We start from the raw sequence: 288,358 nt of genomic DNA on the forward strand, positions 1-288,358 counted from the left end.
GAAGTACACATCGTTTCCACTTCTGCTGAAGCAGATAGTGACCTCTAGTGGAAATTAAAACAAAAATACCCTCCTTGCTAGTGTCAACTGCATTCTTAACTAGCCATTTGGGATTATTTAATTTTAATTTCTTATAGATTAAAATTAAATTTTAAAAATTTACCTTTTTTAAAACGAGGAAATATGTGTTCGAGAGATACATTACGGCTGGGGTGGGAAAAGCTAGCGAAGATACATAAAGACAAGCAAGCAAGATACATGTTCAAGGGAAAACACAGATTTGAAGAGTAAGTCCCAAGAGCTTTTGGGAACAGCTTCTATACAATTCTTCCAATATTTTTTTCTGGAATTTTGTATACATAGAAGTTAATCTGGCCATAGTCACAGTAAAGTATCGCATTGTTGATGGTCTTCTCATACTCTCATTCCTTGCACTATTGATAGTCTTTTCATAATTTCATAGATACTTTTGTAGCTTCTACTTTTCTAAGGAATCCATCCTTCTCTGGGTGAGGTCTGGGATTTCTGAGTATGAGTGGTACTCAGTTTCTTCTTTTCAAAGAGCTCGGGATTTGTATTTTAAAGGGATATGGTCTTCCATGCCCTTGGGTTACTCCAGGGGTTGGGAACCTTTATTAAGCTCTGTTATTTCCCAAAAGTAGGCCTCCCTCCCTACCTGCCTAAAAGCCTAATTTCTTTTGTGAAATAGTAAAATAAAGTCTGAAAATTTCTCCAACTTGACAAGGCAAGTACGTGGAGGAACATTCCATGTACTCACAGCCCTCTCTCCAACACTTTTTTTTTTTTTTTGGTCTTCATCTTTTGTTTACTTGTCTATTTGTCTATTACCGCCCCCCATCCCCGCCCCTGCAAGAGGTGAGGGTTTTTCTGAGACTGCCCCTGCCCCAGGGAACTCCCTTACAGGGAGGAGCTAGTATAGAATTCAGTCTCCACCCAGTAGGAGACATGACCTTCCCTGAGGCAGGGTGGGTCCATTTTCCTCTCATTCCTAATCTCTTTTTTGAAAATACAGATCTTTGTAAAGAGGTTACTGGCATAATATGGCAGTGTCCTTTTCATAAAATAATCAGCAATACTGAAAAAGGGCTAAATAGCCAGTAAGCAGATATGGACTGCCACTTTGACCTCAACTCAAGCCTTTTTAGATCCTCACAGCCAAGAGTGGAATTTATAATTTATTTAGGGTTTAAAGACTGGGCCATACCATAAGGTGCTTTATATCAAATCTTTATCAAAGTATTTAAATCTCAATTCCCTCAGCTAAATTTGAATCATGGAATAGCCAACATATGTGACTGGATGGCATCAATATATGGCATTTTCATTCTCAGTCATTTATATTTTAGTTTATATCAAGTAATCTTTAACTTTTCCACTTGTTACCCTTTTTAGCCCAAGAATTTTTTTTGTGACCATGGATATAAAATAGGTATATAAATGAAACATTTACTGGTAATCATAAATTTATTTTAAAATAAGTTGTGAAGATTTTTATTGACCCCCACATTCAATCACACAATAACAAAGTATCCCAACATAAAGTTTAAGAAGACAGAGTCACTAACTCTGAGTCAACAAGTCAACCAGATGACATGCCTTAAGTCTGATGTTAGCTAAAATTTCCAAATCACTAAAACACATGGCATTATGCTTTATTTAAATTTAACAAATTGTACCTCAACAGAATCAGAAAGATAGACATTGTATCAGCTATCTTTTCAGACTATGATGCACTGAAGATAGAAGTTAACCACACACAGATGCAGAAAACCAAATCAAACACCTGGAAATTAAACAACTCGATGTTGAACAATGAGTGGGTCAGGAAAGAAATCAAGGAAGAAATCAAAAGGTACCTGGAAACAAATTAGAATGAAGACACAAACTACCAGAACCTGTGGGACGCAACTAAAGCTGTGTTAAGGGGAAAATTTATAGCTCTGCAAGCATTCCTCAGGAAGGAAGAACGGGCCTACATAAATAATTTGACTTCACAGCTTAAGATCTTAGAAAAGGACCAACAAAAGGAGCCCAAACTAGGCAGAAGAAAAGAGATAATAAAACTTAGGGCAGAAATCAACGACATGGAAAACCAAAAGACAATCCAAAAGATCAATGAAACCAAGAGCTGGTTCTTCGAGAAACTAAACAAGATTGATAAACCATTAGCAAGACTCACAAAGAAAGAGAGAGAGAGAGAACCCTTATAAACAGAATCAGAAATGAAAAGGGGGACATCACAACAGAAACCAAAGAAATTCAAAAGATTATCAGAGACTACTTTGAAAAGCTGTATGCCACGAAACAAGAACCTAGAAGAAATGGATAAATTCCTGGATTCCTACAATCTCCCAAGACTGAACCAAGAAGACCAGGAATACTTGAACAGTCCTATTAATATCAAGGAAATTGAAACTGTAATCAAAAGTCTCCCCAAAAACAAAAGCCCAGGTCCAGATGGATTCACTAGCGAATTCTTCCAAACATTTAAGGAGGAACTGTTGCCAGTTCTTCTCAAGCTTTTCCAGGTAATTGAAAAAACAGAAACCCCTCCCAAACAGTTTCTACGAGGCTCATATTTCCCTAATACCAAAAGCAAACAAAGACACCACAGAAAAAAGAAAACTACAGGTCGATATCTCTGATGAACACTGATGCAAAGATGCTCAACAAATATTAGCAAACAGAATTCAACAACTCATCAAAAAGATCATACACCACGACCAAGTGGGATGCAAGGATGGTTTAACATTCGGAAATCAATCAGCATAATCCATCATATCAACAAAAGAAAAGATAAGAACCATATGATCATATCAATAGATGCAGAGAAAGCATCTGACAAGATCCAGCACCCATTTGTGACGAAAACTCTTGTCAAAATGGGTATAGAAGGGCCTTTCCTCAATATAGTTAAAACCATCTACCACAAGCCTATGGCAAGCATCATCTTCACTGGGGAAAAACTAAGAGCCTTCCCTCTGAGATCAGGGAAGAGACAAGCTGCCCACTCTCTTCACTCCTGTTCAATATAGTACTGGAAGTACTTGCAATAGTGCTTAGGCAAGAAAAAGGTATTAAGAGCATTCGGGTAGGAAAGGAAGAAATCAAACTCTCACTATTTGCAGATGATATGATACTATACTTAGAGAACCCTAAAACCTCTACCAAGAAACTCTTAGAAACAATAGACTTGTATAGTAAAGTTGCAGGCTATAAAATCAACACCCCAAAGTCCATGGCTTTCCTATATGCAAATAATGAGAGAGAAGAAAGAGACATGATAAAAGCAACCCCGTTCACAATTGTACCTCAAACGATCAAATACCTCGGAATCAACTTAACTAAAGAGGTAAAGGACTTGTATAATGGAAACTACAAAACGCTACTTCAGGAAATAAAAGAGGACACGAGGAAATGGAAAGATATCCCCTGCTCATGGATTGGAAGAATTAATATTATCAAAAGGGCAATACTCCCCAAAGCATTGTACAAATTCAATGCGATCCCTATAAAGATATCTTTGACATTCTTCAAAGAAATGAAGCAAGCACTCCTGAAATTCATATGGTACAATAAACCCCCACGAATAGCTAAATCAATTCTTGGGAAAAAGAAAATGGGAGGAATCAACCTCCCTAACTTCAAACTCTACTACAAAGCGGTAGTAATTAAAACAGCATGATACTGGAACAAAGGCAGAGCTGCAGACCAATGAAACAGGGTTGAATATTCTGACACACCACCCCAAATACATTATCATGTAATCTTTTATAAGGGAGCAAGAAATGTAAAGTGGAGCAAGGAAAGCATGTTTAACAAATTGTGCTGGCAAAACTGGACAGCTATATGCAAAAAAAATGGACTCAGATCTCCACCTATCACCATGTACAAAAGTCAGATCAAAATGGATTAAAGACCTCAACATCAGACCAGAATCCCTAAGGTACATTGAAGACAAGGTCGAGAAAACCCTCCACAACATTGTAGTCAACAGTATCTTCAAAGCTGACATGCCACTGTCCAAGCAAGTGAAAACAGAGATAAATAAACGGGACTACCTTAAACTGAGAAGCTTCTGCACCTCAAAAGATACAGTGACCAAAGTACAACAACAGCCTACAGAATGGGAAAGGATATTTACCCAATACCCATCTGATAAGGGGTTGATATCAAGGATATACAAGGCACTGGTTGAACTCCACAAGAAAAAAACTGCCGACCCAATCAAAAAATGGGGTGAGGAAATTAACAGAAACTTCCCCAAAGAAATCTGAATGGCTGAGAGGCACATGAGAAAATGCTCGACATCACTAATCATCAGGGAGATGCAGATCAAAACAATGAGATACCATCTCACACCACAGAGACTGGCCCACATCCAAAAGAACAAAAGCAACCGGTGTTGGCGCTGATGTGGGGAGAAAGGGACTCTTCTTCACTGCTGGTGGGAATGCTGACTTGTTCAGCCCTTTTGGAAAACAATATGGACGATTCTCAAAAAATTAGAAATTGAGCTCCCATCTGACCCAGCAATACCACTCCTGGGAATATATCCTGGGGAGGCAAAAAGGTATAGTAGAAATTTGCATTTCTATGTTCATTGCAGCACTATTCACAATAGCCACAATATGGGAAAAACCAGAGTGCCCAAAAACAGATGACTGGTTAGATCAACACAATGGAATACTATGCAGCTGTTAGAAAACATGAAATCATGAAATTTGCATATAAGTGGATCAACATGGAAAGTATCATGTTGAGTGAAATGAGTCAGAATTCATAGAAAGATTGCACTCATATTTGAAATATAATGTAGCAGAGAGGTACGATCTAGCAATGATGCAACTTCTGGCAGAAATTTCTCTGGACTTAGTTACTAAAATACTAAAATACAGCAATCCAAAATCTCGTGGCCACTATTGTAGCCACACGACCTCATATCTTTTCATTCTCAGCAATGGAAAACAAATTATCAAATTTTTCCTCTCCAGCAGGTCTGACTTTGGCGGGGGTGGGGGGGAGAAACTCCAAACAATAATAGTGAGTTTTTTGTTGAAATATTGAATGTAATCAAAGTAAAGAGAAAGTAAAGTGAAATTAATCAGCTACACAGGTGGGGTGGGGTGGCTGGGGAGGTGGGGGGGGTGGGAGGTTTACTGTGGTTCTTGGTGGTGGAATATGTGCACTGGTGAAGGGATGGGTGTTTGAGCATTGTGTAACTGAGACTTAAGCCTGAAAGCTTTGTAACTTTCCACATGGTGATTCAATAAAAAGTAAAAATTAAAAAAAAATAGAAAAAAAAGAAAAGTTAAAAAAAATAAATTTAACAAATTGTTTTTGAATTTTCAGGTATTTTCTTTTTTTTTTTTTTCTGGTGGTACTGGGTACAGAACCCAGGTCTTCTGCATACAGGACATGAACCAGACTTACCACTGAACCAGAGTTTTTGGCCCTCCATTTAAAAACATTTTTGTTGTAGTAACAAGATTACTATTGTGTTGATGTTTATGGTTTTTTATGTCCAAAGTCACTGGACCTTCATCTCCACCAACGTGGCTACAGCCCTCCACTACTGTCATGTGTCACTTCTAATTCACTTCTTCCTCCCTGCCCTTCTCCCCACCGGATAATTCCAATTTTTAAAATCAAATTAGCATTGTGTGTTTTAACAAGAATAAGTGATTTGCTTTGTCTAATTTTTGATCCCTTAAAAATGCCTCTACTGTTTCAGAAAATCATAATTTCAATGCTTTAACTTTAAATAAACAAAATAATACAAATACAGTTTTAACATAGAAATAGTATTTTAATTATTAGAATAATAATCCTAATCCCACTAAATAATATTGAACAATTTTAATTGAATTTTGGCTAAAGACAGCTATGAAAGCAAATCAGATGTCTAAAATTAGGTAAATGGATGAGGAACTTGTGATATTCATGCACAATGTATTTATGCAATTATGCACTCTGTAGCCACAAGAAAAAATAAAATCATATAGTTCACCACATCTTGAATTGAATTGAAAGGTATCAGGTTCAGTGGACTAAGTCAAAGGCAGGATAAGTACAGAACGATCTCATTCATTTATGATATAGAGAGAAACAAACCAAAGGTATGGACAACATCAATCAATAATAAACCTTGTACACTGAATTATAGATTTAAGAGTACTAGGTTGGAGATGGGGGATGATAAAGTTGACTAGAAGTAACCCAGAAGCATAGGTGGAAGATCTGGAGCTTGTGGGTGGTTGTTTAGGGAAATACAAGTATGACCCAAAATCATAACTGTCAATCAACAATATTAATGTGAAGAAGGTTGGAGGCAAATATAGTCAAACCAAAGGTGACATTGCACAGAGATAGAGGGTATGGGCACTTTGGTCATGGTGGTATATAGCAACTTTGTACATAGATACCATACAATTAAGTCTTATTGTAATCCTATCACCTAAACTATAATAAAACTAATAAAAAATTTTTATTGTTGAGCAGTAGTGTATTTTTAGTTTCCATTATTTTTCATCCTACCATTTCTGGGTGGGCTCCATCTTATTCAGTGACAGCAAGGAATAGGACAAATTACTAAGGTTCCAGACTTATATTATTTCTGGGAATTCAAGTGATGCATTGAAGCCACTTGGAAAGTATGTTCTGTCATATTCAATCTATGACATTTCCCCTGTGAAACCCTGAGTAATAATGTAAGAAAACCAATATGTATCCACAAATATTTTATTTAATTTCTGCTGGTTAAGACCATGCCAGAAGAATAAACAACAGATATACATCATACCTCAGAAATTATTATCAGTTTTAAACCTATGTTTTAATGTTTCTGTGTTTTAATCCCAGTCACCATTCTCCTCAGTTTCATCAATATCCTCCTCAAATACGCCCTTGCTACTAACAGAAAAATATTAAAAGTGAAGACTCTTTTTTTTCCCCCACATTTTTAACTTTATAGGTCTTACTGACGAAAACATAGTTTTCATGATTAAGTAGAATTGCTGCTCTTCATTTAATTCATTGAATTTTGCAACTAAAAACAAGATGCAAATTATTTCAGTGTTTGAGCATAATTATTATTTTACTATTTTATGAAATAAATTTGTATATGCTTATTAGCCTAACAATTCTCACATTTTATTTATTTGATTACTGTTTTAATTTGTATGGTACACACCTAGATGTGATGAACAATGGGGAAAGGGTGGCCTGGGGCCATTCCTGGTGATATTGGGTCTGATGAGACTAATGATTTAGTGCTTGAATCAGGTTGTGTTGTGCTTTGGGCTCTCAGGGATATACCTAGCATGCTCTGGGGGTGGGGCTAGAAGGTGGGGAAGGGTCATGCAGTACTGAGAATTGGATTCTAGGTTTCTTACCTGCCAGGTATGGACCACTGCCACTGTCCCTTTTCTCCTATTTTAATTTAAATTGCTGTCTTTTGAGTAGCACTTGGAGAACTGGTATTTCTTTATCAGGCCTTAAGAAAAATGACCAGATAGGTAAATCATCTTTAATAAGTCAAATATAAGAGAAATAAATATAATAATTTGCAGATTAGTCTCAAAATTCTACCTGTACTGGGGCTGGAGTGATAGCACGGTGGGTGAGGTGTTTGCCTTGCACACGGCCGACCCGGGTTCAATTCCCAGCATCCCATATGGTCCCCTGAGCACTGCCGGGGTAATTCCTGAGTGCAGAACCAGGAGTAACCCCTGAGCATTGCCGGGTATGACCCAAAATAACAAAAAAGAAAAATCTACCTCTACAGATATACAGAATGAGTAGGAGTGACATCGTTCTGTAAATGCATTTGCAAAAAAATATTTGGTGATTTTAATTATCCTTGGTATTAAGATATATTGGCAATGTGACTGTGTAGTAGGCTTCACTAGGGTAAATATCTACCTCCTTGTTTCTGAGAATAATAAGAGTACACAGGATTTACATTGGTTAGATCTGAAATAACTTACCCACAGCCAACTGATCCTAGCTTCACCTGACTGATGAAGACTGGTCAGTCAAAATCTGTTTCTGGGGTTTGATACCTGGAGCTATGAACAACTTAAAAGATACTTAGTTTCTGTTATTGAAGTGTAAGATATATTTCTACATTTCTGGGCACAAGACTTCTTGAAATCTTGAAAGTAACTAGCCTTGTTACATTTATTTCCTAGACACACCAAATTATGCTAATTGCACTTAAGCATTACTCCTGGCATTGCTTGGGAGAACATATGGCATGCTGGGCATCAAACTGGGTATCAACTGTGTGCAAGGTAAATGCCCCACCAGCTCCAGATTAAAATATTTTTAATTCCTATTATTGTCCTTTATAAAACCTTTTTCAAAATTCCCTATTTTAAATCCCCCAAATCCTTATAGATTTAATACATTTTTTTTTCAGCTTAAACTCACTTCAGTGGCTTTTTATCACAACCAAAGTTGAAACTAAATTTTGCCAGAGCAGTTTCTCAGTCTGTCATATTCAAGCAACTGCGTCAGGGGACTCAGAAATCCTTATGTGCTTTAAACAATTCTTTTCCTTCTCTTTTCTCTTTTTTTTTTTGGGTTTTATGGGCCACACCAGGTTGAGACCTCCAAGCCTGCTTGGATCAGGACTGGGTCTCTTTCGCCCAGATTTCCCATTTTCTAGTAGCTAGGCGGTCACACTCAGGGACTGCCTTGATGCTGTGTAATCCCACCAATGGCCAACGTCCAGAGACTTAAAACCAAGCTCCCGGAAATGCGACATCTTATAGCCTACTTCTCCCTCTGGAAGAACCTGGCAAGCTACGGAGAGTTTCCTGCCCACATGGGAGAGCCTCGCAAACTCCCCATGGTGTATTAATATGCCAAAACCAGTAACAATGCTGGGTCTCATTCCCCTGACCCTAAAAGAGCCTCCAATGCGGCATCGTTGGGAAGAACGAGTAAAGAGAGTCTTCTAAAATCTCAGGGCTAGGATGAATGGAGACATTACTGAGAACGCTCGAGAAATTCGACGATCAACGGGATGATGATGATGATGATGATGATGATGATGATGATGATGATGATGATGATGACGACGACCAGGCAATATGTGGGGGCAACTTCTATCTCTGCACCTAGTTCCCAGCAGTACTAAAGGACCCTGTGGTGGCAGAAATCAAAATCAGTACTCTTGTGAAAAGTTCAGCCCTTTGAGCTATTTCTCTGGACCCTCAACAATTATTTCAAAATGAGTCAGAAAATGTCACTACTCTCCTATAAGAAGCAACTGAAATTTTTATTCATTAATGTGTTCATCTGTTTAATATCTAGATTTTAGAGATAACACACTAGATTTTAGGGATCATTCATTTTAAGAGTTGATAGGAAAAAAGATTAAGCAATATTTAGAAAGGATTGGGAATAACTGCTTTTTCTACTTGCAGTACTAAGCTTTCTTGTGTATTTTTGGCAGAAGAGCAGACAGCAAATCAACTATTCAGTTAGCTTTTTATATTTTGTGGGGGTGGGAAAATATGGGATTTTATCTGCAAATATGATGTACAAGTTTTGCTATAAACAATACTCTAGATGCAAAGTGGTTCAGAAACGTAAACATTTTTTTTGAAACATGTAAACTTTTAAAGAAATTTATTCTCACTTGTAGTTGTGAGTGAAATCTAGTTTGGCAGAAAGCCATGATATTTTGCTCTGTCACTCAGAAAAGAACTTTTAAAAAAATAGCAATTAATTTAAAGTGAACAGACTTGTGGGCCAGAGGGTAGGGCACTTGTCTTGCATGTGACTGGCCTGGGTTCAATTCCTGTCACCCCGTATGGTTCCCAAACCCACCAGGAGTGATCCCTGAGTGGCCATCCAGGAGCTGTCCTGAGATGTGGTCCAAAACACCAAATAAATAAATAAAGTGAACAGACTCACTAAAATGTAATGGCATGCCTGTTTTCATCGTAGTAACACAAAGTAGTTCTTGAAGAGGAAGATTTTAATATCCTCAAAAATGTGTGTCCTAATAATTTCAGAAGACCCTAGAATTCTAGCACATCCAGAATTAGTGATTAGAAAAGAAAAGATCAAACCTCATTATTTGCTTACACACTGCTAATATGTGAGGACAAGACTACTGATCCCTTAACCAAATTTTATCTTTTAAAAAAAAAAAAAGAAAGAAAAGGTAATAAATGTAGCCAGTGGTGCTATGATATGGGTAAATAGTGCACACAATACAATACCAATGGCTTTTCCAGATATTTCTAGTCATTGTAAACCATGTATTTTCATGGTGTTAAAAGTTCTGATCAGGGCCCAGGACACAGCTTTATATCTCCCAGACCCCTGGTAAGTAGGGTAGAACACATGCCTGGCGCGCACTTAGCCCTCAGATTGATCCCCTGCACTGCATGGCATCTTGAGCACTGCTGGTAGCTCCCACTACCAATGGAACAAAAGCAAAACAAAACAATAAAAGATTCTGATTCATTTGATAACCATAGCTTCTATACTAAATAAGTGAATGTGATAGTCTGGTGTATGATTTATTGACAATGTGATTTACACAAACTCAGATTCTTGGAGAAAATGAGAACCAGGAAAGGATACCAAAACCTTGGACAAGGATGCCGTATCATGACACCCTGTCTAAGCAACTGGATCTTAACCCCAGTTGAGTTTTTATAGCAGTTTTTATAGCATTCCTTTGACCTAGAGATGAATCATATTATTAGAAAAGTTGGAGAGTAGTCTCTAGGTAGCTGTTTTCCAAAGACAGCTAAAACAAACTAAAGTAAAACTAAAACTAAAAACTGAAACTAAAAAAAAAAATCTGTTCAGATAATTTCTTCCCCATTTATGACAATCCAGTTATCAAACTTATCTCTATACAGACTCATAGGTGTTCATATAATACAGTTGCATTTCTTCCTTCCATATGTCAAATACCTATTCATATCTTTCACACCTTTATCTTCCATGACATTTTTCCCTTGGTATCCCTAAGTGTTTCCTTGTTCATTCAAAGGATTTTTATGTGGAGAATTAGGAATAAGGAGTTGAAATATTTTGAAGCTCTTTTTCAGGTATTAACTTAGTTGCAAATATGGATTAAGCTGTAAAGGTCGTAACAGGGTCACTATAAACTAACTTGTAGCTGTGACAAAATATGTTGGCTCTAATGATACATATAATTACATTTTAATTTAAAATAGTTCATAAAGAGGATGAAGGATCCTACATAAAGTGGTTGCCTGTGTCAGAAATTTTAGGGTGTTTTTTAATTAAATATTTGGCATATGGCATGATAAAGTTAAAAGTTGAAAATATTTATGCCAGTAAAATAGTTTCATGTATTTTGTTAGCTCTAGATTTAAAAATCATTATTAAAAGTTATAATTGCCCACTGATTATACATTCACAAGAAAAACATCAGTAAGAAAACCCATTTCTTGGAAGTGCTATCAAATATCTTTTTTAATGGATTTTATTTTCAAAAATAAAAGAGGCTTTTTGTTTGTGATCATCAAAGTAGTGGGATTAATGGGAACAATGGTGGTATAAGTGCACATTTATCCATGACTAATATTTAATGAAAGGAAGCAAAAGAATCAACTAAGAAAAAGAAAACTTCATTAATGCTGAAACTAGAGCCATTTTTAAATCTTAATTTTATAATATCTGAATAAAGAACCCCAAGGTCTGATATCGATTCTTCTACTTACACATGGGAAGTGGGCAGCTGTTTGTACAGAAGGTGTCCAGTATTTCCTCTAGTTGTTTCTAGTTGAGAAACAACTAGAAGAACAGATCTTAGTGGTATGAGTAGACAAATGAGTGTGGAAAAGAATTCAAATGGGGTTAAGATCTAGTTGTCCAAGGATGCAAAACATCTTTCTTGTTGCGGAAAAGATGCAGGGAGAGACTTTCTAAACAGTAGACAAAAGCTCACAAGAGAACTCTTTAGATTTTTATTTTTGAAATACCTTTTATCTTTCTATTGTGGGAATAATAATATTAACTTATAAAATTAAATGTAGTAACCTATAATGAGGAGTCTCAATATTGGAAATAGATTTTTATATTAAAAGTATAAAAAGTGGGGGCCGGAGCGATAGCACAGCGGGTAGGGCGTTTGCCTTGCACGTGGCCGACCCGGGTTTGATCCCTGGCATCCCATATGGTCCCCCAAGCACCACCAGGAGTAATTCCTGAGTGCAAAGCCAGGAGTAACCCCTGGGCATCACTGGGTGTGACCCAAAAAGAAAAAAAAAAAGTGAAAGTAGTAAATAAGTGCAGATTTAAGGGGTCATCCCATGGAGTAGATAATAGAACTAAATGAATGATTATAAAAGATTTTTAATAAATGCAAAAACAAAATGTAAATTCAAAAAAAATTTTTTTTGGACACTGAGTTGTGCTACGAGCTTACTCCTGGCTCTGTACTCAGGGATCATTCCTGGTAGTGTTTGGGGAACCACATGGAGTGCCTGGGATTGATCTCAGCTCAGCTGCATGGAAGACCAGCACCCTATGTACTATCTCTCCAGTCTAGAGTCAAATTTCTAGACAATGGATAGTCTTTATGTAGACATAACATTCTACTCCATTCACTCACCCATTCAACACAGGGAGCCAAAATGTAGAAGGAAAAATACTTACTGTAAAAGTTTATCTCTTTTGGTCTGGTCCTAATAAAAGAAAGGAATAATGATCAAGTAAATAGAAATGAGAGATAAGGAGATTACATCCATAGTAGTCTGTAAGAACTATTAGACCAACAAGATAAATGTGAAGGAAAATGTCAGTATGCATATAAAATATTATAGCAAAAGGATTAAAAGACATTTTATGCAAAAGATTGATGAAAGTAACATTTCTGAACATTTACTCTTGGACACAATAAATTTCAACATTTTGTGCTTTCAAGGAAATTAAGGAAAATGATTCAAGCAGGAGATTTTACAATAGAGTGAAATGAAAAAGATACTAGAAAACTAAGATAAGAAGGAAAAAATTACCCTTCTAGACAAAAGTAATATTGTTCCATTGTTAATTTCCTATTTCTGAAAGTTATACGGTATCTGTGTAAGTTGTTAATAGATGTCACCGATAATATGTCTAGAACACTGGAAGATAGTGAATTTCCAATAAATATTTATTGAATGATGGAATCAATTTCACTCATGCTGTGTCATAAAGTGATCATTAGAATTATTCAGAGAACTATTTAAAAATTCATAAATGTAGGTTCCATCTCATCTCTCTTCTATTATAATCTCTGAGAAAATGATAGAAGTTGATAACCACACAATAGTTGTAAGATACTTACATATATCTTAGCTCATGAGAGAATATGTAAACAAGAAAAACACATGAGAGCTCTTTTTTTTTAGTTTTGAAAGGGGGATTTGATCTATTTTACTGTCTTGAAAATTGAAGTAACATTGCATTATATTATTATGTTTTAGTTATGTACCATTGAAAAACCAACATGCATTATATACTGCATTAAATTCGTCACTTAACACCCAATCCTTCACCAATCATTTGTCCTCTTAGTACGAGTTTTTCCACTACTCTTCAGGTGGTTTTATAGTTCACAATTTTATGTCTTTTAATCTCTTTTAGCTCATTCTTCTTTACCCCCACCCCCTGCATCCTCTATGCCATATCTGAGTGAAATTTTATGGTGTTTGTCTTTCTGTTCAGCTATTTCACTAAGAATGGTACCCTTGGTCCATCTATGTTGCTATTAGTGATAGAGTTTAATATTTTAAAAGTATACAATCAGGTGGCATTCCATTTGTATATGTTGCATATATGTATACACATCTTCATCTGTTTGTCGCCTGATGGGTACTTAGGTTGTTTTCAATTCTTGGCTAACATGTTCAATCATAGTCATTTGTAGAACATTTTCAAAGATGTGCATTTTCTGCTTTAAGATAAATATTACATAGATTCTCAAGTACTAAAGAGATGTAACTCTGACACTTGTTATGTGACTATTGATATTCTTTTCAATATTCATAAGTAAAGAACAGCAAAAGTAATTTTTAATTTTTAGGAATGAGCAACAGTTCACATTTATAAACTTGCTCTGTGGTCTGTGTCTGTTCTCTGATGGTGCGTTGATCATCTAGATATTATGCAGAATATTTTATTGGTTTGATATATTGATTGCATCAAGTTATTTAGTCTTGATGAGCAGGAAAAAATGAATGCCCACATGCCATTTGTAGGACATATGTGCTTCCAAGATAGGAGATAAAACTATAAACATTGAAGAGCCTACCACCATTGCTGCAGGTTTTAAGTTCTAATTATTTGATATAGACTGGCATCAGACAACACTGGCTGAAGTTCACATTCCATTATTTACTAACTCATCTTTGAATAAATTCCTTAGCTTTCTAAGTCCAAATAATGTTTAAATGATTCCATTTATGAAGTTCTTACAATGGTGCCTAGCATAAAATAACTTTAATTAAAGTGCACAATTTTCTTACTCTTATTATTATTATTACTCATTTTAGGAACTAAAGTCTCGGTTGCAATTATTATTTGGGTTCAGCTGGTCTAGAAATCTATGTATATATTTTTTTAAAAAACAAAAACAGAAATCTATAATAATGTCTCAGAGCATTTTTTTAACTCAGGATTATAGGGTAATGAGGAAAAAAGGATATCTGAGAACAACTGAACCTGTATTATGGAAACGGAATTCAGAATAAGTTCAATTACATGGATATTATTTATCCAGCAACTCAAAGTTACTTAGTTATATGTTATTATTATTTTTTAAATTTTATTTTAATTTAATAATACCTATGCATATTTTCAGATAGGTGGGGTCTTGATCTCTCTTCTCCTTTATACCTATTTCTCCCTTCAGTAGCACTGCACTATAGCACTGTCATCCCGTTTTTCATCGATTTGTTCGAGCGGGCACCAGTAATGTCTCCATTGTGAGACTTGTTACTGTTTTTGGCATATCAAATATGCCATGGATAGCTTGCCAGGCTCTAGCATGTGGGCTGGATACTCTCAGTAGCTTGCTGGGATCTCTGAGAGGGGCGAAGGAATTGAACCCGGGTCGGCTGCATGCAAGACAAGCGCCCTGCCAGCTGTGTTATCACTCCAGTCCCTCTTCCCACAGTAAGAATGATATATATCATGAATGTGACTCAGGAGGATGCAACAGCAGTAGACTATGTTATTAGGAACAGAATTACTTTAAAAGGTTTACCTGGGGCAGAGAGATAGAACAGAGAGGTTAAGGTAAATCAACTGCAGTTTCATCATCAGCACCACTCTAAACCCTGCCTGGTGTGTCCTGAGCACAGAGCCAGAAACAGGCTCTGAGCACTTTCAGGGATGACCCAAACTATCTTTGTCCCCTTCTCTACCCAACAAAAAAAGTAAAAATAAACATAAAACCAAGGAGATTTGTCTTTCTTTCTCTCTAAGAATGCTTTTAATGAATTCACATGTGGAACTGAGCTCTGTCTGAAGAAGGTAGACCAGGTTTCTGCTTTCTGGGTTTTATCTTCTTCCTCTGTACCTGGGCAGCTGAGGCAGGTTGGTCCATTTGTAATGGAAAAGAATGGCCATGTTGGTCTCTGGTTAACTTTAAAAAACTGAAGCTTGCCGAGGGGCATGTGCACTCACTGGCTCTCCGGGTGGCTCTGTCTCACCGCCCGCATTCAGTGCTCTGGAACCGCCGTGTGTGGCTGTTGGTCAAAAGCAGGCGACGGAAGGAAGAAGGCCAAACTGGTTGCTCGATCAGTTTATTTTGTTCTCTCTCTCTGCTTCTCTCCCAGTTCTGGATCTCTCTCTGGATCTTCCTCTATCCCCTCTGTCTTCTTCCTCTGTCTCCTCTTCTGTTTCACGGTCTAGTTTATATAGCAAATTACATAGGGCAGTAGCACAAAGGGGGTTTAACATTAACAAATCAACAAAGAAGGGTAAAACCATTTCTCGAGAAGATTAACAAAATCTCATCTAAGGAAATCTCATCTAAGGAGATCCACTCAAGGGTAGGGGTCCAAACAAGGGTGTGTCAGGGTGTGAGCTAGTAATCTACTTAAATAGTTATAGTAAATCTACTTCTAATATTTCTAGCAATGTCATTCTGTATGAACACAGTAAGAGATATAAAGTTTGGTTCTTCCTGAGGACATATCACTATACATTCCAGACCACAGTCCTCAGGCCAGATTAGTCTTCCTAACCCCAGCAGGGTCCTAGTCTTGTCGTTACCTTTGGATCATGACAGCATTTGTCCATGACCATGCTCTCAACTTATAGTTGAGTATTGTGGCACTTTGACCTGGCCCATTTCAATGCCAGGGTAGCTCACAGCTTGCCCTGGGTCTATTCTGTCCCCTCGTTGGGACCCTGCTTTTGGGGTGCTGGGACTAAGGGCAACTGAGTCAAGAAAGCAGATGCCCAGGAGTAAATATTATTGGAGTCAATCAACTCCCAAGTTACAAGCATAACATTAACGGTCTTCCTGTCTCCATACAGAAAGGACATTGCTTTCAGGTAAACTATGCAAAAGACACTAACTTATAATACAAGTTCAGAGTCCTTAGAAGGATCTAATCTTACAAGATAACAGAATCTGATCAGAGAAAAGGTGATTAACTGGTTGGGAAGGAGGGTGCAGAGAAGAGTTTACAGATAAACAAAGGAGTGGGAGTGTCTCCAGAGCACTTAAACCTAAACTCCTTGTGGGGAGGGAGGAAGGACAAACCAATGTTATCCTACAGTTAACAAACTTCATCAATCTTCTTTTTAAAAAGCAAAGGTACTTTGATTCATCTATAGCATTTTTCTGTAACAATGACTACTACAAAATAAAGTTCAGATATTAATTTCTTTATCCATTGATTCAACACTAAGTTATTCACCCATTTATTCATTTGTGTATCTGTGTAGTCTTGTATTAGTCAATATTTTCTAGAGTGTCTATTTTGTACTAGGTACTCTCTTTAAATTGTTACTATAGAGCGCATGCAGTAGATTGAAATCCATACCTTCCTTAGACTTATAATCTAATAGGGAGTGGGACCATTAACAATTTAAATACACAAAACATAGAAGAAAAAGAAATTAAAATATAAACAACAAGTGGTGATAAATAATATTGAGAGTCATTTCTTTGTTTCTGAGAGAGTAGATAGAAAGTTTAAGAAATCTTATGCATGGGTGGGGTTTGGATTTTGAATTGGAAAGGCATTGCTGAAATGGTAAAATCCTGAAGAAAAGGAAGGTAGGAGTACTGAGACTCACCATGGGAAGAGTCCTGGGTGAAATGATCATAATGTGCAGAGGTCAGGTGGGAATGTGTGGAGATGGCATGTGTGACCGCAAAGAAATGACATTTAAAAAATTTTTATTTTAATTTTTAAACTTTTTTTTTTTTTTGCTTGTGGTGGTGGTAATGTTTTGGGCCACACCTGGTGGTACTCAGAGCTCACTTCTGACTGGGCTCGGGGACCATATGGGAAGTCAGAGATTGAATGCAGATCAGTCTTGTACAAGGCAAGTGCTCTACCTGCTGTTTTATTGCTATGCCCAGGATTGACATTTTGAGTGACAGGGATCTTTGGAAGGTTTTGAGTAGATAATTACTTTGATATTCTTACATTTTCACAGTGAACAAAAAAGAAAAATATCTTGGTGAAGGAAAGAGTATATTTTAGTGTTGTACTGAGAAAAATTATTAGAAGGTCCTTGGGTGAGTATGACAGTCAATACAGGGAGACAAATTAGAGCTTATTGCTCTCTCAAGTGATCAAAGGAGGAGGTGATGAGAGTATAGAGGTAGCAGTCAAGAGGTGTAACATGGTAGACGTGGTATATATTTAAAGCAGAATCAATTGATAGCTTGCATTTAGAGTATGAAAGAAAGAGGATTCAAGAGTGACTTTGAGGATTTTAAGTTGAGCAACTGTAGTCCTCATGAACTACCCATAATCTTATGAGAGGTAAAGGTTTGGGGGAGCCTTTGGAAGCTTACTTTGCACTTGCAGTTTCTCTTAGATATCTATCCAGATGTTAAGAGCAACAGTTTAAAGTTAATACAGAAAAGATGGGAATCAGAAAGAGAGAGAGAGAGAGAAAGAGAGAGAGAGAGAGAGAGAGAGAGAGAGAGAGAGAGAGAGAGAGACCAGGGTTTAGGCACTTATTCACTTATTCACTCTGACCACCCAGATTAGATTCTGGGGATGGCATATGATTCTCCAACACTCTGACCTCTGACACTTAGTAAGAAGAGACCCCCGCGTGCACCAGGAAGAACTAGTGGTCTCAATACTCCTGGCTATTCAAAAAGGAAGAATATAGTTGGGTTTTTATTTTCAGGTCATGATTGTCTTCTCTGAAACCTTAGATTTTATTTTAATATAGAAAAAATTCATAACTGTTGATACAATTCTAGAATTAAAACTGATTAGATAACAAAGCTATAATCTTAAAATCAATACGTGCAAAAATATCAATTTATGTGAAAATTGCTATATCTGATCTCAGACTGTTAAGTCCTTGTCTAAGAATTTATTAAGCTGTTTGTTGCTAGTTGAGCCATCAGTGTTGTTTTTGATTGTTGAATTTAGTCTGCTTCTATGTTATTTTCCCATCTAATTTGCAGTATTCCTATTGGAATTTCAGTATTGAGGAATTAGGAGATCTCACAGCCTCTCTGTCCAGAGACTTCAGAGCCTTCATATCTATGGTATGGGCCGATGAGTTGATAGGGTAGTGGCTGTGGGAGGTGGGCATGGCTGCCAAGGCTTCCAGAAGTACAGAAGTTGGGGGATGTTATTCATCCCAATTCCGAAAAACACCAGAGCACTCACCCTGGGCACTGGGTACTTAAAATTATTTGCAGTTTGGTGTTTCTGTAGAGAATATTTATAAAGTGCTGGAGTTGAGTCCTTGGTGTGTGGCTGCAGTAGTGGGTTGTGGGTGCAGCTTCTGGGGCTTGGCTGATTGGGTATCCACCTGCCTACCTCCCCAGGGCACCCTGGAGTTTTCAGCTTTGGGGAATGTTGTTACCATGACTTTTAATTGCTTGATGCATCTCCTGGGAGATTTAGTTAGGGGTCAGTAGAGCAGGGCTGGTGGGTGGGTCAACATGATGGTGGGCTGGCTCCGATCATAATGATCTTAAACTATACTTTCTCACTGGGCAGCAGCAAAAGAGCCTCGTATCTATAATTTGATTATCTGGATTCAAATCCAACTCTAAGACTCACGAGTGCTGTGCTGCTGGTCACTTATTAAATCTCTCTATGGATCAGTTTTATCATAAGTGAAATAGGACATAGTTTCATAATTCATTGGATTGCTGAGATAATGAAATTAGTTTAGCCCTCTCACATTCTTAACCGGGTCTATTATGTAATTTGTACTCTAAGTAAAACTTTAAAAAGGTATAAATACTGGTAGCTAGTACTTACATGGTCTTTGTTTCATACCACGAACTATGCTAAGACTTTTAGATAGCAATGTCTTTCCCCCTCTGGCCTCTTAGTAGTCAGATACTATTACTTCAAAGGGTGATACTATTACTTCCATAAGGATGGAAGGCTAAGTTACACAGGTGTCAAGTGGTGGAATTAAGCTCAGCATTGCAGTTTAGCTGCAAAATCCAAACATTCTAAACTTGAAATGCATTGAATTTCATTTAAACTTAAAATGCATCTCAGAATGCATTGGTTACAGACATTATGGCCCTGAGTTCTTCTTTGTATTAGCTAACTATTCTAGGTTTGCTTATGACCTGCTCAAGGTTCACTTGGAATCTGGTATTTGCCAATTTTACTACTAAGAAGTATGGTTACTCCAATGTATTTTATGAAATATAATTTCTAATTGCCCTGGGAGTGACCTATCTTTCCACTTGCCAGAGATTGTTGTTTCCTGTCTTCTCTAATTTGAGCACTCTGTCTTCTGCATCTTGGTGATCAGCATTTTGCCCTTAAAAGGCAGTTCAGGAATCCAGTTCTGCCTATTATCAATGGAAGAGTACAGATCTGGTTGGGTTTCTTTATCCCATGGTTGCTGCCACCTGGGGGCATTCTTGTCTTACCATCACCTTATCACTGTACCACTGTCATCCCATTGTTCATCAATTTGCTCAAGCGGGCACCAGTAATGTCTCCATGTCTTACCGTATCATTTCCATTATGCATAAATAGTAGTTGCTTCTTTAAACGGGATCTCAAACATTTGGGTTTACTTTGGCCACATCACACACATCCTCCATCTTACGTAGTATACATTATTTCTAACATATTTATAACATCTGTACTGGGAACCTTATTAGATAAACTATTCTAAGAATTAAGAGAATGTTTATTGGAATTGCTAACTTTTATTTTTGCTTATTTATTATTGATGTCCTTTTTTTGTCTTTACTTATGCTGATCTATGTGCATTTTCCGACTTTCTAAAGAACATCTGAAATTTCTTGTAAGTGTGTGTACTGGTAACAAATTCCTAAATTTTGTTTGTCTAAAAATTCTTTGTCTCACTTTTGCTTTGGGGAGGTAATTTCACTAGATACAGAATTTTATTTTGCTGGCTGTCTTTTCCTCAACTCTTTAAATATTTCATTCCATTCTCTTCTTGCTTGAACTGTTTCTGAGGGGAAGTCAGATACAACTCTTTATTCCTCCTGAGATAAGTTGTCTTTTTCCCTCTGGTTTATTTCAGAGTTTTCCCATTAGCTTAAGTTTCCTGTAGCTTGAAAAATAATATATCTGTTAGCATACGTTTTATTTTGTTTTGTTTATGACATTTTTCCTGATTGGGGTTCTCCAAGCTCTTGGAATCTGTCATTTGGTCTCTGACAGTTTGGAGGAAAATTCTTGATCATTATTGTCTCAAATATTTCTTTTTGCATTTTCAATACGCAGATGTTATATGTACTGTAGCTGTAGCTAGTCCTTGAATATTATATTTTTATATTTATTCTCTTTGTTTTGTAGTTTTAGATTATTCTATTGACATGTCTTCAAGCTTCTAGATTCCTCCTTCATGTCCAGTCTACTAAGAATGCCATAAAAGACATTCTTCATCTATTGACAGTGTTTTTGATCTTGAATATTTTTAAAAGATTTTTATCTGTCTGCTTGCATTGCTCATCTATTTTTGCATGCTCTCTATTTTATTGATTAGAATCCTTTATCTATATCAATCATACTTGTCTTAAATTACTTATGGAGTAATTTAAATATCCTGGCCCTGTGAGATCTTGTTGCTTGCTTTGTCTCTTCATATAATTTAAAAAATATATACCTTGCAATTTTTCTTATACTGGGAAAGTTGTACTTGGTAAAAGAAAGGCAAAGGACAGAACTTTAGTAATGTGGGGTGTGGGGTGTGGGAGGATAGACAACTTTTGTAATCTACAATTAGGTCTCAGTCTTTTAGACTACCCCTCTGTATGTGAACTTCGCAAGTGTTTCTCAGTATACTTCCTAGACCCCTCTTAAATAGGAGGCCATGATTAGAAACGGAAATATAGAACTATTTGGGGTTTTGTGTTTCTCTTCCCCAACATCAGGTAACCCACAATTAAACTTCTGAGGATTAGACTCTGCTTAACTAGCTGTTCCTGAGGGCAAGCCTGGTTAAACACTAAATTTTCTGGTGTACTTCATAAGTTCATAGTTTCCCTTACTTTCCTATAGTCATGAATGGATTTTTTTCTCCCATGTTTCCTTTGAGAATCCAATCAAACTACTGGAGATGAATCACACAAAATTATGCCCCACTCCCCCATTATAACTGAGTACTCCTGTGTTTTTAATTCTGAGTTGCCTAAATGGAGCTTTTGGCAACTCATCCATTACACTTATGCTTTTCTTATCCAACACTGGATCCCAAGGACACTTTCCTTTCTGAAATTCTGTTCTGGTAAGCTCTGACTTCATGTATTTGCCAGTTTCTCTCTTTAATTTGGTACAACAGCCATTTGGCCTGTGTCCTTTCTTGCCTTATGGAACATAGAAAAGATGCTTTGTAAAGTCTTTTCAGAGTTTTTCTTTTTTTTAGCTTTTTGGGTCACACCTGGCAATGCTCAGGGGTTACTCCTGGCTCTGCACTCAGAAGTTCCTCCTGGTGGTGCTCCAGGGACCATATGGGATGCTGGGAATCAAACCTGGATGGGCCATGTGCAAGGCAAATGCCCTACCCACCGGACTATCGCTCTAGCCCCTCTCTTCAGATTCTTGCTTATCAGGATGGACTAGTAACTTATGAACTCTTTATATAATATATCAGAACCAGAAGTGGCAAGTGGTAACTCAGGGAAAGATTCTAAATATTTAGGTGTAGTTATAGTATATATGCAAATTTAAAGCAATAACTCCAATGTATTTTTCTAAAACATATAGATATATTTTATAAGAAAAACTCACTACATAGTCAATTAAGAGTGAAAACAACTTTTTGATCTCTTTGTAAAATGGTATAAAATAGAGATTGTTTGGGGCCGAAGAGAAAATATAGTGGAATGGGTGTTTACCTTGCATGTGGCCGACTCAGGTTCTGTTCACAGCACTCCACATGGTCCCCTGAGCCCACCTGGAGTGAACCCTGAGCTCAGAGCAAGGAGTCCTGAGCACCACCAAGTGTGGCCCCAAGCAAACAGGAGATTGTTAAGCTACAGTCTCTAGTACAAATAAACCTGCCACCTGTTTCCCTAAGGTCTGTGAGGTAAAAATTCTTTTTTTTTACATGACATTTTTTTAATGATTGGAAATTCTTTTTTTTTACATGACATTTTTTTAATGATTGGAAAAAAATCAATAGGTAAATCCTATTATGTGGCACATGGAAATAAGCATAATGCTAATTATAGTATCTGTAAAAAAGTTTTATTATAATAAAATTATAATAATGTCATTATAAAAATCAGACTTTTTTCTCTGCATATTTCAGATGGGATGGCAGTCTTTATAAAAAAAGACAGAGTTAGGTTGAGTTGTCACTCATTATTGGGGTACTGATTCCAGAACCCTGACAGTGCCCTAAATCTGGGCTCTTGATGTTCAAGTTTTCTTCTATAAAATGCTGCAAGAATTTGAATATAATGTTTATTTGTGCTCCAATATTGTTTGAATCATCTAGTGGTTACTTGTTATACCTGATACAATATAGTTATTATACTGGGGTTGGAGCCATAGCACAGTGGGGAGGGCATTTGCCTTGCACTCAGCTGACCAGAGGTTCAATAGCTGGCATTCCGTATGGTTCCCCGAGCACTGCCAGGATTGATTCCTGAATGCAGAGCCAGGAGTAACCTATGAGCATCACTGGATGTGACCCAAAAAGAGGGGGAAAAAATGAACAACATAGTTATTATACTATATATTTTTATAAAATAATGATGAGAGAGTAGGTCTATGTTTTTGTACAGATACAGCTGTGTTAGGCCTAACTACACAGTAGGTACTTTCAATCTATGGTTGGATAAATCCATGGATGTAGAATTTGGACACTAAGGGAATACTGTGTTGCAACAGAAATTATAGAGCCTGCAAAGCCTAAAATATTTTTTGCCTTGGCATTCACAGAAAACAATTCTGTCAACCCCTGAAATAAACTAAAAAGCAAATAATTTCACAAGTGCCTTTGGTAAAGCCAGAAACCGACATTACCCGGTGGCTCTTCACTCTTCTACTCACAATGTGAAAAGCCAACATTGTCACTATGGACACTAACTACGAGCGGAAGAGACAGAGGAAAATATTTACTTAAATCTTACATGACACTTTTTTTTTTTTCAGTTACTGGCTATGCTTAGGGGCTTGCTCCTGGCCCTGTGCTTAAGGATCATGTCTGACATGCTTAGGGACTGTTTGCAATGCTTGGCATCAAATCCAGTTCAGCCACCGGTAAGGCAAATACCTTACACACTCTGCTCCCTTACACTTTCCTTGAAGATAAGATGGTTCTTACAAATTGTTTTACCAGAAGCAAAACAATCATTGAGTGTGGATCTGTGTTTTGAAAATCTAGATAAGGGAGATTGTCTCTTTCAGAATAAAAATTAAAAATACCAAGTGTAAAGTGCTATAACAAGAGAGAAGCATATATATGAAAGTGAAAAATAATACATTATCTTACTGAGGAGAAAGAGACAAAACTGGACCTCAGTTTGTTCTCTGATATTCTATTAGAAAAAATTGATATTTACTTAATTTTCAACCTCACACAGGCCACCTGACGCTGGTTTGGATACAAATGAGGAGCCCCTTCTTAGTTATAGGTATGAACAGTGCGCTTTCTAACCCCAAAGAGGGGTCCACTGACTTTTAGTAGTTAAGGTGGTTGAATTTTCAGAGATTCCAGCCAGAGACTCAGGACTGGCAGCTCTCTAGACCTCTGTTTAGAAAGCTCAGTTAATTTCAGAGTTAAAAGCAGAACATTCTCTACAGAAAGCATTGTGTATGTATTTATTCATCCAAACATTCAATCAGTCAGTGGATAATAAGCACATTAGTTGCCTATTGGTACTGTAAGAAATGATCACAAACTTAATAACTTAAAACAACATAAATTTATTCTGTTACAGTTCTTATGATTAGAAGTTTAACATCAGTGTATTGAAAAGGCTACATTTATTCTAGAGGCTTTGGGGGAAGAAATCTGTTTCTTTGTTTTTCCTAACTAAAGGCCAACTATGTTCTTTGACTTATGACCTCTTTCTCTGTTCTCAAAACACATTTCTCCAGCACCTGGTTCTGTGGTCACATCTCTATTTTTCGAACTCTTTATCAACATGTTGCCCTACTCGTTATGAAGACCATGGTGATTACCTTAAATTCACTCAGGAAAATGCAGGTTAGTCATTCCATTCAAAGATGAGGGCTTGCTTTCTTTCTAACATTAACCTGGGCTCTAGGAATTCAGAGGTGAATGAATATGGTCTTTTCTCTTTGAACAGTGAAATTCCAAATTAGAGAAAAGAGCTCGAACAAAGAGGCAGAAAAAACCAGGTGAATAGTGTGTTTGAGACATGATCAACTCAGCAGTTGTCTGTTAGTGCTGTTTGAAATACTAGGTACACTTTTGATCTTATAGAATGATTTTCTTAAAGGAATGAAAGGTGGCATATGGAACCTAGTGCAAGAGTGTAGCTAGGTCCCAGGAAAGCCTGAATCCAGAGGTAGCAAGTAAACAAAAAAACCATGTGATTTCTCTCCCTGAGCCTGTTCAGGTGGCTGAGGCTAATGGCTACAATGACTGCACCATACTGCACTTTGCTTATTATTATTTTTTAAATCTAGTCCATTTTTCCACCATCTTAGATTCTCAGGAGAGAATCTAGTTTACTTGTCAGCTCCTGGTTCAGTCAGCCTTGACACTGGTGGTATCAGAGAATCTTTAAGAATGTCTTCTTTACTTTGGGAATTTGAATATATTACGTTGCCACATTGTGTTGCATTTTCCATCTCATAGGGAAGTAGATTGTTAATTAACTTGTTGTCATTACTCATAGATTATTGAGGGCCTAAAGTCACGGGCATGAAAACACACTTTGCAAAATATCTTTTTGATCCCTTGAAGAAAATAAATTACATTTCTTAATTCCCTCTTTAAGAATTTTTACAAAGTCAGCTTACAAAATGTATGTTTGTCTAGTGTCTCCAAAAGTCGACTTCAGAAAGACCTGGGGAAATTTTTTATAAAATATTTATATTTAGGCCCCAGCCCAGAAAAAATAATAAAAAGTTTTCAGGAGTGGGCAGGAGTGATGCGCAGCATTTTTACTTTTGGAAAGTGTTGTGGGTCAAATAAGTACAATTTTATTTTGATAAATTTAAATTAAATATGGTCTGTAGTTTATAGCTTTGTATTGAGTTTTTAATTAGGTAAAGTATATAGGGGAGCTCTGCTGTTTTTATGTCTTAGAAGTGCAAAATATTTGAAAATAAGAAGCAAATATACAGAAAACTCTTTTCCCCAAATAATTATAAATTGAAAAACTTTGTTTTAGAAAGTATTAAAAACAATAATAACATGCCCTAGGTGGTTCTGAGAAAGATTGGAAATGGTTGCCTTAATATATTTAGAAGTGAGTCCCTTTGTGTAAGATCAAATTGAATTCCCCTAATGAGGACTTCAACCAAACAAGGTTTCAATGGGATTGAATTTAGGGAGTTTATGGCTAGAATTTATCTTCTGTTTTCAGTCTCAGAGAATGTAATAAAAGGTCAGCACACTTCTTTCACTGAGCTGAAGAAATGACTCAGAAATTTCCTACAGAAGCTTAGCTGTGGGGTTCAGAGACACCATCCAACAATAAATTCGGCTTGGGGTTCAGACTGCAATAATTGACATTTGTTTTCTCCAGGCAGTGAGTACCAAGAAAGTGATACAAAGGATTACTGGATATATTTTAAATGTAGAATAAATGGGCAGGTGAAATCTTCTACCCTGTTAGGTTTGGAAATGAAGAGTCATTCTCAGAGGGAAACTTTTGGATGAAAGAGACCTATTAAAAATTGTTTTGAACTTAAAAAATAATAAATTTTATTTATAATAAAACTACCAGTAACAAAAATATTTCCGTTTTATACTATAATTTAGGTTTTATAAGCCAGGCATGGGTACAACTATTCAAATGTATTGGTCAGGAATATTTTTGTTGTAAGTGACAAGAGTTGTTTAAGGAAGAAAAAAATACTGACTTACAGGATGTTGAAGGCTTCCAGACTTCTCATACGGCTAGATCTGGGGTGGAAACACTGCCTTTAGCTTGATTAATTGATCTCTTTGACTCTACTTTCCTCTTTAACTTCTTTCTCAGCAGATTTTTTCCTAGAGTAGTAACAGAAATGCATGCCAATAGTCTTTGGCATACATTTCTCTTTAAGCTAATGTTCCCCAAAGGAAAAAGACTTTCCCAGTGGGTTCCAAGCAGACTCCCAGATGTATCTTTTATTATACTGGCTTAATTCTCATGCCTATCTCTGAAGCAATCACGGTTTTAGAATGCTATACTAAAAAATGTGTTATAATACCTCCTCTATAACAGAGATGCGAGGTCAGTTCTCTAAAATACATGTGGATTAAAAATGGAGCAGTGATAGATCTCCAAAGAGTTGCAAGTCAGATAGCAGTTGGGGATTTATATAGGAGTCTCATCTGTAGCGACTGGCTGCAACAGCAGACTTTGTCAGGTAGGCACACTTAGAAAAGTGGTGGTGGATGTCCTGTAGTGATTAGTAGGTTTTATTCATGAACATTCATGAAAATTCCCACCTCAGATTTTTTTTTAAAAGATGGGATGGGGCTGGGGTGGACCACACTCAATGATGTTCAGGGGTTACTCCTAACTCTGTGCTCAGAGATCACTCTTCGAAGTAGTTGGAAACCATATGGGGTGCCAGAGATGAAAACATGATCAGACATATGAAAGGAAAGAAGCACCTCACCTGCTGTACGATCGCTCTGTCCCCACCCCAGAATTTTAATAATGCTAATATTAGGGTAGACACTAGTAGAGGCAAGAAAGGTTGTTCATTATCAGATAAATACTCTATAAAGCGTTAGTTATATGGCTAAAATACATGTAAAGCAATGCAAAGTGGAGCTTCAGAACCAGAAATCATATAATAGAACTTACAAGGGAATTGATTGGTGTTGAACAGTAAACTTGAGATATTAGAATACAGATCTGTGAATAATCCCTGGTTTGAGGTGACAGGAACTAATAGATTGAAAGTTACAAAAGAACATAAGTGGGGGGTCTCAAACACAAGGGTGGTGACAAGAGCATGCAGTAAATCCATTACTGTCAATTAGCAAACAATAAGGAGAGTAGCAGGAGGTAAAGAACCTTGTACTAAAGGTTCTTTAGAGATGGGGGGGCATGGCTGCAATAATGTGGGGGTGTACAGAAACTTGCACATCAATACTAGAAACTTGAGCAATATTGTAATCCTATTATCTAAACTACAATAAAAAATTTAAATGCTGCTTTTATTATTGCTTTTGTTTTTATTAATTATTATTATTAGGCCACACCCAGTGGTATTTGGTGCTTACTCCTGGCTTTACATTCCGTGATTGCTCTAGGTGGTTTTGGGAGGATCATATGGAATGTCAGAGATCAAACCCTTGTCTGCTACATGCAAGGCAAGTGCCCTACCCACGGTACTATCACTCCGGTCTATAAATACTGTGCTTTTAATGTTTACCTTTAAAAGAAAATAAGTTGCAGAGAAGCTATATTTTATAAATTAGAGTTTGGAAAGCTGGAAACTTATTTCTTATGGCAGAGAGAAGAGATTGTAAATGGCAGGGAAAGAACAGAAAGAATTGCAAGGAGAACTAGAGTAAAAGGGAAAAGAGATGCTATGTGAGATCTAATTTTTATGTCCGATTTGTAAATTTTTGTGAATGAATGCTACACAACAATATCAAGTTTAATATTAAAGTGCTGGGGAGATACAGCAGACAGAGCATTTGCCTTGCATGTAGCTGATCTGGGTTCAATCCAGGACATCTCGTATCATTCCCTGAACTTCACCAGGCTGATCCTTGGCACAGAGCCAAGAGTAAGCCCTGAGCATCACCAGGTGTGACCCCAAAACAAAACAAATCAAAAGTTTAATATAAGAGTAGTGTTGGTTTTACTAGATCATTCTTACTAGTTTCACCAATGAATTATACCTAGGTCAAGATATTTAAACACATTTGAAAAAGAGCATGTAATGAATGAGCCTCATGCATAACTACTACTGACCAAAAAATAAATTAAAGGGATTTTTTTTTTTGGAAACTGAATAATTGAAAATCTTTATCAAAGCCAGCAACCCAATTTGGTCTTCAAGGGGAAGTCAGCAGCATACTTTAAGTTAAGCCATGTTGACAGCCGAAATTTGAGGAATTCTTTTAAAAAAAGAATTAAAGCAGTGGGGTCTTTTAAGAAAAATGTATAAACCTACTGAAGTTTATATAATTAATTACAGATTGAGGTTTTGAAGAAGGAACAAACCATTCTTTCTAATGCTCCCTGCTGGGTTTTCTTGAGTTGCAAAGTTGACATAATATGTACTACAGCGGTTTGCTTTGAACACTAAAATAGGTTAAGAATACTACAAGTGTCTTATTTCAGGGGAAAAATCACGGAAAACAATTATGTCAGAGGATCATAGAAACAATAATCTCACCTTTCAGTTATAGCTCAGGTTCCTATGTATCTCTCTATAACCTGGCAATTTTGATGAATTCCCATGGGACCAGTGATTTACTATGTGAGCACCTTGAGAGTGCTGATGTCAAAGAGGCTCTCAGGAAATATACCCAGCGCAAGAGTTTTAACAGCCTGTATGTTGTCCTAAACCTATTTAGTCAGGGTTAAAGATGTTGGGCCATCAATCTGAATATAAATACATACTTCTTTTTAAAAACCCTGGAGACAAATTACAAAGTATGACCTATAAATGAACTTAGGGCATTTATGCTTCTTGGAAGATTTCCAAGATGCCATTAAAAAGACTTACAGTTACTTATTGGTAAATTTAAGCATTTCCATCCTCCATCTTACCAAGCTAAGGAATAGTGGCTAAGAATTGATCTCTTGTTCCCGATGAGCCAGCCAAAAAAAAAAAAAAACTGCAAAAACCACTCTGGGAAGGTGGAAATAATCATGTGCATGATCTTATTGCAGATGACATTTGTCTTATTCATTTTGAGTTGTTATAACAAAGTGCCATAGACTGGGTGGCTTAAAGAGCAAAAATTTATTTCTAACAGCTCTAGAGACTGAGAAATCCAAGGTCAGGATACTGGCAATGTAGGTTTTATTCTGACACCTCTTTTCTTGGCTTGCTGTCAGGTGCCATCTCGCTTTGCGCTCACAGGACCTCTTCTTAGCATTTAGAGAAAATGAATCAGTACTCATTGCTCTTCTTTTTATTTTAATTTATATATGTGTATTTTAATATATATGTATATATACATATATATATATATATATATATATATAGTGGTACTGGGATCACAGACAGTAGGGCTACCAAGATCCTGCTTGGCACCTGTGGGACACCAGGGATTTGATCACATGACAATATATACTTCAAAGGTTGGAAGACAGGTACTCTTAGAAACTATGCTATTCCTCTAGACCACATCTTTATTATTAAAATGACTTTAATCCAATGTAGGGGCCCACCTTCATGAACTTATCTCAATCTAACTATCTCTGAATGCCTCTCCACTGAAGGTGCCTCTTGTAAGAGCAGAGTTAAGTCGTCAAGTATATGGACTTGAGGGAGACACAAACATTCAGTCTCAACAGCATTTATGAGAGTCAAAGTTGTAGGAAACAAAGGTCATAAACTCAAAAGACATATAACCTCTAACATCTGACTTCATGCCTCACTGAAATACACAGACTGTTTCTTAAATATTTCTCCTTTCCCAGACTCCATAAATAATTTTAAATTATATGAATTCAGATAATTATATTTTTAATTTAAAATTTTTGCTTTTGGGGTCACACCTGGCATTGCACAGAGGTTACTTTTGGTTCATGCACTCAAGAATTACTCTTGGCGGTGCTTGGGGGACCATATGGGATGCTGGGAATTGAACCCGGGTTAGCTGCAAGTAAGGCAAACGCCCTACCCACTGTGCTATCGGGGCAGCCCTCAGATAATTATTTTACAATTTAATCTACCACTCAACTACTAACTCCACCAAACACTGTGATTTTGACTGACAATATCACTAGGTTTGGGCAATGGAATGCAATTTTTCAATAAGTGTTTGAAATGAATACTTGTATATATACAAATTTTGCAATTTGTGTGAATTTCTGTTTTGCAGGATTATCACACACAAAATCTTAAAAAAAGGTAAAGGTGAAAGATAAGACTGTCTTCATGGGTTTAGTATTATCTGAAGGTACAAGGGGAAGGTTCTGGTTTAAAAAAGGTCATTTTCATTGTGGAACAGAATCTTACCAGGCTTTGCTAGTGATGAGATATTTCTGTTGTAGATCAAACTTTTTGCATTTCAATTTTTTCTTTTTGCCAAAAAAATCCTTGGAACTAACTAAGTTCCTAATAAATATTATTAACAAAAGTGATCTCTAGAAAATGACATAAATTTCTAGTCCTTGGAAAGTTGGAAAGAATGGTTTTCACTGTCATTTACATGTTGTTGAGTTTAATCTCTGGTAGGACAGTTCCCCAAACTTTGTCAACTCTGGGGCCTGAGAAGGAAAATTGAGTTTAAAAATTAAATTTTACTGTTAGGGCCTGAATGCAGAAACTTCACAACACACTTGCTTGAATTTCCTGTCAATAAATATAAATATAAATATATCCATGTCTCTTACATCATATCACTTGTCAAGTCTGGTGATAGACACCTATTTCTTTGGGAACCAGAGAGTCCTCTGAATGAATAAAGTTGCCACCTGCCAGCCATTGTATCATCTCCCTGCCAAGCCCACAGAACAGCTCTGTTCCATGAATAGAATATTTGGCAGCACAGAGCAACTATGCCAGAGGGCTGCAGGATATAAAGTAAAGTTGTGTTTTCTGCATCTCTTTAATTCTTCATATATAACTCCCAACTTCTATAAGAGTTACATGACAGCAGCATTTCACTCAATCCCATGAATCAGCAGAGGCTTTTAGAAGCCTTAAGAAAGTTTGAAATAGTCATTTATTTCTTCTTTTTATTAAAATGTTATATACAGTCAATTATAATACCAAACTTCTCAAGGCTTGTCTCTCTGACCACAGTTAGTATCTAAAGTTAGGAATTAATTTCTGAGAGAAGTTTTTAGCTCAGAATATTGAAATGAGTTTAATAGAACATATTTCTATTCATTAAAATTGAATATTAGATATACTTAGTAGCTTTCTGACCACTAATAATTTAATGTAGGCATTTTTAATTCATTCAAAAAATAATTTTGCTACATCTTTTTCATATTCTGTTAGCAGAATCCTCTTGGAGGTATAGTTTCTATAATTCAGAGTATAAGTTCCATTGAACTGCATGCATCAGTATAATTCTTTAAACAGACCTTTGTCCTTTGAACAGATGTCCTTATGAATATTTCAAAAGTGAATGTTTACTAGTAACACTTTTCAAACTCTCCTTTTATTTTAACCAACTTCATTGCTTCTCCCTTGTTACTAGATTTATGATTTTTTCCCCCTTAATACTCTTGCCTGAAAAAAATCTTCCAAATATCCTCGGAACTTATAGGTGAAACATCCTTAAATATTCCCTAAGTAGAGATGTGAATAATGTTCTTCCTGTGTGTTTCTGACATAAAATAACTCTACCAAAACTTTTTTGTCTAATTGGATGGTGAACTTTTAAAAGTACACACATAGCACCTGCGCCTGGAGCAATTGTACACCTGGTAGGACATTTGCCTTGCATGTGACTGACCCGGCTTCAATCTCCAGCATTCCACATGCCCCCATGAGCACTTCCAGGAGTGATCCCTGAATGTAGAGCCAAGAGTAAGCCTTGAGCATTGCTAGGTATGGCCAAAATCCAAATAAATAAATAAATAAAAATTTGAAAAAAGCACAACTCCCTCAAAGAAAAGAAAAGAGAGAGAGAAAAAAAAGACTAAAAAGATAGACAAAAATTGGAGTGCCAAAAGTATCTTCATAATGATTACTTAAGTCCCAGATCTTAGGCTATTACTAGACTCTCCCCTACACACCAAATATAAGTTCATGCTGGTATTAAGGCCAACTGTTATCTAAGTGATAGAGCATACCTTTAAGAACTGGAGGGCTTCTGAATACACATATTTCATTGATTAATAATTATATTTAAATCATATAGCCTTATAACATGTTACTACAAATTTGTCTCTAGCTTACTATCAATCAGTACCACACACATATATAAAATATATATACTATATATATATATTTTGCTTTTTGGGTCACACCCAGCGATGCACAGGGTTGCTCCTGGCTCTGTGCTCAGGGGACCATATGGGATGCTGGGAATCAAACCTGGGTTGGCTGCGTGCAAGGCAAATGCCCTACCCGCTGTGCTATTGCTCCAGCCCCAGTACCACATATATCTTTTAAAAATTAACCATCTGTCTTTCTGATGATTAAAACACATACTTCTTTTTATCTGTTAGAATATCATGATATCCACTGGAGAGTCTTAAGATTATAGAGACAGGAAGCACAAATTGTATAAGTGGATATCTTTGTCTCCAGCAACATTGTGTGGGAAACAGTAAATAAAAGAGACTTTATTGGACTTTCTTAAATACATAAGAAGTGGTGCTGAGTGGAGAACCCAAACTCATATCTTACTTTGTATTGGTTTAGTAAGGAAAAATACTGGTCCCCTCCCCAGGATATCTAAGAAGTCTCTGGATACTGAAACAGATTGACCAGATAAGATTATATCAATCAAATAAAACAATCACACAAAAATTTGATTTCCTTTGTTGTACATTCCAGTGAAAGAAATTCTTGTTAATTATGATGGCCAGCATGCAGGGTCATTGCCACTCTGCTTACCCACTCTATGAGATCACTATTCTCAGATTAGTGAATAATCCAACTCCAAAATCTATTGAGATGTCTGCTTTTTCAGGGCCAGGCACTGATAGTTACAGACCTAGCACCAGTTTCCTTGAAAAAAGCAGGCGAAAATTCACATCTTATCATTTTAGAGGAGAGTTTAATCCAGGAATTTAGAAATGATGGGAACTAGAAATTGAGACAGGAGAGGGAGGGCAAATACCCAGGACCACATGACTGAACTGTTGCCAGAGTGGATAGTAAATTCAGTAGATTGCTGGGAGAGGTAAAAAATGCCCTTATTGTACCAATGAAACAGTCCAGGGTTCGGGTCCTGGCAGGAGAGTGGGGAGGAAGGAGGAAGAGTTGATCCCTCCTGTCTCTTCCCACTAGTTAAACCCATCCCAGGAGTCAGTATTCCCCTCTTTGGGGAGGCAGATTTTTTTGTTGGTCTTTCCTTCTTAATCTCCCTTATATATGGGACCTCTTGATCTGTGTGTGGTAGGAGAGGGTCAACCTCGGTGACCACTTTGTGGCCATAGAAACTATGCTAAGGTGACTTGGTCTGGAAAGGGGTGGGTGCAACAGTGTGAATAGGCAGGGCCATAAGAATGAGAGGGTCACTCAGTAGTGAAAAAACTGAATCTAGTATGGGTGTGTTAAAGAACTTATTTGCCCCAGAATTATTTACCCCACTTTTCTCTGTGTAAAAATTCTGCAGAAAAAAATCTAGATTACAATTCCAGCACAAAGTCTGGTTAAAAAAATTATAATTCTTGCTTTCCCCTAAGTACCAAGTAAACTGCTGCTACATAAAAAGCTATTAGTAAATTGGTTTTAGATATCTCAAAGTTCTTGCAAAGCTATCATTGGGATCTTATAGACCCATTGTAAAAATAACCAGACCAATCTATAGAATTAGCTTCTTATAAAGTGCACATATTAGGAAAGATAATGAAAGGATAAAATCTTACTATTTCTATCATTTAAGTAATTTCCTAGTTCATTTCTCTAACATAAATCTTAACCTACTGTAAATGACTTTTATTCTTCCTTGAACAACTTTGCTATTATTTTCTTTAAACATATAGAAATTTAAACCACTTTTTTCTAGTTAGGACAGAACATTTGAATTCTTGTTTATTATTTTTTTTTATAAAAAGGAAGCTTTATTCTGGACTGAAAACAAATAAGAATATCCACTAGTTCAAGTTATGTTTAGGAAGTACATTTTCAGTTTAGGGGTGAACAAAGTTTGTGAAGTTATAAGAGATAAGAAGAAACTTAAGTGGGACTAGAAAGAAATGGATTGGTGCATTGCTGTGGGAGAAGGTTATCTATTTTTAAGACATTTTTAAAGCAAGGAATCTTATTACAAATTAAGATACTAAGCCTACATGAACATTGATAAATTTTCTCACCAAAATTTCAGGTATTTGGACTATTATATTATGAAATTCACTATTCACAATTTTGTGAAATTCCTTATTTCATGAAATTTCATGCCTGTGAGTTATAGACACTAAGAATTTGCTTAACAACAAAACAAAGTTAATTGTCTCTTAGATAATTTAATGTGCCAATAATCTCCAATAATTCACACTTATTTATTTTTGCTAAAAGTAATATACACATTGAGTGCAATGTTATTTTTAAGAAAATAGAACAAAAATACTAAGGTTTATATGGAATCATAAAATATTTTAAGTAATTTTGGCAATCCTTATCAAGAAAAATTAAAATGAAGGTATGTTTTTGTCTGATTTCAACATATGCTACAAAGTGATAGTAATTAAAACTGTATGGTAGTGGAATAAAAATAGATAAAAGGATCGATGGAATAGGGTTGAAAAACATAAATAGTTGCACATATTAATTAATATTTAACTTATGACAGAATATATACTACTATGCAAGGGAGGAAGGAGAGTAAAACTAAAACAGTAGTTTTAGGAAAACTGAATAATCACATGCAAAAGAATAAAACTCTAACAACAAATATCAAAATGTATTCAAAATGTACTAAAAACATGGATGTATAATCTCAAACCATAAAGTACATAGAAGATAACTGCTGAAATATTTCATGACACTAGCAGTAGAGGCGTCTTTGGAGACATGACAAGGAAATTTTCAAACAGGAAGCGAAATGACAATAAATAATGTGGGTTACATTATGCTTAAAGGCACTTATAAGCAAAAGAAAATATAAAGAAAATTAAAAAATAGTCTTTAGGATGAACAAAAATATTTGCTCATCATATATTTAGTGTAAGTGATACATATACATGGCATATTAAGAACAGAAATTATAACACTTAAGAACAACAAAAATGATGGAAGATTTTTTAAAAATTATTTAATAAAGACCAAACATCTCTAGATGGCATAGAGATACCCAGTAAACTTGAAAAAAAAACTGGTTATCACTGATTATCAGGAAAATGCAAAAACAGACCCTCATGCACTGCCACTTAACACCTGTGAGAATAGATGACATTACAAGCAACAAGTCCAAGAGAGGGAGTAGAGAAATGGCACAGTAGGTGGAATGTATTCTGAAGCAAACATTTTTGAAAAATGCTGTGGATATTTCACAAAAAGTTAAAATTATAGCTACCATATGATACAGCAATTCTGCTTCAAATATCTATAAAAAAGAATATTAAAATAACCCAGAAAACTTATATTTGCCCAATGTTCACTGGAGCATTATTTATAATTGCTGAGGTAGAAAGCAACCGAGTACCCAATCATCAATGACAGGATATAGAAAATATGATATATTTGTATAATGGAATGCAATTCTATAACAAAAAGGTAAAATTTGCCCTTTGCAACAAAATAAGACAGAAGAAAAAGACAGTATTGGATGATTTCATTCATGCACACAGTAGAAAGATATAAAACTGATGCATAGACAAAATAAAATAAGATAAACCAATGAACATTGCCAACAAAAATAAGGTTACCTGGGGAACAAGAGGGTGGAGAAGGAAACAATAGGGAGGGTGTATTAATAGAATACTTGTCTTTGTGGAGATTAAGCTTAATGGGGGAAACAGACATAAAACATAAAAACAATTTCTTAAAATTACAGCAAATATAAATTATGATTGATAATAGTTTCTCTTCCCTGTTCTCTGGGGAGAGAATAATTGCCTGTCTGGCCTTTAGACCCTCCTTCTCAAGATATTCCAGAACATATGAAGTTGTATTTTTAAAGTCATATGCTATATTTCTAAATTCTGTTCTGAGATAATACCTGATTTTCAAGTTTTGAACCATGATATTGATTTGTGTCCATAGACCCACCCCAATCTACTTGAGTAACACAAAAGATCTTGAAATTACTCTGAACCTTAGTTTGCCATTGGTGATACCGGCTGCCTTTCACCACCTAAACCTCATGTTTTTTTCCTAATGAATTGTACCTGTCAGGATCCATTCAGAATTGAGAATGGACCAGCTAGGTCACAGGGGGTAGTGAATTGGGAGGATAGAGGTGTCCAAGCTGAAGTACTTAGATCTAATGAATGACTTCATCACTTTTTCCTGATGAAGCTAGGGCAGAGTGCTGGTCTTCTACTGGTGCACTGAAGCAAGAAAGGAAATCAAGGCCTCTAGACTGGAAAGAACAAATGAGTTTTCACAAAATATAACGTAGAGCCAGGCTAATAGCAGAGGAGTACTTAGCAGGTAGAATACCAAATCAATATATATATATATATACACACACATATATATACATATATATATATAGAAATCAGCTGCTTTTTTACATATAAGAGATAGTAATGGAATTTGAAATGTGAAAGAAAAAAAATAGTTCCACTAAAAGTGGTGTTTTATGGCTTGTACTTTTGGTACATATTATATAAAGATCTTCACTATTCTTTCCGAGGTAAGGATATGTATGGAAATTAGGGGAATGCTTGCCTCACCTACTTAATTAGATGATTAAACATACTCCTGATAGAGCAGGAAGTATCACTCCAAATAGTTCTACCTCATTCAGTTACTATTCTTTAACAACACTTGAATGATTTGAAGTTTGAATAGTGGTTGGGTTTTTTGTTGTTGTTGTTTGATTTTTTTTTTTTTTTTGCTTTTTGGGTTACACCGGACAATGCATAGGGGTTGCTCCTGGATCATGCACTCAGGAATTACTCCTGGCAGTGCTCGGGGGACCATATGGGATGCTGGGAATCAAACCCGGGTCAGCTGTGTGCAAGGCAAACGCTCTACCTCCTGTGCTATCGCTCCAGCCCTGAACATGTTTTATTTTTTTAATATAGTGTTTTATTTGGCAAGGATTAAGATGAAAATGAAAGCCATTTTATTTTCCTGTGTATTTATTACTTACACATGCTTTATAATACATACTACATGCATCTTATATTATAAATAATGATATCATATACATTTACAGTATTAGTTTATGTTGCAAATACCATTTAAGTATTGAGTTATATACCATATTTTGTCATTAGGAAACTATGAAAACTTTGAGTAGAAGTTTTTCAACTTCAGATCCCTTATAATCCTTGTCTGGGTCGTCTTCCTTTACTAATCAGGCAAAAAAATTCCATTCCTCGTTAGATGCCTTAGACTGACCCCCCTCAATGGCATATTTTCTAGTACTGACATCACTCTCATTGCTGAATACTCTCAGCCTGTCTCTGCTACAACCAATCATCCCAAATATGGAGCTTATCAGCAACAAATTTGTGCAGTACAAGAGCAGGAGCTTCGGCTATACCTCTTTGAAATGATTGACATGTACCCTTTGCATATGCCACCACTCTCAGTGTGTCTGTTGAACACATGGAGTGCCCACTCTGTGCTAGGGAGTATAAATTCTGGGAATACAGGTAGCAGTGCCTGAGGCTTGCCCTTGCAGTCCTTACAGTTTAGCATATGTGACAGACAAATAAAGTAGTGAATCTAGAACAAGGAAACAATACCGGTGCCTTGGGGTTAACTAGCAGGAAGGGGGTGGGGATCATGGTTCGTTTCCTTGGACCAAAAAATGCACTATATTACAGAAGAATGTTTATGTGTTTAGCAAGATGTTAGAGTATTTTACAAATATCTTGTCAATCTTAATCACTTAGTGATTAAATGAAGTTGAGATATTGTCTGGAAGAATCCTCTTAAGTTTGCCTCTCTATCAAGAAAAGCTTGTTTAAGTGCACTAAGTGCATCAGATGAACCTGGATTTGAATTCTAGCTCTGCAGTGATAATAGAGTTTTTATTTGTAGACAATAAAATCACTCTAATTAGCTTAGGCAGAAGAGCTTGTTACCAAAGTTGTAGCTTGAATAAATGTTCTAAAGGACAAGAAACTGCATTAAGAACATCTTAGCTTGAAGAAACACTCAAGAGCACATAGAACTATGCCAAGGAAACCAGATGCTGTACCTGTAATACTCGGTGTCAGTAACTGAACTTACCCCACAACTGCTCCAGAAGAAACAAAGTCTTCTACATGTATAGTCTCTAGACAGTGAGATTTCTCTTGTCACCTCTGCCTCTAGGTGTTGGTTTAAGAATTGAGGCTGCATGTGGCATCTAGTTTCAGAACAGTCTGGATAATGTATTTCTAATTTTCTAGAATCTATTGTACTGGGTGTTCTACCAGAGTTTCACATGGAAGAACTCAGAAAGTGTGTTAAATGAGCCAGTCTTCGCTGTATGCCAGATCCAGATAATTAGTCATGTGACCTTAGAAAAAAATTGTTTAATCATTCTTAACCTTGTTTGTTTTATTTAATAGCAAAATGAAGCGGGTTATGGGACATATCATAAGGTATCAGTGAAGTTTAATAAAATAAATAACAATGCTGTGGAGGTCAATAGGATAACAGATGATATCATCTAACTTAGGTGAATTACATTATAAAATAAATATTTTCAAAGCTATTATTTTAAGAAATATGTTATAAGAGATCAACCCAAAGAAATTGTATATCCTAATAGCCTAAGGAAAAAGAACTAGTCAGATGAGAGTTTTCCTCCTTCTCCTCCTCCTCTTCCTCTTTCTCCTCTTTTTCTTCTATCCTACTCCTCCTCTTATCCTGCCCCCATCCCCCTCCCTCATCCTTTTTTATCTTTTTATTCTCCTTTTCATCTTCTTCTTGTTTTTATTTATATCACAAGTTTACAATACTATTAATTTTCATGGTCTTGATGTAGTTACTGCACCTCACAGTCACCAAAATGTCCAAGATCCCCCACCCCCAGGGTGATCATATTATTTCTACTTCATCTCTTCACTCTGCATGACCCCCTTTACTCCTGTTTGGTAATCTCAGTTGTAAAATCCATGGATGATAATTTGTCACAATTAAATATTCATACCTCCTTGTTTGTTTTTCTGTAGACTACAGATGAGTGAAATCATCCTGCAGTTGTTCTTTTCCTGCTGATTTATTTATTTATTTTTGCTTTTTGAGTCACACCTAGCGATGCTCAGGGGTTATTCTTGGCTTTGCACTCAGGAATTACTGTTGGAGGTGCTGGGGGACCATATGGGATGCTAGGGATTGAAACTTGGGTCGGTCACATGCAAGGCAAACACCCTACCTGCTGTACTGTCACTCTGGCCCCAACTTATTTTTTTTTTTTTTTGGTTTTTGGGTCACACCCGGCGATGCACAGGGGTTACTCCTGGCTCTTCACTCAGGAATTACCCCTGGCGGTGCTCAGGGGACCATATGGGACGCTGGGATTAGAACCCGGGTCAGCCGCGTGCAAGGCAAACGCCCTACCCGCTGTGCTATCGCTCCAGCCCCCCAACTTATTTTCTTAACATGATATACTCCAGTTCCATTCAAGTTGCAACAAATGGGAAGATTTAATTCCTTCTTATAGTTTCACATATTTAGAATGTGAATATGCCATAGGTTCTTTGACCCATTTATTTGTGGTTGAGAATGTAGGTTGTGTCCACATATTGATTATTTTAATAAATTCTGCAGTGAACTGGACATGCACATATATTTTTGAATTAATGTTTTTGTGTTTTGTCCTGATTTTTAAACTGCTTGCTAGCAGCATAATTTTCAATAAGCTCATTTAGATATTCTCCTTTTAGACAATTAATATTTTTGCTAATAGTTGTAACTAGGAACCAGTGATTTGGGATCCACATTTAGTACCCAAACGGTCCTTTCCCAACTTCTTTGAAAATCCAACCGTTACTGCCAACCCTCTCTAATTTTGAACATCTTCACGGTAAAGAGGGATTGTGGATTCTAGTTACCCCTATTTTCTAGATGGGTGTTACAGAGATACATTAACATCCATACTATGGACCTGGAATATTTCAGGATCTGAGTAGCACCTCCTTTTATAGATTCCCTATCACTGTGTCTTACCAGTGAGATCTGACATTCAGTGTGAATTGGTTTTGGGGAATTAAAAATTTGGGAGAGTGTCTTCTCATTCACTTCTACTCTGGACAAACTTGTTCTTCTCTAGCTCTTATGTATTTAAGTTGTACTCAAGAGAAGTCCTTTACCTCATAGAGAAGGTCCCAGCCTAAGCACTCCAAGATTATGACCAAAGTTTAAGTTTTATGAACACATGATGGCAAAGTTTTTGAGAATGAGAGGGAAACAGGACAAATGATTTTGGAGCAAGCATGTCTGAGATCTTTGTTTGCGTCATTGATCTGCAGGGCCAGCCTGACAACATCACTATTCAGAATTTGATGTCCAGGGCAATTTGTATATTGTATCTACAACATCCCCCATCTTTCATTTTCAAAAAGGATTTATTTTTATCCACCAAGTATCCTTCAATTTACTTATCCTAAGGAACTTTGCTTCCTTGGCAACTTTCCTCTGGCTGCATTAGTTGGAAATCTCTCTGAGCACCTCTCTTTGGCTGCTGATTCTTTTCTGACTGACAGCATCTAAGAGATGACCTCTCTCCGGGAATAAGCAGAGGGATTTCTCAGGAATAACTGAAAGTCTTTTGGAAAACAAAGCCTTCCAACCACTTATAATTTCCCTCTGAGTGCCCAGCAAAGAGTAATAGCTCATGGAAATCACCTTCTCTGCATTTACGCTTTGAGGTCCAGCAACCCATTTTCTGTCTATTTTACAGATCTGTGTGGATGCAACAGTAACTTAGAGACATCACCTCTCATGGAAGGTGACACATTTCATATATTTAATATTTAGAGTAGATAGAAGCCTAAAATGTGAGCACAGTATAAAAGGATTTTATATTGCAGAGTTTAATGATGACAACACTTTTAATTGAGAAGAGCATTTCTGTACATGAGCCAAAATTCCTTCTCTGGCCACTGGAAACTATTTTTTTTAAGACTCATCCTACTAGTCTGTCATCAGGTGAAGTGATTCTTAGGCTGTATGCCAGTTCTTGGAGGGCTAAGGCACTTGCCTGGACTCTTGCTGTTGACCTCCAGTGCTCTCTGAACACAGAGCCACCAAGAGTGACTCACATAGAAAACTGTTACTTCATTGTGAGGGCTGAAGATTGAGTTTACCTGAAAAATTAGGACAAGAAATTAAGTGACTAATTGACAATATCAATTACCAAATGACACACAAGATCATTGAAATCTTTAAGAGGAAAGTTAAGATGAGGACTTTGCCTCCACTGGATTTTTTTGATAGGAGGTTGACTCATGCATCACAGATAATCTGAGTGTAGGCATGATTAGTTCAAGGGGGCTGATACAATGGTAAGAAGATTTTTTAGTGAATAACTCCCAATTGGTTCTTAAATGGAAGAAAGGCAGAAGATTCTGCTATTTGAAAAAATTGTATTTTAGGTGCCATAATTACAATAGTAATATTTTTATGGTTTTATTGTACAAAATTACTGCACCTTCACCACCACTGAAGTGCCTAAGACCCTCCGCCTGTAAGGACTGTACTTATGTCCTTTCTTGTCTACTTTTCTCCTATTTCTTCTGAATGGAAGGCAATTACTTTAAGAATTTTCTTCATTGGCTCTCTTAATGTTGATATTATCTTATGTGGATCTCAAAATTAAATTTAACTCCATTTTTGTTAGAATAGCTATTTTTTAGAAAATCAAAAATAGCTATTCTAACAAAAACAAAAACAAAAGTCAACTTTATTCAAGATATAAGGCATAAAAAAGAACTCATCTCATAGCTCTCCAGTAAATTCAGTAAATGAGCTAAAATTTTATATTAGGATTTCTGTTCTTTCTCCATTTTTGATACCTAACCTTATCTCCTACCTACCAAGGTAAGTGTCTCTTGCTCACTGCCAAGATGAGTAAAGTTTCTTGCTTTCACTTCATTTCTGTGCGTTCTATGGCTCTAGACTTCAGTTATTACCTCTCTCTTTTTCACCTATTCTTTCCTTCTGCCCTAAGGAAATGTGAAACTTTTATTCCTCTATTCTTCAGGATAATAACACTTTTTCTATCTCCAGAATGCAAGCTTAGCTCTCCAAACCCATAAAAGATCCAATAAAGCTGTAATGATGATAAATAAATAAAACTGTCACTGTATCACTGTCATCCCGTTGTTCATCGATTTACTCGAGCGGATACCAGTAACGTCTCTATTTCTCCCAGCCCTGAGATTGTAGCAGCCTCTCCTTACTCATCTTTCCCAATGATTGGAGGCTCTTTCATGGTCAGGGAAATGAGACCTATTGTTACTGTTTTTGGCATATCACAATCGCTACAGGTAGCTTGCCAGGCTCTGCCCATGTGGGCAGGATACTGTAGGTAGCTTGCCGGGCTCTCCGAGAGGTATGTATATATGTGTGTGTGTGTATAATGATACATATATGTGTATATATATGTATTATTCTCTATGATTTGTTGCCTACTGTCTGAACTCCATCAAATATGGTGTGGTAATTATGGAAAATGGGTAGGAAGTGTCTTATTATGTGTCACAGAAGCGGCCGTGTGGTCCAGAAAGCAGCTGGAGTGTGGCAGCGGTTGGATAGTGGAGGTCAGCTGCTGGGGCTGGTTCCCTTGAGGTGAGAAGGGTTCTCACCCTAGCCCCTCTGGGGTGCCCTGAGTGAAAACAGCCTGGCACGGAATTCCATGTCCACCCATGTATAAACAAATTTCATGATTTCATTCTTTCTGGTGGTTGTGTAGTATTCCAGTGTGTAGATGTACCATAATTTCTTTATGCAATAGTCTGTTTTTGGGCACTTGGGTTGTTTCCAGATTCTAGCTATTGTGAATAGTGCTGCAATAAACATAGAAGTGCAGATGGTACTTCTGCTGTGTGTTTTGGGCCTCCAGGATATATTCCCAAAAGTGGTACTGCTGGGTCATATGGAAAGTTCAATTTCTAGTTTCTTAAGGAATGCCTGTATTGTTTGTCAAAAAGCCTGGACCACTTGTTCTTGTTGTTTTTGACATGTACCTGTCTCTGTGGTGTGAGATAAATAAATAAAACATATTTTTTTAAAAAGCAACTCCTCCAAACCTATTAGGAAGCCTAAGAAATAACTCAGTAGGTTGGAGCACATACTTCAAATGCATGCAGTCTAACTTTGATCCCCAGAATTGCATAGTTCATTGAGCACAGCAAGGAGCAACTCCCAAGCAGTGTACTGGGAGTAGCCTTGGATCACTTCTGATGTGGCCCCAAAACAAGTAAAAAAATAAGCAAAAGTTACTAAGTCACTATTTTATTTTTAACAAACATATTCTGAGAGGCTATTATGTAGCAGGCATGGCTCTAAGTATTATTAGTTTGGATACAAATGTTCTCATAAAATCTTTACTTTCTCAGAATATACCTGATTCCCATGGAAAAATCATATTTATTGCTTTTGGATCAAGACTTTGGTCAATTCTGATGCTTGCATCTGAGAGTTTATCAATTTATTCAGTTCTGAAAGAAATATATCATCACTGGCCCACTGTGAAGAGAAATATCTGTCTGGGGAGAGAGTAAGCTAGGGTTTGGTGACTAGGAGATTTTTCTCTCTGAACACTTCTGAAGGGCTACTGTGAATTTACTTTATGTACATTGAAGCCATTAATAGAGAATAATGAAAGAAATCTAAAGATACATAAAGTAGCTGTACACCAACTATTGACTACAACTGCATATCCCCTGGAGTTTGCACTACTCTGTGTGCTTTACTTCACATGATGAACTCAGATGATATTTTATCAAGAACTTCCTGCTTCTTACATATCTGAAATTACTATGAGGGGCAAATGAACATTTTTTTTTCTTTTTTTGGAGGGGTCACACCTGGCTATGCACAGGAGTTACTCCTGGATCACACACACAGCAATTACTCCTGGCGGTGCTCGGGGACCATATGGGATGCTGGGAATCGAACCTGGCTTGGTCACGTGCAAGGCAAACATCCTACCTGCTGTGCTATCGCTCCAGCCCTGAACATAAATTTTTAAGGTAAGGATTATAAAGTCAGACGGTTGTGCTTAATGTTCTTAAACTCACTATATGTGCCATTGGACTAGTATTTAACTTCTTTGTCTTCAGTTTTCTCAATTAGAAAGCAAGAATAACAGTATCTTCTTCATTTGGTTTCTGTAAGCAGTAGCTTCTTAACTGGGAAGCATATGGCCTTCTGCAGACCCCCAGAATATTTCAGGGAGGTTAAAGGAAAACAATCACATAAAAGGGCAAATGCAGCACAAGACTAAGGATCAAAAGGTAGGACAAGAGAAGCTACAAAAAGGAAAAAGGGTAGAATGAGGTCATAGTCTGGTAAAGGTTGAAAAACACTATAGTATGTTCTGATGGCAAATATTACATGGCAACTTAAAAATCAGTTGGTATGTAATACTAAAGTATAATGGACATGTCCATATATTATTTATGAGTGTGTGATTATTTCTAAGGATGTTTCCAGTTGAGATTAACATTTGAGTCAGTAGACAGAGTAATGTAGATTGCCCTGACAAATCTTCCCAATCTGTGGATAGATATCATCCAAACTATTGAAACCTAAATACAGAAAAAACACTGTATTTAGTAAGAGATAATTATTTGTCTATACCTGACTATCTTTGACTTAGAATATTATTTTTCTTTTTTAGACCTATATTTTTACTATATTTAGGCCTATATTTGAAACTAAATCATTTGATCCTCTGGCTCTTACTTTGCTCGGTATAGATCTTAAACTTCTCATAATCCATACTCATGTGAATAATTACTTAAAATCTACTTCTCCCTCCATATATATTTATACATACATACATTTAATAGGTAGATAGCCTATGTTTAGTTATCATATTGATTGTTTATCTGGATAATCTAGACTAATATGTAAGAATTATGCAAAGTGATCTAAATAAGATTCAGGTAAGTATTCAGGTAAGTATTTGGAGTAAGTATTCATATGTGCCCATGAATCTTCAAATGCTTAAGTCCAATCTTTGTGCTGAGCACTTTTCCAGGTACTGGACATAAAATTGTAAAAAAGTATTAATGAAAGTATTTACATTTTAGCAAAAGACTGCGAGAAGACAAAGTAGACTTTAGAGATAATTTCAGAGATAGGCAAGTTCTATAAAGAAAGTAGTAATAACAATTATTATAATAAAAATATTAAAGAGACTTTAGATCAAGTGGTCTGGAAAGATTTCCAAAGGTTGATAACATTTGATTTTTTAAAAATCTGGGCTTCCTGCATGTAAAGCATTCCCTTCAGCTCATTGAACTCTCTCTTTCTTGTCTGTCTCTCTCTGGCTCAATGTTTGACTTAAGTTGAAAACTGAAGGCAATATGGAACAGCCATCAAAAGAGGGTGATGGTGTGTGTATTAGATGGGTTTGGTCACAGAGGAGAGGATCGACAGGTTAGAAAAACCCCTCTAGACAGAAAAACCTGTTAATAAGTTCTGGGTCTGGAAACGTATGGTTAGTGCTAGAACTTTTCAAAGGCATGGATGAGGACACCAGCATTAGAGGACAATAGAGTGATAATAATTATAGAGACAAATGTATAGATATGTCATGTAGAAGGCCATGCAGGAGAATGTCTGTTTGAAAAACTATGGATAAATATTTTCAGGGGGCAGGATTTAGGCCATACCTGGTGGGTTCAGAACTTACTCTTGACTCTGCACTGAGAGATCATTCCTGGCAGGGCCAGAGGGATCATATAGTGTCAGAGATGGAACCCAGGTTGACTGCATGCAAGGAAATATCCCTACACTATCTCGAATTCCAAATATTTAAATCCCTATTCTCACTATGCTATAGAGTTGTGAAAAGAGAAGTGACAAATAATATATTATGCTAGCCGGTAGGGTGCTTGCCTTGCACGCAGTTGACCCTGGTTTGATTCCTCCGCCCCTCTCGGAGATCCCGGCAAGCTATCCGTGGAGTATCTAGTCCGAACACCAGAGCCTGGCAAGCTGCCCATGGCGTATTCGATATGCCAAAAACAGTAAAATCAAGTCTCACAGTGGAGACGTTACTGGTGCCTGCTTGAGCAAATTGATGAGCAACGGGGTGACAGTGACAGTGACAGATACTTATATATAGAATGGCAACCTTCAAACCCAAGGGACTAGTTGGAAAACTACTGTAATTGTACATGTGAGAGACAACAATGGCCAGAACTGGGGGTCCTAGTTGCTGTGATTTAAATGTTTATGGTTCCTTCCCCCACCTCTGACCAAATTCATATATTGAAAATCTAGTGACACATGATATTAGGAGATTGGGGCCTTTGGGAGGTGATTAGTTACAAGGAAAGTGCCTTCAAGAATGAGATTAATGCCCTTATGAAAGAGATTCCAGAGATTTGCCCTCTGCTGTGTGAGGATGCAGAGAAGTGTTTGACTTGGAGGACTCATCCATCACGCTGGCACTCTGATCTTAGTCTTGCAGTCTCCAGAAATCAAAATAAATTTCTGTTGCTTATAAGGTAACTAGTCTGCTTTGTTTTGTGATAACAGACTGAAGAGACTAAAACAATAAATGAATGAATAAGAAGGGTGCTTGAGGTGGGAGACCAATAATAGCAGTTATTAATGGTTTTAATATAGAAGAAGGAAAAAGAGGAATTCAGAATTATAGCCAAAGTTTGAACTGAATCCACTGGTTTGTGGTGATGGTATTTTCTGTGATGGCCAAAGTCAGGGAATAACAAATTTGGAAAGAAAATAATCCCAAAATTCCTTCTCGGGTAGGAGTAGTTAAAAGGAGTGAAGATGTGCTGTGAATAAAGTTAAAAAAAATGTGAAACTGTATGTGACATGTCCAATAGCTACTTTTCCAAACTCATTCCTGCATCTTCTTAAAGGAAATTACAAATTAAAAAGCATTATTCTCTTATCCTCTGGGAGATAGATTTCCTCACCCAATTTAGGTTCTGGCAGCCAGAGGCATTCATTAGCATTTGGAAGGTAAAAGAAAGCACTTAAAAAGGTTGGCTCAGTAAGAGGAGACTGGGTATTCTGGGGCAGACTTGGAGACCTTTGGACTGAGAACTTCTATAAGTAAGCTATGAAGGACTTCCTTTTAAATGTAGTAACGTTAGGAAACTTACTTTTACTTCCAGTCTCTGGCTGTGGCTGGTTTCTCTTGAGAATATTACTTCTAGATGTCTGATTCCCTGACTTAAAAATATTGATAGAGTACTCACTGCCTTGTAACAAATACTGTCCTGCATAAATTACGGTTGAGGATTCTATTCTGTTCAATTTAGTGCCTTAATAAAAGGTTAAATATTAACAATCAGGATTATTGACAAAAGTTGTTATACCATCTTCCATAGTACTCAATCCTTTCAGGTACTTTTGCTGGCATAAATTTTTAATTTTAACCTCTCTTGGTAGGCTTATGAAAAGACCTATGGACAAAAATAAGCCAGGTTTAATTACTTTCAACAAGAAACAAAAGAAATTCACTAGAAATTATCGGACCAAGGGAGCTTCTAAGATGCTAGGTTTGAGAAAATAAGGTCTGCTCAATAAGAAATAACAGTTGACTCATAAAAACTAATAAATTGGGCTTGAGAAACTCTTCTTTGATTTCTTTCCAGAGTTAATGAGTTTTTGACAACACTTACTTTATATTTTCCTTGGAAGTGAAAGTTTTGATTTGGGTTTAATTTAGTGCTGTAAGTAGAATAGAGGACCCTAATATTTATTTATTTATTTATTTTTGGTGTTTTCCAACTGATGAAAAGGGCATTAAATCTAACCGACTCTAAGACTCAGGGGTTACCAAAGGGCTTTGTGGATACTCTGAGAAAAGACCATAGAAATCGCATGGATGAGAATAACATGAGGTAATGAGATGAGGGCAGCCTTTCTTGCCTATTTGCAACACTCTTTGAAATGTAGTAAAGTTAGGAAACTTATCTTTTGTCTTTTTCTAGGGAGGATCATTAAGTAATGACAGACAGTAATAACTATCAGGGCTAGAGCCACCTGACTTAATGCCCCGCAGTAGTTAATTAACTTATCATATTACCCATTTACTTTTAAGATACTCTACCTGACAATTTTCTCTGGCCATAGAAATTTGTCCATGTAGGAGTAGCTAGATGTACTGGGAAGTTAGTATTCCTGAGAGCATGTCTCAATTGGTCATGGGCTGAAGTTGGTAGATAAATAACTTATGTCCTGGATGGCATAATGCCAAGACTTTTCCTCTGGTGTCCCAGAGTGCTGCATTCTGTATCTCAGTTGTCTGTTTAGTATTGCATGGTAATGGGTTTCTTTCCTTCACTGTTCACTTCTCTGCTTCTTTACTATTGCAAATCCCAAATAAATAATCTATACCCATATTCTATCTTAGGATCTGCTTCTAAAGAGCCCCATATAAGAAAGTTATCATTTATACTGTTGTAAGCACTTTGTTACATATTTAGTCTTTACAACAGCCTCATGAGCATCATTAATTCTCCCTATCTTACAAAAAAAGATTCAGAAGCATAGAAAATTAAAGTTCAAGTGATTTGTCTATTGTAATACTATTTGTATATTGTTATATTTGTCTCTTGCCCACACGCCTGGCTGTCTTCCCCGGGGCCTCTTGGAGGGGATGGGCTCCAGCTTCCCTCCCCACCCCGAGCAGAGCTCCTGGCGGCCGAAGAACACAGGAACCTAGCTACAGTCATGCTTGAGGCCCCTCTCCACACGTTTGGACAGGCCTCACGCATGAAGGTACCGGCAAGCTTCTGAGAGTTTCCTGCCCACATGGAAGAGCCTTGCAAGCTTCCCATGGTGTATTCATATGCTAAATCCAGTAACAAGCTGGATCTCATTCCCCTGACCCTGAAAGAGCCTCCAGTGCGACATCATTGGGAGTTGAAAGAGACTTCTAACACCTCAGAAAAAGGATGAATGGAAAGGTTACTGAGCCTGCTTGAGAAATCGAGAAGTCGATTATTAACGGGATTTCATGATCGTGATCGTGATACAACTAATAGGTGTGAGAGCCAGAATTTGAATAACATTGTTCCCGAGTCATTCTACTATCTTTCCTAACCTTATAGAAAGTGTAATTAAGACACATCTAGGTGGTGAGCTGAAAAATACCCCCCCACCCCAAATAATAATCTCTAACAGAAAAATAGAAGAAAATCTTTAGTAACTTCCTGACTAAAGAAGCTGGTCAAGAAAAGATCTAGGAGACTAGTTTTGAGAAATAGAGTCTGTTCAGTAAGAAATAAGAACTTGTGGTTGTAAAGCTAGCTCAATCAGTATAACACATGCCAAGGATGTGTGGCACCCTAAGTTTGTCTTTTAGCACTCCCTGGTTGCTTGAATGTAGCCCAATCATTCTTAAGGGTAGCCCTGGGAACTTCAAGAACTGCTAAGTGTGGCCCCTACAAAAAAGAAATTGATTCACAAAAATAATAAATAGAAATTTGGAATTCCCTTTACCATTCACTCCAGTTTTAATCCAGCACTAATGAGTTTTTGGCAACATATTATTTATATGCTCTTGAACCTATGTATTTAACCACTACTTTAAAACTAGTTTATGTTTTTTACCAATAGTCTGTAATGTTCAATATAGTAGTCACTAGTTACATACAACAATTTACTTTTAAGTTGGTTAAAATTAAATAAAAACTTCAGCTCTTCAGTTGTACATCTGTATTTCAAGTGCTTAAGAGCCACATGTGGCTGGTAGCTATTGTGTTGAACCACATAGACATAGACTATTTCTACAATTGCAGAAATATTCTATATTGATACAAGTTCTAATATATTATGCCATTACAAATAGACTTCGCTTTTAAACTCATGGCCTTCTTAAACATCCTTAACACCATATGAACACTGAAAGAAACCACAGAAACTTATTTATCCTGAAGTGTCCTCTCTAGAGGACTTAGTAAATAGAAGTCTAGAAAAAATAGAAATAACCTCTGAGAGGCTTAAATAAAAGTCCCAAGCCTATCCATTAGAACTCTCTATACCACATGTAAGAGATGCCCAGATCTTTTCTTGATATTTTTTATTTTTGGTTTAGTCCAGACAATTCAACTAAGAATGCTCCTATTATTTTATTGATGACATTGTGTTAGAAGATGAAAATTCTAGTAGACTATATCTGGAATTAGAGATTCTTATTAATAGGAACTAGAAGAAACTATCAAAATCTGAAAATGTGATCATAAGATCCTCACGGTGAAGGTTTCAAAATCTGTAAAATATTATTAATAATTTAATCTGAATATAGAATAAGTGAAAATGATGCACCAAGAGCTCAGAAGTATAGCAGCTGGGGTCAGCTGGTGTGGAGGTCAATGCCTTGCTAACTTAACCCTAACTCAGGAAGCAGACTCTGCCTGGTGTACGCTGATGATGGCTGTGAGTCATCAAGAGAAGGTTAAGAGGCGAATATAATGCTTTTTTCAAAAAAGGTTTGTATCAAAAATGATGCTTTAGCAGGTGTCTTTTTCCTTTAAAGTGTGCTCTAGTTACCTGGGTAAAAACTTTCATTTCTCTGAGAACATTAAATGCAGACATTTATTCTAATTAGCTTTACAAGAAAGTTTTAAGTACCTGCATTCCTAATATTTTCAGTGTGGAACAATGCTCTCAGACAGGGAGGAGAGAGCCAATTTGGGTCCTGTGGATCTGAGCCAAGAGAGAATTTTAATCATTTCAGAGGAACCCAACCTGAGTAATTCCTTGACGTCATTCACTAAGTCTATCCACCTCTCAGAGTGACCAGCTTGGGTGTAGGCCATCAGGCTGTGCTCATTTGCTGGCAGGCACAGACAACTCTAAAAATATTCTCTAGAAGGGACTTCTGCAGATTAGATGTTGGCATGTTTATTACTCTTGGATTTGAAGAGAGAATCTTCCAGGCAGGTGACCTTTGATGGGGAGTGGGAATAGGTTTAGGTCAAATACCCAGTGGATTGAATATGACTTAAGTGCTCTGCCAAGCCATTATGCATCTCCTATTCTTGTGCCAATCTCTTTGACTAGTTAAGCAGAAAGTAAAGCAATGCAAAGACAGATACAAAGATAGTTGAGGTGGGTTGTGAGCAGTTTGATGTTGGTGGGCTGCAGAAATTTGAATACTAACCAATGTCACATACCTTAACATTACTGGAACCGTTAGGTGAAATAGTGTTTATGAAACCATAATAAAAATAAAATTTAAAAAAACCTCAGATATTTCTAGTATTGTCTCTAGGGCAGGAAAAAGCATCAAGAATATAGGACCCTAGATAGGCTTTGAGTAATTAGCTATCTCTCTCTCTCTTTTTTTCTTTTTTTTTTTTTTGCTTTTTGGGTCACACCCAGCGATGCTCAGGGGTTAGTCCTGGCTTTGCACTCAGGAATTACTCCTGGCAGTGCTTTGGGGGACCATATGGGATGCCGGGGATCGAACCTGGGTCGGCAGCGTGCAAGGCAAACGCCCTACCTGCTGTGCTATTGCTCCGGCCCCCTCTCTCTTTTGTTTCTTTTTGGGTCACACCCGGCAATGCTCAGGGGTTACTCCTGGCTCTTCACTCAGGAATTACTCCTGGCGATGCTCAGGGGACCATTTGGGATGCTGGGACTTGAACCCGGGTTGGCCGAGTGCAAGGCAAACGCCCTACCTGGTGTGCTATCGCTCCAGCCCCAAGCCATCTCTTCTGATGAAACTATAGGAGGAATTGGAAATTGACATGATAACAAGCATTGGAAAAGGAGAGTTAGACCCAAGATTTTCTTTAAAATCCTATACATTCCCAGCATCCCATATGGTCCCCTGAGCACTGCCAGGAATAATTCCTGAGCACAGAGCCAAGAGCAACCCCTGTGCACCACCGGGTGTGACCCCAAAAGTAAAAAATAAAATAAAATAAAATAAAATCCTATATAGTTAGAAGACCCTTCCAGGTTCCTGTGGGGGTTGGAGAATTACCACGATAGATGGTAAAACTCTCAGACTTCTTCCTCACTTATCAGCATATACTTTAGCCCAGCCCTCACGAGAACTAATTTTAAGGCAATTGAAAAGATCTGCCCATTGAAGATGGAGGGTTCCAGCAATAAAACTGTGAGGTTGTTTCTCAGAACATTGTTCTATAATTAGCCTCATCAAGAGACAATGCAGCAACCCCATATTATCATTAGGACTTGTTTACTCCCTCTTAAATATAAACCAGCAGTCATGGTGAACATCATGTAAGGAATGCACTGCACGTAAGGATGCACGTAAGGATGTATGTAAGGAGTGCACGTAAGGATTCAGTAATGTAAGGATGGCCTCAAATATGAAGAGCAAAAAAGCAAATCGCCTATATTTAATAGCAGAAGCAAGCCAGAAGATGCTGCAATCAATAAAAAGAAAAAAAGCCGTAAACAGTAAGGCAGTTTTAAAAAGAGCTCTAAGAAATTAAAGATGTGATATACAGAATTAAAATCCAAAAAGTTCAACTGAAAAAATGAGAGAAGAAAATTATTAAGAAATAAAGCAAGAAAACTTCCTAAAGTGAAAGACATGGAAATGTTATTATTCCCACAATACTTATAAAATAAATAAAAAATAATCCACAATAAGGCACAGAGGCATATATTCTTTCAACTTTATTTATTTATTTCTTTTTAGTAAAGCTAGGTAGTTCTTTTTTTTTTAAAAAAAAAAGCACAACACTTACTTAGAAAGATTTGTGGAGGAGAGAAGGAAAGGAACATGGAACATGTGTTCAAATAAAACACTGAGTTTGAAAGATCAAGTAAGCAAGCAAGCAAAGAGATATAGAGACAAGTGAGATATGTGTTCAAGAAAACATAGGCTTGAAGAGCAAGCAAAACTTAAACAATTATGGGGAGAGAGAGAGGCAGAGAAAGACAGAAGGAGGTAGAGAAAAAGAGAGAGGGAAAGAGAGGACAGGAGAAAGCATAAAGAGAGGGAGTGAGGGAGGGAGAGAGAGGGAGGGAGTGAAGGAGGGAGGGAGGGAGAGAGGGAAGAAGGGAGAGAAAGAGAGAGAGGTGGGGTAATCTTATATTCTCCCCTGCCAAGGAGAGAAAAATGAAAAGAGAAAAATGAAATATTCTAAATCACGCTGGAAATATCATTGAACACTACTTTCAAAAATCTAAGTGAAAATAATCTGTAACTTGAGAGTTCCGTTTCAAGAATACCTACCATATAATGATAGCTTAGAACAAGTAAATAAAAGTACATTTTAAAGCTTTTGTACATGAAATCTGTTTCTCTAAGTATCATTTAAAAATATTAACGTAATTACATAAGATATAGTATGAAAAAGCTATTTTTGAGCTGAGTTAACAGTGAAGATATTTCTGGGAAACTATTCACTGTGAATTCTCATGCTACTCAATTTGATTGGGAATGCCTTGAAGCCCAGAACAGTTCCAGGGAAATAAAAATGTAATTTTGTCAGGCTAGAAAACAGATTATTTTATTGACTTTTTCTTGCATTCATTCACTAATATGGTATAAGAATGGTATAAGAACGGCCTTGTTTTATTTTTCAACCAATGAACTTTTAGAGAGATGCTCTCAGTACTTCCTCTTACATAGACTTCAGAAAATTATCTCCAGAATTCCGGTTCCTTTTATTAAATAAAAAGACTTGTGTTTTTGGATCAAAAGTCTGCTTTCCCAACTAATGGATCTAAATTGTGTCTATGGCTCAGTTTAACTTGGCGTGAATTCACTGCTGACTCTCACGGAAGCCTTGCAATCTCCATCCATTCATCCCTTACGTGGAACATTTGCAGGCACCTACTATGCCCCAGACCCTAGGCAAAGACTTGCAGAAGGTAATTGTTAAAGAATTTGGAGTGCCCAGAGCTAAAAGTCCTGGCAGGAGCACCGGTACTCCTCCTGGAACCCGATATAATACATTGTTAAAATCCATCCCTAGGTGCTGTCTTTCTTCTTAAAAGTTCAAGGGGTCCTCCAACTCCCAGGACCCAGAAAAGCCTTCTTCTACCTTGCTGCCCGCAGCCTCCCCTGTAATCTGACCCTCCTCCCCTAACCCTTGCCACCATAGGAGCTGTAAGCGACCCTAGTAGTGCTTGTTCCTTGTCAGTCCCAACATAATGTAAAAGCCCTAGTGACCCAACGGGGTCTCTGCACCGGCACCAGCCTTCTAAGCCTTCAGCCCAAAGAATTCAACCCCTCCTCCGCCCCAACAGCACCACTTAGGAAAGCAGAATCTCAGTCCCACCACTCTTGCACTCCTTCAGGGGGCCCTGGCACAAAGGAGCTACTGCTGATAATCTCCAAAGAAGGAGCCTGGGGCGCGGGGAGGGGGAGTGAAGTTCCCTTCTCTCGGTTTGGTCCTGTGTGCACCAGACACACATACTGAACCTTTTCTCTATGTCCCCAGAGCTCAGAGGAGAGTGTGGGGACCGCAGCTGCTCTGCCCGCACTCAGTTACAGAGGCAGTACTCCGGAAAGAGGTTGTGCAAAAGACAGAGGCATTGGGTATAGAACCTCCTGCCACACCTTTCCACTGGCTGCCCCTTGGCCTGGCCGGGAATCTCTCCTGGGCTTCTCGGGGGCTTTGGGAGGAAGGGCTCGCTGGCAAAGGCCTTCTCAGTTGCACCCAAACACCAGCACGTTTGTTCGAATGCAGAGATACTTTCTCTTTGGAGAGCAGAGCTTTCTGGTATAGGCTTCCGATCCTACTCTCTGCTTTCAGTCTACACACAGGCTGGAGCTTTCTTTTTTTTTTTTTTTTTAGGTGCTTGAGAGCATCCCCAGGGGTTATGGGGGCCGAGGGGGACACTTGCAGCCTCTGTGCAAGTTTCTTACCAGAGCAGCTGAACCTCAAGGGTCGCCCCAGGTCCTTGTCAGGGTTTGGGGAGGGTGTTACATGAAGTTTCTGCTGTCCAGGTGCTGGGCCTCCAAGTGAGTTCTTGCAGCAGAAATGCAGTCCTGAAGGGTTTAGACAGACAGAGCGTCTATCTAACCCATAGAAGCAATAAGTACTGGTCACCAGGATCCCCCGAGTTTCTTGGTTCTGTTTACCTGGTACCCCAGGGAGTGCCTTCCTGAAGTTAGGAAGGAATAGAGGGCAGAAGTCTGGGTGGAGGGGGTAACCAACTGGGAAGGGGGTGTGAGAAGGGGAGGCAAAGAGAGTCAGTAGTTGAGAGAAAGCTTGTTAGGGGCCTAGACAGCAAGTGATTCCCCCCATTTCTATCCTACTACTCCCAATCCCAACCCAAAACCACTGCACTCACTTCTTCAGGCAGCGCAAACACCCCCACCCCAAGTCGCCTTTCTTTGGGGTGAAAGCAGAGGGCGAGTCCCTAGGTATAGCGTGTGGTGTGCGTGTTGGAGGCCAGTGTGCACTCCTATGCACTCAAAACGTGCCTGCTGGAAGAAGCAGAGTGAGGGGAGTTGCGTTCACAGCTGGCAAGGAGGGCTGGAGGGCTGGGGTGGGGGCGCAGCGGACAGGCTTTCAGACCCGGCTAGGGCGTGTCTGGTGCGGGGGAGCTGTTTGCGGGAGTGTCGGGCGAGTGGAGGCGCAAGCCCAGTGTATGGCGCGCGTCCAGGTCGTGGGTGCTGGACGCTCTCCCAGAGGAAAGCGTGAGTGCTCACCCCACCCGTCTGTCAGGTGCGAGGGGCTCCTGCGAAAGTTCCAGAGCTGTCATTTGGGCTTGTGGTGCTTTTTTTCTGAGAATCTGTGCCGCCTCCTCCCTCGCCCCCACTGGGTGGGTTAGCAGTCAAGTGCTTCAGCGAAGTAGGGCGGGGGGTGTGGGGCCACATGGGTAGCGCCGGGGCACACACCGGCCGCTTCCATGGTTTGGCAAACAGAAAACGGGCAGCTGTGTCAACCAAGCCCAGTGCGGTCGAGTGGGGTCCCGCGGGAAGGGGAGGGGTGCTGAACCCGTAGCCGAGGGTTCGAGGATAGAAGGGGGGTCCTCTCGCCCTCGGTGCAGGCAGGATCACCTGAGCTCCCTCCCGGGGCTGGCGAGGCTTTGCTGCCAGACTGGGCAAAAGAACTTTTCTGGGCCCAGGAAGCAGGTGCGGGGTGGAAGGAAACTGGAGGGAGTTGAGTGTCCACAGGGATCGGTCGGTCTTTCCAGACCCTTTGCACCCACCCTCGCCGTCCCCTGCCCGTGCGCTATTCCGCTTTGGACATCCCTGTAGGAGCCAGGGTTGCAGCTCAGCTACTCGGAGGGGGGTGTCCAGGCGTGGCAGCAAAGGGATGCGAGGCCGGAGTTCAGCTTCAGGAAAAGTATGAGAAGAGGCTCTAGTCCCTTGGCATGGCTGGCGCCCAACTCTCCCGCCTTTGCCCCCACTTTCCGGAGTCCGACGCTCTCCACCCTCCCCGCAGCCCTCCCGCTCCCCAAAGCAATGACCTCATTGCCAGTGACAGGCGGGGAGGGTGGTTCCGCTCCCTGGAAGCGGTGCAGAAGCAAGAACAATGACGCAGTCGGAGGTGGGTCGGTCCTGGCCACTTCGGATTGGCCGCGCGGGCCCGTGGCGACCCCCCTCCCGCTCTCCCAGGGATAAGAGGCGAGAGGCAGGCGGGGAAGACGCCCACAGCAGGCGTTGTGTCCAGCCGGTGGCCGCTCCTCGCGCTCTCCTGGAACTCGGACTCGCAGGTGAGAAACTTTTCACTGCTTTGGATTAGTTTGCTAATTTGCTTCAATTTGCCTGCCTCTTTCTTGCCTCTCCAGGTCCCTCTCAGCCCACCCACTGCTAGGGGCTCATAGCTCTAGGCGGCTGGGACCCCTCAGCGCTTCTTCTGACCAGCGCCTTGAAACCCACGCACTCCGGAGCTTCTCCTGCGCTCAGGATGCTCCCCCAATCCCACGCCAGCCCGCGGTGGGCGCTGCAAGGCGCCTGAGTTGGGGCCCTGTGGGCGTGCCTCAATTCCAGATCCTGCCCTTCTTCAGCATCTGGGTGTTCTGAGCTGTTAGTGTCCTCAGGGATCACGTGTGTTACTTTGAACTTTCCTCCTGGACATTTCTAGTCCACCAGGGCGGTGTCCCTGGGACGTAGTTAAGAACCTTGTTGGTGGAGATAGACAAGCAGAAAAGTGGGCTCACCTGGGGCACCAGCACCCAGTAGCTGCTGCTGCACCATGTTGCAGCCCAGGTGGGCCAGTTTCAGGCAAGAGACACAAATAAGTGGCACATTATTACTTTCCCTAACTCCATCCCTATCATGAGTTTTTCTTTCCAGTTTTCCACACCTACCTTTCTATCCCCATGATTGTGAGAGGTAGCACACAGGAGAGGGTGGTCCTAGGTTTCTTGGACCCCCTAGAAGACTGGCGTAGTGGGGGGTGCAAGTTTACCGAAGGGTGGCTTTCCACATGGGTCCCTTGGCATTAGCACCCTGGCATGTGTGTTCCTTGATTTCCTCAGAGAAAAACTGGAATTTCCCACCTACACCCCTTGACACCTGATTCTGTCCTACCAAGCTATTCTCTGCAGTGGGTCTTTTGAGATTCACAGCAGGTTGCTGGCAAATGAGCAGAACCCAGGTTTGAAAAGTTGGAGGGGGGGGGATGTCACCTGCGTGAGGTCACCAGGTCCCAACTCTTCCTGGACAAGACTGAGACCTTGGTCTTTGAGCTCCAGGTCCTGCTTAACTGGGTGGAACAGTGACATCCTTTTTCTTTTCATTTGCAGCGAGGAGTCATGGGCTTCGGGAAGTCCTCGCCACTCCTGGCTTTCAGCATCTTGGTCCTGTTCCAGGCAGGCAGCCTCCAGGCAGCACCATTCAGGTGAGACAGCATGAAGTCAGGGCATTTCCCTTCCACCACTTCTGGGGTCAGGCAATTCTGTGCCTTTGAAGTCTATAGGCTGGGAGTGGAGGGTATAGAGGGACATCCTTAGGGGAGGTGACAGGGACCAAGAAGCTTGGTTTCTTATCCTGGGATAAGAGAGGCAAGGACTTAGAGCCTGTGTTGGGTTTGCTTCCCTTCCCCAGGTCCTCCCTGGAGAACCTTTCAGACCCTGTTACCCTTAGCGAGAAGGAAGGGCGCCTCCTGCTTGCTGCACTGCTGAAGGCTTATGTGCAAGGGAAAACCAATGAACTGGAGGAGGAGCAGGACACCGAGGGCTCCAGGTAAAGCTTCCCAACTTGCCCTAGTATACCCAGGAGCACGAGTCCCAGAAAAAACTACATCTGGCCAGGATGTTCAGCAGGATCCTTTACCAGGAGTTGGTGCTCTAGCCCTCCTGCTCACTGGAAGTCCAGGAGCAGCTAGAGGGGCAATGGTTAGACACATTATACAAAAAATCCATTCCTGAGAGATGTTAGGAAATGAAATATGGTGGTATCACTTACCCCGAGTAGTCTTGCCCATCCAGGATTGGTTCAGTTAGGATTGGAGAGTGTGAGCTCAGGGAATCAATCTAGTTGGTATACCTCAGAATGTTCTAGAAATTTAACCTGTGCATGTATTTATTATTCTTTTGCATCTGCGAGGAGCCTTTATCTCACATTTGAAAGTTTAAACCAAAGGGTTTACAGAGGGTGAGATCAGCTAGAGCAATCAATATTTGAGGTGGGTCTGGGGTCTTTAGATGTAGGATCTGTAGATGTGCATGTAGTCCCAGGACCACATCCCTGTGCATCCTGAGCTTGAAATACATACCGACCCCTGGGCTGACCCCAGCACTGCCCAGTCAGAGGTGCCACTTGCATCTTGACATTGTTTCTGAGAACCTCTTTTGCAGAGTGCAGACTGAGCAGCATGAGAAATGGCAGCGGAACCCTCCTACTCTACCACACCCTTCCCCGTGTCTGTCCCAACTCAGCCTGCCTCTCCATTTCCTAATGGAAGCTGTGGGAGCAGCCCACTTTCCTGCCTGCCCCTGCTGTTCCTTGGCACCATGTGTCCCCTTCCCAATCTAACCATCTGCATGACATTCCATAGGTGCAGACCTGCTGCATGGTATTGTTTGGCATGTTTTTTTCCCTGCAGTCTTGATGTCTCCAGAGCTAAGCGGTGCAGTAATCTGAGTACCTGTGTGCTGGGCACATACTCGAAGGACCTGAGCAACTTTCATACCTTCTCTGGCATTGGCTTCGGGGCTGAAACACCGGGCAAGAAAAGGGACTTAGCCAGCAACTTGGAGAGGGTCCATCACCCTCCCTTCGGGGTACCCCAAGATGTGAACTGAACACTTTCCACTCCATCCTGAGTTTTCCTGCTCCCATTCATGAATGTCATGCATGTAGCTTTCCCTCAGATTGCTCCTTAAGTTGGTATTGGTAGCTTTGTCTATGACAGAGAATGTTGGGGATTTCAGAATGAAAGGAAAGAGAGCAGAATTCATAGATGAGCAGAATTCATAGGTTCCAGAGGAGAGTGAAGGAAACATTTTGAGACACCTGAGGATTTCATGGCAGAGTTTACCAATTCCTGCTTCATCCCTCATGCCTCACCATTGATGAATAAATCTATTTTCTAAAAGAACCTGCACATGGTAGTCATTACTCTGGTCTGTCTAAGATGAGAGTGCATGAGATGAGAGAGTATAGGATCTACCTTAAGGTAACTAGAGACAGGGTTTGTGAGAGGCACCTGGAGCCACTTTCAGCGGCAAAAAACAGAAGTGCCAAGAGGAACAGGTAAGCCCTTCTGGGGTGCGGGAAGAAGCTGCAAACACTATGCTCTGAGCCTCTTCCAGGTAAGACTTCAGAAAATTTTCTTCTCCCAGAGAAAGTGATCTTGTCAGTGCCTGTAGTTGCAGTATGGCCTTGGTCTGCTCCTTGTATGCTTCTGGGTTGGGTGGGCCTTTGTTGGCCACTAATTCCTGGTCCCACAGGAAACACGCGTAAGGAATGATAAATGTAGGTTTCAGCCATTAACTGGGTTCTCTCCCCAACCCAACCCCCCACCCCCCACCTCAAACCCTCCTCCCCAAGTTATTTGGGCAGGGATCCTAGTAAAGGCTGCCAGGCCATTTCCTCTAACAGCTTTGATAATTGCATTTAGAAGAAACACTTATTTTAATGGTGTGTGGAAGGGTTGCTATCTTCCCATGATAGTCCCTTGGGGTAGGCTGCTCCCCCAGTCTCTCTCTGACAGCCCTTCTCTTTCTCTCCATCCTGCAATCAGCATCACTACCCAGAAGAGATCCTGCAACACTGCCACATGTGTGACCCATCGGCTGGCAGGCTTGCTGAGCAGATCTGGGGGTGTGGTGAAGAGCAACTTTGTACCCACTGATGTGGGCTCCGAAGCCTTTGGCCGTCGCCGCAGGGACCTTCAGGCCTTAGCTGCTTAATGACTCCAGGAAGAAGGTGACTGACTGACAGGTTGAAGGGATTCAGTGGCATGGTTTGTAGAAGAGAAAAGAAAAAACAGTAAAACAAAGCTTGTACCCTTCGTGAAAGGAGCGGGGAATTGCAAACCTTCACCATTGGTCTTATCAAGATTCAAAAAACCTTCTGTCCAGGACCAGTTTTCACAGATTTAGACTACACAACTGTAATCAGAGTATTATAATAAACTCTAATGGTGATAGTTAAAAAAATTATATATATGTACATATTTGCCTTGAAAGTCTTCATGCATCTCATATACATAGGCAGTTTAATGCTAGGCCCTAAGAGACAGTGTTACATGGGCCCTGGGGATCAAACTAGGGTCTATCACTTGGCAAAAATGCACTTTTATCCTAGCATTATCTTTCTGGCCTATTATATTCATAATTTTAAATACTAGTAGTTAGAGAAGCACCCAATATTGTCTTCTGTAATAACCATGATTATTCCCTTCTCATCCTTTTTTACTGTTTCACTTTCTTTTTTTTATTCTCCTTTTTCTTCATTAATTTTTTTTCTTTTTTGCAGGTTACCATGAAGCTGAACTCACCACTTCCTTTAATTTCTGTTGAAAACAACTTGGTGAGAAGGCCCCATGGAAGATGTACATGTTTGCATCCTAATAGATATTGAACCAAGATACCTTTGTCACTTGAAAGGAATGAAACGGAATGCAAAATAAGTTAACTCCATACTTGTGTGCATCCTTTTTATATTTGATTCTATGTGCAGTAAAAGTGATGGCATCTCTCATAGGCTTTTCTGGTAGTAAATTGGTTTTTTTTTTTTGAGAGCTTAATGTTGTTTGTGACCACTCGGCCATACCTTGAAGGTACATGAAGTCACTGCCTCTTATGGGTCTGGGGACACATGGTATTGATGATGCTATGTCTTGTTAACTAAAAATAAATGATGTATTATTTGTTTAAGGCAATGTCAAAATATTGTGCATTTGTGAACTTCATCAAGATTAAAAACATATTTTGAATACACTTATTTTCAAAATCCTGATTGTTCATTTCAACTTGCTTTCCTATACAATAATGGTAATTATTAAGTATCACACATGTGTTATGTATGTAAGATATATAATATATATAACTTAATTATTATATTATTAGTGATAAAATCATTAAATTATAAACTAATAAAATTTTATGACAAATTACTCATACTACAAGTTAAAGTATATATTGTTGGTATATTAAATTTATAGTTTATATCATGTATAATCTTTATATGATGATAATGATAATCAGTATTACTACAGACATTTTTTGAGTACTTACTATGGGCCCATTCATATTAGGTGCTAATAACTTTATTTTTGTGGACCAGCAAGAACATTTCTGCAGACTAGTACTACTGGTTCAACAGACCAATGGTTGAAAGCCATTATATCTAAGACAGTGCTGCTTTCTTTTTTTTTAATTTTAATTTTTAAAAAAAATTATTGAATAAGACAGTGCTTTCTATCTATTAATTTTTTTAATCTTCACAACAACTTCATGGGGGGAAATACTTCTACTTCATCTCTGAGGAGGAGAGATACAGAGAAGTGAAGCTCAAATTCACACAAATGGAAAGTGACACCCTCAGGTTTTGATTTCCTGAGTTTATAGATAAAATCACATTGATAAACACATCTCAACAATGACTTCTGATGTTCTCTGGAGACCTGTGAGCTATTTCTTGATTTAACTTCCTCCCTGGGCAGATCCTCAAAATTTGAAAGCAAGTGAAAAATGTTAAGCGCCCAAACAACTTAGACTTATATGAATATCAGCCATTTATTATTTGATCCCATAGGCAAAATATTTGTGTCTCACCAAAATTTATGTGTGTACATTGAAACCTAATCTTCAAGGTGATGGCAGCAAGCAATGGGGCTTTGGGATGGTGTTTAGGTCAGGAGGAAGGGTCCCATCATGAACAGGATCAGAGTCCTTATAAATGAGGTCCGACGAAACTCTCAGTGCTACCAGTGTTTGAGAGGGTACAGGGACTGCTGTCAGTGAGGCAGTGGGCCACACTAGAGACAAATCTGCTAATGCCAGGGTCTTAGACTTTTTAGTCCCAAAACTGAAAGAAGTATTTGTGGTTTAGAAGCCTCTTGGTATGTGGTATTTCACTGTAGTAACCTGGATAAATTAAGTCATTTGCTTCACAAGTGATGAATATGGTCAATAATGTTAAATTCATGTTATTTACTTCCCTCTCCCCATACTTTTATACACCAAAAATATTTCTCCATATGTTAATGGAAAGAACTCTTTAAATATAATTAAAATGTCAGTTCATAACTAGAACCAATTAGCCATAATTTCTTAGTTTTTTAAACTATCTCATGTCCAATCATGGTTTAATTCCTCAATTATACATACATGTACATGTGCACACATACATGCATGTGAATATATATACACATACTTAGTTAAATACATATGTATATATGGTGCATATACATATTAAATATAATTATATAATGAAAATACAATTTTTCTATAAATTTATCATACTATAAATTTGTATAACAAATACTTCTGTATATATATTCTTCATAAATATATATGTTACAAATATTCTCTTATGTGTATATAAAAATATTTGTTACATATATAAGATATACACGAATATTGCATATGTATATATACACACATATATACATATGTACACATATATGTATATAAAACCAATATATATGTGTGTTGGTTTGGGGGCCACACACCTATGTTCAGGGGTTACTTCTTACTCTGCACTCAGAATCACTCCAGGAGAGCTCAGGGGGCAATGTGGCATGCCTTACCCCTGTACTATCTCTCTGGCCCCCTTTGTACATATTCTTTGCAATATATCATGAATAATCTTTATGTTATGATCATGGTAATTATTGCTACTGTTTATTTTTTTGTCCATAGTGTTTATTATAGGCCAGGTGATATTATTTAGTAATAACTTTTTTGTGGAGCAGTGGGATCCAGGGTCCTGGGGATAAAACTGGGCCAGGCATGTGTAAGGCAAGTGCTTTAATCCCTGTATTACCTCTCCTGCATATTAAAAGAAGGCCCTCAAAACAAATCATCATGGTAGAATTAGACTTAATGACATTTTTCTTTTAGAGCTTTTGTCTTTAAAGCTTCTGTGAATAGATTTTATTATCAACACAATTATATTATATTATATTATATTATATGCAATATGAAGCAGATATATAACACTAGATTTACATTATTTGGTAATAATTATCAGGAATGTAAGGGTATAAGGGCATATTGGGGCTGGAGTGACAGCATAGCCAGTAGGGCGTTTGCCTTGCACGCGGCCGACCCGGGTTTGATTCCCAGCATCCCATATGGTCCCCAAGCACCACCAGGAGTAATCCCTGAATGCAGAGCTAGGAGTGACCCCTGAGCATAGCTGGGTGTGACCCAAAGAGGAAAAAAAAAAGAGTATATGGTCATATCTTGGGAAGTAATGATAAAGGACTACTTTAAGAAAAAGCATATACATATACTTGCCAAGAAGCTCAGCAATCTTACTCTCAGTTATTTATTTACCCAATAGATGAAAATTTATTGTTATTTGTTTCTTAAGAATGCCATGACAAATTAACACTGACTCAGCTTCTAAAAACAACAATCTTTTTCTCTCATTCTTCTGGAGGCTAGATGTCAAAAATGTAAAGGTCATGAGGTTGTCTTCTTTCCAGAAACCCTAGAAGAGAATCCAGTTTTTGCCTCTTCTAATTTCTAATAGTAGCTAGCTGACTTCGATTATCTGACTTGTACATTATACCTCTGTTCTCAAGTTACTTTCTCCTGTATTTTCTCTTTTTTTCCTGTGTGTCTCTTATTGGAACACATCTTCGAATTTAAGACCCAGTTACAAATTACATTGGTAAAGAACTTCTTTCCAAATAAAAATAACTTTCACGGTTTTCAGGGACCTTCAGGAGGTGGACATATCTTTTGAAGAGGTCCATTCATCCTAGTCCACTTATCTTCACACATAAATCTGTGCACTGAAGTTTATATGGGCTCTAATCATAAATATCCAAATCTGGAAGAAACCCAAGAGTCCTTCACTGGGTAAATGGATTTGTAACCATCATATATCCTTACAATGTAATAGAGTCCAGCAATAAAAAAGGAACTATTCACCCAAGCAACACAATGGATAAATCTCAGCTGTATTGTGTTAAAAGAATTTAGACTTACAGCTATATACTGATTCCATTTAGATGATATTCGGGGAGAAACTATAGAAAAGAAACATAACAGTTGTTAGCAGAAGTTGAAGAGCCATAGAGGAATTTTAGAGAATGATGGACTGTGTCATACCTTTATTGTGCTAGTACTTACTTAGCTCAACATATTTATCAAACTTATTGGGGTTGGGAATTTGCAAGCCCCATTTTCCTGTGTCAGATGGATCTCCGCTAGACTCTGACATTTAAGAGTCTTTAAGGAAACACGAAGTCATAAAGAAGAAACTTGTAGGAATCGGGAGCTAGCTCAAAGGCCTGCAGTGCACGTCTTGCAAGCAGAAGTCTCTGATTTCTGATTTTGATCCTGTACACTGACAGCCTGTGGAAAGGTCCGGGTTGCTCCCAAGCTTTCTGAGTAACATTTGAGATGTACCGCACTTTCCCCTCCTCCCCCCAAAGGAGGGGAATAAATCTTCTCCTTTCTATTTTGATTTGTGTCTGTCAGCAGAGAAAGTTTGTTGCAGTTTGCAATTTTGATTTTGATTTTCCATGTATCTTGCCCGCTCGGCAGAGCCTGGCAAGCTACCCGTGGCGTATTCGATATGCCAAAAACAGTAATAACAAGTCTCACAGTGGAGATGTTACTACTGGTGCCCACTCGAGCAAATCAATGAGCAATGGGATGTATCTTGCCCGCACAGCAGAGCCTGGCAAGCTACCTGTGGCATAGCATATTCGATATGCCAAAAACAGTAACAAGAAGTCTCACAATGGAGACGTTACTGGTGACCGCTCGAGCAAATCGATGAGCAACAGGATGACAGTGATACAGCGATTTTCCATGTTAATAGAACCCCCTCGAAATTCCAAAATCTGCTGACCTCACTTCTCAGGGGCTTTTTTTCTCCAAGTTTCTAAGCCTAATCATCTCATCTCTTTTGTAGCAATAGCACAGTGGGTAGGGTGCTTGTCTTGCACACGGCCGACCCGGGCTTGGTTCCTCTGTCCCTTGGAGAGCACGGCAAGCTACCGAGAACATCTAGCCCACATGGCAAAGCCTGACAAGCTACCCATGGCATATTCGATATGCCAAAAACAGTAACAACAAGTCTCATGATGGAGACGTTACTGGTGTCCCCTCAAGCAAATGGATGAACAAAGGGATGACAGTGCTGCAGTGCTACATTGCTTTCCTTTACCCACCTGGCCTTTTTATTTATAAACCATCTACTCCGTTGATGGTAACTCCTCTCTGCTTCTGTCTCTGAACACCACTATAACCTTTCTTATGATGCTTAGCCTTAGTTCAATTCCTGGCATCACATGTGGTCTCCCACTCCAGGAGTCATGGGATTGGGAATACCCACCTCTGACTCCCACTCCCCAGTAACTCAAGAGTGCTAAAATACTTTGTCAACTTCTTGTATTTTCTATTAAAATTACTCTTGTGATTTTTGTTTTACTGATTGGAATTTGGCAGATGAGAACCAAAGTTTTATTTTCATCCTTTAAGTCTTATATGATCTGTTATTCCCCTCTCCTACTGCAGATTCGATCCACAAAACATACAGAAGATAAAGAATAGAGGCTGGAGCAATAGCACAGCAGGTAGGGCATTTGCCTTGCATGCAGCCAATCTCGGTTCAATTCCCAGCATCCCATATGGTCCCCCGAGCACCACCAGGAGTAATTCCTGAGTGCAGCCAGGAGTAACCCCTGAGCACTACCAGATGTGACCCAAAAAGCAAAAAAAAAAAAAAAAAAGAAAGAGAAGAAGATAAAGAATATGTAAAGCTATATCCCTAAAATGCAGGCATCAAAATTCATGAACACTATTGAACAAATAACCTAATACCCCAAACAAATAAATTGCAAGAGGAAGAAAAACAATAAGAAGAAACTCTTGCTTTAGAAGAGCCGTATATCAACCAGCAGCAAAAATCTGAACCCTATCTATACACATTATAATCTGAACCCTATCTAAATACATTATAAAAATACATATAAAATTATATATACAACATAGTTATACTATTTATTGTATTGTATTTCTGCAAACTGGCACATGTGTAGAATGTACCACCCTGATTTAAAACAGGAGTGATCCTTGAGTGATTCCAGAGAACCAATAAGTGTGGCACCAAACAAACAAAAAAGCATATCTTACATAGTTTTGTACTATTTATGTCATGCTGTTTTTTTATAAAGACTTTTGAGAGCAGTTTTAAGTTCATGACAAATTAATAGGGACAGAAATTTTTCATACAACCTCTGTCTCCATCCATGCATAGCTATACATTAACATAATTTATCAAAACATAGATATATGTAGACATATACTAAGGATGAACCTATATTGACACATTATAGTCATCTTAAGTCCATGAATTACCTTAGAGTTTACTGTTGGTATTGTGAACTCTATGGTTTTGACAAAAGTATAACATATCCATTATTATAATTTGTAGAATATTTAATTGACCTAAACACTTCAGTGTTCTACTTGTTCTACTCATCCCAATATTTTTTTTTTGCTTTTTGGGTCACACCCGGCGATGCACAGGGTTTACTCCTGATTCTACACTCAGGAATTACTCCTGGTGGTGCTCAGGGGACCATATGGGATGCTGGGATTCGAACCCGGGTCGGCCGCGTGCAAGGCAAATGCCCTACCCACTGTGCTATTGCTCCAGCCCCCTCATCTCAATATTTTTTGAAAACATTGATATTTCATTCTTCCCATGGATTGATAACTCATATTCACTTACTGTCAAGCTATATTTCATTGTCTAATAACTCACTTGTTAATTTACTTACTAAGGGCATCTAGCTTGCTTCGAACATTTGGCAATTATGCAAAAAGTTGTTATAAACATCTGAGTTCATGTTTTTGTGTGGACATATATATACAGTGTGTTTGAGTAAATTCTCAGTATGATTGCTTAATGGTATTTTAAGGGTATGTTCGGTTTTGTAAGAATCCACTAGTCTTCCAATGTGGCATGTCATTTTGCATTCCTATGAGCAATGAACAACTATTCTGCTTGCTTCAAATTTTTGCTAGCATTTGGTATTCTCAAATTATCAGATTTTGATATTTTGGAAAGGTGTATAGTAAGTATGCATGGTTATCTTATTTTGCATTTTTCTGATGACGTGCCATTTTAAATAACTTTAAAAGTTGTACATATCATTTTGGAGTTTTTTGTTAAAGTCTTTGACCCTCAATTTCTAGTTTTTGAAGGACTTCCCATATTGTTTTCCAGAAAGGTTGGACCAGTTGGCATTCCCACCAACAGTGAAAGAGCTTCCCTTTCTCCTACATCCATGCCAGCACTGGTTGCTATTGTTCTTTTGAATGTGTGCCAGTCTCTGTGGTGTGAGATGATATTTCATTGCTATTTTGATTTGCATCTCCCTGATGACTAGCGATGTGGAACATTTTTCATGTGCCTTTTGGCCATTTTTATTTCTTTTTTGAGGAATAAAACTTCTGTTCCTTTCTTCTCTCCATTTTTTGATGGGGTTGGAAGTTTTTTTTTCTTGTACAATTCTACTAGTGTCTTGTATATCCTAGACATTAATCCCTTATCAGATGGGTATTGGGTAAATATTCTTTCCCATTCTGTGAGCTTTCTGTATTTTGGTCACTCTTTCTTTTGAAGTGCAGAAGCTTCTTAGTTTGATGTAGTCCCATTTGTTTATGTTTGTACTCGCCGAAATAGCTCAGTTGGGAGAGCATTAGACTGAAGATCCATTTGTTTATGTTTGCTTCCACTTGCATGGTCAGTGCTGTTTCATCCTTAAAGAGGCTTTTAACTTCAATGTCATGGAGAGTTCTACCTACATTTTCTTCTATGTACCTTATAGATTCATGTCTGATATCGAGGTCTTTAATCCACTTTGATATGACTTTTGTGCATGGCATTAGACAGAGGTTAGAGTTCATTTTTGCAGGTAGCTATCCACTTTTCCCAGCACCATTTGTTAAAGAGGCTTTTCTTGTTCCACTTCACATTTCTTGCTGCTCCTTTGTCAAAGATTAAGTGGTTGTATATTTGGGGATCTGTGACAGGATATTCAACTCTGTTCTGTTGGTCTGCAGGTCTCTTTCTAGCCCCAAATCATGCTGTTTTAACTATTACTGCTTTGTAGTAGAGTTTGAAGTTGGGGAAGGCGATGCCACCCATCTTCTTTTTCCCAAGGATTGCTTTAACTATTCGTGGGGGTTTATTCTTCCATATGAATTTCAGGAGTGTTTTGTCTATTTGTTTGAAAAATGTCATGGGTATCCTGATAGGGACTGCATAAATTTGTATAGTGCTTTGGGCAGTATTACCATTTTGGTCATGTTAATTTTCCCTATCCATGAGCAGGGGATGTGTCTCCATTTTCTAGTGTCCTCTTTTATTTCTTGAAGTAGTGTTTTGTAATTTTCCTTGTATAGGTCCTTCACCTCTTTGGGTAAGCTGATTCCAACGTACCTGGTTTTCTCGAGTATTATTGTGAACAGGATTGTTTTTTTAATGTCTCTTTCTTCTCTTTCATTATTTGTATATAAAAAAAAGCCATGGACTTTTGGGTGTTGATTTTGTAGTCTGCCACTTTACTATATCAACCTATTGTTTCTAAGAGCTTTTTTGTAGAGTCTTTAGGATTTTATGTGTATAGTATCATATCATCTGCAAATAGTGACCCTGCAGTACCACTTCTGGGAATATATCCCGAGGATGCAAAAAAAGCACAGTAGAAATGACATCTGTACCTATATGTTCATTGCAGCACTGTTCACAATAGCCAAAATCTGGAAACAACCCAAGTACCCTAGAACAGATGACTGGTTAAAGAAACTTTGGTACATCTACACAACAGAATACTATGCAGCTATTAGGAAAGATGTAGTCATGAAATTTGCTTATAAATGGATAGACATGGAGAATATCATGTTATATCATGCTAAATGAAATGAGTCAGAAAGAGAGGGGCAGACATAGGACTGCACTCATTTGTGGAGTATAGAATAACATCACATGAGGCTGACACCCAAGAATAGTAGATAGAAAGGTCAGTAGGATTGCTCCATAGCTGGAAGCCTGCTTCATGAGCTGAGGGGAGAAGGCAGATGGAATAGAGAAAAGATCCTTAAGAAAATGATGGCTGAGGGAATAAGTTGGGCTGGGAGATGTGTGCCGAAAGTAAATAATGGACCAACCATGATGACCTCTCAGTGTCTGTGTTGCAAGCCATAATGCCCAAAAGTAGAGAGAGAGAGTATGGGGAATGTTGTCTGCCATGGAGGCAGGGGGAGGATGGGAAAGGGGAGGTATACCGGGGATATTGGTGGTGGGGAATGTGCACTGGTGGAAGGATGGGTGTTTGATCATTGTGTGATTATAAACCAAACATGAACTCTTGTAAATATCTCATGGTGAATCAATAAAGTTAAATAATTAAGTAAATAAGTAAATAAATAAATAAAGTCTTTGACCCCATTGAAAAACATTTTAAAGTTCTTTGCATGTTTGATAGGAAAAAAATTATCATAGAGGTCTTTTGCGAATATCACTGTATCACTGCCATCCCATTGCTCATCCATTTGCTTGAGTGGGCACCAGTAATGAGACTTGTTATTACTGTTTTTGGCATATCAAATATGCCACTGGTAGCTTGTCAGGCTCTGCCAAACGGGTGAGATACTCTCGGTAGCTTGTCGGGCTCTCAGAGATGGGCGGAGGAATCGAACCCAGGTTGGCTGTATGCAAGGTAAATGCCCTACCTGCTGCACTATTGCTCAAGCCCTTTGCAAATATATTATTGTCATGTGCCTTGACTTCTTTATTGTTGTGGTTGTTCTTAAATGGGCTCATTACACAATGGGCTCAATGTATAATGTATTAATTGTCATTGGTGCAGAAATGTGAAGGAATTAACTATACTTTTAAGTATTTAGCGTGACAACATCCAACCCTCTTTACAGAAATATTTATGAATTGATTTACTGTAAAATTATCTTTATTGTAATTGGATAATCACTTAAAGCTATCTTTCTTTTAAAATGTCATATATTTTTAAATATTATTGCTCTCTGGAAGAAAACTGCTTGCTATATTTACACATTCTCTCACAGAAAATCTTTCACCTTTAAATTGTTGTATTCCTACATACTGAAAACATTAAAATAAGTTCTGTACCTGCAGTAAAGCTCGCAGAAACTAATACAAAAATACTGGTCTTTTGACAAAATACCTGTGTAAATTTTGATACTGTATTAAAATGATTTTTAAAAGTTCTGCATAAATTGAGTATTAAGTATTAAGTATGTGTTCATCTTAGCAATAGTAATAAATTATTCAATCTCTCAGTGTCGTTTTTCTTCAAAATGTTTTCCTAGTCACTGAATATCACAGTGTTCCTATAGGATGCTCATGCTAATAGTAATAGATGTTTCATTATCTTAAGCATATAACAAACACATGCTGTAAAATATGTTAATACTGTGGTATTTAATATTGAAAGTTTTCTATGATAACATAAAAATTTAGAATGATATTTAAGAATATGAGTGAGTTGTATTATAAAATATTCATTTCATAGACTTATATTAAATCTGATTATAATTGTTCTTTTAAAATGTTGATCACCAGAGGAAATATAATAGAGAAAAATACTAAATTGACATTTTTGGTCTCTATATTTAAGATATTTATACATTAATGGGATAAGATAAATGTACATGACCAAGAAAAAAGGTGGAAAGCTTACACCCTTATTGAAGATCACTAATAACATTGTGGAATAAGTATTCTACACTAGACATTAACTTCAACTATAAATGAGTAGAAGCACGACCTTTAAAAAGGGTGTAAATTTTAGTATTGTCCATATATTGATCATAAAAATGAGTGACATCATTATTTTATGTAACTAGTTTATAGTTCTGACCTCAAGTCAGACGTGCTGACTCCAGGTCAGACTATGGTGCAGAGGGTAGGGCGTTTGCCTTGCATGCGGCTGACCCAGGTTTGATTCCTCTGCCCTTCTCAGAGAGTCCAGCAAGCTAATGAGAGTATCTCGCCTGCACGGCAGAGCCTAGCAAGCTACCTGTGGTGTATTCGATATGCCAAAAACAACAACTCTCACAATGGAGATGTTACTGGTGCCCGCTCAAGCAAATGGATGAGCAACGGGATGACAGTAACAGTGACCTTGACTTCTAATTCTCACAATATTTTTGCGGAGAAAGGTTAAATTTGAATCAATGTTATACTAAGGATAATTTATTTTATGGATCATGTCTTTGATGTTGGGGCTGGAGTAATAGCACAGCGGTAGGGTCTTCACCTTTCATGGGGCCGACCCAGGTTCAATTCCTCATCCCTCTCGGAGAGCCCGGCAAGCTACCAAGAGTATCTCACCCGCACGGCAGAGCCTGGCAAGCTACCCGTGGCATATTTGATATGCCAAAAACAGTAACAATAAGTCTCACAATGGAGACATTACTGGTGCCCACTCAAGCAAATCGATGAGCAACAGGATGACAGTGACATTGACAGTGACCTTTAATGTTATATATAAAAAATTACTATCATACTACATGGCCCATCCTGGTTCAATCTCCAGCACCTCATATGGTCCCCCAAATCATTGCCCAAAGTAGTCTCTGAGCACAGAGCCAAGACTAAAGCTTGAGCACGCCTGGGTTTGTCCCCAATGCCCCCCCCCCTCACACACACAGTTATCACCATACCCATATGTAAGGATCATCTATCTAGATTTTCTTGTATGTTAATTTATAGGAGTTTAATAAGTTTTTTCTTTTATTTTTTTGGCTTTTTGGGTCACACCCAGCAATGCTCAGGGGTTACTCCTGGCTCTGCACTCAGGAATCACTCCTGGTGGGGCTTGGGGGACCATGTGGGATCCCGGGATCGAACCCGGGTCGGCTGTGTGCAGGGAAAACACCCTACCCACGTACTATTGCTCCAGCCCAGGAGTTTAATAAGTTTTAATTATGCATTTTTGTCTATGGTCCATTTTGAGTCTTTACAAAATATAAGTGCCTATTTTTTTTGCACATTAAAGTTCAATGTTTAGCACAAAAAATTTGAGATAATTTTTGCTCTATTTTAGTAACTTTGCTTCTTCTTTTTGGGGGTGTCACACCAGACATGGCTCAGGGATTACTCCTGGCTATCTTGGGGAACATATAGAATGCCAGAGATTGAACCCAGAGAAGCTGTGTGCAAGGCAAACACCCTACCCACTATACTTTGACTCAGGCCCCCAATAACTTTGCTTCTTTATCAAAGATCTGTTCACTATATCTAGGAGATATTTTTCTTCAGGGGATATTTTTCTTCATTTCTGCAATACCACACTATCTTGATTGTTGTAATTTTATACTAATTTTATACTGTCCATCCTACAGCTTCTATCTTTTCTTTTAAGATTGTGTTGACTGATCTGGGTCTTTAGACTCATATAAACTCTAAAGTTTTTTCATTTGTTGGTATCCATAAAATAACTTGTTAGGATTTTCATTGAAATAGCACTGAATGTATAGATAAAGTTAATGAGCCAACATATTAACATTATTAAATCTTCTTATCCTCTGCCTCTCTCGGAGAGCCCAGCAAGTTACCGAGAGAATCTCACTTGCACGGCAGAGCCTGGCAAGCCACCCGTGGCATATGTATTCGATATGCCAAAAACAGTAACAAGTCTCACAATGGAGACTTTACTGGTGCCCGCTCGAGCAAATCGATGAGTGATGGGATGACAGTGACAGTGACCTATAAACATGAAGTATATTTCTATTTAGCTTTTGATTTCATTTTTCAAAATTATATTCTCTTCATATATATCTTATATGCCTTCTATTATATTTAATAGCTAAGTATTTAATTTTGGGGGAAGTTAATCTAAACAATATTGTTTTTTTTGTTTTGAACGTTTATTTAGACTAAATTCAAACATTTTGATATGACAGCCCTCAATATAACTACATTTCTTTTTTTTAAATTTTATTATATTGAATCACCGTGAGAAAAAGAAAAAAAATACAAAGCTTTAAGTTTTAAGTCTCAGTCATACAATGATTGAACCCTCATCCCTTCACCAGTGTACATGTTCTACCACCAAGAACCCCAATATACCCCCCTCCCACCCAGCCCCCACCTAAGTAGCTAATGATCTTCATTTTATTCTCTATACTTTGAATACATTCAATATTTCAATTAAAAAACTCACTATTATTGTTTGGAATTTTCCCCCAACAATCAGGCATGCTGAAAAGGCATCATTTAATAATTTCCTTTCATTGCTGAAAATGAAGATTCTATGAGCTCGGTTTTTGATTTCTGATATTTTAGTTCAGTTCACAGTCTAGATGCATGTCTGTAAGAAGCTGCTCTGGGTGCCAAAATGGGTTAGAAGACCTCTTGGATCATAGTCTTTACGAGCAGAGGGTCTGTTTCGTGAGCAGCAGCTCCGGATCTTTAAACAATATTGTTTTTAATTTCCCTTGCTTATTGTTTGTATATAGGAAAATAGCTGACATTTGTATACTAACCTATATCCTGCAACTTAATATAATGACTTACTAGTTTAATTGAAGTAATTTGTTCAGATTTTCTATATAAACAATAGTGTTTTATGTACAAATAATATTTATAACTTCCTTTTCATTATGCATAACTTTTCCTTATCCTAATTTATTATGCTAACAAGTATTTCAGCATGATATTGAAAATGGATGGTAAGTGGTGTCCTTATCTTGTACTTGGTCTTATTTAAACTCTATATTGAGTTTCTTTGTGAGAAAATTCCAAGTAAGATGTTATTTATATGGGGGCCAGAGAACCCCCCCTTCCTCCCTTATAGTACAGCGAGTAAAGCATTTGCCTTGCACATGGCCAATCCGAGTTAAAAAACAAATGTTTTTTTAGGAATTTTGCAGATATTTTTATTCAAGTTGAGAAATTTACCTCCTAGTCTTCATTTAAGTGTTTTTTTTTAAATGAATGGGTGTTGGCTTTTGTCAAATACAATTTATGCACTTGCTGAAGTGATAATATCTTTTTTTTACTCTCTTGATATGATAGATTTTATTAATTGATTTTCAGATATTGAACCAATGTTACATACACTTTGCTTGGTCAAGGTATATGAATCTTTAAAAGAAAAGTGTGGGTTTTTGCTAGTATTTAGTTGACTTTTTTGTTTCTAAATCTTTAAAGTTAAGATAACATTGGTTTATAAGACTATGCTTTTGGCATACAATTTCATGCCTTTCAAAATTTGTTACCACCCACACCAACCACCAAAGTACCAGTATCTCTCCACATAAATCCACTAGAATATTCCCCTCAGTTCAGTAACTCTTTCCAATGGTTCATTTTAGTTTGACTTTGTCTGTTTTCTTGCTTTGATTTTTACAAATTTCTCATATATATCAGATAATATTGTCTTCTGAATTATTTTCTTTAACATGATCTCCTGTAGTTTCCCTTATGCAAAAGGCAAGATCTTATCTTTTCTTGAAGCTGTATGGTATTCTGTTGTGTATATTTGTCACATTTTCTTTATTCACATCTATAATTTGACACTTGGGCTGTTTCCATATCCTGGATATCAATAATAACATTGAAATGAACATAGATGCTCATCCATCTTTTCAAATTGCCTTTTCAAATTAGTATTTTGTGTTCTTTGGAATTGCTGGCGTCTGTGGTACAACCATTTTAATTATCTTTTAATCTATGTTCTTGAGGAATATTAACTGATAGTTTTGTTGTCTGTGTCTTTGTTATTAGGATACTACTTCTCTCTTAGAAGAAACTTGAAGTATTCACTCTTCTCCGGCCCTCTGAAATAAATTATAGAGAACTGATATAATTCCTTCAGTGTTTGGCAGAATCAGCAACTCATCTTGATCTAGAGATTTCTGTTCTGGAAGACATATTTATTTATTTATTTATTTTGTATTAGTTTATTTTTAATTAGAGAGTCATCGTGAGGGTACAGTTACAGATCCATACATCTTTGTGCTCATGTTTCCCCCATACAAAGTTCGATAACCCATCCCTTCACCAGTGCCCATTCTCCACCACCAGTAAACCCAACATCCCTCCCCCCCTCCCCAGTCCCGTCTCCCCCCACCCCACCCTGCCACTATGGCAGGGTATTCCCTTTTGTTCTCTCTCTCTCTGATTAGGTGTTGTGGTTTGCAATAAAGGTGTTGAGTGGCCATTGTGTTCAGTCTCTAGTCTACATTCAGCACGCATCACCCTTCTCCCGCATGACTTCCGGCCACATTTTACTTGGTGTTCCCTTCTCTGAGTTGCCCAGAATGAGAGACCAGCCTCCAAGCCATGGAGTCAATCTCCTGGTACTTATTTCTACTATTCTTGGGTGTTAGTCTCCTTGTCTATTATTCTATATTCCACAGATGAGTGCAATCTTTCTATGTCTGTCTCTCTCTTTCTGACTCATTTCACTTAGCATGATACTTTCCATGTTGATCCACTTATATGCAAACGTCATGACCTCATTTTTACTAACAGCTGCATAGTATTCCATTGTATAGATGTACCAGAGTTTCTTCAACCAGTCATCTGTTCTAGGGCACTCGGGTTTTTTCCAGATTCTGGCTATTGTAAACAGTGCTGTGGTGAACATATAAGTGCATAAGGAAGACATATTTATTTTATTTCTTTAAGAATTAAAAGTCTGTTAAAATTTCCTGATTTTTTCTCGAATGATTTTTTTTTTTTTGCAAAATTGTTTCTTTTACAAAATAGACTCATTTTTTCTAGGTTTTAAATTTTTGGGCCTAAAGATGTTCATAGTGTTCCTTTATTATCCTTATGCCTGCTTCCATTTTTGATATAACTAACTGTTGTTAATTTGCTTAGTTTTTAAGTATTATTGATTTTTTCAAAGAACTAACCTTTTTGGGGGTGTATTTACTACCTGTTTTCAGTGTATTAGTGTTTGGTTTAATTTTCATTAGTTTTTCCCTTTTATTTACTTTGGATTTATTTTTTTTCTTGCTTTAGAAGGTAGAAATTTAACAATTTCTACTTTATTTTCCTCTTTAATAACATTTGCGTCCAGTGATATGAAATTTCCTCCAAGTATTACTTTCACTACATTTCACAAAGCTGGATCAATGTGTTTTAAATTTTCATTAATTTTAAAAAATGAATTTTTTACCTTGAATCTCCTTTTGGGTTCCTATTGTAACGTGCTGTTCCTTTCAGTGTGGGATTTCCTAATTACCTTTCTGTCATTGATTTCACTGTGATTTGAGAATTGGCATCTTATTTTTATCTTTTAAAATGTATTAAAGTATGTCGTATGACTCAGAAGCCATGTGAACTGGAGAAGAAATTGTGTACTATTGTTAGATGAAGGAATCTGTAGACGTTCATTCTATCTGATTGATTGATGGTGTTGAGTTTAACTCTGTCTTTACTGATTTTTCTGCTTGCTTATTCTTCCTAAATTTGATAGAGGGGTAGTAGTAATGATGATAATGATTTCTCCTGGCATGACTATTATTGCCTCATGTAATTTGTTGCTCAGATGGTCAGTGCGAAAAAGCTAAGTGATAGAAGAACTGACATCTTTGTCCTGATGTAAGGTCTTTCTTTATACCTGAAAACTTTCCTGATTTTTAAGTGTGCCTTACCTAACATTCATATAACTACTTTTGCTTTATTTGGATTAATATTGGCCTGGACTGAGGAAACTAAGGCTGGAAGGAGGACCTTGGCAGAAAAGGAGAAAGATCTTGGCTCTACATAGTAGCACTATAAGTATAAAACAATAATATTGTCATTATTATAAAAATAATAAATTAATTAAAGACAAATGTAACCGGGGAATCATTTATTCAATTGAAAGTTATTAACCAGAAGATATCATTCTTCCCATACTCTAAAAAATATTAAGAATTTCCGGGCATAATTCAGGCAAGGCAAGTGTCCTCTCTTCTGTACTATTGCTCTGGGCCTCAATCTTTGTTCTTTATTGGTATATTTAAGTCACTAATGTTTGGGGGCTGGAGCGATAGCACAGTGGGTAGGGTGTTAGTTTTGCACACAGCCAACCCGGGTTCAAATCCCAGCATCCCATATGGTCCCGCCATATGAGCACCGCCAAGGTTAATTCCTGAGTGCAGAGCCAGGAGTAACCCCTGTGCATTGCTGGGTGTGACCCAAAAAGCAAAAAAAAAAAATCTCTAATGTTCAAAATGATTATTAATATATCTGGTTCATATCTAACATATTCATTAGTCCATTATCTTACATAACTTTATAAGAAAATTTTAACTCTTTTATGAAGCTACTTTATTGCTGTACTACTTTGCAATTTCAGAAGATATCTATGAAAATTCTCGGAACCTCTGTAACACCTAGATAATAGTATATCATTATAACTTTAGTTTAATTTTCACAATGATTAATAACACTTATACCTGTGCTTAGTCGTCGTTCATTTAACCCTGTTGCTTAAGTATCTGTACAAATTTTTTGTTCATTTTTCCAGTGTATTGTTTGCTTTACTGCTGTTGTTTTTGGAGTTCTTTACATATTGATATGTTTATATATTTACATATCACTGTATCACTGTCATCCTGGTGCTCATCTATTTGCTGGAGGGGGCACCAGTAACGTCTCCATTGTGAGACTTGTTGTTACTGTTTTTGGCATATCGAATACACCATGGGTAGCTTGCCAGGCTCTGCTGTGTGGGTGGGATACTCTCAGTAGCTTGTCAGACTCTCTGAGAGGGACAGAGTAATTGAACCCGGGTTGGCCTCATGCAAGGCAAACGCCCTACCCAATGTGCTATTGCTCCAGCCCATATTTACATAAATTTATATACTTACATATTTGATAATGTCCTATTATTATCAAACATTCAGTATCTAGCAATGTTTTGTTCTAATGTAAGAACTGCCTTTTCATTTTCTAAGCAGAGTTTTTGTAAAGAGCAAAAGTTTCAATTTTTGCTTATGTCAAATTTATCATTGTGTTTTGATGTCATACCTAAGAACTCTAATGCAAGGCCTCAGGGTCATAGTGATTATTCTTTTTTCTGCTGAAACCTTTTCAAAATTAGTTTGGTGATTCTAGGTCTTTCTCTTTCCATATGTTTCATTTTTAATGGACACTCTTTCCATAGTTTCCATTAAAAATGAACTATTTCATGCAAAAGTTGAATAAGGCAGCATAGTCATTTATTTATTTTTACCTACAGTTTCATTTTACAACTTACAGTGTTATATCAGAACAGTTAACTCCTATCACTTCAGAATCATTTTTTGACAGCTATACAAGTTCTGAGATTTTGATTTTGTCAACTTTTATAGGTCAATTTAGGGAGAATTAATATATTAACAATACCATATAACCCACTAATGCAGTGCATACTTCCACATACTTAGATTTCTTTTATTTCTTTTATTAGATTTTTTTCTTTTTGGGTCATAACCAGTGATGCTCAGGGGCTAATCCTGGCTCTGCACTCAGAAATTACTCCTGGCCGTGCTTGATGCTGGGGATTGAACCCATGTCAGCCACGTGCAAGGCAAATAACCTACCCGCTGTACTATTGCTCCAGCCCCTATTAAATTTTTTTTTCTCTATATGCTCAGAGAACCATATGCTGGGTCCAGTGTAAGACTAGTGCCTTGCCTCACCTATCTCTTTAGTCTCAAATCTGCACATTTTTATTGGATGTGTTAGTGCAATTTATGTAAATGGTACTGCAAAAATTGTTTTGATTTTCAATTGTTCACTGTTAGTTATAAAAATACAATTAAAATGTTAATCATTGACCAGAGAGTAAGTTTAAATACTGACTGCCTTAGTTCACATAACGCTCAATTGGAGTGAGAAGGGCATGATTATTCTATTTAGTCTTTGATGTGGACTAAAGAAAATCCCATGAATTATTTGATAATATTCTTTTTAAAAAATGGAATTTAAATCTCCTTCCCTTACATATGACTTCTACTAATAGAATATAGTGAGGGAGATGGTCTGAGGCAGTCAGGATTAGAATGTGAAAGTATCCACAGCATAGCAGCTTTCTTTCTACTTAGAAAGACAACCTACCTGTCACGAAAACACTCAGTGGTCTTATAAGAGCCTTACAGAGTAAGAAACGAAGGCTTCCTCAATAGTCCTATGTGTGAGTTAGCTTGCAATCAGATTACTGCACTTAGTTAAGTCTTCAGGTGACAGAAGCAGCCTAGACCCTGAAAAAAAAACCATATATACAGTCCATTTTCAACTCAACCCATAGAAACTGTGAGATTAAAAGTTCATTGTTCAAAACCCATAAATTTTAGGATGATTTATTAGCTAGCAATAAATATGTTAAACTTTCAACATTAAATAAATTAGCTGTAAGTCTTTTGTAGATGCCTTTTGTCAGGTAAAATTATTTTTCTTTAATTTGCTAAATTTTTAAAAAATCATGAAAGGTGCTTGGATTTTATTATGTATTTTTCCTGCATTTACTGATATGATCATGTATCTCCTATTCCTTCAGTTTGTAAATACAATAAATTATTTTTTATTATTTTTGATTTTTTGATGGTTGTGCCTGATAGTGTTCAGAAATTACTCTTAGCTTTGTGCTCAGGGACCACTCCTGGAGGTGCTTAGGGGACCTTATGCAGTGTCAGGAATCCAAACTAGGGTTAACCACATGCAAACAACCTTATCTCCTGTCTATCTCTCTAGCTCCTATAATAAATGATCTTGATTGACTTTCAAATGTTGAAATAACCTTGCATTGCCAGTATAAACCTCAGTTGATTGTGTTATTCTTTCTAGGCCTCACAGACTCTTTATGATAATAATTTGAAAGAAATTCTAGATAAATTTGTAATCAAGAGGTATATTAGTTTGTTATTTCAAAATATTTTTGTTTTGGGTATCAGAGTGCTTAGCCTCAAAAAATTAATGGGAAGTGGTTGGCGAGATAATACAGCAGGAAAGGCACTTGTATTGCTCATGGCTAACTCAGCATTGATCCCTAGCACTGCATATGGTCACTTTGAGCCCTCCCATGAGTAATCCCTGAGTATAGAGCTACTGAGTGGACTGACCATCTGCTCCCAGGGATGTGTGAGGCCTGGATTTAATCCCTGGCACTACATTGTCCACTGAGCACAAAAAAGACTCACCCCTGAGCACTAGCTGGTTGTTGCTTCAAAACCAAGCCAAATTAAACCAAACAAAACCAGTTGGGATGTTTTCCTATTACATTTTATGAAAGTGATTGCTTAGAATTGATGTCATTTATTTCTTAAATGTTTGGAATAATTTGGCAGTGAAACCACCTGAACCTATAGTTTCTTTGTAGGAAATTTTTAAAATAAAATATTAATTTTTTCAAATATAAATAGAATCTACCTCTTAGGAACACTACTTAGGTTATTCTTATTGAACAAATTTTGTTTTAGTGTCCACTCAAGGAATAAACTCATTTTCACCTGAATTGTTGAATTGAGTATTTTCATGTTTTTATTGTCTATTAGATATGTAGTGTTTCCTTTGTTTCTAATATTAGGAACTTGGAACTTGTCTTCTCACATTTCTTGATCACTCTGGTCAGAAAATACTTATTATAATGGTCTTCAAAAAGATCTAGCTTTGGGAATAAGCATTCTTTTTTTTTTTTTTTGGTGGGGGTTGGGAGAGCACTTGGTGGTATTCTGTGATTACTCTTGGGTTTGTACTCAAAGTTCATTCCTGACAGTAAACTCAGGGACCATATGTTGTGCTGAAGACCTAACTAACCAGTGTGATTGAATGCAAAGCAAATCTTAACCCCTGTACTATCTCTCCAGCCTATCAATACTTTAAGTTTGTTTCTCTACTTTTAATTTCATTTGACTTCCATTCTTATCATTTGCTTCCTTCTTTTTTCTTTGGGTAATATATGTTATTTTTTTTAGTTCCTTAGTGAGTAAACTTAGGTTATTGATTTGAAGATGTTTTGCTAATAAAGACATGTAATATAAAATTTCTTCTAAGCGTTACAATAACATCACAAATTTTTGGTAAAAGGCTTTTAAATATTTATTAGGGTCAAAATGTTTTCTAATTCATTTACTTAAGCTTCACTTCTACACACAATGATCCTTTAAAAATGTATTTTTAATCTTCAAAATTTGAGAATTATTGATCTCCAGTTTTATTTCATGTATGATTTCAATTTTAAATAATGTTGAAATATGTTAATATTAAATAATGTTAAATAAATAATGCTAAATCACTGTCACTGTCCTCCCGTTGTTCATTGATTTTGCTCGAGCGGGTACCAATGTTAAATAATGTTAAAAATAATGTTAAATAAATTAACAAAGATAGAGAAATCACAGGCCATAAAGCTCTTAAAGCTTTATATCTTTGTTAATTTCCCATGTACAAAAATTTTTGAATTCTGATAACATTTATTATAAATTAGTTATTTGCAATTCTTTCCCCAAATGTCTGGCTTATATTTTTTCTTTCTTAATAGTGCCATTAAGATACACACAAAATTTGAATATTGGTATTCAAATTGGTAAGTTATAGTTTATCTATTTTTGTGTTTCTGCTACTTATACTGTAGTTGTCATAGATAATTATTGCCTAATTCAAAGTCACAAAGATTTACATATATGATTTCTGGAACAACGCAAGAAGAAATTGCACAAAGGTCTGAATACTAAGAACAGGGAAAATTTGGAGCCATTTTGGAGGCTTTCTACCTCAATAGATAAGTTGGGAAACTAAAAAAATTGGAGTATCCTGAGGGCTAACCAGGACAACTTCAGAAAATTCATAAAGCAGAAGCTGAGATCTTTACCTTGTTGCCACTGTGATGAATATGGCCCCTAGTCACTTTACTCAGTTAGGTAATTGACTACATTATCTTGAGAAGTTGCTGAGCTCATTTATTTGCTCGCATTCCGACTGCTTAGGATTAGGGTGAGATTTAGCAGGAGAAGCAAGCATACCTTCCATAAAGGCAACACACAGGAGGTAACCCGAGTGAGAGATCATGGTGCTAATGGGAAAGAAACCAGGCTTTCTTTGTGATCATGTTCCCTCTGTGACAATAAAATATTTTTTAAAATTTATGCTCCCATTGATCTACTCCAACTCAATTCTTTTTTTTTTTTGGGGGGGGGTGACACCTGGCGATGCTCAGGGGTTACTCTGGAATTACTGCACTCAGGAATTACTCTTGGAGGTGCTCAAGGGACCACATGGGATGCTGGGAATTGAACCCAGGTCGGCAGCATGCAAGGCAAACGCCCTACCTGCTGTGCTATCACTTCAGCACCTCAAGTCTTTTGGAGTTGTGCAAAATTATATTTAATGTGAGATGGAGGTATATTTTAATGTGGTGTGTGTGATTAAAAATTTAATGTGGTGTGGGTGATAAAAAGTTAAAATTTAGAGATAGACTAGCAGCATCTTAATGATCCCCCAAACACACACACACACACACACACATGCACACACATACACACACACACAAAGAGACAATATTCACTAGACTCATAGAGCTGAAGATTTCCAAGTAGTTAATAGACTGCTGCTCTAAGAAATCTATGCTGATAATTAAACATGGCAGTCATTGAGATGTGAGTAGATAGTAAAGCAAATACAAAAATACAGATAATGTGCTGAATTTTTGGTGTTTTCTCTGGAGAAGAATAGTATTGTGCAAATAACAACACCATTCTGGCATTTCTTGACTAGTCCTCAGGTCCCTTGAGGACTGAGGGACCTGAGGGACCTTAAAACAGATAAAAATAATTATTTAAACATCTACACTTTAAAAGTAAAAGTTAATTATTTTTTAAAAATTTCATTCAAATTTATATCCATTTTTATTATAAAATACATGTTTACTTTATTTTATTTATTTCTTATTTTTTATTTTTTAATTGCATCACTGTGAGATACAAAGTTACAAAGCTGTTCATAATCAGGTTTCAGTCATGGTCCAACAACCAGCCCTCCACCAGTGTCCATTTCCCACCCTCAATGACCCCAGTTACCAAAAAAGTCAATAACTTTGATCTTCTCCAGACAGATACAAATTTTCCAATGACAGTTTGTCCATTTTTGGTACTCACATATTGCTCATATTGCTTCTAATTCTTCTTAAATATGGGAAGAATCTGTAGGATGACTAGGAGGAGGCTCACTGATGAAGATTATTAATATGACACTGGCCTATAGTATCCTGAGATGTCAGAAACCCAGGTAAAGGGGGCAGATTTATAGTAATCTCTTTAGAATGGACATAAGAAATTATTTTTAAATCTTGATAATGAAGAACTTGTGGTAGCACCACCCTTTGAAAGCAAAACCAAAGTTTTAATTTCCTTGTTGTCCTCCATCAGAGATTAGCAAACTGTGAAATTTTTATTTATTTATTTATTTATTTTAAATGGTGAAATTTTTAGACAGTTTCAGTTATGTACATTGGATGCTTGGGCCCATGTTCTACGTGAGTTAGTGGTTAAAGGAGTTCTGTCCGCTCATTCTTGACTGTAAAACAAAAACTGGCATTGAGGTTAGAGAATTAGATGCTAGGGTTAGAGGAAAGCATGGCTGTGCACCATGCATTCGCATGTAACCCTGGGGTTTTTCATCTGTGTGGAGCTTCCCCAAGAGAGAGTATGGCAATGGAGCTGATTATTGCTTCCAGTGCTCTTGAGAACTCCAAACCTGAGCAGTTTCCCCACTGGATATGGGTTTGAACTTCCTATCACTCAGTCACCAGAACTAAGTTTTTAGAGTGTTTGAATTTCCAAAGTATATTGTTGGATATAGCATTTGAAAACAGATAAAAATAATTATTTAAACATCTACATCTACATCTGGGAAGTGTCAGATTTAATTTTTTTATTTTATAAGGTAGTTCACAATATTTGATTACATTTAATATTCAAACACCAATCCCACCATCATTACACCTTCCCATCATCATATTTCAGATGTTTCCATCCTGAACACCAATCCCTGCCCTAAAGCAGAACTGAAATAATATAGTTTGTATTGTTTGCTATGAAAACCCACTGAAAATCCTACAAAAAAAGTATCCTTAGAGAAGAGTGTGAAGATTATTGTATTTCATCTAGGGGGCATTAAGCTCTTCTATATGAGATCACTAACATGTTGTTAAAGGTTGGGCCTTGTGTGCTTTTATATATATGTATATGTATCATATATATGTAGTATATATAATATATATCACTGTATCACTGTCATCCCATTGCTCATCGATTTGCTAGAGTGGGCACCAGTAACGTCTCCATTGTGAGACTCATTGTTACTGTTTTTGGCATATCAAATACACTACGGGTAGCTTGCCAGGCTCTGCTGTGCAGGCAGGATACTCTTGGTAGCTTGTTCGGTTTCCCGAGAGGGGTGGAGGAATCGAACCCGGGTCAACCGCGTACAAGGCAAATGCCCTACCCACTGTGCTATTGCTCTAGCCCATATCATATATATAAAAGAAAATATTTCCCTCTAAGATTGGTTGCCTCCTATTTTGAATCCCATTAAATGTGGTGCGGTACTCTTGGGAGGGTATGTCCTTCGAAGTGTCTCAAGGTCCAGGAATAGGTTTACTCGTGGGTGAGGCTCGGACCAAGCATGTGGAGAACAGCTGTGAACATGGTGACATTTGAGTTCTAGAGGTTTTCGGGGGTTAGGTCCCTTGGGGGAGAAGGGGTCTCACCTGCCCCACTCTGGGGTGCCCCGAGTGAAACCGCCTGGTGTGGTGTCCAGCGGCATGGCTATGGTGAGCGTCATGTCATGCTCCCTTCCGGGAGAGAAGGGCATGTGATTTGGAAGCTGAAGATTATAAGTGACATAGGATAAAAGTGGACTTTGGTATTTTGGTGGGTGTAGTAATTTTGTACACCCTAAGAATAAATTTAACACTATTTGTGACCATGTTCCCTCAATAACAATAATACATATGTTTGTATATATGTATATGTGCATATATACATGTGAGTTCAAATGTGGGTGTGCTATGCATTTGGTGGCTGCCTCCGCAGGCCTTCCCAGGAGAGGATCAGAGATATAGAGGGGCTCATAAATAGATGGTAAAAATGGCCTGTTTAACGCAGAGTTTATAGACCATCTGAGGGCGTTTGAGATATAGGACTGCTCATAGGTGTGATTGATCATTTACAGAGCTAAAGCATTTCGACAGAGACAATTCTCTTGAGGGGATTAACTCAAGGAGATACTCTGTCTCCCAGAGACATCTCTATTGCTTTTCTCCTTCCCTTTAATTGTACATGTTAAACAACTAAGTTTACTTCCTATTAATACTTGCAGTTACTTGCAGTTATTTGGATAAACATAGTAAGAGATATATGCTCTAAAAACTTCTCTAGGCTATGAGGGCAAGGCTGCTGGGTTTCTACTGTAAATCCCAGACTAAGTCCTCAGGCTGGTTCAGCTTGTCTTTCTTCAAAGGGGTCCTGTCTCTTAAGTTGTAATGGCTTGCATCAGGACCATACTTTTACGCTTTCTAGGCCATCCCATTTTGATGCCGGGTAGCTTTACCACTCACCCTGGGCCCATTTAAGTCCCACAGTGAGGAGCCGCCTCTTTGGGGTGTTAGGAACTACAGCAACTGAAGCCTGATTCAAGACATCATGATGGATGTTCAAGAGTAGATATGTTTCAGCGTAAATCAACTCCTAAATATTAGGGGCGTAGCATTAATGGTCTTTCTGTATTTAAGCAAAGAATATTGCTCTATAGTAAAATATGAAAAGTTATAAGGTAAATAAAAAACCAAGTAATTCATTACAAAGTCCAGAGTTACCAGAAGATTTGACTTATAAGTAACCAAATGTGACAAGGAAAGGTAAAACACAAAAGAAAGATTAAAGATAAACTGAGAATATTAGGGGTGCTCTTAAGATTCCTTTGGGAAAAAAAAGGGGTAATTCACTGATGTAGCCTATCATATATACATATATATGTGTGTGTTTACAAAAATTCCATGAGTTGTGTTGTACTCTCATGAACCATAAAATAATGAACCATCCATTTAACCACACAAATATTCTCATGGACTATACAAATAAACATCCAAAGCATATTGGAAAATTTGGCAGTTCCCCGGGGAAGGGGGTGAAGCTGGACAGGGGAGGGGTCTCTCAGAGACTCCCAGGCAGGGGAGCGCCACGATTCACAGAGCAGCAGGTTGCTCGTGTCCATTTTGCAGGTGACTGTTCCTCTAATCACAGCTGGGGGGTCTCGAGAATGCTGGGGGACATGGATTGTCAGGTTCTTAGGAAATTTGGGTTGTCCCGGTCAGTGATGTCTTTGGTTGGCAGTGTGTTCTGCATTGCTGTTTTCTTCAGCTTGGCTTTATCGAAGCTGGCAAATCCCCTTGTGTCCTATTTGTCTGCCATTTTCTTGAAACAACCCTTGAAGTGTTTCTGGAGCTTGCACAGTCCTGGTGCTCCCACTCACTCTGCAGCAGCAAGGGATAATACAATAAAATATTTGAAAAAATCTACACATCCATTGATCTATTATAATTTGACTTTTATGGATTTGTGCACAAATTATACGTAATGTCAGATAGTGGTGTATTTTAATGTGGTGTGGGGTAAGAATATAAAAAATTAAAGAGTACTGGAAGCATCTTAAACTATCCTGTATAGAAAACAGTTTAGATATTTCTCAAAAAAATTTACAATACAGCTTCTATGTGACCTAACATTCCATTTCTTGGCATATAACTTACAAACACAAAAAATGTTAATTGAAAATATATATGCAAGCCTAAGATCATTTCAGGACTTAGTAAAATATTCAGGATATAAAAAAACCCTCAAATGTTCAATTACAGATAAATGGATAAAGAAGTTGTGGTATGTGTACGTACAGAAAGGAATACCATGCAACTACAAGAAAAAATAAAATCTTGCAATTCTCTGTAAAAGGAAGCAAAATAAGCCAGAGGGACAGGACAAATAACAGATGATCTCACTCATCTGTGATATAAAAATAAACATAATAAGGGATAAATAATAATGAATCTTGACAAACTCTTGGTTTTGGATCAAAATTTCAATTACCATAAAGGAGGGAAGTGAGAGGAATGAAGAGGAGGAGTAGAAGTAACATAAAGATATTGGTTAAGGGAACTAGGCATTTTGGAGATGGTGAGGTAGAGTATTGATAGATCAAGACCATAAGCATTAAGAATATTGTAAATTTGTTACCTTAACTACATACAAAGAAAAAGCTCTTCCCCATTAGGTGCAGAGAAATCTCTCTTCCACCAGAGGGCGCACCAAGCAGGCACTTAAACATTCTTTGATAGAAACCCAACCTCCCAGTAGGGTCCCAGGCAGGTCTCCCAGATTCACCACTCATCCTTCCCTCTCTCTCTGCTTTGGTTTTCTGGCCCTTACATTTGGGATAATGACCCCCCTCTAACAGAGGTGAGGTGGCATCGACCTACTGAAGATACTCGGGAACCTAGGGGCAAGTGGTAGTGCTTAGGAAGGCCAGAAGACTCATCTTCTCTGAGACTGAGAAAAGGGCAGCCACGGTGAGACCCATTTTATTGACTTTTCATTTCCATTGAAGGGCAAAAGTTGGGGGGTTGAAATGGAGGGATAGAAAAGGGGGGGCATTAAGGACAAGGATAATCCCTCATTGCTCTTCTTCCTGGTGCTCTTTTTTTAAAAAATATTTTTATAAAGTTGTTCACAATAACCTGAGTCTATTTTCTTCACATAAGATTCTTTATATCAAAATGCTGATTGAGATGCTTAGAAGCTCAGAGTTGGGGGGTAGCTGGAATTGAAGGGTGGGTGAAGTCAAAATTAGGGAGATTTTTATGCAATATTAGTATTGAATTTAATGTCAAAACAAAGAATTAGTAGATTTGATTTTTTTCACATAAAAAGTAGTTACTTTTTCTAATTATAAAATAAAATTGCTCAATATATAAAATTTAGAAGATGCAAGAAAGCCCCCAACCCCACATTAAGAAAAAGATGGGAGGAGTATGTTTCATAACACTGGTCATTTCATAACACAGAAATCTGTCATGAATAATTTCATGCATGGTTCATCTTTTATATCATATATATATTGATATAGATAATATCACAAAATTTACTTTAAAATCTACTCCTTTCATTGTACATATTCTTATACCACTCCATGTTATAATGCATTGTTATTCATATTCATTCAATAAATATACTAGAATTTATTTAATCAATTTATTATGTACTTGTAAATTATTTACAGAATTTCATTATTGTAAGAATGCTGTAAAACTGTTGGGTTTAAGATCTAAAAAAGATTAGTATGTTTTTCTTGGGGGTATAAATGGGTATAATCAGTAATTGTTTAAATTTATTTTTAAGGCATGGGGTTAAATCTAGTGATGTTCGGGGCAGGGGAGGGAGGCATGTAGTGCCAAAGGACAGAACCCAGGATCTCACGCATGCAAGGTATGTGCTCTACCACTTGAACTACACAACCAGTCCTTAATCTAATTTGTATCTCATGTGGTGCCATATTTTATTGTTTCTAAAAGTGGAACTATGCAAAGAGTAAATGTATTTTTAATTTTGCTTGGTATAGGCAATATACCATTTTATATTAAAATCAGCCATATCCTGTTTACTTCTGTCTCACCAACCAGATATGCTATCAAATGTCTGGATGCCCTGACATAGAGGATCACAGAGCAATGTAAACAACAGGCAACAGAAACAGACCCAGAGACTCAAATATAGGATGAAACAAACAGGAGGGAAATGTGAGTCATTAGGAGAAAGCCCTGCCAGTGAAGTGTGCTGTCCAATGACAGCATGGGATTCTTAGAAAGCAGTAGACCCTCCTTCACTGGAGGTGCTTTGGGAGAAGTCAGTGACCCTTCATCAGAAGCTTTTATAGAAGGTGTTAGCAATTTAGCATGGGAGCTAGGATATTTAGTGTTTGGAGAAAAACACATTGTAATATCAACTGATGTATCATTTAAAAATCCATTATTCTGTGTCCATGGACCCCAATTAGGTCTTTATTGTTGCAAGGAACTCATATACTTTCATTTGTTTTTTTGGGGAGGGGGACAGGAAGAGGCATACCTGGCTATAGAAAGGGCTTACTCCTGGCTTTTTGTTCAAGGATTACTCCTTGCAGGCTCCACATGGGGTACTGGAATTGAACCTTAATCAGCTGCATTCGAGCAAGAGCCCTCCCACTATACTATCTCTCTGGCCCTGGAAATCATATGCCTTTAGTTCATTCACTCTCCCATTTACTTCAAGAGCATATATTCTTAAGATACAACTCCTCTTCTACCGTTCTTACCCAAAGCTTCTGGCCTTGCTTCCTATTTCACAGATAGAAATTTCAGAAAGATCATCTACTACTAGTCTCTGTTCCCCGGTACTTTACCCTCAATGCCCTTTCCATGCTTCTACTAGAAATATCTCTTTCATTTGTTCACTGGAATTCATGTATTAAATTTGTCATATCCTTCCAGCTATTCTCTACCATAATTTTCTCCCACTTCTTGTCTTTCATATTCACTCTGTTCCATCTCATTAGTTTCTTTGTTGTTGCTCAGACATCAAGTACATGCTTATTTTAGTATCTGCTTCCATTTTTTCCTTTTCTTGGTAAGGGTTTCTCACAGATAACCATTTGTATAATTTAACTATTTTCTCTCCATTCACATTGATTGGACAGGTAAAAATAGTTTAATTATAGATTCTTTATCTAATTGTAATGTAAGATCTAGACATAAGTAAAGGCTTCAAACAAGACCACAGAAAGGAGAAAAGCATAAGAATGAACAATTTACCATACAATTAATTTTGATAGCAGAAATAAAAATAATGACTATGTGGTTATATTAATTTTGAATTAAATGGACTTGAAGGCAAATAATACCATAAATGTCGCCATCTAATAAGAAAAATTAATTTGCTACTAAATGTAGAAATTATAAATATTGAACCAGAGAGATAGTACAGTGGTTAAGGTCCTTGCCTTGCACACAAACAACTTAGGTTTAAACCCCAGCACCACATATGGTCCCTCAAGCATCACTGGAGTAATTCATAAGCACAGAAGCAAGAGTAAATATTGAGCACTTCTGGATGTGGCCCCAAGCTCCACTACCTCCTCCAAATAAGAATGATAAATATATATGCACCTAATAACACAGCCTCAGAATACATAAAGCAGAAATCTATATGTATAATGGAACATTTTAACACATTCCCTTTAATAACTATCTCTTAGCATGGAAATTAACTACTATGCTTATTTCTCCACTGGGAGCACTCTGAAATGAGAGAATACTTCGATCATAAATGTATCCCAAGTTTTGTGAATGGTGCCAGGAATTAGTCTGGCTTTAATTTATTATTTACTCCACTAAATTGCCTCCAGCAATAGTGAGTTCACGATGTGCTGAAGTCACATTTTTTTTTCCCTTTGGGAATGCTCTTACTCCGAGAAGGTTTTCTGGTTGTGTTCTGGACTGAAACCTGTCTTCCTCTTTTCAGTTTTGTTAATGCAACTTGAACATGTTCTGGAGAATTTGTCTCCAGAAAATAATCGATCTATCTTTTAAACTTAAGTTTGGTTTAACTTGCAGAGAATTTAAAGTGATTTATCTCCTATGAAACCTTAGGCTGGGCACAGTTTCTATTAGAAGTGTCCTTTTTCTGGGCAATTTTCCATCCATCGTCAATAATATATCTGGGGGTTGGCATTAAGACTTTTCAATTACTCAAATTGTCAGAGTTTTCATCTCTTATTGAAACTTTTCTGGAAGCTCCTGTGGCAGCTGTTATGTATGCTTGATAGCATAGCTAAAGCTATGCTATGCTGCCTTTGGTAGGCACTTAGCCAGTGTTATAAATCTGTTCCTGTCAAAATCATTATGGCAATTTAGAGGCTTTCTTGAGAGTTCAGTGCTTCTCTAGAGAGATTTAAAAGGGGGGAGCTATGGGAACATAGAGAGTCTATAGTTCCTGGCTTTTTCTCTGGATCTGATTATTATCATTTTATACTATGTGCCCTCTCCCACAACTCCTCCATCTTTCTCTGTTCGAGGTCCTGAGGACCTGGTTCTCAGTTTGTATCACCTGGGTTTCATGGCTGGGTTTTGCAAGAGGATCTACTACCTGGAAAGTAAAGATAACTGAAGACTGTGTGGTGCTATGGCTTTGACATTACAATTTCTGCCAGGCAACCTAGTCTATGACTTACCAGAACACTGGCAAAGCCATTTTCCCTCTCTTGTAGACTTCAAAGTGGTATCAGCTTCCTATATGGTCAGTCCAAGGGGACTTCACACCATCTGCTATTCTCTTAATCCCAATCCTAAAAAAGCCCTTTGTTGAACTGTCTTCTAAATTTCATCTAAGTGGCTTTCTTTTTCCTGAGGGAAGTCTACCTGAAAAGAAAAGTACTTAGATATTCATTCTACCTGGAAAAGGGTTTATTTCCTTACTTTATGAGCTCAGTCACCGTCACATACACTGGGGAGCATTCTTAGACTTCAGATTCTACAAAGGCTTTGAGGAATGACACTCACTTAGGCTTGCTGAGGGAAGAAAGTTACTTAAGACCATAATGCCCAAAAGGGGGGGAAGAGAGAGAGAGAGGGAGAGAGTGATGGAGAGAGAGAGAGAGGGAGAGAGAGAGAGAGGTGATGGGAGGGAAACTAGGGACACTGTTGCTAGGAAATGTACACTAGAGGAGGCATGGGTGTTGAATGTTGGAATACTTTATGACTAACACCAAATCATGAACAGCTTTGTAAGGTCTGTCTCACAGTGATCCAATAACCCCCCCTTTTTTTTAAGGAAGGCTGTCATGAATTCTCATACCTTTGGGTCCCTTTCCACCAATTGATGGACGTTATCTTGGTACTTTCTTCTCTGTGGAGACCTGAGAAGAACACATACATTTGGAGTTTTAAACTTGAAAGAAAACAGGAAAAAATTTAAGGGAAATTAAAAAAATATGTTAGAATCTAGAGGTACCTCATGAAACCACCAGCACAGGGGAGCTTGTGGGTCTCCTTAACAAGATGTGCAAATGCTCTTCTCAGGCAAAATATTTGGAAACCATATTCTTTACCTTCATAAAGAATTGTTTGTGATCTGGATCCCTGTATCTTTTTAGCTCATGGTTCCTGGCTGACTTCTGATGCTTCCCTGCCCTGTCACTTTGGTCATCTATTTTCTCCATCATCTTGGAGCTGCAGAAGTGGATCAAATACCTCATACATGCAGGACACTGCACTAGAAAACAGGGCTACTCATCTTTTAAGAAGAATGGTGAGCAAGACAGAAAATCATTGTCACTGTCATCCCATTGCTCATCGATTTGTTCAAGTGGGCACCAGTAACGTCTCTCAGTGTGAGACTTATTGTTACTGGTTTTTGGCATATCGAATACGCCATGGGTAGCTTGCCAGGCTCTGCTGAGTGGGTGCGATACTCTTGGTAGCTTGCCGGGCTCTCCGAGAGGGTTGGAGGAATTGAACACGGGTTGGCCGGGTCAGCCGAGTGAAAGGCGAATGCCCTACCGCTGTCCTATTGCTCCAGCCCAAGACAGAAAATATTCAAATAAATTGAAAGCAAGGACATGTCAGGAGTGATAAGTGATACCAACAGGGAGGTGGCAGGGGAGGGTTCTATTAGTTTGGTTGGTGAGGGAGGATCTTTTTCAAATGATGTGACCCAAAGACCTAATGGGGATAAAAAAAAATCCCATGTGGTTTTGTGATTCAGACGAAAACATTTAGAATTTATACTCTAGAGCAGTAACAAGAAGTTGTTGAAGAAATTTAGGTTGAAGGATGTGCTCGCACTGACCTTTTCCAAACATGACTCTGGTGCTGCATGGCTAATAAAGTTCAGATCTATTGGGATTCAACGTGGAGACAGAGCTGTCAGGAATGACTGACTGATTAGACGGTGGGGGGTGAGAGGCGTAATGCAGTAAAGGTGAATAAAAAGATGCCCCTGGTCTTTGTTTTCATTGGCTGAGTAAGTTGTGGCATGTACTGAGTTGCTAGGAGTCTAACTCACAAATATTTCTAGAACCTCTGCAGATAGGGAAACTTATTTCACGTTTAACCTGGTCTAGGTACAATGGTTTATAGCACTATCCTGAACGGGTGCCCTGACCATGAGGCAACATTTCAGCCCCTTCCCCTTCTGATAGCTTTATGCTCCCTGCAATCTCTGTGTTGGAAGATCTATCAACTTGGAAACAACCATGTCCTCAAACTCAGAACTAGAGCACTAGTTCGCTTTGTGTTTATTGTTGTCACTGGCTGCATTTCAGATATATATATATACATATATATATATATATGTCTTTCAACTTTGACCACACTAATTGTTCCTAATCAACTCCTGATCACATGTTTCATTCCTAATGAGGGAAGTTGAGATGGTCCTTTTTCTTTTTTGCTTTTTGGGTTTTGGGTCACACCCGGTGATGCTCAGGGGTTACTCCTGGCTCTGCACTCAGGAATTACTCCTGGAAGTGTTCGAGGGACCATAAGGGATGCTGGCAATCAAACCCGGGTTGACCGCGTACAAGGCAAACGCCCTACCCACTGGACTATTGCTCCAGCCCCAAGATGATCCTTTCTTTTTTTTAAATTTAATTTAATTTAATTTTTTAAATTTATTTTTATTTTTTAATTAGTGAGTCACAGTGAGAATACAGTTACTGATTCAAACATTTCGTGCTTGTTTTTTCCTCATGTAGTGTTCGGGAGCCCATCCCTCCACCAGTGTCCATTCTCCACCACCAATGAACCCAGTATCCCTCCCACCCCCCAATCCCATCCCCCCACCCCACCTCTGTGGCAGGGCATTCCAATTTGTTCTCTCTCTCTCCTTTTGTTCTCTCTCTCTCCTTTTGGTCTGAAGTAGGGGTATTGAGTGGCCATCATGTTCGAAGATGATCCTTTCTTGACTCTCTAAAGCCCTCCCTTCTTCTTTACTGACAATAAGTCACTCTAAGTTACTTGGCCTCCTACCCTACCTCTATTCCTCCATTCTAAGCCTCTTCCTGGCATGTCCTCTTCTAAGCAGCTATCCTTTCTCCTATGTTTTGTGCAAGTCTGCATCTATGTTCTTGCTCTGCACCTTGTGAAAAGGCCCTTGTGGGATCCAGGGTCAGACAGATCCGACTCTGACTCTTTCATTTTCTCTTCACTGGCTGTATGATATTGGGTCAGCTTCTAAATGTTTCTCAGCCCCTGTTCCCTTGTCTCTAAAGTGGGAATAGTAATAAATACATCATTAGCTTGTGGTAAGATATAAACCTGGTGTCCCATAAAAAGTGCTTAGTGCGGATAACATTGTGGCATGGGAAGAAGACAGCATCATTAATGTAGCAGCAGTTATTTGTACTATATGATATTCTCTCCGAGGTGACTTCCTCAATTACCTGCAAAGCTCAACTTTCTTCCTGAACTCAGTAACACAAGAAGTGAGGAAGTAGACCCCATGTTTGCAAACCGAAGCCCTTTCTAGAGTCAGACCCTTGACAGACCTCATTTCAGAAGGTTACCATGCTGTCTCCAGGTCAGCCAGAGCAAGAATCTGAAAATCCAAAGGATACAGGGAGAGCCAGTGAGTTAGCCCCTCAGTTGGCACCAAGACAGAGTCAGAGGTAACCTTTCCCTGACTTATGTCTGCTGATTCAGTCAAAGGTGCTGCCTGCCCCCTTAGACTTTGGAAAGAGGGTCTCTGTCTTAGCTCGGCTTGGCCCTCTGAGCTCCCAGGAGGATGGTGCTTCAGAGGCTGGCCAGAAAGGAGTGTGGTAGCTGGTGCTGGTCTGGAACCTTGATCAGGTAAGCAGCTTCATCCCTGAGTAAAACAGCTTTTGTCAAAATGTTCCCTCTTTCTAGTGAGGTGGACCTTTAAGTTTCAGTGGACACCAGAATCGACTAGAACTCTTGATAAATCAGCCTCCTTCACCTTAACCCCATAGTTTCTGATTCAGTAGCTCTGGAGAAAGACTCTAGAGGGGAAAAAAAGCTTTTCTAGAGAAAAGCCCCTGGAAGTTTTATTTTATCTGCATTTGCAGAGGTGTAGGGATGCTGTATTTCTAGGGCTACCCTTCACCTTCACGGGGAGTTGCTCTGAGGCATGTTCACTCTTTGCCCCTTGTCTGAGAACTGGATGTTGGGACAGGATACAGTGATAGGAGTCTTGAGTTTTCTTTTTGTTCTTGTTGTTTGATTTGTCTGGGGGCCATGCCCTGTGGTGCTCACTCTTTACTGCTGGTTCTGTGCTCAGGGATCACTCCTGGGACCAGATAAGATGCTAGAGATAGAACCTCGGTCATCTGCTTGCCAGGCAAGCATGCTTACTCTGTACTATTATTTCTGGTCTCTGAGCTTTATTTTCACTAACTTGCCCTTTGATGGTGTGTTTGAAGGTAATTTTGGCTGTGAGTAATGGCAAAGAGCTCATATTTTAAGTTAGAGCAGGGATTTATTGGAAGGATGGTCAGGGATCTCTCTACTAAGGAAGTAAAGAGTTAAAGAGTGAAGACTTGGTACTGGTGGGGAAGCCCCGGGAGCCTTAGCAGCTGGAGTTCATATGCTAAAGTTCCCAGATACTCCAGTCAGGCAGCTTGGCTGCTGATAATCTCTACTCCAGTCATGCAAGTTCTTAATGCTGGTGAGAGGTAATTTAATTAGCCTACAGGTAACAGAACCCTCCCTCAATTGACTGCCACAGTTGTTGTCTGGAGGAATAGGTCAAAAGAGCAATCAGGGTCTGTCTCCCCCAACTTCCACTACCCTGAACTGAGCAGAGGTGACCCTGCAAAGGTCTGTTGCTGTGACCTGGCCAAGAGTCTACCCTTCACCAAACCTCAGTTTTCCTATTAGAGAATAAAGGCTTTGGGAGGCAACTTCATCCTCAATCAGTGTTTCTCATGCATGCCTGCATCGTAATGGCATGAGATGTTTGAAAATAGAGATCCTCAGGACCCTAGAGCTGGCAAATGGTCCACAACAGTCTTTCCAAGGCAAAGTAAAACAAAATAAAACAAAATCTTCTGATTTGTAGTGTTTTCCCAGTTTAGTGATATGCAAATATTCTCTCATCATGGCCAGTATCAAGCTAAAACAATTGGAGTCACTCAACATGAAATTGGGAAGAGTCACCCAGAGTGCAGCTCCCTCCTTCTCCAACAAACACTGATTTGGAACTTCGGAGGGAGGCCTGGGAAGCTGCATTTTACCTTCAGTCAATTCTTTCAGAACTTGGCACCCGGGACTCTGCCCTCAGACTATTTATATTCTTCCATTCTATTATAGTTTCCCATAATGGCTCTGGGAGTCAAAGACAAATTTCCCTTTTGACAGTACTGGGAAACAAAGTCTGGAGAGATGGGTGGTCTGTTGCCCACATGAGTCAATGATGAGTCGACTTCAGCCGTGGCCTGGTTCACTGTTCTGTGTCCTTGAGTCCTAAGTCCACCACCATCTCTACAGAAGCAAGACAGTCTCAATGTGCCCATCTGAGAGGTGCTGGGGGAAATTGCAGGATGGACGATTGTGGCCATGGGTGCTGGCATCCACATCTATCTCTCTTCTCTCTGGATAGCTGGCATATCAAACCATGTTCATCATGATCCTCAGATCTGATTTCTTCATCCCTAGAGCAGAAATCTGGTCAGCATTTATTTTTGTGTGGGTCTCGATCTGGATAACCTCTCTGAGTAGGTGGAGGACAGAGTAGAGGACAGTGTCAGTGCTGGAGCAGAAAGCGTCAGGATGGAGCCCATATGACATGCACTGAGGCAAAGTAAGGCTGGTAAGAACAGAAGCTGGAAAGCAGAAAGGCGAGGAAAGAAAAGTATAAAGTGCTGACAAGCACTTAAGTTCTTTCAGGGCTTTTCAGGGGAAGCCTGGTGCACTTTGAAGTTAGATTTCATGCACATTTTTTTAAAGTTTGTTTTGGAGCCACATCCAGCAGTGCTCAGGGCTCACTCCTGGCTCTGTGATATCACTCCAGGTTTGATCCTCTGGACTCCCCAGGGGTACTTGAGGGACCATATGGGGTGCTGGGGATTGAACCTGGTCAGCTGTATACAAGGCAAATGCCCTGCCCCCTGTACTACTGCTCTATACCTCGTGCTTAGTTTTGAGCTCTAATGATGTCCGCCTTGCTTGTTCTACAAAGCAGTGGTTCTCCATAGTGGCATCGCATCACCTGAGAAGATTTTAGAATGGCAAATTGTGGGGACTCAGAATGTCTCCTCCTCTTTGAGTCATTGCCTAAACCAGTGTCTCTCAGCTGAGTGACATATGACCCTCTTGTGGATGCCCAGGATATTCCAAGGGGACCACAGGTAATAAAAATCACATAAAATGGTGGAGCCTGAGACTGAAGGACAGGAGGCCACCGGAACTAAATATGATCTGAAGGGGACCATGGTCTGAAAAAGATTGAGAAACACTGGTCTAAACCATAGGATTCAGTTTTTTTTTTCCAGAGGGGTTAACTTACTTCCCTTCAAAAACTTGTTCCCGGTGTAGATGGCTTCCAAAGCAGTCAGGCTGAGGCGTCCTTCGATCACAAAGTGATATCGGAAACCACTGGTTCATTCTAGGCTGGGGTGGGGGTTGGAAGACATAGATGCACAGGCCATACTGGGACCCCCTCCTGGGGATGCTTGTGGGGAGTCTCAGGGCTGGCCCACTCCTGTCCCTGCTTGGAGATATCCAGCCTAGTGTGGGAGCTTCAGGCGGCAGGAGAGTTCCCAGACTGGACTGTTAAACTCATCTGGTCTCATCTGCGGGCCTGTTTTCTCATCTTTCAGGACTCTGGACTTTTCTCCTTGCCCCGCACGATGACTCTGTGCCTTTGATCCTGACACCCTCTTTCACCAACGTTTTGTCCACTCTCTGCTGGGAACTTCTTGGGACCAACTCCAGGCAGAATGTGTGCCATCTCCTTGAGGCTTGGATTCTCATGCCATGCCCCTGTTGGTGGGCCTTGTTCAGCCTCATCAGGGCCCAGGAGCTGAAAAGCCCTCGTGGGCCAGTCATGGGTAGTGTTGAGAGAGTCAGAGCGGTACCTGAGAGAGGCCGGTGCCTGAGTAAGCCTGAGTCTCTGTCCAGTGACCTTATAGGGTCAGTCTGAGTTTGGAGTGGAGTCTGGGGTCAACTCTTGACCTGAATAGTGAAACAAAACACCTGAAATCTTCCCTCCATGTAGGTGACAGTGTGTCCTTCCTGAAGTGCCTTGTGAAGCGGGTGCCGGTGGCCGAGGCTGTTTGGGAGCAGACAACATGGAGGCTGGTTTGAGGCTCCTTCCCTGTTTGTAGCTTTGGGTTGTTTCTACCTTGTATCCGTGTTTTAATGGCCAGAGGGGCCTCCTGCCTCGGGGTGGAGCTTGCTGTTGGCCCAAGTCTGGACTCCCTGAGCCAGCTAAGGGATGGAATTTCCATTAAGAATTAAGCAGGACAGTCCCGGGAAGCCAGGCAGGGGGCGGGGGATGAGCTCCCACTTGAGTTTTCTCTGGGCCGCTTCAGTTCTGAACTGCTCCGACACCTTCGCTTGGAGTCACAGGCCTCGCCGGCACCATGGCCCAGAAGGATGGGCAAGGAGAAAGGTCTTCCCTCCGGGGGCCTCTGTAAGGATGCTTGGAGTTGCTGTGGCCAAGACTGGAGTCATGAGAAGGCCCCCCGAAAACGGAGAGGCAGCCTGTGAGGACACAGGCAGCTGGGACCAATGGGGAAGACAAGATCCCAAGAAGCTGGGTCATGCCGTATGTATCTGGGAAAGTGTGTGTGTGTGTGTGTGTGTGTGTGTGTGTGTGTTGGTTTGTACTGTGGAATAGAGGCTTGGGGGGGCATTTATACCATGTGTCTCAGGGGAATGTTTAGCAAATAGCCTTTTTTTTTTTTTTTGCTTTTTGGGTCACACCCGGCGATGCACAGGGGTTATTCCTGGCTCTATCACTCAGGAATTACCCCTGGCGGTGCTCAGGGGACCATATGGGATGCTGGGATTAGAACCCGGGTCGACCGAGTGCAAGGCAAACGCCCTACCCGCTGTGCTATCGCTCCAGCCCCCCCTAGCCTTTTTTTTTTAACTAGCCCTGACACAAGGCTAGGACTTGGAACCTGGAAATAAAAGATGCCCAAAATCTTTTCTTAACACTTATCCTGTTTATAATCTAAGTCTCATTCTATTTCTAGCGGGCTAAAATGTATCTCAGCATTCCAGCATATAGGTCTCATCCTATGCTTTTAACAATGTTTGGACTAGGTCGAGATAATTATAATCCCCACCATACATGTAAAAAAACTGAGACTCAGGGAGTTTAAATGGCTTGTTCAAGGGCACACAGCTAGAAAGTAGTAGAGATTATACAATATCAGATCTCTTTGAGGACAAAGTCCGGAACTTTTAAAAAACTTTTTCTTTGAATTGCAGAGGTTGAGTGTTTGGGTTATACCTGGTAGTGCTCAGAGCTGACTCCTGGCTCTGTGCTCAGGGATAACTCCTGGAAATGCTCAGGGACCATATGCGGTGCCAGGGATTGAACCTTCATCCCCAGTGGCCAAGGCAAGTGTCTTACCAACTGTGCTATTATCTCTCAGATCCTGAGCTATTTTAATTGTATTAAATGATTTACCAGAAATACACTTAGAAGGCATGTTCTATACACATTTCTTTTACTAGAAAATATTCTGTATATCTTTTAGGAATGCTGTGTTTCAGGTGAGTGGCTGGGGGGGGGTGCAAATTCTGTTGCCAGTTTCTGAAATATTCCTTGAGATAGAAATGGAAGGGGCCAGAGCCCTTCCAAAAGTGCAATAGAGCTTGCCTCACATGCTGACAACCCAGGTTCCATCCCTGGCACCCAATATGAATAAGTCCTGAGCCCAGAGCCAGGAGTAATCCCTGAGCACTGCTGAAATAAAACTAAACAAAAAAGGAGAAACAAATGGAAGGTCCTCACAAGGGACTGAGTAGCCGTGGGAGGAGGGCTACAGTCAGATGTGCCTCTATAGAGCCTAGAGTCAAATTTATGTGTCAGGGATGCCCAGAGAGTTACTATTAGGAGCTTCAGTGGGGCCAGGGCCAGGGAGTGGTCATTTTAGCTAAGGGCTGAGAAAGGGAAGGGCAGCACCACTCAAATGGAGATAGAGCCAGTCTCCATTTCCCTGAATACAAAGTACCAGCGTATTGACCCACTTTGCACATAAGAAACTTAGGTTAGACATCAAGGAGAACTTCCTTGCCAAGAAGGGTTTAAGCTGGGGGACAGAGTGCCAGGGAGGGTAGGGGTCCTTTCCCCCTCAGGATCCTGTACTCTTTCAGGGCACGTGTCAAAGACACTCCCATTCCTTGATAACAACCTGCAGCAGTCTCTCATTAGAGGCAGAGTAGGGGGAATCGGACAGAATGGCCTTGGAGTTTCCTTCCAGGGAGCTTTTGGGTAGGAATCACATTCCTGAGTTTTTGGGTAGGAATCAGACTTCTCTGGACTCAGACTCCGGGCTAAGGAAGTCCCGAGTCTGCAGCACTCCAGCCCCCACCCCTCCAGCCTCTACCCCTACCCCCTCCTCCCTGTCATTTTTGGCAGGTCGCTGATCTAGGGGGTGACTTCATGTGACTGATTTCGGTTCCAAGGGGGAAACACCGGTGGTGAAGAAACCAAATCGCTTTCTAGACCTTCAGGGGCTGCTTGGAGTTCGGCGGGAGTCTCGGAACCGCGCCCAAACCCCTCCTTGTCTTGTTGCAGCTCCAAGGGAAACGGTTGCTGTGCATTCCCTTGCCCCTCTCCAGATGTTGGCACGCAGGCACATGTGGGCACCCCCCGCCTGGACGGCTCCAGGCTCTGGGGACCGAGCCGCCGTGACTGCCGCCGGCCCCAGGGATGAGGCCGGTCTCTAATCAGGGCCTGACCGCGACCTCATTCCTGCGCTCCCACAGAGGAGAACGCGCTCTTTCCACTGCCCCGGCTCTAGGCACCAAAATAGCCTCGCGGCCAGCTGAGACTGGCCGGCAGCGGTGGCTGACGCGGGACCTGGGTCTGGCAGGGAACTGGCTGTTGTAGAAGGTCCCGCGGCCGCTTCAGAGCGGGTGGGCGGGGGCAGAGGCGGGCGGGCGGGGGCCCGGGCCAGCGGGCCGCCCCTCGGGCTGGGCCGGCCCTGCGGGGTCACTTGCTCCGGCCTCTGGAGCCCCAGCGGTGCCATCACTGTCGGCTGCACGCACCAGGCTCGTTCACGGGGTGAGTAGGCAGGCTTGCAAGTGGGTCGGAGGAATCAGGGCACGGGATTCTGGAGAGTCCCCACAGGTCCTGGATCTGCCAGCATGTTTGTGGCGGTTTTCATAGAAAGTCTCCCCAAGTTCCTGTGCTGGTGAGTAGTTGCCAATGCCAAGGGAAAGAGTGTTTCTGGGCCTCTCCGGCGGTTTGTAGAACTTTCAAGCAGGTGTCCCTGGGCATGAGTGTGGTTGAGAGAGGGTATGTGCTGGCGGGTGGGCACAGCTGGTAGCTGGACCCACAGGCAACCAGCTGTCTGAGAGCTGTGTCTTTGTGGGCTGTGCCCCTGTGGGCTGAGAGAATGCTTGCATGATGGACGCATGTGTGCTCTGATGGAGGCACACACTAGTGGGGAGTGTCACCTGAATTTAGCCCTTCTAGGGCGGCTGAACAGCTGGGTGTCCTTCCCGTGGGTCAGGAAGCTTTGTTTTTTTCAGAAAGAGAAGGAGGCTAGGAGTTCAGAGCCTTTGCCAAACATCCCAGTGACTCTGAGTTAACCTCAGCTGGCTGTCCAGGGTAAGGAGAGGGCTTGAGGAGAAGCCCTTTATCATTCCAGGAGAGGAGGTGGGGAACATGGGAATGAGCCTTCCTCACCCACGCTCACAGGGGACGCACACCCATATACCTTAGCTGCTTTATGTGTCTCTCCAGCTGTTTTACACCTGTTTTACACACACCTCCCCTCCTGGCACCCATGCCAACATCACGCTATGCACATCCATAGGCAGAGGCATGTATGTAATAGGAACCATGTATATAATCTCTGTGCACGCACCAGCATGCAACTCTTGACTCGACCCATTCTCTAGACTTCCTTTGAGCTGGCACTTGGTATCATGAACAATGAGGCCAAGAAACTGGCCCTAGCAGGAAATATCTCAAGAAAGGAGCTGGGAAGATGGTGAAATAGTACCAATGGGGGGAGGGTGCAGAGGGGTCCTATTTGGTCTGAAACTGAGGCTGCCCATAAAGAGTATGGCCTCCAGGTAGGTCTTAGAAGCATCTTTTGCCTTCTTAGAGGTGAAAGGTTCATGTTGTATGGCAAGTCTGGGTTTCTGAGGTTGAACTCGGCTTTATATTTTGGGTTCTCTGTGCAGTGGTCACACAGTCAGCTTTGGAGATTGAGCTGTGAGGGGCAGTGAGTTGAAATGGGCTGATTTTTCTTGGCTGTGGTTTGAATTGCCCCTATTTTGAGTCTACTATTGGAAGACTGGACTGGAAAGGTTCACTTTGCTTGGCCTTGATCCTTTCCCTTCTTCCAGTGTATCTTTCATCTTAACAGAGTCTCTCCCCGACATCTCTCTTCTGGGGAACTCTGGGAACACATTAAACCATACTTGGTAGGTACAAAATATCAGCTGCTGGTAGTTGTTTTTGTTGTGATTGTTATTAGTTCTAGACCTCTTATCCTGGTCAATATTTCTTGGGATGGCTTCTATGGTACCCAGAATTAATGTGCAACTTCAGTTGAGAAGTTAGAAAGGTGATATCTTTTTTAGTTGGTACTGATAATTTGTTTCAAGAAGTTTCACCAACCTTACTAATGGGCAAGAGGGATGATCTTCGCCATTTCCTTAGCAGGTGGGATGATGTTGGCATCTCCTTTCCCCTGACCCTGGTCCTTTACATGGTCCTTGGTAATGGTTAAATAAGGGCAGGTGATAGTCACCCCAGTAGCCTTCATACAGACTGAAGGTACTGAAGGTACTGAAGTCTGTATGCCTTCCTGAGTTTTCACCTTTGTGGGTCCTCAGTCTCCAAAGTACTCATGAAAAGACTGGAAATTGAAGAGGGAAGTGATTCCTTATGTTGACTCAGTCCCAGGCTCTTCATCCATTTTTAAACTAATCAAATACAAATTTCTGTCATTCCAAATATCCGAGAAAAAATGAAAACTTATACAGCATCAGGGAAAAACCACTAAGTTAACACAGGTTCAGAAAAGGAATCTGAAAACAGAATAATTCTAACAAACACCATTTATGAAATCTTTAATAGATACTGTATTTTACTGACTTTTCAAGAGAACCATATTAGGCTATTTGTCCTTCCCTTTGTTTTTTTTCTGTTAGAGAAATGGAGGCTTAGCATATTTAGAAGAATTTCTACAGGTCTTAGTGACATCTGAGCTCATTACCTATGTGTTTCCTTTCTTACACTGGCTGCTAGGAAGCTGTTGGTCCATCACGACTGCTTCATTCTTGTAACGCTGGTAGTTGGAAACTTGGCTTTGACTTTTACAACTTTATAGTATGCAGCTATTTACTGTAAAGGCCTAAATTCTTTGTAGAAAGGCATCAGAATAAATTAATGAGCAGTTACTCTATTGGTTTGTGAGGATGGGAACCAAGTTCTGCAGATAGTTGTTTGAGCTATCTCCAATATCAAATATTTTATCTGTTTTTCAAACCATAGGTCTCAACTTTGGTATCTCTATGTTGAATTCTGATTCATGACTATATCTTGGAGCTTTATTCCTTGGGGTTCTGGTAAATAATGCTCATCTCTGTGCTAGCTCAGACAATGGGGATTGTTTGGGAATGAATTGGGTCATTGATATAAGTTCACTGCTCTGAGTGCTTCAGTTGCCAGCTCCTCTGTCTCAAAAGCACAAGTGTCTGGGTGCCCTAAAGATATTGACCTCTGCCCTAAGTCTGACTCTAGCTTCTTGGCCATCCCTTCCTCCTGTGACCCCTGCCCAGACTCAGGACTCTGTCTCTGTCTCCTGGACCTGACCTTTGCTTCAGCAGGCACAGACTCCACGGTCTCTGATCACGAAGCTCTTCTAAACTTGGAGATCAGATGAGAAGTTTGGGGGCTTTGGAGTTGAGAGATACACACAAGGGAGCTTTTCTGTCTATACTGACTCTGTGAGACCATGAGCCACTCATATTTTCTTTCCATGAGGGAGGACATCATAAGTTTGCCATGTGGTAGGAATTTGTATGACATCTAACCTCTAACAGACTGAGGTCTCCAGAGCCATTCAAATGCAGGGCAGGGCTCTAGTTATATTGTCAGGATTAGGAAAGTTCTCATTCACTCCAAAATTGCTGCTTTTGGGGCTGGAAAGATAGCACAGCAGGTGGGGTGTTTTCCTTGCACACAGCCGACCCAGGTTTGATTCCAGCATCCCATATGGTCACCCAAACACTGCCAGGAGTGATTCCTGAGTGCATAAACCAGAAGTAACCCCTGTGCATTGCTGGGTGTGACCCAAAAAGCAAAATTGCTGCTTTACCTTGACTAAGTTTATTAATGTCTGAAAGGTGAGTAGTGTGTGCAGGGGTATGGTGTTTATCTCTGAAGAATGACTAGAAAGACTCTAATGTTAGACTTTCTGGAACTGTGTTGAGATCCTGCTTCTTAGTATACAGTGTTATACCCCTCGTGGACCAGGTTGTCACCGTAGTTGTTGACAAGGTGGGAAGGAGAAATCATTAGCTTGAGGCGCTGGGAAACTCTTAGTACTCAAGCACATGCTGGAGCACTGGTTTGGGTAAGAATCTTCCTAGACAAATGCCACCTCAAAAGAGAAAATCTCAGACTTGATTGTTTCCTGATGAGGACTTAAATAGCTCCCTATACTTTAAGCTCAATCAAGTGAAAACAGGTTTCCAATCCAGCAACAGAGCCTCTGTGAGGGAAGGCTTCCTCACAGGGACTCTCATTGACCTAATGTCTGCTGAAGCTCTTCGAAGTCTTTATTTCACAAACCTATGAAGCAGCCTTGTGAGACAAGTTTAAGGACAGCGGCCCAGGAGCACAGTCAGGTCAAATTATCACCCATGGTCAGAGCCAACAAGGAAATCAACAATTTCATCCCGGGATTCTCTATCCTGAAATCTTAATTGTCACTGAGCTTTCATCCTTCCAAGGCCTTGAAAGCTGGAGAACCCACCTCTGTGGACCATCAGGAGAGCAGGGCTGGGGCTGGGGAGGCCTTCCAGGTTGGGCAGGGATCCTCTTGAGCAGGCTCTCATGTCCCACAAGGTGGATAGCACTGGGTGTCTGTGGCTTCAATTCTTCACTGGAGCCATCTCTGTCCTGGGAACTGATCCTACACCCAGACTCTCTGATCTACCCAGCCTGGGATTTCCTCTCCAGATTCAGAATCCCCTCATTGCCAAGCTCAAGGGAAGTACTGGACCCTCAGGGGATGTCTCTGGGCAGACCAGACTCTGTTCGGCCTGATGCAGCGTCTGCTGGCGTCAGCAATTTGGCTGGGTATTTGTGTATGGTGTTCACTTTCTTCGGGAGAAGTGGAGGTTTTATTTTACAAACCAAATATCTTGGGCTTGGAAACCATGCAAAAGTCAGTCTGGTCTGCATTGTGGATTTGTTTGTGGTGCTCGTTTCAAAGACATGGTTGAAGGACAGAACGATGGACTTGGTGGAGGGGTAAAGGAGGGTTACAGATATCAACAATGTGCAGAGCAAAGTGTAGAGTCAGAGAGGACTTGAAGTTTATCTCCTTGCCTATAAAGAGAGTCTTTCATAAGGCAAGTCAGGATGCAAGTACCTCATATAGAATAGGTGGCCCTAAAGGAATGTCCTGCCTTCTAGTGCCATGGCCTCTGGGAAAGAACGCAGCACCAATGGGTGAGAAACCTGGGCGAGAGATCTGATACCAGTGTTAGCTCAAACTCTGGCACATTGTGCTATTTTGCCATTTCTATGCATAAAATAAAGAACACATTTTCCTCAACCTTTTGGATTTTTGAGGATAATAAAGAAAACTAAAATCAGGGATTCTCTTGAAATACGGAAAATGTTCAGTCACTATTACTCATTTGTTAATGCTATGAATTTTAGTTGAAATCCTGTGAAGTGCCGGAACCATGGAAGATGAGTAGGGCTTATCCTGGGCCTCAGGCAGCAAGGCAGCAAAAAAAAAAAAAAAAAAAAAAATGGTGCAGCTCTGTTTGTGGAACATGGTCAAGGCTTTTAATATTGGTATTATTTTGTATTTATACAAAATTATAAGACTTTGAAAGGCATCTCTTTATATATTCCTTATTTATATGAAACCCCATTTATTTATTATTTTTCCCTCTTTAAGAATGTAAACTATTTTAATTACTCATAATATTATTAATGTATGTATACAGGGGTATATCTCAAATATATATAAAATGTTCAAATATGTTATTAAAAATATCCAAATATTTTAATATTATATTCAAATATTCAAGTATATCTCAAACATATATCTCAATATCTCAAATATTCATAGTTCTGAGTGAGTTAAGACTAAACTGGAGACATGATGACTCTTTAACCCCGAATACTTTAAAAGCATATTCTCTTGCTGTGGTATAATTCTGTCCCAGTAATGTCCCAATGGCTCTCTTATTACTCTTTCCATTCAGAACAAATCTGCATATTGAATTTAATCATCTTGTCTCTTTAGTCTCCTTTCATCCAGAATAAAGCTGTTGCCTTATCTTATTTGAACTTTAAGTTTCAACTAGGATAGCCAGTTATGCAAAATATTCCTAAATTTAGGTCATCTGAGGACTCTTTAAGATTAAGATTAAGTTCTTAGCATTAAGATTAAAATTTAAGTTATGTAAATGGGGCATGAGTACCTCTAAAATGATTTTACCCTATGAGCAAGGCAGGACACAGGGATAGTGTTAGTACTAGTGGTGGAAGCATTTTCATCAGTTGCTTAAGGTGATGTTCACCTTTGTGTCTACTATAAAATTGCTGCTTCCCCTTTACAATTCATACTCATTTATGTAGACTTTGGGACTATGGAAATATTTTGTCATCAAGACTTCACTTGTGAATTTTATCATTATTTATGCTATTTAATACATTTCTTCTATATTTAATGATTGGCGTTCTACTCTAAGAAGAATCTCTCTTCCTTCTTCCTCTTTTTCCTTATTTCTTCATGACACATTCATGGGTTCTTAATTTCTTCAGTAGGTTATAATCAATATATGCATTTTATTTTAATGTTCAAATTTCCCCAGATTCCATCAGTGAAAGGCTCTGAATCAGCTTCTCTTTCTTTTGACATATATTTTGCCTTGCACGTGGCCAACCCGGGTTTGATTCCTCCGTCCTTCTTGGAGAGCCCGGCAAGCTACTGAGAGTATCTCACCCGCACGGCAGAGCCTGGCAAGCTACCCATGGCATATTTGATATGCTAAAAACAGTAACAACAAGTCTCACAATGGAGACGTTACTGGTGCCCTCTCGAGCAAATTGATGAACAATGGGGACTACAGTGCTACAGTGCTATATTTTGCACACTTGTTTACTCACTGCTATGATTAGATGCTCCAGGCGTCTTTAATTTTTTTCTTTGTCCTAGTCTCATATTTAGCCATTTTTACTAGGATCCCTTATTCTTTTAATGAGGGGATCGTATTTAGATAAAAACACATCCTGAGCTACATGTATTCCTTCTTGATGTATCAAGGCATCCATGTCCTCTTAGCAAAACTGGGAATGACATGTATGTGATGATGATATTTATATCTAAAATACAATATATTATTATTGATTTTATAAAAGAAACATCCCAAGTGACAGAGTATAATAAATCAGCAGAGCTTTAAAGTGGGTGGTTAGGAAAGGCCTCTTTGAGGTGGTAATATTTAGAATTGACTTACCATGTGGTATAGATGGATTAGAAAGAGAGAGAGCCTGGAGAGTGTTTATATTTCTTCCTTTTTTTCTTTTCTTTTTTTTTTTTTTGCTTTTTGGGTCACACCCAGTGATGCACAGGGGTTACTCCTGGCTCTGCACTCAGGAATTACCCCTGGTGGTGCTCAGGGGACCATATGGGATGCTGGGAATCAAACCCAGCAAGGCAAACACCCTACCCGCTCTACTGTCGCTCCAGCCCCGAGAGTGTTTATATTTCTAAGAAATAATTTCAAAGATCTGCAATCAGATAATATGGAGAGGAGATAGAATCTTGTGAGTTACCAGATACAGGTAGCAAATGAATTAAGGGAAGGAGTCAATGGGACTCCCAGATTGATAAGTAGACTCTCAAAGTCAGCATACTTGAAATAAAACTTCTTTTACATTCTAGAACTCATTTGTGGTCATTGTCAGGAAGTTCATATACTATTGTATGATTTCTTCATCTGTGAATCGCCACAAGTCAGGAAGAACTGACAATCATCCTCAGCAGTCCTCTTCTTGAGAGCCCATGTCAATTCATCACCAAATCTGAATCATATTCTCTCTTAAAGTTCTCTCAAATCTATCACTCTCCAATCCCTGACTGCAGGGTCAGGAGTAAGTGCTGCGTTTATCCAGGTGTGACCACCAAAAAGACAAAACAAAACAGCAACAACAACAAAAACACAAAAATCAAATACATCGCTTTCTCCATCTCTACTAGTTGTACCGTGCTAATGCTACAGATCCCCCTAAGTGCTCTACCCGTGTTTACACTGGCTCCCCCAAGTTTGCTCTCACACAGAACCAGAATCAATTCCAAATACAACGCCATTCATGCTACTTCTCTGAGATCTAACTTAAATCAGACCCTTGGGATCTGTCTGATATCTGAAGCCCTCTCCTGTGTCCTCTTACCCTCATGCTCTCTCTTCTGACCTCCTAGTGTTGTCAGATTTCCTTCTAAATTTGAGTTTGCTGTTACTCTGCTTAAGATATATTTCCTTCCTCTTTTTTTTGCTTTTTTGGGTCACACCGGCAATGCTCATACACTCAGGAATTACTCCTGGTGATGCTTGAGGGACCATATGAGATGCTGGGAATCGAACCTGGGCCAGCTGCGTGCAAGGCAAATGCCCTACCCACTGTGCTATTTCTGTGCCCTCTATTTCCTTCATTTTTAACCTATAGAATTTCTACTTATCTCTCAGTTCTCAATGCAACAGTTAGCTCTATTATTTCTATAATAAAGTAAAAAACCTGTTTTGTAAGATTTTGAAACACCACAACTCTCCTTCAAGACAACTCTCATTCAAAATTATTTGTAATTTCATATTTATAAGCAATTTAAAAATATTGAATCATGGTGAATTATAGAGTTACAAAGTTATTCATGATTGAGTTTTAGGCATACAATATTCCAACACCAACACCTTCACCAGTGGGGCGTCCCTAGTTTCCACCCACCCCTCGCTTCTATGATAGATAATTGTTTTCTTTCTCTCTTTTCTTTTTTTCCCTCTCCCTCTTTCAGGCACTGTGATTTACAATATTTTTACAGATAGGGTATTATGCATGACACTTTACCTCCTTTCAACAAGTGGTCCAAAGTGACCACTTCTTTTTTATCATTTTATAGTGGTCCTTTGGCGAACCTATCCTGTCTCTTTCCCCACTGTCTCGCACCCCCCACCCCGCCCATCACCTCCCCACCTCAGTGGAAACTTTCCTACTAAGGTCTGTTCTCTTATTATCCATTTATATTAGCTTGGGGCTTTAGTTATTTTTCTACTATGTTTCTTTATATCCCGCATATGCATATCACTTTGTTTTTATTTATTTATCTTTTGTTTGGGGGGGCACACCTGGTGATGCTCAGGGGTTACTCTTTTCTATGCACTCAGAAATTACTCCTGGAGTTGCTTGGGGGATCTTATGAGATGCCAGGGATCAAAACAGGTTGGCCATGTGTAAGGCAAATGCCCTATCTGCTATAGTATCTCTCTAGCCCCCCTTAATTTATATTTATCAGTAATTATTATATGACAATTAGCAACTATTATGTGACTTTTCTTTAAGTAATGAACTTCATGAATACTGAGACCATATCTGGTTTTGCTTATTGCTTTATCTCAGGAGAGTTAGCATGTTACTGATACATGCTAGAAATATTTGTTTTAATGAATGAATGAATGAATGAATGAAATTCTATCAGCTGAGTAGAAAGATAGATGATGGTTCCCTTAATTAAAATAAAATTTCCAAGAAATGGTCATTCGAATATCATAAAATGAGGAGAGGAAGATAACTAATTTGAGGGCATGTTGCATTCAAGGGGTTGTCCAGTGACATATGTTTTTCCTTATCAAAAATATATCATCTTCTGGACAAACTAATTAAATGAAATAAGGAACTTTGGGGGACTGTTAATAAGTAATATATAATCACCAGATTTTTCTAAGAAACTTCTTGGAGGAGGTAGCTAGGTCACATGACATGTTGGAGTTGTGGCTTCTCTGTCTACCCACTATCTGATTTATAGAAGAGAGAGGAGACCTGAGGGGCATGTATGAAAGAGATTCACTGTCACTGTTATCCCATTGCTCATCGATTTGTTTGAGCGGGTACCAGTAACTGTCTCTCATTGTGAGACTTATTGTTACTGTTTTTGGCATATCTAATATGCCACGGGTAGCTTGTCAGGCTCTGCTGTGCGGGCGTGATACTCTCTGTAGCTTGCTGGGCTCTCCGAGAGGGGTGGAGGAATCGAACACAGGTCAGCCATGAGAAAGGTGAACGCCCTACCCGCTTATTGCTCCAGCCCATGAAAGAGATTAACAAACCATTATGAAGGATTTTGGAATTTTAGTATTCTTGTATGTTTCACATCAGGATCAGCCAAACTCCTTGCCACTCCTGAAACTGCACTGGATATTAACTCAAAAGAGAATTCAGGTAAATAACCTTGCATAGCCTATGGAACCATCCTTGCAATGAAGTCAATAATACTAGGACAGAGGGAGAGCACTTGGTCACATGGTTTACATTCTTCACTCATTCAATTACTTATTTTGTCTTCATTGAATCACTTACCTATTCATCCACCCACATAGTACCCAGTTCTCTATCCACAAACAAGGGTTTATGTTGGTCTTATACCAGGACTCAAGGCTAGTGAGTCTCTTTAATCCCTTCCCCATCATTTCACTTTCATGTGAATCTTGTAGCCCACAAGTGTGAGTAAGGAAATGTCACTGTGCTGGTTGAAAGTTCGGTCATTTGTAACAGCAAAGAGAAAGGGAGACTTGAAGATGACACATTGATTGCTCCTTTATCTCAGCTTCACTGTCATCATCTTCCCTTTCAGTGGTGATGATTAGGCTTAGAAATTGGGCTTTGTGATGAGAGATAGAGAGAGAGGAGAGGAGAGGCGAGGAGAGGAGAGGAGAGGAAAGAGAGAGTAGAGAGAGGGGGAAGAGGTGGGGGGAATGGAAATAAAACCACCTATGAGAAAATAGTATACTTTATTTTCTTCTCCATTTCTTGTCAAGATGCCCTTTAACCCTGTGCAATTTGAAGAGAGGCTAGAAGAGGCGTTATATGTATTTGGTGAGGTGGGACAATATTTTTAAAATGCAACATTAAGAAACCAGGAAGTAGGTTCATCTTGGTCCTGTCTCTCTGAATGCTTCTCTTTTAATTCTCTGAGGTTTGTCATTTGCAAAGAGATCCCAGAATGTATGCTATCCATCTGCTCTGACATTGGTCTGGGTGGAGGACAATGGCAGTCACATCAGATAAGAGCCTCTTGGAAAATTGCCAGAAGATGCTGAGGATCCAGGTTACAGAATCATTCACTAAATCCTCTCCCTTACTTACTCATTCAGCAAGTAGATATTTAGCACCCATTGTGTACCGTGCATTGTTTTAGGCACTGAGGACTGGAAAAACAAAATACATGCCCACGTAGAATGAACTTTCTGGAGTGGGAAAACAAGCTGTGTGGAAAACGGGGCTACTGTAGAAAGGTAAGAGATTTCTAAATGTTAGGAGAGAATATCTGTTTCTTACAGGGTCAACAATTCTCTCTTCTGGAAGTATGTTTAAACAGAGGCCAGGAGGAAATGAAAGGGTACACTGTGTGGCTGGTTTGAGGAAGAGCAGGGTAATAGAAGAGACAAGGCAAAACACTGAGGTATGTCTGAAGAAAAACATGAAGATCAAGATCACCAGGGTTAAACAAAAGGTGAAAGAGTTAGGTCAGTGAAATACTTGGAATCTTCAATGAACATCCTTGTATAGGTGAGCATCAGAGGATTTTCAGCAGAGAAATGACATATGCTGGCTGCTATGAAAATTAAATTGTTGAGGGTGGAGAGAAAGACCAGTCAGGAGACTAATGAAGTAATCTAGTTGAAGTATGGTGACTGGGACCAAGGTATATTTATTCAGGCATTTATCCATCCAATTCACTTTTTTTTTATTGACCCATGTCTATGTGACACTGCGTATGTGTGAGGCTCTACACAGTTCCTCCATTCTCCCTATTCCTCATGGGTATATACAAATGCATTTACTAATTTTTAAAAACAAGTTCCATGTAGAGCAATATGCATAGCTGTGGACATGGACATATTCCTTTGGAACATTAGCACAGCAGGAGAGCCATACACTCGTCAGTCATCACTAGTCAGTTACACACCAAGCAGGCCCTGCCAAGTACAGGCGTCAGCTCTTCAGGATTCTAGGTTCCCTGTGACTATTGGGGGGAGGGTTGAAAGGAAGAGAAAGGGTTAGATAAAACTTCCTTGAGAAGGGCCAGGAGGATTGCCCCATAGCTGGAAGACTGCTTCATGAGTGGAGGGGAGAAGCAGATGGAATAGAGAAGGGATCACTAAGAAAATGATGGCTGGAGGAACCAGTTGGGATGGGAGATGCATGCCGAAAGTAGATAATGGACCAAACATGACGACCTCTCAGTGTCTGTATTGCAAGCTATAATGTCCAAAAGTAGAGAGAGAGAGTATGCGGAATATTATCTGCCATAGAGGCAGTGGGAGGGTGGGAAAGGGGGGGTATACCCGGGATATTGGTGGTAGGGAATGTGCACTGGTGGAGGAATGGGTGTTTGATCATTGTGAGATTGTAACCCAAACATGAAAGCTTATAACTATCTCACGGTGATTCAATAAAATTTAAAAAATTAAAAAAAAACTTCCTTGAGAAGGCTAACTGAACCTGAATATTTATTAATTAATTAATTTATTTTTTCACTTGATGAAAGAAATTCTTTTTTTTTCATTAGCAGAAAGATTTATTTTATTTTTTTATTTTTTTAATTTAATAGTTTATTTTTAATTAGTGATTCAACGTGAGGGTACAGTTACAGATTTATACATTTTTGTGCTCATGTTTCTCCCTTACAAAGTTTGATAACCCATCCCTTCACCAGTGCCCATTCTCCACCACCAGTAAACCCAACATCCCTCCCTGCCCTCCCCAGTCCTGTCTCCCCTCACCCCACACTGCCACTATGGCAGGGTATTCCCTTTTGTTCTCTCTTTCTGATTAGGTGTTGTGGTTTGCAATAAAGGTGTTGAGTGGCCATTGTGTTCAGTCTCTAGTCTACATTCAGCACGCATCATCTTTCCCCCACATGACCTCCAATCACATTTTACTTGGTGTTCCCTTCTCTGAGTTGCCCAGAATGAGAGACCAGCCTCCAAGCCATGGAGACAACCTCCTGGTACTTATTTCTACTATTCTTGGGTGTTAGTCTTATAGTCTATTATTCTATAGTCCACAGATGAGTGCAATCTTCCTATGTCTGTCTCTCTCTTTCTGACTCATTTCACTTAGCATAATACTTTCCATGCTGATCCACTTATATGCAAACGTCATGACCTCATTTTTTCTAACAGCTGCATAATATTCCATTGTATAGATGTACCAGAGTTTCTTCAACCAGTCATCTGTTCTAGGGCACTCGGGTTTTTTCCAGATTCTGGCTATTGTAAACAGTGCTGCAATGAACATATAAGTGCAGATGTCATTTCGACTATACTTTTTGGCTTTTCTGGGATATATTCCCAGCAGTGTGAACCTGAATATTTATAACCAGGACAGCAAGTCAGTTCTGAGGAATAGCAGGGACCTTGCTTTGAAGCATGAACAAAAAAAGGAGACATGTTGACAGGTCAGGAAGATAAAGCCAAAAGAAGGTGTGGTAGTTTGGAAAGAGGGTGTGAAGCATGAGGAGCACCAGGCTAAGGAATTTAGAACTGAGTTGAGAGATCTGTATAGACATAACAGGATTTTAAAGAGATATTGTAATGACAGCTACATTTTAAGAGGCTGGGAGACAAGGAGCAAGCCAATTGGTTTGACGCCTTTTTGATTTACAAACAGCAGGGACACTGAGGTAGGGTGGTTTTCAGAAGCATAGTGATGCTTCAGTGATGTTGGGGGAGCTCTAATGATTTTGCTGAAGGTGATGATGGGAGTGGCTGTCACTGGGACTAGCAGCATGTGTCTTTTGTAACTCGGAACCACTTTTGAGCAAGGAACATAGAGCAACCTGGGTTCTGGACAGAGCAACCTAGAGAAGAGTCAGGTCTGGTCTCTGACTCTGAAAGACTCTTTCTGAACCTTCTGAGGAAAGAGTTATTAAATTGTTAGAACAGTGGATTCGAGTGGGTACTCATTTAATCCAACACTCTCCATTTATTTATTTATTTATTTTTATGGGTCGCACTTGGCTGTGTTCAAGGGCTTACTTCTGACTCTTCACTCAGGAATCACTCCTGGCAGATTTGGGGGACTGGGACCAGAGGGGATGCTAGAGATCTGACCCGGGTCAGCTGCGTACAAAACAAGCACTTACTTATTGTATTATCTCTCCAGCTCAGACTTCTTCTTTAATAGAGGGGGTTACTTAAAAGTCCAGAAAGGGGGCACACATAACTAGTCCAAGGCCACAGAGAGTATGTATGGCAGAGAAAGGTCAAGCATCTTATTTAAATTCATGTTGGAAGAATTTCCATGTTTTATTTAATTAAGCATTTGCATGTCTCTTTCAATTGAAAAGAAAATTCTAAGAAGAAGAAAATTGTTTTATTCATTCATTTCCCTATCCAGCTGGGCTCTGATGCAGAACAGATGCCCAGTTGACCCAGACCAAGACTGACATGAGACTGGTAATAGGGGGATGTAAGTTCAGATGTGGCATCAGAAAGAGCTGCCTGTATTGTGTGTGTGTGTGTGTGTGTGTGTGTGTGTGTGTATGTGTGCTGGAGTTGGCCTGGGATCATCTCCATCTCAAGCACATGCAGAGTTCTTGGCAAAGGCTTTCTAAGGACCATGAATGTGAGTGAGCAAAAGGCGTTGTCACTAAAGAGCCTGATGAGAAGGAGAAGAGAGAATTTGGGGGAAGACCATTCCTGTGACTGCAGCCATTACCAGACAGTCTCTAACGCTAGAACAGCCCACAGAAGTTTCACACTCCAGAAAGACACCTTGAATGCATATTTGAGGCTTTAGCTCAGTGTGTTGTCTCACCTAAGGCAGGCCCCGAGGGACTCACTGAGCCCACTAATTTGATCTTTTGCTATCCTGAATGGCTGAAGGCCACTTCTGTAAGAGCAGGTCTTGTTCTTGTCCGCAATTTTTGATTTTAGTTAAAATTGTCCTTTCACACATCTTTACTCACCCTATGCTCAGACTCCTAGTGGATCAGGAGATAGGTTTCTGAAAAGTCAGAGGAATTTGGGCCACAGCTCCTGCCAGTACTGGCCCCAGGATCTGTGTCAGTGTCAACAGTTAGCAGATTTAGCAGATTCTCTTTTTTTCAATAAATTTTTTAAATTAATTTATTTTTTAATTAGTGAATCACTGTGAGGGTACAGTTACAGAATTTACACATTTTCGTGCTCGTGTTTCCCTCATACAATGTTCAAGAACCCATCCCTACACCAGTGCCCAATCTCCACTACCAATAAATCCAGTATCCCTCCCATCCCCTAGTCCCATCTCCCCCGACCCCACCCTGCCTCTGTAGTAGGGTATTCCCTTTTGTTATCTCTCTCCAATTAGGTGTTGTAGTTTGCAATAGGGGTGTTGAGTGGCCATTGTGTCCAGTCTCTAGTCTACTTTCAGCACGTATCTCCCTTCCCATGCGTGGTCTCCAACCACATTTTACTTGGTGTTCCCTTCTCTATCTGAGCTGCCCTTTTCCCCAGTATGTGAGGCCAGTTCCAAGCCATGGATCCAACCTCCTGGTACCTATTTTTACTATTCTTGGGTGCTAGTCTAATATTCTGTTATTTTATATTCCACAGATGAGTGCAATCTTTGTATGTCTGTCTCTCTCTTTCTGACTCACTTCACTTAGCATGATACTTTCCATGTTGATCCACTTATATGCAAAGTTCATTACTTCATTTTTTTCTAACAGCTGCATAGTATTCCATTGTATAGATGTACCAACGTTTCTTTAACCAGTCATCTGTTCTTGAGCACTCGGGTTTTTTCCAGATTCTGGCTATTGTAAACAGTGCTGCGATGAACACATAAGTGCAGATGTCATTTCAACTATGCTTTTTTGCTTAGCAGGTTCTTAAGCTCTTAGTCAGTACATTCTGTTTGTCTTAAGCTATGGAGTTGGTGGAGTGATTTCCACATGGAGAAGAGTGAATTTCACTCTTCATCAAACTAAACTTGTAGGCACAAGAAAAATAAGTACCTCCAAGTTCAGCAGCCCTCAAGTGAATGAATCTGGGGAAGGCAACATACAGGACAAGCAAGTTTTGAACAGAATATGAGAGAACTTAGGCGCTAGTCTAGATTCAGCAATGAATTTGTGCTGGGCCAGTCATCAACGCTTTACAGTCCTCCATTCCCTTTGCTTTAGGTTATAGGATTGGACAAGATAACTGTTCACTATCTGTCCTCAAAAAAACTTTATTAATTTAATTTGCATTTTCCTGTTAATAAGTGATGCACACTTTCATATGATGCTGGCCATCTGAAATAGAAAAGTGTCTTTAGAAAAGTGTCAGTTCATCTCCTCTTCCCATTCTTTTGATGGGATCATTGACTTTTTGTGTTGTTTAGCTTTGTGAATGCTTTATGTATCCTGGGTATTCATCCCTTGCATAATATAGAGCATGTAAATATCTTTGCCAATTCATTAGGATATCTTTCATTTTAGGCTGTTTCTTTTGATATGCAAAAACTTTTTAGTTAAATGTAGTTCCACTAATTGATTATTTTTTTTTTGCTAATGAAGTCGAATTATTGAAGATATCTATGAGGTCTATAATTTGGAAAGTCTGCCTATGTTTTGTTTTTCTTTTTCTTTTTAAAATAATGTAGGATTACTGCTATTTATTCAGCCATTGATTAAGCTGATTGAATTGGGCATAAACTCCACATTACTTTTTTTATTCTATTCTGAATGTTAACTTTATTTTATTATTTTATTATTATTCCCTCCACCCCCCCTCTTTTTGATTCCTTTGAGATACAGCTACAAAGATTTTATGTTTGAGCTTCAGTCATAAAATCATCAAACACCCATCCCTTCACCAGTGCACACTTTCCACTACCAAAATCCCCAGTATTCCCCCACCCCATCCCTTCCCCTGCCTGTGTGACAGACAATTTCCCCCACACTCTCTCTTTACTTTGGTTACATTCGATATTTCGACACCAGTCTCAAAACTATTCAAAAATGCCAAAAAGGCAATGCTAGACAATTAGTTTTGTATTGCTTCTTATGGATAGAATATAATGTCCAGGAAATTCTGTGTCATTTTCTTCTGGGAGCTTTAGTTTATAGTCTCTGGGTCTTGGCCATTGATGAGATTACATGGCACCAGGAGCAGTTTATGAGTGTGACTGCCAAGCTTCTAGAAAGCTGGGGACCTGGGGGGAGGAGGCCCAGTCCTGATCCAACCAGGCTTAGAGGTCTCAGTCACAGATTCCAGCATATCTGGGTTTTCCTGCAGGTCCGCTCTCTGGTGAGGTTCATCCTGTTTTGGGTGAGGCTCTTCCGAGCATGTGGAGAGTGACCTTGGGCATAGCCATGGTTGGGTTCTGGAGATTTTTGGCTGCTGGGGTTCTTCTTGGGGCAGGGAAGGAAACTCAACCCACCCCACACTGAGGTACCCTGGTGAATACAACCTGGCATATTGTCAGGACATTCTGCAGTGCTCTCTTCTGGGAGCTTTAGTTTATAGTCTCTGGGTCTTGGCCATTAGTGAGATTACATGGCACCGGGGGCAGTTTGTGTGCGTGACTGCCAAGCTACTTGAAAACTGGGGAACTGGGGGGAGGAGGCTGCGTCCTGATCCAAGAAAGCCTGGGTCTCTCAGTCATGGGTTCCCACCTACCTCTGTGCTACAAGCCCTAACTGCATCTTTTGATCTCTTTTGAGATTTATAGGTCTCTGAAATAAGACCAATGAATGAGCTTATATAGCTGAGCCAGAGATGGTTTGTGGGTGTGTCTCCCACATACCTAACTTTTGGTTGTTTAATTCTTGTAAACTTGGCCCAAGTTGTAGGGGTCTGGCCAAAGCACAGCAGCAATTTTGGGGTATCTGGAAATCTGACGGCATCATCAAGCTGTTGATGCAATCACCCCACAGGTACAGGTTTACCTGCTGGATGCACCATACCCCCTGTGTATGTTTTCTTTATTGCATCTTATGACTTGTCTAATTTTGAGTTTTTTTTAATTATTTGAATATTTTAATACTTTTGCATATGGTGTGTGGTAAGAATCCAATTTCTTCCTTCACTTTCTCTGTCTCTCTCTTTCTCTCTCTTGTCATTCCTTCGTTCCTTCGTTCCTTCCTTCCCTCCTTCCTTCCTTCCTTCCCTCCTTCCTTCCTTCCCTCCTTCCTTCCTTCCTTCTTTCCTTCCTTCCCTCTTTCCTTCCTTCCCTCCTTCCCTCCCTCCTTCCCTCCCTCCCTCCTTCCCTCCTTCCTTCCTTCCTTCCTTCCTTCCTTCCTTCCTTCCTTCCCTCTTTCCTTCCTTCCCTCCCTCCCTCCCTCCCTCCCTCCCTCCCTCCCTCCCTCCCTCCCTCCTTCCTTCCTTCCCTCCCTCCCTCCTTCCCTCCCTCCCTCCCTCCCTCCCTCCCTCCTTCCTTCCTTCCTTCCTTCCTTCCTTCCTTCCTTCCTTCCTTCCTTCCTTCCTTCCTTCCTTCCCTCTTTCCTTCCTCCTTCCTTCCTTCCTTCCTTCCTTCCTTCCTTCCTTCCTTCCTTCCTTCCTTCCTTCCTTCCTTCCCTCCCTCCTTCCCTCCCTCCCTCCCTCCCTCCCTCCCTCCTTCCTTCCTTCCTTCCTTCCTTCCTTCCTTCCTTCCTTCCTTCCTTCCTTCCTTCCTTCCTTCCTTCCTTCCTTCCTTCCTTCCTTCTTCTTTCCTTCCTTCTTTCCAAATGGGAAAAAAAGTTTTCCCATTTGTTCAAGAAGTTTTCCTTGTTTCACTTCGTGTTTTCACCATCTTTGTTATAGAGATATGTGCATACCTATGTTCATTGCAGGGCTAAGTGCAATAGTCAGTCTGTGGAAATAACCCACATATCCAAAAATAGGTGAATGGATAAAGAAGTTGTGGAACATATACACAATGACATATTACACAGCCTCAAGAAAAGATAAAAATCTTGCAGTTTGTTGCAACTTGAATTGTACTGGAGGGCATCATGTTACCTGAAATACTGAATGATCTTACTCATCTGTACTCTGTACAGAAACAAAACAAGGGATTAGACTGTATCAAATGGTGATAAACCCTTGACTTTTGACTGGAAAGCTGAGATTACTAAGAAGGGGGAGAGGGAAAGGAAGAGGTGGAGTAGAAATGACACAAGTTGTGGTGGATGTTCTTGGTTCTTTTGGTAATAATGAGATGCACTAACTTTGCACATCAAAACCATGAAAGCTAACACTATTGTAACCTCGTCACTTAACATACAGTTTTTAAAAAAGATGAAAACTACTCCTGGTGAAAACATTGTTGAGATGACAACAAAGTATTTGTAATATTGCATAAATTAAGTTCCTAAAGGCTTGAAAGAATGGACTCTACTGTGCATGCTACAGAGAAATCTTTAGCGAAAGGTCAATGGATGCAACAGTCACCCTCTCCTTAGCAACAAATACTTTGATTAGTCTTCAGCCATCAACAAGAGATCAAGATCCTCCACCAGCAAGGAGGTTATAATTCACTGAAGGTCAGATATTTGTTAGTTATTTTTTTTCTTTTTGGGTCACCCCTGGTGTTGTTCGGGGGTTACTCCCAACTCTGCACTCAGGAATTACTCCTCGAGGTGTTCAGGGGACCATGTGGGATGCTGGGAATGGAACCCAGATCAACCATGTGCAAGACAAACGCCCAACCCACTGTACAATTGTTCCAGCTCCAATTATTAGTTTTTTTAAAAACAAATAAAGTGCTTTAATATTAAAAACTAGGTATGTTATTTTAAGATGTAATTAAATTGCATGCGTAATAGAGCATACAAAGTTATGTAAACATAATTTTTTATATTCAATGAGAAACCAAAAAATCGTGACTCATTTTATTACAAGTGGTCTGAAACTAAAGCCATATTTTTTAGAAGCATTATATTTCTTTCTAACCAATTTTCTAACCCATTTTATGTAATAAAAATGTTTTTATTAAGGTGCTGTGATTTACAAAGTTCTTTTTTAAAAAAATATTTTATATTTTAAAAGTTTTTCACGATAATTTATTTCAGTCAATATTCCAACACCAATTCCACCCACCATTACATGTTCCCACCACCATTATTTCAAAGTTTACTACCGCCAAGCAAACCTTCCCTCAAAGCAGGTCCTAAATGATTTATTTTGTATTGCTTGTTATGGATAATCCGCTAAAAATGATCCATAAAAGTTTCCATAGAAGAAAGTGTATGAAGATTGTTGTATCTCATCCTGGAGCCATTAAGCCCTTAGTAGGAGATTACTAATAGGATGAGTTTTACAGAGGTCTTCATAGCTGAGTTTCAGGCATACAGTGTTCCAATCCCAATCCCATCACCAATGTCAACTTTCCACCACTGATATTGCCAGTTTCCCTCTCAGCACCTCCTGCTTCCTTGACAGGCACATTTTAAAGTTTGGATGATGTAGTTTGAATCTCCTGCTTTCAGTGTTGTTGCCTCTGTGGTTTAGATATCTCCAGATACCACACCTCTACCCTGTCAGTGTGCTTGGGTTTGAGACCCCTGTGCCCTGTGCCCTTCTTAAATACTGTCTGCCTCTTCTGATTCCCCACTTGCTTTTTCCTTCCCTGTATTAAACAGTTTTTATTCATAGAAACTTTCATGTTTTCAACCCTAAAAATGAAGGTAACTTGCTAGTTCATGCTACATTTAAAAAATAAGAATTAGGGAAAGTGGAGTCTGGGGTTAGCTCAGCTGCTCACCTTATAGGCATGAGGATGTGAGTTTGATAACTGGCACTGCCCTGCATTCTGAGTGCAGCACTGGGGATATTGCTATTCGTGATCCTGAGGCCACAAAGTGCAAAACTCCCACTGAATACCACAACCTAGTGTGTGTGACTCTCAGATATTGCAGCAACATCAACAACAAAGTAAAAGGAAGTGGGAGAGGCGTAAGAAGTCAGGTGTGATAGCACTGGGGAAGGCCCATTGAGATAGCCCATGCCACCTGGGCTCAGGCTTTGTTCATGTGGGCACAAGGAGAGGCTGTGTGGCCAGGTGAGGTGTAGCAGAGGCTTATTTCTCCCACCACTCCCCCCTGGGATGTGAGTCGTCAAAGCACAGAGAGAACAGGCAAATGTAGCAGTCTCTGGAAGAAATCAACTGCGAATATAACAATTCTTTTCTTTACATTCTTGTAAATTTTCTTTCTTCTGACACTAGTTAAGACCTATAATAATGCATATAGAAGTTGGTGGGAGCTGGGCATTTTAATTTCGTGTCTGATGATCTCACAGGAAATGTTCTGAAAAAGTCATCATTAAAAAAGTTGTTCCTGGTATATTTTTTGCCTGGTAGCTGCCCTTTAATCAGTTTCAGAAAGTTCTCTTGCAATCCTAATTTGCTAAAAGGTTTTATTATAAATGACTGTTGGATTTTATAAAGCCATTTTTCTTCAACAATCAAGCGGAAAATAAAGTTTTCATATGGGTCTCTTCATTAATCTGTTTTGCAAAGTTAGAATGATCATTTATTGTTATGCGTTAAATCCAATACTTCCACAATATATTATAGTTTTCAAATATAGCTGGATTATGTTTATGAATATTTTATTATATTTTAATACAAGGTCATATATGAGATTGGAATATGTATTTTCTTATTAGAGATTTTGTTTGGCTTTGATATCAAATTATGTCAACTTCATAAAATGAATTGCGGTTTATTTCCTCTCGTTCTCTGAAAGTGATTGGGTAATCTTTAGAAACTCATCTGTGAACTTGGTGGCTGTTATTACTCATATGAGATGACTTAACTATAGATTAATTAATTCAGTGGTTGTGATTATATTTTTTCTTGACCAGAATTTGGTAAATCCATTTTTCTTATAAATGGGTTATGCCAGTTTCATAACATTCTTATCTGTTCAATATTAACCATAATATTCTTTTTGTCTCTGCTGTGTCTGGAAATAAACTCTCTTTCACTACTTACATTATTTGTGGTTTATTTCCTTTCCATTTTTTCTGATTTTACCAGAAGGTTTTCTATTTGTGTCTTCAAAAGTTCATGGAAACCTATTATTAGGATCATTGTAAGTCATACTGCCTAAAGTTTAAAAAAACAATTACAATAAAATGACTTATTGAATTATTAAAAATCCAACAAATTAACTCTAATACAACTAACATTTTATTTATACTTACATCTTATTTTTGTAGGATACCTATGTACTGGTTGGTCTATCATTTAGTAACAGAATTATAGTAGAATATCATTCTGTGATTCTGGATTTGTATATCTCTCCCTGGACCTTAATAAGTTTTCAGTTTTCATATCTTAAGACTGTGTTGTTATTAGAGACATCCTCATTGTTCTATCTTCTTGATAAACTTGAAATTCTATCTTAATGTAGTAAATGTCTTTATAGTGTTTAATATTAAAGAGTTTCTTTTGCATTATATCAGTACACTAGCTTAATAATTTATTAGGCAAATATTTCTATGATATTTCTTTCATAATCTTTAAACTGTTTTGGACTTTTTAATTTTGTAAAATTTTTGTAGATTGCATAAAATGCCATCTGTCATCTGTGCATCTTAAATATTTACTTACAATGGTCTAGTTTAATTCATATCCCCTTACTGTGTCTGTTACATTGATGCACCACACTTCATATTTCTTTTTTCTATTTGACTCTTTCTCAATTTCTCAAATGTGCTTTATTACCAGTTTTTTCTCCTATACACATTTAAAGGTCAATGCTTATTTCTTTACCCATAAACATACATGGTTAGCTGGCTACTCTACCTATGATAGCACTAGTAGCAACCTAGTAAGGCTAAACTTAATTACTCCTCTATTTTCCTCCTCTTCAAACAAAGGAAAGTTTAGAACTCTTAAATTTGTTTTAGTCATCACTTTCTGACTCTACATTCAATATTTTAAATTTAGACTTTTTTACTTTCTCACAAATAAATCCTTTTGAATTTTTTTTAGTGCAAGATTTTTTTTTGCTTGAAGATATCTTTATTTTGCCTTTATTCTTGAAAGAATTTCCCTGGATAGAGAATTTAAGGACAATCATTTTCTGAAATCACATATTTCTCCATTTTCTTTGACTTTTATTGTGGTTATTAAGTGATCCCATGCCAATGTAGTTTCTTTTTTCTTCCCCTTTGGTTGGTTTCAAAACTATTTCTCCCTTTTTGTTATTTAGCCTTATGAGTTGCATTTTCCCTGTTTTCAGTCTCATTAGAATTCCTGGATTTAGAAGGCTGTTTTTTGAAAATTCTCAATTTTTTTACCAGTCAATATTTCTTGAATATCATTTAGTTCCCAGCCTTTTATCCATTCTTTATTTCCCTTTGTAAATTTATTGAATGCCTGTTAAACTTATTTGTATTTATTAAACTTTTATTCTCTTATTTTTTCTCCTTTTCCTATTCATAAATTTTCAATACTTTGCTTTGTCTTTTAGTATAGCATTCATTTTGTTTTTGCTTTTTGGTCACACCTGGTGATGCACAGGGGTTACTCTTGGCTCTGTATTCAGGAATTACTTTTGGCCATGCTTGGGGAAACATACGGGATGCCGGGGATTGAACTCGGGTCGGCTGTGTGCAAGGCAAACGCCTTACACACTGTGCTATTGCTCCAGCCCCAAGCACCCATTCTTTAGCTGTGGTTAAATCCAACTAATAAATTTATACTTTAATGATTTTTGTAATTTATAATTTTAATTTTATCTCTTTATAAAAGTTCTATTTGTTTCCTTCCCCCCAGATATGTGCTTTGTTCATTGTTTTCAAGGCTTTCTTTTATTTCTTGACACTTATTTCTAAGTTCGTCAATAAAAATAATGTGAACTTTTGTCACCTAAGCCTAAATTAGGAGGTCAGATTATGAATTTATCAGAAGAACTTTTGCTTCCATTTATCAACTACTGAGGTTGGAAGAGATCATTTTTCTTGCAAACACCTAATTCACAGAAGATTTTATTTCTTATTTAGTTTTCTGAGTTTCTGGGGCTTTGGGGATCCTCATCAATTATTTCTCTTGGGTAGTTCCTAAACTTTGACTCTTATCTGCCCAGCTCCATACACACACAAAGTGAAATGGACCATAGGGAATATAATGATAGTTTCAAGGCAAAATCTCTGTTCAATTTTTGTTTATTCCTTATTCATGATTTTGGTCTCACCAAGTTTCTTTTAGTTTGACAACTCAATGATGCATTTAAAAATATTAAGGATTTATTTATTAATCCTTTAAAATTATTCGCTTGGAGAAGTTTTTAAGAATATCTTGTCTATTATGCTTCTGAACATAAAATGTTTGAGAGCTTTCTCTATAAGAAAAGGGTCCATAACCTGGCTATTGTACTAAGTGCTGAAATGTGCAAAGCCAGGCATATATCTTTCAGAATGAATGTTTTTATGTCTTATGTGTAGATATCAAGCAACAGAATTGCTAGATCATATGGTAGCTCTATTCTTAGCTTTTGTGAGGAATCTCCATTATGTTTTCCATAAAGACTGAACTAGACATTTCCACAAGTCATGCATTAGGGATCTTTCTTAACCATATCCCCACCAGCAAAAGTTGCTCCCATACTTTCTGATATGTGTTATATCACTGATGTGAGGTGATATCCTATTATCATCTTAGTTTGGACTTTCCTAAGAAGTGATGACGAAACATTTATATGCTTACTGGCCATCTATCTGTCCTTTTTTTCCAAATTGGATTACCACGAGAGACACAGTTACAAAGTTGTTCATGATTTGGTTTCAGTTATACAATGTTTCAATATCAACCCTTCACCAGTGTACATTTTTCACCACCAATGTCTCCAGTTTTCCTGCTGCACCCCGGTTCTGCCTCAAAGATAGTACTTTTTCTTCTTTCTCTTTTCTTCTGGGAATTATGGTTTGCAATACAGATACTGACAGATTATCATATACATCACTTTGCCTACTTTCAGCACTCAGCTTGTCAAGAGTGATCATTTCCAACTATCATTGTCATAGAGGTCACTTCTCTATCTTAACTGTCTGCTCTTCCACTGGTGGCAAGCTTTTGTTCTTGGACCATTTCTCCTGGCCCTTGTATCTACTGTCCATGGGTATTAGTCCCATACTTTAAAAAAATATCCAACAGATGAGTGTTGCCAATTTATGTCTGTCGGTATCCTTTTAACTCATTTAATTTTAACACAAGACTGTACATGTCCATCCATTTTATTTATTTATTTATTTAAATTTAATTTTATTTTATTAAATCACCATGTGGAAGATTACAATGCTTTCGGGCTTAGGTCTCAGTTATACAATGCTGAAACAACCATCCCTTCACCAGTGCCCATATACCACCACCAAAAAAAAAAACCAAAACACAGTACACCTCCCATCCCGCCCCCCCACCCTTACCTTGTAACTGATAAGTTTCATTTTTCATTCTGTTTACTTTGGTTACATTCAATATTTCAACACAAATCGCACTATTGTTGTTAGGAGTACCCCACTAGATTCAGACCTACTGTGAAGACAAATAAGGTCGCGCAGCCGCGCGGTTTTGAATTTCTGTACTTTAATGAGAAGTCCATGGAGATTTCTTCCAGATATTAGATAATTGCAGGCTTGAAAACCCAATCTGTGGTCGTCTTAATATGGCGGCCACCGCGCCCTTCATCCCTGGAGAGAAAGAGAGAGAGAGAGAGAGAGAGAGAGAGAGAGAGAGAGAGAGAGAGAGAGAGAGAGAGAGAGAGAGAGAGAGAGAGAGAGAGAGAGAGAGAGAGAGAGAGAGAGAGAGAGAGAGAGAGAGAGAGAAATACCTTTCCCCTCCCGGGCGGGCACAGGGCCGAGGCTTAGTTCTCAGGCTGGAGACATTCTGTGAGGAGTTGCTCACACCGAAAGAGGTTTTGCTGGGTCTGGATTCACGATTGTACAGCTGCGGAGATGCGGCACATGTGTGCGGCCCCCGGGATCACATCTCGGCGGTGGGAGGGGCCGGTGCCTCCCACCTTCCCAAGAGCACCCTCGTGTCCTTTTGCTGCAGTTTCTGTCGTAAATCCCATCTGTGGTCGTCTTAATATGGCGGCCACCGCGCCCTTCATCCCCGGAGAGAAAGAGGCGAGAGAGAGGAATACCTTTCCCCTCCCGGGCGGGCACAGGGCCGAGGCTTAGTTCTCAGGCTGGAGACATTCTGCGAGTAGTTGCTCACACCGAAAGAGGTTTTGCTGGGTCTGGATTCACGCTTGTACAGCTGCGGAGAGGCCGCACATGTGTGTGGCCCCCGGGATCACATCTTGGCGGTCACATGTCCATCCATTTAAAAACAAATTTTCTGACTTAATTTTTACCTGGTGGCTGTGTAATATTACAATGAATATATGTATATAGTTTCTTTATCCAGTTATCTGTTCTTGGTCACTCAGGTTGCTTCCAGATTCTGGCTGTTTTACATAGTGCTGCAATTAATATAGAATTGCAGATGGTGTTTATGTTATGTGTTTTTAGGACACCATGGTATATTTCCAGAAGTGATATTGCTGGGTCATGTGGGAGGAAATGGAGACACATCCCCTGCTCATGAACTGGAAGGATTAATTTTGTCAAAATGATGATACTTCCCAAAGCATTATACAGATTCAATGAAGTCTCTGTAAGAATACCCATCACATTTTTCAAAGAAATACATCAAACACTCCTTAAAAAGAAGATGGAAGACATCACCTTCATCAAATTTAAACAGTATGGCATCAGAATAGAGACAGATCAGCAGACCAATGGAATAGAGTTGAATATCCTGATACAATATATGATCACTTAATATATAAGTGATCAAATATATGATCACTTAATCTTTGATAATGAAGAAAAATTTGAAGTGGAGCAAGGAAAGGATCTTAAACAAGTGATGCTGGGAAAACTGAGCAGCTACATGTACAAAAAATAAACTCGGGCCTTTCTATAATGTCAGACACAAAAGTTAGACCAAAATACCAGACCTAGAACCATAAGGTACATGGAGGACAATGTAGGCAGAACCTCTATGACATTGAAGCTAAAGGCATCTTTAAGATGAAGTGCCACTGACCAAGAAAGTGGTAGCAAAGATAAACAGATAGGACTGCACACAACTAAGAAGCTTCTGTACCTTGAAAGAAACAGTGACCAAGATAGAAAGACAGTCCATGTAATGGGAAATATTATTTATCCAATATTAATCTGATAAGTGGTTAATATCAATGATATATAAGGCACTGGTAGAACTTTAAGAAAAAGGCATACAACCTCATCAAAAAATGAGGAGAGGAAATAAACAGAAATTTGGTCAAAGAAATACAAATGGCCAAAAAGCACATGAAAAATGCTTTAGTCATTAATCATCAGGGAGATGCAAATCAAAACAACAACGAGATATCATCTTGCATCACACAGATTGTCACACATCAAAAAGAATAACAACCAGTGCTGGCACTGATGTGGGGAGAAATGGACTCTCGCCCATTGTTGGTGGGATGTCGACTGGTCCAGCCTTTTTGAAAAACAATATGGGTATTCCTCAAAAAAACTAGAAATTGAGCTTTGTCATTTTGAGAAAAATGTCTGTTCATTTCCACTCATTTTTAAAATGTGGTTGTTGGATTTAGTAATACTGATCTTTGTGAGTGCTTTGTATATCTTGGATAGTAACACTTCATCTGAAGTATTATGTGTAAATATTTTCCTCCTGATCAGTATGTTGTCTTTTAATTTATCCTGTATTTATTTTGCCATGCATAAACTTCTGTTGTCTTTGCCAATAGAATCATATGGTTGAAAAATAGCTTTGAGGTTCAAATCCTGGACTGTTCTGCTTATATTTTTCTCAATGTATTTTATGTAATCTGGCCTAATCTTAAGATCTTTGATGCACTTTGAATTGACTTTTATGTAAGATGAGTGATACAAACCCTGTTTCTTCCTTTTTTCCCCTTGCATAGAGCTATTGATAAATTAGCTGTCCATATATCTGAGGTTTATCATTGGGTAGCACATAATACAATAGCCAGGTTATAGAAAAGATAGGTGTTAAAGAACAGAAGAGTGAATAATAAATTGTAGTAAATGTACATATATATGTTGCAGTAAATATGCATGTAGTGAGTATACATAATATTTATACTTATTTACTACAAGTTGTAGTAAATGTACATGTATACACAAAGTGGAATACTATGCAGCCACAAGGAATAATGAAATCATGTAATTAACTGCAACTTGGATGGAATTGGAGGATTTTATATTAAGTGAGGTAAGTCAGAAAAGCAAGGACAAATAGCATATGTTATCACTAATCTGTGCTACATAGAATAAGAGGTATAGGAAATGGTAAGTAGCAGAAGTGGGAAAAAGACAACTTCTAGACTTTAAGATCAAAAATGCCAAGGAAAGAGAGAAACAGAGAGGGGAAAGCAGAAAATGGAGGTCTAGATACAAATAAAGTATGGACAAGTGTCTGTGACCTTGGACTCTTTGTAGTGGAAAGGCAAAGTATACATATGTATGTATATATACACACATATATACATATGTATGTATATACATATACATACGTATGTGTGTACATATATATATTGTACATATATATATATACCACAAGACTCAACATTTCAGTAAGCATGGGATCCAATTTACAACTGAACTTAAAATTGTATCTATCAAGGAATCAGGATAGGTGGTATGAGGGAATCTGGGGTCAGTGGTAGAGGGAAGGGAATATGGGGAAGTGGGAACATTGTGAGCCTGAAAACCTATTGTACACAATGATGTAAATGATGTAAAGTATTTAAATAAGTTTAATTTAACACACATATGCAAAGTAGAGAATTCGATTGTCAATTGAAAACCAGGTGCTGAAGAATAGATGCATGGTTTGAAGTACCTTAAGAGATGGTATTATCTTTATCCCATTCAGTTTACTGGATGTGTACCTTAGCAAGTTATTTAATTTCTTTGGGTCTTCATTTACACATATTTAAAATGGAAATAATATAATACAAATTATTTTGTGATTTTGATAAATGTGTATTTATGTAATGAAGCTATTATAAAAATGTTCGACACATAGCTAAACACATAATACCATATTTCATTGAATTTTCAATGCCATCAATTTTATTGTTTCTTCATAGAAAGGAAAATATTATTTAAATTAAACTGCCATGTGCCTAGAGGCTATTAAGTGAAACATAAATTCAAATTTTTGGTGTTAAAATATAAAAACCATGCATCTTGAACTTATCTGTAGTAAATTGTGCTACTATTATGAATGAATGCACATGAGAGATAAGACAGTGGTTGAGTAACAGACTCCTCTCAAAATTGATAGGAAATTAAATGTTTGTAAGCATTTATTACATCTCACTTTCACTTTATCAGTTTCTGGACTCTGCATTGTACATGAATTATTTACTGTGCAGAGCATTGTGAATAAACAGAAAAAATTCTACCATCTCCTCAAAGACTGAGGAAGAGAGAAAAGGAACTTAATTTAATAAGAGATTTATATGATAAATAACTAAATTTATTAAGACTAGTTACTCTAGTGGTCAATTTGCAAAATATTGGTGACTTAACATGGGATAAATTATGTTTGTTTCTTGCATGCCCCACGAGCTGGTGTGGGTTTGGTGACTCTACTTCAAACTATGATCTAGGATTGATCTTTCATCTTTTGACTTGTAATATGTGGCTTTCCAGTATAGGCACAAAGAAGAGAGAGGAAGTATTAATAAAGTATATTATAAAAATATAACATACATATAAAAACTACCTTTAATGTTTTTTGCAATATAATGTAAAATTGATCCAAGAACTTTAGTTATCTTTATTCCTAGATAACTTTTTAGAGTGATAAATTATAATAGATTAAAATAGTTGAAGAAGGTGTTCCAGGTGAGGTGAGATAAGATTAGAGCTGAGTCCTGAAACATTGGCAATACCTGAGGCTAGAAGAAGAGAATTGGGGGGATTTCCTGCTGGGTGTGCTTTGATACCACCATGTACAATGCATAGAATTATGGAAGATCAAGATGTTTTTGAAGAGCCATGGAACACTATGGAAGAACGACTAAAATTAGTTGTATTAATTAACTCCTACTCTGTTAGTCATGATGCAACACACCATTTGGATGCTTTTTGCGACATGTGGCGTATTAGACATAAATGAGCTTTGATAACACAGCATTCTTTGAATGTGATCTTTTTCTTGTTTGAGTCCTTCTGTGCTCCTCCATTAATTAACTCATTGGTCATATGCAGACCATCTGGTCTCTGCACCTGATACCATACCTCAATATAGAAGATTCGTGATCTAAAGATGTTATGGTGATTTTCTGAGAGTGAAAATGCTCAAACTATGGGTTATTCTGTGTACATAGAGTGACCAAAGAGTAGTTCTCTGGTTCTCTGTCTTAGGTTCCTTTTTATTAAAGAGCTCATGAGACCCTTCGCCTTGGTGGCTGCAGCAATTATCTGATTCAGTTTTCAGTATCTTTAGAAAGTTCTGTATTATTTTGATATGCAAGGTATAAACTGGGATGTTATTTCTCCAGAGCCAATGTAATTAATCACAGAGAATGTCTTAGTGCTGTTATTTGTGCTTATATAAATAGCGGGTAGGGCGTTTGCCTTGCTCAAGGCAGACCTGGGTTCGATTCCTCCATCCCTCTTGCAGAGCCTGGCAAGCTACCGAGAGTATCCCGCCCACACAGCAGAGCCTGGCAAGCTACCTGTGGCGTATTCGATATGCCAAAAACTGTAACAACAAGTCTCACAATGGAGACATTACTGGTGCCTGCTCGAGCAAATCGATGAACAACGGGATGACAGTGATACAGTGACAGTGATATCTGCCCCAACTCTTTATTAATTTCTTTTCTCTGGGAAGTTTTTATTCTTTTACTTTATTTAATCTATTCTGATTTTTAATACCCTTCAGTGGGAAGGGAATCTTGAGGTCTCAGTAGGAATTGATTCTTTCGTTAGGTACTAAGTATCTTTATTATATAAAACTTCTGGACATATGATATTGTTTCACCTAATCTTAGGGATGTTTCAGGCTATATAATCTTATGTGTTTTTCACAAGAACACTTGAATTTTGATTTCCATTTACTTATGAAGAGCTTAGAGATCACAGAGATCTAATAGGAGACAGAAATAGAATTGCAATCCCAATCCTGAATTTTTGGATGTTCAAAAACCTCATCATTCTACTTTCCTAATATTATCTAGTATTATAAAGAATCTTAGAAAAGTTTGGGGAGGAAATAAAGTCAGAGTGGATTAAATTATGGTTTTTAATGTAGCACTATCATCCCTCCATGACTTTAGAAATAAGGGAAAAATCATAGATGTGTAGCTAAAAAGACTGTAGAAGTCTGCTGTATGTCCTCTTTTCCAAGGGTATATAGCCCCCTCAACCTGGGTTCTCATTATGACTCAGAGAGAGAAATAGCTTGGCCAGTTTGAACTCTGAGAGTGATTTATGAAACAAGATGTATCCAAATTTTCACCACATTGGAGCTATTCAATTTCCTCTAATGGCCTTTATCTGAGAGTTATGTCTATTCATGGCAGCCATGGCCAGTAAGTCATTAGCCTAAAGTATCCTGATTGTTAATTTTAGCATCCTGGGACCTGAGCCCAATGAGAAAGTTCTCTCACTTTTGCAAACCGAAGCTAAGGAACGTTCAGGCAGTTGGCTAACATTCACACTCAGGAAAGTTAGAAAGTAAAAAGGATGATTAGAAGTTAGAGTGAAAACCAGTTGACTAGTTAGACAGCTGGTTCAGGAGGTGGTAAAATGCTTTCCACCTCTGTCTGTAAAAATACCTCTGTCTGGTTACCTCCCAATTGCAAGCATAGTCCTGTCCAGAACCAGTCTTTCTCTCAAGCACCTCTGTGTGCCTTTTCATATGTAATCTCACATTTCTCCTCAGACTGTATCCTGCTTTACAGATAAGGAGGATGCCTGATGTCCAACTCATAGAGTTGTGAAAATTTCATTTGAACCCAGACAGCCTGACTCTGAATTTACATTTTCAGTCAAAAGAGTTCTGGAAGTGGGTGTGTGAAGGTGGTGAGTTGGCCCATTCCTAGGGTCCCTTGGAGGCAGCTTTCATCTAGTTTCTGAGGTCTGAGTAACAGTTCCTTTTTGCTTTATTTCTTGCTGGATTGGTCTAGAGGGCCACACCCACTGGTGCTCAGGGGCAATTCCTGCTCTGTGATCAGGGGTAACTCCTGGCAGTGTTGGAGGACCGCATGTGATGCTAGGATTTGGAAAGAATGGGGGTGGGGGTATGCAAAACCTGCACTTTATCTCTGCCCCCAACATTTTAAAATTTATTTTTAATTTTTTAAAAATCGAATCACCGTGAGATGCAGTTACAAGGTTTTTCATGATTGGGATTCCGTCATAAAATATTCCAAAACCTATACCTTCACCAGTGTACATTTCCCATCACCAATGTCCCCAGTTTCCCTCCTGCCACCTTCCCCACCTGCTCCCCATCCCCTGTCCCAGAACAGTTTTATTTTCTTTTTAATTTTTAGCCTCCAGTTACCCTTCTACACCAACTCAGAGTCCAATTCCAGATGCTGGTACTGTGTTTCCCTTGTGCTGACAAGTGGGAGCTATTTCAAGGATGAGTGGTTGTTTCAGACTCCCTGCTCACGGGCCTCAGTTTGGACACTTCAGGCTCCTTTCTCTTTGGCCTTGGAGAACTTACAAATGTCTCAGTGGCAACCTGCTCATCTGTCTCTCTAGAAGACTGAATCAGATTATACCAGGAATCCCTGGAATTTCCTCCCACACTATTCTCCTGTGGTTGATCACCACAGTGAGGCAGAAAAAGTAGAGATAACCATCCGTGGCTTACAGATAGGGCTGTATTGATGTCCATGGGAGTTCAGGAGAATAAAAAGATCTGGGTGCAGGTCCTCATTATAGCTCAAATTGCTGTGTGACCTTGAACCAATATCTTTCTGTCTCTAAACATGTCTCTCCATTGTTCCACTGTTCACCTCTTGGTGCTTCAGTTTCTGCTTCTGGAAAAAAATGAAGATAATGATAGTAATTGGTTATTTTGAGAATTCAACTTAAAGCATTTAAAATAATGCTTCACATGTGATTAGCACCCAATTAGTGCTTTCTGTCTTTTGCTGTGCATCATTGTTTCACTATTATTGCTGTTGCCATAATGATTACAAGGGAGTTTTTACTAAGACCTCTTACTGTCTAATACTATAAAGATTATAGTACTAGTGAGCTCCTCTGAGGAGGAGGCTTGGATATTCTTTTGAAGTCTAATCCTTGTCAAGTTCACAGATCTATTTAATGCAGATGGGATTGGATTCCTGTTTTCTTTTAGACCTAGACAGTAGATGCACAGTGAATTCAGTAGCCTGGAGCTTTTATTTCTACTTTGCTGATATGATTTTTGTCCCAGAATTGAGGAGTGGGGCTGGGCCTTGGCAGGCTCTTCTCCCAAAACACAGTGCTAGGCCTGCCAGTGTGGATTTTCTGGCCAAGGAGACAAGACCCATTCTGTGAGCCCTGATGGCTGTTGCCTGAGAGCTGTGAGGACCGTCAGAGTTGCACCAGGGAGACAGAGTACTTTATATTTCATGAGACTTGGTCTGTTTCTCAAGGCTGGGTGGCTGCTGGTTTGGCTTCTTACGACTCCCCAAGGAGTGAGAGTTTGTAAAGTATCTGATTGCTACAGGATGCTGCTGGCTTCTTTCAGTAGCAAGACTGAAATATCTCTGATGACTGTTTCTCCTCCTCTCCCCACCCAACACACACACAGGTCAGACAGAGACCCTGGGTTGGGGGAGCAAAACAGTTTCATTTCCTTCTTGAACTCACTGTAATCTTCCATGCAATGCCAGAGCCCAGGTCGCCACCTCGCCAGTCTAAGTGTTCATATGCCTCCCGGCAAGCTACTGAGAGTATCAGGTCTGCATGGCAGAGCCTGGCAAGCTATCTGTGGCGTATTGGATATGCATAAAACAGTAACAATAAGTCTCTCAATGAGAGACGTTACTGGTGCCCGCTTGAACAAATCGATGAGCAACGGGATGACAATGACAGTACAGTGATACTCCATTACCAGATCAGGGTACCGCAGCCTTTTAGAAAGAACTGCAGTTCTCTGATCTAATATGTGTTCATGATTCTGTGTCTGCCACAAGCTCTTTCCTCCTGCATACTTCCTCTAAGCCCTTCTCTCTCCCCTGCTATTTCTACATGCTTCTTTTCAGGGGCGGATCTGGGCTTCTTCCTTAGGAAATTTTGCATGACTGCTCCTTTCTTCATGGAACTCCCTAGATCTCCCTCAAGATTCACTGGTGTTCACTGAGCCCTCAATTCTGGGTACTGTGGTAGAGCAGGGGATAGGTGGACACAGCAAGGCATGGGAGCGATCTCTAATCCCTGCCTGGCATTCTCAGGGGAGACAGGCATTAAACCATTAAGCCATTAATTTCACAGTTAATTGTTTAATTACCACGGAGATTGTATCTGCAGAGGAGGGATAATGAGGTAGTAGGGGATCATATAATGTGGTCCTCGTCAAGAGTTCTGTTCCTCTCCCACCCCCAGCCGCCTCCTCCCTCTATGCGGTGCTGCTGGGGCTGGAGCTTAACTGCTTTTCACAATATTTACTGTCCTGCCCCTATTGACAGCCCTAATGGATTCTGCAGATTAAACAATCCCAACTCTGCCGTGAGCTGTACTCGGATGGTCCCATTAGACAGGGCAGAAGCCTCCCTTGCTCCTGGTGCTAATGGAATAATTTACTGTAAATAGTTTCCATTTCCTCCAGAGCTGGAGCTGGCTTGTTAGTCAAATAGAGGTGAGAGCAAGGGCTGCTTTAATGGGAAGTAGGAGCCCAAATGAGCGGTCCAAATGGGCGGTTGTCACAGCGGGCATTGAATTAAATTGGAGACATTTAAGGTTTCAAATCTTTCTTGTAAACTAGACACACCGGGTGGGGAGGGACAGACGTGAGTGCTGGAGAAAATAGGCAGCAGTAACTGGGCAGAATTTCCAGTAAATTAGAAGGCTTTGGAGGTGCAGGGGGGTGGATAGAGTTTAACTTTCTGGCTCACTTCTTTTTAAAATTTTAACTTTTTATTTTAGGCACTGTGGTTTACAATACTGTTAATGACAGGGTTTCATGCATAACACAATCCGGCACCACTCCCTGCCCTAGAATGTCCATTATTAAATGTGCTTGTTTCATCGCTTTCAAGGGCAAAAGAGCACCTCTGATCTGATGTGTGTTTCCCAACTCCTCTTTTTCCCCAGGAAGGACACTTTCTCTCTGTGCCCACCACTAAGTCTCATTCTGTTCTCTGAGCTCTCAGGGATTTTGGTGAGTGATCTTTTCCCCCTTCGTCATGCAGGTATCAAGAAAAAATCTCATCCCCATACAGTTGTGTATGCATGAGGCACATAGTCAGGACTTGAATTCAGACTCCAGAATTTGATACATGATAATATAGACACAGGGCAGTGGGGTGGAGGGATGGGGACTTGGGAGGATAACTCCAAATCTATCCATGACCTGCCATGTAGCAATGGGGGTGTTCTAGTCTGTGTCTATGCTTTGTGGGACAACTCCGGCTCAGGGCAGTGGGCGGTGTGGCCTTTGCTGAAGCAGCATTCTCTGGGTAATTCTCTCTATACAGCTTTTGACTGAGGTTTTGATTGGTCAGGTCTATGGGGTTTCCCCCCTGATCTGTGCTCCATCCATGCAACTGTCCCCAAAGGAAGTGCAACCAAGCAGCAGAACAGTTGTCTATGCCCTCTTCCTTTTACCATTAGACTGTCCTGGATTTAGTAGGATTGCGGGTCAACACTAAGTGGGTCTGGAAGACTCCCAGTCTGGAAGATGGGAGCAGTGGTGGGACTGTGGAAGAAGTGGGGGGAGGTATTGGTGTCCTAGAATAGAGCCAGACTGCCTGTTTGCTATGCCTAGACACTTTGAGCTTGTTTGTTGCTCTTGATGATCTTCACCTGTTCCAGCACCCCACTTCCGGTCATTAAACTGGATGGCTATGAATCGATGTGTGGCCTTGGGCAATGCATGTACTTCCTCAGAATTTCCTAGGTCTTGGTTCTGTAACAAGGGGGTGGTGATGTCATTAAATGAGTTAATGTTATGGGAAGCATTTAGAACAGTGCCTGCAGGACTCAGGGTGCACACTCAATAAATGTTAACTGCTATCATCAGCATCAGCATCAGCGTCATTGTTGTTGTTAGAGGCTCTTTACAAACATCCCTGGGGTTAAACACTTGATATTACCTGTCTCACTTTCCAGATAGCCTCTTACTCAGTGCTCAGCCTCAGTGAATAGGAGCTGTGACTCCTTTGAGATCTAATCTGATTCTCAATCCCAGCTTGCAGCCATGCAGGTCACTGTGAGGTCGGGTGCCCTGTCTTGCACCCGTTAAGATACAGTTTCAGATATCAAGGAGTTTGATATCTGTCTTCTTGGGGAAAGAGGCAGGCATAAATAATAAAGTCTGAGAAGGGGGGAACAGTGACACAGATGTATGTAGCCCAGGAATTCCCAAGAAACATGCCATTTTTCAGAGACCCTGGACCAAGGTTTTGTTAGTTGGTAGACTGCCTGGACTGTCTTCTGGGAAGCTCCAGGTGGAAGGGTTGTACAGGATATTTCACCAAGGGAGCTTTCACCAACCCTAGATATATCCAGCTTATTGTATTCCCCCTCATCTCAGAACCCAATAAGCTCTGGGGAAAAGGAAAGTAGATCTTTTGCATGTGGCTCATTTCTTCTGTGCGCCAGTGACTACTTGTGTTTATTATTCTGTCCCAAGGGCTCACAGGTCAGTGATTAAGAATAAGCCCTAAATTTTTATAGACCCCACACTGTGCTGCTAAAGACTAAAGACTATTGTTTGGGTGAGTTGGGTGAGTAGGGTGCTCAGGCCTTAACTCATTTTTTTTTTTTATTAGTGAATCACCATGAGACAAAGTTACAGACTTACAGGTTTTCATCTTATGTTTCAGTCACACAACGATCAAGTACCCATCCCTCTACCAGGGCCCATTTTCCACCACCAATGGTCCCAGAATCCCTCCCACCACCCCCACCCTGTCCCCTTCACCTCACCCTGCCTCTGTGGCAGGGCATTCCCATTTGCTTGCTCTCTCTTTTTGGGTGCTGTGGTTTGCTACAGAGGTATTAAGTAGACATCATGTTTGGTCTATAGTCTATTTTCAGCCCATATCTCCCATCCCTAGTGGCCCCGTCTAGCACCCTTTGCTTGGTGATCCCTTCTCTATCAGAGATGCTTCTTCACCTAGCATGTGAGATCAGCTTCTAAGCTGTGGAGTACTCCTCTTGATACTTATCTCTACTATTCTTGGGTGTTAGTCTCCCATACTGTTACTTTGTATTCCACAAATAAGTGCAATCTTTCTATGTCTGTCCTTCTCTTTCAGACTCATTTCACTTAACATGATACTTGCCATGTTGACCCACCTATATGCAAATTTCATGACTTCATCTTTTTCTAATAGCTGCATAGTATTCCATTGTGTAGATGTACCAAAGTTTCCTTAACCAGTCATCTGTTCTCGGGCACTCGGGTTTTTTCCAGATTCTGGCCATTGTGAACAGTGCTGCAATGAACATATAGGTCCAGATGTCACTTTTACTATACTTTTTTTTTGCATCTCTGGGATATATTCCCAGAAATGGTATTGCTGAGTCAAATGGGAGCTCAATTTCTAATTTTTTGAGAAGCATCCATACTGTTTTCCAAAAGGGCTGAACCAGTTGGCATTCCCACCAGCAGTGAAGGAGAGTCTCTTTCTCCCCACATCCACGCCAACACTTTTGTTCTTTGGGATGTGGGCCAGTCTCTGTGGTGTGAGATGGTATCTCATTGTTGTTTGATCTGCATTTCCCTGAAGATTAGTGATGAGGAGCATTTTTTTTCATGTGTCTTTTAGCCATTCGGATTTATTCCTTGAGAAAGTTTCTGTTCATTTCATCGCCCCATTTTCTGATGGGGTTGGATGTTTTCTTCTTGTGGAGTTTAACCAGTGTCAGGCCTTAACTCTTGACTCTGCACAGGAACTGAACCCAGGTGGGCCATGTGCCAGGAAAATGCCTTAGAGCTTTACTATTTCTCCAGCTCTATAGTCTGTTTCTTAAGAAATTCAGAATTACTATTGCATTCAGCTTTTGCTCATGACAACTTTCTTCAGCCACAACCTGAGGGTGCCCATGTATTATAGGGCACGGCTCACAGGCACCCTACAGAATACTGAGTCCCACTTTAGAGGAACTTGGAGCTTCCTTTCTGTTTCTGCCTCTTCATCTGTCTCATGTTTTAATTCTCTCTTGAATAGTATCACTCGTCCCACTTTTCTGTGATAGAAGTAAAATCACAGCTCCTGATCATAGCCAAGGCATTAACTGTGAGAAGTTCCTATTTCCTATATAGGTTCTTTAGTCAAACATATACAAAAGGAAAAGATATCTTTTTTTCCTGTTGTTTCTAGCTTTTTCTTTTTCAGTTGCTGATAGACCGAGTTCCAAAAATACATCTCCTTAATGATAATAATAATGATGGACATAACGGTGGCGCTGTTCCTGGTGATAATGAGCATTCATTGTGTGTGATCATTGTGTTAAGTCTTTTATTTGCTTATTTTCAATTTCTGCATCTCCCTTAACATAACTAATTCAGAGCTGAGCACACAATAGACTGTCACTGCATAATAATAAAAATAATAGTAATAATCATAGATACTATTTACTTAGCTCACATCCTGGTCTGTTATGTCTAGATTTCCAGTCTTGTGTTATTATCATAATAATCACACAAAATAGAAACTATTCTCTGTTTCAAATAAAGAAATTAGACTTGATAGAAATGTATTTAAAAAATTATCCCACTAATTCTTTAAACAGGCACATAAATGACTTGCTAGCTGCCTAGCCTTTGACTCAGTGCCAGGAATATGGGGGTGAGTGTCCCTGCATTTATAGGACTATTAGTCTAGCAAGTCCCTCAGACCAGGAAATAGGCACGACATAAGTTTTTGCAATTAGTGTATGTCCTAGTTTAGTCCAGGCTCCCTAAACTTTCCAGTAAATGCACCCCCCCTTACTTTTCAGATGGCTCTTTAAATTTTATTTTTTATTCAAGCATCAGAAGGGGCTTTTGTGTTCTGCCACATCTCTCTTACCGGAAGTCCTCCTCCGCTCCTTGAAGAGTCACTTATAGTAGTGGAATACAAGTTTTATTATCCTAGGCTTTGATGGTATCTTTCCACAGTTGTATTTTTCCACAAGTTCATATTTGTGTTTTCTCTGAATGTCTTGAAATCTGCTTTCCTCATGCTCATGGTGAGGGTGCTTCCCCAGAGTCTCAGAGAGAAGTTCACCGAGAGGGACGAATGAGGCAGGGATGTAGGGACACAGGAGGAAACCAAGGGGTGAGTAATTTTGTGGATGAAGCAGTAGGAGGCCATTGTCTTGGTTCAAACTGTAAGGACCAGGTGAGCTAAATGAAACTTAGTACAAAGACTGGAGACCTCCAACCTGGTTCACTTTTACCAGCTGGGCAGCTTTGGTTTGGACAAAACAAAACTCACTTAAACATGAATAAAACAGTAAAACCACTACTGTCTTCCATAACAAAAAGCCTACAGAGATGGGACAGACTTTAGGGTTGGTTGATATCATGACTCTGTGATCAAGGACACAGATATTAGTTTATGCCTACTTTTTTCTTCAGGTAGCTGCTCTCTTGATCACGAGATAGTCTCTTTCAGTCTTGAAGTGATATGCTTCATGGTTCAGTTTCTGGAGGAAGGGATCATCTCATCCTTGTTACTCAGAGACAGGGAAAAGAAAAAAATTTCCTTCAAGCAGTAATATTATGGTACATTGGTCTGAATTAAGTCCTATACCTATTCCTGAACAAAGAATCTGTAGCTTGGGTGAACATGTATGTGCTGAAGATGAAGTTGAATGGATTTGGGGGAGCAAACACCATGCCTATTAGAGAGTTCTGTCTCTCAGCATAATCAAAGTCAAGACATCTAAGTTATGATAGTTTATAGCTATCTTTATAGCTAGGAAGTTTTCTGAAAACTTGATAGATTTAGCAAATAATGTAAGATAACCAAATAAATGTGAATTTTAGATCAACCATGAATACTTTTTAAGGGTATGCAATATTTTCTGGTCTGTTTCCCATTATTTGTTGTGAAGAAAAATGGGCCTTGTGAATGTTTACCATAGGGATATCAATAAAGATTGTAGGGTTTTCAGTGTGGACTGGTGACTTAGAACCAAGTCTTGCATTACAAGTGTGAAGACAAGTAAGTGTAAAATGTCTCACAAAGGAGAGGGAGACCAGGGAGATTTTCCTCCATATCGACCATGGCTTCTTGTGAACAGGGTCTAGGAGAGAAAGAAACTGCACCTCCTCTCTCAGAGCCTCCACCTTCTCTTTCCAGAGCCCAGACCGCTGTGGGCAGGCTCTGCTGCAGATTGGGATCAACATGATGGCGCTGCCTGGGGGTCGCCACCTGGACTCCATCCCTTTGCCGGGTCAGCGGTAAGTGCCACAGTGGGTTTCTCGGGACCATATCTGCCCCATCTGGACTCTGGTTTTGGCCCAGCCCCAGGCTCCTAAAGCTGCAGATGACCCTGTTTGTCTACAAAGAAGTTTACAACAAGCTATTGGGGATACCACATTCACAGCAAAAGGTGGATGGGACGGGGCTGTGTTACACAGAGAACCTGAGTGAGGAAGGCTTTGCTTAGCTTCTCATTAAAAAGTTTTTTGAAATAAAATTGATTTATGTGATGATACAATTTTAAGGTGTATAGCTTTCTACTTTGACATCTGTAAATATTGCATAATGGCCTCCATTAAAAATCAGTTTCCATCCATCATCTCATCCCTGACACCCTCCACTTGTTTTATTTACCTTCAAACCTGTGTCCCAAATAAACCCTTTCTATTCTGTAATAGAAGATTTTTATTTGATTTGAATATCAGTTACCCTCTTTACAACATAAGCACACACATTCACACACTCACGCAACTGAAAACAAAGAACTCAAGTTTCTAGATTAATTTCTATATTTTTTCTTTGTAAATGTTTATGCTTTAGACATACAATGTTGCTGTATTGCCATTAAATGCCAGTGTCCTTCTACTATTTTTCAGGTCTGTTTATTTTTTTTCCTGAGATGCGTTGCTTTTAAAAATCAGAAATAAGTTAAATATTTGCTCAATAATTGCTAGGACAGGGTTAGCTGAAGGAGGGTGTTGTGATAAACTGTTCTCCCAAAGCCATTAATGGAGATGTTATTGAGACATCAATGATTAACAGTATGATGATGATGATGATGACGATGATGATGATAATGATGATGATGATGATGATGATGACAGTTCACACCTACTATTGAGACCCAACAACACAGAAAAGTTGACTAAGAATTTTCTGTCCAAACCAAGGCTGAGTGTTAGGGATCATATGAATCTTAAATACCCTTCCATATTAGTGCTCTCCAGATGTCTTCTTTCAGGAGACATTCTCAGGGCCTGGAATGCTTATCTTTCATGAAACGAATGACAGGTCATCTTTGAACACAGGACTGTTGGGATTCAAGGATAGACTCTACCTGTTATGAGCTATATGTTCCTCGTGCAATTTCCTGAACCCTATCAGCTTCTTAGTTTCTCCAGATGCATAACAGAAGTACTAATAGTACTTAACAGGATTTATGTGTGCATCAGATGATTTAACATAAACATGTCTGCCATGCTGTGAGAGCTATAAAAAAGGAGCATTCATTTATGAAGTGTGGACTGTGACTTTCTGTGTTGGTAATCTTAGGGAATTTTCTTTTATTGTTTTGCTTTTTGGGTCATATCCGGTGATGCACAGGGGTCACTTCTGGCTCTGCACTCAGGAATCACCCCTGGCAGTGCTCAGAGGATCATATGGGATGCTGGGAATCAAACCTGGGTCAGCTGTGCTATTGCTCCAGCCCCGGTGATCTAAGGGAAGTTGTTCCCAGTTCTCTCCCCTGACCAGAACTTGACCTCAGTGAAGAAATAAAGAAACAGAAAGCCAATTGCAGTAGCATTATGTGTGTGTGTATATATGTGTGTATTACATATACACATACACACACATATATACACATATATACATATATACACATATATACATATATGTGTGTTTTAATTTTTTCTATGTTTTAATTTTTTATTGAAGCACTATGATTTACAAAGATATCCATAATAGTGTAATATTTTACACCAGGAAAATGTGGGACTAGATAAGATGGGCTTTCAGTCTTTCTTGCTTCTATACTACCCAGAGCCATGGTGCAAAACTCTGGAGGCAGATGGACACTGCAACTCTGGCATTAAGACTTTGGAACATAGGTCCTGGGATAGTCAGACCAGAGTCTGTGTTGGGGAGGTCAAGTTGTTTTCACAGGGTGATTTAAGTCAGCGGTGAGAAGTCCTGAGTCTCAACTTGAATCTTAGCATGAAGTTTATTAGCTGTAACCTTTAGTGTTTTTAATCTATTAAAATGTGCTATTTATATTTACATCTTTTTTTAGGTTTTAAAGTAATATGTATAAAGCATCTTCCTGCACACAGAAACTGCTCAACCAACATTAAATTCTTCTCAAGTTAGATCCAATCTCACCCTCTGAGAACCACCGATCTCTCTTTCTTCCACTCCAGTCTCTATGAAAGTTTTAAGAATAGTAATTTTAAAACTATCATGAAAATTATTTATAAATCAGATGAATCTTCTTTCTTAGGCAGTGTATGGATTTTAATGGCCATTGTACAGCAAATTTCTTGGGAAGAAATCCCCAGACTTGAAGCATGACTTCAAGAGGATGAGCTTGTCATTAACATGTCAGCCTGAGAAAATGTTTGTATAGAATGCTCTCTGCATTATAGTTCTGTTATGGGCGTCATGGCTCCAGAGGGAAAGAATTGTCCTTCCTTTACTGTATTCACAGGCTGGAATTGCCAGGTCTCTCCAGATTGTTGAGAGAACATGATTCACAGGTCTCTCAACTTATTAATTGGATGTATTCTGGGGGTATGTACACAGGCCACACATAGAAAAGGCCCATGTGTATTTACAGAATGTCACAGAGGTTAATTTGCCCAATCTGATGTTGCATTATGAGCAGACAATAACAACCACCTCTTCTTTCCTCTTATTCTAAGCTGCAGCGCTTTCTTGGGTAGATAACACAATGGTTATTGTCCACAGATAAATAATTAATGCTGGATAATTGACTTCTTTATGTTGTGTTCCACTGAAACTGAATTTCATCCTGTAGTGCCATTGTTCCTTTAATTGTACAAAACATTGTCCATTTGTATCATCTTACCCATCATCCTGGTTGAATATGGGTTAGATCTTTGGTATTTGAAACTATTATGAATAAATAGCACAGCCAAAGGGTCTTTTCTAGGTATGAGCTCCTGGAAGAGAATACAGGGCAAAGGTCAACATGACTGGGATCCTATGTGGAATTGAGGTGCGCAATAGAAGTAGGTGAGAGGGTCCTCAATGCTAATTGAATCTGAATCTCCTAAGACACATTGTTCTCATATTAGAAAATAATCAATAATACAATTAACAAATAAATGCTCTTGGAAACTTTTGGGTGGCCTAAATGATTGAACACATAGAGGCTTTGGAATCAGTTATGGCCTAGAATCCCAGCTCCATTTTCACCAGGTGGGTGAACTTGTGCTTTGCTTAATCTGTGAGAGCATTAGTTTTCTTTTCTGTGTCAAGGTAGTAGTGACAATTGTCTTAACAGACAGTGTAAATACTAGGGTTCAGGAATAAAGTTCTCTTTAGGGAGAGGGGTAGAGAGAGAGAGAGAGAAGTGCTTGCCATAAAGATAGACTAGGGGTGGGGGGTGAAAGGGGGGACACTAGGGTCATTGGTGGTGGGAAATGTACACTGGTGGAGGGATGGGTGTTGGATTATTGTATGACTGAAACCTGAGAATAAACAGCTTTGTAACCCACTGTGTTTCTCACAGTGACTATATATATATATATATATATATATATATATACATGTATATATATATATAGGAGCCTCATACCTAGGCTTACATATACGTGTATATGTTATACGTATATGTAAGCCTAGGTATGAGGCTCCTATATATATATATATATACACATGTATATATATATATAGTCACTGTGTATATGTTACACGTATATGTAAGCCTTCTCTAGGGCTCAGGGAACTACACAGTGCACAATCTATATCATCCCTGGCTATACCCAAGACTGCATCATATCCTTCCTTATTTTAGTAGTGGAAATATTTGTGATCTCAGGAAGACAGGTTATTCTTGGGGTTCAAGGATTGGATAGTGGGAGTAGAAGGAGCAGGATTGGCTCTTTGCATAGAAGGAGACCTTCACTTTCCTCTCCAGGTTCTGAGCTTCATTTAATATTTATTTATCTTTTTTGCATCCAGGGTATTGAATTTCTTGGCTGTGGGCTCAGTGGTGGTACTGATGGGGCCTCGCGCTGTGGCCTCTATCTTGAATCCTATTTGCACACTCCTAAGATTGTGCCCTCCACAATCAAACTTAGAACCCTCATTTTCTGCAAGGACTATGATGGCCCAAGTCTTTAATTAAACTGTCTCTATGGTCGGTTCCTTTGATTTAACTGTCTCTATGATAGGTTCCTATGCAGCATTTTGGAGGCTAGTCTGAGAGGTACACACAGAGCTGTGTTCAGACCAATTTCCTTCCACTACTTACTCTACCACAGACCAGTCTGGAACACCTTGACCTTTTCTCTCTGTGATCTTCCAGTGAGGGGGAAGGATGCGGATTCACAGGTTGACTTTTTCTAACCCCTATTGAAAAAAAAACTTTTTTTGGCATACATCAAAGTGCTTGCACACATTTTTTGGTTATATTTAACAGAGTTTTGTATATACAGGTGCTTTTGGTTTTCCGAAACAACATTTTCTAAAAACTTGGTGCTTTTATATAGCAAATCATTTGATCTTCTTGATGGCCTGTGCATATATTTATCTCTAACTTGAAAATGAATGTTTATAAATTGACTTCTTTGAGAAGTAGCATTTGAGATGGGAGTTAGAGTCAGGATTGTTATTAGGAAGGGCCTTTGGGATCAACATTTCTGGAAGGGAGAGATCCAAAGTTGTGTTCAGTGGCTGAAGTGACTATGGCCAGTGCTCTTATAAATCACCTTAATCTGTGTCTGGAGAGGGCAAGTCTAGGCACAGCATGACCTCAGGTGCAGTGGCACTACACAGCCTCTAGAGGACTGATACGTGGAGGCAACAAATCCTTCCTTCAAGGGGCATCTAAGCGGCACACCCCAATTATTCATAATATGGAGAAAACAGGCTTGAGAAAGTTAAATTACTTTCCTTTCAGTCCATATGAACAGAGCTCAGAGCTCAGGTGCATGATTCCAGACAGAGTTTCTTTTCTTTCCTTTTTTTTATTTTTTGGTCACTCCTGGCAACTCCTGGCAATGCTGAAGGGTTACTCCTGGATTTGCACTCAGGAATCACTCCTGGTGGTACTCAGGGGACCATATGAGATGCTGGGAATAGAACCTGGGTTGGCCACATGCAAGACAAACACGCTACCCACTGTGCTATTGCTCCAGCCTCCCAGACAGAGTTTGAATCTTAGTGCTGGCCAGTTATTTTTCAGGACTATGCTTCCTGCAAGAAGTTTTAGGGAATTACACAGGCTAATCATTTATTCATTTGCCTTCCACAAATTTACTTTATAAATATGTGAAAGTGTAGAGCACGTGCCCTGTAGGGTGTTTGTGTTGAAGACATTGAGATAGGATCAGGCATAGTCCTTTCCTTCATGGAACTCTCTAACTTATATCTTTTGAATTAATTAGGCTTTGATTTATAGCAAGAGTATAACTTATATGTTTCATGTGGGACCTCTCACTGTGAGTGAGTCATTCTCTTCACACGGTTTCTGCTCAGCCTGAGATGAACCAGGGCTAGAGTCATACAACAAATGTCAGGCAGCCTCTTGGGTGCTCCCTGCCTGCTGTTGAGGAGGCGTCCAGCTTCCCTGAGCCTGCAGGGGCATCACAAGTATCCAAGTACATAATGGCTTGTATGTGTGTACCTTCAGTCTGTAGGTGTGCGTGTATGTATTTGCTGCTGGTGGTAGTCTATTTTCTGTGCCTGTGGTGAAATGTTCAGACTGTAATTGTCAGAGGGATAATTAGACATTTTTCTGCCACTTATATCCAAAGGAAGGTCTTCAAAGTTAGAACATAATTCCCTCCCAAGAGAAATCCACAGAAACACAGGGTGGAATGGCGTTAAGACAGTGGGACAGTGATTCAACAGTTATTTTTAAGACGAGAGATTGGATTTGAATACCAACCTGTGCTGAGAACTGGAATCATAGAGGCACCAAATGTTGAAAGTTTCCTCAGAGCTCAGCTATGCCATCCCTTTATAATAAGATGGGGGAAATTAAGGCACTTAGTGAGTAATAAACTTGTTGCAGTACTCTCTAGCATCCCGCTTCCTGACCGTTGTACAATTCTCTCCTCTCTGAATTACCTACTGAAGCTCATTCTCCCACCCTGCTTCCAGTGACTCCTTGAAGTTTTGTGCCTCAGTGAAATTCTTGAGCAACTTTGATTCATAGTAGATATCAATTTCACTTGGACAAAATTTACTTTATATATTTATTTTAGACTATGAATTTAGTTTGGGTCAGGCCCTGGGTACTATGATAATGTACACAAATGCTATCTTTCTTCAGTGACTGATTCTGTCGATGATAATCAGTGATCAATATCTCAGCGATTGAATTCGCATATGATTTATATCTATGCTCCTGATTATGATTAGGATGCGCCCAGTAGGATCTCAGGAAATAGTTGCTGTTAAGTAAACATTTTATAAATGTTGCATGAATGAATGGCAAATGGTTAAGGAGTCTCAGGCGACTGAGAAATTAAATTAAATAGCTTGGGTTATATTCCTTTCTCCAAGAAACTCTGATGTCTCCAGAAAGCTATTCTCATTCTTTTTGGTAAAATACTACTGCCTGGAGGGAAAGTAAGCTCAATTTTTACCTTGATTAATTTAAATATGCTTACAGAGTGGAAATCAAGGGTTTAATTGGTTGATGGAGGAAGAGAATTTGATAGACATTTTTTCCTTCTAAGGAATAGTAATTTAGAAATATATTTAGCTTTTATTTTAAAATTCACTAGGAAAATATGTCTGCCATTTCATCATCAAATTTCTAGCAGGAAAGGGGTGTCACGGGGTGTACTTCCCGGGTGCTAGAGGCTGCTCCTTCTTCCTCCGTCTTCCTTTTTTCCAACCCCTTTTATTCTTCCTGTCCTTCTCTTTCTGCCTCTCCAGGCCTAGTCCTGCCTTATGCTGTTTGTGCATCCCTGGACAATTTCTCTCTCTATCTTTCTCTCTCTCACTCTTTCCCTCTCTCCCTCTCTCTCTAAACTTTAGTATCTTTTGCCAAGTAGGCAAAAGTTTCCCAGGGCCCCTTTCATCTTTAATATTCAAGAAATCTATGTAGGCTTTGAGATAGTTAAATCCTGTTTCTGGGCAAAAATATTTAATTTTAGTGCCTAGGGCTAAAAAGGCAATGCCATTGACTCAAGCAAAATTTTCTGATTCCTTCCTAGTCAATGCACAAAGAGGACTAGTGTTTGCCTATATTTGGTATGCACATAGATGAGGCCTGTAGGGTTGGGGATATCTCTTTGCAGCCATAATTTTGAGAATGTCCTTCTCCCCTCTGCTTAGCCATCCTACTGCCCTGTTCTAGAAGAAATTCTTGTACAAATCTGTCTACTATTATGTCAAGGTGGCCAGTGGCCCAGCAGAGTTGCTCTGTTTTTCACCAATACACACCCCATTCTCTTTAGAGAAAAATGGTTTAAAAAGTTATTGGACCATTTTTTCAAATGAGCACAAGGTGGATGGGAATTGGAGGGTTATCATGCTGAGTGAAGACAGACAGAAGGGGAGCGAATACAAAATACTTTCTCTCTCATATGTGGGATATAAAGATACAAAGTATGGGAATAACAAATGTCTAGAGACAACACACCAGAGAACTAGTTTTTCAGAATTGAGTTGACCAAGTGTAGGGATGGGAGAGTGGGATGAATTGGAGGGCACCCTAAAACAAAGGTGAAGTGAGAAAGACTTTCTGGTGGAGGGTGTGATGTTGGACAATCATATGCATGAAACCCTATCATAAACAGTATTGTGAATCATGGTGCTTCAAATTAAAACATTTTTCAAAGGCAGGCATATATCAAATACCGGCAATGTGTGGCACTTAGAATTACAGTTGTGGAACGGAGAGTTTGAATACAAACTAAAATGCTGAATACCCAAGAACAGAACTTAGTAGGTAAGAGCAAGATCTAGTATCAGATCATTTAGTTCCTGTGTTTAATTTATCCACAGTGAGTCCATGGCCAAGTCACTTAATCTACTATATTGCAGCAATAAAAATAACTCACTGTCACTGTCATCGATTTGCTTGAGTGGGCACTAGTAACATCTCCATTGTGAGACTTGTTACTGTTTTTGGCATATTGAATACACCACAGGTATCTTGTCAGGCTTTGCTGTGTGGGCGAGATACTCTCAGTAGCTTGCCGGGCTCTCCGAGAGGGGTGGAGGAATCAAACCCGGATTGGCCAAATGCAAGGCAAACGCCCTATGAGTATTGTATACTCTGTAGTTTCAGAGGTTACTGCCCTTGCTAACTATTGCTAATTTATTATTATTATATTAACAATAAAAACCTCATGAAGATTTTTTGAGGGTTAAAAAACAATGTAGTTAAATCGAGCCCTTATCTCTGTGCTCTGAATAAGACAGTATCAAGATGTTGGGCAGATTAAGTAATGCCTGAGTTTCTTCTTCTGTCACATAGGGGTGTTAGTATCCAGCCATCACCACTATCGGAGTAGAAGCAGCAAGTGCTAGGTACACTGAACAAGCTCTATCATTGGATATTCTTCCTGTTTGCCCTGACTTGAGAAATATTTGGGGTGCATATTATTTATACAACTCTTTGATTTGAAACTATGCTTTTCCTTCTCCCTATTCCAACTCCACCCTGAATAATACCAGCTGGGAAAAAAACACAAAATTCCCCCTTCTAAACCCACCCCCAAAAATACTAGACCAAGAAGTCTGGTATGTGGAGATGACTGCGGCTTACATCTGGCTTTGTGTTTGGAATTCTCCAGGCTTCAGAAAGCTCAAATTTTGGGGCTTGGTCATCTCCTTCCAGATGTCCAGGAGAGCTGCCATTCGAGAGCAAGGGGGCAGGGTATTTGGGGAGTTCACATCTGCTTCTCTTAGCTGAGAGACGGGGAAGTCTTCCAAGCTGTTCACTGTATAGGAAGTACCCTCCAATTCTTTGGCTCAAGGGCAATCTTTACAGTACTCCTTTTGCTCAGAATCTAATTTTCAGTGAAGTGAAAAAAAAAATCCAACCCTGGTCCTGGTCCCCAGACCCTCTGACTCTTTGGTGGTGACTCTTGACTTCAGACTCCTGACTGTGGTGGTTTTCCACCACAAAGTGACTGTGACTCATCGCCAGTCCATCTGCTTTGACCTGAATTTTCAATTCCCCTTCTTGGTGTGCGTAATTAAATCAATGTCAGAACTTGCAAAAGAAAGTTTTCATGAGATGGCAGCTCCAAGTGTGTGATGGAGGCTAGTTGACCTCCTGGAGCCTGCGAGGTAAGGCGCTAGCTGACAACAGCTCCCCCACCTCTCACCCCCACTCTGCATGTCCAGTGCTTTCCTTGTTTTGCTAGACTGTGCATGTTGGGGTCAGTCAGCGAATGCAAGAGGAGAGGTGGAGCCCAGAGAAGTGGAGTTAATGACAGAGAGTCAGACGAGCTGTACAATTATGGGGTGCTCAGCGCTGACACGGTCCAAACCTTAATGAGTCGCAGTCCCTAGACTCCAAAATTGAGAGGGAACAGCTCATTATGTGGCGGCACAGAGACCACAGCTGGGAGTGGATCAGCTTATGGCAGGGCCACATGGAGTTCAAAACTCCTGGTCATTTTTTTTTTTGGTGGGGGGAAGCTTGGGGATTCTTGGATGGACCATGCTATAGAACCTCGCTATAGAATCTGTCTTTCATTTCTGGGACTAATTCTGTGGATTTATATACTCCTCAAGTCATAGTGCTTTACTCTGAAACCAAGAAAAGTGAAAAACTAGCTTCTCCCTGGATGAGTGTCCTCTGTCAGCCAGGACCCACTGGACACCCCAGGCAGAAGCCCAGGAGTCAGCGGGTTCCTTACTTCACCCACAGACTTTGCCCCCTTCCCCAGTCACCCACTTCCTGTTGTCCCAGGCCATCACCTTTTTCAGACTCCTATACTTCTTTTTTATAATGGCAATTCCCTGTATGTTACCCTCTGAACTCACTGTTCACAACTCCTTACTGGTTTGTTTTCTACTCACTTTGGTGAGCCTGTCATTGCCTTGCTCTATACTAGCACTAAGTCTTTCCCCCCAAATGCCTTGAGAATAAAATTAAAGTTCCCGGTGATGACAATCAAGGTGTTTGGTTGACTGGTCCCTATCTTTTCCTGTAGTTCCCTTCCTAGTCACCTCCCTCCACTGCCGCTATAGGTTACTGATATTGGAGTCGGACAAAACTTGCAAATTATTATTCATACATCTCTAGGCCTTTTTTATATCCATGGAGAAGTTCTTTTGCCCCGGGCATCCTGATCAAATCCTCTTCTCTAAGAACCAGGACCAATGTCACTTCTTTTGTGTACATATTCCCAGACAAACTTCAGCCCTCTACCCTCTGTGAACCCAGCCGATGGTGCTCACAGCTCCTGATGGCAGAGAAATGCTTATGTGATGGACACAGAGACTGTGGATTCTGGCAACTGTGCCTGAGAAGTGGCTGTGCTAGGCGGCCTCTCCTGATGGAGGTGTCCTCATTTGTAAAGGGGTGACATAGCCTTCTCTTGCTGGGCAATAGAGGACCCCAGGACTGAATCCAGATAGAGGGCTCATTGCTGGAACTTGGCACATTAGCTAATCTCATAATTATGACCAAGTTGAGCTGTTGTTACCTTTCTTTCTTGCCTGTTGAGTCTTGATGAAGCCCTGTGAGAAACTGGGATTTTCTCCTGGTCAGCATGTGTAGCCTCAACTCCTAGTGTCAGCCTCCTATAAGCAGGTGTCCAGAAATGACTCATAATGTCATGACTCCAGGCTTAGTCCCAACAACACTGAGTGTGGGACCAGGAAAGAACCTTTCTGGGTCTTTGCATCTGGAGGCTCTTTTAGAAGGCCACCCTGCCTGTGCAGCCAGAAGTGAAGAATCTTCTGTCTTTGGAATCTGCCCAACTGTGAGGAACGAATCCGAGATCAGAGCCTGGGGTTTCAGATGGAATACAGGTATGTGGTGGAGGAAGGGATTCAAGTTGGAGACTGGGGTGGAGCCCAGTGGGTCTAACAGCACCACAGAGTATGCATGGACAGGTTCCTGGAACCCCTCTGCTGGCAAGTTCTAGGCTATCATCTAGCTGCATTGCATAGGGCCCCGAGGGCATTGACACAGAGATCTGTGAGCTCTCCAAAATGCTCCATACATTCTTCTTCAGAAAGAAGAATGCAAAGGGAAGGGAAAAACTAAACCATTTTTACGTCAACATATCAGATCCCTTGTCAGAGTCATGAACTGTGAGGACAGATGAGCTGAAGCAGAGTTTGGATTCAGGAGAATCTAGTCCTCACCATCACCTGACTGTGAAGGAGCTGTCTGAGCCGAGCACAGACTTTCTGAAAGCAAAGCAGAGCTGTATTTCCCATCTGGGCTCCAGAGTCTGATGGGCTTGTTGCTGAGGCAAATATCACCTCTTGAAAGCTAGATGGGCTCTTCAAGCTTCAGTTTCCTCTCCTGTGAAAATCAGCTGACAAATTACCTTCCTCACTGGCCCCAGCCCCAGGAAACATCTGCAACAACTGATGGGTTCATCTCCCTGCACCCTCCCTGCACCTCACTAAAAGTATAGCATTCCTATTCATTAAAACTAATTTTGTTGGGGCTGGAGCGATAGTACAGCGGGTAGGGCATTTGCCTTGCATGTGACTGAGCCAGGTTCGATTCCCAGCATCCCATATGGTCCTCTGAGCACCACCAGGAGTAATTCCTGAGTGCAGAGCCAGTAGTAACCTCTGTGCATCGCCGGGTGTGACCCAAAAAGCAAAAAAAAAAAAAACCAACTAATTTTGTTAAAATGGGTGTTGCTGTTGTTGTGCATCAAGTGTGCTCAGGGACCCCCAGAGCCACACAAGGGGTCAGCATTGGGGACAGAACCAGGGTCTTGGACATGCGAATCAAGCATGTGTTTTACACGTGAACCACATTTCCAGCCTCTCCTCTCTTAGTTAATGTCTTAGTTAATTCCATTCCACACATACACAGTGGGATTCTCTACTGTACTGGGCCTCCTGTTGAGACGGGGGTGGGGGTGGGGTGAGGGGAGGTACTTCCTGAGGACAGACTAAGCAAGTAAAAAATTGAGAACTGCATCATGAAGGGAAAGAAAGGAAGCTGTGGACACAGGGCATCTGTGGTACTTCAGCTCATTTAGAAGCCCTAGAAAACTCTTCTAGGAAATGTACTGAGGCTGAGATTTGAAGGATGCAGAGATGCAGGGAAGTGAAGAGGGGATAAGAGGATGGCCTATTTGAACAATGCAAAGAAGTAGGTGTGGGTGGAACAAGGGTGGGGAGAGGGAGAGAGCAGGTCAGGGAAGAGGGGCTCAGAGAGGCCGGGTGGACATCACGCATCAGGCACACAGCTACTGACAAGTGGGGATATGGGATAGTACCTCATCAAGTGTTCTCGCTCTTAGGGTCCTCATGCCAGCTCTCACGTACATGAAAATGTGAATATACGCACATACCCTCTTCAGATGTAAACAGAAATGAGTCCTTTGTGCGTTAATGAAAGGCTAGGGAATATTAATAGCATTCTCTCTCTGTGTGTGAGGGCTTCTAAAATGTCAGAGTGAATAAGATGGGCTCTGAGTCATCAGTGAGGAGGCAGCTGTCAAATATATGCATTAGGTTTGAAACACTTACTTCGAGCCAAACTCATATTCTTTAGCTTCCGGTAACAGAAACAGCAATTGAGTTCTGTAAGGGCACTGCCTGGACAGGGCAGACTTTGAAAGCTGGTGGATATAGCTTGAGATTTTGGTTGGCTTAGAGAAACATATTTGAGCCTCAGTTGTCTTTTCTGTAAAGCAGGGATAATAAATCATTGTAATTCCCTTTTCACAAACGCAAAACATATATTGTATTATGAGCACTTGATATGGGCATGGTACATAGAAGTAGTGCATAAACTGGGCCCATATCAAGTGCTCAGTAGGAAGCTGAAGTTAAAAAAAATGGCGTGTAGGAGTGGCCAAAACACTTTCTTCCCTTTAAAGCCATTTGTAGATTGATGAAAGCCACAACCTGAAGTGGATAGGACAAAGTGGCTGCCATGCCATTAGCTATGCCCACTTCACAGATTACTCCCCGTTATTAGCCTCCAGGGGGATTAGTGGGCTAACACTCCTGAGGCTGTCCAGAGTGTAGGATCAATCTCTTACCTTATTACACTGGAGAGTTTAATTAACAGAAAACGTTAAGGAGTTCATGTGTCAATGTGAGCAGGATGAGAAATGAGATTAGAGATGGCTGGGTAACAGGATGAAGTTTCTAGTGCTATATAGTGTTTAGTGCTACTAAAATGTTTCCACTGCTACCTCTTGGAGCAGAGGGTCAGAGCAAGAGAAAGGCTTTGTCCTGGTCTGACACGCATGTGTAGGTCAATTGTAAGGTAGAGTCGGAGCCGTTGTGGGCTTCCCAACACCACCATTTGTTCAGGTGAAGCTCTTCACTAATATGTGAATGAAGGATAGGCAGTGACTATTCTACTCCTATGCACAGAGATCTGACACACAGAAAGCCTGTGCCAGTGTAGCTCAGGGAGGCCTTCAGAAACACATCAAAAGTTGAGTGATGGAGAAATAAGAGATTTGAGCAAGATCGAAGAACAAACACTTCTGTGGTCCTAATGATCTGGGGTTTCATTTTGTGCCTTAGTGAGGTGGGGCTGGAGCGAATAGCCCAACCATACTGTAAATTATTTAGAGCTTTTGCATTAACAATTATGCTTCTATGAACTGTTTGGTAAACAGTTTATAGTTCTGTATAGCAAAGATCAAGTCATTCACAATTAATCTGTGTGTTGAATTTACAAAATTCTTCATGTGAAGGCTTCTAGGTTGGGCTGTTGCCAGGCGCAGAGGTTAGGTGGAGCCCACTGACCTCTGGGGACAGACTCTCAGAGCATTGCAGAGGAATGAGTATTTACTTAGAACAGAATCCAGTGTTTGCAGTGGCTTTCAAGGTCACACATGATCCTTTGCACATTTTTTTCTCTAACTCATCTCCTACTCATCTTTTCCTTGCTCCCTCCACACCTGCCATGATTACTCCTGACTGTGGTGAACCCCTTTGGCTCTCTTCCATAAAAAGTCTTGTTCTCTCTTCCCTCTTCTTTCCCTGGAGTGTGTAGCACCCCTTTCAGTAGAACTGCTTCTGTCACTCTCCTTAAAGAAAGTGTTGGGGGGCTGGAATGATAGCACAGCGGGTAGGGCGTTTGCCTTACACATGGCCAACCCGGGTTCAATTCCCAGCAAGCACCCCATATGCTCCTCTGAGCACTGCCAGGGGAGGTTCCTGAGTGCAGAACCAGGAGTGACCCCTCTGCATCACAAAGTGTGACCCAAAGAGCAAAAAAAAAGTGTTGGTTCAGTTCTTACCTTCTCAATAATAAATACACACATGCGCATACACACACACACAAACACAACTTTCTTAAAATAGCAGTTACCTTCCTGTCTCCCATATGAATGATTGCTTCTTATTCTAACTCTGCTTCTATGAAAATTACCTGCTTTGAACATGCTTTACACTGTTTTGACTAGGATTACCTGGAAACTGCTGTTTAGCGTTTTCAACATTACTAAACAAGTTAGAAGGCTTTATGTCTATTACTGGTACAATAACAGAAATGGGAATTAGTACTTCCTCTAGGAAGTACGTCCCCTGGGAACTCAGATCTCTCTCCAGCTACTTATCCAAAGTTTAAGTGAGCGTAGATTCCCACACTTCACTAGAAAATCATTTAATGACACTTCAGGCCAGATTCTTTGAACGGGGACAGTGCTTGCTAAAAGTATACGCTCTATCTCACCAGAGAATTGCTTCATGGAATCCAGAATGTTTGAAAAATTATAAAAAAGGTCTTCCTAGTTACTAACATATATAAGACTGGAGGATCCAACAAATGTTATCATTACTGGTGCCTTTTGTGTATGATATTCTTTTTCCCTGTGACTTAGCACTTTTTTTTTGGACCCAGTTTTGTCCAAACTTTTAAACTAAACACAATATTATTTTTTCAGTGGTTTATATGAATATTAAACATGTAGGGTGAGAAAAACAAGACATCTTGAGCAAACCAGATATTTTACTCTATCTGTGGGTGGTCCAAACTTGTTATTATCCCATTTTACAGATGGGAATATTACCCTTACTTCCACCCTGGTTAGAGTCTGGTCCTAACTGGGGTCTGTCTCCTTGTGTCATTTTAAAATTTTTCCATTTTTTTATTGATATTCTGTGGTTTACAATGCTTTTAATGGTGATTTTTTTTTCATGTACATAATTCCCAGACCACACGTTGTTAATGGGCCTCAGCAATTTGCCCCTGAATGGGGTTAAGAGGAAGTGGGGATCTCTGCTTTGTTTATTCTTCTCAGTGTGTTTGGTTTTGCAGTTCAGGAAGAAGCAGAAGGTATTTAGAAAATTTTCACTTTAAGATCTTTCTTAAAACCAGATTCTGCTTTCCGGGACCCGATGCCCATACTCATTTCAGAGACCAGTCCCCACCCTGGCAGATAGCTCACTCGGGAGTGGCGCATTCTGCCTTCTGCAGGCAGGTAGCAGTTGCATCTTGGCAACCGCAGAGATCCTCATCTACCTCTTCCCGAGAGCTAGACTCCGTGGCTTATAGCTTCCCTTCATCTCCCATTGTCTTATTGCTCATGGCCTGGAGTAAGGGTCCTTCCGGGGCCTCATGGGAAGCCTCACCCTTTTTGCTCTCTGCTCCTCTACTTTCTTTCTATTTAGAGGTAGGTGGAGTGAGTGAGAAGCAGTAAAGCACAGAGGTCCAGAGAACACCCTGGTACCAAAGAGATTAGGGTTACCAGCTCCGGGTGACTTTGTTTCTCTGCATCTCAATTTCCTCATCTGTAAAATGGAGATGATATGAAGACCTCGCTCCACAGATGCCGCCATGACTATTGTGACTATCAGAGGGATAAGGCGCTGCCTGTGGGGTTAGGGGGCAGCATAGGGAACTGGCATTGCTCTCAGCCTCTCTTTTGCAGGTGCTGGCTTTTTGCAGCCACCATTTATTTTTATTTTTCCACCGGTTGGTGAGAAGGCTTCTAGGAGTCTTTCTCTTTTATAAAATAAATGAAAGTTTGAAGAGATCAAGAGATTGCTTCCAAAGACCAGTAGATGTCTGTTTCTAAGGTCAGGAGAACTGGTTATCCTGGTTGGAGATGAGGCACCTTAGATGCTGGTGATATTGTTTCTTTATCTGGTTCCTGAACACCCAGGTGTAATTGACATGGAAATTCACTGAACCGCAGGTCGATGTTATAATTTGTTCACTGTTATGTGCATATGCTGTTTCAATTAGCATTTCAGGAAAGGGAAAACAAGCAAATGAGAAGCAGTCACAGCTACCTGCTGTAAATCACACAGATGGTTAGGGACAGAGCCACAAGTTTCGACCCCTTAAACCCCATAATCACCTCCACCTTGTTGCAAGCCTTCATGGCCTGAAATTCTTCCAGTGGGAAACTGGGGGACAGAACTCTTAGTCTGACATCTTGATTCCATATCCTTTCCCATTATCTAGTTATTTTATGAGCCAAAAAAAAAAAAAAAACTTGAGATTTCCAGAAAGTTCCACAGATACTGCAAAGTTTCCATCAACTGACACTTTTCCTGACGGCGCCTTTCTTCCATAAGTGTGACATGTTTATCACAATCAAGGAACCAATATGATTCCATGATCATCAACTAAGCTCCAGGTTTTATTTAGATTTTACAATTTTGGGGTTGGGGACTCCCAAACTGTGCTCAGAGTGCCTGGTGGTACTTGACCAACTGAGTCTGGTGGTTCACTATTCAAGCCCAAATATGTGATATTCTCTGGCCTACCTGTGTTGGGGTTCACCATGGTCACAGCCAGTGGTGCACGGGCCTGGGGTAGAATGTGGGACGGCGGTGCTATAGGAACGGAATGTGGAACACAAGCTGTGCATGCTCCAGCCCTTTGGGCTATCTCTCTTGGGCCTTTCTCCTAATATTATTATTTTATTTTATTTTTTTAGTTTTGGTGTATATTCAGCAGGGCTCAGGGCTTGCTTTATCCTGCCTCCCTCTCCTCTCCCCCACCCCCCTGCAATCTACCCACTTTATTTAACACTGTGGTTTACAAATTTGTTCATGAGAATTGGTTACAGGTATTCATATTCCAACACCAATCCCACTACCATTTATCACCTTCCCTGGGCCATTGTCTCCATTTTCCCAACCATCCCTCAAGCCTGTCCCCTTGAGCAGGGCAGGGCTTACTTTTGCCTCTGTTCTCAAGGTTCATTCCTGGCCGAGTTCTAGAAACAGTATGGAGTGCTGGGATCAAACCTGGGTCAACTCCCTGAAAGGCAGGCTGCTTGCCCACTGTGCTAGCTCTTGGACCCCCTTGCCTGCTACTTTCAATCATCTTTTCCCTTTTTTTCCTTTTCCCTTTTTTTTCCCCTCTGATATGTGACAGTTTTTCAATCTTCTCATCCTGGGGACTTGAATGCTGGTCAGGTGCTTTGTAGAATGTTCTGTATTTCTGGGTGATTTTTTCAGGATGAAACTGTGAGACTGCATTGGAGGGTGGGGAGGGAAGAGTGGGACAGAGAAATGTCCTATTTGTCACATAAGATCAGGAGCCCCTGATATCAATCAATCTTGTCAGTGGAGGCTTTCAGTGCATCTCCTGGTTAAAGTGTTGTTTTTCAAGTTTTTCCACAGTAAAGTTAACTTTCCCACTTCTTTTCTATATTATTTTCTTGAAATTGAATCGTGACTGGCGCCCCCACTTACCTTCCACCCCGTTGTTTTTAATCATCCAGTTTATCTGACTCAAGACCTGCGAAAGCACACATTGATCTCAGCATTTACGTAGGTGGAGATGCGTAAGCGCTCAGCCAGACACCCAGACAGGAGCGTGCAGCTAATACAGAGACACTTAGATGAGTTCATAACCACAGACAGAGATGCTCGGCGACCCCGATACACAGAGCCAGGAGAAAAATCAATAGTTTTGTCATTGCATTTCCCTTACCAGCAGAGTGATCAATCAACTAGGATTTTAATTAACATGGCTTTAGGAAAAATGAAACAACCCACTGTCTTTGCAATTCTTAAGGATATCAAGAGCAAGAACTGATTTTTGTCTCCATGCAATTTGGGTGTAAAAAAGGATAGAGAGGGTGATAAAAATGTGTGCCTGGAGTCTCCACAGCATTTGGGCGACCCTCCCTCCTTTTCTCTCCTTTTCTGATTTTTTTGTGCCTGTTTTCCATTCAAAATAGTCAGGGAGTGTAAGTGGCTCCATCCTGCGGATCTTTGGGGTCTTACACAGAGACGCTCTGAGTCACCCCAGCTCCATAGCTTTTCTTTGTGCAGGGGGGATCTAATCTAGCAATTTTTTTAATCCTCTAGTTTCACCCTGTGACTGTGCCCTGTCACCCTTCACTAGTTTCTCAGAGCTCCCGACACAGATGCCAAACCTACTACTCATTCAGCACTGCTTAATATCAGGGTCCTGGTCCATTGTGCTGTTTTCCCTTTCACAGGCCCCTCTTTTCCAGGATGCATAACTATAACCCAGCTGATTTACACATCGTCTCCCCGGCCTCTGAACACATTCCCACTGTCTTCACATACTCATTACCCACCCCCAACATTAAAACCACATTCTTCAAGCACCTTCCTCTGATCTCCTTGTGTGAGAGACAGCTTCCTTCTCTGGATTCCCTAGATTCGCTTTGTCTAAGGGCATATATTCACATATCTCTCCATAGTTGTGAATTTTTTTAGAAAAGTTTGTTTTGTTTACAAGGTATGGAAATTGGGCCAGAGTGATAGTACAGCAGATAGGATGATTGCCTTGCATGGGCCTTCCTGGGTTCAATCCCTGGCATCCCATATGGTTCCCTGAGTCGTTCCCCACTTCCTGCCAGATGTAATTCCTGAGGACAGAGCCAGGAGTAACCTTTGAGCATTGCCACATATGGCCCCAAAACAAAATAAAGCAAAACAAAAAGATATGATATGAGAATTGACTAGGGTTTATTTCCAATTTTTCCCAAATGACTTTGGAGATTTTTATGAAATATCAAAATTGTTAATATGAATATTACCAGGTCCCACAACTTCATTTTTAAACCCTCAGTTCTATTTCACAATTTGAGGGTGAAGAATTGGATGGACTCCTTAGTTCTGGAACTGGCCAACCTGGATCAACCCTCATCTGTGACTGGGAAATATTCATATGTCATAGATACGGCCTCTGGGGTTTTCACCCCTATGTTTGGGGGAAATGAGGCATTTATGGATGAGAGGAAAGTGGAAGCCTAGGTTCCACTCTGTCACTAATGTAAGGCAACTTTGCTATCGACAGAAGAATGGGGAAGAAATAAACAACAGATACTCATTGCAAAGTGTTAATGGAGTAAGTGAGTCAGTAAGTGAGCAATGTTTATCTGTCATCTCTTGAATTCAACTAAGCTAGATTTGTATATCTCAAACATGCCTATTAAGTTTGTCCACCCTCCACATCCTCTTTCCAACTGTTAATTCTGCATATTATCTGGTAGCCTGAGTAGTGGAGGCACATAAAATCTTCTGCAGGGACTGTCAAGCAGATAGTCTCTCATTGACATGTATTTATAAAGTAACTGGTCAGTGTCAACACTCAGGACTTGTAGAATTCAGATGAACACAATAATCCAAGAGGATACTATTAGATTCCAACCGAGGATGCATTGAAAGTGTGGGGGCTCTGGAAAGAAGCTGACAGACTCTGGCTGAAGTTTTACAAAGAAAGTAACATCAAGGCTAGGAAGAGCTTGCCATGTAGAGAAATAAAAGGCTGACTCTTGAATAATAGAGAACTGTGCAATAGAGAATCTGTGCAAGACTGCAAGAGGCTATGACAGAGAGTAATATAAAAAATGAGTGTGCCTGGAATGCCTTTATGGCTAAGACACTAGCATTGGGAGAGAGAGACATTAAGGGAAGTCAGTGTGAAGAGAGGCTTGGGTCTGATCATGGGGGCCTCTATCTCCATGCCTCAGGAATTCTGGTTTACGCATGGCTCATTTCTCTAGGAAACTCCAAGATCTCATGCAGGGGAACAAAAATTTCTATATAGAAGGCTCTCCTACATTTTGGGGAAATGAAAAACATTGCCTTTTAGAGGAACCAATATGGCAATATGTAATAAATTGTAATTCTATTCCTGGGGATCTATATCATAGAACAGAGCTAACTGCTATGTCAGGGCACGGTATAATATTGTTTATAATGTCTGACAACTGAAAACAAAGTTATTTTCCTACAATGGGACAGATGGATGAATAAATTGTGCTAGATTCACAGTATGAGATATTTTCCAGACATTGGAAAGAATTTTTAAAGGACTCCACTGGATAACTGAAAGAGTTTCTCTGTTGAGAAATAAAATGCAGCAAAATGTATGCATTATAATCACATTTGTATAAACAATGATGATTCAGATAACCCTGAGGATGGAATATGTATTTAGCATAAGTTTATATGAAAATGTAGGCCTATGGAAGAAAATATGGAATGATGCTAAATTATCATGAGTTGGTTGTGATAGGGAAGCAAGGAGAAGTAATAAAACACAAATTACATACAGAAGGTACATATTATGGTATCCCACTCATGTAAGGTTGAGTAAAGATGAAGAATAGGGCACTGAGATTTGAAGTGACACAAACACTCTCTCTGTACACGTATTTAAATTCTTTACAAAATAAGGAAAAGGGAGGAAGAAAGCATTCTAGCAAGGTTTATTTATTTTTTTGTTTTTAATGATTTAAGAGACAATTCCAAGTGTAAATTCCCACAGTTAAATACTTTAAGTCATATAGGCCAAGACCTAAAATTACTCCAGTGAATTATTAGTGGCAGGCAGATGGTTGTAAGATGCAGGTAAGACTCGGGTTCAATGTTTCATTAATTATTTACTATTAATGAATTGTTTTTGACTAAGCTAATCTTAGAGTGTACTTTATTTCATTAAAATCTTAAGATTCAGTCTATGCTCTCATACTGTTGTGTTAAATAGACTTAGTTTTGTTTCATTACAAAGTTATATCCATACTCATGAGAGAAAATGTGAAAATTAGAGAAAAATTGAAGAAAAGATTTTGTTTCTCCACTCATAATGCACCATTAGCATTTTAATGCAATTCCTTCAAAAATTTTTTCTAGACAGAGATTCTGATGTAATTATAATAATAGAGTGTTTATATTTTTGCATACTTCTTTCCCTCGCTCTATCTGCCCACACATATTTCTTTACAGTAAATCTTTGTAAAGCACAATTTAAAATAAATACACACTAAAGAACCATATGGCAGGAACATGATTCATTCAACTTAACTGCGTTTTCTTCTACTTGGAAAAATCATTTATTTGCTCCATTGCCTGACTTTATTACTTGTTTTTCTGGTCATCTTCCCCTAACACTTCTGTGCCTCAGTCTTTCTATCTATATAATGGACAGAGTAAAAAACAAAACAAAACAAAACAAAAAACGAAGATATAAACCCAGAAAGTGATGAGTAGAGGTGTGTAGCGCATCTTCCAGGATCTTAAATGGAAGTCCATGGATTTGGGCCACATCTGGCCGTGCTCAGGGCTTACAGCTTGCTCTGTGCTCAGGAGCATTACTGGCTAAGCTCAGGGGACCATAGGCTGTTCCAGGGATCAGGCATATAAAAAGCAAGCACTTGACTCAGCGCGCTATCTTCCAGGCCCGGGCTGTGGGGTTTTGACAGCGTCCTGCTTCTATTTCCTGGCCGCAGGCTGCACCTGATGCAGGTGGATTCTGTGCAGCGCTGGATGGAGGATCTGAAGCTCATGACTGAGTGTGAGTGCATGTGTGTCCTGCAGGCGAAGCCCATCAGTCTGGAAGAAGACGCCCACGGTGACCTCATCTTGGCGGGTGGTCCCAGTCCTGGAGACCCCCTGCAACTGCTGCTGAAGCGGGGCTGGGTCATCAGCACCGAACTGCGCAGGATCGGGCAGAAGCTGGCGCAGGAGCGCTGGGCACGCGTGCACAGCATGAGCGTGCGACTCACGTGTCACGCGCGTTCCATGGTCAGCGAGTACAGCGCCGGCAGCAGGAGCACCTCGCAGGAGATGGGCCAGGTATGCACCGGGCTGAAGGGGGTGAGGCTGGTGCGGAATTCAAACATTTCTTGTTCCGGGCACGGCAATAAAGCAGGAAAGACAGCGAGACGCTTTATGGAACACTTCCTATGGGTTAATGGGTGTAGCAGCAGCTGAATACACTTAACCTGAGACATACAAGAACCATCGAGAAGCTCCGTAATGGCTCACTATAAACACTGTCGTGCAAGACTGTCTGTTCACTTGAAGACTCTGCTGTGTGTGCCCCAGACAAGTTACTTGCCTTCTCTGTGCCCCAAGTCCAACATCCAAATGAGACCAGTCTGACTTTCCTAGATGTTTTGTGAAGAGTCGTTAGTATGTGTCACACAATGAAAACAGTTCATTAGAGACAGGAGGGAGTATTATTGCCCCCTCTTCTTATTTTATAGCTTTATTTCACTTCTCATTGGTAGAATTTAGACATTATTTTGTTTTATTTCTCTATTTTATCATTTATATTTTGTTATTTAATTTTTATGAGAGTTAACGTAATAGGGTTGCAGGTGTCAAACAGCCTACGTAACTTGTCCAAAATTATGCAGAGCGAGTGTTCTGGATCCAAACTAAGCCTGTCTTTCAAAACACCATGAGTTTGCATTTTCTCCTTAAAGACCTGAAGGAACCATCAATAATATTGCCTCACTAAGTTTTCTTTTCCTGGCGTTCATTTTCTACCTTAGCCCCTTACTCTTTCTTCCCTTCAGAGGCAGACAGGTAACTTCCACTCATGTTGCTGCAGCCCAGATCGAATTTTGCCCTTTTCTCTCTGAAATTTTCCAGATGTCTTGGTATTACTCATTGTTTGGTTTGTTTATGTGTTTCCTGTGTTCCCGAAGCTGCTGGTGAGGATTTTTTTTCACCAACCACATCTTTTAGCTTATTGCCTGACTCCCACATCAAATGACTTGATTCTTCATTGTTAAGCCCCAGAGGCCCGGGGCTGCAGTTGGGCCTCAATCAATGTTTACTGAATTCAGTGAGACTATCATTTCCCCAACAGATTGAAAAGCTGTTAATGGAGAAATGCTCGGAACTCTCAGCGGTCACCGAGAGGTAAGCATGGATGGACGGGCTCTGTCAGTCTGTGCTCAGGCCGGGGACAGGATGCCCTCCAGCAGGAGAGGGGCCATAGGAAGCCTTCTGGTGATGGAGGTCTAACTCCTGCAGGACTTCTCCCAACAGCCTTAGCAGATTCCGGGGTCCACTTTCAGGTGCTAAGGAGACCGTAAGAGGCAGAGGAGAGGCCCAAACATAGGTGGAGAGAGGCTTTCCCAGGCTCCCCGATGTGAAGGGTGACCCATGCACAGCCACCTTTGCACAGTGCACAGAGTTATGATGTCCACTGACAGTCACTCCCACACAGACTTACAAACACAGCCTCACGTTGGAGGAACGCACTCCACGTCCTTCCTGTGTCTCACACGCATCAGCACATCCATGTTTGCACATCCATGAGACACACACGGCACTCACTGCTCATCAATGCACACTTGGGTGCTCCGCTGCCAGGTCCTGGAAGGAAAGCCTGGGATTTAGCAGACCCCTGGGCTCTCCTGTGGTTTGTGATGGTTGGGTTGGGTCACAGATTCTTCTCAGGCCAGGACATGTGAATTGGAGCCTGACCCCGTCCTGTTCATCCTGGCTGGGAAGAAAATCCTCAAAACTCCTTTCTTCACAACACAGACGGCTTTCCCTTAAAGGCTCGCTGACATTCCGTGCTCTTTTTGTATGATCACTTTCTGGGAATGCACTGGAGTCTAGCGGGAGGCACAACTCCTGGCGATACTCAGCAGGCACATCTGATCATATGAAAGTTATTACCCAAGGACAGTAGATACAAGGTCCAGGGGTATTGCCCCATAGCTGGAAGACTGCTTCAGGAGCTGAGGGGAGAAGGCAGATGGAATAGAGAAGGGATCACTAAGAAAACGATGGCTGGAGGAATCAGTTGGGATGGGATATGTGTGCCGGAAGTAGATAATGGACCAAACATGATGACCTCTCAGTGTCTGTGTTGCAAGCCATAATGCCCAAAAGTAGAGAGAGAGTATGGGGAATAGTCTGCCATGGAGGCAGGGGGAGGGTGGGAAAGGGAGGGTATACCGGGATATTGGTGGTGGGGAATGTGCCCTGGTGGAGGGATGGGTGTTTGATCATTGTGAGATTGTAACCCAAACATGAAAGCTTGTAACTATCTCACGGTGATTCAATAAAATTAAAAAAAAATTTTTTAAAAGACAGTTATGCTGGTGATGGGGTGCTATCTGGGCAGCCATGCTGGGGACCACCAGATCCACACCCAGTGGGGCTGGGATGGTGAATGCAGTGCTGAGGAGCCTCACACATGCCTGGCATGTACTCCGGCCCTCTTCATTCTTTCCCCACTCTCTCTACATCCATTCAGAGTGAGTCTAGCAGCAGCAGTATCCTCGGTTAGTCCCCCCACCACCCCCTGCTCTTGCCTCAAGCTACCTTCTGGTGGCCTTTATTCCTAGTGACAGAGAGGGTAGCGAGGTCCCATCTCAGGCTAGAATGGCTCTGAATTCATGGAAGCCACGGGGTGTGTTGATGATGGACTATTCAGTCTCTTACTTCCCAGAGCTGTCGTCTCCATAGGCCCCTTTCACCTCTCTCAGATGCTGCAGGTCCAGTGAAGGCTTTTGTAGTAGCTTTGAGCTGAACCCCTGCCCTTTCCAATGGGCTGGCCTGGCTTCCTCCCCTTCAGGTGCCTGCAGGTGGAGAATGAGCACGTGCTGAAGTCAATGAAGGCCTGTGTGAGTGAGACCCTGAGCACGTTGGGCCAGCACTTTGGCCAACTGCTGGAGCTGGCGCTGACCCGGGAGGTGCAGGTCAGTACTGTCTGGACTGCTGGGAGTGAGCTTTGGTAGGTTTCTGGGGACACACAGGGTTGGGCCATCAGGGGGATGTGCCTTTCTTGGAAGACATCCTCAGACTGTGTGTGTGTGTGTGTGTGTGTGTGTGTGTGTGTGTGTGTGTGTGTGTTTAGCCCAACTCTGGGCTTCCAGATGTGAAAACTGGAGCCCAGAGAGGGGAAGCGACAGCATGGCCCAGGGAGAGCCAGACATCTCCTACATCTTGGTCTAATTGTTTCCCCTACCCAAAGCCACCTCAGTTGAGTTACTGTTCATTAGCTCTCAGTGATCCTAGTGTCCTGTAAGACTTTGTGCTTGTGGAGAGGGACCCATCACTGGAAATCCCAGTTATAGAGAAGATTCTAACAAGGATGTGGAGTCCCATATCTGCTGCAAGACCTGCTTGGTTCCTGAAGCAGTAAGAATTTCAGGCACACAGAAAGCAATTTTCAAACCTTGTTCCCTTAAGGGCTCTCAGTCACGGTCCTCAACCTCACCACCACACTTTGCTCATCTCTGAAATGAAAATTATGCCAGAAGAGAAGCAAGAGGACAGAGCCAACAACATATGGAGGGGCTTAGCACATAGTGTGGGTTAAATGCATGTCATTCTCCTCTCTTGCCTTTTCCTATTTTAAAAGTTTCCCAGAAAAGCAGATTCCATGAGGTTTTCATTATGAAAGGTATTCGCGTCTTATTTATAGCTACAGAAATACTGAGTTACATATTTGCCATTCTTTCCCCATCATCAAATCAAAGCTTTCCACAAACAGTAAGTCCCCTCCCATGTCAACTTCTTTCCAAACTCAGCTGCCTTTTCAAACCCAGAGGTTCCCTTCTCACTTTCCTGCAGACGGGGCTGTTTCTTGCTAGCCTGACCTCGAAGTTAGCTGTGTAACGAAGACTCCAAATGTGTTTCCTGTCCTAGTTCGCACCCAGATTTTTGCCCTACTGTGTTGTCTCACTTGAATCATCAGAAGCTGCCAAAGGATTAAAAGGATGAAGATAATCTCAGCATACTTTCCAGATGAGAAATTAAAATATGTACAACATTTGGTAGGGCCTTTACTCCCATTTTAAAGTTCCTTCAAGGAGAGAATTAAAACAAATGGGCAACATGCTCTCTTAATCCTTAGGAATAATTTAGACTTCCACATTCTTAAGTCCGATACAATTTTCTTCAATTTTCATACTCTGCCCACTGTACAGGATGGTCTCATCTCTGTGAGGGGGGAAGGTAAGCAATTTGTGGGCCATTTGAAAGTCCAGGATATTGAGACAGCAGTGTATTCCTTGTGACTTTTCAACTTTGACTGGTCTTTCCTGACCATCTTTGAAAGGGCCCAAGTAGTAGTATATCGGATACACAATGGTAGGATGCATTCATTATTATCACCTTACACTCACTTTTGCAAAGTTAAAACAGGCCAAATCTCCAATTCTTCAGGCAGGAACTCCAGGAAACACTTTGTCCCAGGAGTGCATCTTTATTGTCAAAGCCTTTAACAGATACTCGTCTATGCTTGACAGAGGGAGGGTGATGGGATGTCTGCTTATTTCAGTTCCCCTTACTCCAAAAAGATTTGTGAGTATGCATCATGGGAGAAAACACTTACCATAGGTTCATTGTAGAGCTATGTTTACCATATAAGGGAGAAAAATGTCTCCTTTTGCAGAGAAGAGCAATTGATACATTTCATCTTACTGCAGAATCAGGCATTTTTAATTCCTTCACAGGCACTCTATTTGCATCCTTTCCCATACAGCATTTTCAGTATTTTAAAATTTCTGGCTCTCTTTGAAATGCTGTATTTCTGCTACCCCAGACAGCACAATCTTGGTTCCTTGAAGGGATTGCCTTCAAACCACTCCACAGGCCTTGTGTGCTACAGGTTACCAAACATTTCCCAGGAGAGATGCAAGCATGGCAAATTTTATGAAAATCACTTGCCAGATCTTCAATTTTAATTTTTTTTTATTTCTTTAAAATGACCTTCCTGTGCTATCGTTCATAGCACAGCAGGTAGGGCGTTTGCCTTGCATGTGGCCAACCCAGGTTTGATTCCTCTGCCCCTCTCGGAGAGCCAGGCAAGCTACCGAAGAGGATCTCACCATACGGCAAAACCTGGCGAGCTACCTGTGATGTATTTGATATGCCAAAAACAGCAACAAGTCTCGCAATTTGTTGTGAGGTGTTACTGGTGCCCACTCGAGCAAATCGATGAACAACAGGAGGACAGTGCAGTGCAGTGCAGTGCAGACGCTCCTGATCTTGTACAGAGTTTCTAATAGTCATCCTATTACTTTCCAGAAGAAAGGTGTACACAATAGATTCTCCTCACTCATCTCAGATCTTAGTATGGCTGACCTGCTGTGTGAAAATCATGGAAAGGAAGAGGGGTGTTAAAGCCAACGAGTCTTTATTCATACAGAATAAACCCTTGGCATATATATATGTGTATGCATATGTGTTGAAAGATGTTAAAAATATGTATTTTGTCCAGTGTTGTGACTATGGTGCGTTTGTGTGCGTGTACACACAGGTGTTCATGGATGTATGCTCATGGGAGACATGGTTACAATTTCTCTTATCCCTTATAATTTATCGTATCCCTTCCATGTCCACTTATTCTAAAATTGTGGGGGCTGGAGCGATAGCATAGTGGGTAGGGCATTTGCCTTTCACGAAGCCGACCCGGGTTCGATTCCCAGCATCCCAATGGTCCCCCAAACACCACCAGGAGAAACTTCTGAGTGCATGAGCCAGGAGTAACTTCTGTGCATCGCTGGGTGTGACCCAAAAACCAAAATAAAATTGTACTTGGCTCTTGAGAAATATTCTCTTTACAGCAAAGGAAAGAAGAGCACTGATAGGGCATATCCAAGAGTAAAATGGGCTTTTTGTGGGGGACATATATTTAAATGTAAGCAATTACTTTCAGCTATATTTTGTACTCATCCCCAGAATATGTCATTAGTTGGAAAGAAAAGTATCTTGGTAGAACCGAAACTATAAAGGTTAATGGTATTGATTATTTAAATGTAACTGGAACATTTTTGAGAATTACCAAAATTTTCATGATGTATTGGAAAAAATCCATAAAGGTTTTACGTAATCTCTTTATCATTTTTGGTACACATTATTTAAGAAACTAGTTAAAATCAACTCTGTTGAAACTTTTATGGATTATTTATACCAGTAATATTTAACTACGGGCCCATGGACTGGTGGCTTAGTGGCAGTCCATAGGTGTGAAAATAATGAGAAATACTAATTGATACTAACGTTTGCTTTCTATTCACAAGACATAAAACTAACTGCTAACAGCTGGACTAATTAGATTTAAGGTGTAAATAACTTGCTCCTTTCTTAATTATAGAGGGGAAATTTGATCATGAGAACATGTAAAAATAATCGAGTATGTTCTTATTTTTAAAAGTTATCTGCCCTGGGGCTGGAGTGATAGCACAGCAGGTAGGGCGTTTGCCTTGCAAGCGGCCGACCGGGGTTCGATTCCCAGCATCCCATATGGTCCCCTGAGCACCGCCAGGAGTGATTCCTGAATGCATGAGCCAGGAGTAACCCCTGTGCATAGCCAGGTGTGACCCAAAAAAGCAAACAAAAAAAAGTTACCTGCCCTTATTTGTTTCCCAAAATGAACACTCATGTTAGATACTAATACATAACTATTCCTGAAGAAACAATTTTTATCAGTCTTATACTTATATTCTTAATTTACACTGCTATATGTTTATTTGCATCACAAAATTTAGTAAACTTTTAATTTTGCCTTATAGAATACAAATATATCAACTTTTATTTTAGGTCTAATTACTTTAATATAAACAATTTCTGGCATGACAGATTATTTTTAAAATTATTTGTCAGTGTTTTGTTAGTATTTCTTAAAATGTATCAAAACAGGCTTAATTGAAAATGAAGTCAGGTCTTTATTTCGAGAAAGTTGGCTTGGTTGACTGAGTTGATTGAAAGAAATGTCTTTGCCAATTAGATTACAGGGTGGGTGCTAATAAATGAAATAAGCAAAAACTCTAAGTTCAGGGTTTTGATAAAACATTTAAAATATGCAACATATTTCATTAATAAATTGTATTGGCAATAAAATTAGTCATATTTTAATTTTCATATTTAAAAAATAATTTGAATAACTTAGGGTACTCTCCATAGAAGAGTAGTCACTGTTGCTGTCACTGTCATCCCATTGGTCATTGATTTGCTCAAGCGGGCACCAGTAACATCTCCACGTGAGACTTGTTGTTACTGTTTTTGACATAGTGAATATGCCACGGGTAGCTTGCCAGAAGAGCAGTAGGTATAATTAATAGTTATTTGAAAAGTCTTGGTAGAGTTACTTTGGAATTCTTTCCCAAAATTGAGAGAGTGAATGAATGATTCTAATGATTCAATAACAAATGATTTAACAACTCAAGTATCTCCTTATTATTTTCTTAAAAAGTTTAGAAGACTTATCAGCTGGAAAAAATATATTGTTTGTTAGTAGTGATCTATAGTAATTCCACAAAATTACATAATTTAAAGGGTTGAGCAATGAGACTACCCAGATTGGCTCTATACTTGTCATTCTTCTCTTTTATGGGCACAAGAAAAGCATTAAGTATTTTAATATTCAATCATGGATACATGAATGAATTAGAAAGCTTTAAAATTTAAATTCTCATGAATCATGGTTATGTATCAAAACAATAACCTAGTGATTTTTTACTATTATGCTAACTTAACTTTTTTAGAGTTTTTTAATTAAAGAACTGTGATTTACAAAGTTATTTATAGCTGAGTTTTAAATATATAATATTTCAACACCAATTCAATCTCAACTTATCTCCACCAGTGTTCCAATATTTCCTTCCCACCCCAACTTCTGCCCAGTCCCTACCTGTTAACTTGACAGGCACATTACAAAGTTCCAGTGGTTGTGGTTGTATCTTAGATCTCATGTTTTCAGTGTTGTTGAGTTTTGGGTATGTGGCTGTACCACTCACCCAGATCTCCAGTGTAACTAAAACCCTGATGCCTGCTCACCTATTCTCTTCTTTCACCCTTGATTTCTTTCTTTCCTTGTCCTTCTCCTCTCTAAACTACTGGGATCAAGGGTAACCCAAGTATCCCCCCCACCTTTACTATGATACATTTAGGAGGAGGTAACTTTTAAAATTTTGAATTCTTACAGTCATAGGAAAATAATATAAAATTTCAAATTACAATGTTCAGTATAAAGATAATTAATAAAACACTTATATTACATTAAGTAAAAATTATAAAAGAGAATTGGAATGCAATTATAGGTTTAAAGGATTATAAAATATACAAAATAAAAGAAAGATTAATCATTTATTTATAAATGGATGATGATGGTATGAAGTTGTTTGGTATTTAATTTCGATTTAATAACTCTAAAAGGATGATGTCATGGCCTTATTTTATGTCAATATTTACAATCAGCTAGAAATTACATCCTTCCCAATTTTATTTTTAATAGTTATGATGAAAATTTTGATCTGTCCAGTTGAAAATGTACAAGGGGTCCTATATTTTTCAAAACTAGAGAGAAAAAAAAAGCCCTCGACCTAGAAGATGTCAATAGTATGTTGGCTATTGCCCTGCTTCTGGGGAGGGAATCTCCTGGCTATGAAGAGCCCAGTTTTACAGGAAGGTCTCTGGGCTGCTGCTGAAATCTGACCCCCAACTCCCACCCCATGGGCCTAGAGAGTACCACATCCTCCCCGGGTGCTTCTCAGAGCATGGCCTTTTCTAGCCCTCTGGAATATTTCATCCTCAAGTAACATTTCTTTCTTCTTTGTGTGTTTTTGGAGTAAAGAACTCTCTTTGCTGCTTTCATCTCCTCTTTTCAAGGAGATCTGCCAAACAACTCACCCCACTTCTCCTGTGGCTCTTCCTTCTCTGAGTTATAGAATGAGCACCATTTCCTTTTCTTTTTCTTTTTTTTGAAAGGCAAAAAATAAAATCCCTTATAGGTTTTTGAATTTCCTTCATTGATATAAACAAAATCAGTTGTATTCTGAGTTTATCTAAAGTTTCTCATCCATAAAGGTCTTCACATTTACCTCCCTATATTGGACATCTCACCCAAAAGATGTGTTCCCATCCGCCACCAGGGAGCTCAGCCCTGGCATCAGTTATTATTTCATCTTTCTCATCTTCAGGTGGTCCAATCTTTCTTTGCCTTTCCTCAGAGAACTAATTCACACATTCCCTTAAGATATTCTCTCAGACCAAGGCCTACTCTATCCTTATATCAAAAATAGAAATTTTTTTTGTTTTGTTTTGGGAAGTAGAATTTTTATTTTATTTTTTTTATTAGTTTATTTTTAATTACAGAGTCATCGTGAGGGTACAGTTACAGATCCATACATCTTTGTGCTCATGCTTCCCCCATACAAAGTTCAATAACCCATCCCTTCACCAGTGCCCATTCTCCACCACCAGTAAACCCAACATCCCTTCCCCCCTCCCCAGTCCCGTCTCCCCCCACCCCACCCTGCCACTATGGCAGGGAATTCCCTTTTGTTCTCTCTCTCTGATTAGGTGTTGTGGTTTGCAATAAAGGTGTTGAGTGGCCATTGTGTTCAGTCTCTAGTCTGTATTCCGCCAGCCTCACCCTTCCCCCACATTGCCTCCAACCACATTTTACTTGGTGGTCCCTTCCCTGAGTTACCCAGAATGAGAGACCAGCCTCCAAGCCATGGAAACAATCTCCTGGTACTTATTTCTACTATTCTAGGGCATTAGTCTTATAGTCTATTATTCTATATTCCACAGATGAGTGTAATCTTTCTATGTCTGTCTCTCTCTTTCTGACTCATTTCACTTAGCATGATACTTTCCATGTTGATCCACTTATATGCAAACGTCATGACCTCATTTTTTCTAACAGCTGCATAGTATTCCATTGTATAGATGTACCAGAGTTTCTTCAACCAGTCATCTGTTCTAGGGCACTCGGGTTTTTTCCCAAAAACAAAAATTTATCTAGTAATATTTTAAATATTTCATACAGGTACCTATAGTTTTTACTATGTTATATATATGATACACAAGAACAAATAACAAACAGTTCAAACAGTTAAAAATTATATACCATTATTTTAAAGGTCAAGAACTTGGATGAAACTTGACTGAGTGATTCTTCCATTCCACAGGTGTCAAGTGGTTACTTGTTGGTGTTCAGGTAGTTGGTAGATGGTTTGGAGATTCCTGAAGCCTTGACCCATGCATAATGCCTAGGAGAATATGCTGGAAAGCTGGTCTCAGCTGAGAGCTCTGATCATACATGACTTTTCTAGAATGGCAGTCTTGGAATCGTCACACTTCTTAGACGGTAGCTGAATTACATGAATAGAATGTTCCAAGAAGTTGGAATGGATGCTTTAAGTTTTCTTATGACTTAGCCTGGGATGTTGTGGCACATTCCATCAGCCAAGTGCTGTTTGCTATTAGTTACGAAACTCTCCAAGGACAGCTTGATTCAAAAGGGGAGTGATTAGAACTCACCTGTGTATGGATCAAGTAGCAAAGTAGCAAGTAGCCAGACTCTGTCAAGTTCTTTGCCCAGAAGGCTGCACTGTGTCTAGCTATGGGCTCTCAAAGTGGCTATACTTTGTTTTCATGGCTCCTCGTGAGAAATTCATCCCAAGCTGCTGTTTGAGAGTTTACCTTCCCTAATTCGTTTCATGGGTTGTAGCCCCTAGTTCTGATCCAGAAATAATTAAAAACCATACACTCCTTTTCTCATTTCTTATGTAGGGCACTTCAATTTTATACATCTGTTTAACTTCTCTCCCCCTTTCTTCCGGTCTTCAGCAGCTCATTGTTTTGTTTCTTATCTCTGCGATTTTTCTTTTAAGAAAATATACCTTCGTCATTCAGCCTAATCAGTTCATCTTATTTGTTTCCATCCTTGCTTCACACTTCTCAGGATATAAGGTGACGCATCATTTTGAAACTTTCTCGAGTTCCTCTTTAATTTCCTGCAAAAAAAATAGCTTGACTTTTAGAGATGGTATTTGTTTTGAAGCTGTCAGCAAGACAGGATTCAATAATAAATGCCTATGAAAGATAAGAGGGAGGGCTCAGGAGCTGGTGTGGAAAGCCACAGAGCAACTCTGACAACTGAAAAAGAAAAGGAGGGTGAGGGAGAATGGAGAGGGCAAAAGACTTGGCCAAATTTGTCCCTTCGATGATGCTTTGTCCTATGGTCAGAACAAGCACCTATTCACAAGCCTCATTCATATTCTCGATCTGCTCAGTCACTGCTTGGGCATAGCCTTGGCCAGAAATACAGAAGTGGACCCTGAGATCTGGATCTCTTCTGTCCCTTCCTAGGGCATAGTCCATAGAGGCTGATAAGAGCCTGGATGGAGAATTGTTCTCCATTTGCTGAGGGTAGTTAGAAAGTTTGCCTAGCTTCCTGGCCTTGAAACTTGTGTCTCTGCTGGTTCAGACAAGACCCTGCTGGCACTGAAGGGGATGGATTCAATGGCCTTTGAAAACAGAGAGTTGGATGGACTGAGGTTCAGGTCCAACTCCAACTCATCCTTTGTGTGCCCTGGCTCAGCTTTCTGTATATTGGCTGTAAAATGGGTGTGGTAAATAAGACATCAGGGACCCTTTTAGCTCTGATATTTTGTGATATTTAGACCCTTGACAAAAGTGGAGGGTGTTTTTTTTTTGCTCTTATCAATTTATTAATTTTCAGCTCTATTTTTTAAATTTTTTAATGAGTCAGAAAGAGAGAAGTAGACATAGAAAGATTGCACTCATTTGTGGAATATAAATGACAGAATGAGAGACTAACACCCAAGAACAGTAGAGATAAGTACCAAGAGGATTGCTCCACAGCTTAGAAGCCAGCCTCGAATGCTGGGGGAAAAGGCAGCTCAGATAGAGAAGGGACCATCAAGTAAAGGGTGCTGAGAGGGCCCGATCAGGATGGGAGATATGGGCTGAAAGTAGACTATAGACCGAACATAATGGCCACTTAGTACCTCTACTGCAAACTACACACCCAAAATGAGAGAGAGAGCAAAAGGAATTCCCTGCCACAGAGGCGGGGTAGGGTGGGGGGAGGACGAGTCGGGGTGGTTGAAGGGATGCCGGGACCATTGGTGGTGAAAAATGGGCACTGGTGGAGAGATGGGTATTCAACCACTGTATGACTGAAACTTTTCATGCAAGCACGAAAGTTTGTAAGTCTGTAACTGTACTTCATGGTGATTCACTAATAAATTAAAAAAAAAGAAAGTGGAGTTTTTGAGTTTATCTCTTTCCAAACTTATCCTTGGGAAAAGGTTGTTTATCAATTTTCATCGTCAATGTGCCAACTGAGGGAGACACATGAGATGTGATTATGGTATATGAGTGCATGGGCATTAACAAGAAATTGTTCTCTGACGTAAATGGCCTAATATTAGCAAATGATTTTAAAAAGAATTAGGTTTGAATTGTCTTGTATGGTGCTGATTTGCTTCAAGTGCAAATACTAATCAAGAACATTAGTAATTACCACTTAGGTACAGGACCCCAATATATGAAATCTTCATCTTTATGTGTCACTTGTATAATAATGGATTATAGTAATGATGGGGAAGGATTCAAAGAAATAAGCTCATTACAGAGATTTGCAGTGATGACTTTTGTTAATTAATTTTACCTTCGGTTAAATTGCTTACGAGAGGTGTCTATTAAATCTTAGGAGAAAAACTCATATTAAATATAGCTTGATTAAATACGTTTCTAGTATTAGTCTGCTATATGTAGAGGATTAGCATATTGTGTATGTGAAAACGTCTATAAATAAAGATGCAAAAGGAAGAACCATTTACTTTAAGCCCTAAATGCCTTTAATTTTACTCATTTTACAAATGTAAAAACTGAATTTATCAAACTTGATCAAAGTCACTGAATTTTTACTTATCTATGAGTCATTTTATTTTGCTGTCAAGTGACAGGTACTTTCAGAAGTCTTTTATAGATATATCCGCACCCTTCAGTAATGGGTACAATCACCATGAGAGACAGAGTGATTGTCTCGCAGATGAGAAGATGCAGACATAAAAGGGATAAGTGATTTCGTATGTGTCCCATAGACAGATGTGGCAGGGCCGGGCTGTGAATCCAAGCAGCTTGGCTCCAAAGTCCATGTTTTTAACCACTTTGACAATTCCTCATCATCATGGTATGCTTAAAGAGGCAGGCTGGGACCAGCAGAGACAGTGCAAAAGATGTGAGTGCATGCTTTGAACGGGCTCGGTCCCCAGCACCGATGGCCAGTGCGGCCCTATGTGGCTGGGCCAGCGCCATCTAGTCACAGAGTCAAGCAGAACTTTGCTCGTGCTGACTCCTACTCGCAGTAAAGACAGTCAAGTAAAACGTGAAATGTCAGGCTGGCACCAGAATGTCAATCTTGTTTTCTCTTTAAGTGTCTTTTCTATAGTGCCGGGGTTCTTTAAAAACAAATTTCTTTTATTCCTTTAAACTATACATGACAACTGAAGCTAGTGAGAGATTACTCAGAGCCCCCCTCTGGGGACCTGACTTTTTTGCAATACGCCCCCAACGGGAACACTCCCCACTCTATCTCCACACTTCTCACGAGAAACTCAAGTTAACCAGCACTAATTAATAGGTAGGAATCATCCATAATCAAGAATAACATGCTTCAAAGCAAATGGCTGATTATTAAGTGATTTCAAGTTAGGTGAAAAGCTTTTTCCGAGAAATAAGCTTAACTATAATAGGAATAATCTTCTTGTCATTCTACTAAATAAATTTTCCATTTGCTTTTTCCCTGGGCCTCCCTGGGCCTAATGCTCAGTAATTTCCAGTCCTCCCACTACTAACCTTAGGTCTCTTAGTTTAATAAATGTACATGCCCAGGGATGCTAATTTGGCCTGACATTACATTAAATGTTTTCTAATTTTTATATTATTAGAGGTTGAGTAATAGGGTTACAGTGGTGTTCAAGCTTCTGGTTTTGACGTTCAAAATTATTGCCCACCTCCACCACAGAGGTGCCCATGCTTGCCTCATTCCTACGTCTCCTCCAGTTCAATGTTCCTCGGCACCCCGCCAGTGTCCCCCCATCTCTTGATTACTAGTTACAGTTTTTGGTGCATACTGTTACCCCCAGAGCTCTATCCATGTGCTTGAGACCCGCTGCTTTTGTTCCGGGTTATTTCCTGATGGTCTACTCTATGGTCTCACCTCTGTCTCCACAAATCTGGCACTCTCAGGTCCTGCATTCTAGTATCTAAGGGTCATTATCAATTGATGATGCCCATTTCCTTGATTTATTTCTCGATATACCACCCATGTGCCAGATCATGCTGTAGTTGTCCTGTCTCTGGCTTAGTTTGCTCTAAGCTGCTTCTCTTGACTCAACCTCCCCAAACCCGCACCCAGCTGGAATCCAAATCTGAGAATCGTCATCCTCAAAAAAGCAAATTTTTTTGGTTTGATCATGGCTGGATCACCTCACTGGTTTTCAGCTTGAAGGGTTGTTTACTTATCTGAGGTTCCTGTTCTCAGTAGGAGTTAGTGACACAGCAAAAAGTGTATGTTGCGCCCATCCACGTGGAGACAGATTTCCAAAGAGAGCAGAACAGAGCACATTTGTGATCCTTGCTTCGGGGGACAGAAATGGCCCCTATACGGTTGAGTTCCCATCCTGTCTCATACACGTCTCCCCCAAACTAGAACCTCATCACCAGTGGATGGGGCTGGATTATCGGGTGCTTTCATTTCACGTGATCATGGGCCCACTAGAATTTTGTTATGGAAGAGGAAGGTAGATAGGGCCGAGAACCAACAGACTTTGTTCTTTTCTCTTAGGCACTGGTGAGGAAGATTGATACCTCAGACAACATCTACACCATGGAATCCACCACAGGGAACCTGTTTAGCCTGACCCAAGAGGGGGCTCCTTTGTGCCGCATCATTGCCAAGGTGAGTTGATAGCTTCGGGGCCTAGAGGACAGACCTGGTGAGAGTAGAAAAAAATTGTTCTGGTGGGAAGAGCAGGCTCTGTAGGGCCATCTTAGCTCTGGCGATTGCGCTGCTGTGTGAACTTGGAAGAGTCATTGCCTCTCTCTGGGCTTTCAACTTTCCTTTCCGGAGAGGTGAGTCTGCTTCACCTGGTTGTTCCCAGGGTTCATTTCTGAATTTGCACTGGTGGGACTCAGGGGACCAGGTGCAGTGCCAGGAATCAACTCCCAGTTGACCACATGCAAGGCCTTACATGCTTTCCTGTGGTACCATCGCTTGGCCCCTTTTCTCCTTTCATTGTGACAAGCCCTCTCTGATTTAATCCCCCAACTGAAACAAAAAGCTGGCGCCATCTTTCTCCTGAGTCTCTCATCTCGTTCTGCACAAGGTGTCTCTGTTTAATACCAATCCTGCCTGTCTTCATGTATTCCACTAAACCCGAACCAGACATATCCCTCTCCTCAGGTTTTTGGCTGGATCCCCCAAGTGCCTCCAGCTCTCCACAGCACAGGAGGGGGAGACACTGCATGGCAATTCCAATCCCTTAGCTTTGTCAGCAAGTCACCCTGCACTGGAGATCCAAACCCTTAAGGCAAGTAGAGACACTTGCAGTGCTAGGGTATACAGGGGTCTGTTCCTTTTTTTCTTTTTCACTTGAGAAATGATGTCACCTTTACTGATAGGACCAGTGATGGAACTTGAAGCAGGAGTGAGGGGTGGTAAACATCTGCCCTTCTAAAGGCTACAGTTGCTCACTATCAGGCGACAGGTGACCCTCCGGTATGGTGGTCCCCAGCAATGATTCGGCACAGTCAGCATGGGAGAGGGAACCAGATCTAACCCCTCTAGGATCTCCATCTCCATGTCTTCAAGTCTCTGATCCTGAGAAGAACACAGAGAGAGAATTGGGTGATGGCAAAACTTACTCCAGCCTACAAAGTGGCAAGACACAGCTGCCCAGTGGAATTGGCGTTTGGGTTTCCTGTCCTGAAAGCGAGGCAGGGGCTAGGAGTCCCTGTTGTCATTGGCTCAGCTTCCTCGCCCCAAATACTCAGGATATGGATCACCAGAAAGCAGGGAGGCAACTGCCCTGGACCTTTCCCCCACCTCTCTGGGTGGGATGTGCGTGTCATTTCTTGGGTCCTTCATCCACCCAAGCTCCCTCCAAGAGTCAGGTCTGCACAGCTGTCTGCCACCCGTCCTCCCACTCTCCCGGCATCCTCCAAAGACTGAGGAGGAACCCAGAGCTTCCCGGCCAGGGGCAGCAGCCCAGGCACCCACTGCGCCCATTGCCCCCCGCCTCGTCCATCCTTTTCCCTGTCACTAGCTTACGTGCTCTGCCATGGCTGCCTCTGGCTTTCTGACAGATTATCCGCAGTTTGGTTTAAATAATTCATACTATTATATAGCTGGGCGCCGAGCCCAGAGCTTTCTATAAAATTAAACAAGCTCCTGCCAACAGTGCGATTCTGCTAGCTCAGGCAATTCCCAGCTCTCCTCTGAGAGGAGCAAAGCTCTCGGGTCCTCCATGGGGGCTTCAGGGTGGTCCAGAGAGCAGATCCATCTCCTTCCTCTGTGGTCTCTTATCCCCCAGAGTCTGACGCCTGGGTCCCTGGCATGAGGGCGGGAGACTGGAAGGCCGCCACACAGCCTGGCCCTCACCCGTTGTCCAGAACTGGCCACTCAGACCTTCCATGTTCCTTCACTCCGTGGCACGCAGGTGGCTGTCCTGACCCTGTTTCTGACAAAGTTAACTGGCAACGGAGCCAGGAATTGAACCCGAATACCCTCAATCTGGACTCAGGATTTTCCTCCCTTCTCTCTCAGCAGCCCAAATATGCCGAGAAGGCCACCTCTCTTGAGGGGGGTGGGTGTAATGAGAATCAATGCAAATGTGAGCAGAGGCTTAAATATACTTGGTTCAGCATCTCCTGAGCCAACGAAGAACCACCACATTCTTCCTGACCCCTGTCTTGTCTTCTCTGGCACCATTTTTTCCTTCTCTGCTCTGGATGCAAATATCTATCTTCAGGGAGAGAAATAATATTTAGATGATAAATACAATGAAGTCTAAACACAGGCCATGTAAACATCCACACACATATAAACATATGTTTACATCTGGAGGGTGGTCAGTAGTCACCAGAGGGCAGCTGGGGAGAGAGCACAGGGCTCCTGCTTCCGGTTTCCTGCTTTCATGAGGAATAACTTGGTTTTACTCTTGCCCCTCTCAGGGTGAGGTCCCTGCATGGAACCCACACCAGCTGTCTCAGGAAGTGTGGGAAAGTGGGGAGGCAGAGACAAGGGATGGTGGAGGGAGGAGTCAGAGGGGGCTGATTCCACAGAGCACTGCTGTGCCCTCAGAATCAGAGCACTTCCCTTTGACCCTGCTGCAGCTCTGCTCGGATTGTACTGGATTCTCTGCTTCTGTCCTTCTACCCTGAGTGCCCACCAACACTCCATATCATGTACCTGCTTTTGAAAGTATCTGCCAGACCATGAGCTCAGGAGGCAGTGGCATGCAGGAAGCCCTGGGCCAGGATAGCATCTGGCTTATGATAAATAACTCATCTGTTTCTTTTTCTTCTGAAGTTTGGGCCACACCTAGTGGTGCTCTGGAGCTAGTTCTGGCTCTGTGCTTAGGTGGAATTACCACATGGTGCTCTTTGGAGACCATTTGCCAGGTCAGGAACTCACACCACGATCAGTTGGATGCAAGGCATCCAACCCTTGTGCTATCTCTCTGGCCCAATGACTAATTTTTTTTGAAATGCACAATGAATTTATCATCCCAAACTAGATCCTTTCCCATCACAAGAGCCAACCCTATGTAAATAGGAATATAAATTGCAGGGTTATTCTCACAAGATTATAGTTTCACAAATGACACACTTGGACACTTATCTTGGCCCCTGTAGAGATAAGGAACAGAACTTATGGAATGAAAAGGACCCCTAAGCCTCACCTTGTGGGGTGCAGGGAAGGGCATATCTGGGGTTAATTTATTTGGTGAGCCTATGCTAGGTAGCCATGCTTAGTATCCTCTCCCAAGGACACTGTCCCTTTACACAGTCGTGCTGAGTCCTTAGCATAGGGAAGGTACCTGGTAACTCGGTACCTAGCAGGAAGTGCTCAGTATATTTTTGGATGAAAATTCTTAAAAACAGAAAGAATTTTGTTGCACTCATCATATCCTCCTCCTCTTCCTCCTCCTCTTCTTCCTCTTCCTCCTCCTCCTCTTCCTCCTCCTCCTTCTCCTCTTCCTTCTCCTCTTTCTTCTTCTTCTTCTTCTTCTTCTTCTTCTTCTTCTTCTTCTTCTTCTTCTCTTCTTCTTCTTCCTTCTTCTTCTTCTTCTTCTTCTTCTTCTTCTTCTTCTTCTTCTCTTCTTCTTCTTCTTCTTCTCTTCTTCTTCTTCTTCTTCTTCTTCTTCTTCTTCTTCTTCTTCTTCTTCTTCTTCTTCTTCTTCTTCTTCTTCTTTTTTCTGCTTTTTCTTCTGCTTCTCCGTTGCCTTCTTCTGCTGCTTCTTCTTTTTCTTCTTCTTCTTCTTTGATACCTGTACATATTTTAAATTTTACTTAATCCACTGTGGTTTACACTATTAATAATGGTATCCTCATTAGCCCCCTCAACACACACACACACACACACACACACACACACTTTTTATTTGTACACCATGGTTTAGTTGCTCACGATGATTTGTTACAGGCATTCAATATTGCACGCACTCTTCTATAACTTGTGTTCCTTTGATTTGGGGAACAGAGGTTGATGGGTTCAGTGAGAGCCAGGAGTGGTGAGGTGCTGGTAAATGGTGCTGGACCCTGTCCCTGGCAAACATGCCTGCCATCCCTACACCCCTGCACCAGCCCTTACTCTCCAGAAGCATAAAGTGACTTCCACTCTCTGGGAAGATCCTGTTTATGGAGTTAGCTTTTGACGGCAGCATGCACATACTGTAGGTGTACATGAACCGACAGGGTCTTGGGTGTGTGTCTGCTTGAGTGTCTGTGTGCATATATGAATGTATGTGGGAGTATTTGTGTGTGTACATGGTAGGGATGGGGAAAATGACTTTTTATAACTACCTATAAATCAGCTGACAGAAGACAGATCAGCAAGGGGACAGCAGAGCAGTTTATTTGGTAGCACGCTTAATATGCACAGTTGCTCTGGAATCAGTAACACACGGGGCTGGGTGGGACTGGAGGTTCTTTGCTAGCGTCTTAGCAAAACAAAACAAAACAAACACACAACCCCCCCACCCCTACCACCCACCACACACAGACTTTTAGACAACTAACAAGGCCAAGGAAAAGTAGGGGTAGCAAATCATGAGAAAGCAATCATGCAAAAAGCTGACAAATGATAAAAACGTGTCAGGAGGGTTTCTTAGGTAGATTTCGCTCATGGCTGATAAGGACTAACTGACCTCAGCACCCTGATGAACGTTTGTGTTTCTAAGTAGAGAGGGGACACATTAGCAAATTTATGTGCTGGTTGCAGGTAAATAGGGGGAGAATAAGGAGAGAGAGAGAGAGAGAGAGAGAGAGAGAGAGAGAGAGAGAGAGAAAACTTTCTTTTATCTGCTTTGTCTCAATTGCCCTCATCTTTATTTATTTATTTATTTTTAATTTTATTGAATCACTGTGAGATAGTTACAAGCTTTCATGTTTGGGTTACAATCTCACAATGATCAAACACCCATCCCTCCACCAGTGCACATTTCCCACCACCAATATCCCCGGTATACCCCCCCCTTTCCCACCCTCCCCCTGCCTCCGCCGCAGACAATATTCCCCATACTCTCTCTCTCTGCTTTTGTTTTTCCCTCATCTTTAAATAATCCTTATGCCACTGTGGCATGTTTGGGATGCCAGAATATGCCACGTGACAGTCCCAAAGCCTGTCTGCTGGGCGGGGGCTGCTGCTCAGCCTGCATCAAGCCATCCTGACACTTTCCTTTCCTCGGCAGGAGGGTGGGGTCGTGGCCCTTTTCAAGGTGTGCCGGCAGGACACTTTCCGGTGCTTGTATCCCCAGGCGCTCCGCACACTGGCCTCCATCTGCTGCGTGGAGGAGGGTGTCCACCAGTTGGAGAAGGTAGGACCTCGGGGGTCTGGTGTGGGTGGGGGGCACCAAGCTCCTTGGCGCCATCGGTGCCTTTTCAGGGCACAGGCCTGAACACTTCCTCTCCCTGGGCACCCTTCAGAGTGTGGGCGTAATAATCACAGCATAATAATGATAGCATGGAATAACATAATGTAAAAATCATGATAATAATGATAATAATGATCTTCTGGACTTTCCAAACCCCCCAAATCGGCACCCTCTCTACCACAAACACCAGGAACCTTTGCTACCAGGATCCCTGTTGAGATAGGATGAACCAGGGAGCGTCCCAGCCATTATTATAATCACAGTCATAATGATAATACCATTGTAATTTTTGGTTTGGAAAATCCAGAAGGTCATTATTGTTATCACCATTATCTTTACTATTATTATGATCACAATCATCATTGTGGGGGCCTGAGCATGGGAGTTGATGAGGACAGGAAGGGGACGGAGGAGTGGGGCCAGGGAAGCCAGGGCCCAGGCCATCTCAGCACCCTGGAGGTGACCATCAAAGTCTAGCAGGTGGGAAACAGTGGGAGGCCGGAGGAGCTGCAGGGGGGTGGGTGGGCTCCGGATTTGGTGAGGTTGGTCTTTCCCTCCTGGTATGACCTCTGCAGAGGGAAGAGCACAGTGGTGTCTGGGCAAACTGCTGGGCTCTACGGAGACTAGAGGGCTCGAGTGAGGGAACAGGTTTCTGGGCAAGTGTGTGTGTTGGGGGGGGAGGGCTCCCTGGGGCAGAAGGTGGGACTGGAGAGGGAATCTGAGGTGGCCGAGGAGCCAGGTGGACGCTGTTCTCAGCCCATCAGGGGAGCTGTGAGCTGGGGGGGGGGGTGGGGGCTGGTTGCTCCTCCCACAGTCTTCCCTCCTTGGAGGACTGAGGGATCTGAGTCAATCTGAGGCTGGGATGGATGATTCAAACCAGAGAGGGCAGGCAGGGAGGCGAGCTGGGGGAATTTTTCAGCCAAGGTTCAGGGAAAGATGTCGATAAGTCCTGAGGACAGGAAGTCGAAGGTCAGGGTGTGGGCAGGAAGCTCACAGGGCCAGGGGCAGGTGCAATCAAACTGCTTCCCCCTCCCTGGCCCCAGCTGCCCAGAACACGCATATCTTAGCCCCTCCCCGACTCCTCGGCTTAGCTCTGGACTCCAAGGCAGGCACCGTCTGACTGTCCCCTCTGCTCTGCACCTTTGCACGTTCGACATGCATCATGGGCAGGTCCTGGGCTCGCACACTCAGAGCTCTGCACTGAGGTCGGAGGTCAGAGGGGCGCCTGCTCCTTCCACAGAGAAAGCTGTGGCACAGAGAGGACTAAAATCATCACACAGCAAGGGGGCGGCAGTGCTGACAGCAGCCCCCTTGGCAGTGCCCCTTCTGTGGATCTGGACCCTCCCTGTGTGTGTGCCCACTCAGAGGGTGAAGTGGAGAGGGGGGGGGGTGACACAGACAGACAGACTCGTTGAAACAGATGCACTGAACTATTTGGTTTCAGATACATAATTCTCTCTCCTCCTTTTTTTTTTAAAACATATTGGGCGTTGGACAGTGGGAAACTGACCGAAGGGGTCTGTTCATGGCCTTTCATTTGTTGGTGGGCAGGAAGAGTGGAAAGAGAAGGGTCTGCTCTCTCCAAAGCCTGTGGGTGCCTGGCTGCCTTGAGTCTGCAGAGACAGGGAGTGTTGGCAGCCGGGGGAAGAACACTCGGGGGCTTTTCGAAGAGGTGAAAGTCTCTGCAGCTGGGAAGACTCAGGCAGTTTCTCCTTCCACTGCTCCCATGTCACAGCAAATACAGAAAGCACCCGCATGTCTCTCCTGGACCCCACCTAGAAGTCAGCCCCTGTCATGCTGAGCTGGTGATGAGCTCATGCCACATGCACACACATACACATATGCACGGACACATATGCACACACATGCAAGTGCATGCACACACAGCTCCCGTCAATTCCCCAGACCCGAGCCGGCACGAGCACCCTCATATCTGCACCTTAAAGGCAGACAGAGGCTCCACTAGTTTAAGTGACGTTCCTGAAATCTCAGATTTGCAGCCAGAGTTTTGACTGGAATCTCACATTCCCATTTTCCTCCCTGGTTCCGTGAATCTCAGAATGCTGAGAAAAGTGCCTGAAGCTCAACACAGCTCCACCATTCTGCGCCTTGCCACCGTCCTAACACCCTCCATCCACCCCCAGCCTCCACAGGTGCAGTAAATGATAGTTCCCACCTGAGCACCCGCCCCTCCTCTCCCCCCTCCCCCCCCCCCCCCCCCCGCCCTTCTTCAGTCACGACTCCTTTCCATACGCAGGAACTGACGTCTCACTGCGGGAAACTGAGTGGGAATGAGAATTATCCGAGGAGTGCCCCCTGGTGGCCAGACATAGAAAGGATCTTGCTCTGCTGTCTGCCTTGACAAAGCGGCTTCTGGGAATCTAGTTCCATCTGTGGTCACTTCTAGGGTGCACAAGTTCCCCCATTGCACAGATGAAAACACTGAAGTCCAGCGAGGCCAGCGGACTCCTTGCGCAGAATCACACATGTCAGTATTACAGTCATTCAGCAAAGATTTTCCGGTCTGCTGAGGCCGACTCAGGGACTGGGAGGTGCTGGGAGTACCGCAGTGAACAAAACCCTCCCGCTCCTCATGCAATTTATATTCTAGGGCACAAGCGAGAAAGATTATAGCTGTCAGACCCCATCAGCCTTCTGACTGTTTAGTGCATAAAACCCATGAACTAAGAATGGTTTTAATTTTTTAAAAATTAAATAATTGAAAAAATATCATACAGTAGTATTTGAACATTATAGGAGATTTAATTTTTTGATGCATGAAATTGTATTGGCACGCAGACAAGTCTCTCTGTAATTGTGGTCTATATCTGCATTTAAGCAGCAACGGCAGATGGAGTAACTAGCTACAAGAGACCATTCCGCCTGTAAGGTCAAAAAATATTTTTCATACAGAAAGTGTTTATCGACTCTTTCTGTCCCTGGAAAATAAGGTTGTTGCGGCAATAATGAGGAAGACAGAAACATCTATACATCCAGCACTTGCTCAGCGCAAGCACTTTTAAGCACCTTCTTCCATCAAGTAGTTGTCATGGATATGCTCCATTAGGGCTGTTATTATTCCCACTGTTGATGGGAGGAAGGAAAGCTCTGGGAAGTGAAACAGCTTGGATTTCTAGAATGTACGGCTAATAGATGAACCGGCCGTAATTGAATTTTGGTGCAGAGAGGCACCCTCTGGTGGCCAGAAGCTATTAGTACACCGTACTGCTTGCAAGGTGGCTCGGACGCTCCCTAGTCCATCCTGCCCCTCAACAGGGTGGGTACCTGTACCAAATAAGTGGCCATCGGTGTGTTTGTGGCATATAGGGTGCTAAATTACGGGGGTTGGAAAATCCGGAATATCGTTATTCGGTGAATAACGAAGGAGGGAGCACTGGCAGATCTGCAGAAGAGGCTGGCTAGCACGTTCACAGACGCTGCCTGGTGCAATGCAGAGAAGTCCCTTACGTGCCGGAAGTATTTCACCAGAGTTTGTGGCCTGCTTAGATAACATCAGGGGGTCAGTCCCCCAACCTCACCTCCGGTGTAGCCGCCTGCCCCCCAGCTTCGTTCATTCCCTGATAGTGAGTCAAGAAAGCACTGGACTGGGTTAGGGTTTCCCCGTCTTGGAAAAGACAGAGAGAAAATGTGGACCGAGGAGGATTAAGGGCCCCAGAGCCACGCAGTCCAGCTCTGGACGCTCTTCGGGTGACCCAGTTACTTGCACGGTTCAGTCTGTATCTCTAAGGACTAGCGCCGGCCTGACCTTGGGAGAATCGCAGGGTCTCAGGCAGGGTGAACGGGAAAGGGTCCAGGGAGGAAGATGCTTTTCTGTGTTTCCTGGACTTGAAAAATGGGGATGGCGCCCTCTGCTGGGCATGTGGAGGAGCTGCAACAGTGGGCGGAGCTGGCATCCCGGGGCGGGGCTGGGCCGGCTTCTCTCCCCGCTACCTTTTCAGGTTAGTCTGGGAGGAATCCGCGCGCCTCTACAGAACCTGAGTGTTGGGGATCTTGCCATGACCCCGACAGAGTTCCAAGCGTTCTGAGTGACGGACCCGTTAGGGTGCTGGAGCTGAACTTGGACCTGGCCAAGGGCCAGGATAGGGAAGTGAAGTTGAGCCCGGGGCTGCAGTTCTTAGTAGGGGCTGAGGCACTTGGGCTCGAACCTGCAAATCTAGTGCCCTAAGGTATAGGGAGGTTCAAAGCCCAGATCTGAGACAGTCTTAGGCAAAGACTTGCAAGCAGAACCGCTTCCAGCCATGAGACCACATGAGACCAGAGACAAACTCAGAACACCTTTTTTCTTTTCTTTTCTTTTCTTTTCTTTTCTTTTCTTTTCTTTTCTTTTCTTTTCTTTTCTTTTCTTTTCTTTTCTTTTCTTTTCTTTTCTTTTCTTTTCTTTTAAAGAATCGTGATTTACAAAACTGTCAATAATAGAGTTTCAGCTTGGGGACATTGGTGTAGGGACACAAACGCACGTTTGAGGTGTCTGTTTTTCTGTTTTCAAATCAGGAGAGTACCCAGACTGAAGACAGAAGGAGAGTTTAATGAGAATCAATGATGAAATCGGAGAAGAGGGGAGGAGGGAGGCTCAATTTCAAGTCCAAGAAGGCAATCCTCAGTGGTGGAGGCTGGAAATTGTGTCCGTTTAGACTCTGGTATCCTCCTCACTCAGGTCATAGCTGCCTGGGCACTGAAGGTCTGATCTGGAGATTGGGAGGTTCCAGCCAGTTACTGAAATCTAGCCAGGGAATGGAGCGATAGCGCAGCCGGTAGGGCATTTGTCTTGCATGTGGCCGACCCAGGTGCGATTCCCAGCATCCCATATGGCCCCCTGAGCACCACCAGGAGTAATTCCTGAGTGCACGAGCCAGGAGTAATCCCTATGCATCTCTGGCTGTGACCCAAAAAGCAAAAAGCAAATATATATATATATATATTGTAAATATATATATATATTTACAGCCGGGAGGCAGGAGAGAGCTAGGTGGGAGATTGTATAGCCCTGGGTGCTGACTTGTGGGACTTTGTCCCTACTGCTTGCAGCTTTTGGGGTTGAAAATGGCCAGATAGAGGTTACAGTTGAATTTAAAAAGTGAATAGTTTTTCTTCTTCCACCTATGTTTCTATGACTCATATGACTCAGCCCTTTTGCAAAGAGGTGGGAAAGGAGGTGATGCCCATTTTACAGAAGGGAAAGTTGAGATGGGGAACCAGAGACACTGGTGGGGATGAGTAAGAGATGGGAAAGCATTCTTTTACTCCTCAAAAGTTTTATTGGCTTAAATCTTCTGCCTCACCCTCAGATCACACTTTAGCAGAAAGGGGATGTGGGGTGCGGATCCCTCAGGCCAAGGCAGCTGCTTGAATTTCATGGAAGCAGTTCTCACAAATAGACGTGAATGCCAGAAAAACATCTGTGCTTCCTCCACCTTCACGTCCCAGGCGGCCCAGAAATAGTCTTGGGAGGTGCAGAGCCCCGGTGACCGGCTGTGCTCTGACAGACAGGGGTGGGAACGCCCCTGTCACCTCCCCAGTCCTGCCAGGGGACTCGGTGGAGGCGATTCGGTGCACTCCCTTCCCTGAGTGGAACGCCACGCCTCGGTGCCCGGGTGCCTAGGTGATCACCACCTGCCTTTATTGCAGGATGCGGGAATTAGGAGGCTGGGAATTAAGAGCTGGGAAAACTCAATGACACGCTCATCCAAGGCGCCCCCTGGTGGTGGTGCGCGCGAGAGTCCCGTAGCAATCACGGGTCAGACTGCAGGAAGCCCTGGCTGGCTGGGCTTCAGCGGCTTGCACCCCAGACTCAGGTGTAAACTGAGGGTGGAGAACCTGCTCGTGACCCGTAGCCGCGAGTGCCAGTTCCGCAGCGCCAGGGCACCGGCCGGCCCGCTGCGCGGTGTTGCAGCGCCCTCTTATGGGCACGAGCGGCAGCGGCCTGGGGCTGCTTTGCAGAGCTGGCCTGGGAGACCCGCGGGTGGGCTCTGCCCTCCGCTTGCCCCCAACCTGCGGTCCGGGCCCCGAGAGCCGTGGAGCGAGTTGGCCAGGGGAGGCCCGGGATTTGCAAATTCAAATTTGCAAATTGACTGGGCCTTCTTCCTGCTGAGCCAGCAGCCTTCAGGATGTGGGTAGATCTAAATGTGCTCAGCGGTTTTCTACTTTTTTTTTCTCTCTCAACTTCTTGTTTTCTCAGATGGTTTTGGAAGGAGAGTCTTTTCTTTTTCTTAAATTAGGCACGGTGATTCACAATCCCATTAGCGATAGAGCTTGAGAGGTACAGCGGTCCAACTCCATCCTCACCGTTGGGTCAGCATCCTTCTGCCGGTGTCTCAAGCTCCCTCTCACGCCCCCTCTACACTCCATCACCCCCTAGCAAACTGCTGCTTTTTAAATTTTGACACGATTTACATAATTGTTAGTAACATAGTTTCAGGTATACAATGCTCCCACCTCTAATTCCACCACCTCCTGTTTCCTTTCCTCAACTCATCACCCTAGTTCCCTTTTGTCCACCAGCCAGACTCCTTGAAAGGTACATTTTTAAATTAATCACTGTTGACGGGGTCCCGCTGTAGTGCTGCCTCTGGTGGGTTAGACAGGAGCAGGTTATCTGATCATGATCATTCGGGTCATTTGCTTACAATGGCACTGACACTTGACTGTCTTTATTATTCTCATTCTTTGCTTGGAGCCTCCCCAAAGTAGTCCCTTTTAAAATAGTCTTTCAGAATTACTAAAGGATGGAGGAGAAAGATGGCAACATGGTCCAAGGGCAGTGGTGGGTTAAACATTTTGCTTTTTGAAAAACAAGTTGAAAGAGGATTTTAAAAAATGTTTTAATATTGGGGCTGGAGTGATAGCACAGCGGGTAGGGCGTTTGCCTTGCACGCGGCCGACCCGGGTTCGAATCCCAGCATCCCATATGGTCCCCTGAGCACCGCCAGGGGTAATTCCTGAGTGCATGAGCCAGGAGTGACCCCTGTGCATTGCTGGGTGTGACCCAAAAAAGCAAAAAAAAAAAATGTTTTAATATTGTTGTTGTGACTCCACCCTGGATGCGTGAAAACAGCATTTTGGGTGATAAATCTGGATATAAGGAATTTTTAAACGTCCCCTATTGGTGCTTGTCACTTGAGAGCCACGCTGAGAACTGCTCTTCTCAGTAGCACTTTAGTTACAATTCTGGTTTCAGCTGTGCTTCATCCTGCTTAGCCGGAATCTTGGTATTTTCCATCCACCCACCTAGTTCTCAGCAAGATCACCTTCACCTTTGTGTCCTGGTGGTGTTGTCTCAGTTTGCTCAGCTTGACTCTGTTCTACCCCAGATGCTTTGAAATTCTCTATCTGACTATCTGCTTAAAGGAAGATCATTTGTGTGACTTCCTATTTATGTCCCTAAGTCCTTAAAGCCTTGATTTCTCTTTGCTGCAAAGACCTGCCCTCCCTCCTCCCCTTCTTCCCCCATCCCCCCAACTCAACTGCTGAGCTGGCTGTAAAATCCCTATCTTCAATGCCCACCCTGTAACCTCCTGATCACTGGACACATTTATTTGGGCCCTGAGCGCTTAATCAGAGATGCTTGTTTGGCATAGCTTGTTTGGGTTGAGTGGGCTTTGTCCTTGGGGAGAAAGTGAATGTTCTCTCTGCAGATGTGTCCTACTGTCTACAGTTTTCGTGAGGCTGTGAGTGGCACCATCACATTAGCCCCTGGTGCTGTCCACAGACCCTCCTGCACCTGGCATTCGTCAGGCTCATATTCCGAGTTCAGTTCCCACGGCTGCCTGTGCTCCTTTTGCCCTCCCGCTGTGTTGTCCTGTCCATGTCTCATCTGAGCCCTTGCTTTCCTCTCTGAGAATGGCCTCGCTTCCCTCCGTCTCTGCTCTGGACAGCCCAGACCATCCTGCTGAAACTCATGAGTAGAATTCTTGGTAGGACCGCTTGGCGGTCCACTCCTCTTTTTCTTTTTCCTTTTTCTCTTTCTTTTTCCTTTTGGCTTTTTGGGTCATGCCTGGTGATGCTCTGGAGTGGCTCCCAGCTCTCTATTCAGGAATCCCTCCTGGAGGTGCTCAGGAACCTTAAGGGATGCCGGAGATCGAACCGGTTGGGTGCATAAAAGGAAAATGCCCTCCCTGCTGTACTATCACTCCAGCCCCTTCGTGTGTTCTGACTTGGTGCAAGAGCTGCATTAAGGTGCCTCCGTGAATAGAACAGTGAAGGGTAGGATTGGGGGAAAGTGTCATCTTCAAGTTTACTCCTGAAATTGGGTCACATTTCTGCAGCTACCTGCATTTCTGAGCCTCTTTGTTAATACCACGACCCGACCCACCACCCACCTTGACCTTTCTCTAAGAACCAGCTACGCAAAGCAGATCTAGAGACTCTCACTGAGAGTGTTGCTGGCCTTTTGTGTCCCAGCCACTGTTCCTGGGAGAAAAGCACCTTTCGTATCATCAGGAGAACATTGCTCGTAAGTCTCATGTGGATTAACTGTACATTCTGGTTTCTCGGCTGTCTGAGTGCCGCTGTCCCCAGATGCTCCCCAGTCTCCAGCTTCTCGTTTCAGACTCGGACTGCATCAGGTTTGCTTCCCGGCCAGCCCTTCCTCCTCTGCCCTGGCCTGTGAGGATCCAGCCTTGGCCTCCCCTGCCACCCAGATGCTAATTACTGAGAAATGCTTCCGCAGCATTTCCGTGGGGCTGTGACAGTGCTTTGATTTGATTGTTCTCTTGGCATCATGAAGTTTATGATTGGGGATGGGAAGAGTGAGGTTGGGGATGGAGATTTTGCTGAACCTGGCCCAGAGTTTGAGGAAACAACCCTCTAGCTGTGCTGCTCTGAACCCATCTCAGGGGCTGAGCTGAACAGCCCCGTCGACCTGGCCCTCCCCAGCTGCTCCCCTTGTGGTTCTTTCTAGATATCCCCCAGGTGGGCATGGGCACAGGGCAGGGAGGAGGAGGCCAGATGGAAGTCCTTACCCTGCCACGAACCTGCTGTTCCACGGAAGCCATCTCCCGTCCAGCCTGTGCCTCTGGGACCCATCCTTCAGCCCCACTTGCTGAGTTAACAGCATCAGGCTTCAGCTGGGTGCTGGGGACCCAGAGAGGACTCGGGTGGACTGTGGGGACTGTGTGTGAGCTCAGAGGACAGGCCCGGGCTGCTGTGTGGGCACAGCACAGTGGAAGGGCAACCGTGGGCATAGAGGCCCTCTGGAGGGGGGAAGGGGGCAGGGCAGGTGAGTCAGGGGTGCATTCACTGAGTGAACAAGGACCATTTCTTCCGAATCTAGAGGAAAGCAAGCACGGAAGATGGCGAAGGGGCTGCTTCTGCTTTCCGGGAGGAACTGGGTTCGAGGTAACCATGGGGCAAACTGATTTTGGAATGAAATATAGAGTCCCCGTAAGGCACTGGGGATGTTGATGTGGATTTGGGGAAGAAGGCAAGTGCTGGAGGAGGGCAAACTTTGGGGGCCACCCGAGGGAGTTGTGGGTGAGTGTTTGGGTTCTGTTGACAGAGACAGTACAAGGTGGGCAGACAGCAACTCCCGGGCAAGGTGCGAGAGACGGATTGGAGGAGGAGAGGCCGAGAGAGGAAATGATGGAAGTTATTAGTGGGGTGTCTTGGGTGCCCAGTGGGGAGAGGCCTAGGGGATAGTTCTCGGAGTGGTGAGGACTTGAGAGGGCCTTAGGGACCGGGCCCTGTCCCAGGCATACTTATTCTTGGGAAGCACTTGACTTCTTTTATTATTCTTTCTCTTTCTGTCATGTTCACTGTCTCTCCGCCCTGGCCTCCACCCACCCCCACCCCGGCCATCTCCTCTCTCTCCCACTCTCTCACCCTCATTTTGGGCTTTTTGATGATTCTCTCTGTTTTTTGTGTTTCTCCAGCTCAGAATCCTTCCCTGCCTGTGTTTGTCTCAGTGCTCAATTCCGCATCTCTCGCAGTGTCGGTAGGTTCTGGGCTAATGTTTGTTGAATTACAGAGATCCAAGGACAGCCCTCCTTCCCCGCTCCTGTCCCTTCTGAGGGATTGTAGTCATTCAAACTTTAATAGGGCTCACACGCTCCCCTCTGAACATGTCCTTGTGGGCTGCAAGAGTGGAGGATGTCCAGACAAGTGGATACCTTTGTGGTCCCAACCTACACGCTTGAGGTTTTCTGCAGGATCTGTGTCCCAGAGGCGCCTGCAGGAAGGAGCCATGGAGAGAGCTGATGGGGGCCTCTGCTCTGGAGGCAGAGGAAGGGAAGTTAGGACTCTGCTCCAGGTCTAAGAAGGACAGTAGGGGCATGGCGCCACCACGTGGCAATAACTCAATATTGCAACCGACAAGTTTTAAGGGATTCCAACATGCTCTGAAATTGATACATTTTAAAGCCTCTTGTATAGATTGTTACATATATGTATGACTTTTTGAGGGACCATATCCAGTTGTTCTTTGTACTCCTGATGTTTTTGGGGGGCTATATGTTCTGTCAGAGATAAAACCGGAGGGGACTTTGTACAAGGTTTAAATCTGTGAACTATCTCTCCAGCCCGTTATCTGTTTCATAATCCATATTTTAATACATAAAGGCTCAAACTAGGCACAATTTTTCCCCAGAAAGTAAGATACAAGGCAATGCTCAGAAGCACCTATGTGTGACCCCCATGACCCACAACAGAAACTGACTCGAGTTCTGAGAGGCAAAGAAACCAGTGTGTGCTGTGTATTGGGGTGTGTTTGTATGTGTGTGTGGTGATGTATGTATGTAAGTGTGTCTCGTGTATCATAGTATGCATAAGTAGTGTATGTTTTTGCATGTACATGTGTACGTATGTATGTGTGCGTGCATGTGTGTTGTGGTATGTATGTGTGTGTTTTGTGTTGTGTCTGGGTCCTTCAGGGCCTTCTGCCGTGATGAGCAGGGTTGGTTGACGAGGTTCGAGTGGAGGCAGCACACCTGGTGGGTGGTGTTGCTTGCAGGAGATTCAGGCGCAGATCAATAGCATCAGAGCCAAGAGCCTGGAAGTTGGCCCACATGACAATCTGCACATACAAAATGGGCAAATCCATGAACAAGCAGCCCCTAGGAGAAACCTAAGTGATAGAACTCCAAACCATACTAAATTAAAGCATACAAAAAATTTTGTCAGTTTGGTTTTAAAACCGATTTTAATAACAGGCGTATTAAATTTGGCTTTTTACATAGTCATCAAATTGAAAAGAACTTTAAATCGTATTATTCCAAATGTTGATCACTGTATCACTGTCATGCTCCTCAATTTGCTCGTGCGGGCACCAGTAATCTCTCCTTGTGAGACTTGTTGTTACTGCTTTTGGCATATCGAATATGCCACAGGTAGCTTGCCAGGCTCTGCCATGTGGGTGAAATACTCTTGGTAACTTGTCGAACTCTTGGAGAGGGTCAGAGGAATTGAACCCGGGTTGGCTGCATGCAAGGCAAATGCCTTACCCACTGTGCTATTGCTCCAGCCCAAATGTTGATAAGGATATAAAATTTAATGCTCTATTACTGGTGGGACTCAAATTAGGACTCAACTGGTATATGTGTGTGTGTGTGTGTGTGTGTGTGTGTTTTGCAAAAACACTGTGGCAGTACCATTAAAATCGAAGATATCTAGACCTTGTGAGCTAATAATTCCCTTGTCCCAGATTGAAGGAGACTCTGAGAGAAGCTGGCATTTGTATACCCGAACACATTCTCAAAGGCACTTATTGTAGCCCTGGACATTGCAGCAGAAATCTGGAAAGTGTCTTAAAGGTCATTGGCAGCAGAATACGTCAATGAACCACAAATGCATTTATCTGAACAAATTCCAAGAGTTCATGGGCCTTGGCCCCGGGCTGCCCCAGGAGGGTGATTCCCAAGCCTGGCGCTGATGGGAAAGGCACAGGGCTCTGTACAGGCCTGCAATGTGGAGGAGCAGTTAATCTCAGAAGAAAACAACAACAACCAAAGGTACCAAAGTTCAGGATTTAGGGCCCCTCAAGAAAAGCAAAAGCAGAGACAGGAGCTAAATTACCGGCACTTGGAGCTTTCTTTTTATTCATGGTATTAGAATCTCAGGACACCAGGCATATGCATTTACATGGTGTTCATTTCTTACTTTTTATAGTGTATACATGTCCTATACACATTATGCACAATGTATACTATATTGTCTTTTGAAGAAATGATTTATTTTATAATTAATAAGTCACCGAGAGAGAACCAAGCTCAGAGTGCAAAGCGAAGCAAAGCAACAGATAACTGCAGAGACATAGCGACTCAGGACGCTGATCTCTGGGAGAGCAAAGGACAGAGAAGCAATCAGGCTGGGGGTCAGTCGCTTTCTTGGGCACAGGAGCCTGGAGTCTGTCCTGAGCTGCCTTTTCTCCAGCTCTCTCTGCTCCTCGGATGCCTTTGGCTCGGGCTGTCCTTCCTGCCTGCAATGCAGTTCCTCTGCCTTTCATCCAAGGTTTGTCATCAAGTCTCAGATCAAGTTTTCCTCTCCTGAATTTATTTTCAGAAAGTCTTGTGCCCATCTTGAAGCAGCCAGCAAGAGCCGCTGTTATCCCCAGGCGGGCAGGGCAGGGGAGGTGGGGAAGGGGAAGTTTCTAAATTTCTGCTGCATCAGGTCAAGGGGGGCTAGAGTGATAGCATAGTGGTAGGGCGTTTGCCTTGCACGCAGCCAACCTGGGTTCGATTTCTCCGCCCCTCTCGGAGAGCCCTGCAAGCTACCAAGAGTATTTCACCCGCATGGCAGAGCCTGGCAAGCTACCCGTGGCGTATTCGATATGCCAAAAACAGTAACAATAAGTCTTACAATGAGAGATGTTACTGATGCCCGCTCGAGCAAATCGATGAACAACGGGATGATAGTGACAGTGACAGTGGCAGGTCAACGGGGGCACTTGGTCAGAGGCAGATCCGGTCGCCAGGGTTGTGACTGGGGTGGGTGTGCGAGGTGGTGGTTTCAGTTGCTGGCAGTACAGAGCCCGTGAGCTCTGCTGGCTGCCCTGGGCCTCCGTAGCCCGAGCACCCCACCACACGCATTGCAACAACAACAACCACAACCACAACCCACGGCAGGAATGGGTTTCCCATGAGAGTCGAGGTGAACTGGTCCAGGTAGGGCCCAGACGTGTGTTTTGGAGTTCTCAGGGTTGCAACTGGATCTCAGATCCCACTTGGGAAAGCAACACTCCCTGCCCTCTACCCACTGCCTCACACCCTGTGCTTAGCACCATGGAGCGGGCAGGCGCGCACACACACACACACACACACATACACACATATGCCTGATCTCAGGGCTACCTCCCCCAGCCCACACGTGTTGCGGGAGTCTGTGCTCAGCAGACCCAAAGGGCAGCTTCAAGGCTGAGACGTCAGTTTGGTGTCCAGGCCTTGGGGGAGCACCAGCTTCTCCCAATGGGGACTGTCAGCCACTTGGGCTCCAGGGTATGCCTCGATTGGCCCCTCCCTGCACGTGCATTGGGATGACAGTGGGGTGTGACCCGAGTTCCCAGCCAGGTGGGGGAAGGGGCAACGGCACCTACTTCCCAGCTGGGGTGAGGGTGGCGGAGACCCTTCCCCACCGCCTGGGCTGTGCTGGAAGCAGAAAGTCAGGGAACCCTGCAGGCCCCGACTGTTTAGGCTGGGGGGAGGCTGCCGCCCATTTCTCGGCAGCCACAGCCCCTGCTGCCCGCCTTGGGCTGGGGCCAGGCCCTCTCCCCGGGCCTGTCAACACCCTGCATGAAGCTCGTGCCAGGGGCTGCTGGGTGCTGTTTGTTCTCTCTTATTAAGTACATCCAGGTGAGTTTTATCACAGACAGTTCCCCGGGCTCCAGTTTCCATACTTGTCAATTTTTTTTTTTTTTTGAGACTGAGGTTGCCAAAGGCTCTTACAGCTAATGGACCTTATGGCTCCCAAGGGCCCTTTAAAGAAGGCCCAGAGCTCCAGGGAGGTAATCACTCAAAGGAAATGCAGTCCCTGGGGGGAGTGTAGGGGGCTGAGGGCCTGGATGTTGGCAGCAGGTGAGGGGAGTGCAAGCAGAACCCTCTCCTCTCTGCACATTCCGCCCCTCCCTCCCCACCCCATGCCACTGACTTCCCCGTCCAAGGGAAGGGCTCCTGGCTCTTTCTGGTGGGGTCTGTAGGCACTGCTGAGCTGGACCTGCAGAAGTGAGCTCCCCCTTACTCCTTTCTCCAGCTGGCTTTCTCCTCTGGCCCTGGATGGGGGCGGAGGGCTGGACTCAGGGGCCGAGGGAGAATCCTGTGTCTGCCTCCAGACCAGGGACTTCGAAATTAGAAGACCTGAAGCCAAACACCTACTACTCCATCCCTTCTTGAGTTTGCCGGGACATTGCAGGATGCAAGTCAGGGCACCTTTCTATCTCAGTCTCCTCATCTGTAAAATGGGGCTCACATGCCACTAGCTGCAGTGCATGCTTCTGCCCAGGTCCAGTGGCTCAATGGCAGGTGCCTGGCACATGGGCCAGCAGCAACAATGGGAAGCTCCCAAGAGCTAATGTCATTATTGCTGCAAGAGCTGCTCGGTATGGGGCGGGACTGGGCACTGCCAGGTTCTGGCATTTATGCGCACTTTCCTGCACCCAGGAGACTGCCTCTCTGGTGGGACAGAGAGAATCAGGCCCTGTTGGCCTGCTGTGGAGAGGGGCGGGGCTTGGGGCTCTGCTTGTGGCCCTTCACCTCTGGATTCTCCAGCACCTTTTTCATCTCTTCCATTCTACATCCCCCCGTGGATGGGTGAGGAATCGGGTTCAGAGAAGCCCAGTGACTAACACCGAGTCGTACAAAGCAAGAGGCAGTCGAGATGAATGAATCTGCTGGATAATCGTATTCTGAGCTTTAGAGTCCCTGGATACTCAACACCATACCCTACACCACTGATGTACCAAGGGTAGCGCATAACATTTGTTTGGGTGAAGCAAACATGTTAGTGATCTCTTATTTAATGGCTCCAGGATGAAACCCAACAACCTTCACACACTTTCCTCTAAGGAAACTTTATTGGACCGTTTTTAGTGGATTATTCATAACAAGCTTTACAAAGTTAATTGTTTTGGTTCTGCTTTGGGGGGGCACAATTCGAGACGTGGGGTGGAAACATTTGAAATATGGTGGTGAGAAGGTGCAATGGTGGCGGGATTGGTGTTTGAATATTAAATGTGATAAATTATGGTGAACAACTTTATTAAAATAAAATTAAATTAGGAAAAAGATTGGAGCAAAGGAATATGAGGTTTATTTATTTATTTATTTATTTATTTATTTATTTATTTATTTATTGCAGGAGGGCCGGTGGGTTTGGGCCATACTTGGCAGTGCTCAAGTGCTGACCCAGGTTCAGTTCTTAGGGTTCACTCCTGGAAGTGCTCAGGGGACCATGTGGTGTTATAGAGTAAACCTGGGTGGGCTGTCTGCTAGGCAGGTGCCTTGACCCCTGTACTCCCCTTCTGACCCCAAAGTGCTAGTGTTTTCAACTCCCGTTAGCTGTGGGGCCTCACCAAGGACCATCCAGGGATTCCCAACCTGAAGTCAGTTCCTAGGGAGGCCCAGAAGAGGTCACTGATCTCTGTTGGGTTTTTACAACAATGTTTCACAACTGGGGCCACATGGGGGCCTGTGGACCCTTTGGATATTCCAAGGGGGTCACTAGTGAAAGTCATGTAAACAGGGGCCCACAGGGGGCAGCTGGTGAGATGGGGGTAAGGGGGACAGGAAGGAAACAAGGTTGAGAGCGGGCTGCGGTCGGGAAAGCTTGAGAGCCCGGCGCTTCTCAGGACAACTGGGCTGCCCCTCAGGTGACGGGTGCTGGACCTTCTGGGAGTCGCTGCCCCCCACCCCACCCCACCCCACCCCCATGATGACTGCTGCCCTCTGTCTGTCTGCAGGTGGACGGGGTTCTGTGTTTGGCGGACATCCTGACCGACAACAGCCACTCAGAGGCCACCCGGGCTGAGGCTGCGGCTGTGGTGGCTCAGGTCACATCCCCCCACCTGTCCTTCACCCAGCACCTCAGCAGCTTCCTGGAGAGCATGGAGGAGATCGTGACGGCTCTCATCAGTGAGTTGGGCCCTGGGCTGGAGAGGGGCTTCTCACAGTCCTCAGGAGGGCAAGGGCTTCCTGCCCCCACTCACTGCATCCCACCAACATGTCTGCCGCACAGAGGATCACACTGGCTCCTGCTTAGATAGTACCAAGTCAGGCTTTAAAGAACCTTATTGTCCAGTCTCCTATTAAAATGCCTGTAGACCTCAGAGGAGCACCTGCTTAGATCAGTTTGGGGTGAATTGGCTCTTTGGAATGGACACACCTCTTGGTGCATTGGGCGGGGGGAGGTTATTGATACTTGGAAGTCCAGATCTTTGGCCAGAGACGCCAATAGACTTGGTTCCGGATGTCTCAGTCATTGGCCTTAAGTGGGGCAGCAAGAGGGGACAATGGCTCCTCCAAGATCTCCCAGCTTGCTGCCTGCACCTCACTGTGGCTCTCACGTGTTGGTGCCTGTGGCTCTCTGGGATCCCTCTCCTGAGTCATGTGCATGTACTCCTGGCTGGTTAATCATAGCCCATTATCCAGAAGGACCACACTCTGGTGATTGTCCGAGTTTCCACTTCAGTTCCTGTCTCCAGCCCCTCCCCTCACACCCCTCCCCCGCCTCTCTGTCTCTGTCTCTCTGCACCTCCCCTCTCCTGTCTCTCACTGAAATGAAGTGAAAAATGATTTTGTCAGACATTTTTGGGGTTTACTCTTAGAGTTAGCTAACAGGACTGGGGACATCTGCTATAGGAGAAGCCAGAAACTATAGGGGCAGTCCCGAACTCTGGATTGGGAGTCAGACACGGAGGCTGGGGCTTATTTTTTCATTTATTCAACAAACCGATTCTGACCAGAATCCCATGCAGACTCTGTGTGAGATGTTCCCATCACTGGCCACTTCCCTGGGGAGCCCTCTTTGCAATTTTTGTCATGGTTGAAATAAGGAGTTGGGGGTTATTTCTCTCAAGGGTTCTCTAAGTTTGGAATTTTAAATTCTGCCAGCACAGTGCACGTAGGAGGCACCAGGCAAGTTATCTTTCTGGTGTATTTCAAGATGTTGAGATACAGCACCCATAGTCCAGCTTGGGATAGATAATTTTTCAAACATCTACATTTATTAAACACCAAGACAGCATGGAAACTAGTTATTGCAAGTCTTGGCTGGAGCAAACTGAAGCAACTGCAGAGTTCCAAGTCCGCTCTAAAGGCAAAGTGGAAGAACTACCTCAAGATCACCTGACTATTCGGTTCGCTTTCTCAGGGGATCTTATGTTGCATCACTTACCCAAAAGAGATAGGAAACATCAGTGAACAGGAAAGGACAGATGGAAGCAGAAAAGAAGAGGTTATTAACTTGTATCAAACTCAAGAGCACCTGCTTTTCCATTTCAAGAGGGCAGGTCACTGGGAATTTACTTGTCTCTATGTCAGAAAGGTGAATTTTTAAAGACAAAATCATAAATTTGATAGAGAACCTCCTAATTTATAAGTGATAAATAATAAAACAAATAAACTCGCCGAAGTGGCTTAGAGCAAGCACTCCTTCACGATTGCCATATGTCCAATCCTACTTCTTTGCCTGGATTGGATTTCTCCCTGGAGAGGAGGAGACTCCCAATTTATTTCACTCTGATGAAGATACATTGCAGAGTCTGCTCTGAGAGTCAGCAGATGGGATATATCTTCTGGGCAGGATGCCAGGGCTCTGTTCTTTGGTGGGAAATAGCCCTCCAATTTCTTGCCATTCCCTGGAAACATTTATAAATGAGTCACTGGAATCCTCAATTTAATCTTCCTAACACATCCCAGGTGACTCAGTCTGCAGTTCAAATAAATGTGCACCAAAATTAAAAGGCACTTAGATGGCTGTGTTAATAATTGCTGTGTCGGCAGCAACAGCTACTGCATAAGAATGAGGGGAGTTATTTGAAGTTAGAAGAAATCTTACAGCAAGTTGGACCCATGACTTTTGGGTCTCACCCTAAGTTCCAGGTGTAGAAAGAGGCCTTGGAAGGGTCTCAGTGAGTACCAGAGAGTGGGTACATCAGCTTTTGGAAAAGGGGAGTCACTTTGAGTGGGTAGCATGTCTCTCCCTGGGGAGTGAGGACAGGATTTTGCCTTGTTCAGTGATCAAACCTCAGCTTGAGGGAGAAGAGAAACCCAGTGGCAGTTATTTCTCTCCTTAAAGAATTGCAACGTAGCTCTGTAGTACTTAGTCTCCCTGGCAATGAGCCACAGAGGCTTGGAGAGAGCCGAGAGGAAGCCTGCGAGACAGGAAGAATGGGGACTTCGGAGTCTGGCCAATCTAGATTTGATTGGAAACTCTGGCAATTACCAGTCAGTTACCTCAGTTTCACAATTTGGGGGAAATTCACTTAGTTTTTGAATCCTTAGTTCTGTCCTCTCTAACATTGTGATAAAAAGTAACATGCTGTTTTGAGGATGGAGTGAAGAGCAGGGTCCTGTGTGTGTGTGGGGGGGGGGTGGGGAGCTGGAAGTGGACCTTAACTTCATCTGTGGTAGCCGCTGCTGCTGTGGCCAGCAACTCTGCCTCTCAGCTTCCAGATCTACCACCAGTGACAAGGCAACATTTTTTTTTGAAGGATATCCAGAATTTAATGGCATGCTGAAGTTTTAAGAGATGTTATTTTGTGTCCCTTTATAAATGGGACAAGCAATTGCATTTGCTGTAAACAGATGCCAGGAAGTTTAAGCCGGAGTACCTGAACCTGGAAGCCAAGGTTCTCTGTCTGGAAGTAAGAACCAGGATGAAGCATGATTGATTGAATGGACTCCTGAGTCTTCCTTCCTCCTCTCCTGGGGCTATTTGCCTCCTATGTTTCCATGCAGGTGTTATCTGTAGGAGATGACCTGAATCCAGGATACAGCCTTGAATCTGGGTTATTGCTGAGGGTCAATAGCCAGGCCCATTAGAAACCATGAGCAAACAGTGAGCAACCCTCTCGTGACCCCTCTTGAAGCAGAAGGCCCTACAAGTTGAGGTGGAAGCCGTGAGGCAAGGTGTTGGGTGGTAGAAGACTGCCGTGATTGGCGTTTATCTTCTCCTTTAAAACCTTCAGTATAATTACAGCTGATAAGTTAAGGAGTCTGATTAGGACTGGTGGAGGCCCTTAGGATCAGAGAAAAGGAGTCTGATATTAAGGAATTTGGTGTAGGTTTTTCCTATAGCATCTGAACCCTATGCTGGGATCAAAATTAAATACAGAAGTCTCTGCTGAAGACAGATGGAGAGGTCATATGTTTATCACCTAACGTCATCCTCTTTCTTTTTTTTAAAATTGAATCTCTGTGAAATACACAGTTACAAAGTTGTTTATGATTTTCAGTCACGCAGTGTTCCATCATCTATCCTTTCACCAGTGCACATTTCCTGCCACCAATGTCCTCTCTCTTAAGGCAAATAGCCAGCTGTGTTTGTTATTGGAGACACAATGGATTAGAATTTTTTTTCCTACCTCATGCCTTATACATACTGTCCCTCTGGTGTGGAAAATACTCTCCTCCCAAATATTTTTTCTGATGTACCCCATTTCCCCCTTAAGGTCTCAGTACTCAAATCACATTCCTAGGGAGAATTTCCTTATGCATGAAAAATGGGCCTCTAGTTGTTCTCTGTGTTTTTATTTTGTTTGTTTTGGGCTTGAGCAATAGCACAGTGGGTAAAGCATCTGCCTTGCACACGGCCGACCCGGGTTCGATTCCTTTGTCCCTCTCGGAGAGCCCGGCAAGCTACTGAGAGTATCCCGCCTTCACAGCAGAGCCTGGCAAGCTCCCCGTGGCGTATTCGATATGCCAAAAACAGTAACAACTAGTCTCACAATGGAGATGTCACTGGTGCCCGCTTGAGCAAATTGATGAGCAATGGGATGACAGTGATATTGTGATACAGCTTTGGAGCCACACCCAACTATACTCCTGACTTTGCACTCAGAGATCACTCCTGTGGCTGCTTGGGGAACCATAGGCATATTTAGAGCCAGGAATCAAACCTGGGCCAGCTGCATGCAAGGAAAGCTCTGGACCTGCTGTAGTTTCTCTCCAGTCCCATAGTTGTCCTCTTTCTTTATGCATCTTTATTTTCTCTCTCCCATTAATCAGAATTAGCATTTATATTAACTTTTACCAAAGCTCATTTTTCTCTTTTCCGCTGCTTGGATGTAAGCTTAAGGGGGCCAAGGCCTGATCTGTTTTGTTCACCCTACCATCCATAGCCACCACTGTGCCTGACATAGAGTTTGCTCAGAAAATAGTTTTTGAGTGGAGGAGTGAGTAGCAGTCACACTCTAGGTCATATCCCATCTCTGATTTCCGCACCCCCCATAACATAGATAATTTCCCTCTCTAGTAATTTCTTTCTTTACCTCTAATAGCTGCCAACATTTTTTCCCAGAGTCATTGGGGAAGCCCAGTGAGCAAACTGATATGAAACCATCTGGTAATGAAGCTGTTTTTCTTCTCTTCCTGCTCCAGAACTGTGCCAAGAGGCCTCCTCCGGAGAAGTCTTCCTGTTGGCCTCTGCGGCCCTAGCCAATATCACCTTCTTTGACACAATGGCCTGTGAGATGCTCCTGCAGTTGAATGCTATCCGTGTCCTCCTGGAAGCCTGCAATGACAAGCAGAGAGTGGATACACCTTACACACGCGATCAGGTGAATGCTTAGGAGGGCTCAGATTCCGGGAAGCCGGCTAGAGAAGCTCGGTGCCCGAGAAAATTGTCTAGTCTATGCCCAAGTTTCTAGGAGAGGTCTAATAAGACTGTGATGGTAGCAATAATGCTTTATTTCCTAGATGAGCACTTGAGGCCCAAGAAGTCTTTTGAGTCCTGTGGTTGGCACACAGTCAGTACTTAAACCCTGCCCTGATTTAGATCACAGTCTTTGATGTATATCTGTAGCTTCTGTGAATATGGAGTGGAGGTCATGTCACTGAGGGGTCAGAAAGATAGTCTTTGATATTAATATTAAATTTTGATAGTCCCAGACCATCCATTAATTCAATGACTTTAGGAAATGCATAGTCTCTTGAGTATTGGTTTTCTTGTTAGCCATAAACAAATATCAATCTTGAAGAGTTATTATGAGGTTAAGTGAAATAATCCATGTGTATATAGGGCTTGACTTAATACTTACTCACCTCTTACTAAATCTTTAATAAATGATGAATATCATTGTTTTCATACTTGATGTTCTAAGAAAAACACAAAAAATGGATTGTTCAGGGTCCTAAATTTGACCTTTGATGTCAGGCATGTTGTTATTTCACATTTCCATTCTAGTCTAATCCTTCATCCTTAAAGTTGGGCAAGGCCCTTGCACAGACAAGGTATAATAGCACTAACAGAAATAGAACAATGGCCCCCAGGGTGATTTTGACTTGGCTGGTGAGAGGGGCCCGTACAGCATCTATTTCAGCTACTTTCCATGACTATGGGGAATGAAACAGGGACCCACCCAGTATGAGTTGCCTTGCTCCCATTCTTCTTTTCTTGACATGGATATGTCTAGTAGTTCATTCTCTCATCTACCAAAATTGATTTTAGGACCCATTATTCTGCAGTGCCTGTCCAAAAAAAAATTTTGTTATTTCATATAAGATTCAGTAGAGAGGCAATAAGAGCCAGGATTGGGGGATAAATGATCTGGGTTCAGTGCTTCTCTGCTATCAGTAATAATGTACCTCTGGAAAATTTACCCAAAGTCTCAGTTTTCTCATCTCCGAATAGGGTAGAATAATATCTAATAAAGTTGAAATAATAATTAAACAAGCACATTTAAACTTTTGGTATAGTTCTTTGGACAAATAACTATTAAATGTAAGTCAATGTGCCTGTTGTGTTAAATGTGAGTGGCCAGGGTCCTGTTGATTTTTCTAAAATGGACATAGTATCTTCTAGCACAGATATCCCATGGTTCTACTAAATCCTTTGGTCATCACGAAGAGCTACACAGCTCTGCAAAGCACTGATTGCTAGGAAGAGGAGGTTGGACTAGGGAAAGAATGTGATTAAGCTTTAATACAAATGGAAGATTTTACTGAATCTAGAGTCAGGTTTTGTGCCACTTTCCCCCCAATGTCCCTGGTCCCCAAGTCTTGTCCCCTTTCCTGTACTCCTCTCCTCTGACCCCCAAGTCTGAGCCAGGCATGTTTCTCATCATGCTCAGGAAATTTCACCTTCTGCTCTGACTCAGAGCAACCACTTAGCTAGGGAGTGTGTACCCATTAAAGAAACAAATGGCTCTTTCCTGTGGCAGAAGGAGTATTAAGGTGATCAGAGGGCTTTCAGTAATGAAGACAAAAAAGATGAATTGGTCTCTGAAGTGCGTACCCAGTCCCTGGAACACTTAGGAGATTAAGTGCCCATGAGGCTTCCGGTAATGCATCTGCCAATGACGCCAATGCTCTCTGGAGCCTCTTGGTCATGGATCTGTACTTGGTCCACCTGTGTTTGGACAGCTCAGTGAGAACCCCTCTGTCACCCCAGGAAGCCAAGTCCACTTAATTTATCCAACAGAGGTCGTGATGTCCATGCCTATCATGTGCCATTAACCCTAGTCTTAAACTAGGCTCTTAAGTCTCCCTTTGCTAATCTAAGAGATCCGGATATGGCCAGTCATCCCCAAGAGCTCCTGCCTCCTAAGCCTTTTGTGTGTCTTGTGCTTGCATACCTGGGATGCATTTTCTAGAGGTCACATAGCCCTGAGAATGCAACTACAAGAGTGATTTGGAGGGAGCAGGAAAGGGGACCCCCCAAGACTTGCTTACTGCTGCCCTGCCTGTGACGGGAACCTGGCCCTCCTGTCAACCCACTCCAGAGAGGAAATGATTTTCTTATACAAAGGTATAAGGTGCTGATGTCACTTCTGATAAAAAAAAAAAAAACAACTACCTGCTCTGATATTTTACCATGTCCAGGTTTCTGAGCCTTCATTGGAAACCATCCCTGGAAGTTCAATTTATCAGAGATGTTCATTACTAGAGATTGCAACTTTGAGTTGTTAAAATCCTCTATAGGCAGGTGAGCATGAAGTTCTATCATAGATGTAAATGATATAGGAGACACAGAAAACACAGCACCATTTGACAACTGTGCTGTGTAGATAGACCTGAGTTAAGTTCAAATATGGACTTGGTCATTGTCTATGTTCTATACTCTCAGAAAAATAATTTCTCACCAGGAGTAATTCCTGAGTGCATGAGCCAAAAGTAACTCCTGTGCAAACCCAGGTATGACCCCCCAAAAAAAACCCAAAAAAATGAAAATTATTTCTTGGAACTACATTTTTTCCTCATTGGTATAATGATGATAGTATAATAATATTATTTCTTCCCTCTTCATACCAATATGACTATTAAATGGTATGTGTATCATATAGAATCTGATTATTGGGTCTGATCTATGAAAGGAGTCTCAGATATTACCAGAGATTGAGATAGGTTGGAGACAGTTATGAAGGACACAAAGAAATCGGAAATGTAGTTAATATGAAGGTAATGGCAACTGGAACTGAGTTTACCTGTGATGTACATTGTTTTATCTTTGTGTAGGTACATGAAAATTGTATTTTTGAGGTAGTGTTAATGATAAGGACTCCATATTGTTTATAAGGGTAGATGCATTTAGTTATGTATGAGTGCATGTGCACATTTACCAAATTGTAGAGACTTGTAAGAACTCAGAATTACAACACCCAGTTTTGATCTGCCCTAGAAATTCTACCTAGAGGAGAATTTCTAGAATTCTCCTAGGCAAAGGAAAATAACACAGAAAACATGGTCTGGTATTTTTGTATTGTCTAATATCTTGAGGTCCACATCCCAACTTTGATGCACTGCCCATACAGGGAGAGCTTTCTGGTCCCATTAGGGAGAGTCCTTTGTTCATAGAGTTTGTTTAATAGAGTCCTAGTTCATCAAAGATTTGGGAACTCGATCCTCCCAAAGTACCAGAGAATGGGTTCATTGTTTTTCCCAGGGTCTATGGAAGCACCTTCCTAATCTCCACTCCTCCCAGCTCTTTCAACTCCTAGACCCCTGTCCATGCCTATCAGAGGGAGACTCAACAGAGAGTGGAACAAAAAAGGGTATACTGAATCTTCTCCTAGAACTTCTTGCTTCACTGGCCTTGAAGAAGAAAGTGTATTTAATGAGACTGTGCCCTTTTTCTATTGACACTCTTTTTTCTTCAATTCTAGAACTCTGTCTCAATTCTTTCTGCTATTTGATATAATAAGTGGTGTGGAAGAAAGAAGGCAGGACAGAGAGAGACACTAGGCTACCCTGAAATTTTGTGGCTTGTCTCAAGGCTGTAATTCATTGCCTCAACTCTTAGGAGAATTAATACAGTGATAATAGCTTCTGAGTATTCCATAAGCAATTAAGATTGATACTAATTATCATCTTATGAACTGTTGGCCTTTTTTCCCTAATTACTGCACAACAAAAAGCAATCATTGCTTTACTTTAAATATGTCAGATTTGTACTGTTGTAGGTTCAGTTCAGAGCACTAATCTCTGATACAAACCAGGTATTCCTCACTTGTCTTTTCGGTAGTACACATTTCAGCATTGGTTTACAGCATAGCACTTGAAAAAGACAGAGTTAGTGGCTGATCAAGGGTAATTGCTTAGACATTTCTATGGATGGGAGACAAGACTGATTCACAGCTTGGAATTGGTCTGTACACCAGTAAGAGGCTCCACACCACCCGCCACGGACCAGCAGAATAAACCTTTACCTTAGCTGTTATAGGGATACCAAAAGAATTTTCAACTTTCATCTCCAATCATGCAGGAGCATTTTCTTTTTGTTGAATCAATTAAATGGGCAGTACCCTGTTATTCTGGTTCCATCTGCTCTTTGCCTGCTTTTTTTTTTTTCTTAAGGCTATTAGTCTTTGTGAGACTAAAGAAAAAGTAGTTTCAAAAATGCCACACAAGGTAATAATGAACACAAAATAATGAATTGGTTTCTTTGCTGGGTTTCTTTGCACTGGAGGAAGTCTCCCATCAGCAGCATACTTGTCAACACTGAGTGTTGCTTTTGTGAGTACTTTAACACAGTTTTTCAAGATTTGGTTACTTTCAGGCTCTGTTCAGGGTTAGCTAATACTCATTTTTTAAACAATATTTCTGAAATTATTAACAAAATATAACTTAAGTTAATGCTCATAGCATTGATGGATTTTTTTTAAATGCAAGATATCTACATTTGTGGAAATTCATTATAATGTTAAAAGAAAACAAATAGCCATCAAAAATCAAGACCTAAAAGCTTAAGTAGCATTTCTGATACTGTATGGGAAAAAATAATTAGCCAAAGACTTAGAACTAGATTGTACCATGCACTTTGCTCGGTGCTGTATTTCCTTTTATCTAGGACCTCTCTTGAGGCAGATATTAGAGATTAGATATTAGATATTAGATCCTGTCACTCTGGAGGACTAGGATTTAATTGAAAATTAACATACAGGATTGAATTAGTTTGGGCCAGGGGAAAACCTGCCAGACTGAAATAAGTCTATCCCCTGACAGTCTCACTACTTGTATCCAAAAAGGTAAACCAGTTGTCCCTAAAATCCCAGCATGGGCTTGATTGTATGAGGAAATATTGACCCTCTTTCCCTATGCATCATGGTGAATACAAGGATGTTTCAAAGGAGGGGGCCTCAAAGCAGGGCATAATTGGCATTTATTCAAATTGTCTTTAATTGATACTTCATCTACACCTCAGAAAACCACATGGGGTACAAGCTCTGTAAAAAAAGGAAGTAATTTTCATTAACAGAATCTAAATTAGTCTGACACAAAGACCTACCTCTGACAATTTAACAATAATTGTCATGTAATGAAGCTATGGTGCAGACAAAGATCTTTCTTCTCTTCCTTCCTTCCTTGCTCCCTTCCTTCCTCCCTTGCTTCCTTCCTTCCTTGCTTCCTTTTATTTTTTTCTTCTGGATCTTTACATTGCAGTATACTTTATATGGGCAGTGCTCTGTTATTTTGGTTCCATCTGCTCATTTTTTTTAAAGGTTATTAGTCTTTGTGAGACTAAAGAAAAAGTAATTTCAAAAATGCCACACAAGGTAATAATGAACACAAATAATGAATTGGTTTCATTATTTGTGTTCATATACTGTGTCTTTATTCTGAGAGGCCAGACTGAAGTTGGAAGGTTATGGACCTGCATCATGGGATCTGAAGCTACAGCTTACAGTACAGAGAAAGTCTAAACTGAATATTTTGACAGAGTTTTGGCCCTGTGTCCTTTCTTATAAAACCACACACATATGCTTCTCGGAGAACATTGCATTTTTTGAATGCCCCTTTCTCCCTTCCACTTAGCTCATAAGTGCTCACAGGAGAAGAGCTTCCAAGGACTGAATCTCCATTGGTTCTGTCATCTTTATAAAGCACAGATAAGAGTTTGTCACTCTCCTTATGAAACATCTGATAGGGAAGAGTAATCTCCTGGATATAGCTTTAAGGATATTCTCCTGTTCCATCCCAGATAATCCACGATGCTAAGCACCCGTCTATGGCCATGTTGGAGATGGTCAGTGCTGGCACACAAGAGGTGACAGCAACCTCAAACACATATCCCATTTGCTGTGTGTTTAGTAGGTAAGGTAGAGATAGGTCTATCAAGATGGCAACCTTTCCCTTTCTGTTTAAAAGAAGAGATTTATTACATGCACATATTATTCTGAGTAATGTGTTAATATTGAATTGAACAAAATCGATATAGTACTCTATTGATAAACATCACATTGATGTGCATTGCCCAGTTTCAGGATTTAGGCTGCTTAAACTGACTTCACAAGAGTGGGGTCTCCCAGAGAGGGGCAGTGACCTCGGTTTTCTCTTACTTAAGTTTTAAAGAAGCTTTTTAAGAGTGATAGGCCTGCACCATGAAGAGTATTTTAATTTAATTTTCATTTGAATTGCCACTTCAAAGTGCAATCCACTTTATAGAAGGAGGTAGATTTTCATTTTTGTTCTTGTCAGGAGTCGTGGTGTCATCTGAGTTATCAGGTGACACATTTCTCAGATATTCCATGTTGTGAGGGCACCCTTTATAGTGTGGGGTATACATGATCATTGCCAATCCATTTCTTAATTGAATTTTGTGCTATGAATTCTCTATTCATCTTGAATAAGCCAGGGTGTGAAGACAGATGAGCAGCACAATACCTGGCTCATGAGGTAGTGACCAGGCCTCATTGTTCACCTGATGTCACCATCACTGACCTACAGCCATACCCTTCATCACTGACCGACAAGTGAGACTGGGGAGGTCACAGACTTGTAAGGCACAGCTCATATGTACTTTCTTATCACAGTTCACATAGCACCGGGTGCCTGGGTTGTAATACTGCACTTTTATCCTACTCATGTTCTTTAACCTGACCCAACACAGTTAATTTTAGGTTGAAAATAGGTTGAGTTCAAACTCAGGTCAAGAAACAAGGATGAGGATGGAGGAACCCAATCCAGGGTGGGAACTAGCCAGGAATCTGCCACTTCCAATCTGAGATCATAAGGAAACTGCAGAAAGAGGCCATAGAGGTCCCTCTTTGCTCTTTTGACAGTTCTTTTCTGATGGGGTCCTACAATCACCCCCACAGATCATCCTCTGACCACATAGTGATGAATGAATATCATTCATCAGCAAAACATATCTGGGTGGTTAGAACCATAAAAATGGAAGAAAATATCAGTGTCTCAGAGAAGGATAGGTCAGAAGGACAATACGGAGTCTGGTGGGGCAGGTGGACAGTAAAGAGTCTAGAGCTGAAAGAAGCTTTGCAGCCTCTTCTATTTGTTTCCCTGTCTGTAGAGAGCACCTTTGGATCAAGGTCTGACCATTCTTTCAACCGCCTTCATTCTCTTTTCTAGATTGTGACCATATTGGCAAACATGTCTGTCCTGGAGCAGTGTGCCTCTGACATCATTCAGGAGAATGGTATGTCTTTTCAGCATTATGTGTGTGATGTGGGTTGTGTGGCTATTCAGACTGCATTGTGTGAAGGCCTGCATATAGGTCTGTGAATATGAACATGTGCGTGAAGATATCCCAATGTTGTGAGGGCACCCTTTCTAGTTTGGAGTATATGTGATCCTTGCCAGCTCATTTCTTAATTCAGTCTTGTGCTATTCTTTATTCACCCCAGCTAAACCAGGGTTTGAAGACAGGTAAGCAGCATGATACCTGGCTCTTGAGGTAGTAACCAAGTATTATTGTCCACCTGATGTCAGCATCACTGAGTCACTGACCAACAAGTGAGACTGGGGAGGTCACAGACTTGTAAGGTGCATCTCATATGGACTTTCTTATCACAGTTCACATGGCATGAATGTCATTTGCATGAACATGTCTATGTAAATGCTTGATTACCTTTCTGGAACATAAATTTTTATGGGAGAGACAAGGAGCAGAGGAGAGAGATGATCAGCTGGTGATAGGGCCCTGCATAAACTAAAGGATGGAAAGAGGTAAGGAAGACCCAAGGTGGGGTTGTGGTTGGGTAGCAATATCTATCTTATTTGGTGTTATGAAGAGAAGACAGATTTCTCGATGATTCCCCAATGAAAATCGATTCCTCTAAGAGAGTGCCTTTCAACTTTCCCCCACCCCCCAATCTTATTTTGCTAAAGTACCATGAATTACAAAGCTATTCATAGTTGGGTTTTTGACATACAATCTTTCATCACCAATCCAACCACCAGTGTCAACTTCTCTCCAGCGATGTTCCCAGATTCCCTCTCCTGTCCCCCTACCCCAGTGCCAGTCTGCCATCTTGATAGGTACCTTTTAAATCTGGTTATTAAAGTTTGGATCTTGCAATCTCAGTGTTGTTGACTGTGGTTTGGATATTTAACTCTGTCATTGACTTTTAAATCACTCCACCCTATTGGATTTGGCCTTGACAGAAAGCCAAAGTCCCTGAGAAAGGTCAGAATGAGGGAGCTGATGAAGGAACTTCGGGTTCCTCGATCCCTTACCCAGCAGCCTTTCTCTGCCTGCTCCCTCCTACCCAGGGAGGTGAGCCAGCTCCAGTGGAAGTAGGCCAGGTTTGACTGATCCAGTAACTTTTCTTAGCTGCCTCCCCTAGAGGACAGGTTGGCTGGAATGAAGTGAGGGTTTCCTGTGAGTGGGAAAGATGGGAGCAATTGGCAACAGGTTAGAAACCAGAGAGGCTAATGAGGACAAGAAAGCTGGGAACCAGGGCCTGCAGCAGCTGTTGATCTGGTTAGGCCCCTTTCTCCTGGGGTGCCGGATCATTTTGACAAACATGCACAATCTACAGCCCCCACGCGCTTTTACTAGTTGATAGGCAGAGTTTTGTGTAAATTTGCTGTCATTGAGAGAATATTGAAAAGCTTTACTAAGCCAGTGGAGGCTTGGGGACCTTTAAAATTTTTTAAAAAGTAGGGGCTGGAGCAATATCACAGCAGGTAGGGTGTTTATCTTGCACGTGGCCGACCCGGGTTTGAGTCCCAGCATCCCATATGGTCCACAAGGCACTACCAGGAGTAATTCCTGAGTGCAAAGCCAGGAGTAACTCCTGTGCATCGCCGGGTTTGACCCAAAAAGCAAAAAAAAAAAAATTTTTAAGTCTACTCAAAATTTTAAATTCAGGTGATCAGTGGGAGTCTGCAAAATGTTATGGAGCTGAAATAGGAGTATCTGGTATCTCTAGAGAGTTTTATAGTTTTTGAAGTGTGATTGACAGCACACTCAGCCAGTAGGTATGGAGACCTACTATGTGCCTTTCCAGACAGTGAGAACACAGGGGTAGAGAAATGCTTGTCTGTGTCACAGGACCTCACACTTTAGAAGGATACATGACAACTGGACAAAAGTGATACATGAGAAAAAATATACTATAAACTTGTGGTGCTGGGGGAGAATGGCAGGGTCACTGAGGCTGTGGCGACTGGAATCAGACCACCCAGGCTTGATTCTTGGCTTGGATTTTGTTTAGCTTGAAGGACCTCTGTTTCCCCCCTCTACAACGTGGGATCACTAGGAATATCCACAGCATAGGGATGATGTGAAGATTGATGTAAAGCATCTTAGAAATATATTTGTCTGGGATAAGCACTGTGTTGAGTGGACCTGCTCTCATGTCTCAACTGAAGAGATTTTGATGCAGAAATTACAAAGGTGCAGTAGGACTTGAAGGATCAGCACGAGGGAGACATAGCCAGGGGCCCCCTAAAAGACAGTTGGAAGCCTTGATCTGCAGCGGGCAAGGCCTGTTGTTCAGAACGGGCTATGAGATGCGATTCTCATCCCAGCACACAACAGACAAGGAGTCAAGCAACGTTCTAAAGCTCCTGTCCTAGGGCTCATGGAGAAGGGAGAGAGAATCGCTGTAAAACGTTTAACTCAGTGATAATCAGCCTCAGGTTGGCTCACTCCTCACCAGGGAGGGACCCCTGAGAGACAAGCTAAGAGACAAGCTATTAACTTGTCTCAGATGCAGTGTCATCAGAGGTGAAATGGTAACAGAGTGTAACCAGATTACCCGACTGATACCAGCTCTTCAACTATTAATGGAGTGACCCTGATGGTAGCCCTTTGTTTTGGGACCTCAAAGTGAATTAGAACAGTAACTAAGTAACTAGTTCAAGAGGCTCTTGGGAGTTTTAGGGAATTGTGCATTTATGAGCCATTCCCCCTCCCCCCCCCACACAGTAACAGGCATGTGGTAAAATCTTAACAACATTATTAAAAGTAATAATAATAAAAAGGCATGGCCATCCTTCAGATGACTGTTCTAAGTACAGCGACGTGGTCCATGGAATCGGAGACCGCTCCCAGAGCAGTAAGGGATGGAGGGGGTGGCTGGTTCAGCTTCTTCCCTGCAAGTCAACTTCCATCTTAACTTGGGTTGAGACTCTCTGCCATCCTGATAGCCCCCGCTTGAGCCCTGAAGCCATCCATCCAGCTGTGCCCAAGTGGAAGGCACCCCGCTGGGCAGTGCCTACTGTTCCTTTCTTCCTGCTCAGGGGTGCCGCTTATCTTGGGTATGCTGTCTGAGAAGCCAAGGTCTGGAACCCCTGCAGAAGTGGCAGCCTGCGAGCGAGTCCAGCAGAAGGCTGCAGTGACTTTGGCACGACTCAGCCGAGACCCAGAAGTGGCTCGCGAGGCTGTGCGGCTGAGCTGTAAGTGCTGCAGGTGGTGGCAGAAAGGGATCGGGGTGCAGGGCTTGGGAATGGGAGAATCCCTGAATTGTTTTTGTGGCAATAGAGGACTTCAGGCAAAGGCTGGTTGCCTGAGCCTCGCTCTGCTGACACCGGGACATGCGGGGATGGGGGTCCAGGGTGCAGCCCTAGTCTAGTTTGAGACTTGGGTTGAAGAGACATAAGGGAAGAGTTGGGGGAGGTTTAAGTTGATAAAGGCAGTGACTCACGTGTAGACATTCTCTCTATAAGGATCTCAATAATCTTTTTTCCACTTATCTATATCCTTCTTGATTCACTTGTTTTTTTTTTCACTTAGTTGCTCATTAATTTATCCTTTTAAATTTATTTATTTCAGTCCTGGAATGGAAGTCAGTGCTATGGACTGGAGCCATAGCACAGCGGGTAGGGCATTTGCCTTGCATGCGGCAGACCCGGGTTTGATTCCTCCATCCCTCTCAGAGAGCCCAGCAAGCTACTGAGAGTATCCCGCCTGCACGGCAGAGCCTGGCAAGCTACCTGTGGCATATTCAATATGCAAAAACAAAAGGAACAACAAGTCTCACAATGGAGACGTTACTGATGCCCACTTGAGCAAATCAATGAACAATGGGATGACAGTGCTGTTATTATTTTTAACTTATTTACTCATTACTTAATTGCTTATTTATTGGGGATTTTTTTGTATTTGCTTGATTCAAGTGTATTGGTTTAATTCAGAGGAACAGAATATGGGGTAGACCCAACACCTGAAAAAAGATTTTGACAGGATTCTGAGCTAGGTTTACTGACCTCACAGCTACGGTAAAAATGGCTGTGAATGAGAACTACACAGAGGATGAGCAACCTTAGGAATTCTTCTTTTTGAAAGCTTATTTTCATTTTAAAAAGTTTTAGACAAAATTTTATTCTTAAATGTATAACAGTTTCCAAAACAGAGGCTAGAGCGGGAACCTAGATGCTCAAGTAGAATCAATGATCACCAGGACCTTAGGCACAAGGCATCACTTACTGTTGACCAGGTTTCTTAATTCCACCAGTGATCTTTTTATTTCCTATAGTTTCTTCAGCTTCCCCATCACATTCTGCTTCAATGCTTTATCTTGTCTATCTCCTTGGCCTGTTTCTGTTTTATTAATTTATTTTTAATTTAATTTTTTAATTGAATCACCATGAGATACAGTTACAAAGCTTTTATTTTTGAGTTTCAGTCATACAATGATCGAACACACATCCCTCCACTAGTGCACACTTTCCACCACCAATGTCCTCGGTATCCCCCCCCCACATCTCCCCCTGCCTCTATGGCAGAAAATTTCCCTCACACTCTCTCTCTACTTTTGGACACCATGGTTTGCAATACAGTTACTGGAAAGCCATCATGTATGGTCCTTTGTTTACTTTCACTACACATCTCCCTTCCTGAGCAATCCCTCCAACCATCATTGACTTAGTGATCCTTTCTCTGTCCCAGTTGCCTTCTCCCCCAGCTCATGAGGCAGAATTCCAATTGTGGAGCAGTCTTCCTAGTCCTGGTCTCTACTATCCTTGGGTTTAGTCTCATGTTATGTTATTTTATATTCTACAAATGAGAACAGTTCTTCTATGTTTCCCTCTCTTTCTGACTCATTTCACTTAACCATGATACTCTTCATGTCTATCCATTTATAAGCAAATTTCATGACTTCATCTTTTCTAACAGCTGCATAGTATTCCATTGTGTAGACGTACCAAAGTTTCTTTAACCAGTCATCTGTATTTGGGCACTCAGGTGGTTTCCAGATTCCAGCTATTGTGAACAGTCCCTTAGCCTATTTCTTGGGCTGCTTCAGGGACTTCTTGCTACCTTTGTGGCTCCTGCTATCCCTTGCCCAGACTTTGTCACAAGAAGCAGAGCTTCCTCCCTCCTTCCCTTCCTCCCTCTCTCCCTTCCTTCTTTCTTTCCTTCTTTCTCCCCTCCCTTCCTCCCTCCCTCTCTCCCTTCTTTCTATTCTTCTTCCCTCCCTCCCTTTTCTCCCTCCCTCCCTCCCTCCCTCCCTCCCTCTCTCTCTCTCTTTCTTTCTTTCTTTCTTTCTTTCTTTCTTTCTTTCTTTCTTTCTTTCTTTCTTTCTTTCTTTCTTTCTTTCTTTCTTTCTTTCTTTCTTTCTTTCTTTCTTTTATCTTCCTTCTCTCTTCTTTCTTCCTTCCTTTGTCAATTTTCAATGAGAAGCATACAAATTTAACTTACCTTTCTTAAAGTCTAAGAAACAAGAACCTAATAGTAGGAGACTATACAGTCTGTAATTTCCAGTAATTTCAACCACTATGTATATTCTGATCAAAATATACAACTGGGGAAAAGTAGTATTTGGAGGTTCCACTGTAAAGATAGCACTGTAGCACTGTCATCCCATTGTTCATCGATTTGCTCGAGCAGGCACCACTAACGTCTCCACTGTGAGACTTGTTACTGTTTTTGGCATATCGAATGTGCCACGGGTAACTTGCCAGGCTCTGCCATGCACTGTAAAGATATAAACATTAAATAGCTCTTCCTTGTAAAATCCAAAGTCCCTACAAAGGACATTCTCAAAGAGCTCTGTATATCATCCATTGGAGTTTTAACTAAATCCAGTCCTGACCAGTCTTTTGGTTTTGATGCTCCATCTCTTCTTAACCCTGACCAGGGTCTGTTCACATTTGAGGGAGTGAATATGTCCACCACAGTGCCCCCAGGGTTGGCCCAACCCTTCCTGAGTTGATTGGCATACCATCCATCGAAGGGCTGTGTGCCAGCTGGGGGTAAGTGCCCCTGGGTTAGGCCTCGCTCCTCCTATTCTGGTCTCAGTATTGAGGTGCTTCTTGTGTCTTGCGCAGGTATGTCCCGTCTCATTGAGCTCTGTCGGTCACCCTCGGAGAGGAACAGCAGTGACGCAGTACTAGTAGCCTGCCTGGTGAGTTCTCAGTCTCCCCCAGATTTCCCCTTGGACTAGGAGAAGACAGGCAGAAGGGAGGTCAGGAAAGAGGACTATGATGTGGTGGTCTTGAGTAAGTTCTTTGATGAGCTTTAAAGTAACCATTGGGAGATAACTTGACTGGGGTGTAGTTCACGCTCTGTGTGCAGGAACCCTAGGTTCAATACCAGATATTGTGCAGATACCTGAGCACTGCCGGGTGCAACCTCTGAGCACCAAATCAGGAGTAGTACCAGAGCAGTGTGGCATGAGAATAAAAGAGAAAATAAGTAAAAAGGCAATGAATGATATTTGTTTTACTCTATAAAATTGTGGAGAAAATGATATGAAAATTAAAGAAGGGAGAGTGGAGTCCTCTCCTCCACCATAAATTTTTAGTCACCATGAATTTTGAGGTTCTGAGAACCTTAACAGAAGCCAAACACCCGGATGTCAGTAGAGTCAGTAATTACATGGCTGCAGCACATGGAAACGAGGGGTTGGCTGTCTCCTGACTGTTCCAAAGTGCACAGGTGGGAAAAACTTCCTTCCTGCCTGGAAGAACGCCTTCCCCTTTCACCGATTAGTGCTCTTCCCACTCTGTAGAGCCCTCAATCTTTGTGAACTAGGACTGGAAACAATGGGACAAGACAGAGTGTCTTTCTCTGAAGCCCCCAGGATCTTCACCCTAAAGCAAGCAAATACATTCTGGAGGTCATCCTGGAGGTTTCCTTGATAGAAAAAGCCCATCACGGAAGACTCAACAGTCCCCAGTTGAGTCCACAAACATGCTTATGTCTCTCACTCATCCAGGCTTAGGCTTCAAAAACCCAAAGCAGAGAAGCTTCCGATTGGAAGCGTAGAAGAACAGGAAGACATTATACAAATAAGCAAGCTAGTTAAGTTACAGACGGTCATGTCAAAACCTGAATTGGTTCTCAAAGCACTTGAGAAAGAAATAATGACTCTAGAGATCTTTCATGCTGCTGTGTCCTAGTGCCCCTTCCTAGTCCATCATTTTAAATGATTTCCTGTCTTTCCTGAGAGTGCCTAATGGACATTGGACAGTGATACAAATAGTAGGATATTATTGTTAGATAAACCTATCTTGGTTTGGTTTTTAATGAGCTGTGTGACATTGGGTTGGTCTCTAAGAGTTTTATAAATTTTATTCAGTAAATATTTACTGAGTCATCCCATGTGCCATGAACTCTTATAGGATCTGGAAATCTCTATGGAAAAAAAAACACATAAAAGACACACACACACACAAAAAACACTGCTCTTGTTTGGTTTTGTTCTTCTACCCTCAGAACAAACAATGTTTTTTGTTTGTTTTTTAGAGATCTAGTGAAGCTTAAGAACATCTCAGAAAATGTTTTAGTGCATAAAATACATAAATGAAAAAGGAGACAAATGAAATTGGGAACTATTTATATATAATACACAATCTATGTACTTTAACATGTTAAATAATATAGAGCAGTGGGTCTAAATAATTGCTATAACGTTGATCATAAATAACATTTAAAAGTCTCTTCAGCAACTATAACGGGATATGAATGTCTTGGTTTATATTAGGTAACAGGAATTTCTGAGATTTTATGCTATGTTGATATATTCTCAACAGAAGGAAATGCTGTTTCAGTTAGAGAAGAAGTTCCCACAATTACTTGGATTATCTCCCATTTTTGAGGGGGAAAAAACCTGCATCTTTCCCCATTACCCTGGAAATCTAAAAAACCTTTCTAAATGATTAAAGAGAAAATTCTCCCTTTTGCTCCCAATGTTGCTACCTACCCCTTTGCTTCAGTACCACCAGGGGCATAACTCACTTTGAGAAACACTGAGTTCAGTGTTAGTGAATAGAAGGGCGTCTTTTTTTTCACATTTATAGACCCTATTCATTTTTATCAGATCGAAGGAGTAGGAAGGAGAGAGTTAATATCAGGTCAACACATCATTAGACCAACTTAGACAATGGCCCAACTACCATTATTTCCAAAATCCAAATAGCCAACAATTGCCTGTTGCTAAATAGATCCTGAGGGAAGGTAGGGAAATTACATTCAGGTACAAGAGCTTGTTCCCATGACTTTTACTTTCTATTTTTGCTTATTTGAAGGAGAGGATTCAGAAGGGTTTAGCCACTTTCTTCAGTAACTTGAAGGACTTTCCAGTGGGAAAGGGACTCCAATGCTCGTGGTTAAGCAGAAGAGAGCCCTCCAATCCACTATCATATGACTGATGAACTATTTTTCCGAGTGGCAGCTAATGACCACGCCTCTTCCATACTCAGCCTTTCCAATGGCTCCCCACTACCTACGGCTGCTGCCACATGCTCAGTCCTCCTCTGCCTCTGATTAACCGTGGGATGTGAAATCCTGCCTGGCTCCAGCCCTCACTCTGCTTGTGAGACTCCAGAGCCCTCGGAGTCACCCTAATGCTGAGTGTTGATTTTTGTCCCAAGCAGACACCATCTCTGACTGCGCTTCCTCCAGGTGCAGGTCCAAATCCCTCTTCTTGATGAAGTTTCCCAAGATTGCTAAGGGTCTATTGGAGAGGGCATTCACAGTATGTATTTGGTTGTCAGCTTTGATTTTGTTTTCCCAGCAGTAGGCAGTTTGTACTACCCAGTGTTCCTGGTGTCGTAGGGGTAGGCTCTTGAAATGCCAGGAGTTTCCCAAAGTGGGAAGTGGAAAGATACTGCCCTGAAGCTGAGTCTTGACTTTTGACCAGATTATTTGGTTCCAGCAATGTTTTGTGTCCTCTAACCTTGGTCTTGCTATTTTGGCACTATCTCCTGAAACATCTGTATAGCCTTTCTGCATGTTTTGTATCTTCACAGAACCTTGGGTCTGATTGATTGCCTCTTGCCTGAGGGACCCCACCCTGTTCCCATGTTAGTGGGTTTTTGTGTTTTGACTCTGAGAAGGGGCAATAACATTTGAGTACAGTGCAACAGTTGAGTGGCTGGTAAGATAGAGGCCACATGGAGCATAGGGGGCTAGGTTGTCATTTTCATCAGATTGTCTCCCATGTCTTGGACTCTTTGATTTGCACACAATATTTTCTAGCACCTTGGAACTAGAAGGTACTTCTTGTATCTGTACAGAGGACCTTGGAGTTGGATAGCGCTGTGATGTTGGAAAATTTCCCCTCTCTAAGCGTTCATCATCATCATCATCATCATCATCCCACTGATCATCAAATTTTTCGAGCAGTCTCAGTAACGTCTCCATTCGTCCTAGCCCTAAGATTTTAGAAGCCTCTCTTTACTCCTCCTTCCCAACGATGCCACATTGGAGGCTCTTTCAGGCTCAGGGGAATGAGACCCAGCATTGTTACTGGTTTTGGCATATGAGTACACCATGGGGAGTTTGCGAGGCTCTCCCACGTGGGCAGGAAACTCTTGTAGCTTGCCAGGTACTCCCAGAGGGAGAAGTAGGCTGTAAAAGGTCACTTCCAGGAGTTTGGTTTTAAGTCTCTGGATATTGGTTGTGGTGGGATTACACTGTGCCGGGGATTGTCCCTGGGTGTGACCGCCTAGCTACTGGAAAATGGGAAATCTGGGCAGAAGAGGCCCAGTCCCGATCCCAGTGGCCTTGGAGGTCTCAGCCCCGGGTCCCACACACCTGGGTTCCTCTGCCGGAACCTTCATCCAAATGTGTGGAGAGGGGCCTTGGGCATGGCTGTGACTAGGCTCCAGAGGTCTTCGGCCAAGGGAGCTCTGCTTGGTGCAGGGACGGAAGCTGGAGCCTAGCCCTCTCCGAGGGGCCCCAGGGAAGACAGCCAAGCGTGCAGGCAAGAGACTCTCTAAGCATTAATCTCCTTATTTATAAATCAGAAATCATGGTACCCAGTAGCATCATGTAGGAAGTAGATTAATACTAGACACATTGAACATATAGTATAGATAGTATAGTATATATTTAATGCATAGTGTAGATATAGCTTCTTCTACCAATCTACATAGCCCTCCCTCTTGTTTTCTGCTGTGTACATGCTCAGAAAGAAGAAACAAGAAAGGATTCTTTAAGCACTTTATGTGCAATGCCTCAACTAACTGGCAGAGAGGTCTAGGAAGGTAATAGCCCATATTTACAGTTTCAAGTCCCTCTAGATGCAGAAATCAATTCTAAAACATTCAGTTTTCTCCCCCACAAATATTGCACTCCAACTCCTGTCCTGACTCGTGTTAATACAGAAAAATATGTGTCTGTCTCTGAGGAACTAAGACTCTAGGCTATGAAACAATATAACTGAAAGCCAGTTGTATTTATGCACTATAAGGTTAAGGTTAGTCCAGGCCAATAGGAGCACAGTGGAGGGAGGGAAACGTCTCTGCTTCAAAGTAATCAGGGATGGCTTCACAGAGGAAGTGGTAGCAGATCAGGTTTTATAGGATAAATACAACTGCTGACTACAAAAGGATAGGGAGAGGCTTTGTGGCATAGGAAAACATGAGCAAGGATTCATGAAAATAAAACAGGATCATTTACTTAGGGAAGTATGAGAAGTTTAGTGTGGGGGGAGGCTGGTGGTGATTTCATTCTAAATCCACCTGTCTTTCCTGTGGACCCCATCTAAGAAAAATTTCCATCTCTATCAACTCTCTGGCTTTCCTTTTTTCCCTTCTTCCCATTTCACTTTGCTCATAATCTGTCTAACTTTCTAATCTTTCTAATTATTTGTGAACATAATTAGTTGTTGTTATTCTAAAATTATTTATTAAAGAGATGTGGAAACACAAATAGAATTCTGTTGATGCTTTAAGAGTTCCAGAATCCAGGACAAAAAGAATCTTGAACTTAAATATGTAATTAAGTTAACATTACATGAGTTAAAGTTAAGTGAAAAGGCAGGTCTTTAAAATCACCAAGTTGATTAGTCATTAATTAATATAACTGATTCACCAAGGAACCCAGATTGTTATTAAGCACATAAACAGCTTTCTAACAGCAGTCAGCATTGTGACAAAGATGCAACTGAAACCTGGTGGCACCAAGGCAAGTTCTTGGTGGTGAGCTGGTGACCAAAAGAACCAGAACATGAAGGTGTCAGGTGATCAAGGTGATGGTGAGTTCACCCTGACCTTTCAGTGAGCCACTTCCTGGTATACACACCTCAGTGCAGTTGAAGGAAACAGCGTCAAGAAGGGCTGTTACTACTCTTGAGAAGGGCCAGGTCTGACTTGTGTTACCTTTGTGTTCCCTATAGGCTGCTCTGCGGAGGTTGGCTGGGGTGTGCCCTGAAGGCCTCCAGGACTCCGACTTCCAGCAGCTGGTCCAACCTCGACTTGTGGACTCCTTCTTACTCTGCAGCAACATGGAAGAGAGTTTTGTGTAGCAAGTGTGGGACAGGAAAGGCCTCTGGCTCAGTTCCCCCTCTGAGTCCGCACCTGTGAACACACCTGAGGAGTTACTTCCCCTCGCCTCTTATTTATACTTAATTTATTTTTACATGAAATGGAGAGCAGACTAAATATTTTAGCCATATCATCAGGCATTCTGGCTCTTGTGAGTCTTTTTTTTTTACTTTTTCTTTTTGACTTCTGTAACTTTTCAGTTACAGATGTTGAAATGCATAATAACTAATATGACAGATTGTCATGGGTGCTTTCCCTCCCTCTTGCTTCATCTACTCTTACTATGCAACGTCCTTTATTATTTTTTACTTTGGAGCCAGGGCATTTTAATTGCCCAGCAATTTTTTTTAAATGTTGGGTTTGCTCTTTCTAAAAACTTTTAAATAAATTTCATAGTTGGAAAGAACATTTTATTCTTTAATAAATGGAATAATGCAAAACATGTTTTAGGTTTTTCTGATTAAATTATGTTTTATAATAACATCTTTCTTTCCAAGATTTCTTGCCACAAAACTCCTTTCAGCTATTAGAATCACATAGATAGATGTATTGTTTTCATAGGTGCATAAAGAGGTCAAGTTCTGATGATTAAGTGAAAATTGACAGTGCATTCAAGGAATATATTTAAAGTCTTCAGAAACAGTTTCTCTTAGAATGTTCTGCTTATGTATAACCTGGTGAATTGATTCTTCAGATGAGATTATGGTGACTATCTCTCCTACAGTATATTGAAAGTAGTTGTATACAGTAGTTGATTTATGCCAACTGACAAGGGACAAGTAGGAGAATTTCTTCTCAAATATACATTCTGTAACCTCTTGTAGGTAGAATAAAATTTGAACTGGAGAGGTATCAGAGGTTATAAGATGATATAAATAAAACGTTTTTTCAGGAAGCTGTTTTACCAATACCATTGCCTGTAAGTAGTATATATATACTTCTACAACATTTCATTTCATAAAGAAACATTATTGAGCTCCATTTAGTAGTCTAGCAGTTAGTCTAATGAATCAGGTTTTGGGATAAGAGCACTGTAGCACTGTCATCCTGTTCTTCATCGATTTGCTCGAGCAGGCACCAGTAACGTCTCCATTGTGAAACTTGTTGTTACTGTTTTTGGCATATCAAATACGCCACAGGTAGCTTGCCAGGCTCTGCCGTGAGGGCAGGATACTCTCAGTAGCTTCCTGGGCTCTTCCCAGAGGGGCGGAGGAATCAAACCTGGGTTGGGCCACGTGCAAGGCAAACGTCTTACCCTCTGTGCTGTCACTCTAGTCCAGTCCCATACTTGATACAGTCAAATATTAATGGACTATCTTGAAAGTAAAATTAAAGAAATAAAGAAATGTTAATCAAAATAAATGATATAAATATCATTGAAATATTTTATATCATTTAAATTAACAATAAATCTTAAGAAATGGTCAGGACATATCTGCCTCCTTTACAAAGTCTACTTCTAATGAATCTCTAATAATACCTAACTATTTGCAGGCTTTGTTTTTCCTGGACTTCTAAGAATTCACTTTTGTGAAACAGAGGAAACAAGCTTTGTTCTTCTTTTTTTTAATTTTATCTTTTATTTATTTTTGCTTTTTGGGTCACACATGGCAATACACAGGGGTTACTCCTGGCTCTGCACTCAGGAATTACTCCTGGCGATGCTCAGGGGACCATATGGGATGCTGGGATTCGAACCCAAATTGGCCGCATGCAAGGCAAACGCCCTACCTGCTGTGCTATCGCTCCAGCCCCCTGTTCTTTTTTTTTTTTTTCAAAGGAAAACTGAAGTTCCTGAAAATTCTCTCGGTTCCTCCTGACCCACCATCTATAGGCCCCTTCCTTGTGCTGTACCTCAGAGACTGGATCTGAAACCCTGGTTTCTGTCTTTCTCATAAATTTGACCAAAATAAGATTACAGTGTGAGAGGAGGGAGGCCGCAGAAGTCATTCTCCTGGTCTTCCTCCTACGCTCCCATCCCTAGCCCAGCCTGTGGCTCTCAGTGTGAAGGCAGCCCTGCCCTGCTCTGCCCCTCCCAGAGCCCTGCTTCAGGCACTTCACCACCTCTTCTCCATCTAACATCAGAAAATGGCCAGTGTAAGTGTAAAATATAAACGATCTAAGTTATACTGAAAATTATATAAAAAGTCACTTTCTGGTAAAAGAATATTCTCTTAGGCAGAGACCACCACTTCTTGAAGTTACATCTATTTTGTCTATAAGTCACATGACGCTTTTTGTGGAAAAAATAGTTTATAAGTGTTATAGACCTAAGCTGCAAAAGATGAAGACCATGATTGTAATATAATATTTGGAGCCAAGAGAATGGCTAATGGATGAAGGAACAGGTGACTGATATACAACTTCCAGCTGATTATAATATGCCTGCATAACAAAAATCATTTGGGATAAGAATCTTGGGTATATTTTCCTATAATAACCCAGTAAGTTGCCACCAGATTATTAAATCAGTTGTTTAAGGAGACCATTTTGTAATTGGTTCTAACTGCTTAACTTAGGGATTCACTAGAGCCCATGCTCTGAAGTTCTGTGCAGGAGAGAAAGATTGTGTCTGGGACATCATACCTAACATGATGATGAAGAAAACAATGATCATAATGATAGCAAAGACTTGCAAAGTTTTGCCATGTGCCAAGTTATTTATATTATCTTTTATTTTAATCTATGAGTGTGTAGTATCATTTATTCTGCATTGTAACAAATGAGAAAACTAGTTTTTTATATGAGGCAGTAGATCTATTGAGTAATTGTTAGATCCTAGATTGAAGCCAATATCTTCTGGGAATTAATATAAAGATTCAGGTTTTAAGAATAATTTTTATGTATCTCACTGAATTTTTCAGATTGCACAAATATTGGCATATTTTATAATATAATTTTAGCAAGAAACCTTTGTTAGTATCACAACTGATCCTCTAAAAAAACATCTTTCAGCATTGGGAAACTATCACCTTGAAAGTTCAATTTATCATTGGCAACGAACACTGTCACCTCTTTTCCTTGATATGAGAAACTCTCTTTGTTCATTTTAGAGAAAATGTCTGCTAAGTCTCAGACTCAATTACCAGTTTTCTATCAATTATTTTCTCAAGGAGATATAGTGTCCTATGGGGAAAGCAACTAGTTCTCTTTTTGACCCAAGTAATCACACAAGTGTCTTGATACTAACATACATTCAATTTTGAATATAGGAAAAGTGCCTTAAGTATAATTCTATTTTTATCACTCCAATATAAAAAATCTTACAAAAGTGTAAATATTTCATAAAATTAATATTTCTCAGTGTATCAAGAATATACCTAAGTGAAATTGGTATACTTTTACATGTCCCAGCCTCTGATCAACAAACTTATGGGTACTATTTAAATACCCAGATAAATATAACAATGTAAGTCTTTACTATGCTTTTTGCAAACAGATTGAGTGAAACAATAGTGTTACTAAAGTTCACTGTTGTGGCAGAGAGGATACCTGATGGGAGCTCATTGGATTCAGCTGTGTCAGAGACATGGAACATGGGTGGGTGGGCAGCAGGACAGAAATACCTGGACCTTTATCCTCCCTCCAGTCTTCATCTCCTGTTGGTGTTTCCCATTGACTAAGTACTGCAGCTCTGAGAGGTACAGATAGATCAAATCCTCAGGGACCAGCATCCTGGAGGGAGATCAAGGTAGACCAGAATAAGCATGTAAATGAGTTAGATTAGGATACGAACACTGAGAATAATCAGCACAAGAAGATAAGTCTGCATATTTTATTTCTCATTCTTCAGGAATGCCATATGGAAAGGCATCTTGTATTTTTGGCATATGGATGGAGTATAGAAAGTGTTCCTCGTATTACTTGGAATATAGCAACGCCATTGATTAGGGCATTAGGTATTATTTTAGAGAAGAGAAACAGGAGAGGATAATTGCAAGGTGATGAGAATATACTTTTGTTTAAACCTGTAGAGCATACAATAGTAAGAGTGAAACATAATGTTGGCCATGGGCTTTGGGTCATTATGATGCACCAGTGTAGTCTCATTAATTATATCAAATGTGTCATTCCAGTGAAGGATAGTGATTATGAGGGATGAATGCACGTGTGACACAGGGGTATAATGTAAATCTCTGTAGAATCCCCCTCAATTTCTCTGTAACCTTAAATTGCACTAAAAAATAGAGTTCTAATACAAGTAAGTTACAAGAGTTGAAAGAATGTTCTTAGACTGTAAGAAACTAGTCAAGGGTTTGAACCTAGTCAAACCTCTCCCATTGTATGATTCTCAGCAAGAACATTCTGCCCTTAGGGTGCCTATAGCTCTCACATCTTTCTCTGCTTATATGAAATCAGAATAATTACTCTCCCTTAACAACATCTTTTTTGTGTGCAATACCCACAAATTCATAGAAATGGAGAGAAAGTATTGCACAAAAAGGAAATTTAATTAACCAAGGAAAGGAGGGAGAAAGTTGCATACAGAATGGAAAACTTGGGTAAAAATTTTGAAACATTTCCTCTTTCCAATAATCTTATTTAAGAAGGAATTTGGGGAGAAAGAAAATACAAAAAAGAATAAAGTAAGGCATAAAACTTGGATGGAGTTTACAGTCAGAACCTCTAAAAGTGAAAAAAAAACATCATTACCATCTCTCTGTAGAAGGTGAGGCAGATAGGGTGAAATCTTTAGACCCCACCAATTCTACATCAGCCTGAGAGAAATAATACATGCCTAATCATATTTGTGGACCCATCATGGGTTTCCAGGTCTGCACTATACAGGCTATCACAGATGCTGGGGTCTACAGAATTCACTCTGGGACTCAGAACAATGAAAATATGAAGATTTTTCTTGGCTCAGTGTTTTCTTTTGAAGTTTCCACCCTAGAGCTAATGATGGTTCTCTGTTTATTAAGTGCCTTATCTATGCAGTCCAGAAGAGCCTGGCAAGCTCCCTGTGTCATATTCGATATCCCAAATACAATAACAATAACAGGTCTCATTTCCCTGACTCTGAAAGAGCCTCCAATCATTGGGAAAGATGAGTAAGGAGAGGCTGCTAAAATCTCAGGGCTGGGATGAATGGAGACATTACTGGCGCCTGCTCGAGTAAATCGATGAACAACGGGATGACAGTGGTACAGTGATAAATGCAGTCATTTTACCAGGTATCATCTCTCATAGTCTTTGCATTTGTAAGCTAGCTGTTACTGTTGATATTACTGTTTATACTCTTCATGCTAGGGGAAAATAATTGGAGATGTTAAGTAACATCAAGCATTAGGTGGAAGGCTTGAAGGGGTTTAGTAATGTTACCTACCCAGAGTCTCCTGCTTCTGCACCTGGCTGTCTTCACTGGGGGCCCCTCAGAGGGGAGCGGGTTGAGTTTCCTCCCCCGCCCCTAGCAGAGCCCTGGCAGCCGAAGACCTCCGGAACCCAGCCACAGCCATGCTCAAGCCCATTCCCCACACACTCAGATGAGCCTCATGCATGAAGGAACCAGCAGAGGAACCCAGGTGTGTGGGACGCAGGGCTGAGATCTCCAATGCTGCTCGGATCGGGACTAAACCTCCTTCACCCAGATCCCTCATTTTCCAGTAGCTAGGCAGTCACACCCACAAACTGCTCCCAGCGCAGTGTAATCCCATCAAAGGCCAAAATCCAGAGACTATCAAACAAAGCTCCCGGAAGACCTCTTGTTGTCTAGTTCTCCCTCTCAGAGAACCCGGCAAGTATCCCGCCAGCACAGCAGAGCCTGGCAAGCTCCTCGTGGCATATTTGATGTGCCAAAAACAGTAACAATGATGGGTCTTATTTACCTGACCCTGAAAGGGCCTCTAATGTGGCATTGTTAGGAAGAATGAGTAGAGAAAGGCTGCTAAAATTTCAGGGTTAGGACGAATGGAGATGTTACTAGTGCCCACTTGAGCAAATTGATGAACAAAGGGATGACAGTGATACAGTGATACCTACCCAAATAGATAATGTGGATTGAGCACATTAACCACACATATCAGGCTTCCGGGGATAGTTTGGAATTAAGTGGAATTTATTATCTTCAGACACTTCCAAGAAGGTATCTGGACTTTTGTGGACTCTTCCAGCAACCATATCTCAAGATTTTATTCATGTCGAGGAAAGTAAAGTAATGTTGAGTAAGGGCTAATATTACTGTCATTTTAGTCTGGAGGGTGGTAGTAGTAGCTATTGCTAAGTCAATCCCTAAAAACATAAACATTGTGGTTAAAATAAGTAAGATAAACAAACAAATAAATAAGCAATATGCTTATCTGGACTTGAGTCCTGGTGCTGTAACTTACTACATGATCTTGGCTGAGGTATGTAACTTTTCTATGCCCCAGTTTTCTTACTTGTAAGATGGGATAATGCTATCGCCTTAATCATGGAGTTACTGTATCACTGTGTCATTGTCATCCCATTGTTCATCGATTTGCTCAAGCAGGCGCCAGTAAACGTCTCCATTCATCCAGCCCTGAAATTTTAGCACCTCTCTTTATTTGTCCTTCCCAACGGTGCTGCATGGGAGCCTCTTTCAGGATCAAAGGAATAAAACCCATCATTATTACTGTTTTTGGCATATCAAATATGCCACGGGGAACTTGCCAGGCTCTGCCCTGTGGGCAGGATACTCTTGGTAGCTTGCCGGGTTCTCTGAGAGGGAGAACTAGACAACAAGATGTCTTCCAGGAGCTTTGTTTTATAGTCTCTGGGTTTTGGCCTTTGATGGGATTACACTGCACTGGGGGAAGTTTGTGGGTGTGACTGCCTAGCTACTGGAAAATGGGGGATCTGGGCGGAAGAGGCCCAGTCCTGATTCGAGCAGGCTTAGAGATCTCAGCCCCGGTTCTCACACATCTGGGTTCCTCTGTTGGTTCCTTCATGCATGAGGCTCATCTGAGTGTGTGGAGAGGGGCCTTGAGCATAGCTGTGGCTGGGTTCCAGAGGTCTTTGGCTGCCAGGGCTCTGCTTGGGGCAGGGAGGGAAACTCAACCCGCTCCCCTTTGAGGGGCCCCAGTGAAGACAGCCAGGTGTGGGGGCAGGAGACTCTGCATCGCTCTCTTCTGGGAGCTTTGTTTTATAGTCTCTGGATCTTGGCCATTGATGGGATTACACATAGAGTTACTATGAGAGTTAAATGTGTTAACACACAGATGAATTTTAGACTAATGCTTATTGACAAATGATCAATAAATACGGATACAGCATTTTACCAGTTTGTTTGGTCCTTGAAAGTGCCTCAAGGGTAGACTCATGGAGAGTTAGAAACAAAGAAATTCATCCTGTAAGGGAAGTAAAATCCTTTCAGTTCTATTTCTGCATTCTACACATAGGAGTCAAGAAACTTGCTTAAACTTTTTGCCACATATAAAAGTAATGGAATAGGGGCTGGAGTGATAGCACAGAGGGTAGGGTGTTTGCCTTGCATGTGGCCAACCCGGGTTCAATTCCTAGCATCCTCTATGGTCCCCTGAGCACTGCCAGAAGTAATTCCTGAGTGCAGAGCCAAAAGTAACCCCTGTACATTGCTGGGTATGACTCCAAAAAGAAAAAAAAAAGTAATGGAATAAATAGGACTTTAATCCAAGAAATAATTGTATCTGCATATTTTTTGTTTGAGTATATATATGCTCTATGTCATACACTGTAACTAACTCCTTAATTAAATTTGTAAAATGACTTCTATAGTAGCATTGCAGCACTGTCATCCCATAGTTCATCAATTTGCTCTAGCGGGCACCAGTAACATCTCCATTGTGAGACTTGTTACTGTTTTTGGCATATCGAATATGCCACAGTTAGCTTGCCGGGCTCTTCTGTGTGAGCGAGATATTCTCTGTAGCTTGCCAGGCTCTCAGAGAGGTACTGAGGAATCAAACCTGGGTCGGCCATGTGCAAGGCAAACACTCTACCTGCTGTGCTTCTATAGTATTTAAAATATTTTACAAAAAAGGATATGGAAGTACAGTGAAATTCTTGGTCTTACCCAGCATCATGTCACTGGTGATGGAAGACAGGATTTGATAAGACTGAGACCAATTCCTAGCATCATTCCTTTTTGAGACACATATATTTTATTATATCTTATTTGCATATACACAACACCATGTTATCTTTTTCTTTTCTTTTTTAAATTTTTTTTTGCTTTTTGGGTCATACCCACTAATTCACAGGGGTTACTCTTGGCTCTGCACTCAGGAATTACTCTTGGTGGTGCTCAGGGAACCATATGGGATGCTGGGAATCAAAGTTGAGTCGGCTGCATGCAAGGTAAATGCCCTACCTACTGTACTATCGCTCCAGCCCCACACCATGTTATCTTAAAATATAAGAATAGCCCTTAGGAAGATCCTGAACTGTATTTTTATTTGGTAAATATAGCTTGGATTTTTGTTTGTTTGTTTGCTTTGAGGAAATATTTTGGCCGCACTCAGCTAGCTGTGTTCAGGGCTTACTCTTGAAGTTACTCAGGAAATCATATGTGGTGCTGAGAATCAATTTCAGGTTAATGGCATGCAAGGCAAGTGCCTTACCCCCCCCATATTATTTCTTTGTCCCTGAGGTTGAATTTTTAATTAAATAATTTTTAATCACTAGTTTACAACTTTGGACTGGAGCGATAGCACAGCGGGTAGAGCGTTTGCTGTGCACATGGCTGATCTGGGTTTGATTCCTCTGTACCTCTCGGAGAGCCCAGCAACCTACCAAGAGTATCCTTCCTGCACGGCAGAGCCTGGCAAGCTACTCCTGGCGTATTCGATAAGCCAAAAACTAACAAGTCTCACAGTGGAGATGTTACTGGTACCTACTAGAGCAAGTCGATGAACAACGGGATGATAGTGCTACAACAGTGCTACAGTGCAGTTCATAACTTAAGTTGTATTTATTTGTTGATGCCACAGTAGTAGGTATAAATATTATTTCATAGAGAAGGAATAGAAATGAGTCAATGAAACAAAATTTCAGTAGTCAGAAATAGAAATCCTGTGATGTTCTTCACTAATATTAGAAATATTTTTAACATCTACCCTTTATTCTGGTTTCAGAGGAAGAAACTATTAAAGACAAATGAGGTATATTAGTGTTTTCCAACCAGTGGTCCATGAACTGGTGCTGGTTCACAGCTACAAAAAGGTTGAAAACGATTTGACTATCACCTGGGTAATAACTGTCATTATCAGGACAGGTTTTAGTTTGCAAGTCCAAAAAGGTTAAAGAATGCTACTGTATATTATCAGTTCCTGTTTGAAAGCCATGACAGTCTTTGTAAACAATTATTTTCTAGTTTTTATTTAAGAGATTTCTGAGAGTTCATTTAGGGAGATTTTGCTTCTGGGCACAATCTTATAGTTTTCACTTGATTTATATCATAGTTCCTATGTAGCAGGCAAGACTTTATCTGAGAGATAAAAGCAGAAATTAGGGGATATTTATACATATGCATATATTGTATGGGTATGAGAAAGAAGTTCAAACTTAATACCTTCAAAAGAAACTATGGAATCCAATGGAAAAACATGTGAAAATCCATAAGGACTCTCTTGATAAGTCTCAAATTCTGGCATGAGAGACAGAAAAAGAATTTCATCAGTGTACATGGTATTATTTTGCAAGTTCATGATCTCTCTCTTCTTCACCTTGAGACTGAATCAACCCCAGTACAGACATATATCCCCCATCATCCTCTCATGTAGTAATTTTTCACTGTGGTACAGTCACAGTTTTTCTTGGTGGCCACAGAACAGTTGGAGTGGGCTTCAGGCTTCTGCCCTCGTGGAAGTTGAGGAGAGAGAAAACTTCAGTATATTTGGGTGCCATTTGTTGGCTCAATTACTCCACTCATCCCAGCTCTACTTTGGTTTTCCACTGTATTCATCCAAAACATGACCTGAGGTGCAAGTGTGGGGAAGAAGGGCATGCTCAGATTAAATCATTGTTGGAAATCTTATTCTTCAAATCTCAAAGATGTTCACTGTCACTGTCATCCCATTGCTCATCGATTTGTTCAAGCGGGCACCGGTAATGTCTCTCATTAAGAGACTTATTGTTACTGTTTTTGGCATATCCAATACGCACGGGTAGCTTGCCAGGCTCTGCCGAGCGGGCTCTCTGAGAGGGGCGGAGGAATCGAACTCTGGTCGGCTGCATGAAAGGCGAACTCCCAACCACTGTGCTATCGCTCCAGCCTCAAAGATGTTAAAATGTAATAATGGACTTAGATATAAAGTGAAGTTGAAAGTTCACCTCGGGCTTTATACCGAGGCGGTTTGTCTCGAGAAGTACATTACATGACCAGCTCAGCTGAGGTAACTGACTATTCATACTAGACTGACACTTTCCTTATAGAGATCTTTGGAGAGAATTTCCAAATTTCAGACAAGAGAGTTTAATTACCAAAGGACAGGCAAACAGGGAAGGTCTTTCTTTAAATACCACATCCAACTTTATATACTATCTTGAAGGCAAATACAATTTGATCTTGCAGCATTTTCCCTAAGGGCCCAGTATATGGCAATGTTATGAGACTCTCCTTCAGGGGTGTATCACGCAGTAATGAAGTTGGAGAGATACAATATCAGAAGGTGTTCCCAGATTCCATGTGCCACCTATTGGACAGGATGAAAATGTTTCTGGTCATAGGCTGTCAGCACCTTTTTCTTTGAAGTTTTACCTCAGAAAGGCTCTTTGTCACTTCATCTATTCTGGCAATGAGTCAGATAACCAGTGGATGTTTTCACTTTCTCTTAGAACTTACTCAACAAGGCCATTCTGCCTCTTGGCATCTGAGTTTGACAACCTTATGGAGTATTTGTATATGCTGTTAGGTGCTTCCTTTTCTCTCCATGGTTGGTCATGGTCCCACCTCAGATGTGCTTTGTCATTCACCTTTATGAGAGAAACTGCCTTCACTCTGTGGAATCTCAGGACAGCTATGGCTGAAACACCAGATCAGGGAGGCAACAATCAGGAGAAGTTCCAGGTCTTTTACTTGCAAGAATGTCTGAGAATCTTTCTGTAGGTAACTAATTAACATCTCTTTTTTTCAGGGTTGGCTGCTCAGTATGACCTTTGATTACAGGAAAGAAGGTTTGAGTCTATTCCCCCAAAATCAGTCCAAGGGTCAGGGATTAGGTACATACACCTTTGCCTTCTAAAAGCACAACTCATAGGATTGAGCATATCCCAAGTCTTCCAAATCAAACGCAAGGTCAATATGTGTTCATCAATCAAAGTATCCTTGTCTTTAATTCGTTGTTTATTTATTTACTGTTACTTTGTTTTGTTTTGGGGCTATCCATGACTGTGCTCATATCTTCTTCTTGGCTCTGCACTCAGGGTTCATTTCTTGCTGCTCAGAGGACCATATGGGGTGTCAGGGATCAAACTCGGATCAGCTGTGTATAAGACAAACTGACCAGACTACTGTACTACTTCTCTGGACCCCACTTGTTTGTTGTTAATAATATTCCCAAAAGTTATGTAATTCTTCTCTATTGACTGAAAATTCTTCAACAGTGGATTTGCTGAAGTATTAGACATTATTTTTATTATTTATTATTTTTAAAAAGAATCATCTAAGTAGTTCAAGATCTATCTTTGTCAATGATTGAAACCTGAATGCTCATAGCTGTATCTCATTATAACGGAGTGGATGACAATTAAAACAATGTTACAGCCACCCCCATCTGCTGGTACTCAGGGACTATCCCCAATTTGATGCTTGAAGGTTGCTGTGGGGTTGGCTGGAGGATAATGCACTACAATGATGGCATCTGGGCCTCTTGCCTTTGCTCCATATATTATATGTGAAGTCGTTTTCAGAACTATGAGACAGTATATTTTTCTTATTTATGTTCCTTAGTTCGTGATCTTTTATTATGACAACTCAAACTAATAAAGGAAGTAAGAATGCACATGAGTTTTGAGATAAAGCTATTCTAAGGGGGAAGATTTGAAGGGCCCAAGATTGAAGAGGGACATATGAGACTTCTAGCTTATTAATAAAAACAATAAGAGAGGTCTGCAGAGTATACACTAAAATGTTGCTTTTTATGCAACTAAAATGGTCTAGTGGTAGATCTATGGGAGTTTTTACGTTATTCTCTGTATTTTCTTTCATATGTAAAGTATCTGAAAATGAATCAAAAAGCTGTCTATAGAAGTTTATCAACACACCCAAGACAAACATGCTGTGTGGTCCATGCTTGCTGATTCTAAAGCTGTAAAAATCTAAATTCTTACCTGTCTTTGAAGGGAAGAACCTTTTTGAATAAGACTCTGAAGATCCTGGTGATTAATCTAGTTGGTCTATACACAGAGATGAGGAGAGCTGGTATAAACTAGATTAATTTTTAAATGTAATCACCTAATTCATTTGTTTGTCTCTTAAAGGTTCTATATAATTTACTGTTTCATTCATTTGCTTTTGAGGTTTATCGTTTTACCAATTAGAGGAGTAGTCCCTGATGAAAAATACTGTCTCTGAAGCTAAAACTCATGCAATTTCCTTTCTAAGAAAACTCTCTAGGGCAAAGGGTGTTATGATTTAACGTGCTAATACTCAACCTGGAGAGACTTAAGAATTCATACTGACATCTACTGGACCTTTTGAACATTTCCTAGTGTAAGGACCAGGAATTCTGGAGCAGAAGTCCCAATGGGCAGCTTAAGGAGCTCTTTGGCCTGGGGCGGGTCTGGCAGCATGCTGAGATATGCAACTTGAAATCAAATTTAAGATCTTTTGCTCACTGCACACATTTAGCATAATACATCCATGGCAGAATGAGGCAGGACAACTAGGGTATAATTAACAATCACTATTCTAAGAGAGTCGCAGCAACACAAATGCCAATTTGCTTGTCAAATTCCAAAGAGAGAGAAAAGGGCCATGTGGTAACTATACAAAACAAAGGCCTTGTTTTCAGGACCTAACTCAGCAATTGCTCTGTCCTCGGTTAGAAAGAAATAAAATCTTGGTAAATTCTAGCCCAGTGTGCTCTAGATATAAGTTCACTGCCTGAGCATCTCTTCAAAATAAAATTCCATTATATCTTGCTTGGCCTTATGGGTTCCTGAGAGAGTCAATAAATATTTAAATGGAGACCTCTGAAACCAAGAGGAGGCAGGTCAGAGAACTAAGACACCACATTTCATAAGGAATTTGGGACATGCTAGATATACCATTAAGAATCTCAATTTATTCAAATTTTGTTAATAATAAGAAGGTACTTTTTATTGAATGAGCTAAATTTATTTGATGGGAAATTTTTCTAAAAGTAGAAATGCCTTTAAAAACAATGAAAATAATTCCATTGTAATGTAATGTAATGTAATGTAAAGCTACTTTTGTTGATAATAGTAAAAATACTCCCCTTTTCTTCCTAGAAGGGATGGTCAGGACATGAATACAGTTTTAGATCTTCTACAAGATACTCTCCTAATAAAAGGCATTGTATGATTTGAGTTGAAATAGGTTTTGGAGCAAATTTCACTCCTATTTGTCTATTGTGGAATGAAATTTAGCTCTCAAATTATTTATGTTTACATGTTAGGATGAGGGATGTATATATATATTAGTGTGCTAGACACTTTACATGTATCTTGAGGTTTCATTTTTAACAGATATTATCATGCCCATTTTCAGATGAGAACTTTTGTCTCAATGACGTTAAATATGTCTCCCCAAATTTTAAGACTACTAAGCAGTAAAGCCAGGAGGAGTCTAATTTTGTCTGACTTGAAAGCTCATACACTTTCTCTTTTGTAATATTGATTTGACTGTACTCACTGGGTTAAATTTTTTAAAGCATATTAGGCCTCTTTGCATATAGGCTACTGAAAATGCATCTGACTTCAATATGTGGACTTGAATCTCTGTGCTCTAGCATAGGAAAGAATGAAAAGGCAAAAAATGTACACTGATCAATGAATAAAAAGTGAAGATGATGGAGGTGGAACGTTAGTTTTCTGTTTGATGCCAGAGACATTAAGTCCAATCGACTCTCCCCAATCTTGGGCAGCTCCCCAGCAAAGTAGAAGAAATTATGGACAGAACAGATGTTTCAGCCAGCCTGCTGAACGAGGAGGCTGATCTCAGGCTCACGAGGATAGAGCTAAACCTGGAGGAGAGACAGTGGCATTTAGACCAGGAGCTTCATGACTACACGAACCAGAAAGATTCCCTAAAGACTGATGCGAGAGACAACAAGAGGCACAGGGCCCAAAGGAATTGCTCAGACTGGTGGATGAGAGAGACAGCCTCATTTGCTTCCAGGAGGAGCACAGGCTCAACGCACTGACCCACAGCTAGCAGAGGATGGGAGGTCCCCAGGACAGCCCTGCTATTTGGAATAGCAATTTGGAGTAGCAATTTGCAATTCCATTTGGCCAAATAGAACCTTGGCCTATTCATTCACGGTGCCATTAACTAGGTACTTAAAACAATGGAATACACTTGCCAAATATGTCACTCCTGACATATTCTATACTGTATGTTATGAAATGTTTGTTAGTGTCTTCTTGGTGTTTTAGGAGAGAACTTATTTACAGAGATCATCTATATCTGCTTATAAATATCTGCTTAGCTACTTGGTATTTAGCATTTGTATTCTATCTATAAGATGACAGTAACACTAGAGTGAGAGGGTAGTTATAAGAATTAAAAATAACTTATGGAATGTATCAAACATAGTGACTAGGCTATTAAAAGTATGAGCAAAATACTAGTTATGACTTTTACTGTAGATTCAAAGAGTTAAAGTGGTGTTTTATGTGATAACTTTTTAATAGATACAAGTATGGAAAAATAGAAGATAGGGAATTTTCCCTATATATGAGAAGTATACCTCTACAACTGGATCCAGAGACATAAACCACAGGATGACAAGATGAGATAAGGTGGAGATAGAATGAACTCTTAAGATTGATGTAACGGCCAAGTGCTCTAAGAGTACCCCTTACAGTTTGTTATTAGTTTAAACGTGATTCTATAGGGAAAGCTACATACAATTTATGTACTCATCATGGGGCTTCTATTGCCTCCATCAGTGAACTTCATAGGGTGAATTCTTAAACTAGGACTCTCTAGTCTAAAGAAGTATATTATAAGTCATGTATCAACTGTGGTAATTGATAGTGACTTCCTGTACGTCTATATTGGCGAAAATTCTTGTGAAAGAAGAAAAGTGTCTTATTATTGTATTGTAGCAGCAGTACGTCAAAGTAGCCTTGTGTTTGGAGTATGGATTCAAACCCAAGGGCCCAATCTCAACAGGATCCTACATTGCTTGCTTAATGTTGGATGAACAAAACTTTAACTTCTCAGTGTCTTCATTTATAAAATGCTAACAACAGCAATTCCTGCATCTATTTTGTTGTTAGTAATAGACGAGTTTATTCAGTGAATTTAGAGCAGTGACACATTTAGCCACATTTATTGTTGTTGTTGTAATCTTTATCATCGCTAATTAGCACCTTGACATTGGAGAAGGGGAGAAGAGTAGTGTAAGAAATATCACATACTTACTATTTGTTTCAGTGTCATAGAGTGCTAGTTAGGCAGTTTTTCCTTCCTTTGGCTTCTCTTTGTTGCAGGTGTTGTTTTGATCAACTGAGCATGACACGTTTGGTTGTACAGTTTGAAACTTAAGTTGTGGTGCTAATCAGGGTTGCATCCTTTAGTTGTAGAGTACCGAGAGTGGCACACTTTGTTTGTCCTGCAGGGCATTCCAGATGCAGTGCTACTGGGATCACACTCAGTGTGTGGGGTGGTGACAGGGATTTAAGTTGTGGCCTCACACATGCAAAGCAGATGCCTATATTGATCCACATCCCTCAATATAGGTAATTGCCAGTTAAATTTTCTTTGGCCTAATTCTGACTTTTTGGTGTCCAAGTTGGGTTTCAAAACTCCTTTTTGCACTGCACATTAGTCTGCTTTATTTTTTACCTTAGTTGGGTCATATCACTCTCCTACATCAGGACTCATATCTAATAGTAGACTTTTTGAGAAAAGTCAAATAGTAAATGACGCAATGTGATTTTAAAGGCCTACTTTATGTATTCATCCAGATCTGAATGTCAGGAACATCATATTAGAATAGAATATTTCCCAGATTCCTTAGAAACTGCACTTGCCTTCCTAGGGGTCTGTTGGCAGTTTTTAGGTCACTAATTGTTATTCATATTTAAATAGAAGATTTTTTTATTATATCCATCACCTATAAACAACAATTTACAAAATTTTATAGGTATTATTACATGTAAATACAGGCACGTAGGATATTTCTTAAATGGGTGAAATTAAGGGTCATAAGAAATGTCAGTATTTCCCCCATATACCTTAGTTACTATTGTAGACTGTCCCTCTCGGAGAGCCCAGCAAGCTACCGAGAGTATCCCGCCCTCATGGCAGAGCCTGGCAAGCTACCCATGGAATATTCGATATGCCAAAAGAGGTAGCAACAAGTCTCACAATGGAGATGTTACTGGTGCCCGCTCGAGCAAATTGATGAACAATGGGGCAACAGTGCTACAGTGCTTACAAAAATAAAGTTGGCATGGGGTGGATTCAGACTGTTCCTTTAAATATATAATAATTCATAGTTAGTGAAGGACTAATAGTTCTTTTTATATTGGAAAGATAGATTTAAGAATTATAAAATCAAAATATCCCAGTTTTAACCTCTAAGTTATAGATAATATTTGAGATAAATGGCTTGATATATCAGTCATAATTTGCCTAAGGAATCTTTGTCTTCCACTTTTCACACCAAATAATGGTGCAGAGAGTGGAATTAATGTGGTATCAAGCATTTAGATGGTTTAGCTCCAAGCTATTTGTCATTCGTGTCAAGATTGACTGTTACTTGATTATTCAGGCTTTGTTTACAAGATATTTTAGTGAATCCATCACAGACTTTTTAGTATGGTCCTATAACCTCACCCTAGCCCTTCTAAACAGTATCATAGAAACTGAAATTTTATTTTATTTTATTTTATTTTATTATTAAAGCAATCTACTTAAACTATCTGGTCACTATTCCACTTTTTTGTCTAGATGCTGAAAATAAATATTTTATGAAAAAGATTTTTTTCTAACCATAAAACATGGTTTCAAAACTATTTTAAGATAGAAGAAGATATGGCACCAGAAAAAATGTGCAGTTATTTCTTCCTGTATTTTTTTGTACTTGTTGAACAGATACTCTTTCTAGGTAATCTGTACTAAGATTACTCAATAAATATATCCTGTGTATAAGAAAAAGAAAAGAAACTGAAATTTTATATGATAGTATGGACAGCTACCATGGTGGAAGTCTTTTTTATAGGTTTAGTTCTTTGAAAAAAGTGCTGTTTGAAAGTAAGAATTGCCCTAAATACCTACATTGCTACCTACAAATTGGTTCATAAAATGTAGCATCTTGTTATTCATAGACAAATAGAGGTAATCTGCAATTTTTATATTTTTGCATTCATTTGAATCTGAATTCCTTGTGATAAAATATCCCAATTAACTAGCAGTCACTGCTTGAGAAACAATGATAGTCTACTCAGTATACCAACAATTTTGTCTTCAAAGGTATAGGTATTTCATTAGCAGTTATTATTACATCAATACAGTAATACTTTTCTTTTTCCAGGTGTTCAAACTTTAAGAATACTCAGTTATCCTTTTGGAATGTGTACTTTGATGAAATCTTTGCCTATTTTATAAGTAACCTATTGAATATTCAATTAGCCACACTTAGGAAACTCTGGCTTTTTCTACCTGTTATGAGTCTCCATCTGAAGTATCAGTGTCCCTGTTTCTGATCTGTAACCAAATGTCGAACTCTCCTGACCTTCTTTAGACACTTACAGGGTCAGGATTTTTGCTTCTCCATTCCTAGGAGGCTTTATAAAAAAAATTCCTCAGCTGTTATATATTGCTTTTCTCCAACCACAGCTTTCTAGGATTCCTGGTATCTTCCAGATTTTGTTTCTTTGTCTTCAAAAGAACATCGTGGAAATTCCTCCTTAGTGGTGGTAAGAAAGACTATGAAAAGAAGGTGGTTTGTGATGGATGAAGGATAATGATCAAAAGATAAAAATCATTTGAACAGTACCTCACATGAAATCTTGTTTCTTTTGTTCAAGTCTTTAGTTTTTAATTATATAGGAATTAGATAGGAATCAAAAGTTCTTCCCAGATAGCTAAAATCTGAAAGATTTCAAGAATATTAAATATATAATGTTTATGCTATTGATTAGGTTAATATTCTAATATTAATATTAGGCTACTATTCACCTCCAGATCACAAAAGACTTTTGTTACAGGTACTTCTGCACAGCTTCATTCTTCTCTTTCTCCACAGCTTTCCAAATAGAATTAAAATTTTCAAGTTCGAATTTTCAACAACTAAATTGTTGGTTCCCTGTGTAAATGAAATTTTGCAAATTCTTCTGAATTAACCAAACCTTGAGGTCTTCTTCAACAGAATTAGGAGATTTTCTGAAGATTGTGGATTTGGATTTTCATAGTTACAACTTTGACATTATTCCATACTTCACTAAAGATTAGTGTGCAACTGCTTCTAATGAGATGATAGTGTATGTCTGAGGATCTGGACCTTTTTACATATACAGGAGGGTTTAGTCCTGAGGTCCTGCTGTTGATCTTCATCTCAGATGGTGACAATTCTCTTTTCCAGGTGCTCAAGCTCAAGGGCTTAGATTGAGACTTGATTCTTCCACAACTCATAATGGTGCCAAAGCTATTCCAGTTCAGAGTCAAACTGTCCTGGAAGCCTTGAACATAAATTATGAGGCTTGATATTCCACATGAGGTTACACATCAGTTCTGCAGAGCCTTGTTGAGGAAATGGTTGTCTCCCTATTGGAGGCAACTCCAAGTAAGAGATTTTATTTTCAATTAACCCAATTCATGTACACTTATTTGAACTACTCATTTCTACCACTTTACTTTGTCTTTGTGTATTAGTTTTTCTCCACCTTTCTTCTCTCTCTTAATGTTTTCATATTGAAAGTATTTTCTCATATTTTGTATTTCTGCTAATTTTTATTAGATAGCCCAGTGGGTAGGGCGTTTGACTTGCATGCGGCCATCCTGGGTTTGATTCCTTCGCTCCTCTTGGAGAGCCCAGCAAGCTACCGAGAGTATCCGACCCACAAGGCAGAGCCTGGCAAGCTACCCATGGCGTATTCGATATGCCAAAAACAGTAACAACAAATCTCACAATGGAGACATTACTAGTGCCTGCTCGAGCAAATCGATGAGCAATGGGATGACAGTGACAGTGACAGTGACAATGATAACCCTGAGCATGTATCATACAAGCCAAATGTATCATACTTACCAACATTAAAAATTAAACAAATCTACTGCCCTTCCAACATTACAAGAAACTCAGAATATAACTTCACTTTTCGTAAGATGATTAATATTACATTTTTCCATGTTTGCTTTTATTTTTAAATTAACTGAACATTATTATATTGTTTTATGCAGTTTAAACTTGTTTGAATTCACATAAAACTAGTTTATGTGATCCTTATTCCCATTTATATCTTAAACAGTCCATCTTAGATAACTTTTTGTAGAGAAATGTTTGCCTAACTCTGCCAGGGGACATGCTTAAGAATGTATAAACATCATCCTTATAATATTCAAAACTTGACATAACTTAAATATTTATTCAATAATATGATGAATAAATAACTTGTTATGTTTCTTCAGTGAAACCCTACAAAATGGACAATGCCAATAGCGCAGAGAAGTAAATGTCATTGTAAATAATATTTAACAATTGTTGTAAAGTCACAAGATACATTTTTCTACAGACAATTAAAAATACTATGTGGCTTAAGAATGTAATAGTATTTAGAATAATAAGAAAATAAACATAAATTTGGTATGAGACCTCTAAGGAAGAAGCTGGTATCAGAGAGGGGCACATAGAATGCATATCAATTATTTTTTCTTAAATTGTCAATGAGTGAAAAGGTATTTGAGTTTAACTCTTGTGCTGTGACAGAGACTCTGTATCTTTTCCTCCCAGTTTCTAGATTGAAGTTAGACAAGGCCATCTAACTGGTTCAAGCCAATGAGCTGCAGACAGAAATGGTGTGTGTGTGTGTGTGTATGTGTATGTGTGTGTGTGTGTGTGTGTCGTGTGCGCACGCAAACGTCTAATTTCTCTTTCAAAGCATGAAAAAAGTCTGTGCATAACCTCCAGCTGACTCTCTCCCTTCCATGGCTTCACGTTGAGAATCAGGAGCCATAGATCAAAGCAGCCTCAATTGCTGAATTTCATTCTTGTGTGGAATTACCCTAGAGAAGTGTCTAGATTAGGGGTAGATTTTGCAGAAATGACAGATCCAGTTTTGTGTAAAGATTCTGGTATTAAAGGGTTGTTTGTAACTGCAGTGTAACCTTGCTTGCCTGACATACCTTAAAAATATTCCTTTATGTTTTTAATGACTTTATATTTATTAAAAATTTCCAATATTTAATGAAGCCAATTTATAAGGTCCACATTTAACACTTCAAACAATGAATAGAAAAAGTACACACAGATATTTGGGTCTAAGTCAGTTACCTGGAAGAACTTCCAAATTCCTTAGGTTTTAATGTAATGAATACCAATATGCTGAAGCCAAGAACTTTTAGTTCAGAGCAGAGTGCACAGGGCATAAATAACTGGGCATTCAGGCACTTATTACAGTCAGTTGAATGGGGCCTAGGAATGGCCTTGGTGCCTGTGACCTGCTGTACATTATTATTTAATAGAGGAGTTTGTTTGGGAGCCATACCTATTGATGTTCAGGGCTTGTCCCTGCCTCTGTACTCAGGGATCACTCCAGGCCGTATTCAGGGACCACACGTGGTGTCAGACATCAAACAGGGGTTAACTAGTGTCTTTAACCCTGTACTATCTCTCCAGTCCTGTGCATCATTATTGAACTTGGAAACACATGAAGGTCTGCACTCTTCGGTGATGTTGAACATACACAAAAGCAAGAATGATGGTGCCTCTTGCATCTCTACAGTCTCCATCCTGGTTCCAGGCTTGTGAGGGACCAGGAAATACTTGTTGCACAGGGCTCAGAAAGCTTCCTTTCCACTTCGGCTAAAATTCTTGATAGAAATTCTTGACAGCTGCCATATCCCACCTGCTTTCTCCACCTATCCATGCACCTTTGGCCCCAGGGCCTGCCAAATAAGACCCAGGGGACACAGTTCACTAAGAAAAGCTGCCTTCTTCAGCAGGGGGGTATTTGCCAGCCAGCGGATGTCATGCGAGACAGATTGCAGACGCCTCGCCTCCGTGGCCATCAGAATCAGAAATGCTTGCCTGCCAATCAGAATTACGGTGAAGAGCTGTGACATGACAGTTGTCTGACTTGTGTTAATACGTTCTAATCTTGCAAACTAATTTTGTTCCCCCACTTGGCCATCCTCGCATTGTGTTTGGCCTGCCAGCCTCGCACAATCCATCAATCTTAGTTAGTGGCCGGCTCCTTCTACCTACAGCTGAGTGTCCCCCTGTCCCACGGAGACACATGCACACCCCCATCCCTTGCCCCTGACAAAGCTTCCTTGATGAACAGCTCTGTAAAATGCAGCTATCTGGCTCAGAACAAGATGCGTGTCCTTGTCTAGAAGGACTGACAAAGGGCCATTGTCTGGTAGTGGTTTTCAGAATGTTTCTTTACCCCTGGGAGAAAAATTCACCATTGAGCAGGAAAAAAAATATGTATATGTATATTATATATGTTATATATTGTATACTGTATATATCTAATGGGTTTACTTATTACTTATGGGCTAGTGAAATGTAAAATTTGTCAGACTCACTTTAGTGAAATGTAAAATTTCAGTTTCTTTCTTGAGACATTTTTACCTCCAGAAGGCGGAAGTCCAGAAGTCTGGACTCCATGTTCTCCGAAGTATTTATTCTAAATTTATAGTTACTACCTCCTAACCTACAGGTGTCTGCTAACGGTAGTTTTTGAGTTCCCTTAGGCTACTACCTTAATTATGTTTTTTTAAGTTGAGAGGGATAGGGTGTTACAAACCTTTTGAAAATTGAATAAAAATAGTAACTTTGTAGAAAAATGCGATAAAAAATTTCAATTTCAAGTTCTGAAGTTTGTGAGCTCATAAGACCCATTTTTGACTTTTGACTAAGAGACAGTCAAGTTTATTTGATTGTTGCTTCCATTTCTTACTTTGGCTTTTTTATTGTTACTATGTGTTTTGGGACCCCCTCAGTGGTGCCATGGAGATCTGGGGGTTCAGTCATGGTGACAACTGGTGCAGAAGTGTGGAACAGACGTGCTAGGGCCAGCCTGGTGGCGCTATTCAGACCTGGTGGTGCTTGGGGTCAGCAAGACCATAGTCAACATGCTGCAGACGAGACACTGGGTGCTGGGACTCAAACTGGAACCCTCACACATGCAAGTCATTCACTCCACTTTTTTTTTCTTTTACCACCCATTTTCCACCACCAATGGTCCCAGCATCCCTCCCAGCACCCCTACCCTGTCCCCTCCACCCCACCCCACAAATGTGGCAGGACATTCCCTTTCGCTCTGTCTCTTTTTTTGGGTGTTGTGGTTTGCTATAGAGGTATTAAGTAGGCATCATGTTCAGTCTATAGTCTATTTTCAGCCCGTATCTCCCATCCCTGGGCTGGAGCGATAGCACAGCGGTAGAGCGTTCGCCTTTCACATGGCCGACCCGTGTTCAATTCCTCCGCCCCTCTTGGAGAGCCTGGCAAGCTACTGAGAGCATCCTCCCTGCATGGCAGAGCCTGGCAAGCTCCCCCTGGCGTATTTGATATGCCCAAAACAGTAACAATAAGTCTCTCAATGAGAGACGTTACTGGTGCCCACTCTAACAAATCAATGAGCAACAAGATGACAGTGACAGTGACAGAGATCTCCCATCCCTAGCGGGCCCACCTAGCACCCTTTACTTGGTGGTCCCTTCTCTATCTGAGTTGCTTTTTTCCCCCACCATGTGAGGCCGGCTTCCAAGCTGTGGTCACTCCATTTTTGAGTTAGTTCCCTGTCCCCTTCCTTAATTTTGAACTTACAAAATGTTTAAAATCTTTTTACATTCTTTTTGGGAAAATTTTCTGAAATATAGGAGTAAAAGATATATAATGGCTAGCATAAGCCCTGTAGGTCGATTCACCCACCCTAACTTTACTCCCCTCCCTGTCCTCCCACCTTCTAAAAAAAGATCTTTTTCTTCTCTTCCTCCTCCTTGGGCTCTTCTTCATCTTCTTCATTATCTTCTTCATTTTCCCTTCCTCTTCTCTCCCCCAGCCCCCACACACTTCCTTGCCTTTCTTCTGAAGCATTCGACAATAAGTAATTTAAGAATCACTGAGATGCCTTTTCAAAGCAGATTATCTGGACACTTGGAATGGAGACACAGGTCACGGTGACTTTCATGACATTCCTCATAGAAAGGGACAGACACACTCTGGGAATACGGTCCCTCAGCCTCACCTGGCCAGTACACCCTGGGACAGATGCATTAACTGCACAGGGGTGAGGTCACTCTCCAGCACAGGTTTCCTTAGTGTTTGTGATTTAATAGGCCTTCTGTTGGTACCTGGTAATTGAAGACTAGTGACTTTCCGCTTCTTCCCTTTCCTCATCACTGTCTTGAGTTAGAATACCAAAACATGTCATTGCAATTGAAGCAAGACTGGACACCGCCACACCAGCATCTTAGACTTAGACAGGATGCTCTGGGAAGGGAGAATAGGGAAAGTGTATCAAGATTTGGGTATAAGATTAGTAAAGAGTATGGGGAAAAGGATGACACTCACCCCAGTTCTCAGGGGTGGGCTTTTATGTAGGTTGCAGTGTAAACAAGGTGTTGAGATAGTTTAGAACCGAGAGCCTGTGAGCAATCAGGGATGATACCTTCCTTGGAATGTTTTTTTTTTTGTAATCATTTTTCTTTGCTTTTTTGGGGGTCACACCCGGCAATGCACAGCGGTTAGTCCTGGCTCTGCACTCAGGAGTTACTCCTGGTGGTGCTCAGGGGACCATATGGGATGCTGGGAATCGAACCTGGGTCAGCCACGTGCAAGGCAAATGCCCTACGCGCTGTGCTATCACTCCAGCCCCTGGTAATAATTTTTAACTCCTACTGGCTCATAGCAAAATGAGTCCATGCTGCCTAATCTCAGTCCCTTCCCAAATTGGGGAGGAGATCCCAACGTTCTTTTTCTCTGAATGACGAAGAACCAGGTGCTTGCTGTTCACATGGGACTTTAGCGGGAAGCTGGTGATGGGCAATTCCTGCCACATCTACCCTCACCCACTCTCCCTCAGGTTCAGTTGCCTTGGCCAGAACTGCCAACAGCCAACAGTGTGCCCCAGCTTAGAAATCCACAGAAAAGCAAGAAGTCACCTGTGATTTTCTGATGAGCCACAAGAGGGGGAAGTGTGAACACAAATGAAAAAGGAAAGTCAGAAGGAAAAAAATCCACAACAAAACCCAGCTGGGAAAAGAGCGAAAAGAGCAGCTTTTCTAAGACACTCATTGCTGATGCCAGACTAGCAGTTTCAATTTGTTGTCTCCCCCCCCCTCTCTCTCTCTCCACTCTCTCTCCCTCTCTCCCTCTCTCCCCTCTCTCTCTTTTCTCTCTCTCCCCCTCTTTCTCCCTCTCTCTTTTCTCTCTCTTCTCTCTCTCCTCTCTCTCTTTTCTCTCTCTCCTCTCTCTCTCCTTTCTCTCTCTCTCTCTCCCTCTCTTCTCTCTCACTCTTCTTTCTATTTCTCCTCTGTCTCTGTCTCTGTCTCTCTCTCCTCTCTCTCCTCTGTGTGTGTGTGACTGTTCTTTCCCTGTTTGCCTCCCTCACCCCTCCCACCCCTCCCCCACTTTGTCATTCACTTTCTCTGGAATTTCTTTGGGGAAAATGTAAATTCATTTTGCTGCCTCTAGGTTCAAACATCAGCTATGCAGTTCCAATACAGGAAAGCCCAAGATCTGAGAAGGTTTGGCTTTAATCTTAGTATTAGTCAACAGGGAGTTTTATCAGCTAAATGCCTCTTTCTTCAAAAAAACAAAACAGAAATGAAAACCAGTGTCCTTTTGTTCACAAGAATAGTTACAAATAATATTGGCATCACTCCCCTTATTCCAGATGCCATTCTAAAGGGTTTAGGTGTAGGAACCTCATAATCCTCCAGGCTATCCTCTAAAATAGGTGCTAATTTTAATCACTATTTTATGTGATGTGTCAAAGAGCTTGAATAATATTGTTCAGTGAGTGTCAGTCACTTAACTCTCCACTGTTCAGCTTTGTATTGTAGCTGAGTTTTCAGAAGAATGAATGAATCATTTTCAGAGCTAGGGTTGTGATGTTCCTAATCACAACTAGGTTGTGAGCTCCCCCAGTCAAATCACAGACTAACTTTCAGGAAATAATAACTTTCGAAACTAACTTTCAGGAGCCAGCCAAACAAAGGATAGGCAGGTGCAATGAGTCAACTCAAATGAGAAGTCTTGGTCTGGAAAAAAAAAAAACATAGATAAAATTAATTAATCAATTTAAAAATAAGTGAATAAAATGGAAAGAAAAGAAAAAGGAAGAGAAGAAAAGAAACAAAATAAAATCACATGACAGTGGAGGCAAGGAAAATTGTGCTCAAGTATTTGCTGGGACCTTTTTTCCATGTTTGGACACAGAATGGCTTTCCTCTAGGTCCCCTGGGGGCTTTCTTGGGAGAGAGTTTCTTCGGCTTATTTGGGTATCTCTCCTCTTCTCGTCTTCCCCCAAAGGGTAGGTAGACCATGATCTGGAAAAGTGAGAGATCTTGAGGCCATTTGCTCTCTTTTTGCTTTGCAGTCAACTCTTCCCTGGGGCTACTTTCCCAGGGATCATGTGTCTAACATGCAACTTGAAATTCAATTATATGTCATTGTAGACATACCAGGACTGTCTTTTCCTTAGGGATGTAAAGATAGCTCAGCAGTCAGGGACACATGAAAAAATTCAGGACCTTATTTTGAGTACTGACTCCCTACGGCCTCCTAAGAACTGCTGGGCTTGGTTCTGGAGGCCCTAGAACATTACTACATTGACCCTCCTGTTTCCTGGCATTGCAAGGCCTGAGCATAACTCCCCATTCTTGGTCGCTAGCAATGAACCACCTGGTCTAGTTGACAGAGTCTCTCTAGGAGGAACTACTAGGCTTCTGCCACTGCTTGAGATGAGAAGCCCCATCCAAATAATGCTGTATTTAATACCAGGAGAAGAAAAGGGAACACTTTGTCCAGAGGTCGTTGTGTGCCAGTCACAGATTCCTAGGCACTTGACTCATTTTTCTATTGATTAAGGAACTATCTCTGTGACTACCATGATGAGTGCACAAAAATAGTACAATGGAGGAGCACAGTGGTCTCTTTAAGACCCTACCCAAAAGAACACCTCCAGTAGCGGGGTCGGGGGTGCAGGGGTGAGCATAGAGAACATAACAAAGGAGCTTGTTCGGCATGAAGCAAAAGCGGGGACATTCTGGAAACGCTTTCCTCAAGGTAGGAGACTGGTTTTGAGTTCTAAAGACTTTCTTCACTCCTCCCACTCTGTCCTGTATGCAGCATTTTAAGTCAGCAGGCACAGATACATTCCCAAGAGTTTTCTCAAGATCCCAAGATTGTCTTTTAATCTCTTTAGTGAGCAGAAAGAAGAGATGATCAGGAGAAAAGAAGCTACATGATTTCTAGAGGTATAAACCAAGAACCAAGGGGATGTGTAGAAGAATGACTGAGCCTTGAGGCCTATGAAGTCGCACTTCATAGATGAGGTGATATTTGGTATGGGTTTTAAAGGTTGAATAGAAGTTGGTTTGCTAAAAGTGTGGGAAAAGGTAAATCAGTATTAAAAAAATACAGGGAATTAGGACATTTTGGGAGGGTGAAATGGAGGGGGAGAGGAATGTAGTAAAACCATAGAGTGAAGTTGTTTGTATATCATGCTAAGGAGCTTTAGCCTATATTTGTAAGGAGTGGACATGGCAAAGATTTTACTTTAAAAATTTTTTATAACCTGAGAATTTTTTTGGAGGGGAGGATATTCGATAATCAGAGAGTCATAAAAACATCACCTTAACACCACTGAAGATAATCACTGCTGGAAGATGGATGTATTTCTTTCCAGAATTTCATCTATCCATCATTTAGCTATTCATATATCTATTTATATATAAATAGCTATATTTTGTGCAAAATTATACTTCATGAAGCAGAGAGAAAGGTCTGCAAAGTTTAAATTTAAGAAGAGAACTCCCAGAATGACCACCAACTGGGAGCTCTTTGGCACTATTGCGGCAATGTGGGAAGATGCCATCATTGACAACATCGATGAGGAATAAGATAAACTGGTTCAGCAACTCCATGACTGTGCGAAGAATGCCGAGAGTGGGAAAGCCACAAACAGACAGCTGTCTTCAGAAATTCTCGTGCTCATTCGCCAAGATGTTTTTGCTCAAGCCTCAGGCAACCACAAGCTAACATCCGAGCTCAAAAAGCTGTGCAGAAAAGTGATAAAGGAAGATCTCAAAGAGAGAAGAGCAGCAGTGTTGGCCGATGTGGTAGAAGCAGGAAAAAGTATTCGCAATGCTCACCTGTCCTTTGCCGACTACAAGACCAAGATGACTGCCCTCTGACATTCTGATGGATCTATCACATCTTCCAGAAGGGCAATGGAGAGGATTATTCATGACTTCTATTCATATCTCTTTGACAGCCATGTCCATCTGCCCACATACCAAGTTCCGCGGGATGGATATGTCTTTCCCAACATCCTCCTTTCAGAAATCGGACACGCCATTTCATTGGTAAAATGCGTACAGCATCCGGTCCAGACAATGTCAGACATGAACACCTGAAGAATCTGTCACCAATACTCATCAATACACTGGCTCGGTTCTTCACACGCTACCTGTCCATATGCAAGGTTCCATCCCAATGGAAAGCCAGCAGGACCATTCTGTTGTACAAGAAGGGAGACATCCATGACATCGGCAACTATTGCTCAATCTGCCTGTTGTACGTTGTCTACAAGTTGTTCACTCGAGTCATCCTGAATAGAATAGGCAGAACACTAGATGAAGGACAACCATGTGAGCAAGCTGGGTTCTGAAAAGAATTCAGCACCATTGACCATATCCACACAGTGACCAAGCTCATCAAAGTTTTGCAAGAGTTTAAGATGCCACTGTTTAACATTCATCAATTTAAAGAAGGCCTTTGATTCTGTTGAGACTGAAGCAGTCATCAAAGCCTTAGCCAAACAGGGTGTTCAAATTCTGTACGTCAAGATCCTCCTCGAGCTATATTATGAATTCACCACCAGAATCTCACCATTCTACAAGGAAGTGATCATTGACATGAAGAGAGGGGTTCAGCAGGGTGATACCATTTTACCGAAACTCTTCAGTGCCACCCTCGAGAATGTCATTCGACACTGGAATGGGAAGGAATGGGAGTGAATATAGACAGTAGGCAACTACACCACCTCTGCTTTGCTGATGACATCGTTCTCATAACACCAAACATTAGCCATGCAGCAGAAATGCTGGCCGACTTTGACTGCAAGTGTGGAAAGATTGGACTGCAGCTGAATCTCACCAAAACAATTTTTATGAAAAATGAACTAGTCCCTGATGCTCCATTTGCTCTCAATGGAACAAACATCTCCAAATGCAGCAGTTATGTGTACTTGGGTCGAGAACTCAACATGAGGAACAACTTGGCACCAGAACTGTGCAGGAGGAAGAGAACAGTGTGGAATGCCTTCGAAAACATTGAAGAAGTGGTTAAGAGGACAAAGAACCTCTGGCTCCGGGCACATCTTTTCGACTCCACTATTATTCTTCCTGCACTAACATATGCTTCAGAGACATGAGCCCTATGCAAACAGGATGAGAACGCTATTTGGGTATCCCAAAGAGGAATCGAAAGAGCTATGTTTGGAGTATCACGTTTCACTCAAGTGAGAGAAGGAATACGGAGTTCCAACATCTGTCGATGGTCAAGAATCAGGGACACTGTCTTGTTTGCCAAGGCATCAAAAATTAGATGGGCCAGACAAGTAATGCGATTCAGAGATGACCGTTGGACTAGAGCTGTTACCGACTGGATTCCATGGGACGTCAAAAGACCATGTGGCTGTCCACTAACTCGATGGTCAGATTTCTTCGTCAAAACCCTGAATGAATGGTTTGAGGCTCTTCCTGTTCCTGGAGTGAGCAGATATCATTGGGCTACACTAGCATGTGACATGTGAGAGGGACGAATGGAGACATTACTGACACCCGCTTGAGAAAATCGGAGATCAACAGGATGACAAGTGATACAAGTGATTTACCTATATGCCAAACATCTATATTTTAAATAGTAACATATTATATAACACAATAACTTATTTATTGTGTTATTAAATAGCTTATTAATAGCTCTTTTAAAAATTAATAAAAGACAGACAATTTTCATAGTAAGCAATGTATTCCCTGGTTTCAATCTTTTTATAGCTCATGATATTTCATGGAATGTATGCACACCTAGATATTTTTTAAAAAAGTCTTCTATTATTGGGGATTTGTGTGAGTTTCAATTTTCTCTATTGTAAAAAATTCTGTAATAAAAATCTTTGCAAGTATGAACTTGCATTTTTCTTTTTAAGGTAAGCTCACAGGACTGAGATTTATAGATTTTTAGAATTTTAGATGTTTAAATATCAAAGAAAGGTTGTAAGCACAGAAGCAGCTATGAGAGTTTTATGTAGAAAGATCACCATGACTTCTGGATTTTGGGAGGAGTCAGGGGAAAAGCTGCTGCAAAAATTGAAGTGATGGATGCCAGGGACTGGAGAACTGGAAATGAGCAAAACATTTCAGGAGGTACAATCAACAGAAACATTTGAAATTTGGTATCATTGGCAGATTTGGAAAATACAAGTTTTTCAGAGTAGATTTTTTTTTTCGCTTGTTGGGCCACACTCAGCGATGCTCAGGGCTTACTCCTGTTTCTACACTCAGGAATTACTCCTAGCGGTGCTTAGGGGACCAGAGGGGATGCCAGGGATTGAACCCAAATTGGCCATGTGCAAGGCATACGCTTTATCTGCTGTACTATCTCTCTGGTTCCAAGAGTAGACTTTTTAAAGGTAATGAAAAGGTGTCTTTTTGAAAAACATAGATGAAGGTAATAATGTCTACTCAGGTTATGGGCTTAAATGGGACTGACCCTCTTAACTCTTAAATTCATGTTTTGAAGTCCTAACTCCCAGTATTTTAGAAACTTAGAGTTGGGTTTTTGAAGCACTGTAGCACTGTATGTAGCACTGTCGTCTTATTGTTCATTGATTTGGTCGAGCAGGCACCAGTAACGTCTCCATTGTGAGACTGTTGTTACTGTTTTTGGCATATCGAATGCACTATGGGTAGCTTGCCAGGCTCTGCCATGGCGGTGGGATACTTTCGGTAACTTGCCAGGCTCTCCAAGAAGGATGGAAGAATCAAACCCAGGTTGGCTGCATGCAAGGCAAATGCCCTACTCTCTGTGTTATCACTCCAGTCCAGTGCTTAAATTAAAATAAGTTTGCCAGGGAGCACCCTATCCAACTGATATTTTACATGAAGAGAAAATTTTTACCCAGGTCTAAGTGGAGAGAAATCCATGTAAAGAAACAGTGGAATACAGCATCTATGTGTGAGGAGACAGACTCAGAAGAAACCAGCCTTGCTGATACTTTCATTTCTGACTCTTCCTTCAAGAACTACTGGAAAAATAAATCTGTTGTTTAATACACACACCCATAACACTGTGTTATGGTACCTCTAGCAATTTAATATCAGAAGAGAAACAGGGAGAAATATGCTTTCTTTACTAGTCTTGTTTTGGGGCCACACCCGACTATGTTCAGGATATACTCCAGGATCTGTGTCAGTGATCCCTCCTGATGAGTCTTGGTAGACAAAAAGGGATCCCATGGATGAAATCTGGGTCTGCCACATGCAAAGCAAACACCGACCTTCTATACAAGCTCCCCGGTCTTGTTGTCATTTTTCAAATGTTTTTTGCATCCTCCTCCTGTACACTCTTTTTAATCAGTAATTGCTTTGTAATATTTCTTTAGAAGAGGAGCTCCGTGGTATAATCAAATTCTGTTTACGAAAGAGGTAAAAATAGTACAACTAATCAAATCAAAATAGTGTTATCAAAGGAATTCCCATCAAGTTTTCTAACCGTTTACTAAATCACTCTCTCATTTGATTAATTTTTAAATTTTTTTATGAGCAATTGATCTTTGTAAATTTTCTATGTATTCCCAAGGTTAAGTGTATTAGTGTATAATTATCGTACATTGTGTTTGTGAACCTCCAGTAAGCTGCCCTCCATTCTTGCAGACAATTTCAGCAGAGGGTTTACTTACTTGTGATTATTAACATATTGAAATGCAACTGCGGAGTTCTGATGTTTAATTTTGAGTTGGTACATTGAGATATTTGAAGAGAAAATTAATGATCTGATAAAATAATTCCTATAATTTTAGGTACTTTAATAGTATATATAAAAGATCCTTAGAGAATAGAATTTTTTCATGAAGATTATGAGAAATTTATATTTTGCATTGGTATTTATGCTAAAATATTATCTTAAATGTTAGTTTAAAAGTCTGCTGATTTAGATGAACTGACATGATACTTCTCTATGATGACTTTAGGGGTTATTATGCACTTCTTGGATATTTCACGTTCTGAAAATGGGTCTATAGACCCTCATTATTTCAGAAGAATCTGACCAAGTGTCTTAAGGAAGAATAACTTTCTATAGAGGATAAGACTGGGGTGGGGATAAAAAAAAATTAAAAGAAGAGGATAAGACAAATACCTGAGTTTTTGAAAAATCTTGCCCTCCAATTTGTGTTTAGTTGTAGTCTGAAGACTGGAGACTGAAAAAGTCAAATCTTTTTGTATCCATCTACACTGTCTACAATGTCCCGAGGCTAAACTATCCCTTTGGCTTTATTTATTATTATTATTTAAAAAAAATTTTTTTAGTCACACCTGGCAATGCATAGGGCTTTCTCCTGGCTCTGCTCTCAGGAATTACTCCTGGCAGTGCTCGGGGGATCATAAGAGATGCTGGGATCTGACCCGGGTCGGCCATGTGCAAGGCAAACACCCTCCACCTGTACTATAGCTCCAGCCATCCCTTTGACTTTAAATGCAGTATACCATGCCAGCCACTTGAGGTTACTTTTATTCTGCTAACATTTTATAAGCACTTTGAACCATGTTCTGCCCGGTGATACCCCCAAAAATGGTCACTTTCCTCAAAGAATTCACAAAATTGGGACTAGAGCAATAATAGTATAGTGGGTAGGGTGTTTGCTTTACCCATAGCCTACCCAAGTCCTATCCCTAGCATCCTATATCATTCCCCAAGAACTTCCAGGCGTGATTTTTGAGCGCAGAGCCAGGTATAACTCCTGAGCATCACCAGGTGTGGCCTATAAACAACAGCCAAAAAAAAAAAGGACTCACAAAATTATGAGTCCCTTTACTAGCCCTTTAACTTCGTTGTGTACAGAATGAGAACTGGAAGATGTTCTATGGAAAATAAAAGGAGTCTTAATCAAGTATCACCAAAATATTGAGGGAATGCCTGCCCCTTTCTAAGTATCATACAACATAAAAAACATTCTAAAGGTTTGACTGCAAAGACACCTGCATAGCAATTTCTAGGTAAATTATCTAGAAAAATGCAAGGAATATACTTCAGAAAAAAGCTGTACCTAGGGTGTCTTTCAGCCAGTTCAGGAATTTCCGCCACTCTTGGTCCTCTCAATAACTTTGTCAATGTTACATCTCACCTAATCTTTTGCCTTGTATTCTTGGGTACTCAATTATGCAGCAAAGTGTTTTTATAGGCCAAACCTTTTTACAAAGACCCCAAGGGCTTCTTTGAATTCTTTTCCTGTTACAGGAGGTTTTATTGTTTCAAATATTGCTTACAGTCAGTGCGTCACTGGCTGGGAATCTTGGGTTAAACTAAAATTTCACAGTAATGGGCATTGATTCCATCTCTGGGGGTTCTTCGTGCACATTGTTGATCAGGTTCTCACTTCAGTTTACAAGGACAGTTGCAGTCCTCCTGGTTTTAAACTTTCATTAGATGATGGGTAATGTGAAGGGTGAGGATAAGGTATCTTTTTCGGGCCTGTTACTCACCTGGCTATTAGGAAAGGAAACTTCCCTTTATGACACATCATGAACATTCCTTATCTGGTGTTAAGACAGTAATTTCTTTCAGGACTGTGATTTTCATAAGTCCTTCTTGAATGAATGAATGTGTTATTAGGTGTTCATAATATCCCAGCATCCTTGCTCCTACCTCTTTTGTCTACAAGTGTAAGCATTTTCCCTTTTTTTTTAAAAAAAATTATTAGTGAATCACCATGAGGTACAGTTACAGAATTACAACCTTTCATGCTTGCACTTAAGTTATACAGTGGTTGAGTGCCCATCCTTCCACCAGTGCTCATTTTCCACCACCAATGGTCCCAGCATCCCTTCTACCACCCCCACCTCATCCTGCTCTTACCCCGCCCCACCTCTGTGGCAGGGCATTCCTTTTTGCTCTTTCTTTCCTTTTGGGTGTTGTAGTTTGCAGTAGAGGTATTAAGTGGCCATCATATTTGGTCTATAGTCTATTTTCAGCCCGCATCTCCCATCCCGAACAGGCCCTCCTAACACCCTTTACTTGGCAGTCCCTTCTCTATCTGAGCTGCCTTTTCCCCCAGCATGAGAGGCCGGCTTCTAAGCTGTGAAATAATCCTCTTGGTACTTATCTCTATTGTTCTTGAGTGTTAGTCTCTCATTCTGTTACTTTATGTTCCACAAATGAGTGCATCTGAAAAAAACTCGAATGCCCAAGAACAGATGATTGGTTAAAGAAACTTTGGTACATCTATACAATGGAATACTATGCAGCATCTTCCTTTTCTTTAAAATTAGTAGAAGAGAAGCTGAAGAGGTATTAATGGGCTTAAGGCACTTGGTTTGCACAAGGCTGAAACTGATTCAATCCCTGAAACTGTATATGGTCTCAGGAGCACTATCAGGAGTGATTCCTGAACCCAAAACCAGGAGTAAGCCCTGAGAATAACTTGGTGTGACCCATCCCCCTATCATCTCAAAAAAAAAGGTATATAGGCATAAGAAAGTTCTAGGGAACCTCAGAATTTTCAATATTTCCATTTTTTCAGCCTCTCTATGACTTGGAAATATTATTTCCTGCTGTGTTTCTTGGGTCTAGCTTTATCAACACTCATTCCCTCAAATAACTTGTGAATAATCTGGTGAACTGGCTATAAGATTTTAACTAGAACTAGGAAAAAAATAGTTGAAGAGGGAAACAGTATTTTAAAACATTAAAAACTGTTAACTGTGAAAATATTTGTTTGAATATGAAGGTGTTGTTATTTTCCCACATAAGTTTAGGTTTGTAAGTTATTTTATTCAGAATAGCTCTATCTTAACAAGCACAGACCAGGATAGGGCAAGGCTGATACACTTACAGGGTCACAGGCTGTAAGTGTCACAGGCTCCCCCAAACAGTGATCTCAGTCTGCCCTATCCCATATTGGGCAGCATTTGTTGTTCACCTTTCAAGATTTGAAAGTGAGTCTCTTTGTGACTCAGAGTATGACCCCTTCCCAGATCATCTATTTACTCATCTCTGGATTGTTGTATTAAAAAATGAAGGAAAAAGTATTTTTTTCCTCTCAGAGGTGTTAGTATAGTGGGTAACAATGTGGATTGCAACACTGTGTGCTTATTCTAATATGGGATGAGCATACCATGGTGCTTATGGAAAAAGCATACAGGAGGGAAATGGGGGAACATGGAACCATCAAGATGGTGCCAAATGCAGTATGAGAACCGACCCTGTCAGAATCAGCATCCTCTTTATGAATCTTAGAGAGTCCATGGAATTTTTCTGTAAAGCTGTAGATAGTAAATAGTTTAGGAATTTGGGCTAAACTATACAGCCTCTATTACTAATGCTGGATTGTGCCTTTACAACCGAAAAGAACAATGTATAGACAATCTATATGCAACTGGATGGGTTCTGTCTCTCATACAACTGTGTATTTATAGAAATAGGCAGATGGATTTGACCAGCAGGCTATAGCTGACTGCCTTTGACCTTAAGGATAACAATAACAACAAACACCTACATACTATGTACATATGTAGCAAGCACAGGGTACACGTACACTTGTACTCATTTCTCCTCACAATAGTGCTGTGATAATTAATTATATTACAATTCTATTTTATAGTGAGGAATCTGAATAAAATGGAATTAACAGAGTAAGGCTTTCCTAAGTGAAATAGCTAGTGCGTAGGGATTCTGACTCTAGATCTAGGCCTGGGTTTTCTGCGCTTAACAACTACTCTAAACCAGGTAAGATCAAGAGGAAGGAGGCCGCTAAGCAGCGGAAAGCAGCTGAAGCAGAGGCCCAAACAGAAGAGACTGCATGGAAGAGGAAGCAGAAAGCAAAGATAAACAAGAAATAAAATTAGAAGGGGCCAGATTGTGGGGGACTTTGAATGATAGACTGACAAGCCAGGGCTATTAAATGCACAGGACAACACCGGGCCCACGGGAAGGGTCACTCGCACATTATTCTTAGATTTGACCCTTGGCACTTACATTCTTGGGAGTAGTGCTTTGAGCAGGAGTTAGGGATAAATGCCAGGTTCCTGCATAACCCAGGATAGGAGCAGGAAGGAGTCTTTTGGCAAACTAGTTTTCCTAAGGGTCTTGGCGCGGGGGAGGGGGGGTTGATGCAGGTATATGGGTAGTCCTATACCAGAAGTTCCTGAAGCATGGTGGGGGGGACACATGAGTAGAATTCCACTGCCCCCTCCTCCCCCGCCCCCAGCTTTCCAGCCTGTTTGGCTTGGCAAAGGTGGAGTAACACAGTTAGCCCAGAAGGCCAAATTCCTCTGCCAGACACGAAGTTTAATAGTCATCAGAGCCCCATAGCTAGGGAGAGTTTATAAATTCCCATACTTATTATACTCAAGGCACAGGACTGTTTATTAACGATTTTTTTATTTTAATTAAAGCTCCAGTTCAAGCCCCACCCACGTTATTAGCTTACTGAGTTATTTCTCCCTCCATCTTTTTAATGGGACACAGTCACCCTGGTCTCTTGCCTCAGGCACAGGGAGAGCTCTGCTGGAAGTGAGTGTCCAGGTTGGCAGGGGACAGCCAGCTGCAGGCCAGGCTGGATCAGTAATTGCCTGAGATGATCCTGGAAGCTCGGCTAACAGGCCCAAATTGGTCCCTAATCAAGCCCAACCTGAGAGCTGCTCACTTGCCCCGCTGCCAATTTTCTCTCAGTGCATGTGCTGTTAGGAGGGATGCTGAGCCGCCTGTACAAATGGTTCTACAATGGTTAAGGGCAGGAACACAAACCCTCTTCAGAATCCATTAGAACATGTCACCTGTTTTGTCCTGGAAGAGAACTGGCATCCCTCAACTCTTCCCAATGCCAATGCCTCAGCCTAGTTGGGCGGGGGGTGGGGGGAGGGAGAAGGGGGCTCTTCGAAGGCTGGAGACTTTGGAGTATCTGTCCCACTGGGTATTGTAATAATCACATTCCCCTTGAACTTGGTATACCTCGTGGGGACCCAGCAGGCATTATAATGCTCCATCTTTTCAGATGAAATGAAAAATCCCCCAAATCCCCATTATACCGATGAGGAAACTCTCCACTTGGGGCTTTTAAGGTGAATGAAGGGGGGAGCCTCAAATAAGTCAAGTAACGGACTTATCTATAATTTATGGATTTGCCTAATTCACAGTTGGGCTGGGGGTGCCTCATAAGAGAAACATTGTAATGAATGAGGTGAGGTCTGTGAGGAGGAAATATCACCAGAAGGTAAGAATTATAGTTTTTGTAGGCATAGACAGGTGGGTTTTGTTTCCAAGCCCACACTACACTGCCCAGATGCCAAAGGGATAGCGTAGTGAGTAGGGTCAGGATGATACCAGCAGGGTATGAATTGCAGTCTTCACTGTATCCAGAGTGTAAGAGAAACATTTTCCTTTGTTTTTTCTGCTGCTGATATTTCTCTGCTTTGTCCCTATGACATGGCTCTTATTTCCAGTTATCAGTAATCATTTCTTCCATCTTGGATATGAATCTGCTTATAGATCCCCCTACCCCATCCACTCAATGCTTGCTTCAATAACTGCATCATGTTCTGATCATTTAAAGATGAGGCCCAAGCAAAATGTATTCCATGTACAATCTGGCAAATTGGAAGGCTGTTTGAGTATTGCCATACATGAACTCATCTAATCTGAAAGGTGGGCTGGTCCTGGCTCTAGTTGACTTGAAAAAGTCAAGTGTGCACAACTTTCCAACTCAGCATCTGGTGACTCCATATTGCTAACTTGAAGCAGTCTCAATGAGGGTGTTTACATCATGGAAACTAGCAAACATAAACCTGGATTTGTTTTCAGTCAAGTAAGCTAGTCGTTAAACATTTACCAGTGTACTACAATAATTCACAACTCAATGAGAAAGTATTGCTATTTTTATTTTGTAGTTGAAAATTCGAGACTCTGAAAGTATAACTAACTTGTTCAAGAGCATTCAAGTCGTAAGTTGTAGTTTCATAGTCTTTGTTCTTTTCTTGAAGTTCCCTTGTTAATGCTTTACAAATATGTATGTATGTGCACATATATATCTGATACATATATGTGTATTATATTCATATCTCAGAGAATGAGATTCAATTGGATCAAGTCATATGTACAAGAAACAGGAAAATTTTTACCTTTTAAAAGTTTTTTACCTTTTAAAAGCACCATTAAAAGTCCCAAATTCTTTCATATTCATTTTATTTCAAGATCTTCACAACAATCTGTGAAAAAGGTGAGTGTCATTAGTTCCACATGAAGTTGAAGAAATTACTCACAGAGGTCAGATAAATTGTTTATGGTCACTCTTGTACTAGACATTGAATTTTAGGCTTGATCTTGTTAACTAATTATTGGTTTATACCATACAACACGGTCTCTAAAAATGACATGATAGAGGTTTAACTGGTCAAACATTTAACCAAAAGAATATTTTCTTTGCTTTTAACAAGTTTTTCTTCTGCTTTAAATAAAACCACAGTATACAGTATAGACAGAGAAGCAGCTGCATTTTATTAACAATAAAAGAAATTTATTTTCAAGATCAACCAAACCTATGTGTCTCTTTAGGGGTTTTACTCTGTAATATAATGGAGTTATAGGAGAAGAAAAAGATGGATAAGACATAAGACTGGTTACATGAATGTGAGCATTTAAGGAAGGTTCTGAGGTTAACATCATTTGTAGTCCTAAACAGGCACCTTTTAAAATCTGGTTGTAGTTTGGTTCTCCTGGTTTTAGTGTTGTTGACGCTGTGGTTTGACATAGCTATACCATTCCCCTACACCACTAATGTACCTCATGTCCTTGACACTTGCCCCCGGCCTTATTATTTCCCATCTGCATCTCATTCCTCCCCCGATTTCATCCCTCCCTTAACTTCTTTTTTTTATACTTCCTATACACTGGGGTTAAAGATGATCTTAGATATCTCCATTTAGTACCTTCCTTTCCCTTGTCCAATTATTCTATACACCACAATTAAGCGATATCTTCCTGTGTCAGTCCTCTTCTTCTGACTTCACTTCACATCCAAGTTGCAGCTTTCATGCAATTGCATGATTTCATCATTTCATGCAGCTGCAGAGTATTCTATTGTACCATGGACTGGAGCAATAGTATAGTGGTAGGGCGTTTGCCTTGCACATGGTTGACCTGGGTTCGATTCCTCCATCCCTCTCAGAGAGCCGGGCAAGCTACCAAGACTATCCCGCCCACATGGCAGAGCCTGGCAAGCTACCCGTGGCGTATTTGATATGCCAAAAACAGTAACAACAAATCTCATAATGGAGACACTACTGGTGCCTGCTCGAGCAAATCGATGAGCAACGGGATGACAGTGACAGTGATGGGACCACAGTGCTACAGTGCTATATATTACCACACCTATATGACCAACTCACCTGTAAATGGGCACTGGGATTGATTCCATATTTTGGCTATTGTACTAAGTGCTGCAATGAATGACGATATAAAGAAGGGTCCTTTCTCCTACTCCTTATACAGATGAGCAGCATGGCCTCCACTTTGGCTTCAGTTTGCCTTGCCTCTCCTCAGATTCCAACCTAACAAAGCAATAAGATAGTCCTTCTGTTTTTCCAGAAGTTTGCTACTATATTAGTGGCCACACAATACTTTCCTGCTTCATGTTTCACAGTGAAGACTCGAGACTTTTGTGATAAACCTGAAGATATTGGAGTGACTTGACTATCTTCACCCATATCTTGCTAATATTTATCTTAATTCCTATCACCTGTTTCCAAAAGAAAGTCACAAAAATCATCATGGCAATCAGTAAGAAGTCACAGAACCCTAAATCACAGCAGGAAGAAAGACAGGGTTAATGAATAACTTACCCAGGAACTCTCACAGGAGACTCCAAACAACTAGGTAGAAAATACAAAGTTAGGTTAGATAACTCCATCAGGGAAGGACGAGAGAGCAACGTTCAGCTCACTACCTCAGAGAGTTCCCTGGGTGGGGGTGGAAGGGTATGAGTGGTCAACTAGAAAGACTCACTCACAGACTGTAGCACACACAAGGGGGAGCAGCAAAGAATCCAAACAGTTTAGTGAGTGAAGGCAATAGCTCTGAACACACAACCAGTACTCACCAGCTCAATAATTTCTCAGATAAGGACTTTAAAGAAAACACATTGAGGATGAGCTCAAAGAAATAAAGTACAAGAAGGCATGAGGTTGCAAATGAAAAAACTCAATTGAAGTGATAGAACTAAAGAGTTTGGTAGGTTAAATAAAAAATTCTAAATGAAAGACCTTGACAGCAGAGGAACAGAAGCTGAGGATAAAAACAGTAAGCTTCAAGCTAGGATACAGAAAACCTTTAGAAAACAACAGAAAATGGGAAATAGTCTCAATGTTAATTAACAACACATGAGAGCACCATGGGATGGGTTTGAAAGGAAGGACATATGAAACATTAGAGTCCATGACAAACAGGAAAGAAATTTTGATGAAGAAACATTAGTCAAAGGAATAATAGCTGAGAAACTCCCAGGGTTGAAGAGTGAATGCACTCAGATTGAAGAGATCTTAAGGGTCCCAATCAAAAGAGACCCACTTGAAATACCCAAAAATACATTATAATCAAAAACCAGGCAAGCAGATAGAATAACGAAAGTAACGAGATTGAAGGAGGAAATAACATATAAAAGAGCTTCCTTAATATTCATAATATTTATGAAGTGAGATTTAATGGACCAGAAAAAAATGGTGGGATATAGGTAAAGAAAAAAAAGCTTAATTGGGGGCCAGAGAGATAGTAGAGTGGGTAAGATGCTTACCTTGCATATGGCCAACACTGGCTCAATCCCTGGCATCCCATATAGTCCCTTGAACATTTCAGGAGTGACCCTGAATGCAAAGCCAGGAGTAAGCACTGATTACAGTCTGGTGGGTACCTATCGCCTCCCTCAAAATTTATTAATGATATTAACATCTCACAAATATACTCATCTAAACTATAGTTCAGATTTTAAGGAACAAGACAGTGTTGCATGGATAAGAAGCAGTTCAGGCACTTCACAGTCTTGAAACGAACCATTCCAAAAGATATCTGAAAAGCTCTCTACATTACTTACCATCAAGAAAATGCAAATCAAAAGGACAATGAAATATTACCTGATATCAGTGAGACTGGCACACATCACACACACAAAAAAACAACAGCCAGTGTTGGTGTGGATGTGGATAAATGGGAACCCTTATTCACTGCTGGTAGGAATGTTGACTGGTACAGCCTTTTGGGAAAATAATATGGACATTTCTCCAAAGAGCTAGCCATTGAGCTTCCACATGACCCAGAATTTCCACAAATTGGCATCTACCTCAAGGACTTATAAGACTCTATTTTAAAAGGACATTTGATTTCCTATTTTGTGGCACTATTCACAATTACCAAAATCTGGAAACAACTCACGTGCAAGAAGTGATGACTGGATAGAAACAATGGTACATATACTCAATAAGATTTTTTTTTGGGTATAAAAAGAAGTGAAATCAAGCAATTTTGTTTTACTTTGATAGGTTTGAGGAATATCATGCCTTGAAGTTACTCAGAAGAGGAACAGACACAGAATGATCTCTCTCATATATGGGATATAAAGCAACACAGCAGGGGAATAACAAATGCCCAAAGGCAAGAGAAACTCAGAACTTGTCTTCTTTTAAAAATCTTATTGAATCACTGTGAGATAGTTACAAGCTTTCATGTTTGGGTTACAATCTCACAATGATCAAACACCCATCCCTTCACCAGTGCACATTCCCCACCATTGATATCTCGGGTATACACCCCCCTTTCCCACCCTCCCCCTGCCTCCATGGCAGACAATATTCCCCATACTCTCTCTCTACTTTTGGGCATTATGGCTTGCAACACAGACACTGAGAGGTCATTATGTTTGTTCCATTATCTACTTTTGGTATGCATCTCCCATCCCAACTGGTTCCTCCAGTCATCATTTTCTTAGTGATCCCTTCTCTATCCCATCTGCCTTCTCCCTTCCACTCATGAAGCAGTATTCCAGCTATGGGGCAATCCTCCTGGCCCTTGTATCTACTGCCCTTGGGTGTCAGTCTCATGTGATGTTATTCTATACTCCACAAATGAGTGCAGTCCTTTTATGTCTGTCCCTTTCTTTCTGACTCATTTCATTTAGCATGATACTCTCCATGTCTATCCATTTATAAGAAAACTTCATGACTTCATCTCTCCTAACAGCTGCATAGTATTCCATTGTGTAGATGTACCAAAGTTTCTTTAAACAGTCATCTGTTTTAGGGCACTTGGGTTGTTTCCAGACTTTGGCTATTGTGAACATTGCTGCGATGAATATATAGATACAGATGTCATTTCTAATGTGCTTTTTTGCATCCTTGGGATATATTCCCAGAAGTGGTATTGCGGGGTCATATGGAAGCTCAATTTCTAGTTTTTGAAGGACTGTCCATATTGTTTTTCAGAAAGGCTGGACCAGTCGGCATTCCCACCAACAGTGAAGGAGAGTCCCTTTTTCCTCACATCCACGCCAGCACTGGTTGCTTTGGTAGAAAACTTTCATCAGGAGATGGGCTGGGGGAAAGGATGGGAGGGGCTACTAGGGCAATGGTGAAGGGAGGTGACATTGGTGGCGGGTGTGGTGCTGGAATGTTTCCTGCATGAAACCCTACCATTAATAGCTTGGTAAGTCATGATGCCAAAAATAAAAATTTAAGGAGGAAAAGAAAAAGAAAAGTAAATGATGGGAGGTAAGAGCTAGTCTTGCTAGTGAGCCAGCGGTCAGCTAAACACATAGTGTTGACTGGTTTGGGGACAAAGAGTCACTATAGTAAAAGTGTGCCAGATGTGCTTGTTTGTAGGCATATATATATATATATATATATATATATATTCTCCCACTTTTTCCCTTGATTTTATCCAATATCTTTACCTTTTAAGCCCCTGGATTCTTTAGTATTCTAGGTTTTGTTTAAAGGAGTGCTGAGAATTTTTCGTGGGTTATTCTGTTGGGAATAGGTAGAATGATCAAAGGATTAGGAGTTTTAAGATTAAGGAATATTTAATAAGAGAAGCAAAAAATTCCCTTGGTATGGCATGAAAGGGTTAAATTTTATTCAGCAATCCGATCCAACAATTGTCCTCTTTTTCTGTAAGCCTGTTTAGGGAATGAGGCCATTCTGCTGCCACCTCCCTGGTGGCATGGTGCCCAGCTGCTGTCTGTAGGCAATGGTGTGAAAAAGATTTTAATAGTCAGTCATGCCCTAGAGTGGGCAGAGCTTATAATTTTCCATGACTTACCATGCTCAGCCCCAATTACTCTTGATTGGATATATATATTTTTAAATCACCTCATTAATAGTGTTACTTGTGATTTTGCTTTCTATTTCTAATAGAAACCTACCATTTTTCATTCCATAATTTCTTGGCCTAGTAGGAAAAAAGGTGAGGATGAAACAGATCTCTGAAGACAGTTTATGTAGGGTGTGAGCAGGAAATATTTTCAAAACTAATGGTAGTGGCAAAAGGAGACACTCCTTAGGCCATTCTTTTTAGTCTTTCTGTCTCACAAAAATTCTTATCCCTCCTAGCTATTCTGGTAAACTTTTAGCCCTTGAATTGCTTTTTCAGTACAAAGTAGTGAACCCGAGAGCTGGAGGAACAGAGATTAAGTGTGTTATTCAACATGAAATGCTTACAAGTCAGCCTGACATGCAGAAAACATTTTATTAGTGCTTAGCCATAAGAAATTCCACTTGAACATGAGTGGACAGGCGTTTTTCAAATTGAGATGTCATAATTTGTCTTCTAAGCTTTTAGCTTGCACCTTGACATCTATATATTCTAAACTTTCCCCCCACCTTAGCCCAGTTTTTTCTATGTCCTACATCCTTCTCATAAAATTCTTCTCTCGAGAAATATTTTAATTCATTTATTCACAGGGAAATGTCAAGAAAGGATACTGCTCTGCATGCCCTCTTAGTGTGAGTCGAATTAGAATGTGAAGCACACAGACTCAGGGCTCTTTAAGCTCGGCTGTAGGATTCACCTCTAGGAAAGTCATTTAGTTTGGAGAATGAAACAGGCGCAAAACCGCACAATGCTTTGGTCTCTACAGATGACTCTTAGGCCAATTAGATTTCACTGGTTCAACACAGAAGGAAATAGCATAAAACATGGCAGCTGTCAGTGCTTCAGTAACTGGGGAAACAACATCGTCCTCTTCAAGGCCTCCGTCAAGATGCCTTTCCAGCACCCAGTGGATATCTCTAGAATCTCCTTTTTTTCCTGAGAGAGATTTGGAAACACATTAAAGAAGTGTTCAATTCAACGAACTGTTCAACACACTACAGAAAGGCCACAACTATTATTTTCTAGATTTTGTTTTGAGCATAATGAAATACTCTTAGCAAGGCTTGGCCATCAGCAATGTCTCTGTCATTAAAGTTGTTCAAATAAAATCACCCCAAAGAAGCTAGCAGGAAGAATCTGCCTTCACAGCCTTTCTTGGGCATAGACATGTACATTTTGCAGGCCCAGTGTTCTTTGTCCCTATGTCAAGCCCTGTGCCAGTGGGCTCAAAGCCATCAGCAAGTGGGATCTGTAGTTACTCCTGCTGGAACAGGCTCAATGTTGCCATGGATGCCCATCTGGAAGCTCTTGATGGGAAATTGGAAGTAAACTCAGAGAAGATTAGGGTTGAGAAAAACTGACCATGACATCTGCAGAATCTAGTTGGAAAGAATGTGACATAGCGAGTAGAAAGAACACAGGCTCTGGAATCAAGAGAAATGAGTTCAAGTCCTGGCTGCTTTTAACTCATGTGACTTGAACAAGTCTTTTCACCACTGTGAACCTCAGTTTTTTTTTAGTGAAGGTCTTGGGGATGGTAATCTCGGCCCTGTCTACACCCAGGCTCTGAGCATCAGATGGGACTGAACAGATGCTAAAATTTAGGAGAAGCAACCTATTGCTCCTGGGATTTAGTTTTCTAAAGGGATAACAGAGAATGAGCCAACATTTCTAGAAGAGCAGGAAGTGGATAAATTTGATGGACTGAACTCTTCACAGGCCTGTGAAATTGGGCAGAAAGCACTGGGAGAAAGTATACCTTGGTCCCAAGTGAGCTTTACAAAGATAGGACCCTTGGGCCAAGGGTAAGGCCAGATTGTAGAGATGAAATTGATGGAAATTATAACTGACAGGTCACAGATTTAAACATTTATTGACTCTAGCTAACTATGCATACTTATTTCAGTGCTACATACACTTACTTTGATCTCTCACACACACACTCTCCCAAGATGTCACAAACACTTGGATATTACACACACAGCCTGTTATACAAATACACCCACTCAGATCTTAAATATGGTTTCTCAGATGTCACCCAGATTCACTGAGATGTCACCACCACTTATTGAGTAGACATACTTGTTTTACATTGTCTTAGGCATTATTTGGTTGCATGAGACTAACTCTAATCATACTAGCTGAGGAAAAATAGAGGATTTACTGAGAAGATGAAAGCTGTGTTAAAAAAACTTCATGGAATCACTGGAGGGGACGTCCAGAAACATCTGTGCCTTTTCCCCACCATGGGCTCTGCTCTCCGCCTCCTGCTGAGTACAGGGTTCATCCTTCAGTTTCTTTGGCCCCTTTCCTTTCCTTTGCTAAGTCATCTCAATATGCTGATCTATCTCTTAATAACTTTTTTGTAGTACTACAAGCCACTTGATTCTATTGTCAGAAATGAATCCTGGACTACCCTTCTGTGTTTTAAAATATTTAATGTGAACTTTGTTTTTCATCATAAGGCAAACTTTTCATTATAAAAATTTGTGGTCCAGGGAGATAGGAGAGGAGTTTAGATACTTTCTTGACATACACTCAACCCTGGTTTCTAGTTTTAAATTTTGTTTTATTTTGGGAGTTGTCATTAGATTACAACCTGCTTAGTTACTCCTCCTGCCTTTGTGCTCAGGAGTGCTCCTGGAAGCGCTCATGGAACCATATGTGGCACCAGGGATTTGAATCAAGGTTGCAGCCTCCATAGCTGCAGCCACAGCTGCATGCTAGCATGTGACTTACCATCCGTATTATCTATTGAGCCCCTATATATAGTTATGTGTTGTTATTGCTTGCTTTCTGTTTTAGGGCCATGCTTGGCAGTGCTCAAGGCTTACTCTTGGCTCCCTGATTAGGGATTTGATGGTGTTCAGGAAACATATGAAGTGCTGGGGATCAAACCAGGGTCAGTCACGAGCAAAAAACACTCTTCCTGCACTATCTCTCTGGCTCTTTATAGTTATTTTTATACTTGAGATAATAGTAAAATTAAGGATAACATTTCTATTTCTGCTGAAGCGTGGGTTGATGCTATCATCCCTATGTACACACTTTCAGGTGAACCAATCCAAGTTTTGTTGCCATGAGTTTGTTTTTTGTCCACCTTTGAGACAATAAAGGACACATGGGTCTCTAGGTAGCTCAAGTAACTGTGTGTGATCAGGTTGTGGATTACTGTCTCAGACATCTTTCTGAACTCAGTGACATAGATACCTGAGGGCCAGAAATCCAGTCCTGTAATTCATCTCAGCTGAACTATTCTGGACTTCTCTTCTAAAAGTGCTAGTCTCCTAAGACTTCTCTAACAGTGCTAGGCCTAGCACTATTTCTCAAGGAACTCTCTAGCACTAGATGCCACTAGATCTGCAGTCTATTAATTTGAGAAAATACTTAATTGTTTAAGTCAGATTCTCAAAGACATCCGTGATCCAGGAATTCAAAAATTCCCAGCCCCTTGTTAACAGCAGAGCCCATAGCAGCCTGCAGCGGCCTCCAGCTTTTCCGTTTCCAGGCCTGTCAAAGTCAGGGAGAACCACCAGCTAAAGAAACCTGCTTAGTACTTCTTCCTCCGGTTTTTTTTTTTTTTTTAACTTTTGTTTTCATTTCCGAGGTCTGATGCATATTATTCTAAACTGTTAAAAGGGGTGAGAACCTTCCCACACAGATGAAAATGGAATTGGTATGCAAAGTAGACCCAGTCTTGAATAATTAATCCAAATTTGCATGTTCAGATAAGCCTGAGAGCTGCCCTGGCAGCCTGGAGGGAATTCACACGCAGGAAGGTGGAAGGTGGCGGTGTGCCTAGTAGGGAAGGCGTGGCTTCCCCAGGAAACTACAGGGTATTTTTCTAGTCAGTCCTTTGGTATATTGGAGTTACAAAGTCCAGGATGATGAAGAGTTGAGTCCAGAAAAAAAGGACAACTTCTTGCCCAAATTCACACTAACTTTAATAATAGTTTGCAGTAGGAGCAAAGCTGCTTAGACCACCAAGATTCTAATTACACCACTCACCAGTTATGTCACGATGGAGAGTAATTTCAACCCCCTTCTCTCTCAGAGTCTTAGTTTTTGTTATCTGTAGCATAGGGAAATATATAGTATCCACTTTACACATTTGTTGTAAGCATCCTGCTCAATGTTCATGGTGTTTTAGGCACGGCAGATATGACGATAGCTCTTGTTGTGGCCCTTACTATCAAAAATTTCCTCCTCCTCTTTCTGTTCCTCATCAGAGTATAGAATCAGTCTTTTACTCACTCCTTTTAGGATCTTGTCAGGGTGCTAAAGTGCTCAAGAAACCCTATTAAAAGATAATCCACCTTCTGTTTTCTGTGAGATGAAACCCAAACTGGAAGGGTCTGATGTAGAGCTGATAGGCTTAGCCCTTCTAGGTCTGGGGATATAGTCTGAGAAAAAAGCATGACGTAACTGAAAGAAGATCAAACTCAAGAGTAAGAGTGAGACATCAGAGTGAGACATCATCAGAGTGAGACAGCTCAGAGTTTTGTGACTTCGGTGTCTTGCGAAACCTGTATGTACCTCAGATTTTAGATTTCTTAGAATCATGTTATGAACTTTCTGTACTATAATGAATAGAAATAAAGCCTGCAAGGTACCTAGCATAGACAGGGTCAATTTTAGAAGGAACATTTATGTGCATGTGCATATTACAGTTGTATGAATTTGTTAGACACTGATGAAAATGACGTGAGAGTGCACACGGTAAAGCATAAATGTCACTTTTCTTTCCCCAGTTTTTTTTGTTGTTGTAACAAAAGGATCTGTATCATCTGCTGTGTTATCACTTTAAGAAATTTAACCTTTCACTCTCTTCCCAGACCACTCTTTTTTTTTTTTTTTTGGGTCACACCCGGCGATGCACAGGGGTTACTCCTGGCTCTGCACTCAGGAATTACCCTGGCCGTGCGCAGGGGACCATATGGGATGCTGGGATTTGAACCCGGGTCGGCCTCGTGCAAGGCAAACGCCCTACCCTCTGTGCTATCTCTCCAGCCCCCCAGACCACTCTTTCTTCCTCTGTATCTCTCTCTCTTTCTCTTTTCACACACACCCAGGCAGACTGTAGGATCAGGGATTACTACTAGCCCTGCACTCAGGAATCATTCCTTGGCAGTACTCTTGAGACTGTATGGGATGCTGGGGATCAAAACTGAGTCAGCTGCATGCAAGTGACTCCAGTCTCTCCGGTATATCTGTTTTGACAATGTAAAGGGTTTGTTTTGATGCTGATAAAGTGCTACTTACAACCACCACCATTCCTCTAACCGGACTCAACCACCTCACAAATAATCTCCACAGAGATGCTAACTTGCTGAAAATTTCAGGTAAATGGAAATTTTGGGAAAATTTCAGGTAAATCTCTGGACTTTCTTAGACTTGGAATTGATGACCTTCTCTCACCTCCCCATACTTCCAGAATCCCTGGCAGCATACCCATGTCCCACTGTCACCACCATGTAAGCTCATCTACCAACCTTGTTCCCGAGACTCATAAATAAATCTTGAAAGAGATCAACTAGTTTTAAAACATGTCTTAGGGTGACGGGGGAAAGAAATTTAATCTTTCTTCAAGCTGTTTACTTGGGGGAGGAGGGAATTGCCCAAGAAGTGCACAAAGGATGTAGGTGGTCTCTCCTGGAGATACTGGATCAACTTAACCAGTGCTAGGACCCAGGGATGTGGTGTTGCTTGGACCCTCTAGTCTTAGAGACCACCAGGACCACCCTGGTGGTACTTGTGGCCTCCATGGCCTCAACCTAAATTCTCAGAAGGCTCTGTATTACCAGGGGTCAAACCCAGATCATGCACCCAAGCCCCCGTACTATTTCCTCAGGCCTTCATCTTTGCTTTTAAGCATCCTGTTTCTGTTGATTTTGAGATAGCGACTATGCCTGGATTACATGACTGACAGACACTTCATATAAATATAAGGAAGAGAGTTTCTAAATAGTGGTGAGGCACAGCAGGTAGGGCGTTTGCCTTGCACGCGGCCGACCCAGGTTCGATTCCCAGCATCCCATATGGTCCCCTGAGCACCGCCAGGAGTAATTCCTGAGTGCAGAGCCAGGAGTAACCCCTGTGCATCGCCAGGTGTGATCCAAAAAGAAAAAAAAAAAAAAGAACAGACATGAGAAACAGAAGAAGTTTCCCTATCCATTTCTACCCAACTTCTCTCTGCTTCAATTTCCTCCTATCAAAAACTGGGATAATAAATTCCACTTCTTAGAATTTTGATAATTCTTTGTCCTGCTGTGTGGGCGGGATACTCTTGGTAGCTTGCAGGGCTCTCTGAGAGGGACGGAGGAATCGAACCCTGGTGGGCCGCGTGCAAGGCAAACGCCCTTTCCCTCTATGCTATCACTCCAGCCCTGGCAAGCTCCCTGTAGCGTATTCGATATGCCCAAAACAGTAACAACAAGTCTCACAATGGAGACATTACTGGTGCCCATTTGAGCAAATTGATGTACAACGGGATGACAGTGACAGTGACTGAATTCTTTGTTAGCAGAGATATTGGTTAGTACTCAGTCTATTATAATAAATCTGGGTAGTTGAGCTTTCTCGACAGCCAAGGGTCAAATATTTAATATGAAATATGTAAGAATTATTTGGCCATAGCTTTTTATACATTTCTTCACCAAGGTAAACTGGGTATAGCAAAAGCTCCTGGATACCCAGGGACATCATGTTGAGCAGTACTCACAAGGCAGGTGGCATTGTGTGCTCCTGTGATAAATAGCTGTAGAACAAACTTATGCCTCATAACTACTGTTGCTACATCTGTGAATAGAAGCCTTTCTCTACAATTTAATTGACTGAATCTCCTTTCCTGTAGACTGGGAAAGAACATCCAAAAATTTTGTGAGTAAAATGAGTTTCCAAATGCCCGAAGCACTCCCTGTGGATAAAGTACATGGGTTTGTGACAGCTTTTCTTGGCTGGCTCTCATCTTGATTACTTCCTTCTTTGTACCTGGATTCATCCTGGACATGCTGAGTATAAATTATTACTTCTCCAACAGGCAAACAAATTGTGTTATCTTATACTGGTCTAGAACATATTTTTTCAGAAGTATGGGAGGTGCTGAGGAACAATGCTAACTCTGAGTTTATTTTAGCCATAATAGAATTGGGAATTGCTCTTTTGTCTCCTTGCATTTGTGCACATTGTGTATGATTAAGAAATAGCTGGCTTCCAAGGTTACTGAGGATTGGTTCATTTGGCAGTAGCTAACATTCTTCTAAGATAATGCTGTTTAGAATTCTCTGGCTTGAAAATTCCTGACCTACCGAACTTGGACTCAAAAGTAGAGAGCAAATCCATTTTCCACAAGCCTCTGATAAGTCTATGTCTCTAAATAAGAGCTAAAGACTATATGGCTATATGAAATTACAAAGTGCATTTGCAAATTGAATTTGAAAACTTGAGTTAGATTAGAAATGGGAATTGCCATGCATTTCATGCAGGGATAATAGATATTTAAATTTAGAGTTACTGCTCTGTGTTCTCTAGAGTTTGGACCTTTGCTCCCTGGTTGGACTATTTACAACCCAAAAGAATGATGTCTTGTTATTGAGAACTTTCCGGCCAGGGAGTGATGATTCAGACCTTAAGAGCTGAGTCTTAAGAGACCTAAAGAAATGCATGTATGTTTTGTTTAAAGAATACACACACACACACACACACACACACACACACACACACGCACATGCACGTACAATTCACTTGCCATGAACCCAGTACAAGTATATATACAAAAGCAGAAATGTCTCCTTATCCCATCATCTTTTCTTGGGCTGGCTAATCTTTCCTCCTTATCTTGGAGGCTAGCTAAATTCCACTGCTTTTGACAAGTCTTTCCTAATCTCTCTTAATTTATGCTTAAATCCCTGTTACATACACACCAAATACTCTTCTTTTTCCATTTTAGTCCTTAGAATGTTTTACTCTAGTTAGATACTAATTGTTATATACAGTTTCCCAGCAGGTAATAACTTCTTGAGTAGAGATCACTGCGAAGATTTTACAACCATTGTAACTTCATATTGTCTAGTACAGAATAAGCATTTGGTGATGATTGTTTAAACACACACACACACACACACACACACACACACACAAGGAATAATCATACAAAGCCCCCATAGATATTTTCCTTGCACTTGTACTCACAACCTGTGTGTGCAAATTAGATTTTCAGAACAGTTCTAATCCTTTGTTGACATTTATTAAGACAAAACAGAGGTGGGCAGACACAGCTTTTGGCTGAGTTGTTGCGTCTTTGCTGCGGTGCAATATCAGAAACTGTTGATGCAGAATTAATGCTCACTTTTACGAGTTTATCTTATGTCATAGAGTTGAAAAAACCCTCGGTGTAAATATTCATCATATGGCTTAATTGGTTTGATGTACCGTAGCAACAAGCATAGTGCCAGACGCTTGCGATGGAGGCCTCCACGTTGTTTCAAAGTCTTTATTATTATGACAGCAAAGTCTTGTTCATTAAAGTTTCACAATCCATTTTCATTAGGTTGAAGCTGAGTCTGTAAATGAACAGTTGCTCTGAAAAATCAAGCCCTCACAGTTCTCGCTGGGGAAGCAGCGCGTCTGTATTAATTATCAGGACGCTGGTGTCGATCGACGATGTTAATTGCACTGATGGCTCGTTATTTGGGGAATTGCCATGCATTTCATGCAGGGATAATAAAAATGAATTTTTAAACAAAGAGACTTAAAATAATATCGAATCTGTAGAGAATACCAACATCAAAGGCGTATCTCAAAGCTTTGAATTTTATCTTTGTGGTCCAAAATGTTAAAGAGGCGCCCGCAATGCAGTTGGTTCCAGTTTGCAGTGAAGGAAAACAAAACAAGAGTTAATTAACTGTTATTACAAACCTTTTCAACTTTAATTTGACTTTCAAATATTAGCATTTATCTATGAACTGTGCTTCTGGGTTTGACAAATTAGTTTTCACAGAACAAGTTTAATTAGGCGTCATTGTGCTTTTATGTCAGTTTTCAGAGCTCCAGACAATGAACGGATTAACTTATTAAAAGTCATCTGTTTAAAAGACTTTGTCGAATGGCAAATGGGTGGGCAAAGTTGCTTGGTTTAGCAAGGAGATGGAGAAAATGATATTGCGGGTTGGGTATCAGGGGGGTTGTAGATAAGATAAAAAGAGCATTGGCATTCCTACTAGCTGAAGCCTGTTTTGTGGGCAACTCTGCCTTCATGTCCTCTTAGATAGTAATGATCCTCTAATCATTGTATCAACATAAGTGTCTAGGACAACTGAGTTGAGGAAGGAGCCATCTCCATCATGGAGGAAGAAAATGGAGAGATCTCACCATAACATTTAGAGTCTGTTACATAGAAATGTATGCTTTCTGTCATACTCCATAACTTTCTACTTCAAAAGAAGACTAAAATTTTTTTTCTGTAAAATATTGTGCCATCTCTGTTGTGACAGCTGCCATTGTAGTGTGAAAGCAGTTATAGACAAAAGTTAAAACAAATAGGAGTACTTCAATAAAGATTTATGAATATAAACAGGAGTCAAGGTCATTTGTGGTCTAGGGTGGTAGTTGCTGCCCCATGCTTTAAACGTCATGTATGAACCTGTCTGCACCAATTAGATATGTTCAACATAAAGGAAGTCTCTTGTCTATTAATTGTCTGCTAACAAGGACCCGTGACTTCTCATTCTCCAAAGATCTTCTAATATCCAGTTAAGACACTGAACATTGATGAATATATAGTCATACACTGGCAGTAAAGAAAAAAGAAGCATCCTGACCTGGAGAGGCTCACATTCTAACAGTGAAACTCTTTCTTGGAACTCTGCTTTTACAGGACTAGGATTTATTTAGACTCATGGAATTAAGTTTTAGTTTTGGTAGAATATTAACCTATAAATGCATCTGTGGATAGAAGCTGTTTTTTGCTACTCTTTTTGTAGAAATTTCTTTTACTCTGCAAATTACACCATGGAAGAGGAAGACATACAATTTGCCTAGAAGTAAGAAGATAGCATTGAAGGTAAGTTTAATCTGTGATCATCACTTTCATCCCATTGATCAATGATTTACTCTAACGGCCACCAGTAACATCTCTATTCATCCTAGCCCTGAGATTTTTAGTGGCCTCTCTTTACTCATCCTTCCCAACAGTGCTGCATTTGAGGCTCTTTCAGGGTCAGGGGAATGAGACCCATCATTGTTACTGTATTTGGCATATTGAATACACCACAGAGAGCTTGCCAGGCTCTATCATGTGGGCAGGATGCTCTGGGTACTTTGTCAGGTTCTCTGAGAGGAAGAACTAGGCTATAAGAGGTCTTGAGGCCTTGAATACGGCCTCACACTTTCAGGAGCTTTTTTTTAAAAAAAAATTTTAATTAGAGAATCACTGTGATGTACAGTTACAAACTTATGAACTTTTGTGTTTGCATTTTACTCATACAGTGATCATTTACCCATCCCTCCACCAGTGCACATTCACCTCCAACAATGATCCCAGTATCCCTCTCAGCACTCCCACCCCATCCCCCACCACCCCACCCTCCCTCTGTGTCAGGGCATTCCCCTTTGTTCTCTCTCATTTTGTGTGTTGTAGTTTGCAATAGAGGTATTGAGTGGCCATCATGTTCGGTCTATAGTCTACTTTCAGCTCACATCTTCCAACCCGAATGGGTCCTCCCGACATCCTCTACCTGGTGTTTCCTTCTCTATATGAGCTGCCTTTTCCCCTAGCATGTGAGGCCAGTTTCCAAGCTGTGGGGCAGACCTCCTGGTTCTTATCTCTACTACTCTTGGGTGTTAACCTCCCACCATGTTATTTTATATTCCACAGACGAGTGCAATCTTTCTATGTCTGTCCCTCTCTTTCTGACTCATTTCACTTAACATGATACTTAACATGTAGAACCACTTATATGCAAATTTCATGACTTCATCTTTTCTAACAGCTGCATAGTATTCAATTGTGTAGATGTACCAGAGTTTCTTTAACCAGTCATCTGATTTTGGGCACTCCATTTTTTTCCAGATTTTGGCTATTGTAAACAGTGCTGCAATGAACATAGACATGCAGATGTCATTTCTACTATACCTTTTTTCCTCTCCAGAATATATTCCCAAGAGTGGTATTTCTGGGTCAAATGGGAGCTCAATTTTTAATTTTTTGAGAATCGTCCATATTGTTTTCCAAAAGGGCTGAACCAGTCGGCATTCCCACCAGCAGTGCAGAAGGGTCCCTTTCTCCCCACATCCACGCCAACAGCGGTTGCTTTTGTTCTTATGGATGTGGGCCAGTCTCTGTGGTGTGAAATGACATCTCATTGTTGTTTTAATCTGCATCTCCCTGATGATTAGTGATGTAGAGCATTTTCTCATGTGTCTTTAAGCCATTCCAATTTCTTTTTTGAGAAAATTTCTGTTCATTTCCATCCCCCATTTTTTGATGGGGTTGGGAGTTTTCTTCTTGTAGAGTTCAACCAGTGCCTTGTATATCCTTAATATCAACCCCTTATCAGATGTGTTGGGTGAATATCCTTTTCCATTCTGTAGACTGTCTTTGTATTTTGGTCACTGTTTCTTTTGAGGTGCAGAAGTTTCTTAGTTTAAGATAGTCCCATTTGTTTGTTTATCTCTGTTTTCAGTTGCTTGGCCAGTGGTGTGTTATCTTTGAAAATACCTTTAGCTTCAATGTAGTGAAGTGTTTTGCCAACCTTGTTTTCTATGTACCTTATGGATTCTGGTCTGATGTTGAGGTCTTTAATCCACTTTGACCTGACTTTTGTACATGGTGTTAAGTAGAGATCTAAGCCCATTTTTTTGCATGTTGCTGTCCAGTTTTGCCAGCACCATTTGTTGGAGAGGCTTTCCTTGTTCCAATTCGCATTTTTTTGCTCCCTTATTAAAGAGTAGATGATCATATATTTGAGGGTGTGTGTCAGGATATTCAACCCTGTTCCATTGTCTGTGGCTCTGCCTTTGTTCCAGTACCATGCTGTTTTAATTATTACCGCTTTGTAGTATAGATTGAGGTTGGGGAGGGTGATTCCTCCCATATTCTTTTTCCTAAGAGTTGCTTTAGCTATTTGTGGGGTCTTATTGTTCCATATGAACTTCAGGATTGTTCGCTCCAGGAGCTTTGTTTTATAGTCTCTGGATCTTGGTCGTAGATGGGATTACATGGTGCTGGGGAAGTTTGTGGGTGTGGCTGCCAAGCTACTAGAAAATGTTTATATATATGTATATATTTATAAAATATATAAATCCTATATTTGTAGAATTTATCTATTTAATGTAATGTTTAAGACTGTATTAACATGAAGTTCTTCATACTATCTTAATTCTTTAAATTTATAGATCTATAAAAAGATATATGTAGCTTGGGGGATCAGAGAGAGTACAGTGGACAGGACCCTTGCCTTATACACAGCCAACCTGGGTTCAGTGGAAGAAACTTAAATGTATTCAAAATAAAAATGTTGCTAGAGAAACAACTCTAAAGGAGATCCAGCTCATGTTATTTCTAGATCCTACAACTTTCAACAGATCATGCCCACGTAATATCCTATACTTATTCCAGAACAGAAAATATAAAACATGCATCAATTATATTTATATAATTCTGTAATGACAAGCACAGAAATAAACTATAAATCTCACAGAAAAAAATGGATAAGTTCTAAATGAGTGAAAATAATAGCACAGAATGCTCTACCAGTACCAACCAGCCCTGAAACCTCTTGGCTATGGAGAGGTAAATGAAATATCAATATTGGATACTTTCAATACCTGGTGCATGCATGCAGACAGACAGACACACACACAGACACACACACTATCCAGCAGTATATTGAAGTATTCCTGGCTTTTCTGAGTTTATATCCTTCTTAAGGAACCAGTGATCCAATGAGCAATCAGGTTTCCTGAGTTCTGTAATTCACTCCAGTAAACTGAAACCTGAGCATCCCGAGATCTTCAGACCTCTGTGGCAGGCAGTTTCCTTTTTTACTTTCTTTCTGCTTTGGGGCATTGTGGTTTGCAATACAGATACTGAGAGGCCATCATGCTTGATGATTGTCTACTTTCAGCACACATCTCCCATCCTGAGCGATCCATCTAACCATCATTGACTTAGTGGTCCCTTCACTATACCAACTGCATTCTCCTCTAGCACATGAGGCAGGTTTCCAACCATGGACCAGTCCTCCTGGCCCTTGTCTTTACTGTCCTTGGGTGTTAGTCTCATACTATGTTATTTAATATTCCACAGTATTTTATAGTGCAGTCATTCTATGTGTTTTTCTCTCTTTCTGACTCATTTCACTTAGCATGTTACTCTCTAGGTCCATCCTCTTATAATTCTGCTTATTTTAAAACAATCATCTTTTCCATCTTGGCATTCTTTCACTTTTCCTCAAACTTGAAAGTAAGAATGTAGAGTGTTTATTGTGTGCGTCTGTTCATATTGCCTCTGAAGTACATTTTTGATTATTTTTAGTACTTTCCCTATTAAAGAGGATAGATATTTCATCTATTTTGTTAACTGCTAAATATTTGGTATATGGAATGGTGCCTGACACATAGTAAAGGCTCAGTAATTATTGACTGAAAGAATAAAAAACACCTGATTTATAGTAGCTGCTCAAAACCTGTTAACTAGTTTGTATTATTGTCATAAGACAGTGAACCCACTTCCAAGGTTATTGTGTCATATGTGAAGGCCTACCTACATCAGCAATTCTTGGCTACCACCAAAAGATTCAATTCAGCTATAATACTATCTACTCAGATGCTATTGTGTAATAGCATCAGATTACACAAATAAAGGGCTTAGTATCCCAAGATACCCTACATTTTAGATGTAAGCCACATGCACAGATTTTAATTTGATCAGTGATAATAGGAATAATTATAAATAATGATCCATGTTGTTGGACCAGGGGCAATGACACAGTGGCTAGAGCGTTTATATATTTACAAATATACAATCCGGATTCGATTCCTCCGTCCCTCTCTGAGAGCCCCGGCAAGCTACCCAGAGTATTCCACCCCACGGCAGAGACTGGCAAGATACCCGTGGCATATTCTATATGCCAAAAACAGTAACAGCAAGTCTCATAATGGAAACGTTACTGGTGCCTGCTCGAGCAAATCAATGAGCAATGGGAGGACAGTGCTACAGTCTTACCTTTTATGGGTATGGAGGAGTTTGTTACACCTGGAGGGTTTTGGGGTTGCTCTCAGTAGGACTTGGGGGATCATATGATGCTGGGGATTGACATAGGGCTGGCTATATGCAAGGCAAATGCTTTAATTCCTATACTACGTCTCTGAACCTCTATTACTACTTTTATTAAGAAATATACATACTGTTATCCATAAAGAATGAACCAGACAACATTCCCACCAATAGTAAAAGAGGGTTCTCTTTTTTATCAAATCTCTGCCAACACTGATTATGTCTAGTCTATTTAGTATATGCCACTCTTACTGATGTGAGATGATATCTCATTGTCATTTTGAGTTGAATTTCCTTAATTGTAAGTGATGATAAACAATTTTTAATATAATCACTGGCTGTTCATATGCACTCATTATCTATCTTTTGTTGAAGGGGTTATTGTTTTCATTACTGTTGTTATTGTTATTTTTGTTATTGAGCTTTCTGAATGCTTTATATATCCTGGAATATATATATAGCTTATATATATTAAGTTTTACATATATTTTCATGTAAACCTAGTTCATTTGTTTACTTTTGTTTCATATATTAGTAATGGAGTCAAACCATAAAAGATACTTCTGAGGCCTATGTCCTGAATTCTTCCTATATTTTCCTAAATGTATTATATGGATTCTGGTTTCTTTTGTGGTCTTTAATGAATTTTAGTTGGACTTTTGTGTACAGTGTCAGACATGAATCCAAGATCTCTTTTTTTATTTTAATTTATTCTTTTATTGAATCACCATGTGGAAAGTTACAAAGCTTTCAGGTTTAAGTCTCAGTTATACAATGCTCGAACACCCATCCCTTCACCAGTGCACATATTCCACCACCAAGAATCACAGTATACCTCCCCCCCACCTCCCCGGCCCCCCACCCTGCATGTGTAACTGGTAAATTTCACTTTACTTTCACTTTACTTTGATTACATTCAATATTTCAACAAAAAACTCACTATTATTGACTTGGAGTTTCTCCCCCCCTAAAGTCGACCTGCTGAAAAGAAAGCATTTGATAATTTGTTTTCCGTTGCTGAGAATGAAGAGATATGAGGTCGAGAGGCCACACTAGCAGCCGCACGGGTTGGGATTTCTGTATTTTAGTACTTTAGTAACTAAATCCAGAGAAATATCTGCCAGAAATTGCATCATTGTAAGCTTGTACCTCTCAGCTACTTTATATTCCACATATGAGTGCAATCTTTCTATGTCTATCTCTTTCTTTCTGACTCATTTCACTCAGCATGATACTTTCCATGTTGATCAACTTATATGCAAATTTCATGACTTCATGTTTTCTGACAGCTACGTAGTATCCCATTGTGTAGATATACCAGAGTTTCTTTAACCAGTTATCTGTTTTTGGGCACTCTGGTTTTTTCCATATTGTGGCTATTGTAAGCAGTGTGGCAATGAACATAGAAAAGCAGATGCCTTCTCTACTATACCTTTTTGCCTCTCCGGAATATACTCCCAGGAGTGGTATTGCTGGGTCAAATGGAAGTTCAATTTCTAACTTTTTGAGAATCATCCATATTGTTTTCCAAAAGGGCTGAATCAGTTGGCATACCCACCAGCAGTGAAGGAGGGTCCCTTTCTCCCCACATCCACACCAACACCAATTGCGTTTGTTTTTGGGGATGTGGGCTAGTCTCTTTGGTGTGAGATGATATCTAATTGTTTTGATCTGCATCTCCCTGATGATTAGTGATGTTGAGCATTTTCTCATGTGCCTCTTAGGCATTCAGATTTCTTCTTTGGGAAAGTTTCTATTTATTTCATAACCCATTTTTTGATCGGGTTGGTAGTTTTCTTCTTGTGGAGTTCAACCACTGCATTGTATATCCTTGTTATCAACCCTTTATTGGATGGGTACTGAGAAAATATCCTTTCCCATTCTGTAGATTGTCTTTGTATTTTGGTCACTGTTTCTTTTGAGGTGCAGAAGCTTCTTAGTTTGAGATAGTCCCATTTATTTATCTCTGTTTTCACTTGCTTGGCCAGTGGAGTGTCAGCTTTGAAGATACCTTTGGCTTCAATGTTGTGGAGGGTTTTGCCGACCTTGTCTTCTATGTACCTTAGGGATTCTGGTCTGATGTTGAGGTCTTTAATCCATTTTGATCTGACTTTTGTACAGGGTGATAGGTGGAGGTCTAAGCCCATTTTTTTTGCATGTAGCTGTCCAGTTTTGCCAGCACAATTTGTTAAACATGCTTTCCTTGATCCACTTCACATTTCTGGCTCCCTTATCAACGATTAGATGAAGATCTCTTTTTTTATACATGCATCTATCCATTTTTCCTAACCCCATTTGTTGAAAAGGGTTTTCCTGTCCACTTTATTCATCTAGTGTTTTTGTCACAGATTAACTGTCAACAAATCTGAAATTTACTATGGACTCTCCATTCTATTTTATTGATCCGAGAATCTACTTTATTCAAGTATGCACAGCTGTAGTTACTGTATCTTTATAGTTATTAAGATTCAAAAAATGCAATGCCCCTCATGATTTTTCCTTCAGAATTGTTTTGGTTGTTGAGGGGGTTTTATTTTTTTAATTTTTAATTTTTTTTAATTGAATCACCATGTGGAAAGTTACAAAGCTTTTAGGCTTAAGTCTCAGTTACATAATGCTCGAACACCCATCCCTTCACCACTGCACATATTCCACCACCAAGAACCACAGTAAACCTTCCCCCAATCCCCCAGAGTTTTATTGTTTTATACAAATGTTAGTAGTTTTTTCTTAGTCCTTGAAGAATATCATTAAATTTTTGATGGTATGTGCATTGAATTTGTATAAAGTTTTGGGCAGTATGGTCATTATGACAATATTCATTCTTATAATACGTGAACATGGAGTATTTTTCTATGTCATAGTGTCCTCTTCTACTTATTTCCACAGTGACACACTTGTCTATGCATATGTATTTGTTAAGTTAATTTCTCGGTATTTTATGTTTTCAGACACTATTTTAAATGGGGTTATCTTTTATTCTTTATTTCACTTCTAGTTTCTTGTGAGAAGGGTCACTTTCAATGTGGCTGAAGAAAAGGCCTTCTTAGGGAGTGTAAGGGACGATGTCTGCTCTTTCCAAACACATACACACATACATACATACACATACACAGATACACACATATACTCTCAAATACACAGAGCTATGTGGGATTTTGAACTTTCAGATCACACTTCAAAAATCATTTCCTCACAGATATCCACAGGACTTGGTCCCTTTATTTCTCTTGTCAAAGAGAAGCTACTCAAAAAATGGCCTTACCTGAGTACTATACTTAAATCATCATTCTCCTTCTTGTCTCACCACTATTTTCGGGTAGTAGGGTATTGAAGATAGATCCAAGAATGTCATACATATAAAGCATGTACTCTACACTGTGCTATATCCTACCTATATCCTATATACTTTGTGGGGCTTTACTATATTTTAAGTTCATCTACCACATGATGTATTCTGTGTTTGATTTACATTTTGTGAGTGCCATTCAGTAAGAGAAGTTCTATGGAAACAAAAGCTTAAAGTACAGTGTTAATTCTGATATCCCAGGACTGGGCACAGTGCCAAAATGGGTGCTTAGTACTGCACCACATATCCCTGTGCCAGCAAGTGGCCTCACAGCATAATATGCTGAAAGTAAGAAGTCAGCATTATGATGAATACAGTTTTTAAAGTTGACATTCTTTTTTACTAATTTTTTAAAAATTTTAGGACACACTCGGGTGCTCAGGACTTGCACTCAGGGATCAATCCTGGTGGATTCAGGAGATCACATGGGGGTTCTAGGAATTGAACCTGGGTTGTCTGCATGCAAGGTAAGCCTCCTACCCATTGTACTCTCACTCTGACCCTGGAGATTGATATTTTTCCACAGGAAAAAAAGATGGAATTATCATAGAGACCTTCTGACAGGGTTATGGTGCCGTTAGATTTAAACACTAATGCTTTAAGTGGGAAAATTACCACTGCTAGTAAGTTCTTATTGTTGAGAAGGAAAAACGAACTTTGTGACTAAACTCGACTTATTTAAAAAATACAGCTTTACTTCTCTAAAACAAGAGATGTCTCTGAATAGGAGAAGCTCAAACCATTTGCGCAGAACATGAAACAGAGTTCTCAAGATAGCTCTTCTCTACTAGGCCTTACAGAAGTCTTGCTCAGGGCGTGTCTTAGGACTTCAGCATGCTGCCTAGTTCTATGGGGTGAGCTCAAAAGGCAATCTAAAGATTTCCAAATCCTGACTTAGTTTCCCATCCTGAGTAGAGGAAGAAGTGACCAGAATACTAGAAGGCAGCTTTCAGTTTTTGCCCTACATCGGAAATGGCTAGGTTCTCTATGCATAGAAGAGTCTTGGAACTGACCCTTGACAAATGACAAGGGACAGAAGAATACATTCACAGCTATAAGCTAAGAACACAATAAGCTACATTATATGCCATGAGAGTGGAGCTTTTTATTTCTCCAGAAATTGAATAGAGGCAAGAGAAAAGATTCCTCAACCCATAGGCATCTGGGGAGTTTTCCTCTGCCCAGTGTAGACTGTTAGAGATGACACTGTAACCTTGAAGATTTTCCTAGATCTCCAAGTATGCTTGTTGTCGCAACATCGGGACTTCTTCACACAGGCCTTGGAATGGGAAAGCTCAGGCCAAGTTCTAGGGTGAGGCAAGGGTGGCAAGCAGAACATAGTTCTGAAGGAAATACTCTATCTCGAGTGCCAGGCAGTGCCTGTTGGTCTGAGGGGGAGTTTCCTTTTAGTTTTGCACTTTGATCCGTCTCTACCCTGGGACATGGCTGGTCTGGAGGAGGCAATAAATGGTGAGGACTTTGGTTTCTTTTTTCAGAACAGACAGAACAGTTCTAGAAGGGAATCTTGACTTGCCAGAGTTCCAGTGACAAAAGAAATCGTGATTTGCAAAGGATAGTCTTAAGGAAAGAGAGGGAAGAGGAGGTAGGTTCTAGGAACCCTGGATCCGTTCTCAAGGCCATTGCTGCTTCCTCTTCTATGCCTTCTGCTTCTCCCAGTCTCATTTCTGAACTCACACATCCCTCATGAAGATTCAGCCTGCCCAAGGGTCCAAGGAAATGGACACCAAACAGGAAGGACTGAAGTGGCTATGGTACACCTTTGCTTAACTGGGCACCATGGTCTTCTGGGGACTGTATACGGTGTCCCTCCTGGGGTTCTCCACTGAGCATCTGCTTGTCCCTAGACTCAGTTTTCCTGTCTTGTGTTAACATACTCTCAGACCTTGACTTAGGCTTCATGGTTCTCTACCGTCTGTGGAAAATTCCTTCTGAGGATAGTTGCCCACCTGCCTGGCTCATGTGAAATACCCTTAACAGGGCCATGCTCCTTTATTGGAGCTGACCTACTTAGAGATTTTCCTAATGTCTAGAGACTTCTCTTCAACCTCGATTCTTGATTCTCACTTTCCCTAGAACTGTATCATCCCACAGACCTGTGCATATTTTATTAATCCTAAAATGTTGATTCTGCAGATTAAATTCTAGCGTTAAAGCCCTGACCATAACACAGCAAGAAAAGAAAAATATTGTGCAGGATCTTATATGTAGGATGGGGAGAAATGAGTATATCACTCAACAGTCACTAATCAAGCTTCAGGGGAGTAGAAGAACCTTCCTTCTGGATTCTGATGTTGAAATTGCTTCAGATATATAACCTCTTGACCATAATTCAAGAGGTACTTCCATGGGATAATAAGCCAAATAATTTTATTTTATTCTATGACACTCTTGCAAAGACATATTTATAATTCCCATTTCACAGATGTATAAACAGAGATTTGGAGCGTTGAAATGATTTGGATTAAAGAAATTGTTATCCTTAGGACCATTCCTTTTCATGGCTTCCCACTGGAATATGTGTGGAGTGGGATTGAGCCCGGGACTGTTTAGGGAAGCGAAGCATACTAGGCATCCTCTATGCACTACCTTGTCATTCCTGGGCAAGACAATGATGGCTTGGTGCACACATGCAAATTGCTTCCAGCTTCTCACTGCTGAATCTCTGAGCACAAGCACTTGTTGTTCATTTCTATAAATGTTAACATATCAGGATGTATTTTGACATGCTAGTAAGATAAGTGCTAGAGCTGACAATAATAATGTATAATTTATGTCTCTCATATTACCTTCCCATCACTGTGCTTACATTATTACATAAATTAGTTTAATGTATCTGACATTCATCAGATAATTTAAGCATTTGTTCTTTT

General features: G+C 40.8%; 2 protein-coding genes across 8 annotated transcripts; both read left to right on the forward strand.

Moving 5' to 3' along the window:
* The first annotated feature begins 57,527 nt into the window (after positions 1 to 57,527).
* CALCB (calcitonin related polypeptide beta) lies at positions 57,528 to 62,289 on the forward strand. Of its 2 annotated transcripts, XM_055143415.1 has the most exons (5): positions 57,528 to 57,608; positions 58,644 to 58,738; positions 58,945 to 59,082; positions 61,085 to 61,269; positions 61,822 to 62,289. In XM_055143415.1, the coding sequence occupies exons 2-4, from the start codon at positions 58,653 to 58,655 to the stop codon at positions 61,251 to 61,253; spliced, it is 393 nt and encodes a 130-aa protein (XP_054999390.1). In that variant the 5' UTR covers positions 57,528 to 57,608; positions 58,644 to 58,652; the 3' UTR covers positions 61,254 to 61,269; positions 61,822 to 62,289. The 2 variants fall into 2 exon arrangements, with proteins under 2 accessions (XP_054999390.1, XP_004613712.2); XM_004613655.2 differs by lacking the exons at positions 61,085 to 61,269; positions 61,822 to 62,289 and adding an exon at positions 59,945 to 60,230.
* A 26,624-nt stretch (positions 62,290 to 88,913) lies between these two features.
* On the forward strand, positions 88,914 to 225,906 carry INSC (INSC spindle orientation adaptor protein). 6 transcript variants are annotated; one of them, XM_055143404.1, is made up of 14 exons: positions 88,914 to 89,125; positions 93,742 to 93,896; positions 142,789 to 142,889; positions 164,685 to 165,030; positions 166,055 to 166,107; positions 167,780 to 167,903; positions 179,819 to 179,932; positions 184,947 to 185,072; positions 201,028 to 201,199; positions 205,667 to 205,845; positions 213,092 to 213,158; positions 216,212 to 216,367; positions 219,242 to 219,318; positions 224,539 to 225,906. In XM_055143404.1, exons 2-14 carry the CDS (start codon positions 93,846 to 93,848, stop codon positions 224,665 to 224,667), a joined length of 1,695 nt encoding a protein of 564 aa, XP_054999379.1. In that variant the 5' UTR covers positions 88,914 to 89,125; positions 93,742 to 93,845; the 3' UTR covers positions 224,668 to 225,906. The 6 variants fall into 6 exon arrangements, with proteins under 6 accessions (XP_054999379.1, XP_054999381.1, XP_004613632.2 ...); XM_055143406.1 differs by lacking the exon at positions 93,742 to 93,896 and adding an exon at positions 137,585 to 137,651 and having other exon boundaries at positions 224,539 to 225,905; XM_055143405.1 differs by lacking the exon at positions 88,914 to 89,125 and adding an exon at positions 137,585 to 137,651 and having other exon boundaries at positions 93,763 to 93,896; positions 224,539 to 225,905.
* The last annotated feature ends 62,452 nt before the right edge of the window (positions 225,907 to 288,358 follow it).

This window comes from Sorex araneus, chromosome 6 (genome assembly GCF_027595985.1).
Source record: "Sorex araneus isolate mSorAra2 chromosome 6, mSorAra2.pri, whole genome shotgun sequence".
Lineage (NCBI taxonomy): Eukaryota > Metazoa > Chordata > Mammalia > Eulipotyphla > Soricidae > Sorex > Sorex araneus.

Bases quoted from the DNA above. Each gene is read 5' to 3' on its own strand.
- CALCB (XM_004613655.2), top strand. From the start codon at position 58,653: ATGGGCTTCGGGAAGTCCTCGCCACTCCTGGCTTTCAGCATCTTGGTC. The intron at 58,739-58,944 runs GTGAGACAGCAT...TCCCTTCCCCAG, and splicing joins CTCCAGGCAGCACCATTCAG to GTCCTCCCTGGAGAACCTTT. The intron at 59,083-59,944 runs GTAAAGCTTCCC...TTTTCCCTGCAG, and splicing joins CAGGACACCGAGGGCTCCAG to TCTTGATGTCTCCAGAGCTA.
- INSC (XM_055143404.1), top strand. From the start codon at position 93,846: ATGCAGGACACTGCACTAGAAAACAGGGCTACTCATCTTTTAAGAAGA. The intron at 213,159-216,211 runs GTATGTCTTTTC...CTTCCTGCTCAG, and splicing joins TGACATCATTCAGGAGAATG to GGGTGCCGCTTATCTTGGGT. The intron at 219,319-224,538 runs GTGAGTTCTCAG...TGTTCCCTATAG, and splicing joins CAGTACTAGTAGCCTGCCTG to GCTGCTCTGCGGAGGTTGGC.